General features: G+C 45.4%; 7 protein-coding genes across 21 annotated transcripts; 4 read left to right on the forward strand and 3 right to left on the reverse strand.

Annotated features, from left to right (window-relative positions):
* The first annotated feature begins 4679 nt into the window (after positions 1-4679).
* gtf3c5 (general transcription factor IIIC, polypeptide 5) lies at positions 4680-12782 on the forward strand. Its single transcript, XM_061263265.1, has 11 exons — positions 4680-5014; positions 5572-5770; positions 6777-6975; positions 7342-7537; positions 8045-8149; positions 8650-8764; positions 8928-9008; positions 9358-9446; positions 10011-10093; positions 11247-11389; positions 12463-12782. The coding sequence occupies exons 1-11, from the start codon at positions 4847-4849 to the stop codon at positions 12618-12620; spliced, it is 1536 nt and encodes a 511-aa protein (XP_061119249.1). The 5' UTR covers positions 4680-4846; the 3' UTR covers positions 12621-12782.
* A 1250-nt stretch (positions 12783-14032) lies between these two features.
* Positions 14033-23412, forward strand: cel.2 (carboxyl ester lipase, tandem duplicate 2). Its single transcript, XM_061262065.1, has 11 exons — positions 14033-14095; positions 15730-15877; positions 16561-16680; positions 17564-17761; positions 18361-18491; positions 18962-19069; positions 19803-19917; positions 20060-20246; positions 21146-21349; positions 22077-22274; positions 23220-23412. The coding sequence occupies exons 1-11, from the start codon at positions 14033-14035 to the stop codon at positions 23410-23412; spliced, it is 1665 nt and encodes a 554-aa protein (XP_061118049.1).
* A 23565-nt stretch (positions 23413-46977) lies between these two features.
* LOC133142073 (glutamate receptor ionotropic, NMDA 1) lies at positions 46978-101618 on the forward strand. Of its 9 annotated transcripts, none has more exons than XM_061263025.1 (22): positions 46978-47730; positions 54306-54440; positions 57057-57233; positions 62600-62662; positions 63454-63551; positions 65813-65934; positions 67528-67702; positions 72218-72362; positions 74694-74780; positions 75093-75238; positions 75988-76117; positions 77658-77822; positions 78412-78530; positions 79632-79744; positions 80307-80455; positions 80584-80741; positions 81449-81610; positions 81885-81994; positions 82749-82894; positions 88836-88862; positions 90234-90344; positions 98716-101618. In XM_061263025.1, exons 1-22 carry the CDS (start codon positions 47482-47484, stop codon positions 98782-98784), a joined length of 2856 nt encoding a protein of 951 aa, XP_061119009.1. In that variant the 5' UTR covers positions 46978-47481; the 3' UTR covers positions 98785-101618. The 9 variants fall into 9 exon arrangements, with proteins under 9 accessions (XP_061119009.1, XP_061119010.1, XP_061119011.1 ...); XM_061263026.1 differs by having other exon boundaries at positions 75093-75228; positions 75990-76117; XM_061263027.1 differs by lacking the exon at positions 62600-62662.
* A 14718-nt stretch (positions 101619-116336) lies between these two features.
* LOC133141971 (transforming acidic coiled-coil-containing protein 1-like) lies at positions 116337-162476 on the forward strand. 6 transcript variants are annotated; one of them, XR_009710149.1, is made up of 15 exons: positions 116337-116718; positions 138768-138871; positions 145735-147280; positions 148091-148126; positions 149613-149673; positions 151003-151171; positions 154156-154208; positions 155434-155571; positions 155733-155809; positions 156663-156706; positions 156929-157089; positions 157727-157833; positions 158715-158835; positions 159474-159923; positions 159960-162476. XR_009710149.1 is itself a non-coding variant. In XM_061262846.1 (14 exons), the coding sequence occupies exons 1-14, from the start codon at positions 135778-135780 to the stop codon at positions 159540-159542; spliced, it is 2859 nt and encodes a 952-aa protein (XP_061118830.1). In that variant the 5' UTR covers positions 135373-135777; the 3' UTR covers positions 159543-162476. The 6 variants fall into 6 exon arrangements, 1 of the variants encoding a protein (XP_061118830.1); XR_009710150.1 differs by having other exon boundaries at positions 145738-147280; XR_009710146.1 differs by lacking the exon at positions 116337-116718 and adding an exon at positions 135373-135950.
* Positions 162477-169146: 6670 nt separating this feature from the next.
* On the reverse strand, positions 169147-189640 carry LOC133141495 (V-type proton ATPase 116 kDa subunit a 2-like). The gene is made up of 20 exons (XM_061262066.1): positions 188909-189640; positions 188073-188151; positions 187024-187121; positions 186009-186143; positions 185216-185313; positions 184646-184772; positions 183648-183730; positions 183209-183302; positions 182321-182533; positions 180757-180907; positions 180293-180432; positions 179447-179604; positions 176881-176971; positions 176410-176528; positions 174859-175069; positions 172639-172758; positions 171789-171905; positions 170909-171026; positions 170390-170561; positions 169147-169267 (listed from the first exon to the last, which is right to left on the reverse strand). The coding sequence occupies exons 1-20, from the start codon at positions 189023-189025 to the stop codon at positions 169147-169149; spliced, it is 2562 nt and encodes an 853-aa protein (XP_061118050.1). The 5' UTR covers positions 189026-189640.
* Positions 189641-191166: 1526 nt separating this feature from the next.
* On the reverse strand, positions 191167-195804 carry nfkbil1 (nuclear factor of kappa light polypeptide gene enhancer in B-cells inhibitor-like 1). 2 transcript variants are annotated; one of them, XM_061263277.1, is made up of 5 exons: positions 195519-195804; positions 194990-195151; positions 193851-193963; positions 193555-193675; positions 191167-192742 (listed from the first exon to the last, which is right to left on the reverse strand). In XM_061263277.1, the coding sequence occupies exons 2-5, from the start codon at positions 195093-195095 to the stop codon at positions 192162-192164; spliced, it is 921 nt and encodes a 306-aa protein (XP_061119261.1). In that variant the 5' UTR covers positions 195096-195151; positions 195519-195804; the 3' UTR covers positions 191167-192161. The 2 variants fall into 2 exon arrangements, with proteins under 2 accessions (XP_061119261.1, XP_061119260.1); XM_061263276.1 differs by having other exon boundaries at positions 194990-195804.
* A 10630-nt stretch (positions 195805-206434) lies between these two features.
* Positions 206435-207715, reverse strand: LOC133142429 (apelin receptor A-like). Its single transcript, XM_061263641.1, has one exon. It carries the CDS (start codon positions 207492-207494, stop codon positions 206439-206441), a length of 1056 nt encoding a protein of 351 aa, XP_061119625.1. The 5' UTR covers positions 207495-207715; the 3' UTR covers positions 206435-206438.
* Between the last annotated feature and the right edge of the window lie 14785 nt (positions 207716-222500).

Below are 222500 nucleotides of genomic sequence, written 5' to 3' on the forward strand. Positions count from 1 at the left end.
TAGGCCAAAGCCTTGCGATGACATCATCGGCCTGTTTCTTGAAAGTTCTGTTCAGGGATGTCACTACACTTTGATTCTGAGCGAACGTCATCATTTGATTTAGTAATTGGAAATTATCAATAAGTAACAACATGTTTTTCAACCAATGCAAAAACTAAAGAGAAGACTTAAATAGCTTGACTTTTTTGGATTCTTCCACATGGAAGGACTTGTCGTAAGAGAAGAGGTCAGGTAGGTTCTTCAGAATCACATCTTATCCTTCTAATAACAGGAGACCCTGTTCAGAGTCAGTGACATCATCAATGGCAGAATCATACCTCATCCATTCACTGCAGAATACCCAGCACTGTTTCAAAGTTACCCCTTTGCTATTTGCATGGGGTGTCATTTCTGCCCAAACTGTGTAACCCCTCACAGCTGTAGCTGTAGGGTGTCGCAACCTCCAAAATGATGGGTGATGGCTTAGGTGTAAATGAGAGGTTGACCCCCCCCCCCTTACATCCAGGCATAGGCACCATCTACAGAAACAGAGATCCAGGGAGCATGCTCGTTGTTTTCCTAAACTAGGATTTATTTGCTTAGCAGTTGCCAGGCTAAGGGAAGGTTAACAGTCTGCAGCTTATGTTTAATGTCTATCTATTGTGCTTCCCATTTACACAACGGGATTTCCACACCCAAGCTTAAGTACTTTACCTCCGCGCTAACAGAAATCACTAACCCCACCCAGTGTGAGAACCCATGACCCTCGGGCGGGGGGCCCTGTCATTGTAGCCTCTAAACCACACTTTGCTGCACTGCCACGACACTTCTAAGAAGCGGAGAATGGCAGTGCCAATCACAGAGAGAGAGGCCATGCTGGTCGAGGAGAGTGAGAGCTAGCGCGTGTCTGCATGCAGGAAACGCATCTTAGAGCACGTGTGAAAGGGGCTCGGACGTTGATAGCAGGGTGAGTGACAGTTACCAGACAGCATACAGTGGGGCGGTGGGGGGAGGGGGGGTGGAGAGCATGCTGGGAGTCGGAGTGACAGGGATGGTTGCCATCTTGCTGGCAGCCATGCGTGCAACACCGAATATGGCAATGCTGCCTTATCGACTGCCGCCTGAAGGGTTCTGACTATGTAGTGCCGAGAGAGAGAGGGGCAGAGAGAGAGAGAAAGAAAGAAAGAGAGAGAACAGCAATTCATGTAGATCATGTCTAAGTTTGGTTCGTTATTATTTAAGCTTTTTTAAATATATTTTTTGTTTTTTATATAAATATACACATTATTTCAGTGTATTAGTCTTATGTTTTATGTGTCATTGTTGGTAATTTTATTGTTAATTGCTTTGGTAGTATTGTTTGTATACAGTCATGGCAAAAAAAGCATTATTGAATTGAATTGAGCAGGGGGGGGAGCAGGAAAGTCAGGCACAGGACAGAAGAACACAAAAATAGTGAGAAGCTGAGGGAGAAAGAGTGAGAGAGAGAATGAGTGAATGAGAGACAGTGAGAGAGAGAATGAGGGGGAGACAGAGAGAGAGAGAGTGAGAGAGAGAATGAGGGGGAGACAGAGAGAGAGAGAGAGAGAGAGAGAGGGAGCAGCTGTGGGGAAATCTGCGGTCCAGCAGGCAGTGGGGCGGTGCGGAGGGGCGATAGGCTTATCAGACCGGGCCTGCCGTAACGGCCAGCCTCCCAACCAGCAGGCCTGGGAGGAGCCAGCGCTGGGGCACACAGATAGGGCCCGTCCTGACCCTAATCAGGGGCCACAACATGCGCAGAGAGGCAGCCTGAGCCCAAATTGGGTTCAGCAGACTGTTCCTCCCTGTCCACCACCCCTCAGCCCCTCTCCCTCAAAGCACGGAGTTTCATAACAGGGACAGGAAGCCCTTATCGGACATTTCTGAAAAGCGTGGCGCAGCAAAGCTATTAAAAATGTCACCCCGCTCCCCAAAAATAAAATCTACCATATGAGGAATTTGAGTCATATTTTTTCATATTTCTTCCTTCCACAGGAAAGGAAAAGAATGTCTCGTCAGAACACTGTTTTGTTGTGAGAAAGGCTGTCACCTTCTGGACATCCAAACAACCAAACCCATGCTCTGCAGCAGAGAACAGAACGGCTAAGTCATTCTACATGCATTTTCCCAACCAAGACGATGTGTTCGCTGCTCTGTCCACCAAACTGAACACGACCCAAAACGGCAATGCCCTCAGGTGACACCCCGGCCAGAAGTCGGCCATGTTGGGGAAATCGTCCTCTGCCAACTTCATCAAAGCTAATACAAACAGATAAAACGAACCACTGTTCACCTCACAGCAACTTTGGCACAAGCACGTATCTTCAGAAGCACACAAGGACACGGCAAAAGACATTCTGCACTCTTTCTGTTTCTTTCATAAGACATATCAGATCAATATGTTACAAAAGCACCTTGAATAAAGTGCGTAAAATTAATACAATCAAGTCAATAAAGGATGAGATACAAAGACAAGAACCATATATTTTAAAAGTTTTTTTGCATTTCTAAAAATATAGACAAAGAGCTCAGTTTATTCGCCCTTATTATTTATCCACTTTTGTGCAACAATTGAAATCAATTTTAAACTTTTAAAGGGGTTGGCAGTTCAGAACAGGTTTTTCCCACTAAACAAGACTTTTTTTGGTTTGGTGCATTGAGGGAAAAAAAAAAGGTATACCCTGTATTGCTAATTGTTGGTGTGGTTTCACCCCGTATATGATTTCTCACCACAAACATACTTAAAATAAAATTTAAATTTAAAAAAGCTTAAGATGACTGTTGTCTTTTTGTTTAGAACAGCCCTTCATGTGTATTTTACTCATTATGAATTTGATGCTTTAACCTGTGGAAGAACCTATGTACTTCTAAGTCGCTTTGGATTAAAAGTGTCTGGCAAATGACTAAAATGTAAATGAGTTTTAATTGGTTTCATGTGCAATTGTGCCATAGGTGTAAGTAAAGTGCAGGCTCTGGTTCTGTTGTGTTCTTGGCTGCACTATACAGTGTGAGCACTTTATTAGGTATTTGACTTATTTTATGACTTATTATTTACCACTTGGAGGTTGTGTGTTCAGAGATGCTCTTCTGCATATCGCTGTTGTAATGCGTGGCTATTTACATTACTGTCGCCTTCATGTCAGCTTCGACCAGTCTGGCCCTTCTCCTCTGACCTCTCTCATTAACAATGCTTTCTTGCCCACAGAACCGCAGCTCATAGGATGTTTTTTGCACCATTCTCTGCAAACTTGTGCATGAAAATCCCAGGAGATCGTAGTTTCTGAGATACTCAAGCCACCCTGTCTGGCACCAACAATCATTCCACGGCCAACGTCACTTAGATCACATTTCTTCCCCGTTCTGACATTTGGTCAGTTCAAGCTCTTGACCACATCTGCATGCTTTTATGAGTTTAGTTTAGTTGCTGCCACATTAACTAAATGTGGAGATTTAATATTAAATTATTAAATATTTACATTAACTGCTGGTGTACAGGTCTACCTAATAAAATGATCATTGAGTGTATATGGGTTGTCAGGAAATGGGATCATGGTATAAGTTCCAGTCTGGAACTGCAATTTCCATACATGAGTCCAGCTTACGACTGCTGGAGGGGGTTTACGAGCACTGTAACAACAAGCTAGTTAGTTAAAATGGTTTGTTTGCGGCCATAATCAGATTTGCCTGCTCTATGGAAATGCTCAACACCCCCTCCCCTTCCGCTTCAAAAGACCTCCACTCTCCTACTAGGGTGGAAGACCCTCGGGTCAGCATCTCGTTAACACCTAAGACATCACTCGTCATTTTAGGGGTCGCAACATGCAAACTGCAGCTGTGAGGGGTTACACAGTTTGGGCAGAATTGACACCCCATGCAAATAGCAAAGGGGTAACTTTGGAACAGTACTGGATATTCTGCAGTGAATGGACGAGGAATGATTCTGCCATTGATGATGTCACTCACATTGAACAGGGTCTTCTGTCATCAGAAAGATAAGATGTGATTCTGAAGAACCTACCTGACCTCTTCTCTTCCGACAAGTCCTTCCATGTGGAAGAAACGAAGCAGTGAAGGCCAGACTGACAGATGTTGGGGCACATAAATATCTGCATCCATTGGAGCCACACTGTCACCAGTGTTACCAGTACCAGTACAAATGAACAAGCCAAATAATGTTTTACTAAAAATGTCACAGTAGCATTCACCATGTCACAGTAATAAATAAAATACACAGCGTATTTACAGTTTGTATAAGGCATGCCTGTAAAAATGATGTTATAAATGGTCGTACACTGCCACCCTGTGGACAGTCCCGTGGAGACTGAAGTAAGCAATATTTCCTACTCCTTTTCTCTCCAAAACAGCACCATGTGAGAATGCTACATTCACGTCCGTGGCCCCTTATGGAAGCATTGCGATCGGAACTTCCGCTATTGTGATAGTCTAATTAAGTCACAGTAGTGTACACAAAGTTGTCTTACTTTAGATACAGTAGTTGGACTAGGCTAGCAACACTTCTACAAAATTAAAGTTCTGTGCTTTTTTTGAAACAATGTTCATTAAAGAAATCTAGATCTTTTTCTACAATTGTTTTTATTGACATATGAAACATCATGAGACCAATTCGCAAAGTATCTGTATTTTTCAATCAACCGCTTTACAAAACGGAACTCTAAAACGAGGACATAATTTCCAGTCGGATTTGTTTTGCGTGCGGATTCATACGCCATTTTCACTAAGTGAGTTCGTTCAAATAAGTGGGCATTAGGCAACACTGAACACAACAAATAAAAATAATGAAGCAAATTTCCAACTGAAAAGAAATCCAGGAAAAAGCAGAGTTGTCGGGATGGAAGTGGAAAGGGCAGATACTGAAACGTCGGAAAACGCGCCTGATTCAACAGCGACTTTGCAACTGAGACAAGACCGCAGGCTCGTGTGCGTGGAGTATCCGGGATATGTCAACAATGTGGACAAGATGCTTGAGACCCTTGGTGGCGAGAAAACGGTGTCCAAAGTAAGCGGGTATAAAGTCAGCACGTACAGTTGGCTGAGTGCGAAAAATCACAATGTACTGGGGTCAATTACGTTTTCCTGGAGTCTTAAAAGATGTTTCAATTTCACGTTTAGTATAGGTCCTTCTTTACTCAGGCTGAAAGTGCTGTATCAATAAAATCAAAGTAGTCTGTTTGGGAGGATGCACAGCTTATATTCACAGCTATCCATCAGTTAATTATTGCACGATTATTGACCGGATAACTGCTCAAGGCGGCTTGTGTATAGACTTCAGGCGCCTCAACGACGACGTGATAAACTACCATTGAAATCATCTCCATCAACGCACGTAAAGCCAATATTATGCCCCTCTCGGTGGAACGTCCGCCCACAGTTGGCACTATGAATTACTGTTATTGTTGTTCTGACTGTGTAGTAAAGTACACGTGCCTTATTTAACTATATTTGTGCAGGTATAGTTACGTATTGCTGGTTTAACTCACAAATGACGCATGTATGTGTGAGATACGATACGAATTTAAAGGCGGGTTGCTTTTTTGTTCGGCCATTTTTCACCAGACTTACGCTGACCCTACCAGGCGAGTCGAACTGAACTACCGGCCAAGGGACCCCTACTGCCACCCGCTGTGCGCAAACCGCTTCCCCTCCACCAGCGTGCTGCTGCGCGTCCGGAAGAGGTCGCGCAAGGGAAGCGGTACCGAGGCGCAAGTCCATATGGAGATGGTGGGAGTCATTGGGACCTGCTACAAATTCCAGGGTCTGTGGCTCTCCTATTTAAATATCTCACTAAATACATTCAACATTTAAAATGTTCCATCCTTGCTTTCTACCTGCTTTTGTTTCTTTAACAGATTATTAATTAGCTGCTTACATTTTCTCTCATGTAGGCTACAGAGAGAAATAAAGGCTGCTAATATTTCAGTATGCATTATTATTACGCATTATAGTTATTTCGCTGACAGTTTTATCCAAAGCAGCTTTCGATTGATTTGACAAAGCAGAGGCCTATCCCCCTGGAGCAGTGTAGGGTTAAGGTCCTCGCTCTGGGGCCCAACAGCTGCCCTGATCTTAGGTGTGATGAGACTGGGGCTTGAACCACCAACCTTCCAGATTCCAATCAAGCACTTTAGCCACTAGGCTAAGCAAATACAGGTTTCCTAGTGGCTCAGATATACACTCATCGAGCACTATGAGGAACATTTATACTTTATTACACCTGCTTATTCATGCGATTATCTAATCAGCCAATTGTGTGGCAGCAGTGCAATACATACAATCATGTAGATATGGGTCAGGAGCTTCAGTTAATGTTCACATCAACCATCAGAATGGGGGAAAAAATGTGATCCAAGTGACTTTGAATGTAGAATGATTGTTGGTGGTTTGAGTATCTCAGAAACTGCTGATCTCCTGGGAATTTCACGCACATGAAGATTCAGTGTCATCAGATTGCAAAGAATGGCGCAAAAAATCTAGTGAGCAGCAGTTCTGCAGAGAGAAACGCCTTTTTAATGAGAGATGTCAGAGGAGAATGGATCAGACTGGTCAAAGCTGACAGGAAGGTGACAGTCATGCAAAAATAACCGCACATTACAACAGTGGTATGCAGAAGAGCATCTCTGAACACACTATGCGTCATAACTGGATAGGCTACAGCAGTAGAAGTCTAAAAGTAGTCCTAAAAATAAATACCTGATAAAGTGCTCGGTGAGTGTAAATGACGCATTGGCTGAGCTGCATGTTCTGGTCACGTATGAATGAAGGGATGGGGGACTTCCAGTACCTGGCAGTGCACACGGAGGCAGACGGCTCGCAGACCTCCCTGTATGACAAGATCCTCCTCCGCAAGCCGGAGAAGAAGGAGTTCTTTCACAAGGAGGTGCCCCTGTACATCCCCCCACCCATCTTCTCCCGCCTGGATAACCCTGTGGACTACTACTACCGGCCTGATATACAGCACAGGTACGCAGGTACCGGAGGAGTGCAGTGTTCTGCCACACATAATATATAATCTCATTTATCGGAAAGGGCCGTTCCACGCCAACTCCAGGAGGTTGCACTTCTTGTGTTTTCTTTGTGTTGTAGGCAATTATGAGAAATAGAATTCCTGAAAAAATGAACTCATACTTCATTTCGCTTTCCCGCTAGAGCCATTTAAAGTTTGCCAGGTGTCACCTCTCTCTCTCTCTCCCTCTCTCCCTCTCTCTCTCTCTCTCTCCCTCTCCCTCTCTCCCTCTCTCTCTCGCTCTCTCTCTCCCTCTCTCTCCCTCTCTCTCTCTCTCTCTCTCTCTCTCTCATGCTCTCTCTCGTGCTCTCTCTCTCTGTCAGGGAGGGGTACATCCCGCAGGTGGTCTCCCACGAGAACCTCATTGGCCAGAGCCGCGCCCGACGCCCGCACAACGCCATCTTCGTGGCCTTCGAGGACAAAGACGCACCCAGCGAGCCTCTGGAGGCAGCGGTGCACAACTGGAGAAAGCTGTGCATGCACCCCAGCGACATCAGGACCGAGAAGGAGATCGTGCAGGTGTGTGGGCCCTTCCCAGTTAACATGGAGAGGGAAAGGAAGGTCAGCCATGGTCAGGCTCCATGTCAGCTGTACCACAGCACCTCTTGGATTTTTGTCTTTTTATGTGTTGGTAGACAATGATGACATAAAATTCCTGAAAATGTGAGCTTCTGGAGTTGGCGTAGAATGGCCCTTTCTCTTTATGTGCAGTTTAGTGAAGCCTTCAAAACCAGGAGCAGCCTTCCAGAGAAATTCTCTTACAAAGACCATTTATGGCTAAGCCTTCAGGTCCAAGAAGTTACCTGGCGAGCCTCATTTCAGTGGCCTTATTTCCCTTTCTGTTGTGAAAGAGAGAAAAGCTTTGGCCACAACACGCACTGCTTATCCTGTCCTGAAAAACACACCTGCTGACTGGATCAACAAGACTTCAAACATTTGGCTGGTGCCCAGTGTGGAGCAGATCGATAAGAGTTTAAATGATTGGCTCGTGCCCAGCGCTAATTTGTGCTTTCCTTTCCTGAGCAGATGTTTGAGAGGAGGCCCATCTGGTCTCGCAACGCGGTCAAGGCTAACCTGGACATCCAACCCGACAAGCTGAAGCTGCTCCTGCCATATGTGGCCTATTACATGGTGAGGCCATGGGGATATGGCGTATGACATGGGGGGGTGAGGGTGAGATAAAGAGTAAAGCCACATACCTGACTGAGAAGAGTATCACACTGTCTGAGTGTGCCACACTGTGGCTCTCATTTCCATCGCATACAAATTCAAATCGGTTGTTTTTGTTTTTATTCCCTGTGACCTAGTCACTAGCAATTAGTGTGTGGCGTATATTTACAGTATGTTGTAAATTTGAGTGTTCTAGAATGAGATGATGAAAGGAGTGTTCCAGAACGTGAGGGTGAGATGAGTTCTAGAATGAGATGACTAAAGGAGTATTCCAGAACGTGAGGGTGAAATGAGTGTTCAAGAATGAGATGACTAAAGGAGTGTTCCAGAACGTGAGGGTGAAATGAGTGTTCTAGAATGAGATGACTAAAGGAGTGTTCCAGAACGTGAGGGTGAAATGAGTGTTCTAGAATGAGATTACTAATTATGAGTAAACATGGATTCTTGGTTCTGCTCTCCAGTTGACTGGCCCATGGAGGAGCCTTTGGGTGAGGTTTGGCTATGATCCCAGGAAACATCCTGAAGCCAAGATCTATCAAGTGCTGGACTTTAGGATCCGCTGTGGGACAAAACATGGTATGGAGGGGCAGGGAGCCGAAAAACATGCCCCAGTCCTGCTACAGGCTCAGCTGCTGCTCCTGTTGTTAAATATATCTCTGTTTCATTTACTCCAACTGCTGTACGTGTATTTAAGAATTACATTGAAGCAGATGTGCTTGTTCTTCCCCCCTCTTTAAAGGCTACTCTCTCAATGACATGCCGGTGAAGGCCAAGCGAAGCACTCTGAACTACAGTCTGCCCATCACTGTCAACAAAGCAGGTGTGTGTGTGTGTACCAATGTGTAGGTGGAGCAGGAGTGTGTGTGTGTGTGCCAGTCTGTGGGTGGGGCAGGTGAGCGTGTCAGTAACGTGTGTGTGTGTGTGTGTGTGTGTGTGTGTGTGCGTGCCAGTCTGTGGGTGGGGCAGGTGAGTGTGTGTGTGTGCCAGTCTGTGGGTGGGGTAGGTGGGTGTGTGTGTGTGTGTGTGTGTGTGTGTGTGTGTGTGTGTGTGTGTGTGTGTGTGTGTGTGTGTGTGTGCCAGTCTGTGGGTGGGGTAGGTGGGTGTGTGAGTAATGTGTGTGTGTGTGTGTGTGTGTGAGTAATGTGTGTGTGTGTGTGTGTGTGTCCCAGTCCCTCAGGCTGCTAGTGTGCGGGAGATCACCCTGGACGGAGATCAGCCAACAGGGCGAAAACCAGCTTCTCCGAGGTACAAGCTGAAAGTAGGTCCCTCTGCCGACCGTTACAGCACCTCCTCTGACCGTTACAGCACCTCCTCTGACCGTTACAGCACCTCCTCTGACCATTACAGCACCTCCTCTGACCGTTACAGCACCTCCTCTGACCATTACAGCACCACCACTGACTGTTACAGCATGTCCCCTGTTACAGCACCTCCACTGACTGTTACAGCATGTCCCCTGTTACAGCACCTCCACTGACTGTTACAGCATGTCCCCTGTTACAGCACCTCCACTGACTGTTACAGCATGTCCCCTGTTACAGCACCTCCACTGACTGTTACAGCATGTCCCCTGTTACAGCACCTCCACTGACTGTTACAGCATGTCCCCTGTTACAGCACCTCCACTGACCGTTACAGCACCTCCACTGACTGTTACAGCACCACCACTGACTGTTACAGCATGTCCCCTGTTACAGCACCTCCACTGACCGTTACAGCACCTCCCCTGACTGTTAGAGCACCATCACTGACCTCAAGGAACCCGTTTAACAGGACCGGAGTAAGGTACAGTAATGTGGGGGTGTCTCCCATCTGTCAACAGGAGCCGGCTTATATATTCCGCGAGGGTACCCTTCCCCCCTACAGACAGATGTTTTACCAATTCTGCGACCTGGATGTGGAGAGGTAGGACATTACATTCCCTTTTTTCTCCCAATTTGGTAGCCAACTGTACCCCGTCTAATTCAATTAGAGCTAGTATTAGATACACCGCCCACACCCCGTCCCTCGGCGGCCTTCTTCAAGCCGTCTCGCCACATGCTGGTAACCGTGATTCCGAGGCACCCAAGGTGCGGCGATCTACTAACCCTGCCAAGTCCCTCCCCCTGGAGAAGCGAGCCAATTATGCTGCTCCACGTGAGCCGGCCAAGGCTTTTGGCAGGACCGAGAATCGAACCCCGGTCCCCAGTGTGCAACTGCGGCGAACTGCAACCGCAAGTCTGCTGCATCTTAGCCTGTTGCGCCACCACGGCCCCTAACTACATTACATTATTAATTAACCAGTCCCAAACCAGTATGCCAGCAAACTGAGCAGTTGATGTAGATGACATGGTGGCTGACGTAGGTGACGTAGGTGACATGGTGGCTGACGTAGGTGACGTAGCTAATGTAGGTGACGTAGATGACATGGTGGCTGACGTAGGTGATGTAGGTGACAAGGTGGGTGATGTAGGTGACGTAGGTGACATGGTGGGTGACGTAGGTGACATGGTGGGTGACGTATGTGACGTAGCTAATGTAGGTGACGTAGATGCCATGGTGGCTGATGTAGCTGACGTAGGTGATGAAGGTGACATGGTGGCTGATGTAGGTGATGTAGGTGACATGGTGGCTGATGTAGCTGACGTAGGTGATGAAGGTGACATGGTGGCTGACGTAGGTGATGTAGGTGACATGGTGGCTGATGTAGCTGACGTAGGTGATGAAGGTGACATGGTGGCTGACGTAGGTGATGTAGGTGACATGGTGGCTGATGTAGCTGACGTAGGTGATGAAGGTGACATGGTGGCTGACGTAGGTGATGTAGGTGATGTAGGTGACATGGTGGCTGATGTAGCTGACGTAGGTGATGAAGGTGACATGGTGGCTGACGTAGGTGATGTAGGTGATGTAGGGGACATGGTGGCTGATGTAGCTGACGTAGGTGATGAAGGTGACATGGTGGCTGATGTAGCTGACGTAGGTGATGAAGGTGACATGGTGGCTGACGTAGGTGATGTAGGTGATGTAGGGGACATGGTGGCTGACGTAGCTGACTTAAGCTGTCTCACCCTTTCAGCATAAAGAAGCTGATCCACCAGAACGACGGGCAGGAGGAGGAGTGTAACGAGCGTGATGGCTGGTGTCTGCCCCGCACCGCCGACGAGCTCCGTGACATCATGTCCGCCATGATCAAGCAGAACATCCGCTCCAGGAGACCAGGTACTGACCGCTGTCTGACCGCTGCCTGACCGTTTGAGCTGAGGAGCCAGCGCAGTTCGGACAGAGCTGTAAGGAGCCGAGTAAGCTACAGGAACAGCTGGGCTCTGGGCTGTGTAAAAGTGTCTCTTGAAGACAAGCTGAAATGGCAGTTTAGAGCAGCGCTCGATATGACGTATACAGGAGTGAAACTGATCTTCCGGGGGGAATTGTCGACAAGCTAGGAGTCGATTTAACTGACGTCAAATGAGCAAAGGGACGTGGAGTCAGGATGCGTGCTGCTGTGTGAAAAGGATATAGATTGGAGGGGAACGGAAAATTGACCTTTGATCAACATACACGGCCACTGGTACACGATGATGTAAAATCTTATTTTCCAGCAAGTGGATGGGGAAAAAACTTTGGTGTGAAAATATACAAGTATTACAATTTCATAATTTCTTTGGGATTATATACTTTAAGACGTGTTCTTATGGTTATGAATAATTGATTACATGTCTTTGGGTGTGCAGGCTTGTTATCTCTGGTTTTATGCTCTGATTCTGTGCATCTCTAATTACACATGCCTGTGTATATGTGTGTGTGTATGTGTATCTGTGTCTGTGTATCTGTGCTTGTGTGTATGTATATGTGTATGTGCGTGTGTATCTGTGTCTGTGTATCTGTGTATGTGTATGTGTATCTGTGTCTGTGTGTATGTGGGTGTGTCTGTATATCTGTGGATGTGTATGTGTCTATGTATGTGTGTGTGTGTGTGTGTATGTGTGTGTGTGTATATGTATATGTGTGTGTGTGTGTCTCTGTGTGTGTGTGTGTGTGTGTGTGTGTGTGTCTCTGTATGTGTGTGTGTGTGTGTGTGTATGTGTGCGCGTGCATATGTGTGCGTGTGTATTTGTGTGTGTGTGTGTGTATGCGTGTGTGTGTATATGTATATGTGTGTGTGTGTGTGTGTGTCTCTGTGTGTGTGTGTGTGTGTCTCTGTGTGTGTGTGGTGTGTGTGTGTGTGTGTGTGCGTGTGTCTCTGTGTGTGTGTGTGTGTGTGTGTGTGTGTATCTCTGTGTGTGCATGCCCTCCAGCTCCTGCTCCCTCCATGTCCAGCAGTAGAGTCGCTGCTCACGCCCACAGCAGCAGGGATGTGGAGAGCGGAGAGGAAGAGGATGAGGATGATGAAGAGTACCAGGCCTCAGAGGGCAGTGACAATGAGATGGAGACGGAGATCCTGGACTACATGTGAACTTTCTTCACAAAACCAAACGCAGGAACCGGAGACATCCGGAAACATCTCTTTTGCTGAGAGTTCAGTTTCTTTTTTATTTGTATCATGATCCTTTTTTCTTTTTTTTCAATTTCTGCCATTATAGGAAAGCAATAAAATAAACTTGGTAAATGAATAAAATTGTTGGTTATCAGCCTGGGTCTGTTCACAGATTATTCTGTGGAATTGCATAACAGCACAAGAAGAATCGGTCAAGTCAAAAAATAATGAAATGTCTTCAACTTGGTGATAGGAAAATAAACATATTTACATATGCGTTCTAAAATAAATCTTTAATAAAGTATGTGTAAAAACAACAAAATAAATTTAAATGTGATTTTCCAATGAAAAAAATGTATGTAGATGCATCATATTAATTTGCAGAAGAAAGATGTTCCCATAAAGGTATTTTCATTTGACATAATCTAAGGGCTGCAATGCAAGTGATTTTATAATGAAAATATTAAATCTTCAGGGAAATAAAATGTTGAAACGCTTTGATGAGGCGTTTCTGTTTGGATTAGCACAAAGTTATATAACTATAACTGGATATTAGAACCATTCAAACTTCAATATTCAAAATTAAAATGTTTAGCATGGCTGAGGCACTGAAAGATTCTCACAGGCCTTGACAAAGTATTTGTCTCCAAACTAATTTCCACTTTAATTGTCTGTGGTTCCCTGAATGTTTTCAGATCATTATATAAAATGTAATATTAGACAAAGGGAAAGTGTCTAATATTCTTGTTTAAGTCATCAAGCATGCATTTCACTGAATGTTTAGCTAAATGAAATAATTTTGTGTTTACTCAGGTGCCCTTTGTCTAAAGATCTGAAACCATTCACTGCAACAAATATGCAATAATAGAGGAAATCAGGAAAGGGGCAAATACCTTTTCATGGCACTGTACGTTTGATGTTGTTTTGGCGCTATTATTATAACAAGGGTGCAGAACAAGGGCCGATCCGTTTCAGGATTTTGTGCCAACTTCTGGTCTTAATTATTTAATTGACTCAATCACATCTTATCTCACATGTGTATGAGTACCGGCTACAGCTGCAGACTGCAAGTGTATCCTAATGATTTAACTTTGCTCAAGTACAGGCTTGAACCAGGGTCATTCATAGAGTCAACAAATTAAAAACAAGGAAATGAGTTGGAACAAAAACCAGTACGCAGACCAGCCCTTGGGGACCGGAGTTGGGGACCCCTGTTTGTGCGAGCTTTTGTCCACCGCCACGTTTCTCCCGTTAGTTGAATCGAGGTTGAGCAACGGAGGTTTAAAATAGCACAAAGCAAACGATAATGGTTTGGGGAAAGATACGGAGTGCACTGGTATAAAAAGCCGGAGAAAGCGCGGCTCTGAGGCCTTTCGGTACACACCTCAGCGATGACCGTGCTGGAGATTGCGGTGGCGGTCGCCTTGTTCCTGGGATCTGCGTCAGCGGCTTCTGTGAGTGTGCGAGGAGGGAGATATTTATTCATAACCAATCATAATATTTCATTTCATAACTTCATTTGGGACAGAGCAGGGCGCATCCCATACAGCACAGTTATTTTGTTTTAAGGGTTTCCTACAGAAGTAACCAAAATGGGACAAAACAGCCGATAGCCGAGTGGCTAAGATTTTTGTCTTGTTGGGTCAAGCCCTGGTGTAGCTACAATAAGATACAACAATGCAGCTATTGGGTCCTTGATGAAGGCCCTTAACCCCACATCGCTCCAGGGGGGATTGGCCCCTGCTTAGTTTATCTGTTAGTGGCTGTGGATAAAAGCATCAGCTAAGTAACTATCATGTATGTACACAGTCTCCAGGTGAATACGTTCATATGTATGTTTTAGAACAGGGATCTCAAACTCAGGTCCGGTAGGACTGCTGCGTCTGATGTGCTCCTACACTTAGGTACTTAATTTAAACCTTGATAGACAAGTCTGTACACTTTGTTTCCGAGTTCTAAATTGGCTGCTGATTCACAGGAAATCACAAAAACCCACACAGACTCTGACACAGTGTCAAACTCTGGGTTTAAAATGGCTTGACGGCTTACATGTTGGCATGCCAACCCTTTCCTCAAGGGTTAATGTTTTTAATGGGGTTTTTTTTTTCAAGCTCAGTTTTAAACTTTTCTAATGTATACATTTAAATGATTTAGCTGTAAAATTAATTAATTCATTCAATTTCACCTATTTCTTGAGGGCTCTTTAAAATATTGTTCACCTGGACTGCTAACAAGTCCAGTGCAAAATGTACTTGTGAATTGTGAATGTGGTTGTGAATGCATGACTTGGCTTTATACACTCATCATACAGTTATCATCATCCCAGTCTGGGATTTCAGTACACAAACACACCAGCAACTCTGTAGGCATTTAAAGACCTTGGGCGTGCTTATTCTGGCTCAGAAGACTGGAACATAGCGAGTGAAAACTGCAGCTGTCACCAGGAACACTGCATCGATAACATATCTTAGCGCCATATGTCTCAGCAGCAAAATGTTTCAGAGACACGTGTCATGTGACAACTCAGAACACAGGGAACACATTTGGTTTCATATGAAAAGTATTTTTTACATTTTTTTTCTATTCGGCATCTCCAATACCACCTGAGTTTGGAATAAAACTCTTGGTTCTCTTCTGAGACATTCTTTTCACAATCCATGTGCATGCAGAGTGGGACCGGAGGAGACCCAATTATACACATGCACATTTGGATTGGACAGCCAATGTGGGTCACTTCAGCAATGAACAGTGCTGTCCCCACTGACTGAGTCATTTCCCAATGTTTTTTTTTGTTGTTGTTGAAGCTGAAATACGGGTTTCATAAAGGCTGTGTGTGTGTGGTGGTGTGTGAGTACGGGTGTTTATGTGTCGTGTGTGTGTGTGTGTGTGTGCACAAGTCTGTGTACATGCATGTGTGTGTATATATGTGTACACATGCTCAAGTGTGTGTGTTTATGTGTGTGTGTATATGTATATGTGTACACGTGCACAAGTGTGTGTTGATGTGTGTGTATATGTATATGTGTACATGTGCACGCGCGTGAGTGTGTGTGTGTGTGTGTGTGTTGATGTGTCTCTGTGCTGGTAGCTGGGCCCGGTGATCACAGAAGGAGGCATGGTGGAGGGAAAAAACCATCGGCTGGGACTCACCCGCTCCATGGACGTGTTCAAGGGGATTCCCTTCGCTGCCCAGCCTCAGCGCTTCGAGAAACCCCAACCCCACCCTGGCTGGGAAGGTCTGCACTGCGGCTGCTTGTCCAAAAAAAATATCTAATAAACAGTCATGGCGAAATACAGTATCCAACGCATAAATACTCACACAAAAATGAAATCTATGACCATCAATCTGTAACTGCTACTTTGCTAAAATTGCATGCTACATGTACAGTGAGCATTGTATTAGGTAGACCTGTACACCAGCTTGTTAATGCAAATATTTAAACAGCGAATAATGTGGTAGCAACTAAATGCACAAATGCATGCAGACGTGGTCAAGAGGTTTAGCTGTTGTTCAGACCAAATGTCAGAATGGGGAAGAAATGTGACCTTTAAAAAGTGACTTTGACTATGGGATGATTTTTGGTGCTAGACAGGGTAGTCTGAGTATCTCAGAAGCACGTTGTTAATGAGAGAGGTCAGAGGAGAAGGGCCAGACTGGTCGAAGCTGACAGGAAGGTGACAGTAACGCAAATAATCACAAATTACGTGGTATGCAGAAGAGCATCTCTGAACACACGACACCTCTAAGTGGATAGGCAGCAGAAGTCAATTAGTCAAAAAAAGTTTAATAAATACCTAATAAAGTGCTCATTGAGTGTATGTCATGATTTCAAAGCCAATATTTAATGTTTCTGCTATTTTAACCAGTGACATAATATTATTTGATAGTCTGTCATCACCAGACGTTTGTTTCCCACAGGAGTACTGAAGGCCACCACGTTTGCCAAGAGGTGCCTGCAGGTGAGAGTGACTCAGACTGATATTCGCGGCAGTGAGGACTGTCTCTACTTGAACATCTGGGTCCCCCAAGGCCTAAAGGGTACAGCATCCACAGTACCTACTCCACCCTTACTCCATATACTGTACCTACTCCACCCTTACTCCATCTATCTACTGTACCTACTCCACCCTTACTCCATCTACAGTACCTACTCCACCCTTACTCCATCTACAGTACCTACTCCACCCTTACTCCATCTATCTACTGTACCTACTTTACCCTTACTCCACCTACAGTACCTACTCCACCCTTACTCCATCAACAGTACCTACTCCACCCTTACTCCATCAACAGTACCTACTCCACCCTTACTCCATATACTGTACCTACTCCACCCTTACTCCATCCGTCTACTGTACCTACTCCACCCTTACTCCATCTATCTACTGTACCTACTCCACCCTTACCCCATCTATCTACTGTACCTACTCCACCCTTACTCCATCTGTCTACAGTACCTACTCCACCCTTACTCCATCTACAGTACCTACTCCACCCTTACTCCATCTACAGTACCTACTCCACCCTTGCTCCATCTACTGTACCTACTCCACCCCTAATCCATCTATCTAGAGTACTGACTCCACCCTTACACCATCTCCTGTACCTACTCCACCCTTCTTCCATCTATCTATTCAATTCAATTTGTATCACACAAATACCCTTACAGAATGAACCCTATTTCATCTATCTACAGTGTCAACTCAACCCCCCCAGTCCATCCATCTTCATTACCTATGCCATCTATATTGGTTTACTTACTCAATCTCCCTACTCCATTGTTTACAATGTATACTCCATCCATCTTATTGCTCTTACCATCATCAGTACCCACTCCATTTACCATCTATGGTACTCGTCAGCCTTTCTGTCAGTCGTTTGTCCTCTTTGTAAATCTGCTCTCTCCCCCCTCCTCTTGCAGTGTCCACCGGCCTGCCTGTCATGGTCTACCTCTTTGGGGGTGGATTCTTGGTCGGGGGGTCCATGGGTGCCAACTTCCTGGATAACTACCTGTACAGCGGAGAGGAGATCGCCGACAGGGGGAACGTGATTGTGGTGACGCTGGGGTACCGCGTGGGCACTCTGGGGTTCCTGAGCAGCGGCGATGCCAGCGGGCCAGGTGAGGGTGTGGAGGCGGCGGGGGGGGTGACAATAAACAACAAAAATAGTGTTGCTGTCCCATTACTTTTGCATGTAACTGTATATCAGCATTACTCTCACCTGCAGTCCTTTAGCTCACTCAATTTACCCTCACCTGCAACCTGCTCTTGAAATGTCCAGCTCCTTTAAAACCACACTGCTATTGCATCCAGACCACATCAGTGCTGAATGCTGTCAGCCGTCTTGTGGAACAGTGAACAATCTGTAGGGCTGATTAATAATTATAATAATAATTCCTTGCGTTCATTTAGTGCTTTTCTCACCATCCGGTGACACAAGGCGCTTTACAGTGATGAGGGGGAAACTCTCCTCAACCAATGTGTAGCAACGGCTGCCATTTTGTGGCATGCTCTCCACACATCAGCTCAGGTGGAGAGAACAATTGACACAATCTTAAAAACCCGCCTCGCTGCTGTAGGGCCGAGTAAGGGGGGGGGGGGGGGGGTGGGGTGGAGGACTCTCAGTTGGTTCCCATGCTCAGCCCTCTTTACGGTTTAAGGATAGCAAAAGGATGAGCACAAAATGGCGGCTTACGGAGCAGCCTTCTCTCACCCCAAGGGAATTATGGGCTGTGGGATCAGCACGCCGGTATCGCCTGGGTTCACCGGAACATCAGGGCCTTTGGAGGAGACCCCGACACCATCACCGTCTTCGGGGAGTCAGCCGGGGCCGCCAGCGTCAACTTCCAGGTACCGCCGGCACCACCCCGCCGGATAAACACAGACATGTCTCACCACACCATCTTCCACCCTCACCTCATTTCACAGTCATTTCTTCTGCTATTCAAACACAAGGTGAAGTCACTTTTCTCAAGGGCACAGAAGCCAATAAGAAACCTACAGTAGCCAATCAGAAACCATTTAGAAGCCAATAAGGAACATTAAAAAAACCAACAGTAGCCAATCACAAACCATTCAGAAACCACAGTCGTCAATCAGAAACATAGCACACACATACGGGATGTGTGTATTTGTGGGTGTACGTGCATGTATATGCATTGGCTATACAGTATGTATGTGTGTGTATGTATGTACAAGCACGTGAATGTGTGTGTACGTATGTGCATGTGCACGTGTGTATTGGGAATAACAATGGATAAATGGCTTAATGCTAATGTAAATGTTTGTGTGTCTGCACATGTGTGTGTCTCTCTGCACAGCTCATCTCTCCCAAAAACAAGGGCCTGATCCGCAGGGGAATCTCACAGAGCGGGGTGTCGCTCAGTCCATGGGCCATCAACAAGAACCCGCGAGCACTGGCGGAGAAGGTGTGTTTCTTTACGTTCTGGGTTGACGTTGTGACTGCTGTCATTTGGGTTCTAGTGGTCAGACTGGGTTCTGTGACTGTCTTTTGGGTTCTAGTGGACAGACATGATCTGTAAGTGCTGTCATTTGGGTTCCAGTGGACAGGCTGGGTTCTCCAGCTCCTGTTGTTTGGGCTCTAGTGAACAGAACCCTTCTGGACTGAGCAACAGTGACCATCAGTGACCACAGTGCGTTTCAGACAAAAGGGAGAATTACAGAATGTTACGTCCCTCTGCACCCAGTGGGTGCCACTGGTCTGCACAAGTCTCATTTCTCATTTCAGAATTCTGCACACCTGTAAGATGCCTGGCTATATACAGAAGTGGACTGGAGAATTTCCTTTTGGTTGAAACTTGGCATTGCCTTTATGTTTAGGTGGCCCAGACACAGCCGTAACATATAGGGGGCTCGTCCGGGATTTGAACCTGGGACCTCTTGCAACTGAGCCATGTAAACATAGAAGTCGTGCATCTTGTTTTTTGCCCCTTTTTCTTTCTCCATCTCCATTTCCTTTCCTCTTTCTCTCTGCATTACATTTTTCAGTTTTTAGCTGCTTTTTTTGGTGATAAACAATGCAAAAACTGTGAATGTAAAGTGTGATAATAAAGCACTCTTTTTTTCTCCTCCCCCTCTCCCTCCTTCCCTCCTTCTCTTTCTCTCTATTCCCCTTCCCCCCTCTCCCTCTCCCTCTCTCAGGTTGCCATTAAGGTGGGGTGCCCCATAGATGAGAAGATGATGCCTTGCCTGAAGATCACAGACCCTGTGGCCCTCACTATGGCTGGGACACTCGACCTGAATGGGTCTCCATCCAGTGAGTACATTGGACCTTCAGGAACTGCTACTGCTTGACAGACAGCTCTCTGTACGCATTCTGTGTATTTGAATATTCAGGATAAGAAGTCTCTGAGTGCGAGTGTTTGACTCCGCTGTGATCCACTTCCTGTCCTCCCCAGACCCGATTGTACTCAACCTGGTTCTGGCGCCCGTGGTTGATGGGGACTTCCTGCCCGACGACCCCGGCAACCTGTTCCACAACGCCGCGGACATCGACTACATCGCCGGAATCAACAACATGGACGGCCACATCTTCTGCGGCATCGACGTGCCCTCCATCAACCAGCCTCTGCAGCCCACGGCCCCGTGAGTCCACCGCCGTGCATGCTGGGAAGCCCCCACAGTACTGCACTACACAAAATGCATGTTGGATGTAAATTTACACAGCACCATGGTCTGGGCGAACATTCTGACTGGGTGAAAGTTGTGCGTTTCAGTCAGGAATAATCAACAACAAGGTAATTTACCGTTGAAAAAGAATGGGTGGTGAAGAACCCACTGATGCATTACATTACATTACATTATTGCCATTTGGCAGATGCTCTTATCCAGAGAGAAGTGCACTTAAGTGCAAAGTGCGTATCTATAACAAGGGATAAGTGTGCTGAAAGACCCTTGAGGGAAGTACAATTTCAAGTGCGAAGACTACAAGAAAGATAAGGACTTGGACCTATTTGATTAAACTAACAATGGATTGTATCTTGGAGGATGCAAAACCTCCTCAAAGGTTGTTATTTTTTGACAGCAGATCAGCTAAGAGTGGATTATCCCGCTTTTTATGTTTATGGTAATTACCTTCTGAAGGAAATTAATCAATAATTTCACACAAAATATGAATATTTATTGACAAAATAAATTTAAATGAATATTAAACACATTTCCATTGTGTTTTCATAGATACCTGGTGTCTAAAAGCCTTCACCATTACCTTCGTAAGCCTTGTACCTTTACCAATACTGTCATTAGCCAATACACATAGGTCAATTATCTACGAGAGCAATTAGCTGTGTAGTAACTGGGATAATCAAGTCCAAAGTTGGGGTTCTTCACCTCCACGTTGGTCATTATATTTTGATAGCAGACGACCTCACACTGGACTATCCTTTACATTGACTGCTTTGCAATATTAGCTAGTTAGCCTGACCCTCACATGGGTTCCTCTCAAATGTTAACCACTCACCTTCCTCCTTCTTTCTGTGTCGCAGGGAGGTGGTGATGGATCTGCTGACCGCTCTGACCAAAGAGAAAGGGCCCGAGGCGGCCAACCTTGCCTACCAAGAGTACACCAAGAGCTGGGGCTCCAACCCCAGTAAGTCCATCATCAAGCAGACAGTGGCCGAGATCCAGACCGACTTCATCTTCCTGGTGCCCACCCAGGCCGCACTCTACCTGCATGCCAACACGTCCAGGTAAGGCACACTACCTACCTCTATGGTAACACGTCCAGGTAAGGCACACTACCTACCTCTATGGTAACATGTCCAGGTAAGGCACACTACCTACCTCTATGGTAACATGTCCAGGTAAGGCACACTACCTACCTCTATGGTAACATGTCCAGGTAAGGCACACTACCTACCTCTATGATAGGATGTCCAGGTAAGGAAAAAGCTCAACCTGCATGCTAACATGTCCAGTTAAGGAAAACACTCGACCTGCATGCTAACATGTCCAGGTAAAAGGCACACATTACCTACCTGCATGCTAACATGTCCAGGTAAGACACACCCCGGTCTCTATTCTCAAGCAATATATTACTGTTGTAAAAGTCTCCTTCACAGTTAACAGGGTAGTTTTCATGGGAAAAATGATAAATCAGGGATCAAATCACGGTCTTCGAGTTCAGAGAACTACTGGTTTTCCACCCTCCCTGAGTCAGATGTGAAGACAGTCTGGCCAATCAGTAGCACAGTTTGCTCAGGTAATTACCTGGGAGAAAAAAAAGGTCCAGATTTGATGATGGTGGGTGTAAATAAATCAGGAAATGTATCTTTTGTTCTACATTCTTCTGGCTGTATCATCTTAGGTGCCCTGATGGGTCTGTCTCAGGGCTCTGTGTCCTTGTGTCCTGTTATTTGAGCTGCTCCTGTGATGAGCCCTCTCCTGCCCCTCTCTCTCCCACCCGGCCCCCCTCAGGACCGCACGCACGTACTCCTACCAGTTCTCCGTGCCGTCCCGAATCCCCGTCTTCCCCAGCTGGATGGGGGCGGACCACGCCGATGACCTGCAGTACGTTTTCGGCAAGCCCTTCACCACCCCACTGGCCTACTTCCCCCGCCATCGGGACGTGTCCGGCTACATGATCGCCTACTGGACCAACTTCGCCAAGACTGGGTAAACACCATCTCCTGGGCCTGGCAGCACTGTGGCACATGCGTGTGTCTCACACTCACACACACTGCCTAATATGCTGTTGATCCTCCGCCTGCTGGCAAAACGGCTCTGGCCCACCTCTGAAGGTAACCTGTGGTATCTGGGCATGACGTGAGCAGCAGATCCTTTAAGTCCTGTAAGTTGCAAGTTGGAGCTGACGTGGATCTTGTTGTTCCAGCACATCCCACAGATGCTCGATCGGATTGAGATCTGGGGAGTATGGAGACCGAGGCAACACCTTGAACTCTTTGTCATGTTCCTCAAACCATTGCTGAACAATTTGTGCAGTGTGGCAGGGCGCATTATCCTGCTGAAACAAAAAACATCCAGTGAGCAGCAGTTCTGTGGGCAAAAACTTGTTAATGCGAAAGGTCAGAGGAGAAGGGCAAGACTGGTGAAAGCTGACAGGAAGGTGACAGTAACACAAATAACCACACATTACAACAGTGGCATGCAGAAGAGCATCTCTAAGTGGACAGGCAACAGCAGCAGAAGACCAATAAGTCTAAAAAAAAAAAGTCTAATAAATACCTAATGAAGTGCTCACTGAGTGTATACACACACACACACACACACACACACACACACACAAACACATGTACAATGTCTTAGTAATATGGATATGTGGAAAAACTGCATCTATGTCATCATAACCAGAGGTGGAAAGTCCAGGGGTCAGAAAGTAAATGTCCTGCCATGTGTTTCTTCAGCCCATGAACTGAAGCCAGATGTTTTCACTCATTAGTTCTGCCTCCTGGCTGGAGAATTGTGTGAATGAGCAAATCTGGGCGATTTGAACAAAACACTGGGGAGGACTTTTACTTTCTGACCCTGGATTTTCCACTGCTGATGATAGCTGAGCCCCACCTCCTCACACTAGACTGTCCCCTGCCCTGTCCGACGCAGTGACCCCAATCAGGGAGAGTCCAAGGTCCCCGTCACCTGGCCTCCCTTCACCGGCACGGAGCACCAGTACCTGGAGATCAACGAGGACATGAACCGCAACTCGGTCCGGCAGAAGCTGAGGACCCGCTTTGTGCGGTTCTGGAGCGAAACGTACGGCAGGCTCCCGACGGTCCAGAGCGCTTCAGCGGAGTAGCCAGCGGCAGTTCCGGAACCTCCCGCGGAACATCCCGTTCTCCACGGCGACGGCATGCGCTGTGGGTTCCTCGTGATTCCCCAGAAGCAGAACATTATTCCTGATGATACAGCAGCGGCTAGGCCGCTGGTATTGATTTAGAGAAAGTTGTGCTGCTCGCTAGCTAGTCAATGCTTGATAATAGAATTCACGCATTTTCCATCGAGGAGATAAACTACCAGCAATAAACAAAAATAAGCATGGACTCATGATTTTATGTGTAGCCTTTTTATTATTTAATTATTCATGCAGTTATATTCAAGCATATATACAGTGCCACATTCATTTCAAATACACACAATGGGCTTTGTGCAAGAACGTTTTTGTATTCGAATGATAAATTTATCTTTTTTTCGAATGAAGGGCTCCTACGAGTGTGCCATGTTGGACTCAAACATACTTCAGTTCAGACAACTGTCCTAAATGAATATGCCCTTTATAATACAGTATATACGGTACTGTAAGTGGATCCTGTCGGATCAACGGTTAAATGTTTCTCATAAACATTACGCTGAAATACTTTTGAGAACATTTGACCCCAGAAATAAGCAATGCAGTTGCTGAATCTTGATTCATATTTGATCCACAATGCTTAGTTTGAAAGTTTGATCTGAGTTCGGTGTGCCAGGTGAGCTCACTGACATGCACTGCAAGGCTCTTGTTTACATGACTGGTACGACAGGTCTGGACCGCTCATAAATGTTGTTCCTCCCGAAAGAAAAATTTTAAATAAGAGAAAATTGGTGAATGCATCAAATTCTCTTAAATCCTCATTTTAAGTCATTTAAGTGATTTCAGAACAAATCTGTCCGTATGAATGGATCTTGCATGAGGCCCATTGTATATTACCGGGTCAGACGTGGAAAATCTAGGTTCGGAAAGTAAAAGTCCTCCCCAGTATTTTGTTCCAATCACCTGAATTTACTAATTAGCACAATATTTCTGCCAGGAGGTAAGAAACACTGCAGGACTTTTACTTTCTGATCCCTGGACTTTCCACCTTTGTATAGCGTAGCTAAACCAGATCAGGCAGGCTATTTGTACCTCAGTCTAATATAAAAGACCACTTTAAAAGTGGTGTTGCTGTATTACCTGTTGATTCTGGAAACAAACGGTTTCCCATGTCTTAGAGAGGGACATTTTAAGAAATTACTCATGTATGGTACTTTAATGGTCCAAAGGTATGTTGTGGGGTTGATCGTGACAGTGGTTTGCAGATTTGCAAATGCAGACACACAAACTCACTCACACACACACACACACAAACGCAGGCACACACACACACACACACACACACACACTCTGTCCCTGCGCAAAGCCGTGGTGGTTTCTCACCTACAGCACCAGACTACAGCGTGATGAGCCTGTCTGTCGCTCTGCACTGTAAATATCCCATACCCAGATCCCGTGAGCCAACGCGCCCTGATGAAGCCCGAAGAGCCGCCATCTGCGGACGCAGCGGGCCTCCAGTCCCAAACGCGGCCGCCGGATTATTCATTAATTTAAACGAGCTCGTCCGCACCAGCTGCAGGGTAGCTGACAGCCTGGGAAATGCTGCGTAGCTCCGAGGACCCACAACTATTTAATGAGCACTCCCCTGTCCCCCGTCCCCATCCCACCAGGACTCACAACTATCTAATGAGCCCCCCTCAGCTCCTCTCTCTAAAACAATATCCCTGTCAGGCCAAACTGAAACTGCGCAATAAAATTTCATAATCCTGTTTCCAGTCGACTTTCCTGCCACTATCCCCCTCCCGGCACCATACGCTGGAGTGCGGAGAACACTCTAATTAAAACAGCTGAGCAGAGGGCTTATCCGCTGCTAGTACAGCATGGTTTGGGCCAATTAATGTCTGAGATCATGCATGGTGTCCAAAACAGTACAGAGGGCCCAAGCTACATCGGTGACAGGACTCCAAACAGGGAAAAATCCCGAGGTTTAAAGGCCACAAATATTATCATCTGTGTTTTTGAGCTTTTCATATAAATGGTTGGCATTTATATAGCGCCTTTATCCAAAGCGCTGTACAATTGATGCTTCTCATTCACCCATTCATACACACACCCACACACCAATGGCGATTAGCTGCCATGCAAGGCACCGACCAGCTCGTCAGGAGCATTTGGGAGTTAGGTGTCTTGCTCAGGGACACTTCGACACAGCCCGGGCGGGGGATCGAACCGGCAACCCTCCCACTGCCAGACGACTGCTCTTACTGCCTGAGCCATGTCTCCCCATATAGTCCTGGAGCTTTCGATTTGTGTTCCATTCCGATTCAAGTAAAGCATTTGCAATTTTGGCAGGAGTATGCATGTTTTTCAGAGGTGTTTTTTTTAAGATGGTTTCCCATATGATGATGTATGTTTTTGCATAATTATTGGATGACATTGCTAAATGTTAACACAGAGAGCTGACCACAGGAGGAGGTGGAGGGTGAATTGAGCTCCGGGGGCAGGGTTATGGACTTTTAGAAAAAACCTACATCACTGCTTTTTCCGAATGTTTTGTGGGCGATTTGGATACTAAAACCAGGAAGAGAACGCCAGAGGGCGCTTTAAAACGGGCACAGTTTGAATACAAGAGTACAGAGCTCAGTGCAAATTCAACTCTCATCAGAGTCAATATGGGTTGAACTGGGATCGCATTTCCTCTCCCAGTAGAAGATGATCTCTCTATAGATGATTACTCAACATTTTCAGGGTGATAGCATTTTTCAAAGCTTTCCATTACCAGGATTTATTTCAAGTACATACTGTACGTCCTCAATCTTTTTAAATGGGCTGAACTAATTAAACAGCCTGGCAGTTTGATTAAGAATCAATATCAGCAGCCAGCCAATTGCCTCTATGATATAGCCCACCAAGTGCACTGTTAGGACTGCAGGAACCTCTCTGTCTGGCAGTCTGAGGCTTTATGATTGGCAGTCTCACGTGGCCACTATTCCCATGGAAACCATCATCGCCACATCATAACGTCATCTATAAAGGCTCAAAGTGGAGCAGTGCTTGGTGTCTGATTGCCAGTTTAATTCCTCCCCCTTAGCACATCACTTTTCATTTTCATTTTCACTCAGAGGAAATTGGTCATTTATTTTCTTAGCGGGTGCCAATTTCACTGGGAATGTATACAGATGGCCTATCAACTCTGCAGACACGCAGACACAGACACGCACACACACGAACTGCAATCAGCTCTGCAAACATTCTCTCACACACACACACACGCACGCATGCAAACATGTACTGCAATCAGCTCTGCAAACACACACACACGCACACACACACACACACACACATACATACACACAAACACACATGTACTGCAATCAGCTCCACAAACATTCGCACACACACACACACACACACACACACACACACATACACACACACACAAATGTACTGCAATCAGCTCCACAAACATTCTCTCTCACACACACACACACACACACACACACACACACACACACACACACACACACATCAGCCTTGCAAACATTCATTTACAAACCAAGGTCCCTGTTTATGTCACTTCACTGCCACACAGATGGGCAGGAGCAAGGTCACCCTCTCTGGCTCATGTTGGCTCAGGTCCTGGTTGCCAAAGGGGACTACAGAACACCCACATCTTCTAAAAAGGTGAACCTGTGAAAATAAAACCCGAAAATAGGGAATGGTGGTGCAGAACATGGAGAGAGAGAGCAAGAAAGAGACTGTGTGTCAGAGAGAGGAGGGGAGAGAGCCTGTTTTACTTATATTTAACAGATGCTTTTTATCCAAAGCGATTCACAAGTCCATAGATTCACTGAACCATGTTTAACTTTGTGCATTTCACAATAAATTATTATTGATCAGAACAAAGAGACCAGAGATGATTATTATTCTGAAAACTCTTTCTGATCAGCTCCCTTGCATTCTCAAGAACCTCCAGCAGAGGGCAGTCAAACAGCAAGCAAAGCACAGGAGCAGAGGCAGAAAAAGGTAGTTGTTAAGGTCTTCTTCTTTTTTTCTTCTTCTTTTTTTTTTACTATTATTATGCTTTTCTGGCCTCGCTTGCCCAAATTACAGATCATTCCATCTTTCATCTCAGGAAATATTTTTAAAGAAATAGAAAAACCTAAACCACACGTTTTAAGATAACAGTCGCTTCTTCACAAAGATTTGTGAAACAGCAACTGTTAACCACAGTCTTATTTGTCTTTTCACGCCGCTGCTTAATGATGCTGCTAATGAATTCGGATGCTAATGCAAATGCTAATTTCTCCTCGTTTGCCATTTCTGCCGGCTTATCAATCTCCTGCTTCCTCCTATTAATTGGCCTTGCTTTCAGGTAGCCGCCCAAACAGAAGCCCCTGCTGAGTGTTCGAGTGTTTACTTCTGCTTACCTTCATCTGGGAGAAGATGTGCTGGACCTGTGTGGGTGTACGGAGATGTAAAATGTCTGTCCACGGTGATATTAAAAACGCTAATCTTGCCCGATGGATGGATACTCTGGTCTGTCCTCCTTAATTTCCCAGAAACTAGGCATCTGACAATTGAGCCTAACAAACAGTGACAAATTAAACAGCCTGCTGCCTGTGCTTTCTACAGTAGTCTGGGAAACCATTACAAATATATTGCGTAATGGAAAATGGTTATTCAAGAACGGAATTGCCTAAAATTATACGAATGTGAAATTTGTGCATACACACACACACACACACACACACACACACAAAGCATCTAAGAGGAGACCAACAGGGAGTGAGTCAGTGAATAAGTGAGGGCACTCGGGAATCACATCCTTACAGCCAGGAATTCCAGAGTTGGGTTACAGTGGAATGGCTGCACAGCTCTGCTGGGTTAAAGTGGAATGACAGGAGCAGAAGTGGCACAGCTGCTTGTCAGGGTGGTAATGGGGTGGGTGCAGCAGTGGTAACGGGGTGGGTGTGGGTGGAGTAGTGGTAACGGGGTGGGTGGAGCAGTGGTAATGGGGTGGGTGGAGCAGTGGTAATGGGGTGGGTGGAGCAGTGGTAATGGGGTGGGTGGAGTAGTGGTAACGGGGTGGGTGGAGCAGTGGTAATGGGGTGGGTGGAGCAGTGGTAATGGGGTGGGTGGAGTAGTGGTAACGGGGTGGGTGGAGCAGTGGTAACAGGGTGGGTGGAGCAGTGGTAATGGGGTGGGTGGAGCAGTGGTAATGGGGTGGGTGGAGTAGTGGTAACGGGGTGGGTGGAGCAGTGGTAATGGGGTGGGTGGAGCAGTGGTAATGGGGTGGGTGGAGTAGTGGTAACGGGGTGGGTGGAGCAGTGGTAACAGGGTGGGTGGAGCAGTGGTAACGGGGTGGGTGGAGCAGTGGTAATGGGGTGGGTGGAGTAGTGGTAACGGGGTGGGTGGAGCAGTGGTAACGGGGTGGGTGGAGTAGTGGTAATGGGGTGGGTGGAGTAGTGGTAACGGGGTGGGTGGAGTAGTGGTAACAGGGTGGGTGCAGTAGTGGTAACGGGGTGGGTGGAGCAGTGGTAATGGGGTGGGTGGAGTAGTGGTAACGGGGTGGGTGGAGTAGTGGTAACAGGGTGGGTGCAGTAGTGGTAACGGGGTGGGTGGAGCAGTGGTAACGGGGTGGGTGGAGCAGTGGTAATGGGGTGGGTGGAGTAGTGGTAACGGGGTGGGTGGAGCAGTGGTAATGGGGTGGGTGGAGTAGTGGTAACGGGGTGGGTGGAGCAGTGGTAACAGGGTGGGTGGAGCAGTGGTAATGGGGTGGGTGGAGCAGTGGTAATGGGGTGGGTGGAGTAGTGGTAACGGGGTGGGTGGAGCAGTGGTAATGGGGTGGGTGGAGCAGTGGTAATGGGGTGGGTGGAGTAGTGGTAACGGGGTGGGTGGAGCAGTGGTAACAGGGTGGGTGGAGCAGTGGTAACGGGGTGGGTGGAGCAGTGGTAATGGGGTGGGTGGAGTAGTGGTAACGGGGTGGGTGGAGCAGTGGTAACGGGGTGGGTGGAGTAGTGGTAATGGGGTGGGTGGAGTAGTGGTAACGGGGTGGGTGGAGTAGTGGTAACAGGGTGGGTGCAGTAGTGGTAACGGGGTGGGTGGAGCAGTGGTAATGGGGTGGGTGGAGTAGTGGTAACGGGGTGGGTGGAGTAGTGGTAACAGGGTGGGTGCAGTAGTGGTAACGGGGTGGGTGGAGCAGTGGTAACGGGGTGGGTGGAGCAGTGGTAATGGGGTGGGTGGAGTAGTGGTAACGGGGTGGGTGGAGCAGTGGTAATGGGGTGGGTGGAGTAGTGGTAATGGGGTGGGTGGAGTAGTAGTAATGGGGCAGGTGAAGCTGAACAATCCAAGCTGGAGACTGAAGTGAAAAACCTGCAGGCTGAGAGGTTTGTGAGAGTGAGAGGTTTGTGAATGAGCTTGCGAGCGAGAAAGACTGGAACAGCACTGCCCACACACACTGCGAAGGAACAAACCGTTCTCCTGCGCCGTGAATAAAGCGCTGAAAGAAACAAGCTCACAAAACACTTACCCATCTAACCAGTGTTCCTCAATTACCCGTGCATGTGTGACAGTGCTTATGTACATTCATGTGTGCATGCATGGTGGTACATATAGAGTGCAGTCAAAGTGCAAAGTACAGTCGCCTTACATTTTACAGTATTTACATCCATATCAGGTGATCCGTGTAGGAATTACATCCTTTCTTATACACTGTATAGTCCCTCCAATTTATGGGACCAAAAGTAATTGGACAGTTGGCTTCTCAGCTGTTTCTGATTCGTCTATTGTATTGGTGTACTCAATCGCTTCCCTAGGCTTTTGCTGTGGTCCCACATACACCTTCAAACCCCAGCTCACATCTCACTTCTTTTCCCCAGCTTTTAATTCCACATGAGCACTGTCTTTGTTGTTGTAATTTGTTGTATCTTCATGTATTATTACAGTACTGTGGATTTTGTTTTTGACTGTTTTTATTTTTTTTACATATATGGTAATTAGAAATTGTACAGCAATTTGGTTGATGGTAGTCATTTAAATGTGCTTTATATTATAAATAAATATGATTTGACTTGACTTGCAGGTATAAGCTGTTGGCCAAACAATCAACTGTTTTATGTCCACTTTAACCTAATATTCATTGTTAACTTTTAAATCAAACTGGAACACAGAGCCAAAATGATGAAAATTGCACCAACTGCTCAAATATTTACGGACTGCACTAGATCCAAAACCATCTCAACTAAAACCAAACTACGCACTCCAACGTGAAGCAGGTGATGCTGTACGGATAATCATCCGGAAACATGGAGAACAACAAAACAAACAACAACCAGACTACAAACATCTGCCCCAGAAGGATCCTGAATATCTGGCGGAGGGACAGTTAGGAATGTGGACCGGAGAAAACTGGACAGGATCCCATCGACCTCCAGATCCTAAGAAGAAAGTGGAGTTGGATAGGACACACCCTCAGGAAACCAGCCACCAACCTCACCTGACAAGCCCGAAAGTAGAACCCGCAGGGGAAGAGAAAATGAGGCCGCCCCAGGAACAGTTGGAGGAGAGATGTCCAGACAGAACTGTCTGGGAGTGGGCACAACTGGGGAAACTTGCCCCCAATCGAGTGAGATGGAGGACATTCGTCAGTGGCCTAAGCTCCTTGAAGGAGCCAAGGGCTTAAGAAGAAGAACTAGGTGCATAGGTGCATATTGGTGCATTGAGATAAAGAATGTTGGATGCCAAGCATGCTTCTAGCAGCCTTTGGCATCATCAATAATGGTTTGACTGTCTTGCTTTCCTGAAATAATTTAAAGCGGGGAGTTACCACGGTTGGAAACTTTTAATGCTTTTAATATAACTCTAGAGTTTGGAGCGATTGAACTGAAAGGGGGACTCCAGTGCAAAAGCTGTCGTTCACTTTGTGTTGAAAGTGAGCAGTTCATTTCCTTAACCAGGCTCTGTTATATTAATCTGTCAGCCACTGCTTTCTGAACAGTATGTGGATGTATTCTCCACACCTATTTGTCTCCTCAATTTAGCCATTAATTTAGCTGAAAGGAACCACTGAACTATGCCTGTTCTGTACGTGAACAGACTATTAAAGAACAACTGGGGGATTGGACCTATTTGCAAAGTGTGGCAAGAAGCCAACTGAAACATTTATCAGTAAACACGCTTTATATTTTAATTGAAGAGAGATTTCAGATCTTTGTCAGTACGCTGTGCTTAAGCAGTTTCGTTAAGCAGGATTACTGAGTTATATAACATTTCCGGTATACTTGCAGCACGACAGAAAGGGGCAAACCTTAACCACTTAATTTCCTCATATCATAAAACACACCAACCCTGTTTTTTTGTTTCATGAAACGGTAACACCCTTTGTTAACAATTGTAGGGTTTCATTTTGTTACGAACTTAGTGTGCTGTTCTGTGTCATTTTCCCACTCCGCAATAGTTTGTGTAAATGATCCAAATTCCAAGCGAGTCATGATTCCTGGATCCATGGGACCAGCCTCATTTCTGTGATTTGTTCAGCAGGCGCGTTGATTAGCGTATTTTATCACACCTTATCAGAAAATGGGAGGACTGGAAGGGGGAGGGGTGAAAGTGCGAGAGGCCGCTCCTCCTCTAAAAACAAACAGTTTGAAGACGTGAAGGTGGCTGGGCTGAACACTCTCTCTGCGGCACTGAGTCTCCCAGCTCTTGGGGTTTACAGTATGGATTCACAGGAGCCTGAAGTCTTGCTGTTCTGACCAGACTGAATCTTGCGGGGGAATCCGGGTGAAATGGGAATCGGGGTTCAAAAGAAGAAGTTTTGATATAAGCCATGGTTAAATCAGATGACTTTGACTCGGGAATACAAAATGGCTGATGTGAAGGTGGAAGACCCTTCTCAGACGACCTTGGTGGACGAAGCTCTGCCCTCGGGGGTCCCGGCGAAGCGGAATGTGGCGTCGCTATCGGAGACGGGGTCGTCTTTCGCGGAGGACGCAGCACACGGCCTCTCCTCTTTGGGACGGCCGCCACGAGAGAGGGAGCAGGAGAGAAAGCAAACGGGCGCTACAGGAAGTGGCTGCTCTCCAGGTCTGGGCAGAGTGCGATCACAACAGCGAGGGCAGGAGGAGGTGGGCAGACTGCGGTCACAACAGAGAGGGCAGGAGGAGGTGGGCAGACTGCGGTCACAACAGAGAGGGCAGGAGGAGGCGGGCAGAGTGCAGTCAGAACAGAGAGGGCAGGAGGAAGCAGAGACAGAGGAGGTAAAAAAGCCTCTACTCTCAGCCCAGCCAGGCCAGGACGGTGAGGAGGCAGGAGTAAGGGCATCTGACAGAGGGACTGCTGGGACCCAACAGGACCGGGACAGCGAGTGCGAGGGACCAGCAGGAGGGCAGGAAGGCACAGAGGGGGGGACTGTGGACGTCAGCACGGAGGAGGAGGAGGAGGAGTGCCCCGTCTGCACTGAGCCCCTGGGCGCCCCCGGTGGCCATGGGAGGGCACTGCTGAACTGCAGCCACACGCTGTGCCAGGCCTGCTTGGTGGGAATGCTGAAGCGCACAGCGGACGCCTCCAGGCTCAGCTGCCCCCTCTGCAGGCAGAAGACGCCGGTGCTGGACTGGCAGATCCGCAGGATGCAGGAGGACGCCGCCGCCCACATGGGCGGGAACGGCGTCGACACGACGCTCCTGGCCCCTCCCCCCTCACCGGCCCCACCCCCGCGCGGTCTGGAGCAGTGGCTGGAGACGCGGGTGGGGGCGGCGACCGTGTGCGGATGCTTCCGGATCCCGCCCGGCCTGAGGCGGCTCCGCCAACGCTGCTGCTGCTGCTACCTGTCCTGCCTGCTGCTGCTGTACCTGACCGAGCTCACCTGCCTGCTGCTCGTCTTCCTGCCCGTCCTGGTGCTCATACTACTCTTCACTCTGGCCGGGAAATAGACCGCAGGTCTTACACTGCTTTCACATGATGGCCAGCCTGTAGAGGGTAAGCTACATCACTGGGACCCGGAAGGATGGTGAACCAAGCCTCAATGGCCTTAATCCCCACATTGTCCCCTGCTAATCAACTGTAAGTCGCTTTGGATAAAAGCGTGAACTACGTAAAAATAACATGACAAGAATCAAGCGCTAACATCAATAAGGTGGTTACTACACATGGGAAGAATCGAGCGGCGCCAGTTGTTCAGACTTCACGTTATCCATCCAGGAAGCCGCAACAATATGTGATAGTAGTTAGTAGGTTATCTGTGGTTATAAAAGACAAATAAAAAACGGTTATAAAAAAATCGCTTGGTTAAACCAAAAATCTTGACTTTATCCCAAAACATTAAGAAACTAACCGGGCTAACTCAGTCAAATGTAGTAGTGTAGGCTACATCTGCTTCATACACAGCTGTGATGTGATTGGCCACGATCGGGATGGTTTGAACCCCTGATTGGCTCTCAACTTGGGTTTTATTTTGTGCTGTGCGCTACGCCAGGCTTAGCGTTGCTGTCAAGTTGGGAATTGAATGGCTTGATGCGGAGTCGAGCGTTTCAACACTGATCACGTGAAAGCCGCTTTGCACACTAATAATTACCATAGCAGTGACCTAGATTTGGGCTGTGTGTTAACACTCAAATGTATTCTTCAGCTCATTATTTTTTCAAGAAATGTTACTGAATAAATATGGCTTTTCTCCACAACTGCACCCAAAGTCTGCTCTGTCTGTGACATTACCTTTGCTGTAAAAAGTACCTGTATACTCCAAATAACACTGTCCACATACACACACATAGATTTAACATGAGAGCTTTGAAAAATATGTTTATCATGAGTGTAGTACATGTATAGTCGATGATTCATATTTTCTCTAATCTAGAAAGGGAATAGATTTGATGTTTGTAAGGCAAAGATCCCAAACATTCTCCAGTGCTATCTGTGGCAAGGGTGCAGGTTACGGAAAGGAAGCAGGGTGATCCGAGGACCACACCAACTGGTTAAGCAGGTACACACCTGGACTATGTTACAAATTAATCCAGGCTTTTAAAATGTGTGCTTCTTTGCACGGTCGGTGAAGCAGAGAGAGCCCGAGATGCCAGCTTAGCTGGAAAGCTACACGAGTCTGGTTATTTTCTTTACATGTTATTTTTGTTGATTATTTTAGCCCAGGTCCCATGAGGGTGACAGGTGAACATTTGTTTATTTCTCCGTTAGGGGGCTTATGCTCTCTCTCACTACAGCTTCCATTGCTCAAAATAAAACTGTGGTGCAATCTGGACTTTTCTTATCTCCCTGTGTCCAGCTCCTCTCTCCTCTCAGTGTGTTATGCCGTGTGACACTTTCTTTCTTTTTAATGATGTTCCAAGCAGTTTGTTTTGGTAAGCCTATTGTTTGGCTCATGTCTCTGACTGCTTTTTTGTTATTTACCTGCCTCATAATGGTTTCCTTGAATTCACTGGCACAAATCTGGTCCTCTGACAACCACCGATAACTTTGAGTCCGAAGGCAATCAAAAGCTTACAATCAAGACTAGATACTCAAACCTTTCTTATACCAGCACAAAGGAAGTGATTGCATACACTTGACTATTCAGAAACAGCTGAGAAGCCAGTTGCCCAATTACTTTTGGTCCCCTAAAGTGGGGGGGGGGGGGCTCAGTATAAAAAGGATCACAGATGAACTGGCATGGATGTAAATACCCTCAAATTTAAAGTAACAGTTGGCACTTCATGTTGTTTCATATCAATCCAATGTGCTGGAATATACAATAGAGCCAAAATAACAGAAATTCTGCCACTGTGCAAATACATACGGACCTAAAAACTCAGGCAGGTGAATTTGGGTCACCTGCTTGTGTTTTCACATTGGCCTATTTCTGGATTGGCAAGAATTGCTGCAGTCCTAAGATAATTTAACTCCAATTAAAAAAAAAACATCTTAACAAATTTTACAAACTCTATGTCAAATGGAAAAAGAATCGCTCAAAATCCTTGTGCATGACATTTACGGTAAATGCGTGCCTAAACTATGAAAATACTATTTCTAGATGTGGATAAAACCATTGGTGTTTGCCTGCATTTTTTATCAGGAGAAAGACATTTACATAATTCACATTTCAAAAACATCCCCTGGCTTCTCCAGCGGGATAGGGACGGGGGGGACGCGGCCTCCACTCGAGCTGCACTTACAGCGGTCTTTGGGGCAGGACTGGGTGAAATCCGGATCGCGGGTCCTGAATAATGCACACGCACGGCCCGCACTGCCATATGCCTGAATAAGCATGTTACACAGGCATGTGGAGGAACACACCCTGTCAATTTTTATCTCATTTGTTTCAGTCACTGTGGCCCTTCTCACATGGAGGGGGGGGGAGGGGGGGGGAGGGGGGGGGGGGTTGTTGCAGGGGCGTTAATGCCCCTGATCTCTCCCCCAGAACTGAAACGCAGCTGAACTGCAGCTGACGGAAAGATAGCGTTACAGCACTTGGAAAGCAGTAAGAAAAGCGCACTCCCAGTGTGGAGCCGCCCCAAGGCAAACATGCAGATGGCCACGTTCCAGCTATTACCTGCTTTTATATTGTTTTTTGACCTTCTGTGTCTGTGTCTCACACACGCGCACACACACAGAGACATTCAGGCACGCAAACATATTAACACACAGATATTCTCTTTCTCTCACACACACACACACACACACACACACACACACACACACACAGACATTCAGGCACACAAACATATTAACACACAGATATTCTCTCTCACACACACACACACACACACACACAGACATTCAGGCACACAAACATATTAACACACAGATATTCTCTCACACACACACACACACACACACACACACACAGACATTCAGGCACACAAACATATTAACACACAGATATTCTCTCTCACACACACACACACACACACACAGACATTCAGGCACACAAACATATTAACACACAGATATTCTCACACACACACACAGAGACATTCAGGCACGCAAACATATTAACACACAGATATTCTCACACACACACACACACAGACATTCAGGCACACACACATTAGCACACAGACATTCACACACACACACGCACACACACACACACACACGCACACACACAAACATTAACACACAGACATTCACACACACACACACACACACACACAGACATTCAGGCACACACACATTAGCACACAGACATTCACACACACACACACACACACACACACAAACATTAACACACAGACATTCACACACACTCACACACAAACATTAACACACAGACATTAACACACACACATTCACACACACACACACACACACACACACACACACATTCACAAGCATACCAAAGTTACACGCTTGGGTTTAATGTCGCAAAACACGATCGGTCCTCTCCCTTGGCTGCATAAACAGAGCGTTTCCAGATCGTTACCGTCCGCGCCATTTATGCGCTCCACTGCTACCTCTATCCAGGGCAACACACACCCTGCCAACAACCCCCTCCTCCTCCCATAGCTGCCCTGCGGACACACACACACACACACACACACACAGAACTGCATCGATGCACACACACACTCGCACCCAATTAAGCTACTGAGCTGTTTTTATGTGCTCAGCTATTTTCCCTCCCAGTAGCTGGCATCAGCCCTGCATCACCATGATTCTAGCCTGGCTGTTTGTAGCTGGCACCAGCCCTGCATCACCACGATTCCAGCCTGGCTGTTTGTAGCTGATTTCAGGCCTCCATCCTCATGACTCCAGCCTGGCTGCAGACTGACACCGGCACGGCTGTAGAGGACAGCGCATTATGAAACAGGGGTACGAATAATACACGAGGGGCAAGATATTTCATCCGAATGACCTCTTTATCTGCCTGCTCTCCAGATTACAATTTTTTACAATCGTTTTCACTCTTGTCTCAATACCATGTCCACTTTTTCAAAACACTTAACACATTCACCATATCATTAGACTATGTGAACTAAACTATTTTTGCATTGCTTTCATACTAAAGGCATTCAATCACCACTTCTTCCAACATTCATGAATACCTCTCTCAGTCAGTGTTCACTACCAGCAAATGTTTGTACAAATACAGCAAATTGTGCAGACATTTAGATACTCTGTTCAAAACAGTTACAGTTTTTTACAATCGTTTTCACACTTGTCTCAATACCATGTCCACTTTTTCAAAACTCTTCACACAGTGTGCTTTTGAAACACGCACTTGAGCACATCAGTTAACCTTTGGTGCAAAATGCACTTCAACCACCAAAACACTTAATATTTCACCCAAAAGTGACTCATGCTGCCATAACTATAGGATATGCTTTCTCCCATAAGACTACTTTGTCACTCAATGTTCAATGAACTGCAAAACACAAACAACATGGAGCATTGCTAAATACATATATTATGTGTTTCCCTTTCCTCTATTTTTGCATCCACAAATCACAAAAAAATCTCTTCAGTGACAACTACATCTATATTTACCCTATATACATGCACATTTCAATGCAAGTATGATCACTTTTGTATAGATGGTAACAAGGCTGCAAACCAAAAAAATGAATAAACTGAATAAACTTTCTGCTCAAATCAGAATGATCTGTCTTACGTATTTCAAGCATATAGTTTCATTTTTCTGCCAAAATGCAGCATATTTCCTTCCACAATGATCAGAATTGTATTGGGTTTTGAACTGAAAGTTAACTGTTTGAGTATCTAAATGTCTGCAAAATTTGCTGTATTTGTACAAACATTTGCTGGTAGTGAACACTGACTGAGAGAGGTATTCATGAATTTTGGAAGAAGTGGTGATTGAATGCCTTTAGTATGAAAGCAATGCAAAAATATCCACAGTTTAGTTCACATAGTTTAATGATATGGTGAATGTGTTAAGTGTTTTGAAAAAGTGGACATGGTATTGAGACAAGAGTGAAAACGATTGTAAAAAACTGTAACTTTCAGTTCAAAACCCAATACAATTCTGATCATTGTGGAAGGAAATATGCAGCATTTTGGCAGAAAAATGAAACTATATACTTGAAATACGTAAGACAGATCATTCTGATTTGAGCAGAAAGTTTATTCAGTTTATTCATTTTTTTGGTTTGCAGCCTTGTTACCATCTATACAAAAGTGATCATACTTGCATTGAAATGTGCATGTATATAGGGTAAATATAGATGTAGTTGTCACTGAAGAGATTTTTCCACTATTACTGCTGTATATGTACTGTTGAAACACCTGGCTGTCATTTCAGTGAACAACCTACTGAACTCCAAACTCTGAGGGTGTCAAGAAACTCAGGTACCAATATGAAGTTTATGAAGGTATATGTGAAGGTTTAGGACCACCACCCACATGAACAGATGTCACTTCTAGATGCAATGGCTGCTGGGTGTATGACATAACAGTGGAACACATCCAGGGCTGGATAAGGCACACAAAAAGATGTTTTCCTCGGTGTATAGCAAGAGATAACATTCGGAGTGATGTTGATGAAAATCTATAGCCAAATGCAGAGGACAGGATGGATGGGCCAGGCCAACAGTAGACTTCTGATACTGATAGGCAGACAATATATGTGCGAATTACTGTATATAGTGGAAATATTGTAATTGATTGTATTGTATTTTTCTTTTCTGAATTACAGTATATTGCACTGTGAGAACAAACGTCAAAATACTGTAAACCCTCTGAAGAATACTGTTGCTTTTGTGATTTGTTTCTTTATCATATATTGTTTTACATTACACAGTAAAAATTGTTATTCTGGGTTTCCAATAAAGTAAAACATTAATTCATTTACAGTTTACTGTAAAACACTCAGTCATGACATCTATTATGAGAGGCAAACCAACAGATCAAAAGTTTCTTTAGCTGCTTGGCTTGAAATATTTGTGGATGCAAAAACAGAGGAAAGGGAAACACATAATATATGTATTTAGCAATGCTCCATGTTGTTTGTGTTTTGCAGTTCATTGAACATTGTGTGACAAAGTAGTCTTATGGGCGAAAGCATATGCTATAGTTATGGCAGCATGAGTCACTTTTGGGTGAAATATTAAGTGTTTTGGTGGTTGAAGTGCATTTTGCACCAAAGGTTAACTGATGTGCTCAAGTGCGTGTTTCAAAAGCACACTGTGTGAAGAGTTTTGAAAAAGTGGACATGGTATTGAGACAAGTGTGAAAACGATTGTAAAAAACTGTAAAGTGTGCCGTGCGGACACCCCAGATAAAACCACAGACCAGGCAAGGATTTAGTGCAACAGCAGAGCAGTTCTGCAAAAACAGGGCCCTGTTCCACAAAGCAGGATTACTGGGCTAGCTGGATAACTGTGCTGGGTAAAACCCAGAACAGCTCTTTTTAATTTGGTCCGTGTTCCAGATTTAGGGGGGTTCGGGTTTTTACTGCAGTTATCCGGCTGACTCGGTAATCCTGCTTCGTGATGCAGGCCCCAGGACATCACACTGGAGGAGAACCAGACTACACAGGCTGCATACACACAGTCTGAAACGGCTTTCCCAAGTGCATAATGAGCTGCTGCTGCACAAAACTGCACTGCAGTCTGTAAAACGAGCTACTCCGTGTTACATACATTACATTGCAGGCATTTGGCAGACGTTCTTATCGTACAACAAAGTGCATGCCCACAAGCAGGGACAACTGCGCTGAGAGACCCTAGAGGGAAGTACAGTTCCCAGTGGAGGAAGTGACCACAAAGATAAAAACTTGAACCCTGTAGATTAATCTGATGAGAGCAAACCAACCATGAAGCGGCAACAAAACTGTTTCGCCAAATACAATGCTAGGAGTAATAAAACAAGCAGGTACACACAAGCACAACAATTACAATAAAACAGTTTACATGCCTAATTAGACATTTCAGGGAGGTAGGGAGGGGAGGAGAAAGGTGCAGCCTGAAGAGGTCTTCAGTCTGTGCCTGAAGGTGGTCAGAGTCTCTGCTGTTCTGACCTCCACAGAGAGGTCAGAAAGTCGCATATACTAGATTGATTAGTTCATCCATTCATTATCTTAACCCGCTTATCCTGAACAGGGTCGCAGGGGGTTGGAGCCTATCCCAGCATACATTGGGTGAAAGGCAGGAATACACCCTGGACAGGTTGCCAATCCATCGCAGGGCACACACACCATTCACTCACACACTCATACCCACGGGCAATTTAGACTCTCCAATCAGCCTAAACTGCATGTCATTGGACTGTGGGAGGAAACTGGAGTACCCGAACGAACCCAAACGAACACGGGAGAGGCCCCGGCCGACGGGGATTCGAACCCAGGACCTCCTTGCTGTGAGGTGGCAGTGCTACCCACTGCACCATCTGTGCTGCCCTAGATTGATTCATGAGTTGATTCATTGAAAATTGTACTAATTGCCTATGTAACGAGTTAGAGATTTTTGCCCGAGTCCGAGGTTGGATTTGAACCTCTGCCTCTCACTCAACCAAAGATTTGGTAGACAAACCCGTTACCAGTCAGCTAAAGACAAAATCGCCCCTAGCCAATGGCAACAACCTTCTTTTTGAATTTGAGGGTTTTACACCTCACTGTGCTTGCTAGCATACTACCCGAGCTAACCCTGCTACACCTAGTAAGTTGATCGGCTGAATGACTCATTGATTCATTTACTTCTCGACTGACAGGCTCTAATTGGGGTCCTAAATGCTGAAACTGTGGACACACGTTGACCCCTATCACCTGCCTGGGTGAATTCTGAGCAAACCAAAGACCTGTGAGTCAGAGACAATCTTCTGCATAGCTTTACCAATTAGTCATCAAAACAAGGACAGTGGTCAGAACAGAACAGTGTCAAAGATGAGCAGAGTTATGGCTGCTGCTCCATATTGTATATACGTAGCTATCCATCTTGCATGCTGACGGTCAAAGTAAAAAGTGCACATCATGCGTCATTCCTTGGTATAATCACTATTAGCAGTAACGGTCCCGGAGTATTAGCATGTTCATTGCCATAGGCGACAAGCAAGGCTCATGCCTTTCTAAGGAGGGGGGATTTGAAGATTGTGCACAGGGGAGATTTTTTTCTGCTTCCACTTCCATCCAAACGAGGGATTCACAACATTTTTTTCCAGAATTAATCATTTATTATTTTCGCCGTTTTTGCCCATGCAATGCTGGTTCAATTGCAGTCCAAGCCATCCATCAGGTTCACTGCACAAGCTGTGACCTTCAGTCCAGTTCGGCCATTAAACCCTGAAGGTGAGAGGTCAGAAATATGTGATTACAATGTTCTTAAAGGCCCACACACGCCTGAACATTCTCTTCCTGGTTTCAATACTGAAAATGCCCACAAAATGTTCACAAAGAGCAATAACGTAGGTGTTTTTTTAAAAGTCCCTCACCCTGCTCCCAGAGCCCAATTCCCCCTCCCCCTCCTGTGGTCAGCTCTCTGTGTTAACATTTAGTGACGTCATCCAAAGCAAAAACGTACGTCATGTCAGGTGGGAAATCATTTTACAAACAGCGTGGGAAAATAGCAGTTAGACCCAAAAAATAATCATGCCTCTAGCAACAAAAATTGCAATTGTTTTACTTGAATCAGTATGGAAGACAAATCAGAAGCTCCAGGATATTATGAAAAGCACAAAAACACTGAGAGTATGCCTGTGGCAATTTAAAATGTTGCTTAAAACAAAGGCGTTTCCATAAAACCTATTAAACACAAAGAGTTAATGCACACAGATTGGTCAAATCCTTTTTTTTTTTTTTTTTAAGACAAATATTACCTGCAGGTACTGAATCGTGCTGAGTCATGGGGAAATGGCCCAGTGCTCATCCACATGCTCGGGCAGGTGCTGACAGCAGTACGAGACAACAAAGATGTTCCTGGATGTCTGGACATGGCAGAGCACACCTTCATCGTCAGTGCAATTACATTCCTGCAGAGCAAAAGGTACATTCGTTTTGATTTCCGACTCTCCCTCCTGCTACGAAATGTGGCTTACTTACACAAGTGAACTGAGGACAGCAAACATTAAACCATCCACCATTTTGGTTCCATTGATTTTGCTGCAGTGATTATAATTCACAGCTTTCTCCTGAGAGTGGAGGTATACCTCTGCTTTGTTTACAACTACAGCAGGCTGGTGTAACATCCACTTTTATAATCTCTGGGCTACCTAAAATGGCCACCCTTTGACTGAGAACACCCCACACCACAAAATGGTGAGCATACAATACTTTTACTTGACACAATCCATTACAGGCTACAATGGTACAGGGAAGGGTGTGTAGGTTATCATCTCTTATGCTATGGATCTTTCTTTGATATGGATATTTATTACGATACAAATAATTCATTTTTATAAGAACCAACAATGTATAAATGTAATGTATTGTGTTTCATCTGAAAGTCTAGAATATGTCATCCATTAGTGAAGTGAAAGGTGAAGAAAATATTAAAATAAAAAAATCTGATTGGCTCATTACCCCCAGGACCCCCACTACTCCCTGTACACCAGTTTGGGAACCCACAGATTTATAAACGTGGCTTATATTTGGCCCAATATTTACATTTGGCTTATATTTATTTTTATATGATTTATATTTTATTTATTATTTTATCTTATATTTGGGTTTGTCCTCACCGTTGACCAGGGTGCATAATCCGATTTTTTTTCCGTAAGTGTGATGCCGACTTAAAATGAAATACTATTCGTATTCTATAATTCCCCTGAATAACGGTAGATACCACGAAAACAAATTGCACTCATAAACGATCGAGATTATATCCCTGTCTGCTTCAGCGTTTGCTACAGGACGCGTGGCCTGCACGCGTCTCGTCTAGGATGCGGCGGACCCGGCTTGCCACCCGACAGTTCCGCCAGGCATGGCTGAAAGACCTCCCGAGAAGAGACCGGCCGGCGCTGTCCGGTGCTGAAAGGCTGATCGAGCTGCCGCAACACTGGCGCCCTCTTCACCGGGAAACACTGGGTCTCACGCAGTGACCGCAGAAGGCGAGTCGAGTTAAAAGCCGCAGATGCCAAAGAGTCACGCGCTCGGCTTTGATCTCTCTCGCTCTCTCTCTTTCCCTCGCCCGCGCGCTGGTGCTCACTGCCAACGGCTACTCCGGCGACGCCACGGTTTCCCCCATTCAGAGCTCTCCGTTACGGCCGCCAGACACAGTGGGCTCCCTGCAGTCAGGCCAGCCGGTTCATTCCTTGACTGCAGCTTGAACCAGCTAATGTCACCTCAGGCAGTTCCGTTGTTTTCTTTTTGTTACCCCTTCTTCTTTCTCTATCTCTTGGTTTTATTCTCCTTGAATCTGTAAGGCTGCTGAGAAGACATTTGCTGCAGCAACAAAAAACTTGCTGTCCATTGCCCACAGCAACCCATATAAATACAGGCTGGGCCTCAGACCAGAGCACTGCTTCCCTGTTTTGAGGTTTAAAATGGAGACTAAGAATGAAGTCACATGGTGTCCATGGTGACTGACCCACACTCTGGCCAACCGCATCTTTAATGACCTCTAACCTGATGAAAATCCATATTGGAACAAAACCTTGTCAATTACTGGTGGAAATAGCAGGCACAGTAATATATTCACTGCCTCTGAGGGGACCATAAATCCCCTGCAGTATAACAAAAGCTCCTTACAGCTCCTTCTCAACCCAACATGTTGTGCAAATGCAGAGGTACGTTATGAAACAGGCAGCCGCCACCTGAACGCCCCCACAATGCACCCCTGCTACCTGCTGTGACCCAGTTTACTTGTTCAGAGTTTGCAGTGGGACTGTCGTGCTTGCAGTTTTTTGTTATTTTTCCTTCTTCTTGGGGGGGGGGCTTTTACTCCCCAAGGCACCACAACCCCACTGAAGGCTGCTGGATTGCAGGCACACACTCAGAGGAGGGTTTGTGCTCCTGTCAGAGGGGTTGTGCTACTGTGCTACTGTCAGAGACGTTGTGTGACTGTCGAAGAGATTGTGCGACTTTCGGAGGGGCTTCATGCTCAGTTGGGATCTTCCGAAATTGTGCCTCACTCACATTATGCATGCAACCATACTGCGTTTACAGCTTCATATTCTTTGTTCTATGGGCACTGTTCCTTATGTGGCACATAGATGTACATTGCTTGGGTGAGTGAGTGTGTGTGGGTGGGTGTGTATGTGTGTGTGTGTGTGTGTGTGTGTGTGTGTGTGAGTGTGTGTGCATGTATGTCTGTGCGTTGGGGGTGAGTGTATCTTCAGACTGAGCTCTTTTGTGGTGCATGTTTCTGTGGCTATTATTTGCCAAAGAGCACAGGAGTTACATAACGGCTGCAGTGCAGGCTGTACCTGCCCTACTGATGTCTGGAGCAACGGGAGAGGAAGGGGGAGGGACCGCTAAAATATTTCAGGCCAAGAAGGGCCTCCTGCGCACTTTGATCGAGTGGCACTCCGCAGGCGAATGTTCCGGGCCTTGCCTGGATGGATCCCGACAGCAAAGCCCACGCGCTCCATCACCGGCGGGAACAATCTGCGGCTCGCTGTCAAGTTAATCCGACGGTTACCCTTTCCCATTCCGAGAACTGACTGCGTGTCTCTTGGTACTGTACATAAAAAAAACCTATTTGTGTTGTGCATCACACGCAATGCCAGCCAAGGAAACGATGCATGATGAAAATAGGTCTGGCGTTACAAAATTATTTAGGCAGACAAAGTTTCACAAAAGCTCAGTACATTTTCTGAGCAATTAAAGTTTGTGGAAGAACACTTGCATCACATGCGTCGACAGCGAAGCGCAAAATTGCTAGCACGTGACGTATGTGCGAATGCAGACAAGAATACTGCCCTCATGACTTATTTAACTAAATGGGACAAGGCTGTTTTCTTTTTAGTCACAGTGTATGCCCTCGTTTCACTGTGCAAATGCATTTACAATTAACTAAAAGCTAACAAACGTGAGGTGACAAAGGACATCCATTTTGTTATCAGTTTGTATCTGCAGCCATGAAGTCAAAACTGGAGTTGGAAAGTCCACGAATATAAACAGTAGTTAGGCTATTGTTTTCTTTCTTAATGTGCATCCTGTTTTCTGTAATTTTATTCTATTTTATTTAATATATTGCGATCTAAATTAGGCTACTATGCGTGTCAACATTGGTTTCTAAATCTCCGGTTGCCTGACATTCAAATATTAATATTGGACACGGCAGGGGCTGAATAATAATTTCCTGTGATATTAAAAATTCAACGAGTATTGATCACACTGGCAAATAGCGATTAAAATGGAATATTATTTTATAAGTGATACACTGAGTGATCTTCAATATGTTAATCACTGAGGCCCATCTATTTGAATTACCGTACAAGTAGCTAGCTACATTATATGTAGCGGATAATAATTTATTTAAACATTTGTTTTGGTTAGTCGTTATCCCCAATAAAATAGATTCATTCACAATGTGATTTCTTATTTATTATATGTAATTGTATTGTTTATCAAATTGATTATTTGCAACAATTGCAATCAAAAATAGTAATAAAACCCCTATCAACTAACATTTGGAGGCAGAGGATCCTGTTTCCTTGGTAACCGAGGTCTGATTGTAGGTAGATTTCTTGCGCTTTAATGCTGGGGTGCTCTTGTGCGCTCTGTACAGTATGTTAGACTGCATTTTCCACTGGTTTACAAACAAAGTATGCATCTTTAAGCAACATACGTCCTAATTATATGGTACACTTTCCAAATAGGAAATTCGTTTCAAATGTGTGTCCGATCCCCGTTTTCTTTCGACAAAATTGGCAGAAATTATACTTCGCTGTTAATTTCAGGTTTTAATGTAGGATGAGGGAAGATACGCGCTGATGAGCCCTTGGGGGTAGTCTGCTCTTACAAATTATTTAGGAGTTGCTCAAAATAACTTAGTAGGCTTAACACCGAACAAGATGGACCTCGTAGCTATCTGGGTCTCTGAATGCTCGAATGGGCGAAAACGCTGCTGACAGGGTTTTTACAATAAATTAACTGCGGCAGAAGTATCACTGAAATACCATGACTTGGACTGGATGAGACCACGGCCTTAAGAGGGTTTAAACCGTCAGCAGAGGCATCCAGTTAATTCCAGTGAAATGAATCCTGCTTGTCAGCCGTTTTACTATTAGTCCATCATTCCAAAATTTACCTACACCCTTGCAACAATCAAGTGCCAATCTGTATCGTTTCACTCTATTGCTTGGGCTTCTCGTGTTCATACTGCCTGAAATACACGTGCTATTTATATACCGATCACATTCGTGTGTGCACACATTGATTGAATTGCTCTTTAAAACGCGTTTTCCCGATTACACCGTTCGATGGTTATACTACACAATCACCCACGCGAGATGATTCCTTTCTGGTTTGGTGCATAGTTTTTTATTGCTGTTCGTAATGCCCCCATCTTTTTAAGTGGTAATAAATTCACCTTCTTCGATTATGCAAAGAAAACCCACGGGTATGTAACAATTTACTGGAATTCAGGTAGGCTAATCGTCAGCTAATCAATTGTGCGATCATCCGAGCTTAACACCACAGCGATATCAGGAGTCGACGGGTACGCGCACGACGGCGCGAGCACAGCTGTGAGCAGCAAGGACAGCCCCAGAGCGTCGCAGGGAAGTGAATCGGACAGAACCTCGGACGAACCCGCGACTGGAGCGGGCAGTCAAAACATAAATGTAATGCGACATGTAAGCTATTGCTGCATAATTCTTTTCTCCAAAACAGCAAACAGCTGCAGGCAACTCTGCTAAACGGATGTATTAAATAGGGCGAGCTCCATCAACGCGTCAGGAGGGGAAAAGAATGGGGGGATTTAACCAAATGAACAGCAGATCTTAAAAACGACGAATCAGCCTTCAAACAGCTCTCATGATAATAACGTACGCCAGCAGCGACTGTGGTCGATGACTCCGCACATTCCGCCGCAGTGCATGTTAATTTAGTCGCATTACAGGGGAGAGTCATCTTTCCATGTAGCCCAGTAGGACGGTGGTCAGCCGAGCATCGGGTGAATCCAGCACTTCGAGCCCACTCACAGTGGAGAGAGGCGCGAGCCGGGTCCACGGTGCGTTTTACCCGTCAGCACAATGCGTCTATTTCTGCTGGCGGTTTTCTTCTCGTGCTCCTGCGCTCGAGGAGGCTGCGAGCCAAAGATGGTGAACATCGGTGCAGTCCTGAGCCAGAAGCGGTACGAGCAGGTGTTCAAGGACGCCGTCGCACAAGCCAACCAGATGTATGGAAGAGACAAATTTAAGTTAAACGCCATCTCTGTCACCCACAAACCCAACGCTATCCAGATGGCACTTTCCGTGTGTGAGGACCTCATCTCGAGCCAGGTAACCAAGTGAAAAGTCAAAACTGTCAGTTCAGTGGCAGTGTCCATGTCTGCAATTATTGAATACTATGCTTGTGTTTAACCCCATCTTTGATCGAGAATGTACCCCAAAAGTTGTTCGAAAACGCAAATCAACTTTAAGTTATAAATGGACGATGGCACGCTGGTTGCCACTCTTTAATTTCAGCACATGAAAAGCTGCAGTATGCATGCCAGTGATTAGCAGATCACAAGTAGCGTGAAAAGGGTAGTTTCAGCCGTGGAACCAACTAATTTTGAGAATTAATGAAACTTGGGGTTTAACGTTGTTATTTGGTTCCGTACAGGTGCAAGTTCAGTTGAAGATTAGCATTGTCTACCTTGTTAGCCGTGTACTCTCCAGCACGAGAACACGAAATTGCTTGATCTGGAACTGCGCCAGTATTGGTATTATAAGACTACAGCACATGGTTTATTAGAGACGATGGCCATTAAAACGCAATTCTCAGCTTCGAGTCCTATATCATGCCTAATGATGGGGCTGTGTGTGGATTTGTTTTGTATGTGTAACCCTTACGTGCAACTTCATGTTTCGCCACAAAAATCGTATCTATTATATATTGCATTTTATTTTATTTTCAATAGCGCAAATCTGTTGGTGGGTTCCCCTTGGTAATAATTTATATTTTCAGAGCAGCGCTTGGAAAAACCGATAGTACTTGATTTGGTTAATACGTTCGATTTCTGTGAAGGTCTATAAATAATGGCTGGATTTGGGCATGCTTAAGTTAAGGCATTATAGCGCTGGTTTATTGAAAGCAGCAACAGGCTTCATGACGCACAATGTTGGATGTGGACTGCACCGCGGGCTCAAATTCGTTCAGCTTTTTGGAACGCTTCAGGATGGTATGAATCCCCGATTGCCGAACTGCAGTGCCAGATGTAGTTACATCACTGACATTCGTTTTTAACCCAGTCAACTGAGACGACAAATTCACACGACAGTCAAGCGTTTGTTTGTTTGTTGGACGCCTGCGCAAATGCAAAACCGTTTATGCCACCCATACTCTGAAATCATTTATGCAACCATGCAATTAATATTGAAATGAAATGACAGTCCTTATGAAACAGACAATGTCACGGCGTCATAAACACGACTGCAACCGATATTAAAGTAGGCTCAATCAAACAAATAATTCAGCCTACTGCGTAAAATCGTTGAAGTACACCTATTCGTCGCTGTGTTCAGTGGGTTCACCGCAGCCAGTGCAATAATTGCACGTGCGCTCACAGTAAAGTTAACAGCAAGCAAAGCAATAAACGATACGGTTTTATATGGTAACTAAAATGGACATTTAGCGCAGTCTGTCAGAACACAATCACGAAAGCTTTTCAACGGAGTCGAGAAACAATAGTTAAGGGTGTCTCGCAAGTTTTCCGCGGGGCTGCGAGAGTGGAAAAAAACTGATCCGACTGCGTTTTCCGCAGCTGGGGTTAAATGAAAAGTAAGTAATTGATTTAAACATCCCAGGGTTGAATTGCATCCGATAGCCTGCGGAAAGAATGGGCTGCGACGAACTGACAATGAAATATGTGACGCAATTGATTTTTCACCGCAGTTCCCATTTCCACTACTCTTGCCATCTGACATGTTTTAGCCCAAAGGAGGCCAATATGGCGGCCTGCGCATCGGGCATCTGCTGCGTGGGTGCTCGGCTATGCGTGAAAAAGCGAGGGTGCTATATGTCTGATTCCGTGCTCCAGTGAGACGTTTTGACGCCCACGCCATATAACACAATGAATAATAAAATAACAATACTGATTTAGAAAGTCCAGCCTTGCACCGGCACCGTAACATTACAAAGCACTGCAATGAAATTGTCATCTTGAGGAGCCTAAATAATACCTAAAAAAATCATATAGGCTATGGCGTTTATGGTTATGGTTTGCATATGTGAAAAGTAGTCACTGAAATCGGTGCAAAATGTTAACTTCACTATGAAGAATACACGCCACGGGCAATGCGCAGAAGACGAAAATCAATTGGGTTTAGTACAGTTGCCATTTAAATGTCATGTAGACATTTCGGACGGAGAACAATATAACATTTTTGTATAATATATTTCTATTGGGTATGATTAATTGACATTGCAGTTATTTAGTTGAGAATGAACAGGAGATACATGGAGCGCATATCTCTGGTAGATGTACCATAATTGCCCTAGTTTCACACTGCGTTAAAGTATGCTGTTAAGTACCCCATGGGACCCACTTCGGGCAGACAACACAGCTGCTTATTTAAAGCCTGGTTCAGTAAAACCACAATAAGCTGAGTTTCCAACAACGTAACTCCGCATTACTGCCAATAACCTCTCTCTCTCTCTCTCTCTCTCTCTCTCTCTCTCTCTCTCTCTCTCTCTCTCTCTCTCTCTCTCTCTCTCTCTCTCTCTCTCTCTCTCTCTCACACACACACACACTCACACACACACACACACACACACACACCACCTTTCTTCTTTTCTTCATCTAACACTGAGGCTCTGTAGGGTATTTACAAGTTGGCTTCTCTGCGGCTTCTACATAGTCAGGTGTAATCGACTGCTTCCTTATTGCAGGTAGAAGAAAGCTTTCAGTATTGGCATCTGTTATAGGCATTTGTCAACATGAGGACCAGCGCTGTGCCAATGACGTAAACCTTGACGCTTATCTTAAAAAGAGCACTGATGTATGTTTGGGATCATTGCCTCGCTGTGGGATGAAAGCACCATCCGATGATTTTGGAAGCATTAGTGTGAGCTAAAGTGTGTGCCGAAACTATAACACCCTCACCACCATGTTTCACGGGGAGGGACTTTGGTTCTTGGGCATTCCTTTTAATCGCACAATTTGAGTGACTGCTCACAAGACCTTTTTCCAGAACTCTGCAGGCTCTTTTAGGTATGTCTTAGCAACATGGCCATCCTGTTTTTGCAACTATTGGTTTGCTTCTTGTAATGTAGCCCCTGTAAATCTGTTTGTGAGGTCTTCTGCAAAGAGTAATCACTGACACATCTATGTCATACTCCTGAAGAGTCTTTCTGATCTGTCGGACAGGTGTTCGGGGTTAGGAATTCTTTGGTCATCAATTGTAGAGGGCTTCCTTTGCCGACCAGCCTCTTTGCAAATACTGTGCTCATCAGTGCTGTCTTTGGAAAACCTATTATTTAGCCTATGACTCTGACTGTTTTATCATATTTCTCTGTCTCATATTGGCTTCCTTGACTGTCAATGCACAACGCTGGTCCTCATGTTGACAAATGCTAACAAGAGACTCCAAAGGCAATCAAAAGCCTAGTAGCAAGACTAGATATTAAAAGCTTTCTTATGCCTGCACTCAGGAAGCAATTGAATACACCTGCCAACTGTCTAATTACTTATGGTCCCCTAAAATGGGGGGGGGAGGGGGTTCATGTATAAAAGGGGATGTGATTCCGACACGCATCATGTGATATGGATGTAAATACCCTGGAATTAAAGGAGGCAGTCTGCACTTTAACCTAAAATTTCAAATCCAATGTGCTGCACTACAGATCCAAAACAACAGAAATTGTACTAACTGTCCAAATACATACAGACTGCACTGTATCTGTTGTATGAAGCTTTGCTGCTATTCTCACATATCATCCCTGCTGACTATATTTATCTTAGTTAACAAGATATGATGTTCATGGCTGTAGATAACTGATTCTCTAAATTGTATTCTTCAAATTGTACCTTATCCAACCTGTGATCTGTAGTTGTTACTATGACTTTTGGTACGCATTTATTGTATTTCGCTTTGGGTAAAAGCGCCTGCTAATGTAAAATGTAATATTAAAAAGAAACAATTAACATTAATTAAGATGTGAAAGACATAAAAATGTTATTGCATTCATTCTAATATAAACAAATTTGTATAGTATAGGATAAAAAAGGCGACTTGTGGTATGTTGCCCTTTAATAAAATGGTAAACAAAATGGCAATTGTCAGCAATTTAACTTTGCAATTGTATATTGGATGCAGAGTGTCCTCTGTATGTCTCTCATCCTGTGGATACATATCTGGCTGCTTTTGGGGCTGTCGAGCCTTCTCCAAATATTTCTGAACATTGTTCATTGTATTGCATATTTTGGAAATTAGAAATTTGGAATTAGAAATTTTTAAATAATTCATCGCTTTCTTGATTGTAATGTGTACATTATAAAAGAGAGTGAATCTGTCTCTGTCTTTTTGCTTGTGCACTGATCTCACAGCCTGTCCTGCCTGACTAGCTAGGTCTCTCACTCTCTCACTCTCTCCAGATATTCTGTTTTTTGTAATTTTAACAGATTTGTTGTTGGTTGATGTGAACATAAACTGAAGCTCCTGACCAGTATCTGCATGATTTTATTGCACTGATGCCACGATTGATGATTAGATAATCACTTGAATAAGTAGGTGTACACTAATAAAGTGCTCAGTGAGTGCAGTTATTTTAATATTGTGCATTAAGGACAGCCTGCACAGGAAACCATCTTAAAGGAAATTTGAGCTTTAAAATCTACACTAACACATTCAGTGTGTACTGAACCAGGAGTCAGTCTTCAATAATAAAGGAAGCATATTTGTCATTTTTGGTAGTTTAAAAAAAATCTTTTCTGAAAGAGTGAGGCCAATTCAGACTGTCCTGAAAATGTCTGGTTGATATGTTAAGATTTTATGACTGGTTTTATGTTTGGGGTCAAATTGAGCCCAACAGTTGAAAATATTTCTATGAAAAAATTGACACGTAGTGTGTCACCTTCTCATTGTCACCCAAATTACTACCTTCGAGCCTAAGGAACAGGAAGGTTTGCACCAGAATCATTCATAAATAAATCTGAGATAAAAATAAAAATGGTTGTACATTTGTAGTTACAGAGGGTCAAAATAACACTGCCCAAAACATTTGTATGCCATCGCATAGCATTATGTACATTTCATATTTAATCCCTCCAAATTAGAAAAATAATACAGTATCAATATAAAAAAGGGTTTTGTGGTTTTTAAGGGATGTCAAAGACCGAATGGGGTCAAATTGACCCTAAACATAATAGAAAGGTTAAAACAATTATGGACAGTGGCTGTACATAATATTATTAAGCATGTGTAACTTCAAATTAATCAGCTGAAGAAACATATACTTCATAATATTGCATGGAACTACTGTCCATAATGTTATTAAGCAGTGATTTTTTTGAATATGGGTAAGTTGTGCTGTAGCAGATAGCAGATGGTGAGATGGAGGGTATTGGATGGGGGACAGGCAAACCAATGCATAACAGTCACCAACATGCGTACAGACATGAAATCAATGCTCCTTGGTCCATACACAGAAGCCCATAAATCACATACATAAATCACACAAATCGCCAACAAACATCTGTCGAAACTTCCCTGAAATTACAATCCAAACATGCATAATGAATGCACAAAAAATAAATTCTTATTTTTGATATTACCCTTGGACAAAAGTAGAATAATATACTTTACGGCAATACAAATTCAAAAAGCTCCATTAATTTCACCTCTGAATTAATCCTTACATTACAGGCACACACACTGCATTCTCCTTCATCATACACACACACGTAAAATGGCAACAACAGGGTATTGCACTACCTGTCTCAACAACTGCTCTTACCACTTCACGGTTGGTTTGACAGAATAATTGGAAATCAGATGGAAAACAAAATGGCCAACTGAAGTGCACCACAGCATCTCTTCAATGTCTTTCTTTTTTGCGTGGTGGTGGTGGTGGGCAATGATGAGGAATAGAAATCCTGAAAATTTGAGCTTCATATGTTTCTTCATTTTTGTGCAAGAGCCTTCTAAAATTTGGGGTGTCATCACTTAGAGTGCCAAGGTGCATGTAATCTGATTTTTTTTTATTTATTTTTTTATCGCCATTAATTCTACAACTCTCTTCCAAATCATTTGATATTTTGTCATATTTTGTCATTAGATTTTTAAGATAATGGGCCTTAAAAGTGATATATATTCACAAGCAGCCATTTTGGTGGCATATCTCAAAAAATAAACACATTCATTTGGTCCATTTTTGTCTGTGGACGTCTTGAGAGACCTGTCTCTTATAAAAAAGTCAAACACATCAGGTGATTAACAATGATGATATAATTTATGAAAAATGCAATTAAGTTAATTTACACATATTGACGCACCTGAAAAATCAGAAATGTGCCACCATCCTCAACTTTGCATATGTTTAAGATTCAACTTTCATGAAAAAAATTGTCAAGATGACTAGATAAGTTTGGTTTCTATGGCAGCTTCAATAACCCTCATACATTCATATATGCTGTACAAAGTAAAAGAAAATGGAATAGTCCAAAATAACTCTTAATTATCTTTTATTAGGTAACGAAAAGTTTTGAGTACATTGTTTATATAAATACACTGAAGATGTGCTGCGGTGCCCGTCATTTGAGTTGGCACGGAATGGCTCAAATGCATGTTTCGGTGCCGGATCATTGGCAGGTTGTGCCCCCCCCCCCCCCCCCCACTCTGTAGGTGTTACCCCTCCTTCTCTGTGTCCCCAGGTATACGCCATCCTGGTGAGCCATCCACCCCAGTCCAACGACCACCTCACCCCCACTCCTGTGTCCTACACCGCTGGATTCTACCGGATCCCTGTGGTGGGGCTAACCACACGCATGTCCATCTACTCCGACAAGGTGAATCTTACCACATTCATGCCCATCTACTCCGACAAGGTGAATCTTACCACATTCATGTCCATCTACTCCGACAAGGTGAGTCTTACCACACACCTCCATCTACTCCGACAAGGTGAGTCTTACCACACACCTCCATCTACTCCGACAAGGTGAATCTTACCACATTCATGCCCATCTACTCCGACAAGGTGAATCTTACCACATTCATGTCCATCTACTCCGACAAGGTGAGTCTTACCACACACCTCCATCTACTCCGACAAGGTGAGTCTTACCACACACCTCCATCTACTCCGACAAGGTGAATCTTACCACATTCATGTCCATCTACTCCGACAAGGTGAGTCTTACCACACACCTCCATCTACTCCGACAAGGTGAGTCTTACCATATTCATGTCCATCTACTCCGACAAGGTGAGTCTTACCACACACCTCCATCTACTCCGACAAGGTGAGTCTTACCACACACCTCCATCTACTCCGACAAGGTGAGTCTTACCATATTCATGTCCATCTACTCCGACAAGGTGAGTCTTACCACACACCTCCATCTACTCCGACAAGGTGAGTCTTACCACACACCTCCATCTACTCCGACAAGGTGAGTCTTACCATATTCATGTCCATCTACTCCGACAAGGTGAGTCTTACCACATTCATGTCCATCTACGCCAACAAGGTGAGCCTTACCACAAACGCCCATCTACTCCGACAAGGTGAGTCTTACCACACACGTCCGTCTAGTCAGACAAGGTGAGCTTTACCACATGCATGTACTTTTTTAAGCTTTACTCAGCTTACGTGGTGTACTGAAACCTAGGCAATACTCTCAAAAGTTGTAAACCTTGCATTTTGATCCTCCTGGTTGGCTCAATTGCACCAGGCACGATATATCAAGCACAGAAAAATATCTGTATTGAAAATTTCAATTTCAATCCAAAACAATGACATAATTGACCAAGGTCTGGTTTCTTTTGACATGGCATGATTTTCAGTTTGAACGTGATAGTTGATTATTTTTTATTCACCTACTTGAAATGCTTTTACAAAACTGTGATAGATTTATTCCTTTTTTGGACAGACCTTTGAAGAGCAAATGTAAATAAAATATATCATGCTGTAGCCATTATTAGAAGGATTATATAAGTTTTGACAAACCATTACAATTTTACAAAATAGTCTAGCCTCATGAGTAAACTGTCTGCCACAAGTTATTATCTCTCAAGCTATCAGAGACAATGCAATCTACTGTTCTTACGGACAAAAGCTGGCATTTTCTTTCTTCTCTTATGAGTTATTTAATCGCCTAGTACACTTACAAGTAAAGCAATACAAGATTTGTTGTCAAACCAACCTTTGCATTTTCAGACAGACAATCGTGCTCAGAATTGGGCTTTGATGTAATAGGTTTGTTAGCGTGCAAGAAACATGAATGTGAGCACGTCTTTGAAGGTGCCTGTGAGAGGAATCAATCGACATTTTTCAAGCTGCTGGAAAAATGAGGGAAGTGCAAAAACAGCTGGCGGTGTAGCGTAGCGGTTAGCAAACTGTGCGTGTAACTCTGTGGCTGTCAGTCTGATTCCAGCTGGGGTCCTGCTATTGTACCATTGAGCAAGGCACTCAATCAGAAGTGAAATATTAAACAGTATAAATTGATTGTACATAAAATTATTGAAGCTGTGTTAGTCACTCCGAGTAGATATCTGCTAAATGCCTAATATGTAAAAAATGTTTTATTAGTTGAAAACACCAACAGTTAGACTGTGCCCTCAACAGACTGGTGTCCAAAATGGTTGACTTCAGGTGGGAAGACAGATATACAATACTGTATGTTCACTTTGATTTTGTTTTAAACATCCAAAAAAAGGTTCAAGCCAAGCTTCTTAGAAGGCCAGCACATGAGCTGGCAGTTGTTCTCAAAGAGAGATACAGTACACCTCTTTTCTAATCATTGCCACGCTGTAGCTCGCCTGTAATACTATGAATCAGTGAGATGCTGTAGCTCTCCTGTAGTACTGTGTGCTGCAGAGGCAATGGCACTCGGAGTGATAGGAGGCACAGGGTAATGGGCAGAGCTCTTGTGCCTCTTCATACCACTGGTGTAACGTGTGCTCAAGTTACTGTCACCTTCCCGTCAGCTGGACCCAGTCTGGCCATTCTCTTCTGACCTCTGCCATTAGCATGCCATTTGTGGAACAGAACTGCCGCTCACGAGATGATTTTTGTTCGCTGTAATCTAGAGACTGTTGTGCATGAAAATACCATATATACTCAAACCACCCCATCTGGCACAAACAATCATTTTACAGTCGACATCACTTAGGTCACATTTCTTCCCTATTCTGATGTTTGGTCTGAACCACAACTGAACCTGTTGACCATATTGGAATGCTTTTATGCACTGAGTTGCTGCCACAGGATTGGCTCATTAGATATTGCATTGACAAATTGGCGTACCTAATAAAGTGACCAGAGTGCACATTACAGCCGGTAATCGCTCCACTCATTGTAGAGTTCACGCAGCCTGACCTGTCTCAGGCATAGCCTGTGGATTTGGGGAGATCCGCCACCCCCCCCACTGAGCTCCGCCCCTGTCTCCGCCCCCTCGCAGAGCATCCACCTGTCCTTCCTGCGCACAGTGCCGCCGTACTCCCACCAGGCGCACGTGTGGTTCGACATGATGCGCGAGTTCCGCTGGAACCACATCATCCTCATCGTCAGCGACGACCACGAGGGCCGGGCCGCCCAGAAGAGGCTGGAGACCCTGCTGGAAGAGAGGGAGACCAAGGTGAGCGTGTGTGTGTGTGTGTGTGTGTGCGGGCATGAGTGTATGTGTGTGCGCAACTCCTGTTAACAATCTCAAAGCTGTTCTATGTATGTAACTGTTCTCCTTTTTCTGTTGTGTGAACACATCTCTTTCCATTTGTAACACTGGCTAACATTTATATGACAGAGACATCAACAGCGTCTTTTTTAAGTGCTTCTATCTGACAAAACTGTCTGCTCATCCCTCATGTTGCTTTTTGCCATAGTCGAATTTCTCCTTTGTGTCACTCCACAACTGGAGCCAAATAAAGGAATTAACCTGGGGCTCAGCAAAACATCAATGACCGACCAAAAATAGATGAAAATAGAATGCGCCGTTAAATGAGGTTTTGTGCTATTCCTTTCCCTCGTGGCGACTGTCCGTGTTTTAGCGGTGGAAGTGTTACTTTGGGTGAATGGATAATTGCTTTGCGAAGATTGCCAATGAAACTGTCGTGTTTGCGTGATGTCTCTCACATTGTACTTCCCAAGCCGCGTTCTCGAGGCCGAAGGATATTGGAAGGTTACTTTCCCTCTCCTGTGCGTTAACGGGAAAAAAATAATCAGAGGTAAAGAAACTAACGTTTAATGCGAGGAACCTGCACACAGTAACCATTCTGACAACTGAGCAGCCGGCTTTCTGCACAGTGCTCCCTTCCCAAAATCCCAAATGGAGATAGCCAGATTTTATTTGCCAACACGTCGCCATGACAACCCAGTCGAGTGGTTTCTGATTGAATCCAGAAACTCAAGTATCCTTATTTTTTACATAAAGCTTTTTTTATAGCTTCCCCTCAAGAACAGAACATGTTATATGTTCTCATTTATGATTAAATCATATCACTGAGTACCACGGAAATGATTGGAATTTGATCTATCAGAAGTCAGTTTCCTATATGGTGTTATTCCTCACTGAGTGAGAATAATCACACATTTAAAAACGTGTGTTGTGGAAACGAGTGCCATTTGACATCGTTTCCCTTTCTGCGGACTTCAAATAGAACAAAACATATTATGGTTGCACAGCGGTGGATAAATGAATGAACGTTAAATGTAAGTGAATTCACAGTCTGTGGGGGAAGCCACATAAACATGTGAGATTTGTCTACTCTGCACCTCTATTGAAGCTCTATAGATGTATTTTCACTGCATCCTAATCCTCTCATCTCGTAAAAACACAGAATTACATTTTCCAAACGCATGACAAGTTCATTGAATTTCAAATGAAACAGAAGTTTCCTGGTAACAGATAATCTTCACGGCCTTCGGTTAGCGCTGTCTACGTAATGGATCTACGAGGCACGCAGCTGGCCTTCTCCAACACCACTCTGCAGGCTAGAGAGCCTCCTGCCGCCTGGAGTCAATGAAGCCGTATACCACATCATACCTGACTGCAAGACACCGTATGAACGCAAGACTGCCCAAAGGCTGATCGCTAACATGCCCCGTAAACCCTGCAAGCTTTATGAAAGAAGCAATACAGGACTGAGGAGAGTGTTTTCATGTTATGATGATTGACAGAATTTGAATATATTCCTGCTATGATGCCTATAGGCTTAAAGTCTTTATGCTAAGCTAACACGCTATGCTAACCTGGAAACTGAGCCAGTGAATGCACAAAAATGAAAATTAAATCGAACATCTCATTTAAGTTGGTGTATTCGTTTAACTATTTACTGCTCTTTATGGTGAATTTTTTAATATTTACAACCTTCACTTTATTTTTGAAAGCATCTTGGCTGTACAATTTTTTTTACAGATGCCTAAGACTTTTGCACATACTGTACATACATTAAATACATAAGTATTTGGAAAGCGACACATTTTTGTTGCTTTGAAACTGCACTCCATTGGATTTGAAATGAAACCACTAATAATAGGCTCAGGTGCAGACTGTCAGCTTTAATTGCAGGGTATTTACATCCCTATCAGGTGATCCATGTAAGAATTTGTATGTAGCCCCCATTTAAGTAAGTCGACAAATAATCTGAAATAAATTAATCATATTTAGTACTTGGTCCCACATACTTCACATTGACTGCCTGAGGTCTGTAAGCCATAGACACCACATGACGCTGGGTATCTTCCCTGGTGATGCTCTGCCAGGCCTGTACCACAGCCATCTTCAGTGTCTACTTGTTTTGGGGGACTTCATGACATCAGTCTTCTACAAGTGAAAAGCATTTTCAGTTGGATTTAGGTTGGGTGTTTGACATTTCACTTTTTGGCCTTGAAGAAAATCCTTGGTTGCTTTAGCAGTGTGTTTGGGCTTATTATCCTGCTGCCAGGAGAAATGCTGTCAAATGAGCTTTGGAGCATAGGTATGGTTGGATCGGAGCAGATGTTTCTGGACACTTCAGAATGCATACTGCTGTTGCCATTGGCAAACGTCAGTTCCAGTAGCAGCCATATATGCCAAACCTAAAAGGGATGTTCACACCGGTTCTGGCACTCAACACATTCTAGTAATTTAGTACGTAGAAGCTTGCTGTGGGCGATGGATGCGGTCCAGCAGGTAGTGAGGTGCTTATGCTGGTTCTGTCAACTGCATAGGATATGCTTTGCCTGCTTGTTCTATGCACATGAATGGATCCAATGTAACGTGCCTGGCTCACAAAAACTCCAATCAAACTCGGCGTTGAAGATCAAATACAAATCAAGATACAGCAACTGCATTGCCTACTTCTTGCCTCAAATGTTTTCAGAAGCACATTTTAGTGCACTCGGGGGAACAAGAGAAGATTTCTGAATGGTCCACAATATTGTTCAGTTTTGCCAAAAACAACAAAAGCAATGCCTTATCCAATTAGGCGCCGCCAGTGTTCATAAGGTCCTTTCTTTCTCGACACTTTCCTCTTTTCATTTCTTGGTACAAGTTGATACTCCTCTCGTCTGTCCATAAGACTTTGTTCCAAAACTCTTTTTCAGCAAACTCTAACTTGGCCATTATGTTGAGGCCTATTAGTAGTTTGTATCTTCCCATGAACCCTCTGAGGTGTCGTCTTCTCTTTATATTAGTTTTTGAAACAACTCTGCCTACATCCCGGAGAGTGTTCTTCTTGATCTGTTCAACAGTCAAAAAGAGGCTTTTCTTCACAAATATTTTTCGGTCATCCACAACAATGTCAACCAGCTTGTTTGCGGTTCTAAACAATGGTTTATTCTGACACAATGTCTCTCAATGTGTCTGATCAATGTATTCAGATTTTTCAGCTTCATGATGGCCTGCTTTATGGGCACTGATATTTTTCCTCATGCTGAGAGACAGCAGCAAGAGACTAATATAAAAAAGAGGAATTCCTATAAGGATCACCTCAATATTAATGTAAATACCCTCAAATTACAGTCTGCACTTGAACCACATTGTTTTATTTCAATTCCAACTTATTTCAATTTCCAAATGTTTTTTGTTGTCCAAATACTTAAAGACTCCACATACGTATACTCACAGACACACTGAATACATCAATGCACAGTCACACACAAACACAGACACATATGCATACCCACACCAAAGCATACACAATACACCCACATACACATAGCATGGCATGCATATGCATCATGGACACACACACACACACACACACACACACACTGGCCTGTGCGCAAAGGCACAGGCGCACCACACACACATGAACAGGCACACACACAAGCACTCACACACGTACATACATACACACTCACAAACAGAGGCGCACTCACACTCATGCACACTCACACAGGCAGTTTTAAACAGATGGGTAAGCACAATCAATTCCGGTTGCAGACTGTTCCGTCACATGCATGACCTGGGCCACATCAGTTACAGTGCAACAACAGCAAACAAAACGGACATGTTCCTTCCAACCGAAAAAGCATTAGACCCGAAAGCCCAAAGCTGGACATCCCATTACTTGCGGTTTAGTGAACATGCATTCTTTTTCATGCTACAAATGAAATCAAATCCGAGGTCAAAAAGCAAAATAACTTGTCAGCGGGACTGCAATTATGGGGCCATGCGTTTTAGCAGATCGCAGACTGCACACTGAGCTGCAGTTTTCCACAGGACCACACCATTACTGGACATATTTCAAAATAGCAATGGCAAATTGGCCCGGGTCTAACTAACGGACTTTAAAGCAGCCCTCTGTGTCTTTGGCCCGGTCTAACTAACAGACATTAAAGTAGCCCTTGGTGTCTTTGTCCCGGTCTAACTAACGGACATTAAAGCAGCCCTCCGGGTCTTTTCACTCAGCGGGGCTGAAAGCCAGGTTGTAAAAGACTGCTCAATAAAGCTGTCATTCCCGGCCGGCTGGCTCGAACAGGAGAGCCCTGTAGGCCATCGTTATCATTATTAATCATCATTAATCATTAACGCACATGCGCTCTCCACGCCCAAGCACCCTTCTGTCCCATGATCCTCATGTCTGTCATGGAGAACGATGGTCCCATCTTTAAGACTAAAGGCCCATCCACACAAAGAACTATAACTATGACTGTAACCATAACGATGTGTGCATCCTCACTTCCACTGATTACGTTCTGTAAATAATCTCTCGGTCATCTGCCATTTTGCAGGTGATGCGCTGTAAATTACATAGGATTTTGATTGGCTGTCGGTGTATATGCAGCTGGAAAAATAATTTCTGAAGGTCCCAATGATATTGTTTATCACGATTGGTGCCATTATAACTGTGATGTGGACACCACCATCTGCTTGAGATTTAAAAGAACATATTTATTGTAGGTAACGTTCTTGGTGTGGATGACCCGCTAGTGCCATCCACTGCAGACTCATGCAACCCAACAGGAGGAGCAAATCTCATTCTTCAGCTAAATTTATTTAATTTGCCTTAATTTATCTTTTTAAAACTAGTGCCATCACAGTGACCTTTGAACTTTGACTGATGGGTTTACTCGAGGTATTTACTTATTAAAATATTGCAGTTATTTATTATTTTAACGCAATATTTTGCGAGTTGAAGAAATGTTGCGTAGATCTGTTTGTCGCAGTCAGCAGACAGGCTGAGACTGGGCCCTGAAGTCTCTTTTCTCTCCCAAATGAAAGAAGGCAGGAGCTCGCTGGGTTTAAGACCGGGAGAAAGGCGGTCGTCTGAAGGAGAAGTCATTTGAAATTGACAGCGACACAGGAAGGCTCTTCACTGAGCTTGGGCGGGAAAGATTTGGCGCACAGCTAACAGCTAAGCGACGGGTGGTCTTTGATGTGCTTGCAAGCCCCAGCGTTAGCCATTCCAGTCAGAACCAGGAAAGTGGAGATTTTGTTGGAATGCTTTACTGCCACCATTTTCAACTGTTTATAATATTTTTCTGTGTCTGCATATTTTCTCTGTGTACATTATTCATCAGAATAAAAAAAGGAACTATGAAAACCTCGACCAACTGTCCTATGACAACAAGCGAGGACCCAAGGTATATTTGCATGGTCAATGCACGCCGCCCCAAAAGTTCTCCAAACGTAGAAAACTAGAAACCAGTCAATCAATCACCAGCCGAACCCAGAACTGTTCTTATCTTGGTAGCACGTCTTTTTTTTTTTTTTACTCTGAGACATTTTTCCCTATGATTTAAAATCGAGAATGTTTTTGTTTGAAAACGAATTATGATTTTGACTTTTGAAAAAAGCTCAGCTTTGAATTTTTTTGGATCGAAATGCATGATTTGAGACTTTTGAAAAGACAAAACGATTGCAAGTTTGCTCGTTTGGTGGCGATCTGGAGTGGGACTGATACCTCCCCTGCGGTTACCACCTCCTTTCCGCCGTTCAAAAAAAGAAATGAAAACAACTTTTTCTTTGGGGAAAAAAAACTCTCCCTTAATCCTTCCCCCACACCCCCCCTCCAACCCTCCCACACACCAGTTTTTTTATTTTTTTATTTCCGGTTGCATCGAACTTTTTCTCCTTCTACCTCTAACATGCACGTTTTTCTTTGGAGCCTTGATAACCCTCAGTTTGCATGCAGAACTGCAAAACTTTTTCAAAGCAACGCTTTAGTTTTTTTTTTTTTTTTAGTTTATCCCCTTTTTTTTTTTTAGTTGAAGCCGATTCTCTTGGACCTTTTTTCTCTCTTTTTTTCCCAACCGAAAAAAAAAAACACCCAAACGGCCGAGCTACTAAAAGAGCCGCAGTGGCAGGCAGCATGGTGCTGGGTGGGGAGAGGGGTAAGTAGCCTACTTGATTGCTTTTGTGCCCCCAACCACAGGCAGAGAAAGTTCTGCAGTTCAGCCAAGACACAAACCTTACCGCCCTGCTTCTGGAGGCTAAGGAGCTGGAGGCGCGGGTCATCATCCTGTCCGCCAGGTGAGGCTCAGCCCCCTTTACTCTCCGTGTGCATTAACCGGATCGATGGTCCCACTCCGTCACTCTGTGACCCCCAGGGCATACTAGCTCAGGAGTGGTCGCCTGGAAATCAGAGGGTAGACTGTTAGATCCCCCGCCCTGGGTGTGTCGAAGTGTCCCTGAGCAAGGCACCCCGACATGGGCAACCCCCAATTGCTCCCAGTGATTGGTGCCTCGCATGGCAGCCCTTTGCTGTTGGCATGTGAGTGTGTGTGAATGGCTGAATTGGGTTAACTGTCAATAGCTTTGGATAAAAGCGCTATATAAATGCAGTCCATTTACCATTATGACCCCTGCCTGCCCTTCTTCCAATTTTGGAAAATTATTATACGATTACAATACGATTACAATTCTGCATGTGCATAATTATGAACTAGCAAATATCACATATCACATCATTATAGTCACTCTAATTAGAACATTAGGACTCAAGTAAGAGTCATTATTATAATCACTTTATTGCCAATGACACTCACACCATGCTGGGGAATCAAACAACCAACCTTCCGGGTGTCAGTCGGCCTCTCTACAACTAAGCCCTTGGCTGCTAAATTATTACCAGCAATTTATAATGTACATACGGACAGAGCCACAGACACCAACTGGGCAAGACCAGCTGCACATGGGGATGTCATGAACAAGTCACAAACAGGCATGATGTAGTGGCAGTTATGTAGTTAAGGTTTTTTGTGTTACTGTTTGGTATGTGATTATAGATAATGTAGCGCCTGCACACCCAAACTCAATATAATTATTTCTTAGTATCAAACAACTGTGTGACCTCACGAAGATCCGCGATGGGTCGAAACGTTGTTTGATACTAATAAAGATACTAATGCTACGACCCTACATTGCATGGCACCCTGGTCGATGTGCGTGTTACTTGTACTGTTAGGTATGTGCACAGGCCCTTGATGTGGTAATTTGCAGTTGGAAGCAGAGAAGATTGTTGTTCCTCCTCGATACCCGTCATTGTACGGTCACATCTGGATTATGGCCTCTGTGTTTGTGCACTGACTGAACCCAGTGGTGAAATCAGGCAGAATAAGTCTTTATGTACCGCACAGGCCTGTTGCTTTCACTGGCTGTACAGTACAGCGACTAACAAATCTTAAGTACATACTCACAAATGGGGTAGCACTGTGGTATTTGCACGAGATATTCAAGAAAAACTCTGGCGCCGTCATTTTATTTTTAACTGGAAAAAATATTTCATAAAATCTTGCCAATTTTAATATTCTTTTGTGGTCGACCAATGCACATTTCTTTCAGGGCTAATCCTAATTGATGTGATCCTCCCAGCAAATTACAAATTAATTGTATTCTGTCTGATATAGGAAATATGTCCATAAACTGAATATAAATTTATCTAAAAGCCTCTGAAATACCTTTTTATTAAACATTGAGAATGCATAAATAGCTTTCCCATTTTCCCAAGAAATTCAAACTGGCACAAAAACACCAGTCCATTTGAATGCAGTCACAGTGAAATTGGTGATATATCCACAGTAAAACGTCTGCAGCCTTTATCGCTGTGGAGGAATCCGCAATGCACTGCCTTTGCCAAAACCAGACCATGCGTGAGAGGAAAGCAGCTTGTCGGCTGCAGACTGATGTTTCCCCAATTCTCCATCTTCTCCCCAGCTGCTCTTCCTTCTCAGAAAACCAATATGTGTGTGCTGTGTGCTGAAAACTAATCTGTAATGCTCACATTGCGAGTATGACTTTGGTTATAAAAAAAGAAAAAATAATTATTAAAATTGTATATGGCATTGGGATGGCAGGTATGTCAAATTACAGGTCAGTGGGGCAGACCCTGTAGGCCAGGGGTTCTGGTCCTGGAGAGGCGCAGGGCATGTTGGCTTTTGCTGTTACTCAGCATTCATTTAACAATTAAAGCAGTTAATTACACAGGTAACTCACCTGTTTTCTTGGGTCTGAATTGGTTGTTGATATTAAGGCGAAAACAAAAGCCAGCACACCCTGCAGCACTCCAGGACCAGGAGTGAGGACCACTGCTGAAGGCCTACCGATAAAATACACATAACTCTTTTCAGGGCTTGACTACAGAAAAATGAGAACACTCTAACAGAATATACGAACATATATGAACCTGCTGTCCTTGTGTAAGTGCACGAAATGTAAGTGCATTTAGAAAATAAATAAAGTGCAAAAAATCGCGTAAAATGGACGCCTGCTTAACGGTCCCTGTTTGCCCCCAGTGAAGAGGACGCGGCGGCGGTCTACAAGGCTGCTCGCTACCTGAACATGACGGGCTCCGGTTACGTCTGGCTGGTGGGAGAGAGGGAGATGTCGGGTAAAGCTCTCAGTGAGGCTCCAGACGGTATGTGCACGTGTCGCCCGCCCCTCCCCGTTCGGTCACCGTCACAAACGGCGGAAAAAGCCTTGCGCATTGGCATTTTTCCGGAGTTGTGTTTCTTTGCAGTTAGGAGAGGAAAAGATCGACGCTGTCCTTGTTTCGTGTTAAACGTTTAAACGTTTAAGCATTTCAATGTTTAAAGGTTTTAAACGAATCTCCCGATTTTCTTTTCGTTTCAGCACAGTTCATAAAGAGAAATGTATAAGGGCCATCGAAAGGCTTTTGTCAGTGCCTTACAGTAACTCGTTCACATGATTAACTTTGGATAACATGTTTGATCCAAAAGCGTGGTTGGATTCATATTTGTAAATTATGGACGCTGGAAAAAGTCTGACATGGTCCTTCTCTGCAATATTTGTTTTACTTATAGGTCGAATAGAATACAGCTTGTTGGTGTTTTTTCGTAAATGACTGTTATATGTTAACCGTTTAAATGTTTAAGCACTTGAATGCTTAAAGGTTTTAAATGTTCCACATCCGGTATACACTGTACAATTTTAAAGTCTATGAACCATAACGTGTGATTGTTTGATTTCTTTCAAATATAGATAAATGCAGGTCTTTTTACTTTTTTATCACTTTCTTCCATAGCAGCAGTTGGGATCCTCCTTCCATATTTACTGTGTGCTGTAAATGTGTTATTCTTATGACATGTTAATAGTTTGGTTCCCATGAATTTATAAAGGGAGTTTTGCAAAACCCCCACATTGAAGTTTTTCTGATGTAATGGTAAGCTACAACTGTCTTGTTTCCTGTCCTGGCGAGAGCACCTGTCTATGTAATTGTTCACTTCATGGTCACATACGTATTTAACTGCCATCAACTAGGCACTCAATCACTTACAAACCTTCTAGAGATTACCCCCATGTTTGTCTTCGGGCACTTGTTCTGGTCCTAAACTCACTTTTCTCCTTTCAAACCGGAACCCCTGTTCCCCTTTCCTCCAGCCCCCCTCCCCTATCCCACTCCAGTGGTAAAATCGGCTCAGTTGCAATAAAAAAACCCAAAATGTAATCCTAATCTTTTTCCCTTCACAACATATTTTAACACTTCCGTCAAGTCATGGCACAACCAGGAGAAGACCATACTGGCATAGCTCCCATATAGCTGGCAATAGCTCTAGGCAGGCAGACTGGCTGTCTATGCCAAATAGCCTGAGCAGTTTTGAGTTGAGGATGGTGCAGCAATGCGACACCCCTACAAGTATGACTGGCTGTTCATGACAGAATAAACAGTGCCCTGACTCGATGGTAGAGTTAATGTCTGACTCCCTATAGCCTGGCTTCTGTACAAATTCTGGGCAAACATCAATCTCCAAATTTTGATGCAATGGTGTTTGATCCTGTCTGCCAAATACAAATACCTTATAGAATAGCATTCCAGATAACGGCATCACACAGCCAGTCAAATCATTTGATGTTTGCCCCCAAAACGATGACAGAAGCCCTTCAAAACCAAAAAAAATTCTGCAGCCTTTCTTTTTTTCATTGCAACTTGGCCGCTCAAGTGCGAGGTGAAGCGGGCCTGACTTGCGTGTTTCCGTGTGGCCCGGGGCAGGTCTCATTGGCCTACAGCTCATCAACGGGAAGAACGAGTCGGCCCACATCAACGACGCCGTGGCCGTGGTGGCACAGTCCATCCAGGAGCTCCTGGAGAAGGAGAACATCACCGAGCCGCCCCGGGGCTGCGTGGGCAACACCAACATCTGGAAGACCGGGCCTCTGTTCAAGCGGTGAGCCCAGCCGACGGCGGAAATAATAACCGAAATTTAATCAATGAGGCGGCACGGATGGTGCAGCGGGTAGCGCTGCCGGCTCACAGCAAGGAGAGGTTTGAATCTCGGTCGGCCAGTGTGGAGTTTGTGTGTAGTTTGTGTGGAGTTTGCATGTTCTCCCCGTGTTTGTGTGGGTTTCCTCCGGGTACTCCAGTTTCCTCCCGCAGTCCAAAGACATGCAGGTTAGGCTGATTGGAGAGTCTAAATTGCCCATAGGTATGAGTGTGTGTGTGCCCTGCGATGGACTGGTGACCTGTCCAGGGTGTATTCCTGCCTTTCGTCCAATGTATGTTGGGATAGGCTCCAGCCCCCCTGCGACCCTTTTCAGGATAAGCGGGTTAGGATAATGAATGAATTAATTAATTAATTTAATCAATGCGGCAGTTGGTTTGAGACTTTCACAGATGCTTTTTACGTGGAAACATCAATCACTCGATTCCATCCCTCAATTCATGGAGCTTGTCCGGAAAAAATATATACCTGGCATTCAGCAGCTGGTTTCATTGATTTGATTTATATTGTGTGTCCCGGTGATCCTGGGAGCTAGGTTGTCGGGGGCACTGTTAGCCCCCAGTAGGGTCTCCAAAGGCAAATTGGTCCCGGGGGAGGGGCCGGACTAAGAGCGATTCAAAGACTCCCATGATACGGCCACACAACGACCCAGTTACCTCGCCCGGAAAAGGGAAACCGGGGCCCCCGGGGCTCGTCGGTGAGCGTCTGGTGGCCGGGCCTTATCCCATGGGGCCCGGCCGGGCACAGCCCAAACTGGTCACGCAGGGTCGCCGCCCTGTGGGCTCACCACCTGCAGGGGTCGGCATCGGAGTCGGGTGCTTTGTCCAACGGGCAGTAGGCAAAGGCGGGGCTCCGTGCGTGCTGATCCTCGGCGTCGCAGACTGGTTCTGGGGACGTGGAATGTCACCTCTCTGGTGGGGAAGGAACCGGAGCTAGTGCGGGAGGCGGAGCGGTACCAACTAGATATAGTTGGGCTCACCTCCACGCACAGTACTGGTTCCGGAACCAAACTCCTGGAGAGGGGCTGGACTCTGTTCTTTTCTGGAGTTGCTCAAGGTGAGAGGCGCCGGGCGGGTGTGGGGATACTCACAAGCATCCTGGAAAGGGTGCCACCCGGAGACTCCACCCGGAGACTCCGGACATAGTTCTGCTGGGCGACTTCAACGCTCACGTGGGCAATGACGGAGAAACCTGGAGGGGGGTGATTGGGAGGAACGGCCTGCCTGATCTGAACCCAAGCGGTGTTTTGTTATTGGACTTCTGTGCTGGTCATGGATTGTCGATAACAAACACAATGTTCGAGCATAGGGTAGCTCATAAGTGTACTTGGTACCAGAGCACCTTAGGCAAAAGATCGATGATCGACTTTGTGGTCGTATCATCAGACCTGCGGCCGTATGTCTTGGACACTCGGGTGAAGAGAGGAGCAGAGCTGTCAACTGATCACCACCTGGTGGTGAGTTGGATCAAGTGGCCGGGGAGGCTGCCGGACAGACCCGGTAAACCCAAACGTGTAGTGAGGGTGAACTGGGAACGTCTGGCGGAGGCCCCTGTTCGCAAGGTCTTCAACTTCCACCTCCGGAAGAACTTCTCACGCATCCCGGGGGAAGCTGGGGACATGGAGTCCGAGTGGGCCATGTTCAAAGCCTCCATTGCAGAGGCGGCAAGCAGGAGCTGTGGCCAGAAGGTCATCGGGGGCTGTCGGGGCGGCAACCCAAAAACCCGCTGGTGGACAGCAGCGGTGAGGGAGGCCGTCAAGCTGAAGAAGGAGGCCTTTCGGGCTTGGCTGGCCCGGGGGTCCCCTGAAGCAGCAGACAGGTGGCCAGAAGGGCTGCGGCTTCGGCAGTCGCTGAAGCAAAAACCCGGGTATGGGAGGAGTTCGGGGAGGCTATGGAGAAGGACTTTCGGTTGGCCTCGAGGAAGTTCTGGCAAACCATCCGACGACTCAGAAAGGGAAAGCAGGGCTTGTCTCAGGCTGTTTTCAGCAGGGGAGGAGAACTGCTGACCCGGACTGGGGATATTGTCGGGCGGTGGAAAGAGCACTTCGAGGAGCTTCTGAACCCGAACAACACGTCCTCTGTGGAAGAGGCAGAGCCTGAAGACTCGGGGGAATCTGCACCTATATCCCTGGCGGAAGTTGCTGAGGTAGTCAAAAAGCTCCTCAGTGGCAAGGCGCCGGGTGTAGATGAGATTCGCCCTGAGATGCTGAAGGCTCTGGACATTGTTGGGCTGTCTTGGCTGACACGCCTCTTCAGTGTCGTGTGGAGGTCGGGGGCAGTACCTGTAGAGTGGCAGACCGGGGTAGTGGTCCCCATTTTCAAGAAGGGGGACCGGAGGGTGTGCTCCAATTACCGGGGTATCACACTCCTCAGCCTCCCTGGGAAAGCTTACTCTAGGGTACTGGAAAGGAGGCTCCGACCGACGGTCAAACCTCGGATTCAGGAGGAGCAATGTGGCTTCCGTCCTGGCCGTGGAACAGTGGACCAGCTCTTTACCTTGGCAGGGTTGCTGGCGGGGTCATCAGGTCCCTGGATAACCAAAGTGAGAGCTGTGTCCGCATTCTCGGCACAACGTCAAGCACGTTTCCGGTGGGTGTTGGACTCCGCCAAGGTTGCCCCTTGTCACCGGTCCTGTTTGTGGTATTCATGGACAGGATCTCAAGGCGCAGCTGAGGTGAGGAGAGTGTCCGGTTTGGTGACCTCAGAATCGCATCTCTGCTTTTTGCGGATGATGTGGTTCTGCTGGCTTCATCGGATCGTGACCTTCAGCACGCACTGGAGCAGCTTGCAGCTGAGTGTGAAGCGGCCGGGATGAGAGTCAGCACCTCCAAGTCCGAGGCCATGGTTCTCTGCCGGAAAACGGTGGATTGCTCCCTCCGGGTTGGGAACGAGTCTGGGAAGGAGTTCAAGTATCTCGGGGTCTTGTTCACGAGTGAGGGTAGAAGGGAGCGTGAGATCGACAGGCAGATCGGTGCAGCGTCAGCAGTAATGCGGGCGTTGCACCGGACTGTTGTGGTGAAGAAGGAGCTGAGCCGGAAGGCGAAGCTCTCAATTTACTGGTCGATCTACGTCCCAACCCTCACCTATGGTCACAAGCTTTGGGTAGTGACCGAAAGAACGAGATCGGGTATAAAGGGGCCGAAATGAGCTTCCTCCGTAGGGTGGCCGGGCTCAGCCTTAGAGATAGGGTGAGGAGCTCGGACATCCGGAGGGAGCTCGGAGTAGAGCTGCTGCTCCTTCGCGTCGAAAGGAGCCAATTGAGGTGGTTTGGGCATCTGATCAGGATGCCTCCCGGGCGCCTCCCTGTGGAGGTTTTCCGGGCTCGTCCAACTGGGCGGAGACCCGGAGGGAGACCCAGAGCCCGCTGGAGATATATATATCTCTCCTGGCCAGGGAACGCCTCGGGATCCCCCAGGAGGAGCTAGAATGCGTTGCTGGGGAGAGGGACGCCTGGAATACCCGGCTGGCCTACTGCCCCCGCGACCCGACTCCGGATAAGCGGGTGATGATGGATGGATGGATGGATGATTTATATTGTCTCTTAATTATAATCCATAGCCCAGAGGGTGGGGGGGGGGGGGGGGGGGTTTAGCCAATGGAAAATATTCTATATCAAAATAATAATACAGAAAAAAAACATTTCATCGAAAAAACTATTGCAGATACTAATGCACCTTGGGGTACCAGTGTAGCGTAACTGTTAAAGAACTGGGTTTGTAACCTACTGTAACTGCTGTTGTACTCTCCAGCAAGATTCTTAACTGAAATTTCTCCAGTATAGGTATAGCCAGCTTTATGAATGGATGCTATTTAAAGTTGCGTGAGTCACTCTACATAAAAGCTTCTGCGAAATGGCTTTATGTAATTTGTCATGTAAATCCTGACTTTTAGGTTTTAAACTTTTTGCAAAGGAAAGGTTAGAATGTTTATGTTGCTTGGGTATTTCTGAACTGAAATGACTGTACTTATGACAAAGGAAAGGAAAATACTGATATTGATAGCGCTGTTGATGACAACAGGCTGTCATCCTATCTAGGTATTGTCGTTTGCCTATTTCACAAAACAGGATTACAGAGTTAGCTGAAAAACCTAGAACATCTGGAACATGGACTTAAGTAAAAACAACAACAGCTGTTCTGGATTTTACTCAGTGCAGTTATCCAGCTAACCCGGTAATCCTGCTTTGTGAAATACTCTTTTGGCCTTGAACACCCCAGGATTATCAGTCTCTACATCATAGCCTGACAAATATTCAATTAACTCATTTAATTGACCTGACTAATTAGTCATACCGAAGGTTCATTGAAGTTTTGTGAATCCCATAATGGAACAGAGCCCCAATTTGTTGTTGCTCTGCATAGCACAACAATGCGATTAGTCACTGATGTAGCTGTTTAACTACGGAGCTCCATCCATTTGGAGTTTCATAAAGCGACCAATGACGATGTCTTTTCTGTGGCAGAGTGCTTATGTCATCGAAGTACCCAGAAGGCCTAACGGGACGTGTGGAGTTCAACGACGACGGAGACAGGAAGTTTGCGCACTACAGCATTCTCAACTACCAGAAAAGCCGACTGATTCAAGTGGGCATATACAATGGCACGCAAGTACGGAGGCAGCAACTAGTCTTATCAAACCACCATCGTCTGTCGCAGCTTCAGCGAGCACGTTTGAGGGTTGTGCCCAAAAAGCAGCATGACCCCACCCCATTTTGGCTCAATCCCATTCTGACACTGAAGGATCACAGGGTGATCACATCAGAATAAACCCGCAGGATATTTCTGACCTGTGGAGTCCTGAGCATCACTGAATTTGCTTTCTTTGAAGTAATCACAAATGAAACTTTTTGGGGTTTTCCCGAAAAGTAAAGTTGTTAATAAACTGTGTGGGTTATGAGGTTTTGTACAGTCCCTGTACCCCTCATTCACCTCATCGTACCCCTCATTCATGCTCACACTGTTTGTTTCAGCAAGCTGTCAGTTCCACCTTCTATTCTAAGATTTGGCTTTTCATTTTGTCTTTGCAGCACTTTTGTTGTTTTGGTTGCGTTTTTCGAAATTAATACAAATATTTGCTGTCAGCCAAGTGTTTTTGTTCAAAACCTCTGTCAAACAGTCTGTACCTTCAGCAAATTTCTTTAAATCCCTAATGAAGTGGTCTTCAGTCCTGGTCCTGGAGAGCTGCAGGGTGTGCTGGTTTTTGTTTTTGCCTTAATATCAGCAACCAATTCAGTGAGTGAACTGTTAATTAACTGCCTTAATTGACCAATTTGCCCTGCAGCTCTCCAGGACAAGGAAGGACGTACCACGGCTTTAAAGTTACTCCTTAAATTCCTTAAAGTTACTTTCCCCATCATTTTCCCCAAATTATTGATTTTTGAAGGGCAGCTTGTCATTAATACTTGAGGGATGGGCCTTCGCCCCATCCTGCTGTTTGGCGTGGGGTCGAGATTTGGATTTATCCCGATGCCCAGGATTTATTCCGACAACCCCCCGTGGGGAAAATGGCAGTTGAACCGGAGGAGAGGGAGTCCTCCATCTTCCCCCCAGCTGCCTCACCGCTGCGAGCCCTGACCCCCTCCGCCCACGTGTCAGGCAAATGATTAAATATTTACGCCGCCCATCGTTTATCCGCCATTAATCCCACTGTGTGCAGACAGCGGAGGGGAGGAAGGGCAGACACCTCGGGCGGGTGATGAACGAGGGACACGTGCGTGACAACACACGTAAACGGAGAGAGAGCACCACCCAGCCACGAGTTTGGACTGCACGAACAGACCAGCTTCAGGCAAACGGGTTTCATGTGCTGGTCAAATATACACCAACATGACTAACTCCCCTTTCAGGCAAATCTATTTTATGTGCTGCTCTAATGTGAACCAACACAACAAATCCCCATAAATCTGGTTTTGAACAAACTCCCATTCTTGTGCTTGTTCCGACGTATCAGTCATGCTTATGATTCGGATGAGCATGAGTTTATGAACAATTGGCCTGAAGCTTTGAAGAGAGCCATTTTTATCTTCGCATGACTTATTTCTGATCTTTTTTCTTTTTTACTTCATGTGAATAAGAGCACACAGTGCAGTCTGTAATGATTTGGACAGTGGTACAACTTCTGTGCTTTTGGCACTGTACTCCAGCACATTGGATTTGAAATGAAACAATGAGTAATGATGTTCAAGTGCAGACGATCTCATTTAATGGATGATCTGTGTACGGATTACATCCCTTTTTAGACATACTAGTCCCCCCCATTTCAGGAGACCAAAAGTAATTGGACTTGGACCTCTCAGTTATTCTTGATTAGCCAGGTTTATTCAATCGTTTCCTTAAGGCAGTGCCCTCCATAATGTTTGGGACAAAGACCATAATTGATTTATGTATCTCTCCTCCATAATTTGAGATTTATAATAAAAAAATTTGAAGTCAGATTTTATACATAGCAGTGTTTTATACAAGCAGTGTTTATACATAGTTTCCCCATTTCAGGGCACCATAATGTTTGGGACACAGTAATGTTACGTAAATGAAAGTAGTCATGTTTAGTTGTTGCATATCCTTTGCATGCCATGACTTCCTGATGTCTGTGACCTTTCAACATCATCAGAGTCTGGATATGTGATTGTCTTACAAGTGATACTAAAACTTTGTATTTAAATGGATCTCTAGATTGAGCTGTAAATTATGCTGATACAATATGGAACACATTTGCTGGCTAAATAGCTTTAAGTCATCAAGGGTCTAAGGTATGAACCTCAAACCACCGTGCTTGCTGGCAGATATGCAGTAGATACAAAAATAATTTTCTCTCGAATATTTTTTCCATTGAGTTCAACAGGAAGTTTTGTCTGGAGAATTCTTTTTGTATCTACTGCATCCATCAGGTAGCCAACAGGTACTCTGCTCCATACCTGACTGTTTCGTATGGCTCTGCAGGTTGTGCTGAACAATCAGAGGAAGATCATTTGGCCCGGAGGAGAGACTGAAAAACCAAGAGGATTCCAGATGTCAACAAGACTGAAGGTAAATCCCCGCCCAAAAATTCTGACCTAAAAATCTTTTTTTTTCTCTCTTCCTTAGAATGGTGTCTGGGGAGCAGAAAGTCACAAAGCCCTTCTTTCACATCTCTGTTTCGGGTTCTGTTTGGGAAGCGGACGGTAGAGTGGTCGGCGAGCTCGCGCACAGCTACGCAAACGTGCTGGGGACAAGGTTTCTTTTCTGTTGGGGGGGGGGGGGGTCAGGGTTCACGGGTCGGAGGCCTGGCCAGGCCCTGAAACGGCATGAAGAGGAAAAAAAAATGCAATTGACGCTTTTCTTTCCTGTCTCTTTATGTAGATAGTGACCATTCATCAGGAACCCTTTGTGTATGTAAAACCTACCATGCAGGACGGCACCTGCATGGAAGAGATGACGCTTAATGGAGTCTTAATTAAAAAGGTGATCTGCACTGGCCCCAATGAGACCGTCCCAGGTAACAACACAGGGACGTCTATGACATCACTGCGCTTCCTACTGCCATCCCCCGCCCCCATCCCCAAGCTCATTATAAGGAGGGGGTTAATTTTGATTGACAAGTGGATATGCATACATATATATTTATGTGGTTCATATTTATATATCTATGCAGCCATCCCAAGTGGGAGAATGTGTTGCGTGTATGTGCACAATTTTGCAAGTGTGTGAATGTGTGTGTGCCAGTCTGTGTGTGTGTGTGTGTGTGTGTGTGTGTGTGCGCAAATGTGCAATTTTATGAATGTGCAAGTGTGTGCACTTGTGTGGGTGTGTGCGGTAATGTGCATGTGTGCAAATGTGTGTGTAAGGAAAGCTTGCCGTAGTGTGTAAGAGGCGTTTGTTCTCTGCATGTAAGCATCATCCGATAAAGTGGGCACAGGCTCTATAGACTATCCAAACAGCCAGTCCTCTATTCCTAACATTGACAGTTCCCTCTCTGCCTCTTTACCACTGGAAGCTGAAAAATTCTGGTTTGACGCAATCTATGAATATTCATGAAGGAGGCGTGATCAAAGGCAAAATTAGCACTGGTGGATTTTCTGTCCACGGGGATATCCGTTCATAAATATTAATCAGCTGTAAGCCAACCAGAGCCTCCCACAGTAAGGAAGCAGAGATAATGGAAGGAAGAGAGGATCTGACCATCTGGTTACTGTAGAGAATCTGTGGTGTAGGCCTGACCTGATGCTAACCGTCAAACCCTTTCCGGTTTGCCTATAGGACGCCCAATTGTCCCGCAATGCTGTTATGGCTTCTGCATCGACCTTCTAATTAAGCTGGCGATGACCATGAACTTCACCTACGAGGTGCACCTAGTCGGCGACGGGAAGTTCGGTACGCAGGAGCGGGTGAGTTGCCATGGAGACGCGGGGGGGCTGGCAGGGTGCGGCACTACATTGCCCTCGCCAAATAAAACAGTGCATACGTACGCTCTTGAAATTAGCTTGATTATACACTTGGCAAATATCATTATTTGCAATACTTTATACAGTGCTTTGAACTGTGGTCTAATAATATTTTTAAATTGTCATGGACAGTTAAATAACTCAATAAACATAAGGTTATTACACAGCCGTTGAGTATGTGACTATGTGACACTGTTAAGTTTTATGTAGTTGAAAGAGTGTCGGGTTTTCCACCCGTCTGTTTATTGCGAGCCAAGGCAGCCGCTTTCATTCATTCATTGAATGTGCTCTGTGCTGTAAATACATGGACATCTTATTGCGTAGCCAAGTAGCCTAAATTGAGTTAATTTTTTATTTTGCCTGATTTACTTTTTATTAAATTCGTAGGCTGGAATGCCTCACGGCAACAATTGTGTTAAATGTATACTGCTTCAGCCTTTGGCAAGCTACTAAGAAGGGGGCGGCAAGCGACTGGTAGCTTGAGAGCAATGTGTTGGAGACCCATAGTGTAGGACAACGACTTTTCATTGGCAACAGTATTAAACCAACCAACAATAAATATTAATAATAATAATAAAATATTAAGAAGAGCTCTTTTATTTCATTGAGTTAAATCGAAACAATGTCTTCTCGTGCTCATGGACTGATGGTAGGCAATATTACCCCGGCTTGTATTTGGGGGCCGGCCTTTGCTCTAAGCAGCAAGATAGCTAGGTTGTATGGCTTGTTGGCCCAAATGGCAGTAGCTGGAGCAATTGTAGTGGCTAGCTAGGTCACATGACCAACTAGCTTGGACAAATGGGCTGCTAGCTAGGACTAAGCCAGCTTCCGTGAGTGGAATATATGTAAAAATGGCTTGCCATAGGCCTCTAGGCGGAACTCTGCCTCCTGTGTAGAGGAGGAACTGTCTTTGATGGCAGGATCTGAGGATGGGATCCGATGAGAACCCAAGAACAAGCAAGATGGACTGAATCCAGCTTCACTGTGGGGGAGAAAGCCAAGAATCAGCCTTTCTGTCCATTACTGCCTGTTTGTTTAAAGTCAGTTATTTTACCCCAAAATATTCTCCTACGTATATCACCCTAAGACCAGGCAATTGTTTTTTATTATTATTATTGTCTCCTGTAGGGTACACAAGGTTGGGAGTCTCTGGTTTCTCAAGAACCATATATTCTGCAATGCTGATACCTACATGAGACATATAAAAATGAAATAGAAAATATTTTTTATATTTTCATTGCAACATGTTTCTGTGATCCAAGACTTGTATTTGTGTCAATAATTTTTTCACTAGGTTTTGGCAGTACATGCAAGCTTATATTTAAACGTAACACAAGAGCGCAAGTTCCCAGGTTATTTCAGATTTCCTTAGCAGACAGTAGAAGCCTAAATTAGTTTTAGTTTTAGCAGACAGCAGAAGACAGGATGGCCTTACCTGTTCTCAGGTGTGAGTATTCTGACCTGTGGCTCTCCTCCCGCCCAGGTAAATAACAGCAATAAGAAGGAGTGGAATGGCATGATGGGAGAGCTGCTGGGCGGCCTGGCGGATATGATCGTTGCCCCGCTCACCATTAACAACGAGCGGGCACAGTACATCGAGTTCTCCAAGCCCTTTAAATATCAGGGGCTCACCATCCTCGTCAAAAAGGTACAGCCCGTCTCGCAACTTGCAACTATTTTTAAAATATTTTAACAGCATGTGTTTGAGTCCGCCCGTGTGTTTGTGACGCTCTTCTGTCTGAGTGTGTGTATGGTGCAGGTGTGTAACGCTGTCTGTGTGTGTTTATGGTGCAGGTGTGTAACGCTCTTGTGTGTTTATGGTACATGTGTGTAATGCTCTGTGTGTTTATGGTACAGGTGTGTAACGCTCTGTGTGTGTGTTTATGGTACAGGTGTGTAACGCTCTGTGTGTGTGTGTGTGTTTATGGTACAGGTGTGTAACACTCTGTGTGTTTATGGTACATGTGTGTAACGCTCTGTGTGTTTATGGTACAGGTGTGTAACACTCTGTGTGTGTGTTTATGGTACAGGTGTGTAACGCTCTGTGTGTGTGTGTGTGTGTGTGTGTTTATGCTGCAGGTGTGTAACGCTCTGTGTGTGTGTGTGTTTATGGTACAGGTGTGTAACGCTGTGTGTGTGTGTGTGTGTGCGTGTGTTTATGCTGCAGGTGTGTAACGCTCTGTGTGTGTGTGTGTTTATGGTACAGGTGTGTAACGCTGTGTGTGTGTGTGTTTCAGGAAATCCCGCGCAGCACGCTGGACTCGTTCATGCAGCCGTTTCAGAGCACGCTGTGGCTGTTGGTGGGTCTGTCGGTGCACGTGGTGGCTGTGATGCTGTACCTACTAGACCGATTCAGGTATAAGGGAGAAACGCTCTGTACGACACACCTGCTGCCCAGGTGTCCCCCTGCCTGTCACCTCCAATAACCCAGCAACCCATCTCCACTCAACCCAACCTCTGCTGACGGTACCCCTGCCTGTCTCCAATAACACACAGCAAACAACCCAACCCTGCGTGTCATCTCCAATATCACTCAGCAAACAACCCAACCCTGCCTATCACCCCCAATAAAACACAGCAAACACAATTTCTATGATCCTATTTCTGCTCCCAATTTGGCATGCCCAGTCCCATCGCTGGGATGGCCACTTCCCAGTGCCTAGGTTTGGGAGAGAACAGACTGGCATACTCTCCTCCAAAGTGCATGCTGCCACTAGTCGCTCCTTATTCTCACTCTGCAATTTCCCCACTGACCTACAGGGGGAGCAGGGGGCATCACAGGATGGTGAAAACTCTGCAGGGGTTCCCTGTGTGACGCTATAGCCAGCTATGTGCCAGAGGGGGCGCTGTTCCTCGCTACATTAAACCATAAAATGCACCACAATGCGGCTCTTAAAGACAAGCTGAAACAGAAGTTAGAGCAGCACTAGTTTCTGCGATATGACGTACACATGTGTGAAACAAATCTTTATGGGCCACATGACATCAAATGAAGATGTTGCTGTGTGAATAGGATATTGCTTGGAATAGAATGGAACATTTGACTGGCATACATGCCCACTGGTACACACTGACATAAAATCTCTATATATGTATTTGAAGATGTGTTCCTATGGTTATGTAGAATTGACTAAAATGAGGAAAAATTGTATTTTGATTTCAGCTCGTCTTTAAAAGAAGAAAAACCCCATATACTACTCTTGAGTGATCCCACTTATTGAACTATATACACAATGTTTTGACAGTCACAAGAAGACCATCTGGTCAGGTATACACCTGGTGAAGGCCTGAAGGGTGAAACATTGTGCGTGAATAGTTCAATAAATGGGAGCATTGAAAAGTAGTGTGTGTGGGTTTTCCTGCTGTTTGCATTTGAATTCCCCTATAGCTCCAGCGCCTAGAAAAAAACCTGGGGTGTTTTCTCTACTTTCATCGTGCTGCCCTGTTTGTTCCGTAGCCCATTTGGGAGGTTCAAAGTAAACAGTGAAGAAGAAGAAGAAGACGCCCTCACCCTTTCCTCTGCCATGTGGTTCTCCTGGGGAGTGCTGTTGAACTCTGGGATTGGAGAAGGTAACAGACGCCGGGGGGGGTCTTCCCCCCTCTCTTAAACAGACACAAAAGACCGCTAGCAGGCTGTCATATCTGAGAGTACAGTCTCTGGAGTGTGTGACTACTCAGGTATTTCCTGTAACACAATGAATACTTTTTTGTCAACCGATTCGTAAAGGCACCTCATTATGTGTGTTGGACATGGACTGACGTCCTTTTCTATGTTTGTGTATGCATGTGTGTGCGCATGCGCATGTGTGCATGTGTGTTTGTGTGTGTGTGTGTGCGCGTGAATGTCCTTGTGTGTGTATGGGTGTGCATGTGTGCGCATGCGTGTACACATATGTATGCTTGCGTGTGTGTATGTGTCCATATGTGTGTGCGTACGCATATACGCATATGTGTGCTTGGATGTGTGTTTGTGCGTGTGTGCTTGCGTGTGCGTATGTGTGCATATGTGTGTACATATGTGTGCGTGTGTGTGTGCGCGCGGGTGCATGTGCGTACGTGTTTCTGCATGTGTGTGTGTACGTGTGTGTGTGTGTACGTGTGTGCGCATGTGTGTGTGTACGTGTGTCCCCAGGCGCACCGCGCAGCTTCTCAGCGAGGATCCTGGGAATGGTGTGGGCAGGGTTTGCCATGATCATAGTGGCCTCCTACACTGCCAACCTGGCAGCTTTCCTAGTGCTGGACCGGCCTGAGGAACGCATCACTGGCATCAATGACCCTCGGGTGAGCGCAGTAACGCTTCACAGCCTCCGGGTGGCAGCGTCTCCCCCAAACCCGCTCTTTCCAAACCGGGGCGTCAGGGGGGCCCGGTTAACGGTTCAGGTTCCTGTCCCTGTCTTCCCTCCCCTCAGCTACGCAACCCGTCCGACAAATTCATCTACGCCACGGTGAAGCAGAGCTCTGTGGACATCTACTTCCGGCGGCAGGTGGAGCTGAGCACCATGTACCGCCACATGGAGAAACACAACTACGAGAGCGCCGCTGAGGCCATCCAGGCCGTGCGCGACAAGTGAGTCATTGCCACGGCGATGACCGGGGGCGGAGGAGCCACGGACCGCGGGTAACCGGGGGAAACCGAGGGAAGCCGGAATTGCCGGCCGTCCCCGTAATCCGGGCGTGCGACCTGGAGAGAGAGATTGAGAGTGTGAGAGTGTGAGAGAGCGAAAGAGATTGAGAGTGTGAGTGTGAGAGCGAGAGTGAGAGAAGGAGTGAGAAAGAGAGAGCGAGAGTTTGAGAGAGTGAGAGTGTGAGAGACGAAAGAGTGTGAGAGCGAAAGAGATTGAGTGTGAGTGTGAGTGAGAGAAAGAGAGAGTGTGAGCAAGTGAGAGAAAGAGGGGTAAAACCAAGCAATAGGCCCATCTCAAAGGCACACTTGTTCATTGAGTCTGAAAAGGTTTCAGGTGAGAATGCCTTTCCGCAGGTTGGCAAGCTCGCAAAACCAAACTGAGCTTTTATTTAGAATTTTCTGTACGGGAATCCAATGGGGGAAGAGCCACTGCGTCCGGCATTGGATTCCAGTTTGGACTGATGATGATGATGATGATGACCGTAACTGGTAAAAAAACAACCAAAAAAAAACTACTTTAAAAAAACCCGCCTCTTGCCATGTTTTTTTTTTTTTTTTTGTAACTCACTGTACTGTACAACGGTAACCCCCCCTCCCCCCAACACCCCCCCACTCCCAACCCCCCACCCTGCCCCCCCCCCCCCCCACAGCAAGCTGCATGCTTTCATCTGGGACTCTGCGGTGCTGGAGTTTGAAGCTTCGCAGAAGTGCGACCTGGTGACCACGGGAGAGCTGTTTTTCCGTTCGGGGTTTGGCATAGGCATGCGCAAGGACAGCCCGTGGAAACAGAACGTGTCCCTGGCCATTCTCAGGTCTGTCCCAGCCGAAGCAGCAACGTCCTGCGCTCACACTGCCATCCTCGTGGTTCCCCCCCCCCATTTCTCATTCTTTTTTTTTCAAATGCGTGTCCCCGTTTTTTTGCCTTGTGTTCGACTGCTTTGCCATCTAGCTGTTGATTGAGCCGTCTGCCGAGGGCGAGGGTTTAATTTATGACCTCTCCCACACCCACCCGCCAACCCCCCCACCCCGTCCTCCTTCCCCTTCCCCTTCCCAAACCCTGACACCCACCCCCACCCCTCTTTGCAGTTCCCATGAGAATGGCTTCATGGAGGACCTGGACAAAACCTGGGTGAGATACCAGGAGTGTGACTCCAGGAGCAATGCCCCGGCCACACTCACCTTTGAGAACATGGCAGGTAAGGTCAAGGTTCGCAGGGGAAACTATGACAATGATTGGACAAAAACTGCAGTGGTAATCAAGGTAACTGTAGACTTTTTTGTCCAATTCAATTCACTGTTTTTGAGGGGAAGCTGTTACCTCTGAAATGTGGCATTTTTTAAATGTTTCCTCGGAGCCCAGGAAGCACGTTGTATTAAAGGTCCCATATTGTGTATTTTCCAGTGTTTGTATTTTAGGTCCTGATATCCAGAAGAAGTTTGTGTGGTTTTAAGTACCAAAATGATGTCTATCCAGTTTCACATGTCCATTATCCAGCGGCTCCCATGAGCTTTACCAAGAACAGGCTGTTTTAGTGACTGTGTCTTTAAGGCTCAGTGACATCAACAAACCTCTATTCTGATTGGCTGGTTAGATCCAACTAACTGAATCGCATCTGTGCCGAGAGCTTTATTTGTTCTGGCTACAAGTGTACATTTTCTTATTTCAGATTGTGTGGATTTTTTGGGGGGGACTGAGAGTTTTGATAACACCTTGAACTCCTTTATAATCCACATAGCAAGGGAAATGTTATTTTCCACAATATGGGACCTTTAAAAGGAAAGTATTTTTATTGACAGGGTTGTGTAGGATTTCCCCTGGTTTAACTGCAGCTTGGTGTGCAGGGGTCCCCCTGGTGGTGGGGAGGATGAGCTGCAGCTTGCTGGGCAGTGTGCAGGGGTCATTGACGATCAGGCAGTGGGTTCCTGATGCGACTCGTTTCACCCTGACAGGTGTGTTTATGCTGGTCGCCGGAGGCATTGCGGCAGGAATCTTCCTCATCTTCATCGAGATTGCCTACAAACGGCACAAAGACGCCCGCAGGAAGCAGATGCAGCTGGCCTTTGCGGCCGTCAATGTCTGGAGGAAGAATCTGCAGGTAGGACACACCCCCCTCACCCTCCTCCCTTCCCAAACCCCACCCCCCGAGAGTCCAAGAGGGGAGGGGCAGCGACGGGTCAATGAGAGGGCCCTTAGGCCCCTTTTGGCTGGGTGGGCGGAGCAACCAGTGCTGCGTACAGGTGGCCACCGGCTCCTCCCCTACTTGTGACTGCTGGGGTCAGAGGTCAGAAGGGATCCTCTCGATTGCCTCCCTCATTGTCACCTCAAGAGGTCAGACTGGAGTTCAGGTGTCGCCAGAGGCATGGCCGCTCAGCTACCGCTTCTCGGATGCTACTCGCCGGGCATTTGAACTGCCGCCGTCTCCCTGGCGACCAAACGGCTATCCGGACGGGGGTTTCCAGTCCCATAGGCCAACCGCACCCCTGTCTCTTGTCTGTCCCTGCAGGACAATAAGGAAGCAGAGATTCAAGTTGAGGGTCCGGCCGGGAGTCCATCGTTAGTATGTACACGAGTAAAACATGAACATCTCGCTGCCATGTCATCCGCGCCGTTAGGGGCCTGCTAGAGCAGGACTACCGAGTCGTCCGGATAACTGCACAGAGCGAAACCCGGACCCCCACCCTACACCTCCAACATGGACTGAACTATAAACAGCTGTTCCGGATTTTACTCTATGCAGTTATTCGGCAAACTCAGTCATCCTGTTTAGTACAACAGGCCTCAGACCTGGAGTTATCCCACAAATAGAACAAAAAAAATTTATAGAACAATTAAAAAGTTAATAAAGCGACTAAGGCCAAAAGTCAGAGCTACATTCCAGTTCATGGCATGCAGAGAATGCGCTTCTATAGAGCTGTTAAGAGTTACGCATCACCACAGCATTCAGAAACACTGACCTCGCTGGAAAAAACCGCGTCATGGATGAGTGGTGCGAAAACAACAAAGATGGAAAGGAAAAAACATCCAGAAACATTCAACAGACACACCTAAAGGCACCGAAAATAAAAAATGCCTTTTATTTAAACATTTATACATCGAGCATGGTGCTCAATGAATATTACAGTAAATTACAGTAAATTATATTTTAGAGCAAGGTGCAGTGAACTTGCTGACAATAACTGATAATAAGTTTAAAGTTCTGATTATAAAAAAGTAATTTGCAAAGTAGGTCCCTCGAAAGATTACACTCACAGTGACCCTAAACAAAGGTCTGACACTAATTCACACAATAACAAAAGGAAACAAGATCATCCTTTTTAAAAAAAGACCACTGCAGTCATGTATGAATACCAATAAATATTGCTTCCAGTCAATCAAGCAGTAAAATTATTAGATAGGTGAACTTTCAAAGTTCAGAACATTTGACGGATACCAAACAAACAATCTCAATTTCGAATGTTTACATATCTCAGATGTTCTGTTGCGTTGTGCAGTCCTGTTTGAACAGGCAAGAAGATTGTTGCATACATTTAATTAACTAACCATTCGGTGAAAAACAAAAGAGAGGTCAGCGAGATGTGATTTTAAAATATATAATTCATGCATATTTCTATAGATGCATTTAATATTTGGACATAATGATGAAAGGCCATTAACACAGTCAAAAAATGGGAAAAATAGTTGTATAGATTACAACATCCCTGAACAGTATCAGTCTGAATACATCCCACACCCCACAATTGCCTTTTAAAATATGCTTAAATCTACAATCTTACATTCTTTTTTCTGGTTGCACACTTAAGACATCCTTAAAAAAGAATGGCATTATAGTATAATATAGTACATAGGATAACGGATGATACTGCATTATACTATAGAACAGTCACATGATAGCCGGACTGTGCTGTAGTTTCCCGCCCTTCAGCGCTGCAAAGCGCCTCATTGCTCTCTCCGACTCCTCAACGCCACTGCCCTCCACCGTAGAGCTTGTAGAGTAAATAAGAAACCTGTCGCCCACCCCCCACCCCCCCACCCCCTCCTCAACAACAAGGCTGCCATGCTCATCTGTGTGGGGGGTGTGGGGGTGGTGTGGGGGCTGTGGTATTTCGGCCGCTGAGCCGGGCCGGCTTCACGCTGGGCCACTCTCTTTGCACTAAAGCCGCGGCTGGTCGGCAGCCCGCGGCGACGGACACAGGTAAGAACGCCGTCCTGCGCTGCGTCGGCCATGTCCCTGTCCTCCTCCAGGCCGCGCCGATGTCTCCGCGTGGCGGCGGCCCGCTGTGTGTCTGTATCCACGGGCCTCGGGCCCGCAGTCAAAACCATGGGAGCTCCGGGCGACGTTTCCGCCTCCGTGTGCCATTTCCTGTCTCATTGGCCTCAGTTTCTCAGATTTTGGAGAGGCGGTCGGACGGTCGTATGTTTGAGGGACATGCCTGGTTTGGCTAACGCAGGCGTTTCTAGAGGGGAGAGACCAGTGTGGATGAAAAGAGGGAATTTTTTATGTTTTTCTCCAGTTCAGTTTATCTGTGTGTGCCGCTGCAATCTCTGCTGCCAATGTGGAGTGCCGGCAAGCCGGGCTCTTTTCCGAAGCTCATCATTAGGGCCACCACTGTGTCTCCCCCCGTTTTCCTGCACAGTACTCCAGTCCTCCGCCAGCCAGAGTATAATAGCCTCTTTGTCAAGCATCTTCTCACACAATTATCCCCTTTGCTCCACATGAGTAATCCAAGTTGATAGAGTAATTGCCAGTTATTAGGTACAGATAATGATTGACGGTGATGTTTACAAGCGACAATTGCATGTCAAATTCAGTTTTATTACGCACTACCATGGACATGCTGCAGTATTTTTAATTGCTGTACAGAGGCATGATAGGTTTTGTCAGAAGCAACCATCTTGCAGCAGAATGCTCACCACACATCAGCTAAAACCTGGTGCACACTATGAATTATCAGGGCGATTCCCCCCCACCCAACTTTCATAGGGGCATTTAGGCTTTCAGTTGTTTTGATAAATCTGGCAACCCTAGTTCATGCAAGTTTCTGAGAGATCCCAGTTTGTGTGAGTATAAACACTATGTGTGTGATGGTCCGTCTTGGCCAAATTGTCTAGTGTGTGTGTACTGATGACTGAAAGAATATATATTTATAAATCTGTCATTATGTGTGGGGTCTCTTACCTTTTCAATATTGGTTATGATCCTGCAGTGTGCAGCAAGCTTAAGACAGGGTGGAGATATCGGTTTTTCAGCCAATTAAATCAGAGGACGATTAGGTAGCAGGTTGAAAGGGACAGGTTGGCAATTTGGCCAGGAAAACTGGGAAGCCTCTTCAATGACTGCAGTGAGTCAGAAGCTTGGTTTAACATCTCCTCCGAAAGGTGTGTCCCCATCACTGCACTGGAGCATCGGGGTTTATTGACTGGCCCGCCAATACCTGAGGACCACTGGCTCAAAGACATATTAACCTCCATCCATGTTTACTTTCCTTCCTGACTCTCCCCATATTACATCAAATATAAGTTGTGTGATTAGTCATCTGGCTGTTGGGAGTGCCTGTGGGGACCCCAGGTGGATAAGCATTGAAGTCCCTGCAGGTCACACGGTGGAGACAAACTGGTGGCCCTACACATCAGCCGCAGTGCAGTTCAGAGCCAGGCTCACACGGACATGAGTCACAGCAACAAGCAGACTTGTGGGCACCCAATCCACCAGCATGGGTCACTAGTGAGCACTGAGATGGCCCACTGAAAGCCTTCCATCCCTGGGCAGACCTAGAGCTGCTGGTCAGGGCCACCAGCTGAGGTACACACTAGAACACACAGTATCGGATGGCAGAGCAGCATAATGTTTAAGGCGCTGGGCTTGGATTCCTAGGTGGGTCGCTGCTGTGGGCCCCATCGTCAAGGTACTGAAAACTGCTTCAATTGAATTGAAAAAGCTAGAATTGAACTGGAAAAGTAAAAGTGAATTGCTCCAATTGAATTGAAAAAGCGAGAATTGAACTGCAATTGAACCGGAAGAGTAAAATGTAATTGCATTGACTGGATTGCTGTATAAACGGATTGCATGTAAAAGAGTGGAAGCTCTGTGAGTCACTCTGGATAGGAATGCCTGTTAAATGCCTAAAATGAGAAATGCAGCTCAGTGCGAGTCTATAAAATGCCAATCCAATCAAACACATCCTTTGAGACGTAACTCTGAAGAGGATGTCAAAACGTTGAACTTTTCAAATCTGCAGGGTTTATTATGGTCCAGATGCTGCCATTGTTTTAACTGTCTTTGTGTTTGTTTTGTTTGTGTGTGTATTATGTGTAGTATGTGCACGTGTTTAAAAAAAAGAAAAAAATCCATGTGCACATATTTTAAAATGAGTAACCCAAAAAGTGGTGTACTTTTGAATAACATCGGAGAACTGCCGATGTCATTCACTTGCCTGACCACTTTAGTTGCGCCTTAGCTGCTAATGTTCAGTGCTTATGAAGCTCTCTTCCTGGTGAATTTTCACTGAAAACTGCAGCTTATGATTGCTAATCACGGTTCTGCCTGCAGTTAAAGCCACTTAGCTCAAATTAGCTGACCGAGTCACCTTTTTTCCTGTCCACGTCACTCAGAGGTGCACCGTCTAACGGGATTAAAACGGAGAGGAAAAAAGGATGAAGCGGAGGTTGTGGCTAGCTACAGCCAGCAGTGTGCCGACAGCGTTTCGGAATTACGACTACGAAAACAAGCCTGCTTCCTTGTGGCGGCAGGCGGCACTGCTGTGGCTGAGTTCCTGCATCTGTGTGGGTTTCATGCTCTTTTGTTTCAGCATGCTGTGCGAACCGGGACAGTGCAGTCGCAGCACTTCGCCAGAGCTCAGCGTTGCATTAAAACCAGAGGACAAAAAAAATAAACACAGTGTCCCTACATTCTTAAAAAGAGAAAAACAGAAGAAAAAAAATGTAGAAAATTTCAGGACTTTACCTTTCTCAAGCCTTTTTCCTCAGATGTGACTATGATGTGATGCCGTGAAGCAGACCATGAGGTCTTCTTGTTGAAAGTGTTTTATCAATGAAAATCTCATTCTTTCAAAAAGCCGCCAGAGGCCAGTTTGATTTGTGTCGACTGACAAACTGATCCTTTCAGGAAAAAAAGTTCCGGAAGTCTGAACGGGTTGGTTTTATTCAAAGAAATGTGAACTGAAATTCCAGAGCAAGGTGCACATTGCTACACAGTCTTGACTGACGCCCTGTTCCCCCTCAACTGTGATGTACCTCATTATGCTTTGATTTAGCTTTTCTGGGCAAAAAAAAAAAAAAGATATCAACTTGCAGAAATTGTTTCATTTGAAGAATTGCACCCCTGAAATGTATGTAACAGAATATGTTCATATGAGCAGTGACTGACTGCACAACAAACTGCACAAACAGTGAAGGATGGGGGAGGGGGGGTGGTTACTGACCTTGAGTTGACTATAGAAAGGGGTCAAGGGTCAGGCTGAAGTCACTGGTCAGAGTGGCCTGGTCACGTGACCTGACAAAGGGGAGGTTCTGCTGGACAGTGCTGGCCTGAGTGAGCTGTCAATCATCTTCCTGCTTCTCCTTCCAAGCCCGATCCCCCACCTTGCTGCATGTCCTCTAAACAAAATTCACACCACACCCCCCAAACCCCGCCCCTTGCCCCCCAGATCCAGCCCTTCGCTGAATCCTTATGTGTGGGGTGGATTTTCATTATACCTGACTTCTTTTCTGGTATAATGCAGAAATGGATTTTATTCATTTTCGTTCTACTTGTATTCACCTATTTGGCCGGATGTTCTTCTGCCCGTGATCATGTGCATTTCTATGGCTGACCTTCCCCTTTAAGAGTATTACACTGTTGCAACCTTCTGCTGAACGCTTGGCTTTTGGTGTATTTTCTTTTGTGAGCTGTTTTCCTTTCCTTTCTGACGTTTACGTTTCTGTTTTGTGTTTGCTTTCTTGAAATGAATAGTGAAATGTCCTTTTTTATAGCAGTGGATGGATATTTATTTATTTTTCTTTTCTCCCTCCCTACGCAGCCTTCTTCCTCTCTAGAGAAACAGGATGTAAGGATACCGTAATATAAGCTTTGCATACCGACACACCCACTGCTACAGTGTGCTTTCCTGCCCTGACCTGTAGGAGGCATCAGACTAGTTGGGAAGGAGGCATGGAAAGAGGGGAATGGGGGGGGGGGGGTTAGCTGGGAGGCGAGGGGGTCATGGCTGACAGAGGTTATTGAAAAAGCATTATTGCGTCACCCACAAAAGCGGTGTTAGTTTGAAGTGTAAGGGATGTTAAACACACTTAGAAGCAGACAGGGTCACATTGCAATCCAAGAGTGTAACATCCCTTTCCATCCCAAAATGTTTTACTCCTTCTCCCAATTGGGAATACTCAGTTGGATTGGTTTGTCCATCTTTCCAACTGCAGTATCCCTTGTTAATTTGGGAGTGCACAGACTACAGTCATATCTAGACTACCATCATACACAGATTACCATGACACATATACGACCATCACACACAGACTGCCACCATTTACAGACAACCATCACAAATAGACTACCATCATACACTGGTCACAATCACACACGGACTACCATCACACACTGAAAGCCAGCTGGGGTTGCATGCTTACATTTTGGTCCTTCAGCCAAGCCCAACAGGACAGATAGACAAAGAGAAAGGGACAAATTAGGCAGGCATGCTAACAGAAGTCCATGCACACAGGCACATTGGGGTCCCCCAGGGCCAGGTCCCAGAGACCAGGGGCTCTTTCCAAACGCTTATTTTTTCCTCCCCATTTCCTTTCCTGGTTTCTTTTCCTCGTTCCTACCTCCACCCACTGGAGAAGGAAAGGAAAGGAAGCAAGGGAAGGAAGAAAGGATGAAGGGTAAATGGAATGTCCTTGCTCTTTCAAGTGTTAGTTTGAAGCCACGTTGATGACAGACGGGGCAAATGGAGAGAGGTGGAACCATAGGTCGATCATTCATTCATGTCACACACTACAGAAAAATATTTCCGCAAAGGTTACGCTCATGTTTCCTTGCTCAAGAATTCTTCAGGAGTCTTCTTGCTCCTGGCTCTTTCAAGGAACATTCATCGGGTTGGTAATGTCCTTAAGGATGGCAGACCCCGATCGATTTCCAGGTCAGTCAAGGAATGAGGAGACAAGGAAGGATAAAATAAGCAATTGGAATGAGCCCCAGAACCCCCATGGGACTCTAACAGGCTGGTTACCAGGTGATGGGGATTGATATGAGAGACACAGAGATGGAGTCCATTTCAACATATGAACAGACAGGGAGAGTTGAGGGGGGTGGCCGAGTGGGTGTCAAGGGTCTGGGTGGGGCGGTGTTGGGGGTGGGGGAGGGAGACCATACGCGTTCGCTCCACAGAACATCAATAATTCTTCTACATATATATTTATTTTAGGATAGGAAAGGTGGTAGAGCAGATCCTGACCCCAAAAAGAAAACCTCTTTTAGGTCCATCAGTACCTCCCTGGCCTCCAGCATCAAGAGACGTAGGTCCTCCAAAGACACGGTAAGGAGATGAAGAAACAAACCCCTCCCTGTTTCTCTTTCTCTTTCTCTCCCTTTCTTTCTCTATCTCTCTCCTTTCTGTCTTTATCTTCTCACTCTCATCTTCCTCTGCCAGACTGTTCCCATTCCAAAGTTTCTTCGCCCTCACACATGGAGTTAACAGCCATGGCCACGTGTCTGTCCAGTCAGCCATCCATCCAGACATCTGTGGGGTGTACACACCCTGTCAGGAGAGTCAGACAGCAGGGAGGGCCAGGACAGGGCCAGACAAGGCAGGCAGGGCTCGGTCTATGATGTAGGGCATTGGGCTTGGCTACGCCGGATAGTGGGTTCCTTCAGTAAGGAAGCAGGTTTTGATTGGCAGGTGGGGCAGGGCGTCCTCTTGCCTGTACTTCCCCCGTTTCCCCCTCGTCGCTGATGTGGTTCCAGCTTTTCGGTTTCTTTATTTATTTATTTTTGACTGTGAATGTTTGTGTCTCCCCCGTTCTTTTAATGCTTGGTCCTTTTCACTTTGAGTTCATACGTCCCTGTCCTTCTGGTGTTTGTGCCCCCCCTCACCCCTGCCTCCCACCCTCCCCTTTTAAGGTCAGTATGAAGGCAAAGTTATGGCGGGAAATTCCATAGTCCTGAAGTAACTACTTGCCAAAGATCGATAAGTGTGGGAGCACTAACTTTGCTGTTCTTTCCAAGAAAACTTTCTGTTTCAGGAAGGTGCCAATGGGAGGACCCAATTGGCTCCTGTCACTACATGACTGTATAGTGTCAGTTCTTTGGGGGGGGGGGGGGGAGTTGCATCCAAATTGGGATTGTTTGCATGTTCTTGTTTCTGCATTTTCCAAGCAGAAACCTAGACCTTTTGCATCAGTACTATGTTCCTGGCTTCTTTGTGTGAAAGGTCAATGGGTTCTCCTTGACTTGCACAAATGAACCCACCCTGTTTTTAAAATGGACACGCCCCTTAATGAGTTCCCCTCTGTGAATGAGACTGAAGTGCTGTCGTGGGGCTGATGTCATTTCCTGTTTTTCTAATTGATCACAATTTCAAGGGCTACATTCAACGTGACTTTCCTTCAACAGGCAAAGAGCTTCCAGTCAAACCTGACAACTTTTTTTGTAACTGGCCAACAGCCCTTGGCTAACTCACAAGACCCTAAGCATAGCATTGAGATACATTAGTACCAATAAGGTGGTAAATATCCAACACCAGTGGTTCCCAACCTCGGGCCTGGGGCCCTTCTGTGAATGGTGGTTTTCATTCCAAATGCAATTGCAATCGCAGAATTTTAACAAGCCGTTTCCTCCTTAGGTGCATGCCATGTTCAGAGGGATTATTTACCTTCTTAAGCCGCATTATGTTGGAAACGGCTATGCATGCCATGAAGAACAGAAGTCCAATGTGCTTACTGCACTATATTTCAAACAATTACAGTACATAAGAGGTACAGTGCAGTCCATAATTACTTGGACAGTGGCACAATTTATTTTGGCACTGTACTCCAGCATATTGGATTTGAAATGAATCAATAAATATGAGGTCAAAGTGCAGACTGTCAGCTTTAATTTGAGGGTATCACATGATCAATGGAGGAATTGCATCCCTTTTCATACATAGTCCCCAAATTTTAGGGGACCAAAAGTAATTAGACAGTTGGATTCTCAGCTGTTTGATGAGTCAGGTGTATTCAATCACTTCCTTAGTTCAGGCATAAGAAAGTATTAAGTATCTAGTCTTGATTCTAGGCTATTGACTTCCTTTGGAGTCTGTTACTGGCATTTGTCAACATGAGGACCAGCGTAGTGCCAATGAAAGTCAAGGAACCAATTATGAGGCTAAGACATAGGCCTTATGCCTTACATAGGCCAGATGGAGACATTCACTTACCGAAACAAACACCATTTAGAAGAAAGAGAGCACTGTTGTATGTTTGGGATCATCGCCTTGCTGCAGGATGAGGCACTGTCCAATGAGTTTGGAGGCATTTGATTGAACTTGAGCAGATCTGAAGTGCATAAAGCATCTTAACTCATTCTGCTGCCGCTATCAACAGTTACATTTATCAATGAAGGCAAATGAGCCAGCACCTGTGGCAGCCATACATGCCCAAACTATAACACCCCACCACCATGCTTCACAGGATGCTTTGATTCTTAAGAAGTTCCTTTTACACACTTTGCTCTTGCCATCTCTCTGATACAAGTCAATCTGCATCTCATCTGTCCAAAGGTCCTTTTTCAAGAACTTTGCAGGCTCTTTTAGGTACTTCTGCAAGCTAACCATCCTGTTTTTGCAGCTAACTAGTGGTTTGCATTGTAGCCTCTATACACCGATCAGCCACAACATTAAAACCACTGACAGGTGAAGTGAATAACATTAATCATCTCGTTACAATGGCACCTGGTGGGATATTAGGCCGTCGGTTCTTGAAGTTGATGAGTTGGAAGGAGGAAAAATGGGCAAGCATAAGGATCTGAGCAACTTTGACAAGGGCGAAATTGATGACTGAGTCAAAGCATCTCCAAAATGGCAGGTCTTGTGGGGTGTTTCCGGTATGCAGTGGGTAGTACCTCCCAAAAGTGGCCCAAGGAAGGACAACCGGTGGACCGGCCACAGGGTCATGGGCGCTCAAGGCCCATTGATGCGCGTGGGGAGCGAAGGCTAGCCCGCCTGGTCCGATCCCACAGAAGAGCTACTGTTGAAGTAAATGCTGGCTATGATAGAAAGGTGTCAGAACATAGTGAATCGCAGCTTGCTGCGTATGGCGCTGTGTTGACTGTTCAGAGTGCCCATATTGACCCCTGTCCCCCGCTGAAAGTGCCTACAATGGGCACGTGAGCATCAGAACTGGACCCTGGAGCAACGGAAGAAGGTGGCCTAGTCTGATGAATCATGTTTTCTTTTACACAATGTGGGTGTGTGTGTGTGTGTGTGTGTGTGTGTGTGTGTGTGTGCGTTGTTTACCTGGGGAGAGAGATGCACCAGGATGCTCTATGGGAAGAAGGCAAGCCAGCGGAAGCAGTGTGATGCTCTGGGCAATGTTCTGCTGCTGGGAAACCTTGGGTCCTGGCATTCATGTGGATGTTACTTTGACACGTACCACCTACCTAAAAGTTGCAGACCAAGTACACCCATTCATGGCATATTCCCTGATGGCAGTGGCCTCCTTCAGCAGGATAATGTGCCCTGCTACACTGCAAAAATTGTTCAGGAATGGTTTGAGGAACATCGCAAAGAGTTCAAGGTGTTGACTTGGCCTCCAAATTCCCCAGATCTCAATCCGATCAAGCACCTGTGGGATGTGCTGGATAAACAAGTCCGATCCACGGAGGCCCCACCTCGCAACTTGGAACACTTAAAGGATCTGAGGTCTTGTGGAGTCCATGCCTCGATGGGTCAGAGCTGTTTTGGTGGCACAAGGGGGACCTACACAATATTAGGCAGGTGGTTTTAATGTTGTGGCTGGTTGGTGTACATACAGTAGGTTTGTGAAGTCACATGAAGTCACATGTTATGACACATCCAAAACAGTTTCTGATCTATAGGACAGTGTTTGGGGTTTTTATTCATTATAACAAAAATTGTTCGTCATCAACTGAAGAGGTCTTCCTTGGCCTACCAGGTCCTTTGCAGTTACTGAGCTCACCAGCGCGGTCTTTCTTCTTAATGATGTTCCACACCGTTTATTTTGCTCAGCCAATTATTTGGCTTTTATCTCTGACGGTTTTATTTTTGTCTGCCTCATAATAGCTTGTTTCACTGTAATTAGCACAACTCTCGTCCTCATGTTGACCAATGCCAATAACAGGCAATCAAAAGCCTAGAATCAAGACTAGATACTGAAAGCTGTGAACTCAACTGTCCAATTACTTTTGGTCCCCTAAAATGGGGGGGGGGGGGACTACGTATAAACCTGGATGTCATTCCAAGAACAATCATCCAATATGGATGTAAATACCCCCAAATGAAAGCTGGCGGTTTCCACTTTAACCTCATATTCATAGTTTCATTTCAAATTCAATGTGCTGGAATACAGAGCCAAAGGAACATAAATTGTACCATGGTCCTAATACTTAAGGACTGCACTATATTGAGATCGCAATTCCGGTTGGAACTAAAACCAGCATGCACTGGTCCCCCAGGACGGATGTTAGGAACCACTGTCCCCCGCATTACGCTAAAAGTTGTTCTGCTCCAGTGATATCCCTAAACAGCTCTGGTGACAGAATTTTCATCAGAAAGAGCAAACCAAATACCACTATTCACTTGGTTTTCCATTTAAAGTCACTACAGACAAGCTTTAGAATCCATTTAACACAATGGTTCATAAAAACAATACACTCCAGGCCTGACAGCTCGTAAATACTCATTGCCCAGCAGCATGATGCTCTTAGTATCAACAGGAACTCCTTGAAAAGAACAGGAAGTAGCATAGTGCAGGATCTTGCTTGGGATTAATGGGGGCGGAATGAGGGTGGTGGGACGTGCTATTTGTTCAGATATTTCTCAAAGATGAGGTAATTTGGGCCTTCAATCTGAAACTGAGGGAACATTTAGATTAGTATAAATGTGAACAATGGGTTTGAATGAGTGGAGTCAGACAATATTGTGAGTTCATGAAAAGGCAAAAATTCTGATTTTCAAAATTCAGAAACAGTCCTTTAAACAGGGATATACTGTAACCATCTTCCAATTGTGACCATCCCTTTTATTTAATATCAGTGTTTATCTTCTTTTCTTTATAAATGGATATCAGTGGACTTTTCTGCATGTTCGGTGTCCACCACCACATGCTACACACACTGCTTTTCTCTTCCACCATCAACTTGGGTTGTTGAGCAGAGCCAAAGGGCTTCCTCTCACAGTTCACCTGTCCCCCAGCAGGGGGCACTATGGGCCAAGATTCAGAATGCTTGCAGAAAGCCTAGACCTCTGTTCCTCAAATCACGGTCCTCCATGGCCGAGAACTGCTGGTTTTCTCCCCTCCCTTTACCTAGGAGTCAGGTTGCGAAACCAGTCTGGCCAAAGCCCTAATGCTTCAGCCAATTACCTGATAGGAAAGGAAACCAGGCCCAGATTTAGATTTGAGGGCCTGATTTGAGGATCCCTGGCCTAAATAATGCCAAGGTCTTACAGGGTATCTCAAGCATTATACTGATGCAACTCAAAGTCCCAGACTCACCTCCCTACAGACACCGGGGAGAAACAACTGCCTTGCCCCCTGCATTACTGCCATTACATTACCTTGTGCACATACAAAGACAACCCTAAACCAAAGAAACTGCACACAGTGGTATTCTAAATGGAATCAATGCAATAAGTTTAGATGAAAAATAATTTGCAGGATTGAACCTGACTCTTACGGCATATCGTGTGTTTGTCCATTCCTCCTCCACGTTTTAGTTTCTCACTAAATGTCAGCCTTATGTCCTCCTCAGTTCATCTTTTTTCAGGAGTCTTAAGAAAAAGGTTTGATCAGTATTTTTTGTTGTACTTATTTCATTGCACAGGGCAAATGATCAAAAATTCCTATTCCCTTTGGATCATATTTCAATATTTTCAGTTGCGTCTTGTTTCCAGCATGGTCCCAATGTCCTTGTAGAAGCAAGAAGCTGTCCTTACCAATCAGAGCAGACTGGCTTCATGCATTTCTTACAACTCTTAACTGACAAAGCAATATATAAAATCCTAAATTGCTGTTTATATGAGGGCATATATCAAATACTGCCAGTAATTGAGTAAATATATAGTAAAATTGCATGTACTGTGAAAGTGGTAGTACTTGTGTTATGTACGTAATATATGTCAAGTAAAATGTGTATTACTGATGCTTTGGAATTGGAATAGACTGAGTATGTATATGTATAGCTTTTTCATAAGGGCCAGACTGGAAAGAAATATTGAAAATATACCTTAAATGTGATCATCATGTCATTAGTTATTTTTACATACTGTGCAGTCCATAAATATTTGGACAGTGAGATATTTTTTGTTGTTTTTTCTCTATACTCCAGGAAATAAAACAATGGCTATGTGGTTAAAGTGCAGACTGTCAGCGCTAATTTGAGGGTTTTTACATCCATATTGGGTCAACCGTGTAGGAATTTCAGTCACCCTAACAGGACCAAATTGAAATAAAGTCATCAGATTCAACATTTCATTGCAAATCCCTTGCAATCAATGACTGCCTGAAGGTGCGGAGTATCTTCCCTGGTGATGCTCTGCCTGGCCTGAACTGCACCCTTCTTCAGCTCCTGCTTGTTTCAGGGGCCATTCAATCAGGTCTTCAGTGAAATGCATTCTCTTGGATCTGAGAAGACAATGTTTCTATATACTTCACCATTCACCCTGACATCATCAATAAGCACAAGTAAGCCTGCACCTGTGGCAGCCTTACATGCCCAAACTATAACATCCTTGACTCATCTGTCTCTAATACTTTGTTCCAGAACAGGTTTTTGAATGTACATTTTTGCGAACTGTGACCTGGCCATTCTATCCTTGAGTCTTGCCAGGGGATTGCATCTTCCGGTGAACCCTCTAAAGGTTATGCTGGCGAAGTGTTCTCTAGCTGATCACCTCTGACACATTTACACCTATATCCCGGAGAGTGTTCTTAATCTGTTGAACAGTTCAAAGGGATTTTTTATTCACCATTTGAAGGATTCTTCTGCCATCAACTACACTGGTCTTTTGTGGTCCATCAGGTTGTTTGCCATCGCTGCACTCACCTGTGCATTCTTGCTCAACAACGTACCAAACAGTTGATTTGGACACCTAATTTTTTGGCTATGTCTCTGATTGATATATTCAGATTTTCAGCCTAATAACGGCCTGCTTTTCTGGCATTGAGGCTTCACTGGACCTCAGGTTGAGAGACAACAGCAAGAGACTGCAAGGGCAGATGGGACTGCTAGAATCAGCTTGAGACCTTTTGCTAGCTCTTTTATGCATGAGATAATGATGAAACTTAACAAACCGGTATAACTATGTATAACAATGGCTATAATTCATACATGGTTCACCCAATATGTATGTAAAAACCCTCCAATTTAAGGGGTAAAGCCGAAAGCCTGCGCTTTAAATACATAGTGATTGTTTTAACTGTTCATTTGCTGGATTACCGAGCAAAAACAAAGAATGTGTCACTGTCAAAATTTATGGAGTGCACTGTACTTCAACAGTTTGGCGTGTCCCCAAAGTGTTGGCCAGATTTTCAGAGAACACATCATTTAGCAGTTGATATAAGTAAATGCTATTTTCATGATGGAAACATTTCTGATGTTAACACTTTTGTTTAAGTGCATGAATTGGCAACATGTCCTATTGTCATAATCCTAAAAAAACAGTTTTACTATGTAATGGTTTTTATTAATTAGTTAGGCCAAGTACTGTGGCAATCATACTATGGACTTTGAGTGGCAAGTCATTTCACCACCACTAATAGACAAGCTTTGCCATCATTAAATACGCCCACTGCCATCATGAAAATGGTACTTCAAAGACTGACCCATGGTGGAATCGTCACAGGCTCCGAATTCAGCAACCAGCATGGCAGGGTTGCACCTGCATGAGGTCAGGTACATTCTAGACCCAGTGCTATTTAAGCCAACAGAATGGAAACGCATAAGCTGGGTGGACAAGCACAGAAACTACTATCACAGTGACTCATTCCTCACTCACTCACACTCACACACACAGTATATTCAATATTCATTATGAAACAGAACAAATACCATTTAAATATAACAAACCTTCATCATGCATATACTTCTAATGTTATGACACTCTGGTCATACAACAAGATCATATAATTTAGGTTCCTTGGTGTTGGCTCAATTCTGGCCACCTAACCCTTCCCATATTCTGCTGCTATTTTATAGCTCTACAAAAACAGCTATAAAAATGTCTTCAACCACTATCACAAAGTCTCACCCGCACTGAAGTTAAGACTATAGGGTCACACTGGCTCCACAGCAAAGCGTACTTCCATTCTTGTTCACCCCTAAATTAATTATTTTTTGGTATACATAGGCATACAACAGAGAAAGTTCATTAGGCCCTGCACGACTGTGATGTCACCTGTCTGTATTCTGACCTGTTAACCCCAGGTCAGAATAGGCTTCGTTTCTTTACTTTCCATTTGACCAATCAGATGCAAGCTCAGTTTTTGTTTTTGGTCATCATTTTGTTGCGTTTTATTTAGTTTTTGGTGGTGTGCAGGGGAGGTGGAGGCACATGAGGTTTCACAGAGGAACCCAAGATGGAGCAGTTTTTTTTCTGGGGTGGATGAGGACAGAAATGTGAAAATAACAGAGGCACGGTGTTAGTGGAGTGACACGTTTCCTCTTTCCGTGTGTGTTCTTTCCCTCTGCAGCAGTATCCACCAACTGACATCACGGGCCAGCTGAACCTGTCTGATCCGTCCGTCAGTACGGTGGTGTGAAAGCCAGAGACAGAGAGAGAGAGAAGGAGCTGTTCGGACCAGAGAGAGAGAACGAAAGAGAGAGAGAGAGAGAGAGAGAGCGAGAGAGAGAGACAAAGGGGGGCGAGGAACAGAGGGGGCTGGAAGACGCTCCAGTTTGACGCTGAACCAGGGTCATGGATCCACGTCTCCTGAACCCCCCCCCCCCAATCCATCAGGGACGACACGTGGGACACTTCACAAAATGCTAAGAAAATGGAACCTCAACGAAGCGGTGCCGATGTCACGGGACCTCAGGCAACATTCCGTCCACAACCCAAATAGACGTCCAATCAGAAGTCGAACTTCAGAGAACATTGTGCCAACACCCTGGACTCAACGTCAAATCAGAACCCAGCTGCACAGATGCAATGCACCATCCTGTTCCTCCGTCCCCTTCCTGTTGATGCTTGATAGCACAATGTGAGATATGGTAGTGAGAGAAATATGATTTATCAAATATCACTTTTTCCTAAATGTTTTTAGGAGTATTTGCAAGTACAAGAAACAAAAAAAAAGAGTTGGATGGATTCTTAGTTGGAAGGAATTATGCATATGATGCAACATTATTTCTTAAGTATTTTTAGGCAACCTGTAATTATTATTAGCGGTATATAGCGGTTATTTTTAAGATTAATAACTGTCATTTAGAAAGGTCACCACACTGAAATAAGTTAGATATGTCATTTGTTAAATTAGGGCAAGCTTTTAGTGTTGAGTGTGTGAGTATATGGTACGAGTATGTCTTCAATTTAACCACTGCGGTAAAAGTTGTAGCATGCACAAACGTAACTACACTGGTGCGAATCGAAGTTTAGTGCATTCATTCTTTGTTCAAGCTGTCGTTTTCACACTTGAATTGCAGTTAGCTCGATGCTCATGGAACTCTACAATACTTCTATTTCCTCTTTATTCGCTGTACTTTCCTTCCTGTTCGTCCAGTGCAGTCATAGGATCTCTGCTACAGGATTGTCTCTCTTAGTGGATTGTATGTTAGTTATTTAGATTGGGAATGTTTTTAAGTATTTAATCCGCATGCACGGTCATCTTTTCAAGGAGCTTCCCCCCCTGCAGAACCAGGGTAATTCTCTCTCCAAAAGGGGGGGGAACTCAAGAAAAGGAACCAGTACTGTAGTTTTGGCTACTTTATTGTGTTTCTTGGTGTATGCCCTCTTTGAGAATTGATATTTTGTTGGACATGCTCAGCATGGCCTTCAAGAAACTGGGCATGTTACTTCAACAGACTCCAGATAGTTCTTTGCGATGGGAGAGTGAGGTTTCGTGAAACCCATGGGTAAGGCTACTGTGTGCTGTCAATCACTGATCCATCTCAGCCATCTCAGCCAATCAACTGCTCCCCATCAACGCTATGAACCACTCCTTTAATCATCAGGTCATTGACAGCACTCAATAGCCCCACCCCCTCAGGTGTTCACAAAGCCCCGCCCTCTTATCACAAGGTCGCCTCGTTCAGTGGACTGCGTGTTTGTACTTAGTGTCCGGTACGACTTACAATATTGTGATTTTGTAATAGAGTCTGTTTAGTTTTAAAATTCTGGTGCACCTCAGCGGTCTTGGCCAGTCCTCTCTCTCTGTCCAGTCATATTCGGTCTTTCTCAACTCCAGTTCCCACGGTGCATCAAAGGGCCAGGTTTTTCATCCAACCAGCACTTGATTCTTTCATGTAAAAAAAAAAGTTACCATTTTTCAAAAAGCACGCACATTGCAAAAGAACACCTTTTCTCAGGTGTTTCTCTTTTTTTTTTTTCTTTTTTTTTTTTACATGAAATGAACACAGGTGATTTTCCAACTTAGTTGATACAGAACTCCTTTTGAAGTATCAACTTGGTTAGTTGCAAAAACAGGCCATTTCCCAAGTTCTGGAGCTGAGAAAACTCCCTACTGCTGCATGTTAAAAAAAAAAAAAAAAAGTAGAAAAGAAAAAAGACTACCTGATGCACATCGTCCACGACAGAGGACGATTACACCTTAGAGTAGACACACTGAGCAGCACTTTAACGTCAGAACTTTGCTATGTGACTCTTAGTGTATGTGAAATAATGAATGTGAAAATGTGTGACTAAACAGGTCTTCCTGAACCTGAATGCATTTCAGTTTTTTTGTTTTTTATTTTGCTTTATAAAATATCTATAAAGCACTAGCTCTATAAACTGTTTTATAAAGTGGTTAGATCTTGTTAATTTGTCAAAAAAAATGTGTGCAGTGAGATATATGTGTGTGTGTGTGTGTCACTGCACTGGAGTTTGGTTTTGGTTGTCACTCATTTGTGTTTCTTTATTGAACTCCAACCTTCAGATGCAGAAATCTGCTTTAGTAACATTAAAAAATATTCACAATATGGTATCTACTTCAGACCTGAGTAATTGGTTATTTTCTGTTCCTACTTAATAATATGCATGTGTATTGATTTTCACTTGTATCATAATGGATTGCTTGACTTACACTGATTTATTATGCATAATACATATTGTGCACATATTGAGGAAATGTTTTAAATGCAGTGTAAATATAAACTGATTGGTGTTAACGGGTTTAAGGATATATTGAGATATTTACACTGACTTGCAAAAAAGAAGATTGTTTTTGGCAACTTTTTTGGGGGGAGGGGAACACATGCTCATTAATTTGTGTATTTATTCATTTCTTATTCATTGTTAACTATTTAAGAGCCATGTACATTTCATTCAGATATGAGAATGCAAGTCTTTCCCATGAAAAAAATATTGTATATAAATGCAAGTGTAAATAAAATTAATTTATATGTGCCAATAAAACTGGCATTTGCCAATGCATCAGTTTGTAGTGAACTACAGCCTGAGTCATAGGTTGCTGAGCCTGAATTTAGTTTCTGCCATTTTGGGATATACTCAGTGAGCACACATAGAGGTATTTAATCAACTTATTTTTTAGACTTCTCCTGCTATAGTCTATCCACTTAGAGTAATGATGCGTTGTGTGTTCAGAGATGCTCTTCTGCATACCACTGTTGTAATGTGTGGCTATTTGCGTTAAGGTCACCTGCCAGTCAGTTTTGACCAGTCTGGCCATTCTCCTCTGATGTCTCTCATTAACAAGGCGTTTCTGTCTGTAGAACTGCTGCTCATTGGATTTAGTTTTTTGGCACCATTCTTCGCAAAATGTAGAGACTAGTATGCATGAGGAGATCAGCAGTTTATGAGATACTCAAACCACCCTGTCTGCCACCAACAATCATTCCACAGTCGAAGTAACTTACATTAAAATTTTTCCCCATTCTGACGGATGATGTGAAAATTAGCTGAAGCTCCTGACCCGTATCTACATGATTGTAGGTATTGCACTGCTGCCACACAATTGGCTGATTAGATAATCACATGAATTGAAGTAAAGATAAAATGCTCGGTGAGTGTATATCACACAGACAAACCCACACTGATTAGAAAGAAATTGAACCACTTGCTAGTAATCAATGACCACTCTGAGGAAAAGGCCCCACAATGTAAATGGTAAATGGCTGGCATTTATAGAGCGCCTTTACCCAAAGCACTGTACAAATGATGCTTCTCATTCACCCATTCATACACAAACTCACACACCAACACATGATGGCCATGCAAGGCACCAACCAGCTCGTCAGGAACATTTAAGGGTTAAGTGCGTTGCTCAAGGACACTTCGACACAGCCTGGGTGTGAGATCGAACCTGCCACCCTCCAAACTGCCAGACAATTGCTCTTTCCGCCAGAGCCAATGTCCATCATGTAACCTGGCTACTTTATAGTTGTTGACTGCACATGTCTTGATGACTTGGAAAGTTGTAGCTTGTACATTTGCCATGTTATGCACCTCTTTGTATGCTCCCATACATAATTTCTGACATCTGGCCAGTATGCAACTTCCAGCACTTTGAGTAACGGACTTGGAGCCATCCCAAATGGCCACCAAGAGGACTGGCTGGCATGGAAGCATCTCAAGAATGACCCCTTTTGGAATGAGCAGCTGATATTTCTGGCCCTCGTCTCCAACAGGGATGACACAGGAGAGATGTCCATTGTCAAGAGTGTAGCTAATATACCCTGCTGCAGGCATCCATCCTGCATGTCTCTGGCTGTACCTCAGGATCATCCTGCTGGACAACAGCTTTGTCAGCCTAATCAACAGGAAGAGAGTGTTTATTCTGGTCTGATTCTCGGCTGATGCAAGCCAATGCCACTTCTTTCTTTCCAAGAGGGGAGCAAGCAAGCACTTCAGGCACAACATTGTATTGCCCCTTCCTGCATGAAACTCCTACAGCCTGGTTGTGGGAGGGACAAGGGCCAAATGGTTATTCACTACATAAACAGTCCCCCCTTCAAGGAAAGGTGCCCATTTTTTCACTGCACATAATTTCATAAACTCTCTCGTGGAGACTGATTAGCAGCCTCTGAGCAGTATTCAACAGCCGGGAATCCGGGATGCATAGGCAATAACACTTTCACACCCACCAATCCCGTGTGTCAACACGGCCCCCAGCCCAGTGTCACTTGGAATTCTTGGCAAATCTCTGTGCATCCTTCACAGAGTTAGGAGGTGGGAAAGACTGAACAACTTCAACCTTCTTTGCCTCAGTTATGATGCCTTCAGAGGATATCAAGAAAGAAAGGGCCCACTGGAACAGAATACATTTCTCAAAGGTAGACTAAGCAGAAATATATTTCTTTGCTATGGTCCTGTGTTTGTACACAAACGTCGTACAAGCGCATTGCAGATGCCTCTTCGATGAAAAGGAGCAAAGAGAAACGTTGTCCACTAGGAGGCAATAAGAGCCAAGTCAAGGATGAAGCCAGTGTCCATTCCTAAGACATGTAAGGCCATGTTTTCACCAGCTAGCACATACATCAATAATGCAGGTCTGACTATGATGTGCAAGATACACTTCCACATGTCCAAAAGCATGGTTGATCTGCTCATTAGCTAACAAAAATGAGAATTCCAGGCAAGTTTTTAATCTTTCTCCAGAGCAGTGGTCTCCAACCCTGGTCCTGGAGAGCTACTGGGTCTGCTGGTTTTCGTTCTTACCCTGCAATTGACTGTAATCAACTGCTCTAATTTAATTAATGAACTCACCTCATCTGGTTACCTGGGTCTCAACAGGTGCTGATTTTAAGGTGAAAACAAAAACCAGCAGACCCAGTAGCTCTCCAGGACCAGGGTTGGAGACCCCTGCTCCAGAGAGACTCCCGGACTAAAGTGGAGGAGCTCCCAGTATCTAAAATGGCTGGCAATGGTTGTGTCTCAACAGTATAGGCAGTATGATAGGACCAGAGGTTGGAGTCGCATCAGTGACAGGAGGAAGGTTAGAGAAGTCCCCAGGAGGTTTCTTTCTGCTGGGAGATAGAGCCTTCTTCCGTGGTTCTACTTGTTTGCTTGCCAGTAAGTCTTACCTGCCTGCAAATCTCTCTCAATGAGTGGTCCTACCCTGACTAGGACATCCACTGAATGCACACTTCCTCTGAGGAGACTAGACTAACCTCAATGTGCTTGCAGGTCCCTTTTTTCAAGATTTGACTACCACCACATGCATAGCGCTCTGATCTGGCAAGCAAAATTGATGCTGATGCAGATGCTTTCTTACACCCACTGTTCCCACTCCAGAATATGCATCTCAGCTTCAGCCCTGCAACCTTCTGGAATAAATAATTTAATGAACACCAACCAATAAAATGACCCCTTAAAAATGGTCAAGAAGTTTAATCTGAATCGAGCAAGGAAATGACAAAAGGCAGAGAAACTCAACCTCACATCGTACTGATTACGGTGGTCGTAAGACGAGGTGAGTAGGACGTAGGTATGCCCATAGTGCAAGGGAGAGGCCTACCAACTGTGTTTTAGCCTACCTAGGAACAGGATGGCAAAGTGATAATAAAAGACAAAGAATACCTCCTGTCTCTGATTCTGAATACTAGCCATAACACTAGAATACACAAAAAAACCTTAACAATCTAATTCACTGATGAAGCAGGATTACTTTAAAAAGATACGGGAACCCATGAAACACATTAACTCTTATGCACCTGTTGCAGCAGGAATACTAATGAGGCAGGAAGTGTACTCAGTCCCAGAAACCCAAGCTTATCAGTGAGTTTGCAATGTGCTCAACTAAGAGGGGGCAATACTCCAATGACTATGTACGGCACTTGACTTTTAGGAAAGTCAGTAACAACAGATAATCAGCAAACGCTCGCCTAGGCTCAACTGACTGTCCAGGAGACCTACAAGAAAGCAAGTTAAAAACACAAGCAATGCCGAGGGTCTCCCGCATAGAGCCCTGGGCTATCTGAGGTTCGCACCACCCTCAGCTGAGAGGGGCGTCAAGTCCAAAACACGTGTACTTAGTGTAATACATGAAACAGACCTGCAGTACAAAGGAAACGAAAAGCACCCTCAGGTATGGGACATATGTGGACATAACGGAACTACGTAATCCGCCACAAGGATCTACTACAGATCCCCAAACTATCAGAGGTGTGACATACAATAACATGCATAACTGATGAAAATGAAAATGTTTTGAAAGTGACAAAAAGAAATGCAAACGTATGGCAGCTGTCAAACTTGGAAACCGCACGCTACAGGAAACAAACACACAGCTGAGCCAAGTATTATTTCCACATATGGATATTCTTTTCCCTTACACCTGCCCCAAGTTATAGAATGTCTCAGTCTTTTAAATTGGAAGCGGCCTCAGCACTTATACACCTTAAACTCAGCCTACTTGCAAAGATAGCTGTTAAAACAAATGAAAAACAAACTAGGTGGACACACAGCATGAGGGCAAGTGTACAGCAAAGGGTGCAATAAACTCAAACCCTAACACTTGGCAACAGAAGGAAGAATCAGACGGGGTCTCAATTCTCAGAGGAATCCCGTCCTACAACTGTTGTGTGTCTAACACAAAATGAAAAGAAGGTGAACTGTCCTTACGACCATAAAATGACAAGAAGTTGCTGTGTGTTCAGCTCCCATAAACCCCAACACACAGGTAACTGAGACTAGTCAGTCACACCTCACATAATGCACAAATGACAAATAAAAACGATGTGCTATGGGGATTGGAAAAATGAAATAAATCTGACAAACAAGCCCCCGTTAAACATGACTCGGGACTTAAATAGAAAGGCACACAGCTGACCCACATTGGCAATCAGACCACACGCAGCAGACAATTGGAATCAGTAGTCAGCACTTCGTATTGATTGCCTGATAGCAAGGTAGTGCCAGGAAATACATCAGACGAGAGCCAAGAACTGTGACAGGCCAGCTATGAACCTGCAGCTGTTCTGCCTTCCACCAGCTGTTGGCAGTACATTTTAACATTGATTTTAAAGCAGTAAGGATCTCAGCATCAGGAAGAGGCCACACTGCCAGGAACTCCTCACGCTTCTATAGTGTCTCTACGTTTTAGACAATCTACCATTGATTTACCCATATCTTCATTAGATGCTTCTAAAGCTTATTTAAGCTGGAGTTTTGAGAGTCGCAGTGACAGAAGAGTTGCACCTCTTGTGCCGTGACACTTGTGAATAGTCTTGATAACTCTGAGACACAAGTAACTTTAGAGGTCTAAGAGTGGTTTCAACCAGAATAACAATTTCTGCAAGCCTCTCGTAGTGCTCACAAAGAGTATCTAATAATGTTTGGTATTCTACAAAGTTAGAGGGAGGAGGCCATGAGGCCACACATCTGCTTCCGCTATAATGTTAAGTCCTTCTCCTTCCTGTTCCACTTCATCAGTACAGTTCTTATTGCATGTGGTACTTGATTCATCAGGGTTATCTGCAAGATAAAGTGTGCTGAAGCTATCGATGACCTCTCTCACTGCATTCGTATGAGTCACACAAGAACCAGTGATGAAGTGATCATCACCCCCCAAATAATAATAATAAAAATAAAAGAATCCTCTTTAATAGTGAAAGGCCACCAAAAAAAGATTCCATGTCACCAAATGCAATTCATGCAAGGCCACTGTCCAATGCCAGCAAGTGTACTCTTGTAGGCCCAAAATCATGAAACTTGAACTTTTTCAATTATATACTAGACTTAAACACTTTAGTATTCCAGTTTCCCCTGGAAGTGCTGTCCAATATGTTTGGAGGCATTTTGTTTACTCAGAGCAGAGAAAATATTTCTGCTGAATTCATTATTTTACTTCTGTCTGCAGTCACATTGACCAGTAAGCTCGTTCTACCGGGAGCCATACAGGCCCAAGCCAAAACATCCCCTTCTTTTTCACGGATGAGGTGTTATGCTTTGGGTCATGGGCCTTTCCTCCTTCCATCACTCTGGTACATGTTAATCTTGGTCTCATTGGTCCACAAAACTTTGTTCCAGAACTCTTGGGTCTCTTTTAGGTCTTTTCTGTTGTGCAGCTGGTCTAGTCTTGTGCATATGGTGAACTACCACACGTCTACACCTGTAACCAGGAGAGTGTTTTTGATCTGTTGGCCAGTTGTCAGGGGGGCTTTCTTCACTATAGAGAGTATTCTCTGGTCATCTGCTTCAGTGGTCTTCCTTGGTCTACAGGGTCTTTTGACAATTTAGTTTGCCAGTTGTTTTTTTCTTATTAATAATGAACTGCTGACTTGGGCAAGCCCAGGGTTTCTGCAATGTTCCCAATTGATTGATTTTCGTTTCTGAGCTTGATGACGGCCAGCATAATCTGCATCGACACTGTGGTCTTCCTCATGTTGTCACGCCCCAACATTTTCCAAAGGCAATTGCAAAATCTAGAATTAAGACTAGACATCAACAGCTCTCTTCTGCATTCACTAAGCACACAAATTAATAAACCTGCCTAACGAAACACATACATGAAGCCATTCCAACAAATACTTGTAGTACCTTAAAATGGGGGGGATCATGTACAAAAGGTACTCATTTTTAAACAGTTCAACCCATATGGATGAAAATACCCTGAAATGAAAGTCTGCACTTCAAATGCATTGTCATTGTATCCTTTCAAACTCAAAGTGCAGAACCAAAATTACAAAACAAAATGTGTCCCTGTCCAATTATGGCAAAAAAGCAAAAACTTTATTTTTAGTCGAACTGTTGTGAATTGTGTACTTATATTTTGCACATTTGTAAAACAGGGGTGTCATTTCAGGAAAAACTAGGGGGTGGCCAAAAATGAATTCACGGTCTGAGAAAAGACAACGTGTGTTTATAACACTGTTTAAGACATCCGTAACATTTTAACATATTCCATATTCCCAATAAGACATTGCCAAGGAGAGATTACATGAAAATAGCAGGCTACATCTAAACATTGTATGTTCCGTAGGCCCTAGATAGAGTACATTGTTCACAGACATAGCACACATTAGGATACATGTGTGTTCAGCGGTTATGGTTTCAACATCTAACTTCTCCAAAAACAACGCCTCTCATTTTTACATTTTAAAAAATGTTAACAAGAGTTTTGTGCAATGGTGGTCAAATCTGATGGTGATTATGATAGTCTCAATCATAAACCATGATATATCCCCTGAAATACATTTTAAGATAGCCATACCATTGACACGTGATGAACTTTCTTTAATGGCATATGTTGGCCTATTCTGAAAAAAATACCATACAGTATTTCAGTGCGTTTCAGACAGAAAGGGTGGTTTAAAATATATGAATACCTGTAGAGCACATCTCTAATGGAGAGTTTACCTAATTCATGAAAGAGAAGCACACTGTCTCTTTAAGACGCATTCCTGACATACACAGACCGCTCGGAGTTTCATTCATTTCCTTTTTATCCGACGGGAATACGCCACACGTAGACCTATTACAAAACATCCTTTTCCTTTGATAGAGGGCACTCACTCCCTTCCTTTCAGAGATCCATCCTCCTAAATGTAGCAAGCAAGGTAGGGAGCAGAAAGTGTCCCGTGACATTAAGTAGACTACATTTGCTTTGACATTATGGCTATTAGAATAACTGATTGTTGAGAAAACGTCAGGAGTCGGCGAGTAAATTACTAAACAAACACCCCCACTGTCAATCCGAAGTAGTATTCCTACGATGTTTACGACTCCAGCTCACAGGGGAAACTGAAGAGCAACACCAAGGTATGTCTCTGATTTTTGCATTCTCTTTCGCTTTTATTTCAAAATAGGCTACCGTTCTTCAAGCGGTCACGCCACACCAAAGAGGTCGGTTACTACGAATCGCCTACTCGTAATCGGTCAACCTTAATTTTATTTATCAACTTGGCTTAGCCTACTATAGCCCATGTGTCACTACGATTTTTCGTATGCTATATCCCAACTGTATAGAATATGTAATAGAAAGTTGTTGAACAATATCCTAATAACGGCTGTTAGGGGAAACACTAATATGAGTTGCTATGGACACCGCGCAACATTTTATGAGTCATGCAGAAGAAAAACTGATGTCAGCGCAAAGCTTCCCGACATTTGCGCTCCTTATGGGGCTCCTGTTCGGCTGTTGACTCCTGACATCTGGGTGCTCGGAACACTGGGACCAGTTAATTATTTTTACAGTGGACTACAAGTTATGAAATGTATAGCCTTCAGTACTGGTGATCATATATGCCTTGTTCGGTATGAACAGAAAGAACATAAAATGGGGGATTTTTGTAGGAATGCATATCGACCCAGGGTCCTCGCCTTTCGTGGGTGGACGTGGTGGCAGGGTCACCGCGATTCCTAGTTCGAAGTGGGAGAACAGTAAAAAGCGCGATTGTTCAAACCAGACTACAGTCCTTGTGTTGTCCGGGTTTGACTGGAATCCATTAGTCTGTTGCAGTGTTACAGAGTCGAAGTAACACTCCAGAAAATTGTACACCAACTTTTTGATTCAGAGAAGTCTCTCTACGATTGCGACTGAAAGATAATAAAAAAACAAACTGCCCGAAATAAGAAGGTACCATTTTCGTTGCCATATCGATGGAGTTGTCCTGATGCAGTCTTCTGCGACTGCTGGCTAACATCTGGACCGGTGGGACTAAACTGGCTCAGACCACGCGCGCTTGGAGGCGTTCCCGTAACAACTTCGCCCGGTGACGTCTTTTTCCACCACACCGTTTTAAAACAGCTGTTTAAGGGAGAGGACCAGCAACAACGAATCTTTATTCCACTTTAAACTTTTGTAAAAAAAAAAAAACATTTAAGGCGCCGGGTGGCAAAATGTACCTGATTTATAACATCCTATAACTGCAGGAAACACAGTTGGTGTCGGCGTTCTCGGTTCCTTTAATTCCTGGTAAGTGCCAATATTCTCCCCTCCATTTCGTTTCTAATCGAGGGTTACCGCGTTTCGCTTCCCTTTTCAAGTCTCAGCGGGCACTAATTAATTCACAAGATCAAGAGGAACCAGGCCATTAAACCGAGGCGCTAATTTGCAGGGGTTTTAGATTCCTTTCCATATTTGGGCAAGAGCCGGGATGTTGTGAAAAAGGTTATGTTGAACTTGACCTGCATGGTGGTAACAGAACTATTTACAGTGTACATTTTACACCATTCCCCACATGCTCATTTGGGCTCTCTCAAACCCTGCAGCGTTTACAGTAAACTGCAAACTGCATATTTTATTACCTTAAAAGTAAGGTTATACTCATTGTAGTTATTGCAAATGCAAAATACACAAAACTAAAAATAGTTGTTTATGTTCACATCAGCCAGTACAGTTTGTTGCTTTATGAAAATGATTTTTGTCTGTCCACATGCTAACAGAGACACCGGAAATGTACTTTTACAAGAACATGCAAAGAGAAGTTAAGATCATGACTTGTGCTTAGTAAATTTAAACTCATACCAAAGAGAACCTTAATTAACAATAAAACATACTTTATATACTTCCTACATCAGCGCCACTTGGTGGATGGGATCCAAACTTGTAATCATAGTAAATATCTCGGTTAAGAACAGCCACGAGGACAATGAAGTCAAATTGATGATTATACAATGCCAAAGTTTGGTCTGGGCAAAAAAAAGAATGACCATGAAGTGTTAGATGTTCAACCAAGAAGATGGTACGGTAGAAGGTTTCCAAATTAAACTCTTCAAAAGGTATAATAGGCCTACTTATATACAAAAAAAAGAGTTGATACTGTAAAGCATTTGCATGTTTTGGTCGGTTCAAACAGCACCTCAGGTTACAGAAACACGATTCTCATTCACCCCCTCTCATCAGGTCTGATATGACCCTGGGACACCAGGAGAGTTAAATGACTGCCCAAGAGAAGGAACTAATCATACAATTATCTTTCAGGTAGGGAATAAAACCAGCAGCACCAATGGTCCAGGTGTGTAGGGCTGCTGTCACCTCCCGGGCAGAGGGAGAGGGAACTGGCAGCAGGCCTGTGGGGACCCAGAGCTTTTTACACTGGTAGAGCTGCAACACTGAGTAACTACCTAAAATATAAGTACCTTTTGCATGCAAATGGGTGACATACCCCAAGGTGATTTTATTTGCATTTTCTTTAATGCATACGATGTTTGAAGAGTTCTAGATGTACCGCCACAAAAGTAACAGGGTGGGTTCTGTGTGCGTGTAAGCCGTTCTTCTTCTGCAGCTTCTTATGGTTTGCAACGAACGAATACGGTGTAACCGATTGGGCCTGTTATTTAACGATCGGCAAAAGGTGGTGTAAATTGCCTCTTAAGGTACAACTGCTATAGCAGTTCCCTCAAGACGGTTTTTTCACCTGCCATTCAATGAGCAACAGAATGATGTAGAGTCAGACACAGAGCAGATTTCTGTTCAAAGATCAATTCCCTGCATCAGGAAACGTAATCCCATTTGTTTTATCAATTGACACCCGTTCCTGCTAGAACCGATATCTGGTGACAGTTGGGGAGAAACATCGTGCGAAAGGTTAAATGGGTGCAAGGAATGCAGTGTTCGGCATTCTTTTCAGCTCGTTTGCTCCAATTTGTTTGAAAAAGCACCAACTAAAATTTGGCCTCTCACACCCAGCATATTCCTGGGGACACTGGCCTCCAACAATAAATGCAGATGCAGTGACGTTGTGGGAACGTGATTTAACATTTTTCTTTTTTAGTTTTACCAGGAACAAAACTGTGCTGCTGTAAATAAGCTGGTGGACTGCATACATAGGCCTCCAACCGTAATTGGCCATTCCAGGGCAGTCTTTAAAGGACAGCGCAGACACAGTGGGAAGAATCGGATTTTTCCATTCTGCGCTCGGCAAGGCCGGTTTAGGTCTCCAGGATGGAGCTGCACTGCTCGGCCCTGGCTGTACGGAGCGGGGTCGGAATGTGTGACCGTCCCCAGCGGGGAGAATTCTGGGAAGCAAAACAGGATAGCGGCAGCAGTCGTTTCCTGAGCTCTGATTGGCCAGTGAGAAGTAAACAAGTGGAGGCAGAGCTACTTGGAACATTGGGGTCTCCGGAGTATGAGCTATTATTCTTGCTTATATATTTATTTTGTTGCCACAAAGATTTATTTCCCACCGAAATGTATTCATAGACCTGTACAAATCCAGCGAGGCTTGTGCTGCAAATCCTTGTCTTGTGGTTCACAAGAAAAACAACCCATGTAACATTTCTGAGAAAGTCTACTTTTATTTAGCCCCCCTGTGTGGAGGAATGCTATATTGAGATATAATTTGTGAAGACTGATTTACTCTTTCCGACCAGTAGGTGTCAAGCTTCACGCACTTTTGACCTTTGTGTGCCAGGCACAGCAGTTTCAGTGAATTCTGTCAACCGCATGCTTTCATTTTGGAATTATTCGGAATATAAACTTTTTTCAAATAATTTTTTTTCCACAAAAGTAAATTCCACCAGTTAATACTAGTTAGAGGCCAGTCTAACTGATTAAGATCAATGGTGGTCTAACTAAGGACATGCCAGAAAACAATTAATCCCCAACCCCACACAAAACACAAAATTGACCTTAAAACACATTTTAGCTGGAGGAAGGCACGTGACAACACCTCACCCTGAGGCCGTGCCATTTAAAGACAAGCTGAAACAAAATTCATGTTTTCCTCAATTTAGCCAATTCTTCATAACCATACAAAAGTATTAGAATTTTATAAATGTTTCGGGATATATACTTTGTGTGTTTTCACAGTGAAGGTTTTATTCATCCACTTCCTGGAAAACAAGATCAAGAGATCATGTACCATATGGGCCTTCAATAACTTCAATTTTCCATTTCCCTCCAATCAATATCCTTTTCACACTGTGGCACGCATCCTTATTTGACGTCCCCCTCCTCAATAGACTCCCCGCCCTTCAGAAATTCCCCCAAAAGATCAGTTTCACTCCTGTATACGTCATATTGCGGAAGCTAGTGCTGTTCTTCCATCCGTTTCAGCCCGTCTCTAACACTGCCCCGTGACCAGATGTGGAACAGGTCCGAATGGGACCGTGGATCATTTTTCTGTTGTAGAAAAATCATACATCACCCCACAGTACTCAAATCAATTCCATAACCAACAATGGGCAACCATAAACCATTTTGGACAATTGACTCCAAACACCTACATGACATTAGGCTGACGGTCACAGTGGTTCCTGAGCAGCTGAAATAGAGTGCCCTGTCATTAGACTCTGAGGTGCTCTAGATTGGGGTGCCGGCTGAATGAATGTACCTTGAAAGAATGTACAGCAACAGGAGGGGACTGCGTCACACCATTCAGCCACACAGTTACTCTACACTGCAGCACTCCTCCGTCATCGCACCTCGATCATCACACCTCTATTATCACACCTCCATCATCACACCTCTATTATCACACCTCCATCATCTCTCCTCCATCATCTCTCCTCCATTATCAGACCCGACTGTCCTCTGCTGTACCATAGCCTGATTACCAGGACCAAAAAAATACATTCTACCGCAAAAATATTTAGAAACCGGTTTCCTGCCCTTCCTCACCTCCTCGAGTCGTGGCATTCTCAAAAAACCAGTACATTTACTCATCTACTCAGCAGACACTCTTATATCCTCATCCAGTCTTTTAGGCTGCTTGCATTGAGTGCATTATCCACTCATACGACTGGAATTTATGTCAGGTGCGGCCTGTAGCATAGTGGTTAAGGTACATGACTTGGACACAAGGTCGGTGGTTCGATCCCCAGTATAGCCACAATAAGATCCGCATAGCTGTTGGGCCCTTGAGCAAGGCCCTTAACCCTGCATTGCTCCAGGGGAGGATTGTCTCCTGCTTAGTCTAATGAACAGTATGTCGCTCTGGATAAGAGCATCTGCCAAATTCCAATAATGTAATGTAATGTTCAGTTGCGGTTATAAGCAGGTGCCAAACCACTGCTCTATCAATGCAGCAAATACACATGCTGCAACATGAGCATCCAGAGCACAACATTGTAAAGGTACAGGTTAAAGGCCATTTCTCTTGTGTACACACTGCACATATTCACTGACATTCACAGCATTCATAGGTGTATTCAGGGGTTCAGTGGCTAGGGTGAACCCTACTTATCATATGAAGAATCAGCTTTGGTGTAGCGCGATGCTTTGATCCCCACCCAAAAAAGTGAAAGAGTGTTTCATTTTCAGTCCTGGTTGTGTGATCTGTCGGACAACAACGTGTTAACGGGAAGAGAAGGTCGGGGAATTTTGGGCAGGGGTGTGAGTGACCCTCTCACGCCCTGACGTGGGTCACCCGAGGAACTGAGCGTTAAAAATACCTCCCGTCTCGCAGCGATCCAGCCCCTTTTGGAGGGCCAGGAAGTGGCTGAGAAACACCGTTTACACACCCTGCTGACTATGCCATTGTCCTCCCAGATCAGTTATGGGAACAGGAGCAGGAAATGAAGGATGACTTCAGTGGAGGAAGCTTGAGTGAGATCGGTCTTGGCTCAATGGCATGGCCGTCACGGGTCTGGAGCCAAAGAGATTTGAGCACCAGTCACAGAAAGGACAGCCTTAAAGGGAAAGTGCATCAAATAGTTAAATGAAGCCGGGTGCCATCTACGAATACAGATAGTATAGTTGAGTGAGTCGTCTAGATTTCTGCCTCAGCTCACCCTGATGCAACAGACCTCAATGGGGCCAACATTTGTGGTGCTGAAGATGTTGAAAATTTACAACAGCAAGGCCTCTTTCAAAAATGCCACGGTTGGTCGCAAACATCCACAGAACTAGTTGTGCACAGTTTAATCAAAAACTTTCTATTGAAGTATGCCAACTGTGTACATCCACGTAAAGTCTCAACAAAAGCACACCAGTATTCTGAGGCATAGTGTCAACATTGTTACCAGATATATTTTTGAGTGAGCTGCCCCTTTAACACCAGCATGGGAATACTGAGAAGTTTAGCAAGACCGGTGAAATGGGTCACGAACACTCAGAGTAGAGTACTAGCTTTCAGAAATGGAAACCAGATATTTGCATGAACCGTGAGAACTCACTCCAACATTTGAATAACGATACAATTTCCAAATTTAAACTCGCTACACAATAAAAAAAAATGCAATGGACAGAGTTGTGAAATGTATGATTCCATTAAGAAGTTTTTTTTTGAAGAGTGAAAAAAATAGAAAATGTAACTTTACTTCCATTTTCCTCAACCACAACCATGTACAATCAAAACTTACTGTGCTCATAGACACAGTAAGCCGACGAGTCATTCGATATCCTAAATGATTGTTGCGTTCATATTTCAGCGGATGTTTTAGAGTGCTGACACATGCCTAACACCAGTTTTTGCGGAACAAGACATTTGCATGAATTATTTGCAATTGCTAAATTTCCCCTTGTTTTTCCTTTTTAAATGCTTTTTACATTTTTCTTTCTTTTTTTTTTTTTCTTCTTCTTCAGTCTGGAAACCTAATTACATTAATCAGAACAAGTGTTTGCTCACCGGCTAAGAGTCAGGCTTGCACAGACAGTTCTCAAGAAGCGGGTTTGTAGGCCCCTAACTGACCAGTTGGGGGCGTTAGTGTGATGACGTGCTGTCAGCCCAGCCCTGGCGCAGTCCAGTTTCCAAACCGGAGCGTGGGGTCCATCCACAGTAGAGCAGTACCTTAACGGCTCAGCTCAGCCCAGATGCAGTTCACCCCCCTCCCCCCCACTTGCCAAAAAACTGTCATCACTGTAAATTAAACTGAGGCCCCGTCCACTTATGTTTTTGACATTGCCGATCCACACCCGTGTGGCTACAGCTTCAGTGACAGTGCAGTGACCAGTAGGAAGTTTTTTGTATCAGCCACACCCACTGAGACACCCGTGACCTCATAAGGTGCCGGAGCCCTTCCGTTTTTCGCCCAGCTGCTGTTGCCGTGACGCTAGAGACTCAGTCACATACCGACCCCCCCCCCACACCCACCCCTCCCACCCAATGCTCCCTCAGAACATTCCCCAGTCCCATAATTCCTTCAGAGTGACCGTAATCTGTGCTGTCTGTGGAGACAGTGGCCGTGTTTGTGAAGTCACGGAGCTGCAGAAAGATGCAAGGCATAGGGGGAGGGAGGGACAGAGAGGGAGGGAGGGAGAGACAGAGAGGGAAGGGAGAGAGAGGGGGAGAGAGAGGGAGGAGGCAGCGGTGGAGGGTGGAGGAGCTGGCAGGAGCTCAGGGCTGTGGTGCTGGCAGACAGCACAGGGACTGCGCAGCAGCAACTCGCTGTGAGAAGCCGAGAGGCTGGGACAGAGAGAGGGCAAGAGACACCGAGAGACAGAGAGAGAGAGAGAGAGAGAGACACAGCGGGGTATGACCTGAAGACAGAATGGATCTCCTCATGCTGCACGTTCCCTCCTGTGATTGACTGGGACTGAGGCGAGGGGACACACACGCGCACACAAACACACCGGTGTCCCGGCCCGCGTGTCAGAGGGGTGCGGCCGCTGACCCACCATGGGGGGGTCCCAATCACAGAACAAGAAGGCGGCGGGCGCTCCGGTCTCCCCCAGGAAGAAAACTCGCAACACGTAAGCGCAGAAAGGGTTTTGACTTACTCTCCTCTGAGTGTGTGTGGCGCTTCCCAGAGTTTACGTTCCTCTCAGGGGCACTCCTCACTTTGACACTGTCAGCTGTCAGAGTAAAAGCCTGGAGCAGATAACGTGACCTGATACAGCAGTTTGTGAGGTCTACAGGTTAGCAGCACGCTAATGCTACCAGGGACTCAGGTCTGATACAGCAATTTCTGAGCTCTACAGGTTAGCATTGTGCTAAAGCTACTAGGGACCCAGGCCTGATACAGCAGTTTGTGAGTTCTGCAGGTTAGCAGTGTGCTAAAGCTACTAGGTTCTGCTTCCTGTCTGTCAGTATGTGTATCTCTGCATATTTGCAAGCATTTGCACATGCCATTTTGCTTGCTGCTGCTGCCGCCGGTTTGATTGGGAATGTGACAATCTTTTTCGCCAAGTTGGCGTTTGGCTCAGTCGGCAATGGGTTAAATGGGGAGAGAGAGACTCCAATTAACCTGGTTAACCTCCTCCTGAAAACAGCCCTCTCCTGCCAGGCAAGATTTAAAAAAAAACTTGGTCTTCTTTTGAGACTGATTTTTAGCTTTTGAGTTGGAAACTGCTTGTCACACCCCCCAATGCACAAGAAGAGAAAGCAGAAACTATCCAGTTTGGTCTTGCTGCGTCTCTAGGCTGGAGCGTGACAGATTGGCACATAAACACATGCAGGCACATGCTTTCCACACAGGCCAGTACACACAACACACACACACACACACAGCTTGTAAACACGAGCGGGCGTGACCGTGTGTAGAGTCTGAAGTTCAGCAGGTGCTCACACACATGCGGGTTAGCGTCAGTCCTGAGGGACGTTGAGACGAATGTGCTCTCAGGGCGAAGTGACGTCACTGCACTGCTCAGACCTGTTCTTACAGCACCGTCAGCTCCACTCCCCTGATCAAAGGTCCAGATTTCCCAGCTGAAATGTCAGGCAGAGCTGGTCTGGTGACAGGTACACGCCGCTTTGAAGACATTGTGTTGACCGACAAGCCCATGTACTGCAGGCGTGTGGGTTCAGAAAATTATTTTATGTCATTGTGTACCAGTGGGCGTGTCAATCAAAATCCTTTTCACACAGCAACCCCCTCCTCATTTGACTCCCAGCACTTGAAATATTCCCCCAAAATATCCGTTTCCCTCGTGTATACGTCATCCCAGGGAAGCTAGTGCTGCTCTAACTTCTGTATCAGCTTGTCCTCAATGCTGAATAGGTACTCTCCCAGCTTTGACGGTCACGGAGACCCTCCCAAAAGAGCCTGCTTACCCGTATTAGCATTCAGTGAGTGTCATCACCGGTTCCACACATCGCTGCGTTGCTTTCATAATAACATAGACGAACATGCTTTCTAAAGCCTGTTTCAGTGACAGAATAGGATGGATCCAATTAATTACGATGTCTCTGAAGCACTTATAAGCATGCATAAAACAACCTGAAATGGAGCATCGTCTTGTAATTTAGTCAGTAAGTGACACTATCAGTTATGTATGACAACAGTTTAAAGTATTCAGTAGATGCTCTTATCCAGAGTGACACAGACTACATTCCCCACATAGTCTATTTACAGCTGGATATCCATGGAGGCAGTTGGGGTTAAAGCCCCACGCATATTCTTTGTGTTTTTCAGCTTTTCATATCCTCCTGGAGCTATCGATTTGTGTTCCATACAGATCAAAGTAAACCGATTGCAATTTTGGACTAGTTAGCCTATTTTAGGGTCTAATTGTTATTTTTCCGAGCTGTTTATAAAACTATTTCCTGAGTGACATGACGTATGTCACTAACACAGAGCTAAACGCAGTAGGCAGAGGCGGGGGGGGGGGGGGGAATTGGGCTCTGGGGGCAGGGTTATGGACTTTTCAAAACAACCTATGTCACTGCCCTTTGCGAAAGTTTTGTGGCCGTTTTAGATACTAAAACCAGCCAGAGGACCAAGATTCATGTGGGCCTTGAACCTGACTCAAGGGTACAACAGGAGCACCGGCTGAGAATCAATGGCTCTTTTCTATTCCATTATATCAGTCCTGCTGTAAAAAATGTGCTCCGCTTCTTTGAGTAAATAGATCAGAGAGAGGTGCGAGTTTTGGCAGGCCCTTCTTCCTGAACTGCTGAACTTATGAAACTTTAACTCTGATCTTCTACTTGCACTCCAGGTTTGACGGGATTTTTTTAGCTTGGAGCTCATGTGTGATATTTTGACTAACAGGCACATGGGAGAAGAGTGAAGGGTATGGAGTCCACCTCTTATCAGTGAGGTGTGTGTGTGCGTGTGCGTGTAAAGTAACCTTTTTTTGTTTTGGCTCTGAGCTCCAGCACTGAACCCCATTTTGCATGACATTACATTACATGGCATTTAGAAGACGCTCTTCTCCAGAGCAACGTACAACAAAGTGCAGATCAAACACAAGTACAAGTGCGAAGAGGACCTGAGAGGACAGTACAGTTCCGAGTCCTAGTGTAACCATACAGATGTATTCTTCAAGGGTTACGATTATATCAACTTCCAAACTAGCATACCACAGTTGGCAGCTAGAATACGCTGAGTACAACAATACAAGAACTAATACAAAAAACAACAATATCTACAGAACTATATAAATGCCATTCCAGTCTATGACATATATCAGGCTAATCATGGTGGTGAAGGTATAGCCTGAAGAGAGGAGTCTTCAGTCTGTGCTTGAAAGAGGTCAGAGACTCTGCCGTTCTGACATCCACCAGGAGGTCATTCCACCACCGTGGGACCAGGACAGACAGCAGTCGTGAGCGAGAAGTGCAGGTGTGGCGAGGGGGAGGCGCCAGACGGCACAAAGTGGCAGAAAGGAGGGGTCTTGGTGGTGTATAGGTCTTGATGAGTGATTGAATATATACAGGGGCTGATCCCTTAACTGCCTGGTACGCAAGCACCAAAGTTTTAAATTTGATCCGAGCCATAACAGGCAGCCAGTGGAGGTTGCTGAGTAGGGGGGTGACATGTGAATGTCTGGGAACATTGAATACCAGACGGGCTGCAGCATTCTGGATCAGTTGTAGGGGTCTGATGGCAGATGCTGGAAGTCCAGCCAGCAGAGAATTGCAATAGTCCAGGCGGGACAGGACCATTGCTTGGACAAGGAGCTGAGTGGAGTAGGTGGTGAGAAAGGGTTGGATTCTCCGGATGTTGTACAGGAAGAACCTGCACGCCCGGGTCACCGTAGCGATGTTTTCAGAGAAGGATATCCTGTTCTCCATCACCACTCCAAGGTTTCTTGCACTAGGGGATGAGGTCACTGTGCTATCCCCTAGTGAGATGGAAAAATCGGAGAAGAGGGATTAGAGCAGGGATGTAGATTACCTCCATCTTACCTGGGTTGAGCTTTAGATGGTGGTTGCCCATCCAGCTCTGGATGTCTCCCAGGCAGGCGGAGATACGGGTAGAGACCTGTGTGTCCGATGGGGGAAAGGAGAGAAAGAGTTGGGTGTCATCGGCATAATGATAGGAGATGCCATGAGCAGAGATAACAGGGCCAAGGGATCTCGCGTAGATGGAGAAGAGGAGGGGTCCGAGGACTGAGCCCTGGGGGACTCCTGTAACAAGGGGTTGAGGGGTTGACACTCCTCCAGCCCAGGACACCTGGGAGGACCGGTCAGAGAGATAAGATTTAATCCACTCTAAGGCTGTGCCACAGATCCCTGTGGATGCCAGGGAGGCTAAGAGGATGGAGTGGTTGACCGTGTCGAACACCACAGAAAGGTCAAGAAGGATCAGGACAGAGGAGAGAGAGGTTGCTCATGCAGCCTGAAGGGACTCGTTGACAGAGAGGAGTGCGGTCTCCGTCGAGTGTCCAGGTCTGAAGCCGGACTGGTGGGGTCCAGCAGGTTATTTTGTGAGAGGAAGGAAGAGAGTTGGTTGGAGGCAGCTCGTTCAATGGATTTGAATAGATAAGGAAGGAGAGATACCGGAAGGTAGTTTTGAATGCAGGAGGGGTCTAGTGGGGTCTAGCAGCCAGAGGACAGAGAGGAGTTAACAAGGGAGGTGACAAACGGGAGGATGTCAGGCGTGATTGCCTGAAAGAGGTTTGAGGGGATGGGGTCCAGGGCACAAGTAGTAGGGTGGTGGGAGAGCAGGAGGTGAGACACATCAGCATCTATAAGGGGACAGAAAGAGGAGAAACAGGGGGCAGGCACAGAAAGGGAGGCAGGCACAGAGGTGGGGGTGATCGCGAAGGTGCTACGGATATCTCTCAATCCCCTTCTCAGGTTGAGAAGGGGATTGAGGCAGAGGAGCTAGGGGGATAGAGAAGGAAATGAAGTGGTGATCAGACATATGTAAAGGGGTAACAGTGGGGTTAGAAGAGGAGCAGTTCCTCAGAAAGATCAGGTCGAGAAGGTTTCCAGCCTTGTGAGTTGGGGGAGAGTGCTGCAGGGAGAGGTCAAAGGAGTGAAGTAGTGGTAAGAAGGCAGCAGACTGGGAGGCTTCCAGGTGGATGTTGAAATCTCCCAGGAGGATAAGTGGGGTGCCATCCTCAGGGCACAAGTACAGTGTGAAGCTTATCAAGGAAACCTCCCAGGGGACCTGGAGGACGAGAACCCCATTTTGCCTCCAGAACAGCCAAAATTCTTTGCAGCGTGGGTTCAAAAAGGTGCTAGAAACATGCCTTTTGGTCCATGCTGACTCAATTGACTATTTTAAGCCACACATTCATGGTACAGCCTCCCATTCTGACCCATCCCAAAGGTGCTCTGTTGGATTGAGATCTGGAGACTGTGCCGGCCACTGGAGGAGACTGAAGCCACTGTCAGGTTCATGGAACCAGCTTGAGACGATGTGTGCTTTGTGACATGGCATGTTGTACTGCTGGAAGTATCCATTTGAAAAGAGGAACACTGGCCATAAACAGATGCATATACTGAACCGGTATTAATAAGCTTAATGTGTGCCAAGAAAACATACATCCTACTACTGTTACAACGGTTTGTATATGTGCCTACCACTTTAAGGGACCAAAAGTAATGGGACAAACTAACAATCATAAATCAAACTTTCACTTTTTAATACTTGGTTGCAAATCTTTTGCAGTCAATTACAGCCTGAAGTCTGGAACGCATAGACATCACCAGACGCTGGGTTTCATCCCTGGTGATGCTCTGCCAGGCCTCTACTGCAACTGTCTTCAGTTCCTGCTTGTTCTTGGGGCATTTTCCCTTCAGTTTTGTCTTCAGCAACTGAAATGCATTGGATTCAGGTCAGGTGATTGACTTGGCCATTGCATAACATCTCACTTCTTTGCCTTAAAAAACTCTTTGGTTGCTTTTGCAGTATGCTTCGGGTCATTGTCCATCTGCACTGTGAAGCGCCGTCCAATGAGTTCTGAAGCATTTGGCTGAATATGAGCAGATAATCTTGCCCGAAACACTTCAGTATTCATCCTGCTGCTTTTGTCAGCAGTCACATCATCAATAAATACAAGGGAACCAGTTCCATTGACAGCCATACATGCTCACGCAATGACACTACCACCACCATGCTTCAATGATGAGGTGGTATGTTTTGGATCATGAGCAGTTCCTTTCCTTCTCCATTCTCTTCCCATCATTCTGGTACAAGTTGATCTTTGTCTCATCTGTCCATAGGATGTTGTTCCAGAACTGTAAAGGCTTTTTTAGATGTTGTTTGGCAAACTCTAATCTGGTCTTCCTGTTTTTGAGGCTCACCAATGGTTTACATCTTGTGGTGAACCCATTGTATTCACTCTGGTGAAGTCTTCTCTTGATTGTTGACTTTGACACACATACACCTACCTCCTGGAGAGTGTTCACTGTTGTGAAGGGATTTTTCTTCACCGGGGAAAGAATTCTTCTGTCATCCACCACAGTTCTTTTCCGTGGTCTTCCGGGTCTTTTGGTGTTGCTGAGCTCACCGGTGCGTTCTTTCTTTTTAAGAATGATCCAGTTGATTTGACCACACCTAATGTTTTTGCTATCTCTCTGATGGGTTTGTTTTGATTTTTCAGCCTAATGATGGCTTGCTTCACTGATAGTGACAGCTCTTTGGATCTCATATTGAGGGTTGACAGCAACAGATTCCAAATGCAAATAGCACACTTGAAATGAACTCTAGACCTTTTACCTGCTCCTTGTAAATGAGATAATGAGGGAATAACACACACCTGGCCATGGAACAGCTGAGCAGCCAATTGTCCCATTACTTTTGGTCCCTTAAAAAGTGGGAGGCACATATAGAAACTGTTGTAATTCCTACACCGTTCACCTGATTTGGATGTAAATACCCTCAAATTAAAGCTGAAAGTCTGCAGTTAAAGCATATCTTGTTTGTTTCATTTCAAATCCATTGTGGCGGTGTATAGAGCCAAAAAGAGGAGAATTGTGTCGATGTCCCAATATTTATGGACCTGACTGTACGCTCTATCAGTGCTTGGTGTGTAAACAGACATACGCTCTCAGTGCTTATTGTAGACAGAAATACCCTCCTCAGTGCTTAATGCATAGACAGACATACGCTCTATCAGTGCTTAGTACTTAGACATATGCTCTGTCAGTGTGCAGAGTGGGGACATACCTTTGCTAATGAATTGTGACAATGAACAGCGCTAACCTTGGCATCCTCAAAAAGTGCCATTTAGTGATATGGCTATGTGTGTGTTAGCTCCTCATTGGCTGAAATTTGTGACCTTTCATTCCGATTTGCCAGAATGCATGAATCATTTTACCCATCCCTTTGAGTTTCTCTATGGCTCCACTGCTCAACTAATCCCTCTGTGAGCTGCTAGTCTCGCCATGCTGGTCTCTCTCTAATACAGCATCCACTGAACAAATTCAAATTCAAAAATTTAACTGACGCAATGAGCACACCAGTGCCGCTAAGGCACATTCATAAATACCAGATGGAACAAGGATAGTATGCGGCCTCCTTTAATCTCTCCATTTATCCGAGCCGGGCTTTCAAAGGCTGCAGTCTTTATTATTTCTGTCTTGTGACAAAATGTCAGGCTCTTGTGTTGAGCCCTAATTTTGCGTGCTTTCTGATTAAACACTCAGAAGTTAGACCTCTGCACACCCAGCCTGCTTTGAAGAAGGCTCTGTGCCTAAAAGCATTGGCGTTTTGAAAGAATTAGGATAAATACATTAACTTCCATTGGTTAATTTTGACATTCAGTTTTTGCCTGTCTTGCACCGCGGTTGTGTAGTGTATTTTTGTGTAGTTATCCTTGCTTCAGTCTAACTTCACCACTCCGTTGAAATGCATACATATCATCTTTTTGTATTTACTAGGCAGCTGCCCTTAGCCAGGATAAATGACTGGCCTTATATGCAGTATAATCCTTGCCTGTTCTCAACATTTCAGGGCATTTTCTCACGAGTAGCACACAACAGCTGTGCCCCCGCCCCGTATTCAAACCTGCAACCCTTTCAAGGTATCAGGTCCGGCTCCCTGATCTACGTGCAGCTCTGCTGCGCGGTGTATGCAGAGGGCGGGGACAGAAAAACCTGTTTGTGCGTCAGATTTGAGCCGTTACTGTTCAAATTTGGAGTCCGCTCACCGATAGCGGAGAAAGGTGCCCAGGTTTCTGTGTGAATGTTCTGCAGCTTTATCGATTGATCGCCGTCAGTGGCTGCCAGGCGATTAAGATCAACTGTGGAGTTTGATTATTGCGGTCTGCGCTTGCTGCAGTGGCACTGCCCTTGCACCTTAAAATTCTGATGACATCATTCAAGCTGAGCAATGTCGTTTATTTCCATAGATGGCTGTTGAGTCAGCTAAGGTACTTGGCTGAAAAGGTTTGAGCCCTCGTCTCACTTCAGTTGGTCATTTCATTAACCAGAAATCGGTACAGCTAGCCAGGTTATTTAATTACCCAGCTAACATCGTTAGTTGGCCATGTCATCAACCAGCTAATGCTGTTAGCTTGGCCATGTCATCAACCAGCTAATTCCGTTAGCTTGGCCATGTCATCAACCAGCTAATTCCGTTAGCTTGGCCATGTCATCAACCAGCTAATTCCGTTAGCTTGGCTAAGTCATGTAGCCTCAGGGTTGGACCTCTCTCCATTGTTGCTCTCTGGCTTAACCTCCTCTGATGGTTGCGCTGCTGTGGTACATTACATTACATTACAAGGCATTTAGCAGACGCTCTTATCCAGAGCGACGTACAACAAAGTGCAGATCAAACACAAGTACAAGTGTGAAGAGGACCTGAGAGGACAGTACGGTTCCGAGTCCTAGTGTAACCACACAGATACAATTGGAACCCTTGAAGAATACATCAACTTCCAAACTAGCATACCACAGTTGGCAGATGGAATACCCCGAGTACAACAATACAATAGCTAATACAAAACACAACAATATCTATATAACTATATAAGTGCCATTATAGTCTATGGCATATATAAGGTTAATCATGGTGGTGAGTTAGGGAGGGAAAGGTGTAGCCTGAAGAGATGAGTCTTCAGTCTGCGCTTGAAAGAGTTCAGAGACTCTGCCATTCTGACATCCACCAGGAGGTCATTCCACCTCCGTGGGGCCAGGTCAGACAGCAGTCGTGAGCGAGAAGTGCAGGTGTGGCGAGGGGGAGGCGGAGCCAGACGGCACGAAGTGGCAGAAGGGAGGGGTCTTGCTGGTGGTACGGTGTAGTGTTGGGGTACGATACAATTACACAGGTAGTCAGAATGTGTATACTGACTGCCAGCAAAGACTGTGTTTACAGTTTGAGTGAGTCTTGGGACAATCCCAAGTGTGGTTTGGACTGCACATGGGCGTCTGCTTTTCTCTTATGTTTATTTAGAAAAGCCGCCAGTCTGGTTTGTAACCAAAACCGTGCCAGTGCCAGCTGTGGCCAGCGTCCCGGCAGGGCGACATACAGTTGGCCCCCACGGTGACCCCTCCTGGCGTCTCTCGAGATTACAATAATAAAACTAGAGACTAGGGGCCGTTCGGCAGACAGTCTTATCCAGAGCGACGAGCAACACAGTGCATAACCATAACCAAGTGTGCTGAAAGCCCTAGAGGGAAGTACAGTGCCAAGTGCTAGGAATGATTCATTGTATTAATTGTTTGTGCAAGTGTGAGAACTACAATAAACAGATGTTAGCCAATAAGAAATTAGGGGGAGGTAGAGAGGGATTTCCATCCATCCATTATCTGAACCCGCTTATCCTGATCAGGGTCGCAGGGGGCTGGAGCCTATCCCAGCATACATTGGGCGAAAGGCAGGAATACACCCTGGACAGGTCGCCAGTCTATCGCAGGGCACACACACCATTCACTCAGACACTCATACCTACGGGCAATATAGACTCTCCAATCAGCCTAACGTGCATGTCTTTGGACTGTGGGAGGAAACCGGAGTACCCGGAGGAAACCCACGCAGACACGGGGAGAACATGCAAACTCCGCACAGAGAGGCCCCGGCCGATGGGGATTCGAACCCAGGACCTCCTTGCTGTGAGGCGGCAGTGCTATCCACTGCACCATTCGTGCCGCCTTAGAGAGGGATTTATTAACCTAAATTTAATTCATTATCTGTGTGAACAGTGGGGATATACACTCACCAAGCACTTTATTAGGTATTTATTAGACTTATTTGTTAGACTTCTACTGCCGATCCGAGTTATGATGCGTTGTGTGTTCAGAGATGCTCTTCTGCATACCACTGTTGTAATGTGTGTTACTGTCAGCGTCCTGTCAGCTTTGATCAGTCTGGACATTCTCCTCTGATCTCTCTAATTAATTAAAGTGTTTCTGTCTGCAGAACTTTTTTTTTTTTTGCACCATTCTTTGCAAACTCAAGAGACTAGTGTGCTTGAACATCCCAGGAGATCAGCAGTTTCTGAGATGCCACTCAAACCAACCTGTCTGCCTCCAACAATCATTCCACGGTCAAAGTCATTTTGATCACATTTTTTCACCCATTCTGATGGTTCATGTGAACATTAACTGAAGCTCCTGACCCGTATCTACATGACTGTATGCATTGCACTGCTGCCGCACAATTGGCAAGAATAAGTAGGTGTAAAAGTAAAAATGTTCCTAATAAAGTGTACATGAAGTGATATCTAAAAGGTGATAAAAGGCAACTCTTGTCAGACAAGTTAACTTTTGAAAGTGCACACTGTGAGACTGCCATGATACTGATGGACCAGTAGAGGGAGACATTGCCCAAAGTTTCCAGCACTGCTTTTGGTCCAGGCAGTGCAGGAGCCTTACAAACCAACTTTACAACCACACTGGAAACAGTGGTTGTAGCTGCTGTTTGTGTTTGTTTGCTATTGGTGCACTCTAAGGATTTGCAGCATAACTGGCATAATGCCATCTAATCTGTAGCATTGATTTGGAAAGTAACAAATGCACTAGATTACTGTCAGTCTGTCTCTCTCAACCATCCACCTGCCTGTCCGACTGTGTGTTCTTGGACTTTCCATTGTATGGATGGAGTAGAATTTCTGCATTGGTGGTAGTGATGTTTTGCAGTTATTAGAAAAGCTAATGGGCTAATGACAGCTGCAGAGTTACACATCACTGTTATATTTAGCTGACACTTTTATCCAAAGCAACTTACAGTTGATTAGACTAAGCAGAGGACAGTCCCCCCTGGAGCAATGTGGGGTTAAGGGCCTCCCAGTTGACATGAGGCTACTGGCTGTCTCGTACTGTAGCAGCAGTACTGCAGAGCTCTATAAAACACACCAAAGCCTTTTCCCATTCAGTGGCAATAAACCTGAAAGAAAGGGCAGCCAAACTGATCCCTTGTGCTGCCTTCAGAAAGGCCTGCTGTGTACACACACAGTATAACTGCCTCTAGGTGCTGTGGGACTCGACGACCAATTATAGCCAGAGACCGTCTATAGCAGGGGTGCACAACAAGGGCCGATCTGTTTCGGGATTTTGTGCCAACTTCTGGTCTTAATTATTTAATTGACTCAGTCATAACTTATCTCACATGTGTATGAGTACCGGCTACAGCTGCAGACTGCAAGTGTATCCTTAAGATTTAACTTGCTCAAGTACAGGCTTGAACCAGGGAAATTTATGCAGCTGTCAGCAAATGAAAAACAAGGCGACTGGTTGGAACAAAAACCAGTACGCAGACCAGCCCTCGAGGACCGGAGTTGTGCACCCCTAGTCTGAAGGAACTGGAGAGGGTAGGAGGGGTTAGGCAGTGAAGCACCCAGAAGAATGTCTGCTGAGCCCAAAAGAGCTTTCTGCCCATTGACTTCAATGTAAAACCCAGGCTGATTTAACAACCAAAGAAAACCGAATCGGTCAATTTTCTTACATTATGTGTAGTAGTTTCACAATTACTGTTTTGTTCCAGACATTTTTGGAAAATATTGAATTATAATACCTTTGAATTTGTATTGAAATCATATTAAGCCCTCTCTCCAATCTCTTGTCTATGAGGTCTATAAGAATATAATCGAAAATGTTGACTAATATTACCTCAAAGTGATGGAGTAAAACCTGGAATGCTCCCACATATGGAACAAGGACTGAAGTCAAAAGAACAGTCCTGGGTTTTACTCATTACGGTTTGAGTCAACTCCGTAATCGTGTTTTGTGAGAAATCCCCCCCGGTCAGAGCCCCAGCACTTGAAATGGATCCAGGTTTTTGTTAATCATCAATTATCTGGTTTGACTGAAACTGCCCCCTCCCCAATTCACAAGGACAGCCGCATTCCTGATCCCCCGTTTACATCTGAGTGAGACTCCTGCTCTCTAGCTTTCACATATTTCAACTGAGTCATTCAGACTGCATTCATTATTTAGAAATTGTTTAACTATTTGAGGTCGTTTACATCCTCTGTTAGTTGCAATGACAGTAGACATTTGAAATCTGAATTAACACCATCGGCTTAATTTTGCTGGTTTGTATTCATCTATACACTTTTTATACATTTTAGTTGGACAAAGGTTTTGTGCCAAATTATTATTATTTATTCATTTTTAAGATTCATATTCATACATATGCTTCTAGTTCATTAACAGAGAATTTATCCACGAAATAGGAGTTTAAAAGGCTTTGCCTTACAAAATAAAAACAAATTCATAACGTGGTTGGCTTTAACAAAATGTAAAAAATAACAATGCAATCTTGAGCCTGTGCCATTGGAAACGCAGCCGATGAGCTGGATAAAGACAGAAACAGTGGAGCTGCCCGTGTCTGCAGCTCGGTTCAGAGCTAGCTGCAGTGGAGCTGTGAGCTGCTGAATCTGAACCTAAAGCCATCTGCTCTGCTGGCATTCATCATCGATACAGACTGTGTTTGTGATCAAACACCTCAGTCATGTTCCAAGACAATCCTTTCACCGTATGACCTTAAAGTGGCAATCTATGATTTCTTTCAGATGAACAAATACCATTTAAGACATATTTCTGGGCATTTCTCTAGCAATGACCATTGAGACTGTATGAGATTGTATAATTTCATTTCTGTACATTAGAAAGTTAGTGGCGGGCCCTGACCTGAATGGAAATCCACACAGGGAAATCACAGAAGCCAATGGAAGAAACAAGTGTTGCGAGTGTGTAGTTTGCGTGCCAACTTCAGGCAGTAATGCAGTTTTAGTGGCATTAACACAATAGGACGAGGAGTTTGAGCACAGCTGTCTTTGTCTGAAGTAACAACATCGGATGAAAGTACAAGTACTGAAGAGACCGAAAAATGGAAACCACACCTACAATCACAAGAAGGAAAACGTGTGAGGAGGCTGTATGTTGTGGGGAACTATGGGAATTGAAGTGTAGAATAGACCTGTTATGACCACCAGTCACCATGGGTGGCTGCTGAATCCTACAAAACTGAGGAAATCATAGATTTCCAAAAACAAATGTTTGTCTGTTGTTCTGTTCCCCATTCTGGAGAGAACCTCGGAAACTAGATGTTTTAATCTCTTATAAACAGCAGCTCCAGTTTGTTCCCCTGAGCCCGTCTGTGTGTCTCTGGGCTCACAGAGAAACAAGCCCTGTGTTTTTTGAGTCCTGGAAACTTGGGCTGGAAACTAGCCTACCTTTCTCCCACCGCCCAAAATCACTGATGTGGATTATGGGACCCAACTGTCGTTTTCTTTTACCCTCTACTTAAAGGCATAGTTCACTTTCTGCAGTTTTAGTCCATGTTTTTACCCAGAGCCAGACATTTTAGATACTTTGAGGTTTCTGATGACATTAACAAGCTGCTTTGAAGGTTTTTATGGTTTAGCTTTAGACCACAAACTTGTGAAAGCCTTATACCAACCACTGCTAAGCCAGCACATCAGACACATCTGTCAGTATCTAGAATATCCTTTGCATTAGAACTGAAATACTAAAATATGAAACTCAAATACAGAAAAAACAGAAGTAAACCATCCTTAGAACAGGCTAAATCCCACATTTGTTTTCGTAAATACCAGAGTAATTCTGTTTGCGTGTTAGCCAATACCAGCGAGCAGTTCTGCATTTCCCCACATCATCGCTTGAGCACACCTGACCCCAGATTGTCATGAGACATTTTGTTTATCAGCGGTCTTTCCCTTCATCTTGCCTGACTACATTCCTTCAGAAACTTTGACACCAGGCCTGACGTCACAGAAGAAGTTTCATCCTGATTGGTTGAAGGGGAGGTCAGGGGGTCAGGAAGGGTGGAGGAGGGGCAGGGGTTCCTCCTGGGCTGGGTGGAGTGAGAGCAGGTGCTGGAGAAGTGTCTGACTGTGACAGCAGGCTGTGCTGTGTCACATTTACCAACATTTACTTGTTCATCCACGCTTAAGATGTAACAAGCCGAAGTGTTGGGAAATGAATACCATATTCCTCTGAAATTGCACCTCTTCTCTATACTTTTACTTTTATAGCTAATTAATATGACAGTCAGCGCCCGCTTTGGCAGTTAATTTCAACGGAGAGAAAACTAAACGCCCACTGCCAATCCAAGTTATGTCACGGACCCAACATGGAGCCAAGAGGAACAATCCCCAAGCAGTGACTTGAATAAAATAAAATAAATAATAAAAATGACTGTAAAATAACTTGCTTTCAGTCACAGAAATTCACTCAGGCACTTTTGTACCTGTACAATTAACAGGGCTAACCAATTAAAAATCAACTGAATCCTGGTTCAATTGTTTTTTTTGTTTTTGATAGGGGCGGGTGCCTCTGAGGCATTCTCCCCCCCCCCCCCCCCCACACACAGAAGTGGTCACAGATGGACAGGGGCCCAGGGCTTTCTTAAATTCCTAAAATTCTTCACCTTCCCTTTTCTCTGCTCGCTTACCGAGGCCTTCGGCCAGGAGGTGGGGCCTGCTCCGGGCCTCAGAGGGTCTGGTGTGCACCTGAAACAGCCGTGTGGTAACCCGGAGCAGACCCGCCTCCACCACGACGAACACAGAACCTGGGGAGACGGTTATTCTACGCAGTGGAAAAGGACGCTTTAGCACCTTTCCTAAACTACCATCAAGTCTACCAGCGTTCACTTCAGCTGCCTGCGCTCGGTCTGATTTTGAGCGTTAGAAATGAGTTTTTTGCGTGTTTGAAAGTTGAGGCTCCTCCTGGGTTACATATTGGGAGTTGTGGAACTGATACAGGGGTATTCAGCTGTAAAAACAAGCGGGGAAGTGGGCATGGAGACCTCATCAGCCTCATGCTGTTTCCCCTGTTCAAAGACACGTCCGTATCCTTACCGATCTTCTGGAACTGGTACAGTAGTCATAGATAAGCTGAACTGGAGGTGAGAGCAACACTAGTTTCCGCGATATGACCTATACGCCAGTGAAACGGCTCTTTCAGGGGGAATTTTTAGAGGGCAGGGAGTCAATTTACCAGGAAGTGAATGTAAAAAAACCAAAAAAAACACAAGTATTGCAATTTTTTGGAATATATACTTGAAGATGTGTTCATATGGTTATGAACAATTGATTAATTGAGGAAAAAGTTTATTGTGATTTCAGCTTGTCTTTAAGCTGTAGGGAAACAAGTGGGGGAATGGGCATGGTGACCTGGGTGGTCCAACACCCACCACCTCAGTCTCGTGGCACACTTCCCGTTCAAAGACGCTTTCACAGCCTTTAGACACGGCTGGCAAATCCAAACCTGACGGAAGCCCTGCTCTCTCCCTGCTGGGGGACTGTGACCTGACCCCGTCTCTAAAGCGCGAGGGAAGAGCCATCACCCATGTTCCACCCCCTCCCCGTTGCCCCCTAACCCTCTGTAGAATCCTGCAAATTGACTACCGAAACATTGTTCGTTTCCATGGTAGCCATATCGTGTGCGTGTGTGTGTGTGTGTGTGTGCATACCTTTCCCTTGACCATACCTGCAGTTATCACCCTGGCCCACAGTCTGCGTTTGAAACGGTGAAGTTAGCAGTGGACCAGCGGCTCACATCCAATCACTCGTCTCTTTGAGCTGCACACAAGGTCAGCTTATGTAACCAGCCCCACAGAACTCTGGGATTTCTCCTTCGCGATGGGACCCAGCCAGATCACAGACCAGGTTTTGTGAAATCACCACTCAAACAGCATGTCATTCCGCAACACCCATGAAGGAAGACAAAGACTCTTCTTTAAGCCTGATTTACACTTCACATACCCTGGAGACAAATGTCATGTGCCGAAATTTATGCATTTTCAACAGAAGAAAACGTTCCACTGCACTCTTCCCCCCTCAGCGTCGTGCACCTGTAGAATTATTTTGTCATATGGCAGACAGTCAAACCTTGTCACACTGCTCTGATTGGACAGCCAGATGGACTATTTTCAAAAAAGTACTCGGCTGTTTGCCGACTTGTATTAAATCAGGCTTTACAGCCCCAAAAGCACACTCCCTTTATGATGTTTGAATCTCTGCACACCGCTTCTGTTAAACACCAGACTCATATGTTTTTTTTTGTTGTTTTTTTTTTTAAGCCCAGATTTACACTCAATTGCACAGGCATTCAGCTTCATGGTTCTGCATTTCAGAACAGGATTTCAAACGGAAAAGTCCAGTGATAGCCTGTAAGGTGTGAGGCTCCATACGTTAGCGGTGGTAATGATTACCCTTCGGACCGTGGGGGTGGGCAGGAGATGGAGGAAAGGGGGTCGAGGGGGGTCTAAGTCAGAGCCTGCTCCGAAGAGCTTAGATGAAAAAGATGGCACTTTCAACTAAGTTGTTCCCTGTTCAACTTTAGCCTAGCCGTACCAGAGGCCGGGAAGTGCCATGAGCGTGTAGTGTAGTGCAGTTACGCGATTCCACTCTTCCTCTCTGAGAAAAGCCAGGGAAAAGTTTTAATTTCAAGACAGTGTGCACGTGCGATGGCAAACAACTGCAAGAAATTGCTTTATCCTCTGCATTAGCGCTATATTTCACCAAAGTAAACCGTCCATTTTTGTACCAAACAATATGGGCCTTCCAACGCCCTGTGCCCATAAGGACTCAAAGTATGGCTCATCCTAAGAAACCTTCCAAAAGAGACCCATTGTAAAAGAAAAGTATACATAAGTAGATTTAAACACGGAACAGATTACCCTCGGAGTTGGACTGCTCTATTGTTTGTCTTGTACAGAAGCTGAGCCCTAATCCACAGCTCTGTAATGGGACGGACCATTGTAGCCTATGATATGACGATGAAACTGATCCTTGTGAAAATGATAGCTTTTGCACAGAACATACTAGCACATCTCCAATCTTAACCAATGAGGTTCCTTGGTTGAAGGACAACGGGACAACGTTTCCCATGAGCCACTGTGACTCACCTCGACTCACAGTGAAGAGCTGATCATTTTCCGTTCCGTTTTTCTCTCCAAAATTGTGAGTCAGTGATGCGATTTAAAATCCGAACCAAACTAGCAGTGCCCATGTTGCATCGATGACTACGATTCTACTGTGAAGAGCTGGACTTCACACAAACACAAACTACATCCAAACAGCAATTCATGCGTCTATACTATTGTACAACACAGGTCATGCTTGGAAACCAACTAATCTGTCTGAATCAAAGCAGTTCTGCAAGGAACAGTGGGTTAAAATTCCTCCACAGCGAAGTAAAAGACTGATATCAAATTGCAGGTTGCAATTTAGCCTTTTGGTCGCAGTTAGGCCTATTGCTGCTAAAGGTGGTGTAGCCAGTTACATTTAAGGGGGCAATTACCTTTCCACAGAGGAGATTTGGCTGTTTGATTAATTAATTTAAAAACAGGCTTGCATTTACTCAAGTTTGCTTTATCTACTATTACATATTGTCTAAAGATCTGAAACCGATCAGTATAGGGCTATTCTATGCCAACTCCAGGAGGTTGCACCATCGGACTTCTTTGATTTTCTCTTTCCGTGTGTTGGTAGACCATTGTGAGAATGAAGCTTCATACTCCGTAACTTTTTGCTGGTAGAACCTTGTAAAGTTTGCTTGAAATCAGGAAAGGGGCAAATAATTTCATGGCACAGCATAACACTGAAGCACCAAAGAGTTATGCTGAAGGAGCCGCATTTCAGGAAATATTTCGCTGATCCTCTCACTCTCAGCGTCATGGAGGAAAAGTATTTGTTGATTTTGGCGGTCTCCTCCGGGGTGTAGATCTCCGTGATAAGACTTTCACAAGAGACGGTTTTGTGAGTTAAGCAGAAGATCCAGTTCCCTCGTTGTCACGGTCAACGTCTTTTCGAAAGTCTGCCTTTTCTAAACCTGCCGAACGTGTGCGCAAGCAGGAATGACAGGCTCAGAACAGAGACCTTCCGGATACTTCTGCCCCTCAAACAGACCACGGAGCCGAGGAGCCATATTACTGGTATTACTGTTATTCATTTAAATCAGCAGACACCCAGGAAGCCTTTTGTTGTTGAAGCCTTTTGTAGCTGCATTTTCCCTTTATGAAGCCGGATGTTTTATGCTTCCTTTCATGCTAAGCTTCTTGCTCCCGGGTATGACTGCTTTGCCCCAACAAGGGGTTAAACTGGCAACTCCCTGGTTTAAACTGCCAAGTCCATTAAACACAACACCACATTATACAAGTCTATGAGTGCGAGCGAGTTCATGCGGTCATGGCTGTAACAGCACTTGTTGTTGAGGCAGAATGCACTGATTTTAGGCGGATCAAGTACTCAGATGCATTTTCATACCGTGTGTTTTAAAAGGTAATCTGTGCAGCCTGGCCAATAAAAGGCCCTTAAATTATAAAATGCAACCCTAAAAAACAAAAGCCCGACTCCATTGAGCAGCTGGAGTGTGAGCCCAGGGGGTGCAGTGAAAGGCGGCCTCCAGCAGGAGGAGCTGTGGGACGCACATTCCAGAGTGTTCCGCCAGCGCTGCTCCTGTGACCACTCCTGGCTCACCTCCGCCCGGCTCCGGAGCAAGACCCGCTCTCCCCCTCCCATCTCCCCACCAGGGAGAGGCCGCTCACTTCGTCAGCAGCAGGAGCGCCCGCAGTGTACACTTCACGCGGGGAGCCAGGCATTCTTCACCAGCAGCGAGGCTCCTCTTCGTTCCCTCCCGCTTCTCTGACAACAGACCAGCCCTGAGCGAGAGAGGAGGCGGAGCCTGAGCGCTCAGCGAATGAAGAGAGAGGGGGCGGAGTCTGAGGGCTGAGCACTGAGCGAATGAGGAGGGAGGGGGGCGGAGTCCCCGTGCTCAGGGCAGAGCTCTGGCAGACAGCTGATCACTGCCGTGGTATTCGAAGCTGGGAGGCAGAGAGTGAGAGTGAGAGAGGGAACTGGAGCAAAGGAGTGCGAGAAACGGAGGAAGGTTTGGAGGAGTCACCGAGAAGGTTCTGGGAAGAAGCTGGAAGAGGTTTTTTTGGGGCATTTTCAGCAGGGCGGAGGAGCCTGGAGGGGAGGCGCTGCAGTGAAGCTCTGAGGATGAAGAGCGGGAGGAAGCATCGCTGAGGGATGTACAGACAGGGCGAGCGTGCTGCTGGCTGGATGTAAACACCGGGGGAGCGTGGTCATTCGGGGGCTGCCCATGTGATAAAGCCCCGTATCCCAGCCTTGGGAAGAGAGAGAGAGAGAGAGGTGGGCTGAGGCGGACATCTTGTCAGAAGCCTCTGTCGGTTCTGCTGGGTTCTGCGGACCCAGCCCAGCGAGATGTCCTGGGCTCTGCTCTCCCCCGTGCAGTGGGCCAAATGGACCTGGTCCGCAGTTCGGGGCGGAGGAGAGGAGCAGGAGGAGGAGATGAAGGAGGAAGAGGAGGAGGGAGAGACAAAGGTGGAGGAAGAGCTCTGTCGTGAGGAGGATAGGCAGTTCCCTCGATCTGGGAGGTACAGAACCATGAGAGTGTGTGTGTGCCTGCCTGTCTGAGTGCACATGGTGGAGTTTGTGTGTGCATGCCTGTGTGTTCACATTTGTGTATGGTTTGTGTGCCTCTGCGCACACGTGTTTGTACACATTTGTATTTGGGTTGTGTGTGTCTGTGCGCGCGTACGTGGTTGTGCATGGGTGTGTGTGTGTGTGTGTGTGCCTGTGCGTGTGCATGTCTGTGCCTGGAGGGGAGGATGCCTTCAATTCCACGTGTCAGAGTGAGGCTCTGTCGAACGCAGCGCTTTGTTTACGGGTGTGACGTCATAGTGGGGAGAGGCGCGGCGGGCGGACAGACAGACAGACGCACTATATCCTCATTAATCAGAGCGTAGGGGTCTGCTCGGCACGCTCGCTCGCTAATGGCCGCGCGTTCGCTGGAGCGTTGTGGGGGGGGCTCAGACAGAGGTGTAATGACACCCCCCTTCCCCTCCCCCGCTGTGAGGGGCTCACCCATCAGACTGATCTGAGATCTGTGATGAGCTCACAGGCCCCGCCCCGTGTTTACACCCAGTTCTCTCTGCTTGAGGTCGCGGCAGACCACAGCGGCAGCCCACCCAGACAACACCGCCGGCCCACCTCCTGATCAATTAACACGGTAACGCAAATGTGGCACGTTCCTTCAGCGTTCACGGCCAGACCTGGCACGAGAGAGCGAGGTGTGTGTGTGCGCGCGCGTTTACATTGCACGGTGTGTGTGCGCGCGCATGTGCATGTATAATATACATGGATGTATGCATGTGTGTTTAGGTATACACGTGATTATATCATTTTTTTAATCATCTTTCAATATACAAAATTCATGATTGTTATTTATTGTTTTTGTATAATGTTTGTAAAATTGTTTACTATACTTGGGCAACACTATTTTATTAAGCTCCATTCGAATCGAGAGAGAGGGAGAGAGATGTAGTTGATGAGATTTGGTTGTACTAGTGTGTGTGTGTGTGTGTGTGTATGTCGACACGGTGCTCAGTCAGCTGTACGCACTGGCACCCCCCTGTGGAGGGAGGGTGGGTGTTCAGGTACACTATGTACCGCAGTGTCATTAGAGGAGATCAGCAGGCAGGTACACCAGCCCTGGGCGTGTCATTTTAATATGGCTTTTAATAGCAGGGGGGTCCCCAGTGACCCATCCAATCCCAGCTATTTTAATAACCCCTGCCGTCTCCACCTCGCTGTACACGGACTGATCTGGTGCAAAATGGCGGCCATGCATCATTCAAGCGTGTATGTGCCAACTTCTGCTCGGTTTAATTAGCACAATCTTTTATGAATTGATATTCTAAGCTTCATTTCTTGAAAGTCCTCATTTCCAGTGATAACGAAAACCTGTATGCTGTGCATTTAAACGAGCGGTTTTGGACTTCTGTGAAGTTATGATATCATAACAATACGCTAATTTGCTAATTTAGCTAACAGAGGTTCATTGATGTTACTGAGCCTTAAAGACAGTCACTAAAACGGCCTGTTTTAGCTCATGAGAGGTGCTAGAGAAGACATGTAAAACTGGATAGAGATTGTTTTAGGTAGTTAAAACCACAGGGATATCAGGGCCTAAAATAAAACACTGGAGAGGTGTCCAGCAAAGGCCAAAAAATGTCAGGATAGCCAGAAACTGATACACCTCTCGTTGCCCACCTTGTTGTCTGGACCATTTGGTGTTCCCAGGAGCAGAGGAGCACAGGTACCATGTCCACAGCTGCACTGAGGGAGACTCACCCAGCAGATCATGGCTAGTACTCCCTGTGACTGTTCCCCTCCCTGCCTCTCAGAAATAAAGGCACCAAAAGTGCCTGAAAAGGAACAAATGCTTGTCTCTGGGGAGGTACCCTACTGGTACATAAAAATTGTACCCCCAGCCAGCATTATACGATCAATTTGTAAATTTTTTGCTTGGAAAACGAAACGAGAACATTACTGTATTTGGATACATTTGGGAAATGTACCTCCACTGTCAGTTTATTTCTGAGAGCGTGTGGCTTTAACAGGGACAGGTGAGGGGTGGACCCAAACACAGGTGCTACCTGAGCTGCAGGTGTTCAGAGACAGCACAGGGGGGGTGAGGGGGTCCCAACGTTTGCCTCTTCCCTTCACCTCCGGGGCCAAACCCGAAGCTGCTCCAGTGCCCGCCAAGAGCAGAACCTCCCCATCGCTCTTCTCCAGGAGAGAAACCCAGCGGCTAAAGACGGCAATCTCAACTATCAGCTCCTATTCCGCTTTAGCCCAGCCGCGCGTGAGGCTGGGAACTGCCATGAGCTCATGGGCGTAGTTACGCAAGTCCACTGTCGCTCTCTGTGAAAAGCCAGAGAAAGCGTTCAATTTCAAAACCCAACCCATCATAAAAACAGCGCTGAAGACTGCATAAGCAGATTTAAGGACGGAGAAATTGTGCCGCGGAGTTGGACCTCTCTCTCTATCGTTTCTCTCTGAAACAGCAGCTGCACTCTCCGCTGCACTCCCCAACCACCCCCCACCCCTCCCCCGTCTCTGATGCGCTGCAGCTTTCAGAACCTCTGGAGGGCAGAGACAGGATGGGGGGGGGGGGGGTGACAGGGGGATCGGGTCGGTTACTCTCCCTGTGAACCGTTTCGGGGTTTTATTTGCCTTTGATGTTCCGGGTCCCCAGCGGGCAGCATGAGCCAGGGTTTTTTTGGCTGTTTGCCTTCCCACAACACCCCCCCTCCCAGAAACTCAGGAGATCAGGCAGGTAGGGCCAGGGGTGTGTCTGGAGGCAGCTCATCACATTCTCTCTCTTTCCCTTTGTCTTTCTCCCTCAGCTCTGACTCCGAGGGCAATTTTGGGACCCCAGAGGTGCACACGCCCATTAGCGCCCCAGCAAAGGAGCTGGTAGAGCTGGAGGACCCCAACGCGAATGGCACAGGTAAGACTGCACACTGGGGCTCAGAGCAGGATGCCGGTCCTCACTCCTGGTCTTGGAGAGCCGCAGGGTGGGCTGGGGTCCTCACTCCTAGTCCTGGAGAGCCGCAGGGTGGGCTGGGGTCCTCACTCCTGGTCCTGGAGAGCCGCTGCATCTGCTGGTTTTTGTTGTTACTCAGCACTTAACTGATCAGTTCATGCAGTCGTTTACACAGTGACCTCACCCTGGTTTCTCGGGTCTGAATTGGTATTAAGGTGAAAAAATTCAATACAAGCAGACCCTGCGGCTCTCCAGGACCAGGAATGAAGGTCACACAGTCGATACACAGGTAGGATGCAGCTGTTGGACCCTGCTCCAACAAGGTGACTAACCTGCATTGCTCTAGTACAGTATATCTCCAGCTGTGCAAATGGACGCGGAGTCAGTTTCTCTGGATAAGAGCATGTGATTTAAATGGCAGGCGTGTTCGGTTCACCTATGAGTGCCTGTCGAGACGGAGGTCTTGAGATCCAGCTTTGTGATTACCGAAGCCAGGTTGGCACTGTTGTCACGTGAAGCGGGAGCAAGTCTGCTCACGGTCGCCATGGTAACAGCAGAAGGAGAACCCAACAGCCACTGGAGGACAGCGCTTCGATCGCGTGTGCTCGACACGTGCACGTCACCGAGGGACCGTGCACCACTGCCCGTCTTTCCCATCCACAGAGATAGCAGTATCAAATTCAAATTGCTTTATTGGCTTGACAAGATACAGCTTATGTTGCCAAAGCACAGAAAATAACAAGGAACATACTCCACTGAGCACATTATCATACACAGTAAACACCATAATTAATTGCACAGTTACACATTTGTTATATTGTGAACTGAGTTTGAGGATACAATGACAATGAGGTTGAATTGAGTGTAATTTTTAGACCCCCAAAAGGAAACAGGCTGTGTTTACCATGTTGGTTTACCACAGTGCTGGACTATTGCTCCCATCATTGTGCTTTCTCTGCACAATTCTGACACCTCAGTGGAATGCTCCCTGAACTACTGAGGTGAAATAGTACTGTATAGATCATGGGTTTTCCACATACAGTGTTTAGTGTCTTTAGATAGCTTGTGTTGTGGGAAATAGTTTTGTGTCATTGGTGGTGTGGTACACTGGTTGCTGAATAAAGATCTTATAGGAATAAACCACAGGTAATGCAAGTTACCTGTGAGTCAGCATCCAAAAGATTAACCAGATTTATTGGACATACAGAGATAACATCAGCAGGGCCATTGTTACCGCCGTCTTGTGACTCTTTATTTGATGATTTGTTGTTTTTCCTGTAAACCCTGGGTAAATAGAAGGAGACGTGGAATAGTTCAAGGAGACTCGCCAATATGACCTCCTGCGCACCATTCGTGCATAGCCATTCATATTAAGAAATGTAATTCTTGTAGCCCATTGTAATTCTATTTCTGCAATGCACATTGTTTAATAAATTATATTAATTTGAACCTGCATAACAGACATAGACAACCTAGGATACCCGCACCCTGTAGTCACTCGCCTATACACCAGTGCCGTCACAAGATACATTAGTGTATCATTGCAGGCTATACAGGCCAGAGGCACGTCCGCGTCTACACAGATAGATAGCGATCATAGAGAGCCACACTATTGTTCATTTTCAGTTCCTTTTGTTGAACTGTTAGAACAGAGGAGCAGTTTAATTTATCTTTAGGAGTCAGATAAATGAGAACAACATTAAATTAACCCAGTTCCAGTAGCATTGGTCAGACTACATGCGTGTAATTCACCTCTCAGGTACTTCCTTCCACCTTTTGGTGTATTTGGGGGGTTCTTACAGATCCATATCGGATGAACCGTTTAGAAATTATATATGGGGGGGCGGGGGGGCTTTTGGTCATTGTCCCCCCATTTTCAGGCATTAAAAATTATTGGACAGTTTAACAATGTACAATACAGTAATAATAAAAATATTTGGTCGCATATCCTTTGCATGCAATGACTGCTTGAAGGATATCTTCCCTGGTGATGCTCTGCCAGGCCTGTACTGCAGACATCTTCAGTTCCTAGTTTTGGCTTTTTGCCTTCAGTCTTCTCTTCAGCATGTAAAATGCATGTTCAGTTAGATTGAGATCTGGTGATTGACTTGGGCCAGTCAATAATTTTTTGCCACCAGAAACCCCTTCTTTGCTTGAGCAGACAATGCTTTAGGGCCATTATCTTGTTGTATGATGAAGTGCCTTCCAATACGTTTGGTTATTTAAAGCATCACTGCAATACTTACTCACCAAATGGTCATAATTGGGGGGGGGGTGTTGTAGGTCCTGAGAGAAACAAACCCCCTTGATTTGCTACAATCAAATAACAGCCTTGTCAAAAGCTAGTGTGTAACTCCTCGCTACAATGACAGGACACTCAAGTCTGAGTGACAAGTCTAGATTTCATTAAATCAGAACATGGATTTGAAGCAGGATTGTACAACCTCCTGTCATTTAGGCCTACAATGCAATGTGTCCAGTATAAATCACACTTACATTTTTCATGCAGAGAATTCCCATGGCAATACTGCTATTTTTGCCCCCTCAGTACAATTTCTGAAAAGCTACACAAGTAGCCGTGTCTTAGTTGGCTACCAACATACCGCCAACGTGTGGGGATTAACGCTGCCCTAGCGCCGACGGTAATTTCAAATTGGATATTTAACGGAGCAAAGCGAAGACTCCCCTCCATTCTAGTTGGTAGGCGACTTTCAAATGGTCGGATCACGATAAAGATTTTTTAAATGCCATTTCCGTTGCAATATCCCTGTATCAATTCATATAGGCCTATGATTACGCTGTAGTGAAAATCATCGCATGTTAGGATGGTATTTAGCCTATTTAATCCATCCATCCATCCATCCATTATCTGAACCCGCTTATCCTGATCAGGGTCGCAGGGGGCTGGAGCCTATCCCAGCATACATTGGGCGAAAGGCAGGAATACACCCTGGACAGGTCGCCAGTCTATCGCAGGGCACACACACCATTCACTCACACACTCATACCTACTGGCAATTTAGACTCTCCAATCAGCCTAACGTGCATGTCTTTGGACTGTGGGAGGAAACCGGAGTACCCGGAGGAAACCCACGCAGACACGGGGAGAACATGCAAACTCCGCACAGAGAGGCCCCGGCCGACGGGGATTCGAACCCAGGACCTCCTTGCTGTGAGGCGGCAGTGCTACCCACTGCACCATCCGTGCCGCCACCTATTTAATCCAGACCACATTAATATAATTATGCCATGAACGTCTATATTTTGGCAATATAGATATGCCAAAACATTTGGATAATTTAGCCTCCCGTTATGTAAAAACGGCCAATAATCTAGTCTATAATTTTTCTCATGAATGTAAGCTAATACCTACGATGTTCCTTTTAATGTAGCCTATATGGTTTAGTATGACATTGTCTGGTGATGGAATGGCCTGGCTACAACAAAAAAAGGTCCGATTACTGTGTGCATGCCTGTGGGAGGAAAAACGAAACCCAAGTAAGGCCTGGAAGGCACTGGCACATAGCACTGGCAGCTAGCTTTCACTAACAAATGAGCGGGGAATAAGGTGGACTCACCCAAGCCGCGGGAGACTGTCATTTCAGCCCATGCCAGCCCAGACTTCAGTCTTGTTTTCTCTGCATTCGTTTGGATTCGGGATAGTTCTTGATCGTTTGAGGCAAGGAGAGTGCTTTTCTTCTTCGTCTCCCGTTCTCCGTCACTAAAGCTTCCATTAACAATTTACACGTGGGGGCACTGATTTTGGACGGGAAATGTCGTAGTTTTGCGACACAGCACGTCCTAAAAGATGAAAACATTTGTGTGAGAAGAACGAGATATAACGGCTTACTTTATGGATGTGCGACTATTACCCCGTTTTCGTAAATCTGAAAACGGAGGCCCTGATTGGTCGTTCCTTTTTAATTAGGTTGCATATCTGCTGCGATCAAATGGTTATTACACCATTTTACTGATGAAGGCTATATGGCTAAACTAAAAACGTTGAGTGCAGATCATTTCTGGACGGCATATAAAACAAATTGCTATTTGAAAATACAGAAAATAATATTGGTTTCTTTTTAAGATAAAACAATGTTTGCTAGTGCAATGATACCGTTTTATTGGCATGTTGTAAATAAGGATAATTGAGTATCATTCTTGATGGGGCCTGCAAATGTCTGCATTTTTATAGTTCACTTGATTTAATATAAAATGTAAAATGCACTCTGAACCTTTTGAGGTAATTTCTGCATTCATTGGCGCCAAAGTTCAGCATTATGTCACAGTGTTTGCTGAGCAGACACCTTTAAGCGACGGTGGCCACTTCCCAAAAAGAGGGACCCTGCCCTAGCATAGAGGTCATTGGAGATGAGCAACATAGCCAATAGGCTGGCTAGCAGCTTCGTTTCATACCAATCAAGTGCGCTGATGTAAAACTGAGGAAAATGACACTGCTGTTGAAATTACATTTATACACTAGTTTTATAAATTGCACACCAATATGCACTCAAATTTATAGAGCTGGATACGTACAGAGACAGTTAAAGTAGCCAGAAGCCCATGGGTACAATGCTAATGTGCTCCTGGGGTTTGAGCCTAGAACCCTGGAGTCAAAAGTCAATTTCCTGAACCACTATCTCTCAGTCACGTGTGGTTGACTTGTGTCCACCACCTTGCATGATAAACTGCCATGCGGATTGATGTAATCAGAGCTAACGCTAAGTAGTTCTGTAAGGAGAGCCAGTAAGTGCCTATACGTTCAGGCGGGGGAAGTTGTTTTGCATAGATTTTTGTGGAGTGACTTTCCCCGTCGTATCACCGTGGAGCAGAGAATTGTGAGAGATATTTCCTGTTTATAACCACAAACACCATTTTTAATTTAGAAACGTCAGGGCCTATGACTGGATGCATGTTTTCTTTATTTCTGTTGTGGAAGTACTGCAGAGTTTTCCAAACCAACAAAAACAAATTAACAGGTTTCCTTATTTATGTTTTTTTTTCTGTTAGTCTCTTTTTTATTCCTTGAGCCAATATCTGTCTTTTTTTTGGGGGGGGGGGGGGGGGGGTCACAGCTGTCGGGTTGTGAGATGGTTGAAAGGAAGGAAGACGAAAGCAGATTTTCATTACGGAATGTTTGTGGGGGATCTCCTTGTGCCTCACGCTGCATAAACACCAGTGTTTTACAACTGGGAAACCCTCGCCTGCAACTGCTCTAAGCCTGGAATTACACTATAAACAAAGGATTCATTTAGCGGAAGCAAAGCGTGCCAATCTAGAAACCTACGTACAGTATAGCGTGTACTACACATGCACTACGCAGCCTGTGTAATAGCTATAATCGTCTAGCAGGGGCGTGGAAAGGAATCAAGCTCCATACCATGAACGCTCCACGAACACTGTGCGAAACCAATGCGTCTGGTGTGATTCCAGCCTAACTCCTCATGCTAAAGTCTAAACAGCAGTTCCATCGACTCCACTAGGGAGCAGGTACATCCTGGTCAATGGCTCCTGCAATAGTAAATGCTGGCACAGTGTGCCATCATCCATAATTTATCATCATTTAATATTAAAATGGCAATAACAACCAATGATAATGTAATTCGGTGGATGCTAAAACTGCAGTGAAGAAGTAAACAGGGCCGTGTCCTCAATCGATTGCTTAAACAGTAGGTAGCACTGCCAACACAGTAGTGCTGAACCAGCATGTGTAACTGCAGACATTCAGTAACATATTTGGCTGCTAGAACTCTAATAAGAACTTTAATATTTGCCCTGTGCAGCCTTTGAAGCCCAGTTCACAAACGCATAAAAGTTTCAGAAAATGTTCAGAAATATGGACTTAATGTGCCATCCAGTGATTCCGCTAGTTTTCTTTGCTATGATTATGGGCTAGCAAGCTGTTAATTAATAAGTTGCTGTTCATCAACATAAAAAGAATTGGAGTGAAGGGTGCCTGAAATTCTATTGGTGTTCTGAATCTTGTCACATGCTAATGTGTAGGTTCTCTATTGAGGAAGGCCTGGCCTTCTGTTTATGGCTGTGTGTTTGTGTCTGTTGCTAAAGCAACGCAGGACAGCTGTTCTCAGTCATGTGACACATGTACCATGTGACCTGTCAGTAAATGCCCCCATAGAGGGATGACCCCACCCCTCACCCCCCACCCATGGCACTGTCGCACTTGTTTTTGAACAGTCAGTGATGTGTAGCAGCCCAGGTATGACAGGAATGCTATTCTGTGCCTGTCAACAAACGGTTGCCTCGGCGATGGAATGCTGTCTTTATGTCATAGCTGTGTACCAGAACAGTTCTAGATCATAACCCAAAAACAATATATTCCAGGGTCCTTTTTACAAAGACTTAAATTAAAACACAGGATCAGAGTCAGTGTAGCAGGCTCACAAGAATACATTGAATCTTGAACCTTGATTTAAAAAACCTCTGACATGGCATTGTCTAGAATTCCTACGATAATGTGTGGAACAGCTAAAAGCTCTAAAAACATCTTAAAACTTACCCAGGCTAGCTTAAAATGTATTGTCTTAAAATAATACGTTTGTTATTAAGCTGACACTTGTATCAAAAGTGACAGAGAGAAAACAAAAAGGAAAAAGAGGGCCAAAACGATGTGAACATCAGAAAGATTATGCAAAGACATCAGTACCCAGGCCTGGAGCCTCAGACACTGCCATCCTGCAGTCCTTCTTGTTCATCTCTGACCCTGATGGAAAAGTTTCATGAATAATTCATGTTGTTTGAGTGCAGGATCAGCTTGTCTTGTCATTTTCGCAGTTGAGTTTCCTGACAGGGCATCCATCTTCTCTTGTCAGCAGGTCTGCCAGAGGAGGATAGTCAGCTGATCTCTGACACCGGTGGACTGCATGACTTCCTGGACCAGAACTCCAATCGGAATGAGGTCCACCCCCCGGCTCCCCTGGCCAACGCCTCGGGTGAAGACACGGTCGAGCAGGAGGTGCACTTTGACGAACTCAACAATCTGAGAGACGTGCATCTGCTCCAGATGGTCCCGCCACACGTCCACAAGTCGACCGGAGACGCCTTAGTCGTGCCTGAAGGTGCTACGGAGCCTCTCAAAGAGCAGCTCTGCAACGGCCACGCCGAAGAGGCACAGCCAAAGGCGATACCCGAAAAGGTCAGGCCTTCACCCCTGAACATGAGGGGAGCCTTGAACAGGGCCAACTCGAAGAAAGCGGAAGCCACCAGTGAGGATGACATCGAGATCCCGGTCCCTAAAGCCGGCTACGGTTTTAACCCCGACTGGTATGATGACAACTTCAACCCGTTCTCCAGTGGCGGTTCCAAGCTACAGAACTCTCCACCCCCATGCCGATATCCAACCGGTACCAGAGAGAACCTGGTTCCTGCCCCACAGTACTCACCCACTGGCTGGGTGGACTCACCTGCTGCCCAAGATGACCCAGTCACCACCCGAGAATACTCATCCACCACCCGGAAATACTCAACTGCTGCCCGGGAGGACTCAATAGTTGTCCAAGATGACCCGATCACCACCTGGGAGGATCCAACCACCACCCAGGAATATTCAACCACCACCAGGGAATACTCAGCCACCACCCAGGAAAATCCAACTGCCATCCGGCAGGTCCCAACCGCTATCCAAGGGGACTCATTTGCTACCTTGGAGGATCCAACCACCAGTGTGGAAGACCCAACTTCAACCTGTGAAGTTCCAACTGCTAACCAGACGGACCCTGCTCTTGCACCAGAGTACCGGACCACTGCCAGGGAAGTTCTGACTGCCACCCAGGAAGATCCACCTGCCACCCTAGAAGATCCAACTGCTGCCCGGGTAGACGCAGCTTCCACTCGGGAAGATCCAGCCACACGAGAAGCGAAGCCCATCAAGATGGAATTTGGACTAACAGAGGAGGGTACGGGCGGAGAGCCCAAGAAGCCGCCACTGAGGAAACTGGGAAAGAAGCCTGCCAGCAAACTGCTTGCCCCCAGGAAACACAAGCCCAAACCAGCTGAGCCGGCCCCAGCGCCAGCTGCCACTCACAGCTCAGAGGACGCCCCCGTGGCCAAGACCTCTCACAGCAGCAACGCTAGCGAGTGGGATGACCCCAACTTCAACCCGTTTGGGAGCAAAGCCAAAATGTCCAGCTCCCCAACACTCCCAAAGGGGTCTTACAGTTTTGACCCTGACAGATTCGATGACTCTGTGGACCCCTTCAAGCCCTCTAAAAGCCTAGGTGAGGCAAACACTTTGAAGGTGGCTCCTCCTGCAGAGAAGCTGGCTGATGAACCTGCCAAGCACAAGCTGGAGCTCCCTCTGGAGGACGAGGAGAGGAAGGGCGGGCAGTCGCCAAAGAAGAGTAAATCCAGGATGATTACGTGAGTGACAGATCGTTGTGACAACAGGAACTGATTTTTAGTGTCTTGTTTTGAAAAATCATTTCTTTCAATATTGGTAGAGGTGTGTTTCACATCTGAATCCCTTTAAAACCATTAGGTGTTTTTTGAAAAAGGGATTGTATAACATTTGGTAACATCCAAAAAGAAAGAAGATTTTATGTAGTGTCTTAAGAATAGCACTTGACAGTACAGTGCTCTCTAAGCTATAATGCTGCACCCACTGTTTGACATAGAACAGATACTCCATTGTCCAACAGCACAGTATTCAGTATCTTCTGAGTTGTCTTAAGAAGTGGTTGAGGCTCTTGATTAAAAAAAAAAAAAAAAAAAAAAAGCCTTATTACACAGTATATTGCTATATATTTTTGCATTATTCTGCCTTATAAATATATCCTGAAGAAATCCAAATGGAAATTATATATTATAAGATGGTTGGAACCTCTTCAATGCAGGATTCATGGATTAATGCATAACTTTGCTTTTAATTCTTACAACTTAACTTGTCGCATCTGTTGATTTTCTTTGGGGAAGAACCGCTAGACCAGGGTAACTCAACTCCACAGGACTTGGAGTTTAGCTGCACTGTGCTAGATCAACGCCCCTTCTTATGAACTAACCTTTTCCCTCTGCTAATGTATTGTCTTTTTCCAAAGCTGGCACTTACCTGTTCTTCTTTACTCTCCTTCCATTCTCTAACTGCCCGCCTGCCCTGCCCCGCCCCGCCCTGACCTGCCTTGCCCTGCCCCACACCTCCCTTCTCTATTCCCCTTTCCTTTCGGTTTGCATCAGGACAACTGAGCAAGTGAAGTTTCTCTGTTTTCTGTTGTAAGTACTCTCTCACCCCCCTTTTCCTTCGCAATTTCACGTGCATGTGCTTTGCCCTCTCTAATGTTAAAGGTTACATACTTCAAGGGTCGCAGGTCAGAGATCATGGTGTCAGAGGGCATTTCGAGCCATTCCCTGAACGCCTGTTGGTAGTTTAAGCATTCTAAATACAATATTAAGTTGCAGTTTGAAATACATCTTTGTAACAAAAAAGTTGAACTTGACCCCCACAAAAAAGAAAGCTTGTTTTGTCCAATGAAACGCTCTCTAGGGCTAAGGCTGCTCTTTAAAGGCTAAGGGCTCATTCCAATCACTTTCATTTCATCTGTCCTTGTCTCCTCGTTCCTCGGTAATCGACATGTTCCTTGAAGGAGCTAGGAGCCAGGGGCTAGAAGGCTCTCAAAGAATTCTTGAGCAAGGAAACATAAGCACATCCTTCGTGGAAGTATTTTTTTGGCATGCGAGATGTGAAACGATTGATCTGTGGATCCACCTCTCACTTTCTGCCACATCCGTAATTGACCTGGCTTCAAATTGATGCTTGAAAGAGCAAGGGCATTCAATTTGCCAAATTCATGTTTCTTTGATTCCTCTGTCCTTGCCTCCTCCAATGGACAGAGCTAGGAGCAAGCAAAGGAAAGGAAAGGAGCAGGTAAAAATAAGCTATTTGAAAGGGCCCAAAGACTCTTGCAGGATGAGTTATTCAGCAGCCTTACTAATTGTGACTGCTGGCCTAGTTCTAAAGGCTGTTGCCACTCTTGAGTGTTTTTCACACCAGAGAGGACAAGCTGTGGAAATTTAACGAGCTCTGTAATTACGCTTCAGTTAAATCACAGATTACTCATTCAGGTCCCTACAAAGACATGTAAGCAGCAACAATATGAGGCACAGTAATGGAATGACACTTTTGAGAGATACATTTCATAAAGTGACTAAACCAATGTAAATTCGTTTTTGGATTCCAATTTGTTCTTCCTCATTTCTATTTGCTTTGGTTTCTTTGAATATAATAAGATAAAGATATAAAATAATTGTGAATATCATTTCAAAACAATAAATGACAATAATGTATTGCATAAAAACCTTGTTTCATTAGAAGTTTTAAGAATATGTATGCCCTACCTGCCCCCATTATAGTGGATTCTTCATGAGTCACATCATTATCACAAATTAATGAGACTTTCATTTTTAACTTTGATCTACTAGAGATACATGCCAACCATTAACCACATAACTATTTTTTATGTTAGGAATTGAGAAAAATATAATATATGGTATATTAGTATCTTTCCATGCACTCTCATAAATAAAGTGACAGTGTAGGTACAGTACATTTTACAGTACACATTTACAAATTATACCCTGAAAGTACAGTTAGTTATGTTCTCTTTGGGTACAACGGTTGGGTAATGTTAAAGTTAAGCATTAAATGTGGTTTAAGCTGGATTGGCTCTGCGTCTGACTGCGGTGGCTGCTGTTGTTGCAGGAACGCCTGCAAAGTGGAGAAGTATGAAAATCAGTCTCTGGTTTTGGATGTGTGCGATCAGGTAAGACAAACTACTTGGCTTGCTGGGGTGGCCAAGCAGGTTTTTGAAATGTATTATTGATAAAAGTGTGATTACTTGAAAAATGTATGGAAATGTTTTGTATGGAAATGTTTTGAACTGAAATAACTGTAATAACGGTTGTGTAATTCACACAACCTGCATGGAGAAACAGGCCTCCCAATTCATATGTAGCATTACAAATTCAGCAGATGTCAAAAAGATATTACTGTGCTGTGGAGCTTAATCCATACAATACCACTAAGTTATCCCATCAGAAGTCTACATATATTTTCTGAAATTTTCACTGAAACAAAAATAGACACAGTCAGCCTTGTGTTACATCCACAGGAACCTCAACACCACTTTATATGTTATCTAAGCCGAACGACCATCTCCAACGTGAAGTATATGGCCAATATTTAACAGTAAATACAGTACTGCTTATTCCCAAGGCTCAGTGAATAAGTCCAAAGCTCACGGGCGGAACCGGAGTGGCTCTTCCGGGATTAAACCCCGCAGCCTGCTGGCTCTAAATGGAGCTCCAGGGCGGGTGTTTCTCTCAGGCCCTGCATCCAGTGGGCTCAGAGCCAGCCATGCAGTGCCGTTCTCAGTGCCAGTGCCCTTCCTGCCTGTCACTGACAACCTTGCGGGCCGCGCCGGCTCCTATGGGATCAGTTTATCACCAGAATGCATCTTCTGCTGACTTGGCGCGCCGACAGGAAGCGTGACTCATCACCTTTTGCGGATGATTGTGCTCAGTGGAGCAGCTGCAGGAGCAGGACTGTGGGTCCCTGGGAAGAGGTGGGGGGGGGGGGGGCAGGGGGGCTGGTTCTGGGAGGTTCTGGGAGGTTCTGGATGGTCGAACACATCTAGAAACATACATCCTTATAAAGCATTGTTACTTCTTTCCCACTTTCATCCTGTGTTCATGCTCAGATGATTTAGGGTTTTTTGGTTTTATATCTAGATAATAATAATAATTTTATATCTAGATAATAATAATATCTTTATTATATAAATATAATTTCCAAATTAGATCCTACATTCATAATAAAGTTGCGTATTAAAGTAAAGTACCATTAAAGTATCTGACTGCTTACAATAGCTTTATAACTGCATTCATTTAGCTGCATATAGGCTGCTTAAAACAACCTTGCCGTGACTCCACAAGGTCTCTAACACTGCGGTGGTAACTGAGTGGCTTTCACACGGTTAACTTATACAAGTTTTGCATGTTCAGCAGGACAGTTCGTTTCCTCCTGAGGTGATATTATGGGAGGGGTGTGGCCAGACCTCTGTGAGTGACAGCTGCCCTCTCTCTGCCCGCAGGAGGAGGACGCTGTGGTGACCCAGGCCCCCAGCACGTCTCACAGAGTCTCCCGCGCCACGGACGAGGAGAAGCTGGCCTCCACGGCCAAGGGGGAGAGCGAGAACGAGGCCCTGGAGCGACACGCCCCGCCCGCCAGCCCCCCCGCCAAAACCAGGCCCCGCAGCGAGGGTGAGCCGGCCCGGTGTGACCACACACAGCCCGAAAACACAAACTCACCTGTACATTACAGTTATTTTATCCAACACCACTTACAGCTGATTACAATAAGCAGGGGACAATCGCCCCTGGAGCAATGTGGGGTCATTGTGGCTACACTGGGGATTGAACCACCGACTTTGTGGGTCCTAGTCATGTACCGTAACCACTACGCTACTGGCCGCCCTAATAGTGGCCGCCCTTGAGTAGATCTTATAGTGTCTACACCAGGGCTTGAACCCCAACCGTCATGTACCTTAGCCACTAGGCTATAGGCTGCCCAAAGGAAGCAACGTTCATGAATACACATGAATAAGAATGTGAATGTCAAATCACAAAATGAGAGGACAGTAAATAGAAAGTAACAAAATCTAATCGTATAAGCACTGTCTGGCGTGAAACTCACCAAACACCAATTTTGTTTGGTGAGTTTTAGGGCCTCAGATACTTCAGGAAGTAGGGGGGCTCAGGCTCAGGTAGTGTACTGGACAGGAAGTGATGTCAACCATCTCAAGCCTGGAAAAAGATTTCCAGGGGTGTAGGTCATTCATCAGGTCAATACACACAGGGAACAGGTGTCAACTAAAACATAACATCCCAAATGTTTCCTGTAAACCGTGCCCTGCGTTTGGCTTGGAAGCCTGCTCTTATGTTCTCCTCAAAACTTTCTGAATACTGAATATTCAATTTCTGAAGTCTATGGCTGTCACCTTGGTTGAAGTGTGGCTATGCCCCTCCCTGACTGGTTAAGCACACACGCGTTGCCTTGTCACTCATACACTCCTACGCACAGGTAAGTGCTGACAGACCAGCCTTGAGGGCCTCACCTGTCTACCGGTGCAGTTTTCAACCTCTGCCAGAATTTCATTCTTGAATAATTATCTCTTAGATACAATGGAAACAACTTAATAACACTTCCATGGCGACAGCAGTTTATCTCCAAGAAACCCAATGTAAACTCTTCTGCAGTTGGCTTTGTAATTCAGTTATATTCAAACTTGGTTGCCACAGTAACTTGTTGTTGTTGTTAGCATTTGAGAGCTAGAAGGCTGTCTTCTAGCACTCAAAACCAGGACACAAGAAGCTAACCTCTGCTACTGCTCTGCTAACCTCTGACAGGGTCAGTCTGGTGAATAGGCTATTTGCGCTTGTACAACTTTAGTTTTTAAACTTCCAGAAATGTTTTAATTGAGAGGCTTTTGCTGCTTAGACATGTTCGTACACATTACCTGAATTCGGTAGATGATTTTCAAACCAGGTTTTAGTGCTAGCGTGTCCGAGGCCTTAGCTTCATGACTAAAAGTTCAGGGAGCCCCACACTGTTGAAGTTGATGCTGTGTGTGTGTGTGTGTGTGTGTGTGTGTGTGGAGGAGCACAGGGTTGGGGGGGTGGTAATCTCGATGTCAGACCAAAGAACCAGGTCGATGGTCATTGAATGTAGACATGCTGCCCCGTGTGTAGTCTGTGGTGTGCTTCACCCCCCGAGGCTCTGTTCTGGCCAAAATAAACCCCCCACTGAGAGAGGTCTTTGTCAGCTCTCACAGAAAAGGCCAATACTCTTACCTCCCCACTGCATGCTGGGAAATACACACTGCACTGCCGGGCCCTTTTCTTCCTGCTGCTTGTTGCATTCTGAGAGTGAGTAGAAAAGGACTCACGTTAAGAAATGGAGAAATGCAGAGAGTTCTGAAAAAAGAAGATTAGGCATAATTATGATCATCATACGGAGCTTGTTGTGTATACTGCCTCTGTTTCTCCCTCTCTCATGCAGTGAGCAGTTAGGCTTTCTCAGTAACATAGATTTAGTGTGAAAAAAAGCTTAGCATCTGTATGCACACACACCAGAACAACAACATCTCAACTCAACAACCACATCTCTCTCTCCCTCTCTCCTTATCATTATCTCTTTCTCTACCGTTCTCTCCCACTCTCTCCCTATCATTCTCGCTCTCTTTCCCCATCGCTCTCCCTCTCTCTTCCTCTATCACTCTCTCCCTCCCTATAATTCTCTCTTTCTCTATCTCTCTCTCCCTCTCCCTCAGTCCTCTCTCCCTCTCTATTTATGAGGCAGAACATGTTCATGTGTGATGGATCCATACATACCTCTAGGCCCGCAATGGCACAGTTTCAGCTCCAGATGAAGACCATTAAAAGTCTGGGTCAGAGATGCTGCATTGCTATGCATTCCAGTAGCATCCCTAACCCTGATAAACTGCCCGCAGTAAAAACATAATGGGAATCACCAAAGCTGTAATAATGAGTTCCAAATCTTGCCAGACGTGTGGTGCCAGACAGTGGGGAATTTATAATATTATCTACATGTATCACATATTAGCAGACAAGACCCATTAAATGTTGCAGGCTAAACATGATGAGTGCATGTAAGTGTATTTGTGATTTCACACAGCAAGGTTGTCTGTAATTGTTGCAAGGCCTTGGGAATATATGGATAGACTGACATCTACAGGTCATTTTAAAGCACTGCACTATTTCCTGACAGATGCCTGTGACAGACCGTATTACTTTGGTATTTAATGGACCAAATTTCTTTCAGATTCAACACAAATCAAAATATACCTATTCACAGAGGGAATGTTATTTAATTAGGGAAGGAATGGGTTTTTCTAAGAAGGATGATAAAGTGGTAAATAACAAGCCTTTCAGTGCATTCTGGCTCTGGGCCCCTGTGTGTGATATGTGCACTGGTGCCCATCTCCCTCCATTACAGCTCCGGGCCCCCGTGTGTGATATTTGCACTGGTGCTGTACTCCCTCCATTATGGCTCTGGGCCCCTGTGTGTGATATGTGCACTGGTGCCCTTCTCCCTCCATTATGGCTCTGGGCCCCGGTGTGTGATGTGTGCACTGGTGTCCTTCTCCCTCCAGTACGGCTCCACATATAGACTATTGTGTGCCAGGCGTGATTTTATTAAATTTCTCTCTCTTTCTCTCTCTCAGAATCTCAGATGAAGACTGCAGACAGTTTTGAGGAGAAGGACTCCTGCTCCTTGGTGAGTATCCACACTCTTACATAGACCTACACTCTTACACTAACCCATAGCGATAAAACGCACTGTTGCCATGCATCAGATTAATAGAAATATCAAGGCCAGTTCTGTACAGGTCAGTCATGTGCCCTGTGAGCTGACGAGCAGAGTCTGGATTATATATTTCTAAAAATAAACATCTGACCTACTCAATGAGCTGTGTGGCACTACCAAGGGTCTCCAGCAGAGGGACCCATTTCTCCAGCTATCTCTATCTCTTTCTCTCTCTCTCTCTCACACACGTCTGTACGCACGTACACACGCACACACACCACTCCTTGGCTTTGGTATAGCAAGGCTGCTTGTTTTAACGTATGCAGCTCAGAGAGTTTGGACCACATTAGATGTGCACTCTGACTCTGAAGCATAGTTCAGTGCCTGTTAGCACATAGCTGCACCTTTTCAAGTTCAAACTGAAGGTTTTACGTTGTTTACGTCGAGCGCTCTTGTTCCCACCCGCAGTTTCAGGGCTGCTAACAGAGAGATAAAGCTCTTTTTATAAAGGAGATTATCGACAGACAGGTGTCATAATCCAACACAAGGCAATAATCCATTAGGACACCTTTAGAGCAAACGTTATATCGACACGTTAGATTTGAAACACACTGACTGAACACTGGAGTGGAGAAGAGTTCTTCTGCCATTCGCTAGCCTCCCGTGTCCCTCAGCCAATCGCAGGCTTTATCTTTGTAATTAAGGACACAATTTCCCTTTTGACCTTGCTTCATCTTTCCCTTGTGCACTGGGAAATCCTGCAGATGGTATTCAGTCATTCAGAGTGGTTTGATGGATGACAATTGACGTCTGGTATGCGTGAAGTTCTAGTTACTTTCTAAGAAGTCTGGTTGATGGTCATTGCCCTGGTGAAAAACACAACAAATGGTGCAGATTTATATCACCAGTGCCAAAACTGTGGGCTGGGAACCACTGGTGAGTCACCGGTGAGTCACATGTGAATACACATTATACACGTTCCTAAAAAATAAACGCTACACTGCTCAATCTAAATTCAGGTATTTTGGAAAATGTTACATTTTCATTTTCCGTGTAATGAGGGGAGACTGGGGAACAGCAGTTACTCATTGAGTAGTCAGTGGGCGAAGAAAACGGTTTTTTTTGTGAAGTGAGAGACCAAAGGAGGTTCACTGTCACTCATGCAGAAAAAACTATTTGTTGTCTCCCTGCACAGAGCGAAGAACCGCCTGGGACCAAAAGCACAGAGCCTCGGACAGGAAGTGAGGCCGGCGAGAAAGGAAGCCCGGCTCTGGACTCCATCTGCATCAGCGAGGCAGACAAAGGGGCGGTGCTGACGCTGATCAGAGAAGAGGTAACGCAGAAGTGATTGGCTGTTTGACTGAAACTACGGAAAGCGATTGCCCGTTTGATCGAGCCGATCGCCTGTGGTTGAGAGCATGACCACTCCTCAACTACTCGCTGTTAACACAAAGTGGTCAGGGTTTAACAGTCTCTCTCTCTCCCCCACTGCAGATCATAGCTAAAGAAATTGAAGCCAGCCAGTGGAAGAGGAAGTTTGAGCAGAGCAGACAGGAAGTTGTGGAGATGAGGTACACCACGGCACCTTAAGCTTCCGCTTCCTCTGTCATAGTCTCATCACCTGCACATGCACACGCACACACACACAGACACTCACACGCACACACACGCACGCACACACACGCACACAGACACACAGACAGACGCATGCACACTCACACGCACACACACACAGACACTCACATGCACACACACGCACGCACACACACGCACACAGACACACAGACAGACGCATGGACACTCACACGCACACACACGCACACACACACAGACACACATAGACACACGCACACACAAAGACACACAGACAGACAGACAGACAGACAGACACACAGACGCATGGATACTCACACGCACACTCAAAAAGACATCAATGGCTGTCACGCACTTCAGAGGATGGGTGTGTTAATCTGCACCCTCCCAAAATTGTAAGTGACAGTCTGAGCTGTCATGCATAGTTATTCTTAAAATATAACTATGCATTCAAATATGGACAGAACCCAAATGAGGAGGAATAAAAAGCTTCAAAAGTAGCCACGCACATCAGTCCAGATTTTTCCAAACTCTCCCAAAGCTGGACAAGACACTGATGGGAGATGCATGGTTCAGGTAACATATGGATTCAGATGCAGGACTCAGATTCAGATGCCTGATTCAGATGTATGATTCAGATTCAGATTCAGATTCAGATGTATGATTCAGATTCAGATTCAGATTCAGATTCAGATTCAGATTCAGATTCAGATTCAGATGTATGATTCAGATTCAGATTCAGAGGCAGACATGGTGAGTAAGATGAATGCAGCCTTTTGAACAGTCTTAATGTCAGGTGCAATAACGCCAGCCTCACTGGTCTCTCCACAGGAAGATAGTGGCGGAATATGAGAACACTGTGGCCCAGATGATAGGTGAGTGTACCCTGTTTGCACACTCATTTACACACTTGTTTACATACTCACCTTGTGACAATCCTGTAGCATGCTATAGCAACACAAAGAGAAATGCACATAATGCAAACAGTGGACACACTTGGTGAACCGCATAGACACCACCACAGGGACCCTGCTGGCTGCCCCCGGGGGGGTTGACTTACGGTAAACGGGGCTGTGGAACGTGTTCTGACCGCACAGAGGACGAGCACCGCACGAACAGGACGTCCCAGCGGACCGTTCAGCAGCTGACCACAGAGAGGGACCAGGCGCTGGCCGACCTCAACTCAGTGGAGCGCTCCATCTCCGACCTGTTCCGGAGGTACGAGAACATGAAGTCCGTCCTGGAAGGCTTCAAAAAGGTCAGTGAGTCCCATCGCCATCGCCGGCCCCTGCCTCCCCCCAATCTGTGCCATATCTCAGGAGACCGATGTGATCAAGCTAGGACTCGGAACTGTACTTTCCCCTAGGGTCCTCAACGCACTTGTCCCTGGGTTTGATTTGCCCTTCATTGTACGTCACTCTGGATAAGAGCATTTGTTAAATGCCTGTAATGTAATGTAATGTAATGTAATGAGAACTTGAGGGATCCTTGCCTTTTTTGGGTGGGATTTATGTTAGTTTCCAAAATAGCAGGTCCAAAAAAGCATTTACCGGGACAAATTCTGTCTATTTACCAGATCAAATATAGCCCATACTATTTTTAATAAATTCAGCGAGCAAAGTGTCATTACATAGCATAACATAACATAGCATAACCTAATGTAACATAATAAGCCATTCAGCCCAGCAATGCTCGCCTTTTCCTTTCACTGAAGTGCACCTACTGCTAAGTTTGCGAAAAAACGAAATAGTGTCGCTCACCGTATCAAGCCTAGTCCAGAGGCGTGGCCTCCACTACATGTCCTGACAAGCTATTCCACACAGTGACCTCTCTCTGTGAGTCTGAGTCCTGGGCTGGGGTGGTCGTGTGGGTCTGAACACTGCGCTGGTTTGCAGAACGAGGAGGTGCTGAAGAAGTGTGCGCAGGAGTACCTGCAGCGCGTCAAACAGGAGGAGCAGCGCTACCAGACCCTCAAGCTCCACGCCGAGGAGAAGCTGGACAGGTGAGGCCTGAAGACGCCCGCACAGAGAGGAACACCTGTCATTCAGCTGGGCGCACAAGGAGCGCTGTCATCTCCATGGAGACACACTACTTCTTGCTCCCTCTCTTCCACCGTCTCTCTCTTTTCTTTTTAAATCCACAGGCTTTATTAGCACAAAATATAAGGAGTACGTATTTCTAAACTGTAATCCAGAGTTGCAGGGATGGTTACAAAACCACATCCTTCATGTCTGCATCAAGTGTCTAATTTACAACATCACCCATCCTATTATGTTTGGGGTCAAATTGACCCCACTCAGTATTTGACATCTTTTAAAAACCAGTTAACCTTTTTTCATCTTGATACGGTATGATTTTTAAAAAATTATATTTTGGCGGGATTAAATAGTAAACATGCAATAAATATAATGCTATGTTTTCAGAAGTCCTGTTCCAACTTTGCATGTGTTGTATGGGCTTATTTTGACACTCTGTAACTGTAAAACATACACAACCATTTTTATTTTTATCTCAGATTTCTTTGTGGGTGATTGTGGTGGTGCCTTCCCATACAGGTGCCGAACTTTCACTTCCTGTACCTCAGGCTCTAAAATGAGCTGTTTGTCACCGATTTTTCATATTTATGGACAAGAGACTTGTCATTTGGGAGACAATAAGAAGGCGACACCAAGTGTCCAAAATTATTTCTTTTTCAATAATTTTGTGTTTATTTAAACAGTAAAAGCGGTCATAAACTCTGAACACAATAGGAGGGTTAAACAGCACATTACAATTGAGAGATGATGTTGGAATGAATAGCAGCAAACAGGAGTCTCCAGAATCAGGATTGAGAAGCCCAGGTGTCAGTTGCTTTACCCCTCTCTCTCTCTCTCTGTTTGTCAGTGCTAATGAGGAGATAGCTCTGGTGCGCTCCAAGGCTAACTCGGAGAGCATAGCCCTTAACGCCAGCCTGCGCAAGGAGCAAATGAAGGTGGAGTCTCTGGAGCAGGCCCTCCATCAGAAGGTGAGGGTCCAGGGACCTGCTCATTTTTGGTGCAAACTTTTTGTTTGCGTATCGCTCGCTCACGCTAGTTGCCACAGACAGAACAAGGAATCAAAATGAGGTCACATACACTCACTGAGCACTGCACAGTAATGTTGTCATTGGGTACAAATGAGTACGTCTTCCTAGCAAAAGAGGTACATATTAATGATACACTCCCTGAGCACTTTATTAGGAACACCTGTACATCTACTTATTCATGCGATTATTGAATCAGCCGATCGTGTTGCAACAGAAGAATGCATAATATCATGTAGATACCGGTCAGGAGCTTCAGTTAATGTTCACATCAACCATAAGAATGTGGAAAATTCAGATCCCAGAAACTACTGATCTCCTGAGATTTTCACACACAACAGTCTTTTTGCTGAGAATGCAAAAAAACAAAAAACATTAATTGAGCAGCAGTTGTGTGGGCAGAAACCCTTGTTAATGCGAGAGGTCAGAGGAGAATGGCCAGACTGGTCAAAGCTGACAGGAAGGTAAGTAACGCAAATAACCACACATTACAACAGGGGTATGAAGAAGAGCATCTAAAACTTTAAGTGAATAGGCTACACCAGTTCAAACATGGTGATACATTGCTGTCTCTTTTTCAGAACCAAGAGATGGAGGAGCTCACCAAGATCTGCGATGAACTGATAGCAAAGCTTGGCAAAACAGACTGAAGAAACGCCAAATCCGCCACAAAAAAAGTGCCGTACCCAACACCTTCCCTTAAGACTTCGCCCAGGCCTCCTCAACGTCACACACGTGGCGGCTAGAAAGCTCCTCGCGCTGCCCAACCGCTAAACTGCTCCTGGTGAGCACGGGGCAGACTGGGCCGTTTCGTTTGCCCGTGGGGGAAGAAACCCACTTTCACCTCCTCTCTTCACACTGTTAAACATACTAAACAAAAACTGAAAATTTGAAAAAAGAATTCAAACTATATACAAAATAAAATCCGCCTTTGGAGTACTGAGAAACAGAGTAGCCAGATAATGAAGAAAAAGTATTTTAGAGGATTTGAAGATCAGTGTGTATCCTCCTGTGTGCGTGTGTGTGTGTGTGTGTGTGTGTGTGTGTGTGTGCGTGTGTGTGTGCAGATATCACACACATTTATAATTTCCTGGGTGGTTCATAGTAAACATTGTAAACATCTATAAACTGTTTTTCCATTTATGAAATCTGGTTGGTATAATTGTACAGCTGTACAGGAAATGACACAAGCAGGGGTCTAAAGCATCTCTTCTCAGTACTCGGTTCACAGTGGACAGAGCCCAGTGTTTACGCAACCAAACTGCTGCTACCGGAATGAGACAGAGAAGAAGAAAAAAAGTTGTCGCAACTTTAGTCCTCCAGATATTGTAAAGTGTAACTAGCAAGGCCTTTTCGTGTCATTTAGTCTGTCCATTAAGAGACTGTGCCTTTGGTGAATTTGATGGTTGTTTTGTTGTTGACTCTCACTCTGTCTGAACTACAGAAAGACTCCAACCCCTTCAGTAATCCTTGTCAAAAACATCACTGATTGCCAAACTATAAATCTTCCCAGAATTGCAACATTCAAAGTTATTTTATATCTGAAAGATTGATGCCCCTCTCAATGGGGTCGGTGTTGGTGTGCAAGTCTGTCAGAAGCACAAGTGACCAATCCAGCAGTCCTATACTGCATGGTTCATTCTCCTCAGCCAATCAGAATTTACTCAGTAGCTGCCATGTACTTTTAATGTCCGGAATTTGCGCTAAAGTTCTAAAACCACCATCTCAGTTTCAGAACTGAGAAGGGCACCTTCAGCTGTATATGAAAGAAATAAACCAGAATAAGTCATGCATTCTCTGGATATATACAATAAACATACAACAATATATACTATATACAGTTGGCCCTGGTTAGTGCACTTTTTTTCTTGTTCACCCCATTATGAAAGATTCTGCTGGTTATGAAGAGCAGTGATCTTCATTCCTGGTCCTGGAGAGCAGCAGGGTGTGCTGGCTTTTGTTTTTGCCTTAATAGCAGCAACCAATTCAGACCAGGTGAGATTAACTCTGTAATTAACTGCTTTCATTGATGAATTAAGTGCTGAGTAACAACCAAACAAAAATCCAGCACACCCTGCGGCTCTCCAGCACCAGGTGTGAGGACCCCAGCACACCCTGCGGCTCTCCAGGACCAGGACCATTGATTAGACTATCATAGTTTTTCCAAATTGTATTTAAGAGGTCCCACTGTATGTACTTCTGAATATGTACTTGGTTGGTGGTGTGGTTGGCATGGAATTTGGATTACTGTTCTTCATTTTAACCTGAATATGGCCCGAAAGAGGCATTGTGTACTGTTTTGGCATGCAACATCAACATGAATTTAAATTATATTGTATATGGGAGATTAAATAATCTGGTAGGGTTTTCCCCAATCGTGTGTATCAGTAAGATCTTTGATTTTACTTTAAAAATTATTTTAGATGCAGTCCTTGCTTCAGTTTGTTTTCATAGAGTATGCTTGATCATTACGAGTGTAGCTGAAAAGCACTTTGTTTTGTTTTTTCATTCTTTTAACATGCCAGGACAAACGGACTGCTATTTTTATACAGGTTTCTGTAAATCACAAATTTGACTTTTTTTAAAACAGGAAATCAATGTTATAAAATTATAACAGCAAAACGTCAAACAGAGTACGATTGCAGATAATCTACTTGCTTCAAGATATTAAGCTTATTAAGCATTCATGCCACCACCCACACTACTATGTCCACGGTAAAGGAGTTTCTAGGGGGAATAGATTGCTACATTACGTCACTATAGATGGGCCTTATCAGTAAATGGTTTTGCCTCTTGGCAGAGATTAAGCAGTAAGCCCCACTGTGCTGAATATCTAAGGAGTTGGCAGGATATCTATATACTGTTGACAGACAGCCATCTTTTTACCGCACCTGTGGTGAAACCTTGTTTTGTCTTGAGGCAATGGGCCCTGTGTCACCACGGCAACCACCTTTGCACCGTCATCAATACCAACACACTACTGTTGGCTACCAAAACTCACGGCCGTATACGTGCCGAACAGAGACAGGCAGGGTCTGATTCTGCCATTAGTCTAACTGCTCTAGTGTGTTTACTAAACCCCAGAGCAACAAATGTAAGCACATAGTGGGCCAGTTTCACGGACACATTAAGCTTAGTCCTTGACTAACTAGTTTTTCATGGAGAGTCTCCATTCAAAATAGAATTTAGTCGAGGACGAGGCTAAATCTGTGTCTGCTAAACCGCCCCATATTATCATTTTAGAAGTTTGTTTCTCATATCGTAGTGGCCGGGAAACTCTTATTTATGCTGTGCAGGGATTGGTTAAAATGCGCATGCTTGAATGTGTTGCTGGAGTCGGGGACCAGGAGTCGTGACGGAAAATCCACCTGTCCCCCGTTACGCTACATGTATTGTATATTGCCTTTCAATTATCCATTGATGCTGCATATATTTTACCTGCAAATAAGATCTCATTATTTTTTTTAAGTGTAACTGACATTTGTAAAGAGGAAAAAAAACATAAGCAGATGTAAGGAAGTTATGTTTATTAATATATATATTTTGTTCTTATTTCACCGCCTGAATAAAAATGATTGTGATTATTTGTGTCATTTCGTCATATTTATGATTGAGGTTGAGTTGTTTGGTTATGAATTTGACACTGCTCTATACAATAATTGCTCAGTTTAGCAGACACAGATTTAGCCTAGTCCGAAACTAAAATCAGTCCAGGACTCCAGAATGAAGCTAATTGGTGTCCGTGAACCGGTCCAATGTGTGTCTTCACAACAGATCTGTAAAATGCTTCATGAATGTCTTGTTTCACAAATCAGATTTCAGGCAGCATAGTGTTAACACAAAGATAAACATTTGCTTGGCAGATGCCCAATTCAGAAGGGCTCACATAATGTTCTATTACCCTGCCCACAAAGACACACAAAGGTCCTTACCCAGAAAAGTGCTAATCTGTGTACCTGTACACTCTCAGAAATATGACAGTTTTGTTCTTCAAGGATCAAATTTCCCAAATGTACCCCTGAAAGTGCAAGTTCTCTATGGGTGCAAATAGGGGTACAAGCTTCCTGGTTACAAGTCTAGCTCACTAAAATACAGGATGCCACAGTACTTTTTTGCAAGGCATCAACAACCTCAACAGGTGATAATAGTTTTATCAGAGCACCATTTGAATGACCACAGGGCTGTCCCACACCGGCTGTCCCGAGTCTCTCTGGAGCTGGGCCAGAGTTCTAACTAAGCCCCATTATCTAGGACCACAGGTGCTCAAGCGCGCAGGGGGGAGAGAGCTTAGCGGTGAGATTGCCGTGCTCCTTACCGTCCTCGCTCCCGCTAGCCGACGCCACTCCGGCACTGGCTCCGCAGCATGAAGACTCTTCTGCCTTCGCTGCTTCTCGTTGCCATGGCAACCCGATGTGAGTATAAATAATTCTGCAGGAGTCAGCGCTCTGGGCATTTAATTTAAAGTTTAATATTCCCTGCGTTGTGGGATTTGTGCATAGAGTGCATACAGTCCGTCTTTATTCATACAGCTTGGTGTTGTCTGAAGCAGTGCGGAGGAATTTGAACCTTAAACCTTCATTATTCCAACTTGCCAACCACTGTGGCCCAGGTTCACAGCCAGGCACAGATTGAGTCCAGTCCGAGACTAAATGTAAAGTAGCAGAAATGGAGATTCTCCATACAAAAATTTGTCCAGGACTGAGCTTAATCTGTCTGTGGAACTGGCCCTATGTTTTAGACATTAGTCATTCTGAAGGCTATTGATTGTTGATTAATGTTGATTACTGATAACCATAGTGCTGCAAGACATCAGCATTAGAAGAATGTGGTAAGAAATGTAACCTGCAACAGATACCCATCGCCTCACTAGAATAAGGTGACACTGGTGTGACCTAAGACTGAAAAAATACCAGAAAGTGCTTTACAAATTACAGGTCAATTACTTCTTCTGGCGAATAGGCCTAAGTAGCCATCTAATTATCTCATAGCCAAGGTGGGGCTCGTTTTGCAAAACAAATCCACTGACTTGTAGGCTAATATTACTGAAAGGTACAATAGGTAATTTCGGACTCCTAACGGTCAAGAGAGGAATTGCAACAACAAACAACCTCAAACCACAACCCACAGTCTATGAATATAACGCGTAATAGAAAGCGTTATTATATAGCAGCTACACGAAAAATCTGAATAAGCGGCCACGCCATTGGCTGTGGCAGTTAGAACCAATTTTCAACCAATGAACTTGAATTGCTGTACAGCTGTACAATGTTTTGATACAGAGTGACAGTCCGACAAATATACACTTTGAAACGCGAATTTAAGGACTATAAACACAGGCAGATGGTGAGTCAACATGTCAGTGAGCCTTTTTCAATGTTAGGAAGGGATTTACGATGGTCTTGTAACAATGTTTTAACACAAACATCGTACCTATTGTACCTCAATCCAATCAGATTGTCTGCAACTAGTAGAGAATTTGTATTGTAAACGAATGTCACACATGGTCATTTTCAGAACCTTTAGAAATAGAGGTGTCGAGATTATTGCCTGTAGTAGCGGAGCGGCGTGTCGGCGTGTGGTGCGGGCTGTCATGTCTCAGCGCAGCCGTTTTCTGTTGCTCGGTTTGTAAGGACGCGGCGCTGAAGTGCCACACCTGCGCGGCGACGGATGAGGAAGAATGCGACCAGCAGGGGTCCTTCGCCTGCCCGCAATATGCCGACGCCTGCTCCACCATCACCGGGCCCAGTAAGTGTGCGCGCTTTAATACAGTCATCCAGCTATACTAATATATACTAAGTACTAACATTTTATAATTCCATTTATAATTTCAAATTGTAGCGTGATTTAATATATTTTGCCGTAGGAGAAAATCAAACTGTAAACACCCCGGAGAAAGTATTTTCCTTGAATGTAGCTACAATCTTGGTTTTATTTTCTAGAAGAATCCCACGTGGAGAAACATTAACAAGGGAAATATGGACCAACTGGAAGCCTGTGGTTCTAACTACCCGCACAACATTTATTTATAATTTCAAAATAATTCATTAATAATGGAAAGGTGCAATTAAAGGTTCAGTTTACTCAATCTTGAAGTACAAATAATGTCCAAAATGTCCAAGTTAGCTTCAATTGCATTCGCTGGCTTTTTAAGTGCAGTGCTTACTGAAGTTCACAAGATGGCAATTTATAATCTGATTCAATTCCTCAATTTGTGTAACTACAATATCACATTTTTTGCATTCCTTGGGAAACACACACAGGGCTTGAACCTATCTATGGTAGTTGGACTACATTGATGTCTTTTAAAGTTGCCTTTAAAAGTTTGATCTCAGGGCACAGAGTTAGATGTCCAAAATGGAATTTAATGGATTTGAGTCCAAGTTTGCCTTGTGTGTGTTTTCTTTCTACTTGTAAACAGAATATAACTTACCTCTGTGTGGGGTTTGGTCTCTCCCCTCTCCTGTGTGGGGTTTGGTCTCCCCTCTCCTGTGTGGGGTTTGGTCTCTCCCCTTTTCTGTGTGGGGTTTGGCCTCCCCCTCTTACACAGTTTGGTCTCTCCCTCTCCTGGCTCACAGACACGGTGATAAAGTCCTGCTCCTACAAGTCCTTCTGTGACAGGGTTCACCATGGCAACCCGGATGTGAAGATGGAGTGCTGCTTCACGGAGAACTGCAACGGGCCCTATAACGCCTACAGACAGGGAGAGAACCGGAGCACCGCTGCTGCCCTGGGGTCCAGCTCCTCCCTGCTGCTGGGGGCCCTGCTGCTGCTCCTGGCCACTAGCAGGGTGTAGCCCCTCGTCCCCACAATACCTCCACCCCCTCCAGGCAATGTCCCCACCCCCTGACCATGCTCACCCGCACATGGGCGTATCAAAGGGCTTCCTTAACTCTTAGCTGTCCCATCATGCTTTGTGCTTTGCTGGTTTAAGACTTCACGGCTTGTAGCGGATTTAACCAGTCCGGTTTCTAGGCTGCAACCTTTCCCAAGATAAGGACAAAACACCCCCGCAAAAATGCAAATGTTATGGAGAAATGCTTTCAGGGCACAACTCTGCAAAGACCTGGAGGCAGATATCACTGTTGATGTAAAGGAGCATCAGTGAAAAGCTTCGATTGCACACAGTAACTGCACTTGTAAAGGGACTTGACTCCACGTTCAATGCGGGTTTCATGCACATTAAAAAAGAGTTCATGCACATTATTCTCATTTCATTTATGAAGTTAGTACAATATCAGTAATTGGTGGAAGGTAATGAGTTTCAGAAGTCCAATATTCAGAAATGTAATTCAAGAGTCCTTCTCTCTTACTAGTACAGAAGATCTAGAATATCTAGTTTAGAAAAACACAAATACATTTTTCAGCTAAAATGAGAGCCATAACTAACAAACTGGTGACCCTTTATGAATTGATGAGCCGGAGATTTAAAAGTAGGACTCCATACATAACACCTAATAAAAAACAAAAAAAACACAATGAACGATCACTTTAATCAAGTTGTCTGATTTATTTGCTTACATTTATGTTTATTTGAAAACATTCAAATGAGGTGAAAAAACTTAAAATAAGCATCTATTGAAATAAATTAATGGGGACTTTTTCAGGTACCGTTCAACTGAAGTCAGTATTTTTTTCCACATTTTCAAAGAAAGTTCACTTTACAGAAATTAGCCTACGGCATGTTTCTGCACTCACAATACAGAATTTAAAAACAAAAAATAATCCCCTGTACAAGAGGCAACGACATGTTCAAAAGCATTTAAAAATGTAACACAAGAGTCAGACCTTTCAGCCTCCAGACCCACAAGACCCTGTTCTAAATATCAGAAGCAATATCGCCACCCAATGGTGGAAAGTGGTTCTGCAGTTCACTTTTTACCCAAATACAGTCTTCTGCAGCAAAACCTACATTCACATTACAGAGATAAATCCCCAACCCATCCCCCCCCCCCCCCCCCCACCCCCACCCTCCCCTCCACCCCCCTTCGCTTTTACCAATTGGTTTAGCAAACACTGACCATACTGAACATAACCATGGTACTTTCATGTGCTTGTTTGTTATTTAATATGACTGGTAGTGGTACCATAGTTGATAAGATATGGAAAACTATTTCAAAGTGAGATTCAAGCTCCAATTCGATATAAAGGTCAAAGGTAACTGTACCTTAAATTTTAAAATAATACTTTTTTTTGAAGAAAAAAAAAAAAGAAAAAAAAGAAATCCGGATGAAGAGTTGGCATGGTTCAGGTGTATTAAAATGCTGATGGTGGGTGTAACACGTTATACAGTACAAATACATTCAGACACGCACTGCACCTCCAAGCAGGCGGCAACCCCAAAACTGCAAGCAGCCAGAGCTGTTTGATAAAGGCAATAAATAATAATTATAATGCATCATCATTATTTTAACCATAATCGTCATCACGATAACATCTCCAGCATCTAAACAGTTTGCTATTACCTTGATAAATTAATGATTATCACCTTATTAGAGATTAGTATTTATTATTAATAATAAGAAGAAGCATAAAGTAAGTTAATCTGATGCATTTGCTTTCATTTTTAGCCCTAGATGGCATGGAAGTGGTCTTCAGATAGAGAAGAACCAAGTCCCCCCACATTCCTGACCACCAACCAATATCATTTTGCATTACAACAGGAAGTGGCCTTTATAAAGGCATCAGCCCACCCCATAGAGCAGGGATCATCAACTCTTCACCTTAAACCCAAATCCAGCCCTGGTTTTCTGTTCTCCAGGGTAATTAGTGCTACTGATTGGCCAGACTGTCTCCACACCTCGCTACCAGGTGAAGGGAGGGCGGGAAAAGCAGCCGTTCTCAGCCCCTGTTCCACGAGTTGCTGATCCCTGCGTAACTGAAGAGCCAGAAGTCGCAGAAACCGAGATCAACCGAGATGCGTTCAGTGTCCCGCAACTACCGATTCCCTCACAGGCTAGAATGCAGGCTCTCTTGCTTCTTAAATCAAACTAAGGGGGTTAGTCATATTTTCAACCCAGTCATACCCAAAACACATACAAGAATAAGACTATGTGTGATTTTACTTTACTCGATTTAATAAAGTTATAGTACAGCAGTTTTACTCATAGTACACCAGCACCAGACTCTGGTCAGCATATGACTTGTGATTTGTGGAATACGTACAATTGATGTACGTATGTATAAAAAGGGATGCAATTCCTACTCGGATCACCTGATATGGATGTAAATACCCTCAAGTTAAAGGTGACAGTCTGCACTTCATATTCAATGTTCCATTTCAAATCCAATCTGCTGGAATACAGAGCCAAAAGAACAGAAATTGTACCACGGTCCAAATATTTACGGACTCCACTGTATACATTTGCTACCTTGTTCAAAACCCACACAAGCATACAAAAGACACAATGTGAATGATATTTCAAACAGTAAACGGGCCTCAAAGTTGATATTTATAAATTATTTCAGCGGCTTCAGACAAAAATCCAACCACTAGTCATCATCACGTGTTCAATACAATCAAACAGATGAGTAAAAGAACTTGACTACAACTTTGTTAACAAATTATGTCAAGTAAAATCACAGTGATTCCTATTCTAATATGTATTTTAGGTATAACTAGGCTGAAAATGTGACTGTGAACCCATTTGTTTAGTAGAAAAAGGCAAGAGTTTCTCCATTATAGCCTGTGAGGAAATTCGTGCCTGGTGCACTGTACGCCATACTCAGTTAAAGAATGGCGCAATTTCAGTAATGGAAGCCGGCGGCTAGCCTGCTGAAAAAAACATCTCAAGCTAGGTTTTTAAATAGCTGATAGCTGGTGGACCAGGTCAGACCAGTTCCCTGCTCAACATGGTTTGACCAGCTCAATGTTTTGAAACTGCTGGCAGCTGGTAATTTCAAGCTGGTCATGGCTGGATTTTACAGCAGGGTACACCCGTTCCGTATTCAGTGAGCCCACTTACGAACAGACAGGAAGTGACCTTCATGAAGACAGACGCCCACCAATGAACAGACAGGAAGGGTCCTTTATAAAGACAGACGCCCACCAATGAACAGACAGGAAGGGTCCTTTATAAAGACAGACGCCCACCAATGACAACAGACAGCGACATCCCGCAGTAGCTCGGCATGTTAGAAAGTAAGGGACGAACCTAAGTGTGACACGGGACAGGCTTGCGTTTGAAAGTCGGTCAGTGTGGCGGACCTCTGACACTACTAGGTGCCGTGCCTCCCCCCTCCCCTACCCCTCCCTCCTTACAGCACGGAGCCCTCTCCCATCAGCATGTCCTGGTCCAGTCCGGACGGCAGCAGTGAGAAATCGAAAGGGATGAACTTGATGCCGGTCCCACTGTAGAACTTGTTCTGGAACTCCACCCTGTAGAGGAGGACAGTAAACAATAGGAGCTGTACCGAGAAATAATAAACTAGGGCTGCACGTAAGTAAGTAAAGTAGGACTACAGAAAGGAACTTAGTGAAATAACACAAACTAGGGCTACACAATAACTGAGTAAAGTAGGACTACGGAAAGGAACTTAGTGAAATAACACAAACTAGGGCTACACAATAACTGAGTAAAGTTGGACTACGGAAAGGAACTTAGTGAAATAACAAACTAGGGCTACACAATAACTGAGTAAAGTAGGACTACGGAAAGGAACTTAGTGAAATCACACAAACTAGGGCAATAACTAAGTAAAGCCCCGTGTGTGTATGAGTGTGTGCGGTGTGTGTGGTACTGACCAGTGCAGTCTGAGCGCGTGCAGGAAGGGAGACAGGCCCTCCATCAGCAGCAGGATGGACACGGTGAGGACGGTGTGAGTGTGTGTGTGTGTGTGTGTGTGTGTGTGCGAGAGAGAGAGAGAGAGAGAGCGAGAGAGTGTGTGTGTGTGTGTGTGTGTGTGCGAGAGAGAGAGAGAGAGAGAGCGAGAGAGTGTGTGTGTGTGTGTGTATGTGTATGAGTGTGTATGTGTATGTGTGTGTCTGTGTGTGTGTGTGTGTGTGTGTGTGCGTGTGTCTGTATGAGTGTGTGTGTCTGTGTGTGTATGAGTGTGTGTGAGTATGTGTGTGTGTCTGTGTGTGTGTGTGTGTGTGAGTATGTGTGTGTGTGAGTATGTGTGTATGTGTGTGTGTGTGTCTGTGTGTGTGCGTGCGTGTGTGTGTGTGTGTGTGTGTGTGTGTGTGTGAGTATGTGTGTGTGTGTGTCTGTGTGTGTGCGTTTGTGTCTGTGTGTGTATGAGTGTGTGTGTCTGTGTGTGTATGAGTGTGTGAGTGTGTTTGTGTCTGTGTGTATGAGTGTGTGTGTGTGAGTATGTGTGTGTGTCTGTGTGTGTGTGTGAGTATGTGTGTGTGTGTGTGTCTGTGTGTCTGTGTGAATGTATGTATGTGTGTGTGTGTGTGTGTGCGTGTGTGTCTGTGTGTGTATGAGTGTGTGTGTGTGTGTGTGTGTGAGTATTTGTGCGTGTGTGTATGAGTGTGTGCGGTGTGTGTGGTACTGACCAGTGCAGTCTGAGCGCGTGCAGGAAGGCAGACAGCCCCTCCATCAGCAGCAGGATGGACACGGTGAGGACGGCGAACAGGCTGAACACCAGCGCCAGCAGCACCGCCCCCCCGCCCGAGTCTCCACGGAAACCCAGCCGCATCACCATGTCCCACAGCACCTCCGACAGCTCTGACACACACACAACACAGACACAGACACAATACTTAGTGGATAAACATCTCTTTCACAAAAATAGATTATACATTTAACAGCAAACCCACATTTTTACATCACATTTGTTCACAGTATAATTTTCAAAACAGAAGACAGTCGTGTGTGTGTAATCCATCATGCAGTATCTCTCATTGGCTCTGTGTCCCTTTAGCGCCTGAATTACACCAGACGTGTCTCGTACACATAGCAGAAGCATAAAGTCGACAAGTTCTTCTATGCTTCTGGTGTTAAAGGCATTCTGTGACATGTTTCGATTCCGCTCAGCATACGCGTGTAGGTGAGGCGTAAGGGTCTGTACTCACGAGCGTGGGCCAGGCTCAGTGCCCAGAGCCGCAGGTAGGAGGCGCTGTTGGAGATGCAGCCCAGGCAGTACTCTATGGTGTGGATGGCCTGGTGAAGGAGCACGTCCCCGAGAGCAAACTACCATAGAAACACAGAGAGCACAGTCACTAGGCAACACAGACAGGAAACACACCTTTCACGTTACACACAGACAGGAAACAGTCATTACTGGGGACAGGGAAACACAAATGTTGCATTGAAGGCAAATACATAGGCAGTGAATGAAATCAGGTCATTGTGTTATAGATATTAATGGCAGGCAGTGGTCATGGCAGTGGTGTTGGTGGTTGTGGCCATGGCAATTTTATTTGTGGGTGTGGCTGTGCTTGTGGTTTTATTAATGCTGATTGTAACTGTGGACATTTTTAGCATTTGGTCATGCTGGTTATGGTCATGGTTGTGGTGGATACCTGTACTGGTCATGGGGGTTTTGGTTACGGTGGTAATGGTCAGGGTGGATAATGGTTGTGGTCATGGTGGCTTATGGTTATAGTCAAGGCAGTTTAGGAGTCACGGTCACATTCACAGTGATTTTGGTTATATGACAATGGTTGTTCTGGATACAGTCATGGTCATGGTGGTTTTAGTTATGGTCATCATGGTGGTTACAGTAGTGGTTCTGGTGGTTATGGTCGTGGCCATTGTGGTTACAGTTGCGGTTCTGGTGGTCGTCACCGGAGTCATTGTGGTTGTGGTCATGGCCATTGTGGTTACAGTTATGGTTGTGGTGGCAACAGTCATGATCATGTTGGTTACAGTCCTGGTCATGGTGATTACGGTCCTGGTCATGGTGATTACGGTCCTGGTCATGGTGATAACGGTCGTGGTCGTGTCTTTGACCTCTGGCTGAGCCTCCCGGCTGGTGGAGTGGTCGCTGTGACTGACCCCCTCCTCCATGTCCTGGGCCATAGTCACAGACAGATCCTCCACACTGCCCCTCTGTACTCTCTCATAGCCCTGCAGAGAGAGAGAGAGAGAGAGAGAGAGAGAGAGAGAGAGAGAGAGAGAGAGAGAGAGAGAGAGAGAGTATTACATACACACTCTACACATGACATACTACACACTGCCCCCTCTGTACACTCTCATAGCCCTGCAGAGAGAGAGAGCATTACCCACATACTCCCTCAGCCATGGAGAGAGAGAGAGAATTACACACATACACACTAGATACTACATACAACACACTGCCCCTCTGTCCAAAAAAAAAGTTGAAAATGCAATTCAATTTTTGTCAGTAGGCTACTCCAGCTTTTTTTGTTTGTTTTATAAATGAGATACTGCTAATGACCACTAGGGGTTGTTATACGGTTAACAGTTTTCAAAATGGGATGGTAACAAAAACTGATGATTTGTCACCTCTCACTCACTACACTCACACACACACATACACACTCACACACACTCACACACACTCACACACACTCACACACTCACTCTCACACTCACTCTCACACTCACTCTCACACTCACTCACACTCACTCACACTCACTCACACTCACTCACACTCACTCACACTCACTCACACTCACTCACACTCACACACACTCACACACACTCACACACACACACACACACATACACACTCACTCTCACACTCACTCTCATACACACTCACACACACACACACACTCACACACTCACACACTCACACACTCACACACTCACACACACACACACACAGGGTCTTACGCGGTATGAGCCCTGACTCCGGCCCCCGTGGTGCAGCCAGTACAGATGTATGGGGCTTCCCAGCAGCAGCACAGGGACAGACAGCACAGCCACCATCAGCAGCAGCACCTGCACCCCCATCTGCACCACAGCGTGAGAGAGAGCGTCACACAGCACCGTCAGGGAAACTAACCAATGGAGCGCTGCCACTACAATGGGGAGTGGCCACAAAAAAGTGTCACACACCGCGAAAAGCAAAAATCGATAGTAATGTTATGTAGCGGCAAAGCTACGGAAACAGACCGACAGTACGAATCTATCCAGGCTTTACACCGCTACAAAGCGAAGCCAAATCGATCCCGGACAAGCCACCATTTTGTCATGAGTCGTGAGGCCATGAGAAAAGGAGGGAGACCACAGGTCAAAAATAAATGTATTTAATTCAGTAAAATTAACAAAAAGATAAAACAAATGTGGGGTGTGATGTGGGGCTGATGATATCGAGCATTACACTACTTTCACACCTCACATTTGTTTAGTCTTTTTGTTAATTAAGCTTTATTACATGCATTTCTTTTTGACCTGTGGTCTCCCTCCTTTTGTCATGGCCTCATGAGCCGGGTTGTGACAAAATGGTGATTCATCCGGGATCACCTAGCCGGGGGCTCACCTGGCCGGGGTACAGGGTGGGGTACAGGTGGGGTACAGGGTGGGGTACAGGGCGGGGTACAGGGTGGGGTACGGGGTGGGGTACGGGGTGGGGTAAAGGCGGGGTACAGGGCGGGGTACAGGGTGGGGTACGGGGGGGTACGGGGTGGGGTACAGGGTGGGGTACAGGGTGTGGTATGGGGCGGGGTACAAGGTGGGGTATGGGGCGGGGTACAGGGTGGGGTATGGGGCGGGGTACAGGGTGGGGTATGGGGCGGGGTACAGGGTGGGGTACAGCGTGGGGTACAGCATGGGGTACAGGGTGGGGTACAGGTGGGGTACAGGGTGGGGTACGGGGTGGGGTACGGGGTGGGGTACAGGGTGGGGTACAGGGTGGGGTATGGGGTGGGGTACAGGGTGGGGTAAAGGCGGGGTACAGGGTGGGGTACAGGGTGGGGTACGGGGGTGGTACGGGGTGGGGTACAGGGCGGGGTACAGGGTGGGGTACAGGGTGTGGTATGGGGCGGGGTACAAGGTGGGGTATGGGGCGGGGTACAGGGTGGGGTATGGGGCGGGGTACAGGGTGGGGTATGGGGCGGGGTACAGGGTGGGGTACAGCGTGGGGTACAGCATGGGGTACAGGGTGGGGTACAGGTGGGGTACAGGTGGGGTACAAGGTGGGGTATGGGGCGGGGTACAGGGTGGGGTATGGGGCGGGGTACAGGGTGGGGTACAGCGTGGGGTACAGGGTGGGGTACAGGTGGGGTACAGGGTGGGGTACAGGGCGAGGTACAGGGTGGGGTACAGGGCGAGGTACAGGGTGGGGTACAGCGTGGGGTATGGGGTGGGGTACAGCGTGGGGTACAGGGTGGGGTACGGGGTGGGGTATGGGGTGGGGTATGGGGCGGGGTACAGGGTGGGGTACAGGGTGGGGTATGGGGCGGGGTACAGGGTGGGGTACAGGGTGGGGTACAGCGTGGGGTACAGGGTGGGGTACGGGGTGGGGTATGGGGTGGGGTATGGGGCGGGGTACAGGGTGGGGTATGGGGCGGGGTACAGGGTGGGGTACAGGGTGGGGTACAGCGTGGGGTACAGGGTGGGGTACGGGGTGGGGTACGGGGTGGGGTACGGCGTGGGGTACAGGGTGGGGTATGGGCTGGGGTATGGGGCAGGGTACAGGGTGGGATACAGGGTGGGGTATGGGGCGGGGTACAGGGTGGGGTACAGCGTGGGGTATGGGGCAGGGTACAGGGTGGGGTATGGGGCGGGGTACAGGGTTGGGTACAGCGTGGGGTATGGGGTGGGGTACAGGGTGGGGTACAGCGTGGGGTATGGGGTGGGGTACAGCGTGGGGTACAGGGTGGGGTACGGGGTGGGGTATGGGGTGGGGTATGGGGCGGGGTACAGGGTGGGGTACAGGGTGGGGTATGGGGCGGGGTACAGGGTGGGGTACAGCGTGGGGTACAGGGTGGGGTACGGGGTGGGGTATGGGGTGGGGTATGGGGTGGGGTATGGGGCGGGGTACAGGGTGGGGTACAGGGTGGGGTATGGGGCGGGGTACAGGGTGGGGTACGGGGTGGGGTATGGGATCACCTGGCCGGGATACAGGGCGGGCTCGCCGTCGCCCTTCATCAGGAACATGTTGATGAAGTGCACCAGGACGCTGGGCGCTGTGCGCGAGTCTGTGACGGAGAAGGCCAGCCACTTGTACACGATCATGAAGCCCAGGTACCCAAACAGACAGAGCAGGAACAGCAGCTCCGGCAGGAACACCAGGTACAGGTTCAACTTCTGCCGGAAGTGCCTGCCACAGAGAGAGGGGCAAGAGTATTTCAGAAATAACTTGAAGATAATGGTTGGCCTTTATCCCAAGCGCTGAACAATTGATGCTTCACATTCACCCATTCACACACACACTCACACACCAACGCCGATTGGCTGCCAAGCAAGTCACCGACCGGCTTGTCAGGAGCATTTAGGGGTTTGGCATCTTGCCTAGGGACACTCTGACACACCCAGAGCGGGATCGAACCATCAACTCCCCGACTGCCAGACGACTGCTCTTACCGTCTGAGCCAATGTCGCCCCTAATGTACTTCATTTAACCGTGTTGGGTAATTTGTCTTCTGCATTTGACCCATCCTAGTTACTAGTTACTTAGGAGCAGTGGGCAGCCACAGTGCAGCGCCTGGAGGCCAGTGCCTTGGTCAAGGGCAATGGCAGGAGCGTATCTAGCCAAAAGCATGTCTCTTAAGACAGTGAGAGTCTGTCCCCTGGTGCTCAGCAAGCTACCTGCAGGGGACAATCCCCCTTGTAGTACTGTGGGGTTCAGGGCCTTGCTAAAGGCCAACAGCTGCATGTCGTGGCCACACCGGGGCATGACCCAGTCCTGTACCTTAGCCACTGGCCTACATGCTGTCCTCAACTCCTTGCTTTCTGTTTTTATAATTTAATCTTTTAAATGTTGTCAGTGTAAAGCACCCAGTCTCATGTCTAGGCCTGAGTGCTGCGCTGTGGTTTGTCTGTTTGGGAAGGAGTAGTGTCATGGACTCTCCTCTTCTCTGCGGTGCTCCTGCAGTCCTGAGCAGCACGCTCCACAGGCAAACCACTCCCAGTCTCCCACAGCACCTGAGCTTTCATGGCAAGGCAGGGGGAAAACTACCAAAGCAAATGTATTTTTAAAACCAACGCTGCCATGAACATTTCTGAAAACACTGATGATACAAGGCATTTCAGCTGTTGCTTCATACTATTTATACCATATATGTAACAAGCACTGTCCAGCACAAACCCCATGACACATTTAGAAAGCCCTGACAAAAACACACACTCTTGAAAGTCAGTTGAAGTGCATCTTGCTGATGGCAAAAATGTTCAGGCATTTCTAATTTATTCATTTTAATTGGGCTTTATGACAACTCCATGATATCATGAGGCAGGGAAACAGATCCTACGGCAAAGGTGGCCAGTCGAAGAAAAGCAGAATTTACGCTTATTTCACTTGTTCCTCAGTTAAATCACATTTACATACATTTTAATATCAACGTATAGAACTGGTACTGTCGCAGAGGGCTGTAGCCTCCTGTGGGAACGACAGTCCCGCCCCTCACTGCGGTTTTGTACAGATAATGACGTGTCACTCACAGATGGTTGAAGACTCCCAGAACGACCCCGAAAGTCATGTGAAGAACCCCCAGAATTACAGACATCTTCATCTTGTAGGAGTTGAGGAAGCTCAGCCGATTGGTTGCCATGTTCCAAATCTAAGGGGCGTAGGCGGAGACAGAAAGGACGGTTAGACAAGTGAGCTCCAAGTGTTAGTAAGTCCTGAAGGGTATGTTCCTGTTCTGTGATACCTGATTCAGTGAGCGACAAGTCCAAATAAAGAATAATTTACGATAATTAGTCAAAGTACATTAAACATCTGTCAGTAACAACTGTGTAAAATAAAATGTTACAATGACACTTTTTTGGCTGACACATCTCTACAGTGCTCTTTGGAACACACCCTGATATTAATGTTATAGGAAGGACAAGGGTGTGTGTGCGTGTGTGTGTGTGTGTGTGTGTGTGTGTAATGGGATACTCTGCTGACCAGTGGGAACAGGCACTTACTGGATCAATGCCGAACGGATAGGGCCCATTGAAGACACCAGTGACATTGGGATCAAGGGTGAGCAGGGGGTTTGTGCAAAGAGTTTCATTCCTTTAAAACAGAGGACGTTCAATGCAAACATCTGTTAATGCAAATAACAAAACTCACATGAACAAATACAATGAGAGAGTGTTAGTGTCTGAACCCAAAGGAGAGAGTCTGTATTAGGGCTGTCAAACATTTGTCAAAAATATTTTCCTAACTTTTCCCCATAAGTTCAAACCTAAATTTGAGAATAAAAATCTTAGTTTTAGGTCCCGCATTTTGTAATTAACATATAATATTTACATTGAATTACACTGCTGAAACAATGTGCTTTATTTGCTGGGCTCATTTGTTGAAACTGTTGGTTTTTCTAGTTGAGATAATTGCACAACTGGATGAACTGCGCTTAAACCTACTACTACATAATGTGTTACTAAAAACATATTTTGAACAATGTTGTCGATGTCCCAATCTGTTATACGACACCTGATGACAACAATTAGGCTTTTAACAAATTTGAGGAAGTGTCACTACAAACACATTTATTGTGTCCAACAATATACATATTTATGGAAATGGTATTTGAATAAATTCATACAAATAACTCAATTTCATGCCAGTGCCGTCAGTGCCTGTGTGTTTGTGTTTGTGTGCGTGTTTATATGCGTGTGTGTGTGTGTGTTTATGTGTGTGTGTGTGTGTGTGTGTGTGTGTGCGTGTTTATATGCGTGTGTGTGTGTGTGTGTGTTTATGTGTGTGTGTGTGTGTGTGCGTGTTTATATGCGTGTGTGTGTGTATGTTTATGTGTGTGTGTGTGTGTGTGTGTGTGTGTGCGTGTTTATATGCGTGTGTGTGTGTGTGTTTATGTGTGTGTGTGTGTGTGTGTGTGTGCGTGTTTATATGCGTGTGTGTGTGTGTGTTTATGTGTGTGTGTGTGTGTGTGTGTGTGCGTGTTTATATGCGTGTGTGTGTGTTTATGTGTGTGTGTGTGTGTGTGTTTGTGTGTGTGTGTGTATTTATATGCGTGTGTGTGTGTGTTTATGTGTGTGTGTGTGTGTGTGTGCGTGTTTATATGCGTGTGTGTGTGTGTGTTTATGTGTGTGTGTGTGTGTGTGTGTGCGTGTTTATATGCGTGTGTGTGTGTGTGTGTGTGTGTGTGTGCGTGTTTATATGCGTGTGTGTGTGTGTGTTTATGTGTGTGTGTGTGTCCGTGTTTATATGCGTGTGTGTGTGTTTGTGTGTGTGTGTGTGTGTGTTTGTGTGTTTATATGCGTGTGTGTGTGTGTTTATGTGTGTGTGTATGTGTGTGTGTGTGTTTGTGTGTGTGTGTGCGTGTTTATATGCGTGTGTGTGTTTATGTGTGTGTGTATGTGTGTGTGTGTGTGTTTGTGTGTTTATATGCGTGTGTGTGTGTTTGTGTGTGTGTGTGCGTGTTTATATGCGTGTGTGTGTGTGTTTATGTGTGTGTGTATGTGTGTGTGTGTGTGTGTGTTTGTGTGTGTGTGTGCGTGTTTATATGCATGTGTGTGTGTGTGTGTTTGTGTGTGTGTGTGCGTGTTTATATGCGTGTGTGAGTGTTTGTGTGTGTGTGTGCGTGTTTATATGCGTGTGTGTGTGTGTTTATGTGTGTGTGTACGTGTGTGTGTGTGTGTGTGTGCGTGTTTATATGAGTGTATGTGTGCGTGTTTATATGTGTGTGTGTGTATGTGTGTGTGTTTATGTGTGTGTGTGTGTGTGTGTGTGTGTGTGTGTTTATATGCGTGTGTGTGTGTGTGTGTTTATGTGTGTGTGTGTGTGTGCGTGTTTATATGCGTGTGTGTGTGTGTTTATGTGTGTGTGTGTGTGCATGTTTATATGCGTGTGTGTGTGTGTGTTTATGTGTGTGTGTGTGTGTGTGTGCGTGTTTATATGCGTGTGTGTGTGTGTGTTTATGTGTGTGTGTGTGTGTGTGCGTGTTTATATGCGTGTGTGTGTGTGTGTGTGTGTGTTTGTGTTTATATGCGTGTGTGTGTGTGTTTATGTGTGTGTGTATGTGTGTGTGCGTGTTTATATGCATGTGTGTGTGTGTGTTTGTGTGTGTATGTGTGTGTGTGTGTGTTTGTGTGTGTGTCCGTGTTTATATGCGTGTGTGTGTGTGTTTGTGTGTGTGTGTGCGTGTTTATATGCGTGTGTGTGTGTGTGCTTATGTGTGTGTGTATATGTGTGTGTTTGTGTGTGTGTGTGTGTGTTTATATGCGTGTGTGTGTGTGTTTGTGTGTGTGTGTGCGTGTTTATATGCGTGTGTGTGTGTGTTTGTGTGTGTGTGTGCGTGTTTATATGCGTGTGTGTGTGTGTTTATGTGTGTGTGTACGTGTGTGTGTGTGTGTGTGTGCGTGTTTATATGCGTGTATGTGTGTGTGTTTATGTGTGTGTGTATGTGTGTGTGTGTGTGTGTGCGTGTTTATATGCGTGTATGTGTGTGTGTTTATGTGTGTGTTTATGTGTGTGTGTATGTGTGTGTGTGTGTGCGTGTTTATATGCGTGTATGTGTGTGCGACTCACGTCCACTGCAGCTCTGTAAACATGGCTCTCACACTCCACCCGGAGCTGAAGATGTTGAGCGGTTTGGAGAAGCACTCGTTGTAGATGAGGCCCGTGTAGATGGAGAAGAGCCCCATCATTAGGATCATGTAGCGTCCTTCAAAGAACATCTTCCAGATCTATAACACCACCAAACATCACTGTAAGTTACCCTGAACAGCCAACACTAGAGAAAATAACATCTTCCAGATCTAGAAAACCACAATACATCACCGTAAGTTACACTAAACAACCAACACAACATATTCCAGATCTATATCACCAGAACATCTCTGTATCACTGAACAAACACAAGATTAGATACTGAAAGCTTTCTTATATCTGGACTAAGGAAGTGGTTGAATATACCTGACTAATCAGAAACAGCACTGAAGCAAATTGTCCAATTACTTTTGGTCCCCTAAAATGTATCACCCAATATGGATGCAAATACCCTGAAATTGAAGGTTGCAGTCTGTACTCTAACCTCATATTCATAGTTTTGTTTCATTTCCAAAGAACAAACACTAGTGAAAAACTATTCAGTGGAGTTAGTACCACTAATGAAATGCAGAATAATAAAATTACATTTTAAAAGCATGAGAGCAAAGCAACATTAATCCAAATCCTTGGGGATTTACCAATCCAATCCCACCCCCAAAATGGGTAAAAAAGATCAAATAATACCAGCATCTCTCTGATCGGAAACCAGTCATGCCATTTCATGGTGGAGAGAAATGTCCTTTGATTGGTTCAAACATGATTGACAGGATAGGGCACCCATGGTAGGTTGGACGGAGCCCCCTTTGCCCGCCCGGCTGCCCTTACCTCGTTTCTGCTGCGCTTCACTTTCGGGTCCTTCTCACACAGAACCATCCAGAGGGCGAACAGCACCATGACAACGCCATGACCCAGGTCCCCGAACATCACCGCGAACAGGAAGGGGAACGTGACCACGGTGTAGGGGGCTGCCGGAAAGCACACGCACACACACACACACAATGTCAGAATCTGTCTGTGTGTGTGTGTGTGTGTGTGTGTATGAGAATATGTGAGTGTGTGTTTGTGTAAGAGAGTTTTTGGGGGAGTGTGTGTAAGTGAGTGTGTGTATGACGGTACACTCAGTGATCACTATTAGGTATTCATTAGACTTATTTCAGATGTATTGGTCTTCTGCCGCTGTAACCACTAAGAGGTTTGACAAAGCAACAAAGGGGTTGGAAAGCCCTCTGAAACCTGGTTGTGCTTCTCACGCCAGTCCAGCAGGGGGCGCTGGCCCCACCCGATCTCACCTGGGTTGACCTCCCGGTAGCTGCCCACGCCGTAGGCATCCACGATGTTCTGGAACCCCGAGGTGAACTTGTTGGTCCTCAGGAGAGTGGGGGGGGTCCCATTGCTAGGGATGCGGTTGACAAAAGAAGGGATGCTGGCACCACTTTTCCTCTACGGTGGAAAAGGACAGAAAAGAAAACTTTAATGCAGACAGAACAGAACGGTGACTTTCCAACACCGACTCAAAATAACACAGAACCCAATGTAGGGGAGAATGGGGCATATTGTCAGACATTTCACTCTTTCTTACATATCTCGGGTGTGATACATCACAATGGAATACATTCCATACCAAATGAAAGAATGTAGTCTCAGGCACATATCTTGCATTCATTACATCTTATTTCAGGACAGTGTTACATAGTAACAAGTAGAGGGTTTGTTTTTCTGCACCAACTTTTGGTAGTTCTTACTGTTGATGGTGAAAATAAGAACTACCCTCACCTCAGATAAGTGCGATTTTCACCACGTTACCCGGATGTTACCCTCCTACACAAAGTCACACAAAATGGCTGTCCGAGTTTTGAGGTAGTGCCTCTTGTTTTGGAGAAATGAACAATGTGACAACTTATCCCGTTCTCCCCTATAATCAGCTAAAGGCAGCCATGAAGGTGTTCTTTATCAGTGTAAACATTACTGTGGATGACAGGTGGGGGCAGGACCTGCGAGTCGATACACTAATAATAATAAAGTAGACCCAGCCATTTTGGTTTAAATAAAAGGCTCACAATGCCCTTGCAGAGCCTTTTATTTTGGGTAGGCCCTTGCTGTTCTGCTGTAGTTCAGCTGTACCTCAGGCCTTCCCACTCACAGGTACTGAAAGGCAGTGCTGGGAAAATTAGGCTTTGCGAAGCCCTGAGGCTTTGCAGCCAATTGTATCACAAATAGGTTCAATACTCGAGGCCTCATTCAACATAATGCACACGAGTGACACCTGATGGTTAGATAATGTAGAGCCAAATCATTTTAAATCACACGCCACTTGTCGTAGTGCATAAACATCACTGACAATTGGTAGCAAAGTAGTCACATGTCATCGCTTTATGATAGACACTGAACCTACAGTTATCATTAGGCTACTTTTGCTGATGTAATTATTCCCTCCTAATTTATATTATAAATAATATACAATGTCTGATTCAACAAGTAAAAAAATGGGTCAATAATACAATTACGTTAAGTGACTGTTAACTACAAAATGGAGAACATGGGAAAAGTTAAATCGGGACCATTTGTGTGGGCTCAACTTAGCAGTAAAAGTGCGTGTGCAACTGGAAACGGTCTCTGCCCTTAACGACCACTTCCTCGTATCTACAACCCGAAACTCAAACCGAACCGATCTCGTGGTTCTCCACAAAAAGATGCCTCGTTTGTCATCGGTGACGAGATTTTCTGAAAACTATACAAGCCCCAAGCGGGCCTTCAGGGAAAACCGACGTCCGTACTCGACACACGCCTCGAAGCCTCGCCATCGTAACATCACTCCTGGAAAGGCAGCTCTGTGTCTCGGTGCCACTCACTCACCGAGCCCTCCTCTAGCGCCCCCCGCAGGGCCGCCAGGTCGTTGACGGGACACCACACCTCGGCGATCAGACACTTGTTGGTGACGTCAAAGCTGCACAGGTTGAGGATGTGGTAGATGGCCTTCATCTTCTGCACCTGGATGACCCAGGTGCAGACCGACTCGGACGCCTTGTCCAGCACCTGCCTCAGGTACTCCTCCGTCCTGTGGAGGACCTGGCAGGGAAGAGTGAGGCGTATGTGGTCACGCTAGGACTCGGAACCATACTTTCCCCTAAGGCCCTCATCGCACTAGTCCCTGTCTTCGATTTGCACTTGATTGTACGTCGCTCTGGATAAGAGTGTCTGGCAAATGGCTGTAATGTAATGTAATGTAATGTAATGTAATGAATGAGGAACGGCCAAACTGGAGAAATTGCACAATATTGAAGATCTGCACTCCATAGTAAAATGGAATGATTAGATCAACCAGCAAGACAATGACATATAATAAAGTAGATCCAGCCATTTTTGGCAGAATAAAAGGCTCACTATGCGCATGCTGTTACGTACTACTTGGAATGTCTTACATGAAATTCTGCTATACCAGAGGGTGTGCAACTTGGCTGTACTCATTCTGAGTAGATGGTGTGCAACTTGGCTGTCCTCATTGTGAGTAGAGTACATGAGCAGGCTGTACTCATTGTGAGTAGAGTACATGAGCAGGCTGTACTCATTGTGAGTAGAGTACATGAGCAGGCTGTACTCATTGTGAGTAGAGTACATGAGCAGGCTGTACTCATTGTGAGTAGAGTACATGAGCAGGCTGTACTCATTCTCAGTAGAGTACATGAGCAGGCTGTACTCATTCTGAGTAGAGTACATGAGCAGGCAGTGTGCAGGCAGCCGTACCGTCTGCAGGTCCTGTGTGCGGGTCTTCAGGCTCTCCATCACCTCCTCCCTCTCCTCTGCACTATCCGGGTGGGGGTACACGTGACAGTGGTAACTGGGATACCAAAAACAGGGAGGTGTAAAGAATAATAATGTTAAAAATTATATTTATAAGTAGAAATAATCAGATAATAATAAAATTGGAGAATTCCACAAACTAGTATTTGTTTTAATAACCCTCATCATGAATGCAGAGCAGAGGAGTTACTTTTCTTATTAAATACATCTACTTAATAGCATTATTCGAAGTAATACCTGCAACAACAGTTGTGGGATTAGCAGTTATTATTAGAGTTTTGATTCATTTTCATTTCATTTAAATTATTTAATTACAGTGCAGGTAAAAAACACAAACAATCAAGGGACAGTAACAATTTTGGGGGTTGTCATTGACACTGACCAGTCACAGATCTTCTGAACCTTCTGGCCAATCTGATCCCCCCAGAAGGAAATGAGAAAGACCACACTCTTAGTGAATTCACCCTGAAACACACAGAAATGAGAAAGACCACACTCTTAGTGAATTCACCCTGAAACAGACAGAAATGGGAAAGACCACACTCTTAGTGAATTCACCCTGAAACAGACAGAAATGGGAAAGACCACACTCTTAGTGAATTCACCCTGAAACAGACGGAAATGGGAAAGACCACACTCTTGTGAGTTCATTCTGAAAAAAGGGAGCAGGGACACCAGGAATCAAATGGCTGAGACAGCGATCTGCATTGCAGGTGCTGCTAAGATACTGCTGAGATATATTTAGCCTTAGCGCGCCACACTCTTCAACAGAAAGCCAGTTTATGAGGACAGAGGAACAGATGAAGGAGCAACAAAAAACTAAAATGCAAGAAGTAGAAATAACATCATGCTGTTGGGGGGGAAATAGACTGCATGAGAATATACCCAAAGAAAGAGGGCAAGCATTACAATTCATGACACTATGTCCCAAAAATACACAATCAAATATTTAATTTCAGCTTCACATTACAGAGACTAAAAATATCCCGCGGTTATGAGTGGAGCAACAGACTGGCCATATATTGATTACCTTTCTGTGGCAGGAACATTTATTTAAACCACTCACAAGGCAGGCAATTCAGCAAAGATATATTAAATTCCCAAGAGAAAAACAACAACATAATAATAGCTAGAAACTGAGTAATGACAATCAAACAGACACTAGCAGCTTTTTCAAGCACACACATAGGTGTCAATCTATATTTCGCAGCCCAAGTGTTTATCCACACAAATATACTATTTTGGTGACCACGGTCCATGCCACACAGCGATTGGCTGACCATGGTCCGTGCCACACAGCGATTGGCTGACCACGGTCCGTGCCGCATAGCGATGGGCTGACTGGCTGAAGGTGCCCATGCCCTGCAGCCATTGGCTCACCGTGTCGGGGTCCTGCACGCACTCATCCAGCTCGGTGTGGCTGAGGATGGTGTAGCCTTTGCACGCTCTCCACAGCATGCGCTCAAAAGCTTCCATCTTGGCGCGCTGGATGAGGCCGGAGATGAACCTGCAGCAACAAAGAGACCGTCAAGCCTTCCCTCCTCCGAGCCTGCCGCGGTCACATGACCCGCTGTAAAATCCAGCTATGCTATGCTCAGTTTTCAAGCTGGTCTCGCTGGTCTACCTAGGTAAGCGCTGGTCAACCAGCAAGTGCAAGTAGCTTGTCTGAGCTGGCAGCTGGTCAATCAGCTAACAGTGGTTTCAAAACACAGCTTCAGCTGCTCAAGCCATGTCAAGCTTGGAGATGAACTGAACTGTTCAACCAGCTACCAGCTGTTTCAAAACCTACATTGAGTTGTGTATTTGGGTGTATGTATTTTTCTATGTGTGTATTTGTGTGCATATAATGCATGCGTGCTCTCTGTGTGCGTGTCTGTGTGGGTACGCACACGTTTTTGTATGCACAAATGGGACAGTGGGGCCCTGGTTCTGGGACCCTGTACTACACACCCCAGTTTGGCCCCCAGTCGCTGCATGCTGGTACAGCCAGTCACAGAGTCCTTGTCCAGGAAGGGGAACTCCTCATACCGGGGGCCCAGTTGGTCGCGCTGGAACACAACACAAGACCGAGTTCAGATTAGCCACCGTTCTCTGGGCTTCACTATTAACACACAAAACATTGAACACAATGTCGCAACACATTTCTCCAACGCTCCTATGAGGAAACTCATGAATAATGTCAATTGAGAATGGTCCTTTGACGAAAAACAAGGATCATTTAATTTGTCATCGCGTTCAGTTGTGAATGAGAAAAACCAATGTATTTTAGCATAAACACACAGGGGAAAGTGAACGTTCATTTTTCATCTGTTAACCACACTACCACGTAATAGCCGAGCATGTTTTTATTAATAAACGGATGGGAATCTTTGATTCAATTTACAATGTGGGTCTTTTCTATATAGTCTTTAGCTCGGTTTTTACTTCTTGAGAAGCCACCTATCCAAGATACAGCATTCAGATTTGGATTCATGATTGGGGGTTGGAGCCATTAGCCAAAGCTTTAAGCTTTCGGCAAAACATCTCCCTGTAAAATGTCAAAGGCTTTTAGCCACATTGTTGACCATGTAGCTAGAGTTTAGCCAGGACTCTGAGCGTTTGGCCTGTTATAGCTGGTTTTGGGTGGTCTTAGCTGGTTATGGGCGGTTTTCCATGGTTTTTGGGCGGTTTTAGCTGGTTTTTGGGCGGTTTTAGCTGGTTATGGGCGGTTTTAGCCACAGTCGTGTAAATGCCGCCCACTCACCTCGCTGCGGCGCATGAACCCGCGGGTGACTTTCAGCATGAGGTCGTACTCAGTCAGTTCCAGAAGGTTCTTCTGCAGCTTCTCCTTGTTTCTGGCCACCTCGCACAGCTCCAGCTCCAGCCTCTGCAGCCGCTCCTGGAGAGCGCGACACGAACGGCACCGTCTTTAAAACCGCGCACGATCAGCGCCTGTCCGTTACTCCACGCACGCTCACTGCCGCTACCATAACCCTGCATTTCAGCGACACTCAAAATGGCAGCTGTCACCTGCAAAACTAAAGACGGTCAGAACACTGTACACAATGCACTCGTCACAATAACTGTGAAACCACACAAATACAACTTTACATCATAGATTCTTAATATTCCAATTCACAATTCTTCATAACCATACAAACATGTCTTAATGTACACTCAGTGAGGTATTTATAAGACTTAATTTTTAGACTTCTACTGCTGTAGCCTATCCACTTAAAAGTTATGACACTTTGTGTGTTCAGAGATGCTCTCCTGCGCACCACAACCACGTGTGGTTATTCCACACCTTCCTGTCAGCTTTGACCAGTCGGGCCATTCTCCTCGGACGTCTCTCATTAACAAGGCGGTTTTTTAGCACCATTATTTGCAAACTCTAGAGACTAGTGTGTGTGTGTGTGTGTGTGTGTGTGTGTGTGTGTGTGAGTGTGTGTGAAAATCCCAGGAGATCAGCAGTTTCTGAGATACTCAAGCCACCCTGTCTTGGTGAGTGTATATATTCCAAAAAAGCTATATAATTGTAATACTTGTGAATTTTTCACACCAAAGTTTTTTTCCATCCACATCCTGGAAAACAAGATTTTACATCATCATGTACCAGTGGGTGCGTATGTCTGCACATTTTCCATTCCCTGCCAATCAATGTCCTTTTCACAGTGGCATGCATCCTCATTTGACATCAGTAAAAAAATATCTTTAGGATTCTGAAAGATCCGTTCCACAGTTTTCTTCAGACCGATAGACAGACAGACAGAACCCACCATTATCTCCAGGACCTGTTTGGGAAGTGGGGCCCCCGGGCTGACCTCCATGTCTGGCAGAGGGATCCCCGTCTTCCGGATCTCCCTCAGTAGGTACCCTACGACAGGACGCCGCGTTGAATAACACCCCCACACAAGGCTTCTTAAGCAATTTCCCAAAAATGCAGTTTCACCATGCCGATTTTCCATCCTCAGATTTAAGATCTTCTCCCCCACACCTGTACCCTCCCCTCAAACTTCCCGTTTGTCATGCAGTTTATAGAAGTATCACTGCTCTTTAAGTCTGTAATGAAGTTCATATTAGATAATGTTACTGTACTGTACTACTATGTATAGGACCACCCATCGGACCGGCTCTGGTTGGATTCTGAACCAAGGACTTAAGAAAAATGACTAGAGCAACTACAAACTCATCAGAGGAAATTGGATGGTTTGGGTATAAACGTGGCAACAGGAAATACATACAATGCGAAGCCAACCATTGGCCAGCAGGAAAAGGCACATCGCTCAACGTCAGCAGAACAGGCCCAAAGCAGGCCTCTCATTCGCCGATTATTACCGCCCGACAAGAGATCCAACCACAGGGCTCCTCAAAAAAATCATGAACCGTTGTGAATTTTCTTTTTTTGTCCTTCATGAAAATGCAAACATACTAAATATCCCATGGGGCCATTCTGACCCATTTCATCATGTTGCTCATAACTCACAGACAAAAACCCACTCAGCCCTCAGTCTCAATGTGTGGGGCCCCAGGCAGCTGCCTGCCGTCTGTTCATGAGACTTACCTCTGCTAATATATTTACATACAGGGACTGAACACAAAATTCAGGGCCCTGCACAAATGCAGTCTCAGTGGGCCCCCTTCCCCTTTTTCATCCAAATGGCCGGCATTTATATAGCGCCTTTATCCAAAGCCAGACCTACTGAAGGACCTCCCTGTCTGGGCCCCGGGTATAGCCAGTTACACTATTCCCCCCACTGTGACGCCCCAGGTTTGCATACAGAAAAAAAAGGGTCAAACGCTCAACGACGCAGGAAACCCGCCTTACCCAGAATCCTCTCCATCTCTTCGCACCTCTTGATCTCGCTTACAAACTTGCGCTGGAAAGCACTGACGCTGGGGTTGAGCTGAAACGGAGGAGAGCAGCTGAGGTTGACGTCACCCCTGGATCATTAAAACACAACCTGTGCTAGCAATTTTGATATCCGAGTTTCATCCTTTGGCAAATCTGTGGCGGCGCACTTCAATCAAACAAATGTGCATTTTGATAATCATTTCATTCACACGCGCGTGCACGCACACAAATTCATTTTTATATTTGTTTTGCGCAAGCAATGGACAGTAATTATCTAATCGCCACACATCAACGTCATTAATGACTGATCTGCAAATTACAATTTATACTGCGGACAGCCATTAATCCATTCTATATATAGCCTTTGGATATTTTTTTGGACTCTGGTGAGGGAGTTTTAGCCTATGTCCCAAGCAATTCTCCCAAGCAATGCTCCCAAGCCCAATTAGCATTTGTGAATTACTGGGATTTAAAAGCTACGACTTTGCCACGTTAAGTGTGTACGACAGTGGAATTCGAGCCAAGCAAACACTCCCGAACATTAATTTGACCTGCCACTGGAGAGCGCCTCTGAACGTATGCCGTATTTGAAACACCCAGCGTCCCAGACACAAAGGAGAATTCTGAGTGGAGAACTGGCTATCCTCAACGTTCATATTGTGTTACTCACCATTATATTTGTTTTGTTTTTTTAGGTGCTTATAAAACACTTCGCAAGGTATAAGTTACACGCAACTCTGTATCTTGAAAGCAACATTAGCCGAACAATAATCATCAATATCCATTAGCTGCCAAACGTACTTACTTACATCTCGGAATTCGACCAGACCCATTTCTCCTAGTTCACTGATGCAGTCGTACGCCGAGCCAGACTGGAGAAACAGCTGGGCCATGCACATCTCTTCGCTCCGGAACACCGACCCCATCTTCTTTATCGGCCCGTTTTTTTTTTTTGTGGTTTTTTTTTTTTTTTTACTCCCAGAAAATAACAACCTGCCCCGTCTGCTTAGCGTACTAGATACGCCAGATAGCCAGATAGCAGCTAACACCGGTTAGCCAATTGTAAACATTCGATTATGCAGCTAAAACATAAAATACCGAAGGCGTCTATCAGTGACACGCATTGTCTTTCTTCGGGGAACTTGCACAAGACGGTTACGTGCTTGCTAGCACCAACATTTGAATATTTTCCCCTTGCAAACCATCTAGCGAGCTAACGATTTTTCTCATTTTGCCATTCAGGACCGAACCCTTCTAGTTTGACAGCCGGAGAATGCCCTGCCTTCTGTATCCGTCAGGACTGCTACGTGTGGAATCAGCTCACTTGCTTGTCAGTAAAATCTCCATTGGCAGTTTACAAACGTTAAAACAGAATGGCTCCTGGCTAAGCTCGCTAACTTGTCTCCGTAAACAGACCGACAGCTGGAGCGAGTATGCAGGCACCTCAACAGTAGCTGGCTGCGCTACTACAGCGAAAACGCAGGATTGCAATCTTGGCAATTCACCAAGCTTGATAACGAGATAATGAGAGATACACTCCCGAGAACAATAGGCAAAAATAGCTAATGTTACAAAACTGCAAACCTGTAAACAGAAATGTGTATTCTGTTGCACAGTCCATCTTGTCGACGCAGTGAAATACGACAAGATCCTGCATTAACGGAGATGGTCCCCGCAGAGATGCTGAGCATCCTTTCAGAGTTCACATTGGCACATTCTCGTATTCATGCGAAATAAACGGTGACCTAGCGCCTCCATTTGGATGAGTTGGCCTTAAATAGGATGGCTGTTTTAAATGTCATGTAGGCCATTATAAAACATTTTTTACACCGCTTATAGGCTATTCAAATGAAGCGTGTCTTCCTGGCCAGAGGTCTGGCGTCACGGTATTACGCATGGTCATGAACGCTGCAATCGGGCTCCCCACTTAATTGCTTATGTATCACATGTTTGCATTGAGTGGAACACTAGTGATCACATAAGTAAGGTACAGACTAAAGCGAAGATTGTAGCCGTAAGCTAATCGAATGACAAAGTGAAAGTTTAAACAAGCAGCAGAAGTGCTATTTAGTGTTGCGTTATGTAAACTTTTGATTGAACCCAATTTTCTGCATTACAGAAAATTATTCGTCCATAAGGATTCAGAATTCTGAATCTGCAATCTGAATTTCGTTTTTGTATTCAAGGCTAATAGAAAGTATATGTACAACTGAATTGTAAGTTCTCTAATTTAAGGCAGAACTTAAGTGATTATTTTATCAACATGCAATCTCACTGCGGGTGGTAACTACTGAGAAAGAGAGATTAAGCCAAACTGGCTCTGCGCCAAATAATTCGCTGTGACAATAGTCACAAATTAACGTGGAATGAAATATGAAATATAATACGCCTATATGGGCGACGTAACATTCATTAGAACGGCCGCATCCGTTGCACTACTATCCCCTGGTTAGTTAACGGAAGAGGCACGTCTCTTTTGGGTGGCGGACATTCCATTTGTCAATATGTGCTCTGCAACCGCCCAAAAATTATGTTTATCGGCATGAGCAATTCTGGCCACACGAAGCTCACCTGGGATTTCACCTGAAGTCCACAGCCTATGCTTGTCCGTGTTACCAGGCCATCTGCAGCTTCAAACATGCAGCTCGGTGAATGAGGTAAGCTGGCCAAGGAATCTTCGGACCAGCCTCAGCCCAGTGGCTCCAGTAACTATGTCAGTGGTCTCCAACCCTGGCACTTTGAGCAGTTGATCATACAGTTAACTCAACTCAACTGGTTACCTGGGTCTGAACAGGGTGCTGATTTTTAGGTGAAAACAAAAACCAGCAGACCCAGTAGCTTTGCAGGACCAGGGTTAGAGACTAATAGTACTAGAGCCACTGGTGCTGGGCTGAGACTAAATCCTAAAAGTCCTTGGCCTGCCACATTAACTTTCACCTTGCCATACCTTATTGTTCACATCACTCTCAAACAGACACGGATGCAAATATAGACGAAAACAGATTTATTTAACACAAGTGCAAATTAAGACCTAAATAAATCTGCCATGAAACATTTTTCATGTCACAATCCCCATGACTGGCAGTTACCGATAGAGAACTGGGTGTATATGTTTTGCCATGTAAAATAAATAAATAAAAACTTTGTTAAATTTGTACATTTACGGAACAATCGTTGCAATTTCACTGCTTTGATCCACAGGTACGGTCCAGCCTTTTGACTATTTGGGTGGGTAAGCTGCTTTTCACGATTGAAGTATCCTCCCTCACGCTGTCATTGGCTAGCTGCACACCCACATTTTTTGGGGAAAAATGGGACCGGTTGTTCTTTTCTGCTCTATTCATTCTCCATTTATGGCAGCCACACAGGGACTCACCCCTTTCACTGGTGATAAAATGCAATATTCAAGGACCAAACTCTTAACAGAGAAAAGTCATGGATGTCAGAATGACACATTGACATGGCACCTGGATAGCAATCTTGGAATACTGGAATTATCTTTACAGGATCATTTATGGCAGCCACTCGTCAACAAATGAAACGTTGGCCAATGAATTTGCCAATGATTTCTTTTTTTTTTCCAGGTTCTCAACACAATTCACCTGAATGGTAACCAAGGCAGCCTGGAGCCAAGTGGCTAATGTGCTTGACTGGGACCTGAAAGGTTGGTGGTTTAAACCCCGGTGTAGCCACAGGAAAATCAGAGCAGCTGTTGAGCTCTTAACCCCACATTGCTCCAGGGGCAATTGTCCCCTGCTTAGTCTAATCAACTGAAAGTAACTTTGGAAAAAGCGTCAACTAAATAACTGTAATGTACTGTCATGTAGCCAGTGAAGAAGCCTCTGAGCATGTCCAGTGATTGGGTGGTTTTGGTCACCGCACGCTCTGGGCCAGCCTGTTGAGCTCCTGGGAGAGCCCGGAGAGCGTGTCCAGTGATTGGGTGGTTTTGGTCACAGCACGCTCTGGGCCAGCCTGTTGAGCGTGTGCAGTGATTGGGTGGTTTTGGTCACAGCACGCTCTGGGCCAGCCTGTTGAGCGTGTCCAGTGATTGGGTGGTTTTGGTCACCGCACGCTCTGGGCCAGCCTGTTGAGCTCCTGGGAGAGGCCGGTGACCGTGTCGAGGATCCTCTTCCGCTCGCCCTCCTCCAGGCGGTCACCGCAGCGCTGGGCGAACTTGTCCGGGTGCCAGAGCGCCTGCTGGCGCTTCAGAAGCTTCCGGAAGGCGGGCAGGTCGGCTCGGTCGGAGCCGTGCAGCATCACCTCCACCATCTGGGCCACGGAGCCGCGCGGGGCGGGCCAGGGGATGTCGTCGTAGCCCAGCCGCGCGGCCGAGTCGGCGCGGAACGTGGCGGCGCACCTCTCCTCGTACCGCCGCCTCCTGCTCAGCTGCGTCTCCGCCTCCTTCCGCTCGGCGCGCGCCAGGTACTCCGCGTGCTCCCTCTGGAGCCTGGCCTGGAGCTCCCGCCGGCCGCGCTCCTCCTCCTCCGCCTCCTCCTTCGTCTTCCCCCTCTTCCTCCCCCCCTTCGAGGCCGCGGACGCCTGCCGCTGGGCGCGGGCGTGCTGCTGGCTCACGTACTCCCGCCGGATGCGCTCCGCCCAGTCGCCAAAGTCCTCAGAGTCCACGTCGTCCTGGAGGAAGTCTTCTGTGGGAGGAAGGGGCACATCACATTACATTACGTTACGATACAATAACAGAAATATAACATTACAATAGCAAATATAACATCACATTACCACAAACATTACATTACAATACAATAACAGAAATATAACATTACAATAACAAATATAACATCACATCACCACAAACATTACATAACATTACACTACCACAAACATTACAATAACACAACTATAACATCACATTACCACAAACATTACATTACAATACAATAACACAAATATAACATTACATTACATGCAGTTGAAATTGTACTTCCCTCTAGGGTCTTTCAGCGCACTTATCCCTGGTTTTTGGTATGCACTTTGCACTTTGTTGTACATCGCTCTGGATAAGAGCGTCTGCCAAATGCCATTAATGTAATGTAACATTACCACAAACATTACATTACAATAACACAGATATTACATTACATTAAGACGGTTATTACATTATATTAACACAAACTACATTATATTAACACAAACTTAGCATTACATTACAGGAACACTAATATTACATTACAGGCATTTGGCAGACGCTCTTATCCAGAGTGACGTACAACAGAGTGCTAAACCATAAACAGGGACAAGTGCGCTGATAGAACCTAGAGGGAAGTGGTTTCAAGTGCTAGGAATGTCCACGTAGGTAAGAACTTGGGCCTGGTAGATTAATCTGATGACAAACGGAAGAAAACTGAACAGAAGAGAAGAAGCTAGGTTTGAGCTGTGAACTCGTGGGATAACGCCCAGGCAGACGGCACAACCAGGCACCGGACCGGCTTCGCTGGCTTACCATCGTACTGTCCAAACGTCTCGTGGAACTCATCCTGGCACTCGCCGAAAAGCTTGTCCCGCCAGGCTCTGTCAGGGTCAGCTGCTGCGGAGGCCCCGGCGTTTACTGCTGGCTCCCGAAACTGCAGCGGAAGTACATTTCATTAATGCAGTGTTAATATCAGTAAACGCTCGGATACTGTCAAGACTCAGGATTTGAGGTTTCAGTAAGAATGATCAGACGGTTAAACTTTCAAAGAATTGGACCATTTTAATGATCTCACAAATAAAGACAAGTTATTTCACAACTGCAGTCACCTGATCTTCTCTCATCCATTGTAGTAAATCCTTTGGTGTGACTCCTGCCTTGTTCGGTGTTTCCATGGCGACGGGACAACTCTTCTGAAGGGGGACCACCAGGTCATCGTAGGCTGCAAATACAGGAAGATTGGAAATCACATGTAACGAAAATCCCTACATAATGAATTACTGGCCACCTTCTGAGCAGGCTTACGTTGAAATGGATGAACAAGGTCTTTTTCCACCTACAAAACATAGCCAAAGTAAGACCCTTTTTAACTCACCAAGATGCTGAATACTGATACACGCTTTTATCTCTAGCCACTTGGACTACTGTAATGCACTTTTTACCGGCCTGCCCAAGAAGTCGATTGATAAACTGCAACTAATCCAAAACGCTGCTGCCAGAATCTTAACAAAAACCAAAAAAAGCAAACATATTGTACCCATCCTTGCTTCTCTGCATTGGCTTCCAGTTTCTTTTAGAGTTGATTTTAAAGTCTTATTACTTGTGTATAAAGCTTTACATGGCCTTGCACATTTTTATATTAAAGATATTCTATCACCTTAGCCAACTCGAGCACTTAGATCATCCACAGCGGGCTTACTTAATGTACCTGTGGTAAAAAAAACTGCTATTATGCACCAAAACTCTGGAACACTCCCACAAAACATTAGAATAGCAGACTCAGTTGGCAAGTTAAAAAGCAGCTCAAAACTTTCCTTTTTAATTTGGCTTTTAATTAATCTTTTATTGATTTTATTATTTTTACCTATTACTTATTGACTCTTTCAAACTATTTTATTTACTATACTATTTTATTTGTATTTACTTATTGTACTTACATATTTCTTATTGACTCTTATACTATTTTACTCGTGTTTTCATTTCAATATACATTTTCTTTTTCTATTTTATTTCTCCCTGTTTTTATGTTTTAATTTTTATTCTCCTTGTTTCTATGTTTTAACCTTTATAACTGATTATGATAGCTGTGCTTTTCCTGTTTTTGCCTTTTGTTTTTATTTTTCCTGTCATTGACAGTGTCAAGCACTCTGAGCTGTAGTCTGCATGAAAGGTGCTATACAAATAAAGTAATTCTTAAGGTTCGCTACATTGCGACAATAACCTCTAAATCAAGGCCAGAATTCCTTACCACGTTTGCCGCGTTTGAGAGCCCTTTTGGCTGCCAGGTGCAGAGGTGTGTCCCCATTTCGGTCCCTGTGAAGCGGATCCGCTCCCTTCTTCAGTAGCAGCCGCATCACCCCGTCGTCCCCGAGCGAGCAGGACAAATGCAACGGGGCCCTCTGTTTTCTCCCTGCGGAAAAGTTCAGCTCCACGTCTGGGTGTTTGCGCAAATAGGATTTTAGTTTAAGCAGACTTCCCTCCTCCACATATCGCAAAACGCGCTTCTGTTGTCGAGACACCATATCTGAAGACTTTATAATGACAGTAACTTAGACTAGCGAACTTATCATCATCTTGCTGACTTTAAAAGTATTGTAGGTACAGAAGGTGTTACAAAAATAAAGCAATAGCTCGGCGTGTACGGAGGTAGTGTAGCAAGTAATGCTGACATGTTGAAACACAGTCTATGGTTTCACTACGCTGATCATGCATTGCAACATAGTCTCGTATTCAGAATGGGAGGTTAACAACTGAACCCCTAAAGTCAGTCAACTAACGTTAATTGGGCTGGCTTGCTGAAGAGCATGTTCGTAGAGTTAACGTTAGCTTGCTAGCAGCGACATCCGAGTCGTTTCACCAAATACCAAGCTCCAGCTACCATAGTTGCGCGCTGACAGTCAGATATTTGACTAAAACAAAACAAATCCAGTTTCATTAAGGTTAGTACTCCGCTAGCCGATGAACAAACCAATAGAAGAAACAACGGTTGTTTTCCTATAAACATTCGCTAACAACAGGAAAATTGCGGCTCGAGTCGGAAAGCAGTACGATTTAAAATGTGTCCCCCTGGTATACACTGCGTTTCAAATTCGTTCCGTTCTTATTTTTCAAAGATTATGGACTACAGTTGTCGTTCCTAGCTACAACCAGCAGGTGGAAACATCTACTATGTCTTTGGCGTAAACGTTTTGCCACTTCCCCTTTGTTTATAAATAAGGCACAAAAAAACCCCCCGATTCTTGGAATATCATTGGACGTTTTTCTCACACAATAATATTTCGACTGGATCAGATTCAAATTTTATGATATGTACTTTCAAAGTGATGTAATAAGCACCAGAACAGCATGATACCAGGTAGCGGTTCCTCTTTTCTATCCACGACACGTTCCCAACACCGGTCCGATCCTTCCCCTCTTCTCCTGCTCTTCTGAGCCCTTTTGATGCCTTGCCATGTCTCTGAACTGGGGGTCCTTTCATGGGGACACCTGTCAGGAAGAGGAGAGGGCATTGCCCCCCTCAACCCCCACCCAAAAAAAAAAAACCTCTGTAGTATACACAGGCCAGAGAAGTCAGTTGGGAAAATTAGGCTGCTTCTCTGTGAGGGGAGTGGGGTGGGGGTGTGAAATGGATTGGGGCGTATTTGTCATTCCTGAAAGCTGTCCGTCTGTCCCACCATGGAGACAGAAATGGGCCATGTTTGCCTCCCAAGTCCTGCTGAAACGAATCAGGCACAAAATACAACGCATGCCCTGATCCGAGGGTCTGATTGGGTGGGTGGGGATGGTCACCTATGACCATTGGAAGAGGGCCCTAACTCCACCTTTCACACAGTGCACAAACATGAATATTCACATTTCCTTGTGTGTGTGTTGTCATTCTGTCTCCACACAGATGTATGCAGTATTTTTGATGTGTGAATATTCATGTTTGTGCATGTCCCTCTGTCAATCCAGCCATCGTTCTTTTCAGCAGTCTGTTCCTGTGTCTGTTTGTCTGTGCTGAATGGCCCCAGCTGAGTCCACGGTCTGTGTGCATGACAACAGGGGGCTGTGTTTCAGTCAGAGAGGTGTGTGGGTGTGTTTGTTCGCATGGTCGTAAAGACGGGTTAGGGTCCATGAAGAGGACCTTTGTATCCCCTCCGGAGGATGATCTGTGTCAGAATGGGTCCCCTCTTTCCCAAATCCGGAGGGGGTGCAAGCGGTTCTGAGTCCCCCCCTTTCATCCCACTCCAAAGCTGGACCACCGTCGGAAGTAACACACCCTGCTTACTGATGCTCTGCGATTTCCGCTGTCGGGGGTGAGCATGCTAATTCTCCCAAGCCCGTGACTGACTGCTGTCTTTTTCCCAAGAGTCTTTTCCCACTGGAAGCTCTCTCTCCCGTGATTTACACCAGCGATCCTCAAATCTGGCCTCAAATCCAAATCCATCCCTGGTTTTCTTTCCTCCCAAATAATTAACTGAACAATTAGTGCTACTGACTGGGTACACACCTGACTCCCAGGTAAAGGAGGGGGGGGGGAAACCAGCAGTTCTCGGCCCTTGAGGACTGTGTTTTGAAGAATGTGGATTTACATGGTAAGCTTGCCGTCTGTGCTGGCGGGACCCCACCCAAAGACCATGGGCATTTCCCGCCTTTTTTCGCCGTGTTGTCATGGACATTGAAGAAGAACTTTATTGAACCCTATTTGGTAATCTGTCCTTTGTATTTAACCCATCCTAGTTACTTATGGCAGCCACAGTGAAGCAAGTGCCTTGGTCAAGGGCAACGGCAGGAGCACACCTAACCTAACATCCATGTTTTGGGAGGAAACCCATGTGAACACAGGGAGAACATGCAAACTCTAGGCAGAGGATTGGACCAGCTGGGATTCCAATCCAGAACCCCCTTCTTGCGAGGCAACCACTACGCTCCCACGCCAACAAAAATACACCAACATTTTGGCAGCTGCAAATCCCACTCTGTGCAGAAAAGACATTTGATTTCCATAGGCATAGGTTGGCAAGTTCCAAAATTGCCACACCAAACCTTGCCAGATCTTTCGGCCTCCCTTCTTGCCCGCTCAGCATCCAGAAGCAGTAGTTCCTCATCTGTAAATCTGTAATCCTCTCTTACAAAGTCGGCCATGTTCAGAAGTAAAGTGTCAGCCTGGTCACCTAAGTTTTGTTTAGCGACTGAACACACTTTGTCCTGGATCTCGCTTCACCTTCAGAAGGTGAGTGGATCACTGCGCTCAGCCAGCGGAAGATGGAAGGATACATGTGTGTATAACAGCAGTTATAGTTCCAACCGTCTAACTTCTCCGAAAACATCTCTCGTTTTTATTATTTTTTTCCCTGCATGAGTTGCTGTAAGGTGAAGGATACTTCGAAGGAAGTAAGCTACTGACTCCTATAGGCTTCAAGTCTTTATGCTAAGCTAACACGTTATGCTAACATAGAAACCGAGTCAGTTAATGTACAAAAATTAAAATTACATTAAATTAATGGCATTTGGCAGACACTCTGTATCCAGAGCAACGTACAGTTGAATAGACTAAGCAGGAGACAATTCTCCCCTGGAGCAATGCAGGGTTAAGGGCCTTGCTCAAGGGCCCAACGGCTATGCAGATTTTATTGTGGCTACACCGGGGATCGAACCGCCAACCTTCCGTGTCCCAGTCATGTACCTTAACCACTGGAGTTGGTTTGATCTCAACAGTCTCTGGCCACAGCTCAGCGGATGAGGCATCATTACATTTGACATTACATTACATTAATGGCATTTGGCAGACGTACAACAAAGTGCAAAGTGCATACCCATAACCAGGGATAAGTACGCTGAAAGACCCTAGAGGGAAGTAACATTTCAACTGCTAACAGTACAACAAAGATAAGGACTAGGGCCTATTTGATTAATTAATTATATTTATGTCTAAAAAAACTAGGGAGGCAACACCCAGGGAGGGAGGGTGTGGTTCTCAGTGCCATGCTCCATGCAGTCAGGCTAGAAGTAGCTCCTCTGTATGACTGGGTGTCTTCTCTGCACCTCTGCCAGTAGAGGTCCTGAGAAGCTTCTGGAGAAGAGTGTCCCCTATAGCTGATGGTGGTGGAGTGTCCCCGATCCTCCCGCTGAGCGGTTCAGGGGAGATGAACAGCCCCCCTGGGAGGGGCAGCGGTAAGGACCCCCGCGGAGGGACAAACAGAAGCGGAGACTCTGAAAGACAGGATATCCTGGACAGGAACCGCCGGGCACACACTAACCGCCATCGGTCCACGCAGTGTCACGGAGACCCAGGGCTCGGAGGTGTGCAGCAGGAAGGATGGCGGGCTACTTCCGGGTCAGCCGGGGTCACACACATCAGCCCCGCTGAGAGCTCCTATGGCTCCTGTCCCCCCCACCTTCCATTGTCTGGAGGCAGGAGAGACGCACAAGGACACTTCCTCCGCCATTTTATTTTTACCCGCCACCTCCAGGGACTGCGCGGACCACCAGCGCTCTGCATGCACTGCAAGAGCTAAAAAAAACAAAAACACTCAGTGACCAATTTATTAAGTAGACCTGTACGACACTATGTTAATGCAAATATCTTCTTGGCCAATCATGTGGCAGAAATTTAGTGCAGAAAAGCAGACAGACATGGTCAAGAAGCTTGGTTGTTGTTCAGACCATCAAATGGGGAAGAAATGTGATCAAATAAACTAACCTAGTACAGTGGTCTCTGAGTGTATAGTAGTATTTTTCTTTTTCTCCCAAAGTACCGGAATATTTAGTTCCTCTTTCAGACAGTTTACCCACTACAACCTTGGATTCTCTAATCATAAATAGATTCATTTAATTGAATTGGCTTACCAAGGGCCTACTTGACTGTGCATGCAGTGTGAGGATTTAATTCAGTGATGCCATCATAATTTGTACTGAGGAACACACAAACTCCCCTAGGTCAATCACAACAAATCAAGGGGGGCAGCTCTTGCATGGTCATATTTTATGGTGTTTGTATGATCTGCAATATGTTTTGGGTTACATTCGCACAGATAAGAACAATATCTTAAGGTCATCCTCATTGCTGCAGTAGTTCACCAGCTTGCCTTGGCCAAGCCCAAACAAACAAACAGACGCAAGGTCAGGGACCCCTGCATCATAATGTGCATTTTTCACACTGTTGTCACACGTTCTCCCGCTGCCTCAGTTTGAGAGGCAGGCAGTGATCTGGGCACTGGTAGGCGTGCTCACACATTGGAAGCGGAGTCCTACTTCTCTATTCTTATGCCCATATGCATAGGTCTGAAACCAGAGCATTACCCAGTCCAAACCACGGCCCCTTTTAACAAAAGGCGACATGCCGCTGCATGTGGAAATATTCATGTGTCCCATCACAGCACAACACAGGTGCAGCAGGCTGTTTGGGCGGGGTGCATCCTGAACAATGAGGGCAGGTAACGTGCAGTACTTTCACACCTGCCATGCCTACAGTTATTTTTGGGTGGGGGGGAGGAGGACTTTCCACATGTTATACTGTTTGTCAACTTTGGGTGACTAGACCACTGAAAGATGGAGCAACTGGCTTATCTGGCACATCCAGCCGGGCAGAGGTTGTTCAGTGGCACTGCTGTCAACATTGAAGCGTTGAACACCTGTTAAATCTGCTCTATATGTTCAAGGAGAAACAAACACGGGAGACATTCCCTAATTTAAAGCACCTCTGTTGTATTTTAGGTAAATGCCGTTCGCCTGAATTGTTTAGGTATCCAGTTACGTATACCGAGCAGGATGATTCTTGTTTAAGCTCAGTGTGATCATTTACTTCTTGTCAATGTACAAACAGTACCACTGAAATGTTTTCACCAGGAGAAAAAAAGTTGGGGTCACAGACCTAATTTTACAGACCAGTGAGGAAGTGCTTCTGTGACCTCATTTAACAATCCCACAATCCCACTGTGACAGGATCCCAGCTGAGATTAAAAACATGCTCACACATGCGCGTGCACACAGACACACACACACTCGCACACACACAAACACGCTCACACACACCCACACTCACACAGTTACTAACTCACAGACACAGACACAGACACAGTATGGGGGAGTGACTGTGTATTACTGAAGGGTGTGTATTGTCTTAAGAGTTCCCTCTGCGGCCCATTGTAATGCGTGATGAAGGTAAATGTTGCCCTAAGAGTTCAGCTGGGCCTTGATCAAGCACTACTGGCTTTACTGAAAAACAACGAGGCCCTACAAACATAGCTTACACACTTAGCATAATAGCAATAGCATTGATGTGTCATTTTCTTAGATGAGTGCATAGGGGATTATCAATATCCCTGTGCTTTCATGGAAAATTGATTAGAGAATATAACGGTTTTTCCCTACTAATTTTGTTTCCAGGCTGTGGCCCATGGAGTATTTGTGTGTGTGTGTCCAGCACATTATAGTCCTTGCGTGCCAAGAGGTAACCCCTTTCCGGTATAGTATTACTGTTCCACTCCAACAGTCCCGTCACAATGTAACCAGATAGAAACATTTTCATGCGTTTTTTGTGTGGTGTGCGTGCGCGTTCGTGTGTTCAAACTTTCCATCGCATACACACAGAAGGTGCGCACTGTGAAATCGGTGTGAAATGATCGAGTTTCTGCTCTGAAACTTCACTGCGTCTTGTAAAAGGTCTCCAGGGGACATTTACGGCGGATCTCTTTCAACGCGTGAACCGTGCTGAGCGGTGAAACGCTGAGCTGGCGCCGGGTAGTTTTAAAGCACCGGCATCAAAAACACCCCGGGAGGTTTGGGTCCGGCCGCGGTCATAATCCGACCCGAATCGCACCAGCTGGCTACGGGAGAACGGCTAATTTCTCTGTGACGGGGACACCGTGTTTCGTGCCCATGAGAAATCTGCGGAGACTCCCAGATGATGTCACCGGCCTGATTTCTCACGTACGACGGGAACAATATTTACGGAAGCAGATCTAGCTTTCTTTTGGAATATCATGACTCTGGTGTTGTGTTCACTGTCAGGGCCCAGGTCTGGCAGGGCTGCGCTAAGAGATCCAGGGCCTGCAGTCCTGTCTCACTCCACACCCTTGAGTGAAGAGTTCAGTTCTTTGGTTTACAATTTTTACACTGCATTTGTTTTTGTGTTACATTGATTTTATGATGTCATATATTTTACCCCCTACACCACTTTTGAGTTTGGTAAATAATCCTTTATGACAAATTGAATCAAATGCTTTTTTTTATTTTTAATCTATAAAACATACACATATGTTTCCTCTGTTAGTTTGGTAAACATTTGTATGTGTATTAGGGTGTGTAGGGTGTAAATATGATCTGATGTATGGTGTTTTTTGATAAAGTATTCGGGTGTTTAGAATACTTCGGAAAATCTTCCCCAGGTTACTGTTTGCACAGAGGCCTCGGATCCAGATCTCAGGATTGAAGAGTGTCAGTAGGGTGCTTTGCGTTTCAAGGTTGCTCTACTTTAGCATCTGAGCACTGATTCAGGAACATGTTTCCTGAATAATAAGGGGATTATTATTTTCTCTCTCTCTCCCTCCCTCCCTCCCTCCCTCCCTCCCTCCCTCACACAGACACTTCAGTACTTAAAGACCTTCACTAAGTGAGAGAGAAGGAAGTTGGTAAAGATGGAAAGAGACTGCTTACCCTGTCAAAGGGCTTAATCTCATCATCATTCTGCACAAGCTGCATCTCCCGCTGATGCTGAGATCATCTCCCATCTCAATGGACACCCTCACCCCCAACACACACACACACACACACACCTCCACCAACCCCCATCTCACCCTCTCAGACGAGCTGTCTGTCCCAGAGTAATCACAATCACCCCAGGTCTCCCTCCTCTGGCTCTCTGAAAGACTGCGTGACCTGTTCAGATCTCCGTCTTATTAGACTATCCATCCATCCATCCATTATCTTAACCCTTATTAGACTAGGTAGACTAGCTTTGTAAAATGTGATTTCAATTAAACTGCCTCAAGTCTGGCATCTGTAGCTATGTCCTCGCTCTGTTGCCGGGGCCGTACCCCTGTATATATAATTGATTTGTTCCGTTTTTGCTTGGAAAAAGTACCCATTTGTAACGAAAGAGAACATTATGTAGGGGAAAATTCACAGAGGAAACAAAAATTACTGTACTTGCAGGGTACATTTGGGGAAATCCTCGAAGAACAAAAATGTACTTCTGGTGTAACTTTTTCAGTGCACAGACAGGGTCACGCCCGGTGGTACATTCCACTTTCTGTGGTTAAAAAAGAAATGGGGAAATGAATTTGCAGCTCCCTGACTTCTTCCTCAGTATATTAGAGGACATTAGAGAACCATTTCCCAGCATCTGAAATGCAGCGTTAGGTGTGCCTAACACTACCCAGCCCCCCCACCCACCCACCCACCCATGAGCTGCAGGCTTCTCTCCTGAATTAATGTCCCCAAGCATTTACCCCCTCCTCTCCTTTATCTTTTCTACATGGACTTCAAATATTGATTCTTTTGAGTACCAGCAATTGACCCAAGATTACCAACCTGACACCTCCCCCCCCCAGCCACCGAACCACCCCCACCCCCCCGGCCCAAGATTATGTCTGACAGAAGAGCCCATTGGTGCTAAATCAAAGAGCTTGCCCAAGAGAGGCAAAAACACTTAATTGCCTATTCAGCATTTGAGTGGATCTGCACCACCTGTAACCTGGGTTATTTTTGTACATTTAATACAATCCCTTATTATTGGTCCCTAAACGCTTAATTGAGGGTTGGTAGTTCTTGACGATCCCTTGCCTTTTGAGCTTTTGTGTGGATGTCCCTGATTTAGTCAGACACAGGCTCTGGGCTAATGCTGTCCTTAGCACAGTGCAGTGGAGGCTTTATTGTTACAGAGGGCTGATCATGGGCAGGACTGGTGGTTTGGGGAAGCGTGGTGGCTGATTGGGCACTTCCACATGATTGCAAATGGCCAAGATTAACCGCTAACTAATGAACAAGCAAATGGCTCGTATCTTTCCTTCTGCTGCATTCAAGCTGTGAATCACAGCGCTGGTTTAACTTCACTGTTGGTAAGAGTTATAGTAGTAGTAGTAGCAGCAGTACTACTAGTTGTAATAGTAGTTGTCAGAGTCTAGTAGTAGCAGTAGCATTAATAGTAGTAGTTGTTATAAATCATTTTTGATGATGCATTATTGACCTTACAGGCATTCCATAGTCCGTACCCCCGTGATTAGGTGTCCCTGTGTGTGTGAGATACAAAGCTAGAACCTTAAGGTTACGATCCAAAATCCATGACTGTCTCAAGTTTTTTTGTTTAAACGTATTCCCTTCATCTTCTCTCTCTCTCTCTCTCTCTCTCTCTCTCTGTCTCCCTCAAGTTGGTGTTCTTGCGCATCACAACAGTATGTTCTAATGCTGGATGAAAACATCCTCGGAACTTCTTTCCTTTATTATATTCATTTTGAGGGGGAAAGAAAGAAAGCAACTGCCATTAAGAGACCAGAAAGAGTACAACAGATAATGTCAAGCTTGCAGAAATCTATCAAAATCAAATGTCAGCAAATGACATTCACATTTGTAAAACACGTTCTGGCTAGTTATTCCACTTCACTGGCCGTGGCTCTAGGTCTATCCAGGTTCGGTCTGGATGCAGCCACAGGAAGATGGAGAATGGAGAATCCTGGGACTGCAATGCGAAGGTTGCGTGTTTGAATCCCAGCCAGGGGGTACTGCCACTGTAAACATGAGCAGGGCGCTTAGCCCTTTAAGGTATAAGATCATAACTATGTCATGACAATGTTTTTAACTCAACAATGTTCTTGATCTTACACCTTATACCTCTTACAGTGTTCTTGTAACTGAACGAATTGCTGATTTTGAATGCTGATTTAACGGTCATTACTGGTAACCGAAAGCTCTAGAGTTCTAGAACACTGACTAAAAAACATTCCAAAGAACCTGCTCCTGAAAGGGTTAGCTTTTCTAGTAAATGTCCAGCTCTAGAAATGGACTGTGATTTTCGTAACATGGGTTGTTTTTGTGCATTCAATACGATCCCTTATCACTGATCCCTAAATGCCTAATTGAGGGTTGGCAGTTATTGACGATCCCTAAAGGAGAGTCACAGACAGTTAATAGCCAATTCAGCATTTGTGTAGATATCGCCAATTCAGCAACTGACCCATGCCGGCTATAACACAGGTTATTTTTGTGCATTTTTATAATCCGTTATTACTGATCCCTAAACATTTAATTGAGGGTTGGTAGTTATTGATAATCCTGACACATGACTGTGATAAAAGCGGAGATGCTATGTAATGCAATTATAAATAATAATAATAATAATAATTACATATGTGTGCATATGTACCAGCCTCCACAGAATCAGAACATGGGTGGTCTGGCCGGACCTCCGTTGACCGCAGATGTTCCCAAAAAGATTTTATTAGAGTTGTAATTTTTATTAATTGGCCTTATGCGCTTTCACTGCTTGCTCCAGAGCTAGTTATCTATGAAAGTATGCTGCTTGACATTTACTGAGCATTTACAGGCTGTGAGTCTTGCTCGGGGGTTGGGGGGGAGCCATGCCCAATTAGGGGCTCCAACCATCACAAGCCCAACTCTGCGACGACAGAGACAAGCAGCAGCCAGAATGCTGCCCAGAAATACATGAAAAAAAGAAAGGAAGCCTGGATTTTGTGGAGGAAAAGATAGGGAGGACTGCCTGGGAAAACATCCCCCTTTGGTGTACGTGTACTGGACTGGATGACCACTGAAAATTCACCCAGAGCAGGCAAAGAGTCAGCAAAATATTCAGCACCCGCAAAGACAAAGTTCTTTATAAAAAAATTACTTTATTTGCAAATAACAAAATGCACAAAATTATCATATCATACAGTAGTCAGTCACAGCCATTTGCAGAAAAATAAATTGACAAATTAATTTATCCCCCCAACAAAAATATAAAACGGCAAATAAATGTATCTCCCCCCAACACTTCTCAAACTTGATGACCCTCCACCCTTTCCAGACATATCAGCTGCCATTTGCCTATCTGCACCCCCCAGGGCTCATGTCTCCTCAAAATTAATCTCCCTCTCCCACCCCTACATCTGCATCTCCCAGCCCGCTAACACAAACACGACCGTGTGGATAAACACGCTAGTGAAGATTCTCCCTCATCTTTACACAAGTGCTAAAGTAACGAAGCAGCCACACAGCCAGAAACTAAAGTATGAAAATACTGTACATTTCACTCATTCACTGTCACCCCTGCCCCCTCTCCACACACTCTCAGCAGCGCTGGGGCAATGCGACGGCAACCAGAAAACAGGAGTCCCTCGCTTTCAAGGAACAGATTTGTCTCAGTCGGAAATATGATCCGAGGAGCCGAAGGGTGCGGGCGAGAAAAACTTAACTTTGGGGTCCCAAGCAGACCAGGCCCTCGCCTTCACCGCGGTCCGTCTCCCGACACCAGACCCACTGGCGACACGGTCAGCCAGACCCGAGAAAGCACCGTTTTCCATCGGACTCCACCGTCCCTCCTTTCCCCCTCGCTCCCAGCGCACTCCTTCGCGCACACGCAACTGCTTATTACAATGGAACGCTGTCCGCTCAAGTCTTTTTCATTTTACTTTACAAGGTTTGAGAGAGGCGAGAGGGCAAGCTGCCACCCCCCCCCCGCCGCCCCCCCCCCCCGGCCTCCTTCACCCCGCCGGCGTCCGTCACACCTTCACGCCCACCGACTGCGCCTCGGACTTCTGTGTGGCGAGCGAGGCCACGTGCCCGTGCACCGCCTTCTTCAGGTTGAGCAGGCAGAGGCACTGCGAGCGGAAGCGCAGGTCGAAGAAGGCGTACAGGAAGGGGTTGAGGCAGCTGTTGACGTACCCCAGGCAGGTGACGTAGGGGTGGGCCAGCAGCAGAAAGTTGAGCACGGAGCAGGTGCTGGGCGCCAGGTCCAGGTAGGACAGGGCGTCCAGGCTCTTCAGCAGGTGGAAGGGCGTCCAGCAGATGGCGAACACCACCACCAGGGTGGTGATGATCTTGAGGAGCCTGCGCTTCTTCTGGTCCTCCTTGCGCAGGGAGTTGAAGTGGCGCGTCACGGTGCAGCCGATGAAGCAGTAGCAGATGGTCATGGCCAGGAAGGGCAGCAGGAAGCCCAGCACGGAGGAGGACAGGCTGAGGCCGGCGATCCACAGCCCCTCCTGCTTCTGCGTCACCAGTTGGAAGTCCATGGCGCAGGCGGTGCGGTTGAACTCGTCCTGCACCGTGTTGCGGAACACCAGCGTGGGCAGCGACAGCACGGCCGACAGAGTCCAGATCGAGGCCAGCGAGGCCAGCATGGCGCCGCGGGAGCGCAGCCGGCCGCTGGACAGCGAGTGCACGATGGCCAGGTAGCGGTCGTAGCTCAGGCAGGTGAGGCAGAAGACGCTGGCGTACATGTTGACCAGCACCACGTAGCTGCTGAGCTTGCACAGGGTGGCCCCGAAGGGCCAGTGGTAGCCCAGCGCCGTGTAGACCGCCCACAGCGGCAGGGTGACCACGAAGGTCAGGTCGGCCAGGGCCAGGTTCCCGATGTAGACGTCGGCCGCCCGGCGCTTCGACTTGGACTTCCACACGGTGAAGATGACCACGCCGTTGCCCGACAGGCCCAGGATGAAGATGAGCATGTAGAAGACGGGGATGAGGGAGTAGGTGGGCTCCCACTCCGGGTAGTCGCACATGGTGCCGTTCTCGCTGGCTTCATCGTAGTCGTACTCATAGTCCAAGGCGTGCTCCATTCTCCTCGTTCTCCTTGCGCTTTTCTCAAAAAATGAAATAATCCGGCACGTTGAGGGCTCTGCGTACTGATCAGAGGTCCACGCAGAGTCCGACGAAGCGCTGCCAGATGAGTCAACAGATGGGTGTGAACAGCACTTCCCTCGCTGAACAGGAAAAGCCCCAAAGCAGGACAACAAAAGAAACAGCACACACAAACAGCCGAGCAGTGCAAGGGTGTGGAAACAGATCCTGTGTGTGAGTCCACTGGGCAAGGCAGTTCTTTTTAAGCCCTCTCGGTCGTTGACACCCCCCTTTCCCCTCCCACCACAACTCCTGCACCTCCTATTCCCCCGTCAATCACTACCCTGAAACCCCTTGCCCCTCCCCTCTTCTCACTCTCTCTCTCTACCTCCATCTCCAACACATGGACACTGTCTGAATCAACACTTGGATTTTATGATGGGATTGTTAGCTGGTCATGCAGTATTTTTTAAATGTGTTTTAATAATTCTAACACTTATGTGAGTCTTAAAATAGTAATGTTTAGTCTTCAGAACAACAGGTGGTCACAGTCTAAAGACAGTATAGCATACTGTTTGAGAAATATTAACTCTCTGTGAAGTAGAGTACGGACGGCAGATGGGGCCCTTCAAGAGCAACTCGGAAACGCTTAATTTAGGTTCATATACGCTTTCAACTTCACATAAACAGTTGCACTCTCCGTTTTGTAAAAGCGGCGTTTTAAGATTCAAATCTTCGACGCGTCATTTTATTTATTTATGTCAGCCAGGAATAGCAAGGGAAATGCACGTAGCCTGGCGCATGCACGTCGAACCAGCTGCCACCATTTAGCGTCTATACAGCAAAGCCGAATTCTTACCTTAAATCTGGGAGAACGCATGTTCATGCCAATATTTTTCTTTCAAAAACAAGCCGGGGCAAGTATGCCCGCTGAATCGCAACACAACTGAACTAAATTATAATATTAATGCCACGCCGTGGAAGGTGTCAAGAGCCGTCGATTTCAGGTCCCTGGAACTAACGTGGCAGTTTGAATTTAAATATGCACATTTGGAGCACAACAGAAGGTCGACAGGATGCCAGAATGATTTTATTTTAAATTATTATTTTAAAAAAGTTCCACGCTGCAAGACCATATGAACCGCAACACTGGAGAGCACGCACATCACTTATGAATCTAGCCTAAAATGTATTTAATATTTTTTTTTTTAGCAATGGCTTTCACACAAAACAATGTACAGACTACAGACACACATATGGCACATATGGTAGCCTACAAGTGATGCAATGATAATTAGCCTATTAGAACAAGCCAACAGATCTTTTACTAAGAAATACATGATTTCAAAAACAAACCCATCTGTACGATAATCCGTGATTAATCCGTAATTATTCTGGATGACGTCATAAAATGTTTAAATACCGTACTTCCGATTTCGGTCTCATCAGTCGTACCGGTTGGAGAAAGGCAATGAATGTATTTTCCGACACGGTGCACAAGAAGAAAAAGTGAACTTCTTGCATTGATGCAGCTTTCTTTAGAATACTTATTTGGACAGGTCGGTTTTCTGGTTTAATTCATCACCTTTGATGAATTGACCTTTGAATGATTTTGCAACGTGTTATACACGCTAATATTAAAACAGAATTTCCTGTCAACACCCAAAACCTCATATAAATTAACAACAGAGATAAATAGGTTCATAGCACAAGTATAGGCTGTCCGTCCCACAATTTACCATCACCCCACCCTCCACCCCCCACCTCCGTGCGTGTGTGCTTGTGTGTTAGGAGCTTGGCCTCATGTTGGACAAATTGTGTTCAGGGGGGGGGGGGGGGAGAGAGAGAGAGAGAGAGAACTGGTGTGTGTGAATTGCACTTGCACATGTGTGTGAGACAGGATGAAAGCACTTCTCAGTGACGCTCCTAAAGAAGAGGCTAAAAGCAGCCGTCGATTTCATCCCCACACCGTGCTATTGCTGGATATGATTATAAATCTGAGCGACGCTCCCAGACCATCTTAAAGGGCATGGCTAAACAAAGCATTCCTTCCTGGGTAAATTAGAGATGGGCAGCTATCCAACAGGACATCCTCCATCTGATGTGTGTGTGTGAGAGAGAGAGAGAGAGAGAGGACAGTGGGTCAGTGCTCAGTGGAACTGTTATTAGGGTGTTGAATACAGCGGTGTGTGTGTGTGTGTGTGTGTGTGTGTGTGTGTGTGTGCATGCGTACTTGTGTGAATGTTGGCGTGGTGGATACAGTGATACATTGATGTGTGTGTGCAAGTATGTGTGTGTACATGTTTGTGTATGCATGAGCGTGCGTGTACACATGCTTGTGTGTGGAAGGGTGTTGGATACAGTCCACAGTGTGTGTGTGTGTGTACGAATGTTGGCACGCATGAGTGTGTGTGTGTGACAGCGTTGGACACGGTGGTGTGTGTGTGTGTGACAGCGTGGTGCGTGTGTGTGTGTGACAGGTTGGTGTGTGTGTGTGTGTGTGTGTGTGTGTGTGTGTGTGACAGGGTGGTGTGTGTGTGTGTGTGTGTGTGTGTGTGTGTGTGACAGGTTGGTGTGTGTGTGTGTGTGACAGGGCGGTGTATATGAGGACAGAGGGGTAGTGGGTCAGTGGAGCAGACGGTCGGGCTCACTCCACACCTCGGCCGTTAGCTCGTTAGCAGCGCCGCGGTGGCGCCCGGACCCTGACTGCCACAGACACAACAACCGGCCCGCACTGCTCTCCTCCGTCAGCGCACCGCTCCTCCCGCTGCTGCCACCCTTCCTCTTATTCATCCCTCCTTTTCTTCTTCCTTTCATCCTCCCCCCATCCTCTCTCAAACTTTCTTCATTTTCACTGGACTTGCAGGAGCAAGTTTGACTTGCACATGCACATGTGCACACATATACCTTGCGCAGGCACATATGTACGCACACACGCATGCTTACACACACACACACATCTGTCTTAGAATGTGCACATTCATCTGCATTACAGATTTTAAGTTTAAATTCTCCTTAGATTATTAAATCACACTTCACTATACTCACCCACTACTACACAAAAACTGCTGGCACTTATGAATAGACACACACACCTCTGCCTTCTGTCTCCGAATCTAGAATTCTATGAAACAATTGCACATACAAGAAAAATAAAAGGAGAGAAGGAGTGTTCTGGACTGGGGAGGTATTCTGCCTCCTCTCTCTTCCCCTTTTCACACTATTTATTTTGCATAGCCACAAGGTGAAACTCCTTCAGCGCCACAATTATGAGAGTTGGGTATTCCATACTTGTGAGAGTTAGGTATTATTTTCTAGATTAACAGAGTACTTGATGGAATGGGACCACACATGTTTGTACCTGTCCAGAGAGCAGCTGTCAGCCCCTTTGGGCCCAGGGCCCCGTTCCATTGCCCTGGTGGCCAGAACACGGCACTTCCTGGTCACATGACCACCCACCAACTGTGGATATCAGGTTTAAACCCCCTGTCCCCCTGTTCCCCATCTCAGAGATTATGTGGGATCAACTCAACGCTGAACGCTGGAAAATGAACGCTTCCACGTGCAGGGGCTAATAGCGGATGCTTGGAGCCCATTTGGTCAAGTGAGACAGCCTGGTTTTCAAAGGGGGGTACGGGGGGGGGGGCTGACACTCAAATGGCAAATTAAACGGTGTGAAGAGCTGGAGACTCTTCCCCTCACCTCGCCTAGACAGACCTGTCACCTGCCCAAACGAAGGAGTCCCGACGGCTGGCATCGCCCTGCTGAAGACGGGCTGCCCTGACCGGGGCGGGGGTGGGTCACATCCTGATGTCACGGCCCCCGGTGTGTTGCTGGAAGGGGGTGGGGGGGGGGGGGGGTGTTATTGGGCAAAGTGTCAGAACTCCAGACATCTCTTGCAGTTACATCAAACACGGCCATCTGTGTAGAGGCTGAGGAATACACTTATCTGTGCTCAGCTGAAGGATGCGGTATGCTCTAGCGCTTACGCATTCACCGGCACACGCACTTATCTCAGTGACTGCAGGGGGCCCGAGACGCTTCTTCTCGCCCACACGAACAGCATAGAGCCGGTTCACCTGACAGCCCTAAATATCTACCTTGAGCCTTTGTTGTTAGTTTGGAAAGGTACAGTTTTTTTTTTCATGGTTTTATTCGTCTTTTTTATCCCGATTATAGAATTCCCAGTTTTAACTCTCCAGGCCCAACCTTGGAGAGAGGTGTGTACACATGCACGCACATATTTGTGTGTGTGCGTTTGTGAGCTTGTCTGACAGGGTTTATAAGAGTCGCGCCGAAAAGCTGTACGCCTGGCAATGCCTCAGTATCTTGAACCCAAGCTGCGCCCCCCCCCCCCCCCCCCAAAAAAAGCCAAAAAGCTCCAAAAAGACGCCCCAAACGGCCCTTTCCTGGAGCAATCAGGGCAGCGCGGAGACGGCGGGGTCCACGACGAGCGCCTTCCTGTTTACTTATTTATCACTTATCTCCCGGCCCAGCATGCAGCGGGCCAGCGCAATGCCAGGAAAGCCGTCTGCAGTTCACACAGTGCCGTCATCAATCTCCGAGCGTCGCCTTCTTTCTGTCCTTCTTTCTTTCTCTGCTTCTAAATATATTTTCTCGGGAGAAAGCAGAGGGGAACCGACGTAGCCTGTTGATGAATCCTGTTCCCCAAACCCTTCCTCCTCCCCGCTCTACATACTGCTCCAAAATAGCTCAGAAATATTTTACTTCTCTCCACGCAAAATTCACCTCTGTGTTATTGCAGTTTAGCGGCAAGCCTGGGTCAAATACGTAGTTGTTTTGAATTCTAATACTTTTCTGCGCTCGGTTGATCTTGCCTGGTGCAACAGAGCCAACCAAGAGGACCGGAAGGCAGGGTTTACCCTTTTGAACATTTCAGTACACCAGACAAGCTCAGTAAAGTGTAAAAAATGTAGCCAAAAGTAATTACGTATTTGACCCTGGTATGTTCAGCAGAGGCGTTCATCCTAGCCTCACATTATAAGTTGTTCATAATTTATTTCACCCTGCAGGGGGTGAACCTCCAACCATTTGTCATTTCATCTGGCAATCCTGCCATCCTCTGGGAATGCAATGTACACATCTAAGTGTTGTCCAGTATATGTCAAGCACGCCATTTTGAAGCTTTAGCAGAGAGCAAGAGTCCTTACTGGGTTTGCTCGAGTCATCGCATAGCCTAGATTATTTTATACAAAAATTAAAATGTAAGGTTTATTTGGGCAAAATATAGCATTAACGCAGAGCAGAAAAAGATATCTCGCAGTTGTTCACCATCGCACATGCGCAGTGTCTTGAAATTGAACGCTTTCTCTGGCTTTCCTCAGAGAGGAACAGTAGACTTGCGTAACTACACATGCTCATGGCACATCCCGACCTCTCATAAGGCTAGGCTGAAGCGGAATAGGAGCTGATAGTTGAGACTACCATCTGTTTTCCTTCAACATCTTCTTTGGCTTTAGTTTGTCTGTAATACTGACAAACTGATACATATTGAATGAGGGTTGCAGTCGCTAGGACAGTCCACGTCTCCTTGGAAACCTGTGACTCCTTTGGCCAATCGGGTGCCTGCAGTCTGTCTGCGCCATTAGGGCATGAAGTGCAGCTCTCCTGCGCAGCTGGGCCGGTGGACTGCAGACTGAAGCAGACGGGCATGCAGCAGTGGCCTTGTGGGAGACGCCAAGAGACTTACAGTTGATTAGACTAAGTAGGGGTCAATTCCCCCTGGAGCAATGCGGGGTTAAGGGCCTTGCTCCAGGGGCCAACAGGACCATCTTATTGGGGTTTGAACCATGAACCGTCCAGGTCCCAGTCAAGCAACTTAGCCACTTAACACAGAAATGATGAAAGATGGCAGTTAAAAAAAGACTATGCAGTACAACAGACCTCACGACTGCCAAGCTGATAAGATTTCCTTTTTTGGGCAGAGATGTGCAGGGGTGAGCGCGTGCTTACCGCAAAGTTACTGCGGGAACTGTGTCTCCCATTCCCGTCTGAACCCCTGCCGGAGGGGGGGGGGGGGGGGGGGGGGGGCTGGGGTCACAAGGTGCTTCCCTCTCTACCCTCCGCCCCCCCCCCCCCCTTCCAAGAGCAGATGCGCTGTCAGTGACCAAAACAGCAGCTAAACAGGAAACCCTTCAGCAGCTCTCTCTGACCAACACATATATTTCAGTGCCCCTTCCACTGGGCTTACTACGTAGGATGTTTATTTAGAGACAGCACGGCCATTTTACATTTTTATTACATTTATTAATGAAATAATTGCATAGTAAGTTAATTAAACACATAAATGCTTGAATGTATTTGTATTTATATCCAATTTAATCAATTATTTATCTTGTATTTACATTTATATTCAGCTTGTATTCACATTTACATTCAATGAGCACTTTATAGGTAGACCTGTACACCAGCTTTTTAATGAAAATATTTAAGGCAATAAGGTGGCAGCAACAAAATGCATAAAAGCATGCAGACCTGGTCAAGAGGTTCAGCTGTTTTTCAGACCAAATGTCAGAATGGGGAAGAAATGTGATCTTAGTCACTCTGACCGTGGAAAGATTGTTGGTGCCAGACAGGGTGGTTTGAGGATCGCTGGAAATACTTATCTCCTGGGATTTTAACACACAACAGTCTCTGCAGAGAGTAGTGTGAAAAACAAAAAACATCCAGTGAGCAGCAGTTCTGCGGGCAGAAAGGGGTTGCTCATGAGAGAGGTAGGAGGAGAAGGGCCAGACTGGTTGAAGGTGACAGGCAGGTGACAGTAGTCATTATCTTCAATAATCCGCTAGTTTGGATTCTATTACTATTTCTATATAGCTATAGATTTCTCAGTTAAACTGTGTAACATTAGCTTAGTAGGTTTGGCACATACCATAGGCAAATGGCTAGCTAACGTTAGCTACCTCAGCACGTCGAAAGAAAAAAAAAATGCTGTTGTTACAACAATAAATATAATGTGCACGTTATATTTTTCTATGTAATGTTAAATCAGGAAACGTAACAACGGCTGTTGGCAAAATATAAATAACGCCGATTAAGCGATTTTCATTTTGAGGTAATGAATGGGAATTAATTAGTAGGCTGATTACACTTAGTGCAGGTCCATTACATGGGTCCAAACAAACATTCATATTTCAGCTGTCTGTGTTCTATATTCGTTTTTAATTTAGTCTGCAGCGATTTGAAATCAGAACCTGCTGACCTTTTACCATCAAGTCAGCAGGTTTTGATTTCAAATCGCTGCAGATGCTATTTATTTGTCGACTCGTTTGTTTTCACAGTATTCAAATGGAATAAAGCCTGCTGAAAAAAACAGCTAAAGCTAGGTTTCGAAACAGCTGGGAGCTGGTTTAGCCTGCTCTTTTTTCTCTTTAAAGTTTGTTGTTTAGACATTAAAACTGTTTAAATATTTAATTACATTTTGTTTAAAGAACAATTGACCAGTTCATACCCAGCTAGACCATCTCATGACCGGTTCAATTTTCAAGCTGGTCAAGCTGGCATAGCTGGATTTTACACCAGGGTTGACTAAGAATAACCAACTGAAAAAAATCTCCTTCATAAAGAGTCTACTCTCTGTCCTGTGTCCTGTTTATTACCCTCAGTTTATACCCTGTCTTTTACTTGGACAAATATACAAGCACTGATTTTTTCATACTTTTAAAACAGTTTTTTTGTGTAAAAGTTGACATATATTTCGTGCCCCATAAACAACATACTTATAACTAAGTTTTGTCAAAAATGTCAGTTAGAACCAAATCATTCTCAGGCCTCAATATGTCTTTGAGCATAAACATGGCCCGGCAAACGACTCATTCTCAGCCGCTCCACAACCAGAAAGAGGGGCACGGGCATTAAAAATATAAACAGCTGCTCCCTGATTGATTTGGCGGCTGCGCCCCCATCCATCCAGAGACAGCCGTGGATGTGCGTGTCCAGGATGTACACGGATGCTCCTGCATCTTTGACACAGGACACTTCCTGCCTGCCTGTTTCCTCTGATCGGGAAGCGCGCGGCCTAGCCCCATCTCCCACAATCCCTTTCTGCTCCTCACTTCCTGTTAATCACACTGTTGCTTTGCTGTCATCAGCATCATAATACTCTGTGATTGTCATTATAGAGCAGGGAGCGGAGGATGCTAAAAGCAACACTGATTCATGCCAAAGGTCTCATACGTGTTATATTATCCTCTGAGGCCTGCAAATTGGACTAACGCACCCGGTAGACCTGGGATTAATCTGTATTGTAATGATTTTAGTAAGAATTGTTTCTACTTTGTTCTACCTGTAGTCTTTATTTCATACATTTTTACATTGTCCAGCATTCTTGTAACATTTTTTTCCCCAGACTGATTATCTTTCTGCAGTCCAGAGCAGCAGTTTGCAGTGACTCTGGGTTGAGGGGGAAAGGTGACTGAAATGAAACCCAAAGAATGCTCTTTAACGTGATTCAGACAGCCGCTGGGGCTATGCTACTAGATACGCATAAACTCATAAACATAAACTCAATGCTATATTACACTGCAGAATTCGGCATCTTCAAAAGACACAGTAAGCCTAGGACATGCTTAACATTCAACAAAGAATGTAGTTAAAATAATTACTGTGATCACAGTATGACAAAGGATGGGTAAACCAGACAATGTTACTTTAATGGCATAATAGCCCCACACTGCCCATAGCCCCTAACTGTGATGGGCAGTCGAGAGGGGTTAGCACGCGGGGCAAGCATTAGGGGTACAGTGTGGGCATGTTTTGGTACACGTTCTCTCGCTCTCTGAACCCCTGGCAGATGTCACAGCATGCCTGCAGGTACACTGTAAAAAAAATCCTGTAAAATTACAGTAAAATACTGGCAGCTAAATTCGCCAGTATTCTTCTGTTTTTTTTACAGTGCCTCTACCGTAATTTATTTCAACAGTTAATTACTGTAAAATGTATTACAGTACTCTACAGTTGTTCTAGTGTACTTACTGTAATTTAACAATTTAGTACTGTAAAAATATACAGTAATGTTCTGTATATAAGCTTTGCAATACAGTGTACCTACTGTATACTAACAAGTTATTGCTGTAAATATACAGTAATGTGCTGTATATACGATTTGCATTACAGTGTACAGTGTACCTACTAAACTAACAGTAATACTGTTTAAGCTTTACAGTAGGATACGGTCAGCTGTTTGGTTTCCATTATACTGTATATTACTGTAAAATGAAAGTACAGCAGGATAATATGATTTTCTTCAACAAGTCAATGATTTTAAAAAGTGACATTTCAAATTAAAAACTCCTGGAAATTGCTGGCATAGAAATGGATCAGACAAGAGATGGCATTACAACATTTATTAAAGTTGTTTATTATTTTAGTAATGAAATGTAGTTCAACAGTTTAAACACAAAGAGAAAGAAGAAGAAAAAAATCTATTTAGTTTTTTACAATCGTTTTCACACTTGTCTCAATACCATGTCCACTAACACATTCACTATATCATTAGACTATGTGAACTAAACTGTGGATATTTTTGCATTGCTTTCATACTAAAGGCATTCAATCACCACTTCTTCCAAAATTCATGCATACCTCTCTCAGTCAGTGTTCACTACCAGCAAAGGTTTGTACAAATACAGCAAATTTTGCAGACATTTAGATACTCTGTTCAAAACAGTTAACTTTCAGTTCAAAACAAAATAAAATTCTGATCATTGTGGAAGGAAATATGCTGCAATATACTGGGTTTGCTCGAGTCATCGCATAGCCTAGATTATTTTCTACAAAAATTAAAATGTAAGGTTTATTTGGGCAAAATATAGCATTAACGCAGAGAAGAAAAAGATATCTCGCAGTTGTTCACCATCGCACATGCGCAGTGTCTTGAAATTGAACGCTTTCTCTGGCTTTCCTCAGAGAGGAACAGTAGACTTGCGTAACTACACATGCTCATGGCACATCCCGACCTCTCATAAGGCTAGGCTGAAGCGGAATAGGAGCTGATAGTTGAGACTACCATCTGTTTTCCTTCAACATCTTCTTTGGCTTTAGTTTGTCTGTAATACTGACAAACTGATACATATTGAATGAGGGTTGCAGTCGCTAGGACAGTCCACGTCTCCTTGGAAACCTGTGACTCCTTTGGCCAATCGGGTGCCTGCAGTCTGTCTGCGCCATTAGGGCATGAAGTGCAGCTCTCCTGCGCAGCTGGGCCGGTGGACTGCAGACTGAAGCAGACGGGCATGCAGCAGTGGCCTTGTGGGAGACGCCAAGAGACTTACAGTTGATTAGACTAAGTAGGGGTCAATTCCCCCTGGAGCAATGCGGGGTTAAGGGCCTTGCTCCAGGGGCCAACAGGACCATCTTATTGGGGTTTGAACCATGAACCGTCCAGGTCCCAGTCAAGCAACTTAGCCACTTAACACAGAAATGATGAAAGATGGCAGTTAAAAAAAGACTATGCAGTACAACAGACCTCACGACTGCCAAGCTGATAAGATTTCCTTTTTTGGGCAGAGATGTGCAGGGGTGAGCGCGTGCTTACCGCAAAGTTACTGCGGGAACTGTGTCTCCCATTCCCGTCTGAACCCCTGCCGGAGGGGGGGGGGGGGGGGAGGGGGGGCTGGGGTCACAAGGTGCTATCTGCATTTTGGCAGATAAATGAAACTATATGCTTGAAATACGTAAGACAGATCATTCTGATTTGAGCAGAAAGTTTATTCAGTTTATTCAATTTTTTTTTGTTTGCAGCCTTGTTACCATCTATACAAAAGTGATCATACTTGCATTGAAATGTGCATGTATATAGGGTAAATATAGATGTAGTTGTCTACCTACCCAGGTGTTTGTTGTTTGTGCCCCATTACCACATATAAAAAAAGGGGCCACCTTTGGATTGGCATTTGCATTCTTTAGCCTTGGTGGGGAAAATGGATGCAGCCAGCGGTAACAACAGAATGTTTCCGCAGGTTGATCAAAGCTCCAAAGAAGGTCACGGTGCTGCACGAGAAAAACAAAGGCGATAAAGATTTTTACAGTACTGGAGTGATCATATTTTGGTGATGTACTCTCACAGGATAATAACATGAAACAGAGGGAACAGATTACCAGTCAAATATTTTGATTTTGCTCTATTATGCTAGCTAACAATAGCAACAAATGACCGAAAAAGCTAACGCTGGTAAACCAGACTGGAAGTCAGAAATTGCGGGTAAAGGTTATTTAGCTGAAGTAACGGTACTTGGCTATCCTGAATTGTATTCCAAAGCTAAAAGCAAGCAGCATATGCATGTGATTTTCCTCCAGAAGATGAACGGAAATATACAGTTAACGTTACTGCTTACTACGTACAATAAACAGTGTGAGCTTGCCAGCTGCGTTACCTGTTGGGTTTTTCGTTCGGTCTAACGTTACTCAGTGAAGTGCAGTCTCCAGAAATAATATTTTAGTTACTCACCGAACTAAAGAGGGGTTTCTCCGTCGTGGCTGCAGTTTCTACTCTTCACATTTTGTATAAATAGCAAAACATCACTTAACTTCACCGAAGTTGGTGAAAAAACTATGGGAAAAATACAGGTGTGAGTCCACAGTTATGGGCGCATTTGGGCAGGCTCAAAATCAACCGTCTTCTGGTAAAAAAAAGAAGAAAAAAACTGTATTGTACTGTATAGTCGTAAAATTTCACAGTAACATGCTGTTTACGGCAAGTCATGCTTTTGGCGCCAAAAAAGCGCTGCATTTTACAGTATTGTACTGTATTTAAGAAAAACTGTACATTACTGTTAGAATTTGGCTGTATTTTTACAGTAATTTTTTACAGTGTAGATCTGCAAGACCCCTCACCAGGAAGCCAGGCCACATGCCCGCTCAGAGCCCCCTGCGAGTGGCAGGGGAGGGGGGCAAATGACCGCCCAAAAATGACCGCCCAAAAATCACCCAACCATAATGGATTCCGGAACATTCTTTCACATACAGGCACCTGCACTTGAAAATCAAATGCGAAAGCACTTTGCAAAATTTACCATAAAACTTACAATAAAGAAAAGCAATCTGGTGTGCATCATAATTCTTGTGACAAAGACATATTTTTTCTTGATTTGGCTCTGTGCTCCACATTTTTTTAATCGAGCAATTTGCATGTGGTAAAAGTGCAGCTGTTCAGCTTTGAAAGCAAAATTTGTATACAGCACTTTCTATTCATCTTCCCCCCATTTCAGGGTGCCAGAATATTTGGGACTAATGAAGACTGATGGAACCCAATTATGTGTCTATCCTTCTGTCGGTCAGTCTGCCTGTGTGGCATCTGTGCACATAACAATCTCTCATAATTTCTTTCTACAGTCTTACTGCAGTGAGGGTCTGGTTTTGGGCAGAAACAGGAGTCAGACATGCACGGGGCATGTTCTCTTTCCCTTTGTCATCTGGCCAAACATAACTGAATGCATGCATAATGATGTTTAGTAAAACCGCCGGACAGATTGACACCTCGAGCTCAGAGGTGTGAATGTCCGCGTTGGGCCCTGTGCTCCTGGGCACCTGTGCCTCGTGGTCTGCAGCGGAGCATGCTGGGAGATTTCTCAGGCACCAGCTGCACTGGTGCCCTCAGAAGCAGTGACCACGCAGCTCAGCTGTTGCTGTTGCGCATGCCAGCACATGGTGCATGGGGAAGCCTAGTTGCTAAGGTTCATGACTGGGACCCAGAAGGTTGGTGGTTCAAGCCCCAGTGCAGCTACAATGAGATCTTGAACAAGGCCCTTAACCCTGCATTGCCCCAGGGAGGATTGTGCCCTGCTTAGTCTAATCAACTGTAAGTCCCTAATCTAACGTCTGCGGTGCACGTCTGCACGCTCCCAAACTGGCAGGAGGACAGTGCGGCAATGATTTGAATACAATAAATACGATTGGCCTCGCTGAACTGGGGTACAATAAAACTCGGCAAAGGTGCACTGTGATTGGTTCACAGACAGAGCCTAACTGCGGGGCGGAACATGACCAGGAAATGAAGCTACTGGCACGGCCAAGTTAGCCAACCCCAAGAAAGTGAATCCAAACAAACGGTAAAAAAAAAACAACAACCGTTCCATTGTTTCTCTCCTTCTCTTCTTCCGCAGGAGAAACGCTCAGGAGAGCTATTGTCATCCTCCCGAGGCTCTTATTTACCCGAGAGGATGTTGTTTTTTTGGCCAACCTGATGAGAGAGAGATGAGAGAGACGGCAGAGCAGTTTGATGCAGTTTGGTCCAGAGCTTTTTATCCTTTCGAAAGCTTCTCCGCGGTGACTGGGGCACTTGGCCCTGGATCTAAGGGTCGAGGGTAACCTCCGGCCTTCTGCAGTAAAGCGGGAGCAATGTGCGCAAGTTAACGGAAGCACTTTTCCCTCCTGTAAGCAAACAGCAGGCAGAGAATCGCTTTGGCCATCCGGCCTGAGGGCTGAGGGTTCTAGAACCTTCTGTTAGCAACTGCCGTAGAATTCTGGGAGTTCATAGTACTGAGCCCGGCTGTAAAATCCAGTTATGCCAGCTTGAAAACTGAGCTGGTTAAGCTAGTCATAAACTGGACTAGATGGGTATGAGTTGGTCAACGAGCTAGTGCTCGTAGCTTGTCATAGCTAGTTGACCAACTACCACCTGTTTCAAAACCTAGCTTGACCTGTTTTTTTCAGCAGGTAGTTGCATGGACTCTGCATGCTAGCTAGTTTATTACCTTAACTGTAACCTGGTCAACCCGTTTAAATTGATGTTCTTGGTTTAATTCTGTTTTTAGCCATTCTAACTTTACACCTCGCTGGACAGCGGAGGATGGTCTCCCCCGTCCATGGCCAGGTACCTTCATTGTGTTGAGGGTTTCTCTCCCCAATGGGAGACCACATCTGTTTGCTATTTCAGGCCTGGCATTTACCCTTCTGTTACTTTGTAAAGCGTCTTTATGACTAGTCTAGTAAAAAAGCGCTATACAAATATATGCGTAAATAGTGCGATTGTGTATGAGGGTGGGATTGTGCACACAGTTTTGTGTGCGTGTGTGCACGTTTGTACACACACATGTGTTTGGGCTAGAAACACGAATCTTCCAGGGCCCCCATTCATCCTCAGAGTGATAAATCACACAGGACTGAGATGGCACTAACGCATGCTGGAAACAAAGCCACAGGATGCATCAACCACAGTCATTCACTGACTCTACTTTTTTTTAAAAACTTCTCTAAGAAACCTACTCTCCAAGGGATGGAGAAGTTGAGTGTGGGGAATGTCCAGTGCAGCCCATAAGGTATTTTGGCAGTGGTATTTTGGCATTTCTGTTCCTTTGGCTCTGTACTCCAACACATTGGATTTGAAATGAGACAATGAATATGATGTCAACGTGCATCCATATTAAGTGATCCATGTTGGAATTACTTTTTATACATAATCTCCCCATTGTTGGGGACCAAAAGTAATTGGACAGTTGGCCTCTCAGCTGTTTTTGATTTGTCAACTGTATTCAATCACTTCCTTAGTAAAGTTATAAGAAATCCTTTAGTATCTAGTCTCTAGGCTGTTGATTGCCTTGTGAGCCAGAGTTGTGCAAATGAAAATCAAGGAAGCCATTATGAGGCAGAGAAATAAGAAAAAAACAACACTATAACACCCCCCAACCCCATGTTTCACAGATGAGCCTCCACACTTTGCTCTTGCCATCACCCATATACAAGTCAATCTTGGTTTCCTCTGTCCACAAAGGTTTTTCCAGAACCCTGCATTCTCTTTTAGGTACTTCTTAGCAACCCTGTTTTTGTGGCTAACTAGTGGTTTGCATCTTGCAGTGTAGCCTCTATAGTTCTGTTTGTGAAGTCTTCTGGGGACAGTAGCGCCTGCCTCCTGCAGAGCTTTCCGATCAGGTGGACAGGTGCTTGGGGGTTTTGCTTCATTATAGCGAGAATTCTTCATCCATGAACTGTAGAGGTCTTCCTTGGCCTAACATGTGATTACGGAGATCACCAGAGCTATTTTTCTTCTA

The sequence above is a fragment of the Conger conger genome, chromosome 12 (genome assembly GCF_963514075.1).
Source record: "Conger conger chromosome 12, fConCon1.1, whole genome shotgun sequence".
NCBI classification, from domain to species: Eukaryota; Metazoa; Chordata; class Actinopteri; order Anguilliformes; family Congridae; genus Conger; species Conger conger.

Bases quoted from the DNA above. Each gene is read 5' to 3' on its own strand.
- LOC133142429 (XM_061263641.1), bottom strand. From the start codon at position 207,494: ATGGAGCACGCCTTGGACTATGAGTACGACTACGATGAAGCCAGCGAG.
- gtf3c5 (XM_061263265.1), top strand. From the start codon at position 4,847: ATGGAAGTGGAAAGGGCAGATACTGAAACGTCGGAAAACGCGCCTGAT. The intron at 5,771-6,776 runs GTCTGTGGCTCT...GTATGAATGAAG, and splicing joins GACCTGCTACAAATTCCAGG to GGATGGGGGACTTCCAGTAC. The intron at 6,976-7,341 runs GTACGCAGGTAC...TCTCTCTGTCAG, and splicing joins CGGCCTGATATACAGCACAG to GGAGGGGTACATCCCGCAGG.
- LOC133141495 (XM_061262066.1), bottom strand. From the start codon at position 189,025: ATGGGGTCGGTGTTCCGGAGCGAAGAGATGTGCATGGCCCAGCTGTTT. The intron at 180,908-182,320 runs GTGAGTGAGTGG...TTTCCACCGTAG, and splicing joins GGGCGCTAGAGGAGGGCTCG to AGGAAAAGTGGTGCCAGCAT. The intron at 176,529-176,880 runs GTAAGTGCCTGT...TACGCCCCTTAG, and splicing joins ATCCGTTCGGCATTGATCCA to ATTTGGAACATGGCAACCAA.
- cel.2 (XM_061262065.1), top strand. From the start codon at position 14,033: ATGACCGTGCTGGAGATTGCGGTGGCGGTCGCCTTGTTCCTGGGATCT. The intron at 14,096-15,729 runs GTGAGTGTGCGA...CTGTGCTGGTAG, and splicing joins GATCTGCGTCAGCGGCTTCT to CTGGGCCCGGTGATCACAGA. The intron at 20,247-21,145 runs GTGAGTCCACCG...TCTGTGTCGCAG, and splicing joins CCTCTGCAGCCCACGGCCCC to GGAGGTGGTGATGGATCTGC.
- LOC133141971 (XM_061262846.1), top strand. From the start codon at position 135,778: ATGTCCTGGGCTCTGCTCTCCCCCGTGCAGTGGGCCAAATGGACCTGG. The intron at 154,209-155,433 runs GTGAGTATCCAC...CTCCCTGCACAG, and splicing joins AGAAGGACTCCTGCTCCTTG to AGCGAAGAACCGCCTGGGAC. The intron at 158,836-159,473 runs GTGAGGGTCCAG...TCTCTTTTTCAG, and splicing joins AGCAGGCCCTCCATCAGAAG to AACCAAGAGATGGAGGAGCT.
- nfkbil1 (XM_061263276.1), bottom strand. From the start codon at position 195,263: ATGGTGTCTCGACAACAGAAGCGCGTTTTGCGATATGTGGAGGAGGGA. The intron at 193,676-193,850 runs GTGACTGCAGTT...CTTCCGCTGCAG, and splicing joins AATGGATGAGAGAAGATCAG to TTTCGGGAGCCAGCAGTAAA. The intron at 192,743-193,554 runs GTAAGCCAGCGA...TTCCTCCCACAG, and splicing joins GACGTTTGGACAGTACGATG to AAGACTTCCTCCAGGACGAC.
- LOC133142073 (XM_061263025.1), top strand. From the start codon at position 47,482: ATGCGTCTATTTCTGCTGGCGGTTTTCTTCTCGTGCTCCTGCGCTCGA. The intron at 62,663-63,453 runs GTATATTTGCAT...CCCCAACCACAG, and splicing joins ACAACAAGCGAGGACCCAAG to GCAGAGAAAGTTCTGCAGTT. The intron at 65,935-67,527 runs GTATGTGCACGT...GGCCCGGGGCAG, and splicing joins TCTCAGTGAGGCTCCAGACG to GTCTCATTGGCCTACAGCTC.